Source organism: Onychostoma macrolepis, chromosome 07 (genome assembly GCF_012432095.1).
Source record: "Onychostoma macrolepis isolate SWU-2019 chromosome 07, ASM1243209v1, whole genome shotgun sequence".
Taxonomy (NCBI): Eukaryota; Metazoa; Chordata; class Actinopteri; order Cypriniformes; family Cyprinidae; genus Onychostoma; species Onychostoma macrolepis.
In genome coordinates, this window is record NC_081161.1 from 15,620,546 (window position 1) to 15,832,234 (window position 211,689).

A 211,689-nucleotide genomic window follows, 5' to 3' on the forward strand; every position below is an offset into this window, starting at 1 on the left:
ACTGTTTTAACTAACTATTGACTGAAATACATTTATACATCTTGGATTTCATTTTCAGTTGGTCTTGTATTCTGGGATTGCCTTCTCTTCCTTTAAAAATGGGGTTCCTCTGTCTCCACGGTTTTGAAACCGAGCAATAATGTGTTTGTTGAATACTATTAGCTTTGACATTCCCTCGATGTTAGTCTGACAGAAGTAGATATATTAGGTCCTGATTGATTTCATTACCATTCTAAACTCACTGTGGCAATGTTGTTTTATTTCAATGCTGAGAGAAATAAATCTGGTACAGTCATCTGAAAGAGAAGGATTACTAGGCTACACATTTAAGTCTGTGTGCAGTAGTGTGCTATAAACAGCGACAATAGTGTGCTGACGTTTTGCCTTGGAGCAGTGAACAAAGGAAAGAGTGTGTGCGTGTGTGTGTGTGTGTGTGTCCTTGCAAATCCCTGTAACTCTGCTGAGTAATGAGAGAGGTTTAAAATAGTGAGTCAGTAGCTTTACTTCTCTCTCTCTTCTCTGCTTTAGCTCACGCCTGTGCTATCAAACAAACCCTGACAGGAGTGACCAATAAACTACATCACAACCATGACTTATGGCTAAGCTTCTGATTCATGCACACACACACACATTTGCATCCTTCCTTACACAGTGTCTGCAGCTGTTTTCATCTCTGGGGAGCTTTGACACAACAGGAAAGACGACTGTTTAAAAAGTGTTGAGGTTCAAGTGTTGCAGCCGTGAGAGGGGGATACCAAACAAAGAAGGAAATGTGCAAAGCAGTGAAATTGCAGGAAGTGGAGCTCTCTATGGGGTAACAGCTGCAGGACAAAGAGGGAAATGCTAATAACAGCATGCTAATAGTCTGCTAGTACTGAAGCAGATGGGCTGCTGATGTTTAACTCTTAATAAGAAGTGCTGTTAAACAGATATTGAGTTATTGAGTCCCACGGCAGCGTGAGATGGGACACAGTATCAATATTTGCCACAAAGTCCTCAGAAAGACTATGTATTTGCACTGTTTCACTAATCAGGAGAATATTTGTCTTGACTTTGCCAAGCAGCACCAACCTCCATTATTAATATATCCATTATTAATATCTCAGTTTGGTTGGCATTGAGCTATAACTGAGTTCATTGTTGCTAATCTTGAACATGTTTGGCATGACGTTCATTTAGGAGAGAGCTATAAATGGAGTCTGCTTTGGAAAATTGCTCACTAAAAAAAATAAAAATAAAATAGAATTCTGATCTGTAGCTCAGAACTCATAATATTACCCAAACTGTGAGATTTGTGTTCCGTTGCACCCCTACTCTCTTGACTTCTTATAAGAAGAAAAAATACAATTACTGAGGTTTTCGATCATGCTTTTTCGATCAAGTTTTCGATCATATGATTTTTGTTTGGACTAGTTAAATTCATTTTGGGCTATAAAAGGATTTTGACAATTTGCGAGCCCTTTTTTCCTTTGTATTCTGCTGTAACAGTATAAAAAAAAAGACAATATACTGTGCATTTTTGGTCTGCTCTCCTGATTTAATTTACCATACATTCCATAAATAATTCACTGGAATGCACTAAAGATCTGCAATTTTACTCCCCAAATCATCATGTCTCTTTCCAGGTTTGTTTTTACATAGATGCTTTAAAATGTAATTGTCTCACCTTTTTATTTCTAATTCCTATTGTTTACTGAGATGTTTCTAAAACAGGTAAATACAACATTTATGTCTGTCAAATAGACGGTAATCACTTGGAAATATTATCTCTCAATATTAATCTTAATGAACATTGTTTAATTAAACCTCAATTTTAGGAAGCAACGCGGGTGCTTTGTTTGCGCAGAAATAAATAAATAAATAACCACCTTATTTACTAAAACATTGATCTGCAACCCAATAGGGGAACCACCACCACACTTTGGAATGGATATTATTTTGTAAATATTTTGTAGTAATTATTTTTTTTTGTTTGTTTTCTGCAAACAAAACTCTTGCGTTGCTTCATAAAATTTAGGTTAAACCACTGGACTCACACTGAATAGTTTAATGATGTCTTTCCTACTGTTCTGGAACTTGAATGTGTAAGTTGCATATCTTAATATGTGTTCTGAAGATGATTGAAGGTTTATGGGTTTGGGTACAACATGAGGGTGAGTAATTAATGGCAATTTCCATTTTGGTGAACTAACCTTTTACTGTAAATCCTTGTTGTACTACATGTTGAGTGCATACAATAATCCAAAGAGTACAATAAATACATTTACAAAGTCTCCTAAGTTGTCAAGCACCACCTCCTCTTCCAGGACAACGGAGCCATTTAGCACACTTGACAGGGCTCTTGAAGTGCAACTGCTGCTGCTTACTATTCCAGTTTTCATTGCAATTGTGTGGTTCTCCAATGGCTCTTTAAAAAATACAAAATAACAATGTCAATATAAGTCTACATATAACTTCAATAACTTATGCATGAAATAAAAATAATTTAGTTCAATAAATAGTAACTTTAGGTAACCGAGAGATAGGGGTGTGCGATATTGACAAAAATTATATCTCAATATTTTCTGGGATTTTATCGATAACAACAATTAGACGGACAATATTTTGCTGAGTGTGTTTTTGTTCTTACATTTTAAGGACTACCGTGGACTCCTAAAGTTTTGATATTCTGCATATTCTGTGTGGTAAGTTCACAGCAGTCATAGAAAATAATCTTTTCCAATACGCTTAAACTGAGTTTGACCTTTTATGGGCATTTTTACCTTCATAAAGCCATTTTTCTAAAAATGTGCATCATTTTTGAGTCAAATTCTTACATTTTAGTAGTCAATTAGAATAAGACATTTGTGCTGTTACCAAGCAGATGAAATCAGTATCAACAAAATTCATCTTTGCAATGCAGTGGAAACACATATGCTGCATCTGAAGTGGTATTTAGAAACATTTACAAACTGTTTAATGCAGGACATCAACCATTTAAGCTACAGTTACAACTGCCTGAATAATGTTCTGATATTTTAAACATGAATACTGATATTTGGAATCATTTAAAAATGAAGATACTTTAAATGTGAAATTAAAGCCGCCAGTAGGTGGCAGAAAGTCACTGTTAATAAGCGAGTCATTGCGATTGAACCGAATCATTTAAACGTTTGATTCATTCAGGAAGGAAAAATCGACATGTTGCTCAAACATGAGACTCAAATTGTAATTATTTTTGTTGGCGAAATAGAGCAAAAACAGGCAATATTGTGTCTAAAACGTAAGCCCCTTAATATTACCATCCTGTTTATGAAATATTGTATAAAATCAGTATCACATTAATCATGTTTGTGGTAGAAAAAACGTCACTCTTTGTGTGATATTGATTAACCATTTGAAATTATGTAAATATATACATTTTCTGTCCCCATATCTTGAATTTTGTGATCATTCTAAATGCATTTTAATAATAGACTGAATAATGCAGTAAAATACATTCTAATGCGCACGCGCACTAGTATAACCTTCATCACGTAATGTAGGCTATGCGTGTTTTGTTTGGTTTTTGCGATATAACGTTAATCATAATGTCAAACCCCACATTGTTAAAACAGCAATTACGATATTATCGCTGACAATATAGCCTATCACACACCTCTACAGAGAGATCAGTAGCTAAAGGTTATTAGAACGCCGACATGAGTTGGCCTACAGGCCTGAATTAACCGGTATTCAGCAAAATACAATGCCAATTTATATCAAATGTATTCCTAAAGTAAAATATTCGGAAACTCAGTTTAATTCGTTTAGCGAATACTTGTTAAGGTGGTAATGTAAGGTAACGTTAATATCATAAACACGTTTTTCGTTTTTATGTCAAAATTTCCAAGACCGGCACTCTGTTTAACTTAAACATGTCTTAATAAAGACAAAGTTCAGTACTTACCATAACTTTAATGATGGAAAATCCGTCTGGAAATGTTTGTCGCTACTCGGCTCCGCTCTCCAATAGTGGTGGGCGGATCGATCCTAATATCGATAGTATCGATACCAACGTTGGTATCGGTATCGGATCGATACTAACCTGATTAGATCGACACTTTAGGTTAATTTTCTCTTCTCTACACTTAATATATTGCTTAATACATTCAACAAAGAATAGACATATCTGTGTGTTTATATACTGCTTTTTTCACGTCTCGTATGCAAACATTACTGCTCCTCCTCCTTTGTATTAGTGTTTTGTAATGCCATTACGTGACTCAGCGGCTCCAAGCGCAAGCGGATATTATTGGCTACAGCGAGAGATGGAACAGTAGAAATTCGCTACTGTGGCAACAGCACCAAACTTATTCACCTTTTTCAATGTGGAAGTAAGCTTTTTTCATAGACTGAATGTGCCAGACTTCCACTTCATTAGGCACGGTAGGGAAATCATGAGAAAAATAACAGTGCAATAAACGGTAAAATTGTTTGTCAAGTCAAGTCATCTTTATTTATATAGCGCTTTTAACAATACAGATTGTGTCAAAGCACTTAACAGTATCAAATTGGAGGATAGATGTCAGTAAGGTATATAATGATAAGATAGCACTAAATTTTCTAAATTTTCAGTTAAAGGCATTTCATTATTGAAATGTTTGTGCTACTACTGTGAGTGTTTATAATTAAGACAATTCATTAAAATAATATGGTAAGAAACACCAGTTTGCAATACCAAGCAAGCAGCAAAATGAGCAATTTTGTACAGTTAAAAATAGCTGGAAGCGGATGAGACTGAAAGCCAGACTCATTAAATTTACAGAATTTGGCCTTTTTATACAGTTTTACTATCTTCAACCATTAAGCCCTTACGTTGTTGTTTTTTCTTTATAAAGGTTTTCTATCAGAGGAAAACACTTAACGTACATGCACTTTGCGTTCATATCCTGGGATGCTTGCTTGCATATAGTTTGCATCATCAGTATACTGAGTTGGCCTTTCAATATTACTTTCTTAATGCATTAGGCCACGTTAAGTTTTTTTTCTTTATAACTCTTTTCTATGGGAGGAAAATGCTTAACACGAAACTTTACGCATTGCTTTCATATTATGGGCTCCTCTGCTTGCAAACTCCTTTCAGAAAGGCAAATTAATATCCACATAGCTTTAAGGTGAATGTAATATTTTAGTCATATCAACATAAGTTATTGTTAATTTTCAAAGTGTAATTGGTAATTTAAATGTATGTTATTAAAAAGGAAAAAGTATCGGTATCAGTATCGGCGATACTTGCCCTGTATTTATTTGGTATCGGATCCATACCAAAATTTGCAGTATTGCACACCCCTATCCGCCAACGGTTTCTCTCAATATGTTCAGTGAATATATATTTTTAATTTTAACTTCAGACCTTCAGCTAAAATTAGTACAATGTATATTTTTGTTTGGGGGTAGCCTAATTTTTGGGAAGCAATTTGTTGAGTCAATGTTTATTTGTCAGTTTCCACAATTTTTCAAAATGTAAATTTTTTACAGTGTATGTTGAAAGTAATTTCTTAAATTGGTCCTAAATGCTCTTTTACAAAGTCTTGATTTTGTTTTGGGGGTGTACTAGAACATGCTCTCATGCTTGGTGGTTCGAAAAACGCATTATTTTTAAAAAATAATTTACATTATTACAATACCTCTCTCACCAGCCTGGCACAAACGGCTCGATTAGTTCTGGGTTTGATGAAGGCCTGCCTTCCGAAAAACTAAATGTGTTGTGATTGGTTAGCTGTCCCAGTGTGTTGTGATTGGTGAACAGCTTAGATGGTGTTTCAGTACTGTCCCGCCCCTTGCCAAAGCAGCAAGTTCGTCAATATTGCCATATCAATTCAGACCGAGAATATTGAGGATTGCACAAAACCTTTGCACGCACGGATATTACAAGACATTAAAGTGGTAACGTTATTGTTTTTTTTGTTTTTTGGCTAAATCAGGTTTTAGATAGGATGTCAACAACAGCTTAAAAATAACTGCATTTACTATGTACAGATAAGTGCAACAGTAATATGTATTACGTTTATTGTTCTTTAATTCTAACATTATTACATGAATTGCAGTGAAACTGTTATATGAATTTACTTATACAATAGTCCCACAGAGTTACACTATTTTGGCATATATATGCAAATTAATTCTCTGCTAGCAGGAGCCGCTGTTGGAGTGGGAGAGATCGAGGTTTCCCCGGTAACGCTGTACACAAAGCAACGCTCCTTTCACAAACGCTGCTTTATCAGACATTACTTGCAAGATGAAATGAAAATGACATCCAAAATTTTCTGAAGACAGTCGGTTTCCTTCAGAAATACAGTGATATAAAAACACCCGCACCGGGTTTCGATTTTGAAACGTGCAGTGCTCAACTAAGCACTCTCCCCACCCGCCAACCATTCGAATTTCCGTAGGCGGGATTTATTTTAATTATATTCTAATGGACCGCTTTGTGATATCACAAACACCGGAAAGCAACGCTGTAGTCCAAACGAGCCATTCGTTGTAGTTCTTGAAAAGGGATTTTTTTAAAAACGAAATATCGCCCTTTGGAGTGGACTTTGAGATTTGTAACTTTTTATGCCCAAACATACACACTACACACTGACTAAAATTCAAAAAGTGAAAAAGCATAATAGGACCCCTTTAATGCATTTACATTTTTAAATTTACTTTTAATGTTTGATGGTTTGAAGGTTGAATAGAATAATGTGTCACCTTCTTGTACCCGGTTTTTGAAAATGCATATTATTGCATTCATAGAGTGAACCGATCACTGATTATTTACAGTTTAATGGAAGTTACTCCCATAATTTGTGCAAAGTTTTCACAACATTTTCTTGACTTCTCTTATAAACAACATGCATTTACAGCACAACATTAATTTTTTGGCTGGTTAGCTTCGACAGTTAGACCCGTCTGTTACATTTAATCATTTAACAGATGCTTTTATCCAAAGCGTCTTACAAATGAGGAACATCACAAGCAATATATCAAACATGAGTCAACATTTTCAAAATATAAGAGTGCCGAGTTACAAGAGTAAGCCTGAGAGAACAAAATGAAAAGTGTGATCATAGAAAGTGTGTTAAGTACAACATTGTGTCATCAGAAAACTTTGATAATCTATTTACAACCTTTCAACACTAGTCATAATGTATGTTCTGACAAAATGTGTTCACTTATATTCACATGACATTTACAGCTTAGGGACTGTATTCATGAAAAATCTTAGTGCTAAGAGTTGTTCCTAGTAATAAAATTCCTCTTAAAATTAAAGAAAAGATCCTAGTAAAGAAAAAAGTAATTCAGAATGCGTCTTAGCCCTTAAAAGAGGTCTTAAGGTCCGAAATTGTTAGGAGTACGGACTAGGACTTTTAAGAGGCTTAAGAGTTTCTTTAGCTGTGGAGAAAATGGACGAAACATGAAGAGGGAGAAGAAATGTGTTGCACACAATGCATGACGGCGAGTTAATAAGACGCTACTCATTAGATCGTGCAGGGATCATGTTTGTGACCAATCGTATTAGAGACACGCTAACATCTCCGACACCACGCAGAAATGCCATAGCGCCAGAAATGGAAGTAATCGCTACATTAACTACATTAACATGACAAAGTGATCACACAAACAATAAAAACACTTTCAGAACCTTCAGAACCTTGTGTTGCTGTTCATTTCCTACAAAATATGTTAAGTATGGTAAATAAAAAATAAAGTATATATATATATATATATATATATATATATATATATATCTATCTGGTGCAGGTCTACAATTTTGTTTCTGGTGTCCTTTGACAGCTCTTTGGTCTTGGCCATGGTGGAGTTTGGAGTTGGACTGTTTGAGGTTGTGGACAGGTGTCTTTTATACTGATAACAAGTTCAAACAGATGCCATTAATACAGGTAATGAGTGGAGGACAGAGGAGCCTCTTAAAGAAGAAGTTACAGGTCTGTGAGAGCCAGAAATATTGCTTGTTTGTAGGTGACCAAATACTTATTTTACCGAGGAATTTACCAATTAATTCTTTAAAAATCCTACAATGTGATTTTCTGGAATTTTTTTTCGCATTTTGTCTCTCATAGTTGAGGTATACCTATGATGAAAATTACAGGCCTCTCTCTCATCTTTTTAAGTGGGAGAACTTGCACAATTGGTGGCTGACTAAATACTTTTTTGCCCCATATATACAGGTGCTGGTCATATAATTAGAATATCATCAAAAAGTTGATTTATTTCACTAATTCCATTCAAAAAGTGAAACTTGTATATTATATTCATTCATTACACACAGACAGATGTATTTCAAATGTTTATTTCTTTTAATTTTGATGATTAGAGCTTACAGCTCATGAAAGTCAAAAATCAGTATCTCAAAATATTAGATTACTTAAGACCAATACAAAGAAAGGATTTTAGAAATCTTGGCCAACTGAAAAGTATGAAAATGAAAAGTATGAGCATGTACAGCACTCAATACTTAGTTGGGGCTCCTTTTGCCTGAATTACTGCAGCAATGCGGCGTGGCATGGAGTCGATCAGTCTGTGGCACTGCTCAGGTGTTATGAGAGCCCAGGTTGCTCTGATAGTGGCCTTCAGCTCATCTGCATTGTTGGGTCTGGTGTCTCTCATCTTCCTCTTGACAATACCCCATAGATTCTCTATGGGGTTCAGGTCAGGCGAGTTTGCTGGCCAATCAAGCACAGTAACATTATGGTCATTGAACCAGCTTTTGGTACCTTTGGCAGTGTGGGCAGGTGCCAAGTCCTGCTGGAAAATGAAATCAGCATCTCCATAAAGCTTGTCAACAGAAGGAAGCATGAAGTGCTCTAAAATTTCTTGGTAGATGGCTGCGTTGACTGTGGACATCAGAAAACACAGTGGACCAACACCAGCAGATGACATGGCAGCCCAAATCATCACTGACTGTGGAAACTTCACACTGGACTTCAAGCAACATGGATTATGTGCCTCTCCACTCTTCCTTCAGACTCTGGGACCTTGATTTCCAAATGAAATGTAAAATGTACTTTCATCTGAAAAGAGGACTTTGGACCACTGAGCAACAGTCCAGTTCTTTTTCTCCACAGCCCAGTTAATATGCTTCTGAGGTTGTCTCTGGTTCAGAAGTGGCTTAGTAGCCCTTTTCCTGAAGACGTCTGAGCGTGGCGACTCTTGATGCACTGACTCCAGCTTCAGTTCTCTTGCGGTCATCCCTGTTGCTTGTGCACCTTTTCCTACCCAAATTCTTCCTTCCAGTCAACTTTGCATTTAATATGCTTTGATACAGCACTCTGTAAACAGCCACACCTTTCAATAATGACCTTCTGTGACTTACCCTCTTTGTGGAGGGTGTCAATGTTCGTCTTCTGGATCATTGCCAAGTCAGCAGTCTTCCCCATTATTGTGGTTTCAAAGAACAAGAGATACCCAGAATTTATACTGTAGGGATGGTCATTTATTCAAACTCAAATGTAAATATTCTAATATTTTGAGATGCTGATTTTTGACTTTCATGAGTTGTAAGCTCTAATCATCAAAATTAAAAGAAATGAACATTTGAAATATATCAGTCTGTGTGTAATGAATGAATATAATATACACGTTTCACTTTTTGAATGGAATTAGTGAAATGAATCAACTTTTTGATGATATTCTAATTATATGACCAGCACCTGTATGTATATATATATATATATATATATATATATATATATATATATATAGGCTACATATATAATGTGTGTGTGTGTGTGTGTGTGTGTGTGTGTGTGTGTGTGTGTGTATGGTAAAACAGGAAAAATTACGCCAGTAATTTCAAAGTGAAGGCTTATAATAGACCCTACTCTTAAAAGTGCTCTTTCATTTCCTTCTTGGACAACCAACCAATCACAGTCTTCAAAAGACTGTGTCATAGCTAGCAACGGGGTCAGCCCCACCTCCTCACTATGATAAAAGTTTTTGTTTTTCCTTGCTCAGAGTTGCTCTCAGATTGGTCCTGAATCACAAGACTCCTAGTTAGAAATTTTAAGCTAAATTAGAAGCTCTCTAAAAGGATTCTTAGAATCTTTAAGGATATACGTAATTGGCTCTAAAAAAATAAATAAAAATAAAATAAAACAAATGTGAAGCACAGATGGCTGCATGCTCCAGCTGAGAAACTGCCACAAATCAATTATGATGCATAATAGTTTTAATTGTAGAATTTGTAATGGGTTACCCTATACGACCAAATCACTACCTCTATAAGAAAATCACTTTCAGGTGTTGATTTGTTGGAAAACATTAAATTTTATTAAATTTTATTTTAATTTAGGAGCACTAATACCTCACAATAATATCTTTCATTTATTTTTTGTTTTGAAACTAGATGGGCAACTAACTCAGAATATAAGGTACAGTAAAATACTGAGTTGTTGAGTCCCGCTACAGTGTATGTTGGGGCACAGTCTCAATATCTGCCATGTAGACCTCAGAAAGACTATTTGCAACAATCAATAGAAAAAAGATTCTTCTTTCACTTCACCAAGCAGCTCAAGCGCCATTATTAATATCTCGACTCAAGCCCCAAGTCCCTGTCAGCTTGTTACCATGGATGCCAACTTGTGCTTGTATGCAAATAAAGCTAGAGGTCAACTCGCATCCCCAGGGCATTATGGGTATTCTTGGCTTATAGTTTCCAAATGGCCCTGAATTTCTCGTTCTGCTTTAGCTTTAATAACTCCCTCTCGCTTATTTTCTTGTTGCATGGAAATTTCACCAGACATCCAATTAAGAAGGTATTTCTCACAGTTCATGACACCTTCGTGCTTGTGGGAGATGTTGGGCTCTCTGTTCCTGACCTCAGCGCTGTCAGAACATAATACAAGTATCCTGCTCTTGAATATCTATTCAGATAATGGAATCTCTAAGTTCCCACCAAGGCAACTCCAATCTGACCAGGTTTTTTGAGAAAATCTTAAATATGTTGTTTAAAATCAAAACAAATCTGAGCTTTGACATCAATTCTTCAAGTTCAGGCTTTCTAGATATTCAGAACGAGTTTCGTAAAATGTGGCAGTGACAGATGCAGATGGAAAGAAAATGACAACACAGAAGGTCAGTCCACACATCAGTTCTCTCTGCAGTTTTGCCAGTAGACAGTTTGTTACTGTTATTGTGAGCAGTATGTTATTTGTTCTCTTCCCTTCTAATGTTTTAACAAGCTAACTCTCACTCAGTCACAACTCGTTCGCACACAGTGGTCATAGTTCAGGTGTGAAATTGATGTGGAGGTGTGTGAAGTTTGTGTCTTTGTTTCCCTTGTAAAGCAACAAAAACAAGACAAGGTGTGAGAGATTGCATCTCACAGCTTTCAATGGGCCCTCAAACCAAGCGGATACATGCCACACACCGAGTGTGAGTGCTAAATAAAGTGGGAGGAGAAAAGTAATGGAAAGAGATGATCCAAAACGGAGGATTTGGACAATGCAGAAGAAAGATGTTTATGGCCCTTTTTAGGTGTTTCACACAATTCACACATTGTTCAATGTAATCCATATTCGACACATCGACCTCCACACAAATCCAAACAAACACTGGATGACAGCAAACAAAGGAAGAAAATATATTTAGCATCTCAAGGACGCTGAGCCATAATTATGTGAAAATCATAAACCTAGGTGCAAAGTTGGACGATAATGATAAGTCAACAGGATGTCATAAATCAAATCCCTAGCACCAGCCTGTCTGAAGCAAGCCTAAGCAAACCTCTTTCACTGAACAACTTACAACATTAACACAAATAAACACATTGATAATACCAACTCAAGAAGGAGATTGTCAAATGTGTGGCAAGTAACCAAGATTGATGATCAAAGAAACAGCACATCATGACCAAAATCATTAGACTTTATTGGGTGGGTTCCCCCACCCAGGACAAGAACCAGACTGAAATTCCTTATGAGACCTTTTAACCTCTTTGGTCTTCACAGAACATACAGTATTCTCAAGTCCACGGAATGGCACAGAAACTGCCTCTTCCATATGCACCTAAAATAATCTTAAAAGGACTTATGAGCAACTAATCATTTATATGCATAATTCCGTATTATGTATGTAACCCACACACTTGACTATCATGTTATAATCATGCATTGTGTGTGTCTTTTTAATAACTATTGAATAGCTTAAGGGTTTATATTCATGTTTAGTATGTAGGTGTGTGACAATTCTAGCTTGAAACGCTTTTTCCAATCAATACTTTGTCAAATGTGTCATATTCTGGTTATAGAAATCATGTCCAAAATTATACTCTGCAAGAGCAGAAAAGTTCAGACCATGTGACTGACCAGATAACATGTTGATTTATTTATTGGGAGGAGAAACAGAGCAACACCCCGAGCAAAGACAGCATCTAATTGGTCAAGACACCAGCTGGGATGTGTCTAAAAGCCAAGTTTAAAAACTCACACCATCAAACCATGCTTTTCTTTGCTTTTTAGTCGTTGCTTTTAGCCACTGCGGTTTGCCCGTGAATTCTTCGAGCGCTGTTCCAGCGTGCTCTGGCCTACACACCAGCTGCTTAACACCACGATGAGAAGAAACACCAGCTAGTCATAAATGACTCCCTTTGAGCTAAACTGACCTGTTTCCCTTACACGGACAAGGTGCATCATGATACTATTTAAGTAGTCTTTAGTTAAACGTATTATTAAATGTAAAAAAATAACCTTGATATGATAATAAAAATATGATTCCAAATATGACAATACATCAAGATTAACAATGCAATAACAGTATTTTTAAAGAATAAAAATTTAGAATGAATGCAAGTTTCAAACCATTGCCATGCTTAAACTGTTTGTGACAGTGCACACAACGTGGAGGAACGAGGAGACGAGGAGAACTCAAAATAACAGTCTTTAATGAAGATCCAACAAAGGCAGGACAGACACACAGGAACACTGGGAGTAACAAGTAGAACAGACAAAAAGGAACTGAACAGACAGGAACTAAATACACAAGATAATTAACACACACAGCTGGACAAAATCATAATCAAACTTAACAAGGACAGGAAAAACCATATTAGGACACAAGAGGGCGGGAAACACAACAGATGACTGACACTGTGAGAGCTGACGATGAAATATTTTAGAGTGAAACTACTGAAGTTAATAAATATGAAATATCAAAACATTGATATTGAATCCCTTAACACAAAGGCAACGCAAGTACAAACTCCAGATTCTAGCTGAGCTGGTGCATTTAATATAAATTGATATTTATATTAGAAACTCAATGCGAGGGTTAATTAAGTGATTGATGATTGTTCAGGTCTATGCAATTGCAAATATTGCTATCAACTTGGGATTTCACATTTTCATTCGCTTAAACTCATTCTTTCCTCACTTTCTTTCTTGCTGCAACGTGTATGAATGTGTGAGTGCATGTGATTATGTGTTAGATTAGTTTAGCCTACATGTCTTAGATTTATCCAATAAAGTCTTCTTTATATTGAAAAGAGAAGTATCTTGTGTTTTGTGCTTACAAGTTAATGTCTTAAACTGCCGATCTTGTTACTGTGCTATTTAATAGTGTTTTCACTATATTTTTGATTTTAATATCCACTGCAGAGTTGATTTTATACGGCTCGTTCAGTGAATCGCTGGCCGACTCAGTGATCAGCCAAAAAACTGATTCTGTTCAAATTCTTATAAAATCATAAATTACTCCCTTTGAACTAAATTTACCTGTTTCCCTTACACGGACAATGTGCATCATGATACTATTTAAGTAGTCTTTAGTTAAACGTATTATTAATGTAAAAAAATAACCTTGATATGATAATAAAAATATGTAAATATGATTCCAAATATGACAACAATACATCAAGATTAACAATGCAATAACAGTATTTTTGAAGTACAAAAATCTAGTATGAATGTAAGTTTCAAATCATTGCCATGCTTAAGCTGTGAGAGCTGATGATGAAAAATTTAGAGTAAAACTACTGAAGTTAATAAATATGAAATATCAAAACATTGATATTGACAAAATGGAATGGATATTTTGGTCAAAAGAAAAAAAATCTAAACAATTGACAACTGTTCAACATAACTTTCTCACTGCACAAATCACATTTTACAAATTCACACAAAATGTTCACCACGTAATCTATTTACATTTTCTTATGAGAATGGGTTAAATTGTTTGAACTTTGTTTGCTGTGTTACAGTGATAGTTCTCTTTGTAGAATTCAAAACAGAACTTTCAGAATCAACTTTAAACTTTCAAACTTTTATTAAAATCAGTGTATAATTTATTTTGGGTCAGATGAACCCTGTATATCTGACACATTGTAATACTGTAAACATGTAGCCTGCTACTTTCAACCAGAAAGGTTAACTGTATGTTAGGTGTCCACTGAACATGAATTGGTGAGTTCAGAAGTAATCAGCTCCTGCTGTGTGCCATAAACGTCTTCTGATGGTTTAGTGCCCTCGGGTTAGAGTGGAAACGCTGACCCGTCTTCTCCTGAGTAATCGTCTTATTAAACAGCAGTTCTTGCAGCGTGGACCTCAGTACAACATCACCACTTCACCTTTTTGCTTTAATCTGTCTCTCTGTGATTGACAAGATTATAATAGTAGCAACTGACTGTGAACTCAGAGTAGATAATGGTTGAAAATTGGTTGGATGATACTGTACTTGGTTACATTTTACACTTATATTAAGTTCAATATGGTTAAAACCAAGATGTTCAGAATTGCTTTCATAATCCCCCCCCCCCACCCCCCATTTAAAAATTAAAATACATGTTCATACAAAATGAACAAACATTCAAAAATATGCTTTAATGCACAAAATTTCCTATTTATTGAAATCCTATATTTCTACTCAGTTTTACAGCATGGGTGTTCTTGACCTCTGTCCATGTGAATATCATATTTACAAGACTGAAATCCATGCAACATTTAAATAAATAAATTATTTGTATTTATGAATAAAAATACTGTTCATAAATAATGCGAAAATTACAATAAAGTGTCCCAGCATGTGACATAAATACAGCAGAGATCCACTGTTTAAAACCGAAGAGTCCTGACCTTTATAGTGAAATAACGTCTATCTTCAAAGTCTGACGATATGAAGCCTTTTCAAAGAGAGAGGGCCAGAACGAGTCGGTGCACAGTTGTATGTGCTGTTGGTTGAAGGGGTGATGAGGAGGAGGGTAAGTACACGCTAGTATTTCTCATTTCCTAATTGAGCTGACGAGGTAAATTACTGTTGGGTCTTGCTTTGTAGGAGGATTAGCTTTCCTTTAAAATCAATGGTACTTAAAGTGCCTCATTTGCTTGTTCCCTGATGAGCATTTTTTTCCTGTGAGAGTGAATCAGCATCTTTCACTGAGGAGATCTAAGGCCTTTGATTGTCTGCACACATGTGTGTTGAGGCGCTATTGGAGATGGACCCATTGTCCCAGGGGCCTCACTTGTTATCATGATTCACTGTTTTCGCTGCTATTTAAAGACTAAACAATCAAAGGTCTTGCTTTTAAATTCTCTAATGTGATTCAATAGACCCTGTATACAGTAAAATACAATTACTGTACCAATAAAATACAGTGACCATTATTGGTTAGATACTTAGTTTTTATACTATTATTTTATGGGCAGAATTATTATCTTAGTAACTCTCGAATTTCTTTGTCACATAAATTCTTATCCGACTGCCATCCCAAGATTTTCTCTGTAATTTGTCAATCGTTAATATTTCAGTTGTTTCTAAGTTAAATGAATCCTGCTTATCCGAATTTTCTCTTGAAATATAAAGTCATCTTTCATATGTGTCTCTCTGAGTTTCAGGAGAAATTTCAACAATGTCTCAAACTGTGCTCAGATTTGTCAAGATACCAAATTCTGCAATCAAAAGTCACATATTTCAATTTTAACATGAACATTTCCCCTAAAATTTTCCCAAGGCCATTATATGTGCTATCTACATTCATTTTCTATACTTATATTCAACCGTTGTGCTATTTGTGTCCACTTTTTTATTATATAGGAACATCTGAAATAAAGTTAACATTTAATAAAACCTTAGAACTCCATTCAATAAAATCTCAGTTAAAACTCATTGTTTTCATAGTTTTACCTTTCCATTCACCTGAGCTAAGAAAAAGCAATAAACTGAGAGGAAAAGAAAAAAAGAAAAACACCTCTGGCACCAAACTGCACCATGCTTACAAGTATTCCTTTTTACATAAAATGAAATATGAATGAGATTATTATTTCTAAACCTAAATATAATCCTTCTTGTAATGGCCTTGAAAACTTTACAAAGCAATTTACTGATCAGTTTAACCAAGTGACATCTGTTGATCGTTCCGCCGAGTGACTTCCGAAAAGCTTTTCCTCTCAGGATATGGCCTTCGTCTTATCACTGCAGACACTGTCCCATAATTCTGCCCCTTTCTAAGGGCTGCAAACTCCTTAGAAAGTGTTTGAATGAAAGCAGCAAAATCCTCCATGGAGGAAACGGAGGAAAGTGGCTTTGGTGATCATTTAATAACGCTAACGCTTATCAGTCAAGAACAAGCCTAAACTTAATGGTGTGGCCTGTAGCAGACAAGAGATCATTTCATACATGAGGGAATTAGATGAATGTGCCTACAAAGTGCAAAGCAGGAGGTAATTGGAATGGAGGGAAGCTGAAATTACTGTGTGTATTAATAGAAGATTGAAGGGCTAATGTGTGTGTGACAGAGGCTGGGACAGAGAGGGGAACAGAGGGGACAGGAGAGACGATTGGGATGGTAGGGGGTCGCTGCTATGAGATTTATATAATTTAACATGGAAATTAAATAAGGAAAATGAATATATGAATGTGTGTGTGTTTTAAGAAATAATATTTTATTTTGTAAGGACAGATTAAATGGATCAAAAATATCCACAAATACATTTATAATGTTACAACAACAACAACAACAACAAAAATCTGTTTCAAATAAATGCTGACCTCATTAACTTTTTGATATATCAAAGAATTCTGAATATCGTGGTTTCCATAAAAATATTAAGCAGCATGAGAATTGCCAAAATGATGATAAGAGCACCAAATCAGCATATTTAATCCAGGTGATATGTGAAAATAATGTTCACTTTTTCATAAAAGCATGAAACTTGGTACACTTGTATAATTTGCGGCCTAAACATTTTCAGAAATGGAGCCATTGCAAAAACACATTGTGGTTGCCATGGCGACCATTTTACTTAACCAAAATTCTGTATTTTGTGTCATATCTCCTGAACCAAACATGATAACACAGAAAAGGTGATGTCTACCCCTATTTTTTGATGGTCAAGGATTACAATGATACCATATACAGCAACATAAACTGTGAAGAGTTAATGGTGAAATCAGCAATGAGCATCACAGTATCACAGCATTTACAAAAGTCCATATTATGGCTATTATTTTTTCTTTCTTTGATAATTAACTAATATTTTATTCAATAATACATTAAAACATTGTTTTCAAGAATACTATCATATATTTCAGAGATATAAAAAAAAATCATCTCAGGTAGCCTAAGTGTATTTTTCCTTACCTCTCAGAGTCAGGTAGGCGGTAGTGCTTTTCCAATACATTCTTGTTCTCTCTCAACAATGCTCTAACATCACACGCAGACGGCAACACAATCAGGTGAACAGTTAATGGTTAATTCAGTGACTTTATGAGAAGGATTACAATGAAATCTCAGATGATGCAGAATGAAATTTCAAACATATTACAAAAATCACAAAATCACTCTCTGGTGCCAAAGTTGTCTATTATGTTGTCCACAAAGGGGAAGCCAGAGTCCTGCATGCAGGTGGGTACACGCAGGTGAATCGCTAATATTTGATGTAACGGGTGGAATAATATTTATGTGTAGGGTGCGGTGCGAGTGCGGGCCGGATGGTGACAAGCATGGGTGGGTTGCAGGTCCAATAACCAAGACTATTTCGACTCGGTCCAGTACACGCTGAGCAATGTAGCCAATCACGTTGCCACTGATTGACAGCTGTAGTGATTATATTAAAGGGAGAACTCTTTGCTTGCTTTCTGTATTTAATCTATTCACAATTTGAATAAAAGTTTTAATAAATTAGTTTTGTCTACCTCATGTAGGAGATTTAATGCAGGTGCGGTTCAGGTCCCAGTCAAATGGGTTGAGTATGGGATTACATTAGTGTTGCTGTCAGATAACGTGTAGGGTGTTCTGTTAATAACTGCGATTGTGGGAAGATCATTTCAACAGCCAGGAAAGGTGAACAAAAATGTCTCTCTGTGATGTTACCACAAGGCATCGCTTACATACAGATCTCAGGCTTCTGGAGGGGATGTAGATTCGTAAGCTTGAGGAGGAAGTAGGCTGAGCCTGTGGCTGTTCTGTACGCAAACATCATGTCTTGAACTTGATGCGAGCCGCAAACCGTTAGCCAGTGCAGAAAGATAAAGAGAGGTGTGACATGGGTCCTTTTGGTCTCATGGAAGACCAGTCGTGCCGCTGCATTCTGAAACATTTGTCGAGGTTTTATTGCGCATGATGGAAGTCCAGCTAGAAGAGCATTACAATAGTCCAGCCTAGAAATGACAAGGGCCTAGGCAAGAAATTGCGCAGCATGCTCTGTTTGGAAGGGCCTGATCCTCCTGATGTTGTGCAATGCAAACCTGCATGATCGAGCTGTCTTTACTGTTTGGTCCTTGAAGGTCAGCTGGTCACCAAAGAATAATTTTTGATGAACCTAGCAGGATGATGAAATCATGCCGTAGAGTCGGAGTGGCAGGGAAAACGAGAAGCAGTCTTTGCCAGATTAAGCTGCAAGTGATGTTCTTTCATTCATGCCGAGATGTTTGCCAGGCAGCCTGAGATCCATGCAGCTACTATTGGATTGTCTGGTTGAAATGATTGATAGAGCTGTGTGTCATCAGCATAGCAATGGTAGGAGAAACCATGTGCTTGCATAATGGGTCCCAGTGATGTAGTGTATATGGTGAAGAGGAGGGGTCCAAGAACTGATCCCCGAGAAAACCCTGTGGCCAGTTGATGTTCTTTGGATACCTCTCCTCCCCAGGAAACCCTGAAAGACCTACCTGTGAGATAAGATTCAAACCAGTGGAGTGCAGATCCGGTGATGGTAGCCAGGAGAATCTGATGATTCACAGTGTCAAAAGTGGCAGATAGATCCAGCAGAATAAGACCTGATGATTTGGAATTAGCTTTCACTATCTGCAGGGCTACAGTGACCGACAGCAAAGTAGTCTCATTTGAATGGCCACTGCTGAAACCTGATTGGTTAAAGTTCAGTTGGTCATTCTGTGAAAGAAATAATGTAACTGTGTCTATAAAGGTGTGAATCAAATGGTCCATTCCATTAGAATAACAAAGGGACAGCATTCCTCAGGAACGTCTTGTAGATTGCAGGATCTCCAGTGGGAGGGTCCTAACAGTATTGTTTCTAGCCCTTTTGTCTTCAGGTATAAAATTATATACCACAGACAGAACTTTGGGATAAGCTAGGATTCATACAAGGGTTACGATTGGTTGAAGGAAGACATGCTAACATCGCTATTGAAGAACTCCTACACTACTATCTTCAGTAAATTCTTCTCCCCACAAAAATTTTGGTCAAGCCTACTTAAATTTTTGTATTAGAGAAATCTAGTACATTGGTGACCCACCCAGACTTCTCAGCAAAAATACAGTAAATATGATGACACATGGGGCAACTTTTAGTTTAGAAGGGGTAGTATGCACTGGCCTGTCTAGACAGATATTGTCTTGACAAGAAGTTAAAGTGGATCATAAAGTGTCAGTTGCTGTATTTACATCCAGAGATGAGAAATGGGTGGGTGAGGGAGGAGAGGATGATGCTACAGAGGAAAGATGGAAGGGTGAAAGTGAGCGTAGGTTTCGCCTAAAAGTAACTGGTAGAGGAACTGGTGATACTGGTAAGTTGAATGTAATAAAGAAATGAGCAGAGATGTCTAGAGGTTTTACCAAATGTTGTCTGCGATACAATTGCATGTGTAAATTAATTCAAGCTTCAAGGTTTCCTGATTTGTTAGTGCTTGTGTTGGCAAGCCATTTGAGATCGAATGAAGCTAGGAGTGGAAGTGGAAGTCTGCAGTGTAAGGCTTCTCCAGATGGATTTCGAAGTGAGAGGGTGAGAGAAAGGGAAGTTGTAAGAGAGAACAGCAGGGGTTGCAGAGTCTTCTGGACAAATCCAGGTCTCAGTCAAGCCCAAGATACTAAGAGTAGACTGAGAAGCAATGGCCAGAATGAAGTTTGTTGACACCTGACTGACAAATCCAGAGACCCACAGAAAATGACAGAGGTGCAGCAGAAGAGGTGCAGATAGGACACAGCTTAGCAAGATTACGTTGCCGTCTGTGTGTGATGTTAGAGCATTGTTGAGAGAGAACAAGAATGTATTGGAAACATACTACAGCCTACCTGACTCTGCCTGAGAGGTAAAGAAAAATACACTTACTTGAGATGATTTTTTTATATCTCTGAAATATATGATTGTATTCTTGAAAACAATCTTTTATTGCCCAATTGAATAAAATATTAGTTAAGCTGGTGTGTGTTGGGCGTTCTGTCACATCCAGGTGGTGGTTGAGGAGATTCCCCCTTCCATGTAAAGCGCTTTGAGTATCCAGCGCTATATAAATGTAACAAATTAATAATTAATTAATTAAAACAATATTTTATTGTATGAATGAATATGAATATGAATATGAATATGAATGAAGCATTTATATAGCGCTTTCATGTGTATTGCAATACACCCAAAGCGCTTTACAATCATGTGGGGGGGGTGGGTCTCTCCTCAACCACCACCAGTGTAATCCATCAAAACATAGGGGTAGACATCACCTTTTATGTGTTATCATGTTTGGTTCAGGAGATATGACACAAAATACATAATTTGCTTATGGCGGAAAGTAAAATGGTCACCATGGCAACCACGAGGTCTTTTTACGATGGCTCCATTTCTGAAAATGTTCAGGGCCCTAACCTGTACAATTGTACCAAGTTTCATACTTTTATGAAAAAGTGAACATATCACCTCAAATTTTGCGCATATAACCTGGACTATATTAGAATGATTCCTGAAGGATTGTTTGAAACTTAAGATTTAATTAAATTTGCTATTGAATCATTAATGTCTTTACTGCTCAATAACTGTTAGTAATAATATATTGTTTGCATTCCAGTTTTGACTTGGAATTGAACATGAAACTGAAATAAACATGAAAGATGGCAAGTTGGTATAATGCATGCAATACAACTAAAGCATACAGGACATGCATATCATTTTAAGGTCTCTTAACTAGTTTCTTATTAGCATGCATATTACTAGAATATTAGCCATTTATTAGTACAAATTAAGCACATATTAATGCCTTATTCTACATCCCTAATCCTACCCAATACCTAAAGTTAACAACTACATTACTAACTATTAATAAGCAGCAAATTAGGAATTTATTGAGGGAAAAGTCGTAATTAATAGTGAATAAGCGTTCCCTATTCTAAAGTGTTACCGAATATCCTGTCATAGTGAATATGCAGGATGGTGCAGTTGTCCCCACCACCTTTAAAACAAAGTGACAACCATGCATCCATGACAAAGGTAACCTTCACTATTGGCTTTAAATGTCCTGCCATTTGTCCCCTTTAGAATACGCTAACAAAAGCATTGTGAGTCACCGGCACTTTTTTTCTTTTGGGTTTTACTGAAGGTCATGCTCTTTTTTCATTCTCTCTCGAGGACCATTCCATCTCAGACAGGCAATAATCTGATAATCAGATCCCCAGCACTCCATCAGGACAGCTCTAATAATCAGCTGTATGTATGAGTGGAAATCCACCTGACAAGCAGCACTTATGTGTGAGGGGGGTAAACAGACTGTGACAAGCATGTGTGTGTGTGTGTGTGTGTGTGTGTGTGTGTGGGTGGGTGGGTGTGTGTATGTGGGGTTGGACAGTCACATTTGTTCTTTATGTGGTTTATCCTTCAGTTAGACATATTAAAATAAAATTCAGGTCGGTCATCATGATATCATGTATTATATTATATATGTGTTTATCATTTCACATGGTTTCAAATATAAGATATAAGATAAAATCGTTTATCATATTCTCTCCTCTACTTCCTCTATCAACTTTTTTTCTTTTTGTTTTTTTTCTGACAGATTTGGTAAATAACAGTAACCATGGCTAATTGACAAGCTGATTAATATTTAATATTGTCTTGGCAGAATCCAGCCAGCTGTCGCTTTCCAAATCGCGCATGGTGTCCCTCGATACAGGAATGACCTTCACGGTCAACTACCCATGACACTCATTTGTCCTTTTCTATTCCCAGTGCCTTCTCTACTTAATGTGCTTTCAGTCAACATAAATTCCAAATTCACTGTTTACTTGATTCACTTCGACCTGTTCTTCCAAAATAAACACTTGTCTTTGTTTTATCTAAAATCATAATGTAATGATGCTCTTCTACTGAAGTAACTGTCTTTCCATTATAGGTGGCAGGGGCTGGTTAAAGTAGCCAAAAAGCATTTAGCTTTTTGTAAGCTAACAGCAAATATCTAATAATTTTTGTGAACTGTTTGTCTGAATCCATCCAAAAAACAAAAAACATACTATTTCTTATCCAGTATAAGAAAGGTATATAGTAGGGAATATCCCTCTACTGCATGAATTTTTATGGTACATGATAAAAAATTATTCCACATCATTTTTTGGTTTATTTGGGAACATTTTATTGATAAAACTTTTTTTTTTTTAACTTATCTTTTCTCACAGCATGTGCGCCTGTGACCATGTGTCAGAACAGGATGTCCCGCCTTCAAGTGGTGCTTGATAGTGACTCCCACACCTACTTGGACTGTTCTTTGATACTTTTCAAACATTTTAATTGGTTGCAATCATTTGAAAAATCATGTACTGAACATGGGGCATAAGAAAAACTTTCCATTGCCTGAGGGCAACACTATGCAGTAGAGGGATATAGTAATTGGGCTACAACACTAATGTCCCTTTAAAGAGATGCAGTTCATCCAAAAATGAAAATTATGAATGAATGAATGAATAAAGGTTTGGAATGACACGAGAGTAAGTAAATGATTATCAGTTTTCATTTTTGGGTGAACTTTCCCTTTAATTCAGTGTATATAAAATCATCAAATCTTATCTACGCTAAAATCCTATGGCATAATATAAATTCACAAATATAAATGTAACCCAAATTGTTACTTTGTGAAAACAGGTAAAAGCTCATAATAGAGAATTTGAGTACATACAGTAGCCTACATGTATATCAAATATGCTTTGTCCAGAGCACTAATGAGGTGAGCGCATATGTAGCATTTTTCTTTGTTAAAATCTTCATTTTTTATTGCAGCTCAGTTCCGTTGTGTTTTCAACTTCTGTTAGCTTGGATATTTTGTTGTGTTGTTTAAACCTAGCTTGGGCACTGTAGTAAGACACTTATTCCATTCACTGAAATCTGTTAGAGTGGTTTTCGAGTTACAACTCCTACTTATCCTAATACAGACTCTAGCACCCTGTTGCCACCCCCACTGCTCCATGACTGTAATCAGCCTTAGATTTTTCTCATGAGTTACTTTCTGTAAAGGTATCATGACTTTTACTTAAGTATGACTATTAGATACAACATGGAGTACTTTTACGGTACATTTTTGCTTCTTTAGGAGATTGAAACCACCATAGTTTTCACCATAACTCCCACTGTGTGTAAATTAACCATAGACATGTAATCAAAAGTAAAATAAAGCTCCTGCCAAAAACATATGCGATAAAGATAAAGTTTGTTCACTGAGAACATAAAGTACCCACTGTAGAAATTATAGCGCAGGCTCATATTATCACAATCTGTTTTACATCCAGGCCAGTTTTTTTTTTTTTTTAATAGCCTACAAAATAAACATGGGATAAACATTGCATTACTATGGAGGTCCAGTAGTGCACAACACAATGAAATCTTCACAACACAGCGAAATCGCCACAACACAACGCATAGGACTAGTTTCATTGCGTTGTGCTAATTTCTCTGTGTTACGACTTGTTTCCATTGTGTTGTGCTAATTTCTCTGTGTTACGACTTGTTTCCATTGTGTTGTGCTAACTTCGATGTGCTGTGGCTTGTTTTCATTGTGTTGTGCTAACTTCGATGTGCTGTGGCTTGTTTTCATTGTGTTGTGCTAACTTCGATGTGCTGTGGCTTGTTTTCATTGTGTTGTGCTAACTTCGATGTGCTGTGGCTTGTTTTCATTGTGTTGTGCTAACTTCGATGCGCTGTGGCTTGTTTCCATTGTGTTGTGACTTGCTTCCACTGTGTTGCGGCTTATTTTATATTGGAATTTTCTTTTTACATCATTTTACAGTCAACTTTGGTTTGGTTCTGTATCGCAAAGAATGCTAAAGCATTTGACAGAAATCTGACAGGACAACCAGTTCCTGATCATGCTTTTACATTAATATGTCAATGTAATGCATATGTTATCTCATGGTAAAGCACATTCATTTGTTCAGACAGTGTACTCAGTATCTGCTATACAGTACTGTATATGCATCAGTTGCTAGCAGTGCAACTGTAGAAGTAAGACTCAGTGATGCCAAGAGACTTTCTCAATGGTGAGTAGCTGTCAGTATGGAAAGACAAGACGGAAAACTGGAAATGCTGCTTCATGTCTATCATTAGGCCTACTTTTTGATTAAAAACCTACTTAAAATCTGAATCTGATTCAAATGTGTCTTATTTTAATTGGACCTCAAATCAAATATGGATGTGGTTTGGATCAGGTTTGTAAACATTGGATGTGGCTTTTTGTTATTTAGACTAAAAAAGCAGGTTTGAGTTTCATACACCAAAACATTGGATGTTGACTGCCTGTCTGAACACAGAAGATCTGCGAGTGGTCCAAATTACTAGGCTACAGAGAAGAAAAAAACAGTCAACTATAAAATAAAGTTTGACAATGTGCCATAGTTTAGAGGAACAGAACAAACATTGTTTAATTGGGGTTTTCAAACCACACTCCAGCAACAGTCTGTCTCAGTCTGTCATTTCAAAGAATAGTGTTAGAGAGAGAATGTGGGTCAGGTTTTCATTGTGTGACCAGCCAATGGTATCCACAAGAAAAATGGCTTGATAAACACAATAAATAATGAAAACATAAAAATAGAGAGAGGATATAAAGCTTCATTAGCTCAGTACAACAATGGAAAGTCCCCCCATGACTGAAAAACAAACATTTGCATGTAAGAGTTCGTACACACGCACATCCTGTTCCTTGTCAATATTTTGAAACCAAAGAAGTTGAAATTAAATAAATTATACTTCATTAAATTAATTAAACTGAGCTGGGAAAGGGAATGAGAAAGAAAGAGAGGAGCTATCCCTAATTTAACAGGGCACCCAACTGTCATAACAGTGTATGTGTGATCTGTTGTGCAGTCTTAAAATAACCAGAGCGGATAACCCTGACAGGCATCAGACAGAGGGAGGGAAATAAAGAGAGGGAGGGAGCTGTGAAGACACTACCTGTGGCCATACACATCCAACAGTACCACTCATTATCTCTGTTTATGCTTTCCTTCCCATTCTTATGCCTTTATTTTTTTCCCCAGCCATTTATTTTTGCCATGATGTTGGATGGTTACGATGATATTTCTCTCTCTCCTTTGCTTACCCTTTTTTCCTCTACATTGAGTTAAACCATTGTGACGGCTTGGGTTTTGGCAATGGTGCGTCTGATGCCTTAGGTCTGATCTAACACACTCACAAATATACACACACTCATGAATCAGAAGGCCATTTATTGATGTAAGCTGATGGAAAAGTGCTCTTACTTGTGCAATTGGCTTTATGCAGTGCCTTTCATATGTTAATCATATGGCAACATTGGTATTTTCTGTTGATAGTTGATGGATAAGTAATTATATTGACAGACCTGCTGCTGGCAGTCAGCTCTTTGCATGTTATGATGAGACCATTTTGTATCTCCAAAAGAGCAATGTTGCTCAGCTATCTAAAAGATTTTAAAAAAACATCATAACTCCCATTTGTGCTTTTACATCTAGGGAGTCAGTGTGGGAAAAAAAAGATGGAAAAGACAGAGAGAAAGTAATTAGGCAAGCGCATTGTCATTGTCAGATGTAAGATGCAAATCCAGCTCAAAGAAACAACACTATCAGAGTTCTGCCAAGTAATGCAAGCACAGCCGTTTCTACCCATTGAGAGAACTGAAAGATCAGCGTTTTGTTAGCGTAGCATTTTAGCCTTTCTTCTCTCTCCTTGTGTCTGATTCATAAAATTTCTCATTATCCTGATAAGATGGAAGCTGATAAACAGAAGTTTGACTGCAGGAGAAAATTATCTTCAAATGAACACCTTGCGTTTGTCTCAATGTGTATGGTCCAGTGCACTTGAATATGCTAATATTCTGTTGTCAGCTAATAAGGCTAATTGAATATTTCCTCATACTGTTCAGTTATATCTATGTTTTGGCATTGCTGTTGCTGTTAGAACCTTCATTGCCTCATTGTACACTGTTAGAAATGAATCAAATGTGGATTCAAGTACATTGGGAAACCAAAGATTATTTCATGAAGTTGAAAAGGCATCAGGAAATGGCTGAAATGTTATTAAATAAAAAAAGGTCACCAGATTACCTCACTATCATTTAAATTAATCTCAGTAGACACAGTACAGCTAAAAGATGACTATACACAGATGATACTCCACAACAATGCCTAACTGACATGATCCATTTTGTATCTTTGTGTAAGCATGCCTTTGGCAAAGCCTGGGGTGATGCTGTCAGGTTATAATTATCAGTGAGGATGGTTTATGGTAGCTGTGTCAGATGAATACAAAACACATGTAACAGAAACTCTTTAGAAAATACAACAGAGCAAGAAACAGGAAAGATAATGTGTGTCCACTTGAGTTCCAGTGAGGTAAGGTACCTAGTAACCATTAAGTTTCTGTGACTTATTTGGTTCTCAATATGTGCGTGTTTGTGTGTGCATGAATGGGCTCATGAGGCCTTATTTACGTATTGAACCATGACTGTATTGACTCCCAGACTGCACTGTGCAGCCGTGGCCCCATTAATATAATTAGTGCAGACCACTGTCTAGTCTGGGATGTTTAAAATTGAATGTAAATCTTTTGAAACCCTACAGGAAGGAATGTACCCAAATAAATTATAATTAATGTTAATAAATGCAATCAAATGATTTTTCCCCATGTGCGTCCCATGGGAAAATCTGCGATACAGTCATTGTGATTATACCAGAGCAACAGCATGTTGTGTTTATAAACAACTATCGAATTAAACTCCACTGCTGAAGTGCTTGTTTGTCCTTAAGTTGATCACAGTAAAGTACAAGGACAAAAATAAACATTTAAAAAGGTGTAAAGAGAAACATTTAAAAAGATGTTAACTGCTCATGATTTACACAGTATGATTGTTACAGGGACTGCTGTCCTGGAACAACCTAGGGTTACAAGTCTTTCATTAGTCAAACTTAATTGTTTGAATACAGACTTTCAACCAATCCACTAGGCTACATTGGCGGTAACACTTTAGTATAGGGGCCAGTTCTCACTATTAACTAGTTGCTTATTAGCATGCTTATTATTAACATATTGGCTGTTTATTGGTATAGTTATAAAGCACATATTCTGCATGACCATATTCTACATCCCTAATCCTACCCAATACCTCAATTTAACAACCACCTTACTATATGAATAAGCAGCAAATTAGGAGTTTATTGAGGCAAAAGTCATAGTTAATGGTTTGTTAATGGCGAGAATTGGACCTTAAAATAAAGCTTGACACATTGGCAATAGGCAAACTGATGAATATTGGTAAAGCTCTGGTAAGACTTATGGGTGCAAACTACATTTATGGATGTTCTTCTGAAATATTATAAAGTATTTTGGGGGGTTTGGCAGCAGGATCAGAAATGCACCAGTGCTCAAGGCACTGAATGTGGCAGAAAATATATAGATATATTTTTAGATATTTCCAATATGCAGGCAAAAATGTCCCTGTAGCTTTTATCTGTCATCTAACATTTGATAGATTTTATAATATTCTAATTTTGGCCTGTCTAGAATTTAGCAGACACCACAGTGACCTGTAACTGTCAAATATCTACATTCATTGTCTCGAAGGGGAATGTTGCATAATATGAGGTGATTTTTCTATGTAGAAATAATCTTATCACTAAACATGTAGAAAACACTTCCAACAACACTCTAAAATTTGAAACAACATTACACCAAAATGTAATGACCAAAAAAAGAAAATTTGTTGTCCCATTTAATATAAAAGATTACACTGGATATTAATTTACATTTAATCCATCAATTTAGATTTGGTGTGCATAATTATCAAGTGCCTCAATTATTGTTTCTCTTCTTTTTTCTTTAAAAGCCAAGTTAGCTTTTAGCAACTAATCAACAACTGCATCTCCCAGAGACAAGTAAACTTGAAGTGTTTCAACATTTATGTTAAAGTATCGTATTCCAAAATTTCCTTAAATGATGACACTAAGTCAAAGAAAAAAATCTACTCACCCCTGAAATACCCCTGCCGTTGCCTCTCACTGAAGTCTTTTTCAATTTTCTAACCATACAATCATCATATAGCAAGTCAAGGAAATACAAATATAACAAAATATGGTGTGGTTAATGCATTTATTAAAGAAAGAATAGAAAGAAAACAGAAAAGGAGTTTAGGAACAAGAGAAAGTTTAGGAAGACAATCTCTCCTTTTCCCAAGTTTCCACAATTCTCAAGTGTGGTGTGTAATCACACCAATGCTAATTGAAATGCAAACGAGCCATGCCTTAGATTAAAAAGTTTTTAATATTAATATTTTTCATGCTTGGTACCTAAGTCCTCATTATGAGCTTTGCATTAGCATTTCCACTTTGCGATTATAGAATTTTCTAATTGAAATAGAAAAAGAAAGGAAAAATATGTGTGCGCACAAACAAACACACATACACACAAATAAGAAAGGTTTTGCATGATTTCCTTCCAGACTTGCATTGACTATAAATTTCTTTATGTTGAGTATGTACTGCTCAACCTTGAAGTGGCTTAAACACACACACACACACACACACACACTTTTCAGAGGCCACAGTGTTAATATTAAGGCTAAGCTTGTCCATGAACTCCTCAGCTCTCCTGCTGTCTCCATAGCAACGTGACTACAGAGGATATACTTGATTCTTCATAAAGGAAATTTCAGGATACACAATTAATACCACATATTCACACACAGGCACAGGTTTGTGTTTGCATACCACTAATCCTCTGCATGCATACTTTAAAAAAGGACAAAGATGTGGTTTAGTTATTCAAATAGAATAAATTCACCACATGAAATGCCCAACGACTACTACATCCATTCTAAAATTTGTGCGCTTTTGTATGTGATTGTTTCTGTATATGTGGATTGTATACAGTATGATGTGTGCAAAGAGTCAAGGTTTTGCTATAGGTTTATATAAACATGTTAGACCCTTCTGCTAGATGTCATAACTACGCCATCTGATTCTAAAAAAAAAAAAAAAAAGAATTCTCCATTGATGGCCTTTTAAAAATGCTGTGTAGGCTATTCTGAATAACAAAAGCAACACACATAATCTCTAACATTTGATTACCGCCAAACATTTTAATTAGCACCAAATCAGCATATTAGAATTATTTTTGAAGGATTACATGACACCAAAGACTGTTGTTTTCAATTGTCAAAATATTTAACAATGTTACTGATTTTACTTTTATTAGATTTTTGGACACACACACACACACACACACACACACACACACATCCTCACACACACTGGTATTCCTTTCATTATGAGGAAATTCCATGGATTTTATACTGTACAAAATGTATTTTCTATCCCCTTCCTCTACCCCCTAACCCCTACACCTCACACAAATCATCATTTTTAAATTTTCAAAAGACTTAATTCTGTATGATTTATATGCTGTTTTCCTCATGGGGACCAAAAATGTCACAACAAGGTTAAAATTTACCGCTATTACTATACCAGGATGCACAGACACACAAACACACACACACACACGCATACACAAACAATCTTACAAACCTCCAAACTTTTGAATTGACATTGTATTTTTGTTCTTCTGCTATGGGTTTGAGGCTGAGTTCTTGGGTTGTCCTCAGCCAACATTTTTCCTGTGCATTTATAATCACATGGCATGTATAGCTCAGGTGATTCGAGGTCTTCTATGGGTCCTGCACCATCCAAACAACTGCCACTGAGATGAATTTGAATGCTAATGGATAGCATTCTGCAGATTTAATGGAGATTCTTGATTGTGTGTGTGTATGCCTGTGTTTTATGTTTTTATTGTGTGAGTATGTTCGTGTGTATATTTGTGTATTTTGTGCTTATGTGTTTGTCTGCATGTGTACTATCTAAGCAACAATTCTTTTGAGGCTCTTTGTCTGCATTGGCTGTTTGTCTAACCGATGACAAATGTGCCATAATCTTTTATTGACTCCTCTCTTCTCCTCCAGGAGCCCATTTAAGACTCTGAGTGTGTGTCTGTGTCTGTGTGTGTACAAGTAAAACCCTCTAACACATCCCTGTGCTCATCTTATTGGGCCTGTCACACTTACATATAGACATAAAATACTGGAGGCCTAGACTGCATAATCTCATTAGCTGCTTTTATTAAGATGAATCATGGAAAATGAATACCTTTCCTCATCAGAGCTGTTTGACTCGCCTGGCTTCTCTGTTCAACCGACAAGCGATCCAAATCAGTCAATGCAATCATTTTCCACAGACCATGTCAGTAAATTAAAGACAGGGGTTTGATTTGAGTGTTCTGGGAATTCTACAGTAAACATTTGGACCTCTACCACATGCTGATGTTGGAGATTATATGGCTGGGAAGGAGCCGTACATGATCAGCATTTCTACTTGGAATATCGTTTGGAGTGCAAGCCCAGATAAGCTACCGAAAAGGATTTAAACTCAGTGCAGTAGATGCTGAGGCAAAGAAATGTATCAAAAGGATCATATTTTGGCAAATTATTTTGTCTTTCTTGACTTGTTACTAGAACCACAAGGAATCTGCACTTATACAGAACTCTTGAAGTGTTCTTTAAATCTAAGTAAACTCTTAAAAAGTGCACAGATCCACCCAGTTTTTCTTTTGTTTGTTTTTTTCACTGCGCTGAAGACGCAGTGGATTACCTGATTACCTGATTATCTGCCTAAATGCGTTTATGTTCGCACAAATCATTCGCGTTCCGATGTATAAGGTTCTTTTATGAATCTTTGCAAATCTCCTTTCCTAATAACATGCTAGTTAGCAAGTTCTGCGGCTAAAGTAAACAGTCTCATCTGGTCCTGCTTATGACCTATTGAAATGTACATGAGAAATAAGAGGGCAAAAGGGTGACCATAGAGACAAACGAAAGAAAGGAGAGAGGGAGACATTTTCTCCTTGGCTGAGTGTATTGATTGCGCACTGGCTCTTTCAGTAATCAGAGGTAATTTGCTGAGAGGTAGCGATGCTGGACCAAGGCCACAGCGACGTCTGTGTATGTGTGTTTGCTACAGAAAAGCACCAGAAAAGAGAAAAATAAAGATAGACAAGATGGAGCGGGGGAGGCTAGGCAGGGTGCATTTCAGTCATTTGAACACAGAAGGAAGTGGAAGATGTTTAATTTTGGAGCTAGTGTTTCGTATGTGCAAGTGTGTGTGTGGGTTTAATTTGGACTTCAGGAAATAGATGTTAGGCCTGACCTGTCTGTCTTATAAAGTACACAAGACAACGGTAATTTGGACCATTTTCGTTCAAACTGAACGGCTCCAGTTTAGCGCTGATTTGGGCTATTTTGATGGAATGTTTGACTTCAGCCTTGTGGTGCTGACAATTTGTTCTGTTTTTAAGCAGCTAAATACAGCAGTCATTATTAAATACAAAACTTTAGTTTAATAATGACTCCAGACAGATGTGGTCTTCAATCTAATTTAGGCATTTTGTGACAGGTAAAGTCAAGGTTTGCCTGATTAGCATGACCCAGTTAGCCACTGTACACCATCTGTGAGTGTTCTCGTTGCAAGCATAGAAAGGGGAATCAAAGAAGATCAAACATGTTTACAGTGTTTTTTGTGGAAATGTAACTTTTCAAACAACTTCATTTGTGTTCTAGCCACTATGCCCTCTCCAAAACTGATCTGACATCAGACATTCCACCTTTGCCATTAGGAGAGAATATTTGCAAACTTCAAAGTTATCTTGTGTCAGTTAAAAAGGGCACAAAGATCTCAAAACCTAAAGAGATCACAGGGAGCCAAACATAGACCAATCAATAGTAAGCCATCTGATGCCACAGGTCACCAGCCAATGCAAAGCAGAGAGAAGGATTAAAGAGAATAAGATACAGGATAAAGGCATGCAGCCTATTTTGTTATCAGGAAATTAATATATTTCTTTAATACCAGTATCTCTCTGAAATAGCTATACAATATTTGGATCCACTTTATGTCAAGTGTCTTTAACTACTATGTATATTCACATTTGAATGAATCATATAATGCACTGATTGTGTACATATGTTTTTTTATATTGTAATTATATTTAAAAATACATACCTGCAATTACTTCTGTAATTAATTTCTGTAGTTGTATCTATAATTACGCTGTTGACCCCTACTCTAAACCCCCCTTAAACATAAACATAGCACCAAATCTGTCCCAAACCTTAACCATTGTTTTTTTATTTATTTATTTTTTATCCCATCTCAATAGCAGCAAAAGTTATTTGCAGTACTTCATGAGCACAATAAGCACATTGTACCAAACAATTCATTATTTCTGATGTAAGTACACAATAGTTATAAAGCAGGATACATTGTTTTACCCCGGTACAATATTTATATATAATAAGGCTGTATGAATATATATATTTTTTAAGGTTACCAATTTAACAACCCAATTTAGTATATTATTATTATTTTTAATTAAACATTTTTTAATCAGTTAATTATTCAATTAATTAATCATGACATTTGACATGTACTTAAAATAATTGTTTGGTTTCCACTTACACTTTTATTTTAAGAATTACATTACAGTGTAATTATATAATTAAGAGTAATGTTAATTTAATAATTCTGAGTAATGCTAGTTGACAACATGTACTTACCAAAGTGTTAGGGCTTGTTTATAGTTGCATATCATTTTATATACTTTATTGTAACACTTTAGTATAGGGACCAATTCTCATTATTAATTAATTGCTTATTACCATTCCTATTATTAACATATTGGATGTTTATTGGTGCTATAAAGCATATATTCTGCATGACCATATTTTACATCCCTAATCCTACCCAATACCTAAACCTAACAACAGCCTTACTAACTATTAATAAGCAGCAAATAAGTAGCTTTTTGTGGCAAAAGTCGTAGTTAGTGGTTTGTTAATGCAGAGATATGGACCTTTGGTAACACTTTATTTTAAGGTCTCTTAACTACTTGCTTATTAGCATGCATATTACTAGAATATTAGCCATTATTTAGAAGTAATTAAGCACATATTAATGCCTTATTCTACATGACCTTATTCTACATCCCAAATCCTACCCAATACCTAAACTTAACAACTACCTTACTAACTATTAATAAGCAGCAAATTAGGAATTTATTGAGGGAAAACATGTAGTTAATAGTGAATAAGTGTTCCTTATTCTAAAGTGTTACCAGACCTTTAAGTAAAGTGTGACCTAATTTACTGCTATTACTATAGTATACAGATTTAATTTAGGATTTTATTCACATATAAACATACATACACACATGGTCAGAATTGTTGGTACCCTTGGTAAATATGACCAAAAAAGGCTGTGAAAATAAACCTGCATTAATAATCCTTTTGATCTATCTTTATTTTTTATTTAAAAAAAAAAAAAAAAAAACCTAACCTTTCATTGAACTAAAAATTGAAAATGGGAGGAAATCTCATTATGGAATAAATGTTTTTGTTTTTTTTCCTCAAATACACGTTGGACACAATTATTGGTACCCCTAAAAATTCTTATGAGTAAAATATCTGTGAAGTTTATTCCCATTCCTATTTACAATTTTGAGCACACCAGGGTGATTATGAACATAAAATTATCCAGTCATGGCTACCTGTTTCACAGGAATATAAATAGGAGGGAAAACAAAGGCCAAATTCCCTTAATCATCCATCACAATGAGAAAAGCCATCTCAGGTTACACATGTAACCATGGTTCCCCGAAGGAAAGAGACACTGCGTCAGAAAACGCTATGGGAACGCCTTAGTAGACGCTCTGAATCACATGTGTAATCAGTCCAATGGAAGGGCGAGACGTCATGAGCAGGGTGACATAGCGACCAGGAAGCATAAAAGCATGTGCGGTGGAACCGGTGTTAGCTTCTAGGAATGAAGCAAGCGCTGGCAGGGATGCCGGAAGTGTGGCATAGAGACGCAGCATTTCGTTCCCTTCGGGGAACCATAGTTACATGCGTAACCTGAGACGTTCCCCTTCAGGAACTCGAGCTGCATCGGAAGAAGCTATGGGAGTGAGATGCCCATGCCACCAGACTGACAAATCCCTGCCTAGTGTGTACTAGGACAAGAGAACAGAAGAGCCGGGAGTAGCTCACATGTCGAGGCCGTAGAACCTCACAAACAATAGGGGCGTGGACCTGCAGCGTTGCAGATGGCCTGCATAGACACACCTGCTAAGAAGGCCTTCGAGGCCACCACGCTTCGGGTCGAGTGAGCCTTGACCCCCAGAGGCGAGGGGAGACCAGAGGACTCATAAGCCATAGAGATGGCATCGACTATCCACCGACTGAGGGTCTGCTTCGTAGCAGGTAAACCCCTCTTAGGGGGACCATAGCACACAAGCAGTTGGTCCGCTTTTCTCCACAGGCCAGCTCTGTGGACGTACGTGCCCAGTGCTCGCACTGGACACATACAGTTAAACTTCTGCTGGTCTGGCTCCCCGAAGGGAGGAGGACAGAAGGCCTGTAATACGATGGGCTGTGGTATAACAGAGGAAACTTTAGGCACATAACCCGCTCGAGGGTATAGAAACACTTTGGCCATGCCGGGCGCAAAGTCGAGATAGGCAGGGGCCAATGAGAGGGCCTGTAGATCACCAACTCTCTAGAGAGAGGAAATAGCCAGAAGGAAGGCAGTCTTAATTGTGAGATGTTGATCAGCAATCTCGTCGATGGGCTCGAAGGGAGCCTTGCAGAGAGCCTCTAACACCACAACCAAGTCCCACGTGGGGACACGGGACCGTACTGGGGGCCTCAGCCTCAGTGCACCACGGAGGAAACGTGTAACCAGGGGGTGTCTACCCACTGACTGACCCCCAAGAGGGGCGTGGTAGGCCGCAGTGGACGCCACGTAAACTTTAATGGTGGAGTGGGTTAACCCTGCAGAGAAACGGGCCTCAGGGGCAACACCCACAACTTCCACAGCTCCGCGCGAGGGTGGACGAAGGCGCCTATGAGAGGAGGTCCCTCCTGATGGGAATCTCCCATGGAGAGCCATCGAGGAGAGAAATCAGGTCCAAGAACCATACTCGGTCCAGCCAGAATGGGGCTACTAGTAGCAGACGGACCCCATCCCGGCGCAATCTCATCAGAACTACCGGGAGCAGAGCAATCGGGGGGAAAAGTGTACAGACGAAGCCTCGGCCAAGTCTGCACCATGGCATCCAGTCCCAGAGGAGCTGGAGGAATCAGAGAGAACCAGAGGGAACATTGCGATGTCTGAGTCGCAAAGAGGTCCACCTGAACCTGACCAAAAACTCTCCATATCTGCTTCACCACCTCAGGGTGAAGCATCCATTCCCCGGTCCTCGGCCCCTGTCTGAATAGGATGTCTGCTCCCACATTGAGATGCCCAGGAATGTGAACTGCTCTCAGCGAGAGGAGTTTGTCCTAGGACCACACAAGGATCTGGTGCGCCAGCTTGTATAAAACCTCCCTGGTGGTTGATGTAAGAGACCACCAATGTGCTGTCGGTGCGCACCAACACATGGTGACCTCTCAGGTCTGGGAGGAAGTGTTTCAGTGCTTGAAACACAGCCAGCATTGAACCCTGAGACAAGAACCAAGGTTTCCTCCACATGTCTAAGGCACGTACACATCGCCACGTGACCTTGAATGTGCGGAGCGGGTTTCCCCTCGGGGAGAACCCCATGGTTTGTCGAACCGCCATCTGCTCCGATTGAGCTAGAATCAACCAATCGTCGATGTAATTCAGTATGTGGATGCCCTGGAGCCACAGCGGAGTCAGCGCAGCATCCACACATTTTGTGAAAGTGCGGGGTGAGAGTGCTAGGCCAAAGGGAAGAACCCAATATTGGAATGCTTCGCCCCCGGAAAGCAAACCTCAGGAATTTCCTGTGAGTGGGAAGGATGGAGACATGGAAGCAGGAACGTAGCCAGAAAAACTGGGTGTGCCACATTTACTGTCAGATTAATGTGCAAAAAAAACACCAAGACTGTGTATTACTAACGTTACAGAACAGAACAGACTGGGCTGATATAGCCTGTAAAAATAGTATAACATCTCTAATTACGTAGTCGGAATGAAAAGGTACATTTCTTTATTAAAGTTCATGTGGAGATGGCGAGTGCAGCGTCGCATTCGGCAACTTTATCTTTTCAGCCGACACTGACTGAGAAGAAATCACTAGTTTATTAACAAATAATTAAAATGTTTTCTTTTCCCTTTCCCCCAACAGATTCATAATCATTAGCCTACTTTTGCCATTGCAAGTTTTATACGTGTGCTTGAGCGGAATAGGCTATACGCCTATATATTAAAGGACGGTTAGTAGCCTGGGTTATTATATTAATCAATTTACGTGTGGCACAAGGAACCGATCCATTTTTAAAATAAAATTCGAAAAGTGCGCCTGCTAATCATGTCACGTTATATTGCAATGCACGAGTTATGAATGCGTAATAAGTCAAATGTTTTTATTTTATTTAATTTCTTATGGGTGCTATGGCAGTGCTTTGGTCTTTCTTGGGGGTGCTGAAGCATCTGCTCGCCCCTCCTTAGCGCCGCCCATGTTTATTACGATTAAAAAAATAATAATTCTGAATCTGTTTTTAGGTGTGCCAGCTGCCACTGTGGGTGGCACCGGCACACCCTGGCACACCCGTGGCTACGCCCCTGCATGGAAGTATGCGTCTTTTATATCTATCGTGACAAACCAGTACTTGGACCTGATCTGAGACACAACCTATTTGAGTGTAAGCATCTTGAACTTCAGTCGCATGACTGAGCGGTTCAACTGACGCAGATCTAAAATGGGACGCAGCCCTCCATCCTTCCTTGGAACTATGAAGTACAGGTTGTAGAACCCGGATTCTCTCTCGTGAGGAGGGACCACCTCGATGGCCTCCTTCCTCAACAGAGTGTTCACTCCTTGTTCCATTCTTGCCGACCAGAGTAGGAATGACCTCACTGAAGCGCGGCAGTGGAGAGCCGAACTGAATACGATAGCCTTTTTTTACCGTGTGCAGGACCCAATGAGACACATTTGGCAGTAGTTTCCACGCCACTAAATAGTCTACTAAGAGAATTAGTCTCTCGAGACTGATCTCTGGTGTAATTGGAGTGGCTAAATTGGTGCCCTGAAGCTAAGAATTTCCAATCAACAGAAAATGTTACAAATCTGCCTGGAAGAGGATGTGTATCTATATTGTCCTAATGCATGGTGAGGAGTGGCTAAAGACTCTCCAAGGCCACAGCTGGAGAATTGCAGAAAATAGTTGAGTCTCAGGATCAGAAAAACTTGTAAATATGAAACAAATATGAAACCTACACCACATCTGCACCACATGTTGTTTGGGAGGGTTTCAAGGAAAAAAATAAAGAAAAGAAAATGCTCTCAAACAAAAACAATCCCCAGAATATTCAGTTGTCAGACACGACTGCAACTTCAAACAAAACTGGCTTCTATGGTCATATGTAACTCAAAAATTTGCTTTTTAGCAGCAAACACTCAAGATGGGTTTGGTGAACACAGGGATAAAAAGTACCCCATGTTTACAATGAAATATACTGCTGTATTTTTAATGTTGTGGGCCTATATTTCTGCTGGGGGTCCTGGACATCTTGTTTAGATACATGGCATCTTTGATTCTATCAAATACCAACAGATAAAAAATCAATAAGTGACTGACTCAGTTAGAAATCTTATAATGGGCCATGTTTGGATCATCCAACCGGACAATAATCCAAAAACAAACCTTAAAAACACAAAAATGGGTCACTGGGTACAAAACCAAGCTTCTGCTATGGCTATTCCAGTTCCCTGACCTGAACCCTATAGAAAAGGAGTGGGGTGAAGTGAAGAGGTGAAGCTCCATCGTGGAGCTGGGAATCTAAAGGGTCTGGAGTGATTCTGGATGAAGGAATGGTCTCTGATCTCTTGTCAGGTGTTTCCTAACCTCATCAGGCATTATAGGAGAAAACTCAGAGCTGTTATTTTGGCAAATGGAGGTAATGAATAAAAGGGTATCGTTAATTATGTTCAATGTGTATTAGAGAAAAACATTTATTTCATAATGACATTTCCCCCCTTTTTAAATTCTTATTCACCAATGAAAGGTTAGATTTTTGTGAATTTTTTAAATAAAAGATCAAAATAATTAACAATGCAGATTTATTTTCACAGCCTTCTTTCATCGTATTTACCATGGGTACCAAAAATTCTGATCATGGTAAATATGGAAGCATGTTAGAACAAATTAGAACAAACCTCATTGGTTCTTGTGCATTGCACATGCATATTTAAGCTTTCATGTTTATCATATGTGATGTGGTCTTTTTGTGTGTCAATTATTGCTTATATTTATATAAAAGAGTATTATCTGTGTATCATAAAAAGTGATTAAATCTCTTCACAAGACTAAAATTAAACCACTCAATTCATATGGATTTGTTACACAATGTCTTTACGTTTTGGTTACCTGGACTCTCAGTGGATGCAGAGAGACACAGAAAAAGAATATCAATATCTTAAATTGTGTTTTGAAAATTAACCAAACTAGTATGGGTTTGCAACAACATAAAGGTGAGTAAAGGATACATTTTTGGGTGAGCTAAATCCCATAAATTGGGGGCTTTTTTCAGCAAACATTAATTAACATTAATAAATAAAACAAATAATTTGCTGAATCAATTAGCATATAATGTAACACAATCTATTCTACATTATATTTAATTGTTTAATTGATTGACAACACTAACACAGAAGGAGGCTAACAGCAAGCTTATCCCCACTGAGCTCCCACAGTCTATGGAGTCCAATTGTGAGATACAAATGAGATCAGCAGTGAGAAATGGCTGATAATGGTTTTATTAAAGATATCAAATGAAGCAGAAGGATATAGTATCATAAGACAGACAAGTACATAAAGCCATGTGTTTTACAGCTCTCTTTATTGATCTGGCTATGACTAGATGTACAGAACCAAAATTTGCCTGTGGAGAAAGTGTCCTTAGGCTAAGGGTAAATCGCTTGAAAGGAGCACCATTCTGCGGCGCTCAATATCCTGAGGGGCCATTGGCACCAAAAATAGACATTATTTTCTCAGCTGTACATGTGTGGTCCTGTGCACATGAGCATGGTACATACAGACACACACACATAAAACATGTGAGCACATCCATAGGGCCATGTAGGCTCTCATATTCCGGACATGCATATTCCCTGCACACTCTTCTGTTGCCCATCAACCTTCAAGAAACAATTGACCAGAAAACCCTCCGAGACATTATATGAAATGACATTTATTAATGAGAGAGGTAAAAAGAAGACTGTAAACAAGGTCATGCACTTACTTACTCACACATACACACACACACACACTATGCAAACCCAACAGGGGAAAGCATCATTCTGTTGGCTTTTTTGTCATACCATCATCTCATTTTAATTTTGAGCTTAAACACACACCCACACACACATACGGTACACAAGCGCAACGAGAGGCAAGTGCAAGGCTACAACATGCCAACTGGGATTAAACCCAGTGTTTCTCATAATTACTGATATTCATTAAGCGCCATTGACTAGCAAGGGCATTATTACGCAAACACATGCGCAGACACACTTATTATAAACAACACACCACAGCTTAACAGAACTTGCCATTTTAATCAGTTTCCTTGTTTACAGTAAATGATCGATGCACAAGTGCAAAGAGGCCGTAGGAAAATATTGACGTCAACGAAAGGAGAGAAAAGAGTGTCAAAATGTCACTATGTCAACACGGCATCACTATATAAAACACATTCCCTGTTTTCGATTTGCATTTGTTGAGTTTATTGTCTAGGGGATGGGAGGGAGAGTGTGTGGTTGTCACATTCCTAAGCACATAAACAATTTTATTGGAACCAAATTGAATAGTAGACGTATGCTAATTCTTTGTTGTGCGTGTGTGTCTGAATGTGAAATGGAGATTACACACTTGACTTAGTCTAAAGGTCCATTCACAGATAAAAAAGATCAATTGTCTATTGTCAATATTGTAGAGATGTACTGTATGAAGCACAGCTCACACACAAATCACTTTCGAACCAAGAAACTTTCAGTAAAGCTTTAGATTACAACCTGCAAAGAACTATGTAAGTATACTGAATTTACAGTGTACGTTTCTGTAATTATAATGTACCTATAAAAAACATACATGTTATGTATAAGGGAACAATATGTTACATTTGGGTAATAAGGGGGTAACAACCAGATATGCAACCTGTATATGCAAAAATGTAAGTAAACTGAAGTTGCTGCGTAACGTTTTTGTAATTATAGTGTAGGTATAGGGGAATAATATGCAACATTTGGGGAATAAAGGGGTAACAACCTGTAAAATTACAAATCATTTATACTGTAAGTATTTTGAAACTAAGGGGTACCTATTCTAATATTACGTGGTATGGCCTAAACAATAATCTTATGTTTAGGAGTGATTTAGAAAGACAATATTATTTGTATAATTTTATACTGGTATTTTATTATAGGCCTAGATATTTTTAACCATTCTATTATTAAAGGAAACATGATATTACTGAACAAAAAAACTGGACATCTAGTGAAATGAGTTTCTGCTATGATTTATAATTCACAAGTTAGCTTAACTTATGAAAGCTTATTCGTCGATCTCAGTTGAGTCACACCAGCAACTTCACAACACCGCTATCACCGAATAACTTTGCATGATATACCATCAAGGTTCAATGCAGCTTCAATGCAGCTTAAAACAAGCTTACCTCTTTCCAGCTGTTCCCAGAAAAAATGCATGATACAGCATGATACTGTGATGTTTTTATAGCAAAAAAAAAAAAAGGATTTAGTTTGGCCATCAAACAATTAAATTAAAACTAGTGCAATATTTTTCTCTGTAATTACTGTGCAAATATACACTTGTTCTGTGTTTAAGCCCAACTTGTTCCTCCCTTGTTCCATTTAGTTTCAGTGTAAATACAACATTTGCGGGCTGTAAATTAAAGTGGTGCTCTGTTACCCCCTTGTTCCATGTAGTTACAGGGTAAATACAACATTTGCGGGCTGTAAATTGAAGTGGTGCTCTCTTACTGTCACGGTCGCTGCCGGAAGGAACACGGAGCCGTGGATAAACGGAGTAGACTTTATTTCAGACCTTCACACACAGGGTAAATCCACACAGGGAACAAGGAATGACACACGAACGTAACTGGTAGACCCGACGACCACAAACTGAACAGACTAGGGTTTAAAAGGACAGGACAATCAAGGAACTAAGGAGACACACCTGGAATCAAATTAAACAATGAAAGGGAGACAGAAACTGGGTCACAGGGAACACATGGGAAGCAAAGACACAACACAACAGTCCAGGGGTGTGACATCACTCCCCCCTCCCGGAAGGTGGGTCCTTGCACCGTGGAACGGTGGCTCAAATCAGCTTCCTAACACAACAGTCTCAACCGAGCGTTTGGATTGAAACAATAACCTAGCGTGTTTAAAAAGTAGGCCTACACAGTATGATTTTGCTAAATCGCTTGCAAACATAAGATTGTTGTATAGCCTACACCACTTAATATTAGAATAGGTACCACTTAGTTTCAAAATGCTTATAGTAGAAATAATTTGTAATTTTACAGGTTATCAGAATCAGAATTAGCTTTATTCGCCAGGTGTGCGCAAACACATGAGGAATTTGTTGTGGTTTTTTTAAGGTGCTCCTGGTACATACATACATACATACATACACATCTGAACAGAAAAAAACAAAAACATTTAAATAGTGTGACGGGAGGAGCCAACGACAGACACAGTGAGTGTGGTGTCAGGCATCGGAGAGGCTTTTATTAAACAAAAACAATAAAATAAAGTGTCCAAGGGGAAAAAGTGTCCAAAAGAAACAGGGGGTCTGGTGTCCTCTTCGTGCTGCGGGCTTGTGAAGGAGGGCAGTGTTCTGGAAGGGAGGGTCCAGGTAAGGGGCGGAGTCCGGCGGCTTCATTCTAGCGTCGGCTCTTCTTCTTCTTTCGCGGAGTCCCGCCGGACTTGTACGAAGAAGAGGGCAGCACATCATCTTTAAAACTGTCACGTCTGTAAACCAGCCTTCATTGATATAAAAACATAATCCACCGCCTCTCGTTTTCCCCGAGGACTCGGTGACGCGGTCTGCTCTGAACAGCTGAAAGCCAGTTAGATGAAGCGCGCTGTCCAGGATGGCTCTGTTCAGCCAGGTTTCCGTGAAGCAAAGCGCAGCGGAGTTTAAAAAGTCCTTGTTTGTGCGGGTGAGGAGTCGTAGTTCGTCTGATTTATTTGCCAGGGAGCGGAGATTCGCCAGATGAATGCTCGGCAACGGAGTCCTAAACCCGCGCTGTCGGAGTTTCACGAGCGCCATCAACCATGGCTGCCATCTGCGGCGCCATCTTGTATCTTGTATCTTGTTATTACCCCTTTATTCCCCAAACTTCACATATTATTCCCTTATACTTACACGGAGGTACTGAATAGGTAGGCTACACTATAATTACAAAAAAGTTACACTGTAAATTCTGTTTACTTACGCAGTACCTTGCTGGTTGTAATCTAAAGCGTTATCAAGCTTTCTGTTGGTGAAGACAGTGAAACAGACACCACTTGCGGTAGAACTGTGAACCTAGAAACTGTATTTGATATGGCATGATTTAATAAGCGAGTGCTACAGTAAATGTTTAAAATAAATATGCTATATTTATCATCATTTGACCTCACTTTGTTTAATTAAAAAGTGGCATCCATTTTCAGAGATGGAAACTGGAGTCTGCGATTTGGACTCGAGTCGCACTTAAGTTGCATAAATAAAGACTTGGGTCTTGACTTGGACTTGTGAGACTCATAAAAAACGCAAGTCATTTGGTATGGGAGTTTATATGAATGTATATCTCTGAGGGGAACTGGCTGTCTTTAGAAGTTTATATGGTATTTTCTTTTCATCTTGCCTCTGTATAATGCAAATTAAAGTAGTGTTCATAATCGCGGCGCTGCTTTGTTTACAGCGGCAACCAAGGAAACGATTTTTAATCGTTGTTCAAGCGCCACCTGCTGGCAGACAGTGAATCTGCATTCTAATTCAGCCCGTCTGCTGTTTTGTTTATTGCATTTGTTTTATGTAGAATAGTTTCACAAAACTAAAGTCAGACCATTTTGTTTTTGCTTCAAATTTCGAAATTATACAATCCAATTTAGATTAAAAACTGCTCATGCTGCATGTATGCAGCCTCTTTGTTTGGATTGTGTTGTGTTTAAAACACAGTGGCCTCTAATTTTAAATTGCATAAAGAGCACAGACAAAGCCTTAGGGTCCGTGTACCTTCGGATAATTCGTTTTTGATTTAATATTGAAATCTGAAAATGAAAAAACGCCACCTTTTTCGTTTTCATTTGTTCAAACAAAACGAAAAATCAAGAATTCGCTTCATTTTTCGTTTTACTTTCAGGGACAGAAAAGGGATAAACTACTTGAATATTCGATCTCTACAAGTGGGCGGAGTGAAACGCCCCTCTCCGCTGATTGGTCTACCAAACATTACAACATAATAATAGTCATAAAACATAATAAAAGTCCTCCGCTACTATGTATTCTTAAAGTGTTTATTTCTACTACATTTGATCTCTTTCTCTTCAACAAACAGCCAGATTAAGGAATGGCTTGACACAAACAATACCGAGGCAGAGCCTAGACAGAGATTTCTTTTGTGTAGGCTTAAATTCTGCAACCTACCCTGAAATCTCATAAATATTAATTTAATTGTACCTGCACACACAACTACCTACTAGCCTACATCTTTGGCACGGCCGCCTGATTTATTATAGCTAACCACCCTGCTGAAAAAACAATAGAACCCTGCCCAAAACACAATAGAAAATGTAATGGATTTAATGGTTATGATGGGAATTGTATTGGTGTTAATGGAAACTATAGTGGTGTCTACTGGTATGTGATAGATTCTATTGGTGGGATGTTAAATCCTATTGAAAATGCCCAAAACACACTACAAAAAGGAATTTTGTAATGGTTTTACTGGAAAAAGCTAATGGTTCATAATGGTATTTTAATGTAAACCACTGGAATTTCTGTGATGGTTTCTAATGGGCTTCTATTGTTTTTTTTTTTTTAGTAGGGCACCTATTAAAATCTGTGTGGCAAAACTGCACAACGTATGGGAAGCCAAACAACCCAAAAGTGGGAGAAACAGTGCGATATTAAAGAGTTTGCGCCGCGCTGTCCTGTCATAGGCTCAATGGACCGAGCGGCACGACCGACTCTACAGCGCAGGGAGGACGTGTTTGCTAGCGCCACCGAACTGACAGCGCAGCGAACATAAGAAGTTCGTATTTTTCCTGCACGTTAACATAATGAAGATCAGTATTAAGTTAATAACCCTAAAATAAATGCAGTGCAAAATTCAAAATACATCATATTGAATTTACATACAATTTACAATTTTGAAAAGAGTTTGTTTTTAAATCAATTAATTAAATTTTATTTATTTATTTATTTAATATGTAGCGTAGAGAAAAGCCTGACAAACGTAGCCATTATATAAAATTGCACTGTTAAAGTTAAAGAACATTACCTTGATGTTCCCTGGTCTTTAGAGACCAAAAAAAAAAAAAATAAATAAATAAAAAATTCCTTGGACCACAAAAAGCAAGGGTATGTTTGCAGCAATAGCCAACATTGTATGGGTCAAAATTGTCAATTTTTCTTTTATTCCAAAAATCATTAGGATATTACTGTAAGTAAAGATCATCCATGAAGATATTTTGTAAATCCCCAAATAAATCAAAACTTAATTTTGATTAGTAATATATGCTAAGAACTTCATTTGGACAAAAGCGATTTTCTCAATATTTAGATTTTTTTTTTTTTTTTTTGCACCATCAGATTCCAGATTTTCAAATTCAAATTTTTTGGTTGTTTGGCTTCCCATACAACGCACTGCAGCGGAGATTGTATTAGCGCAGAGCACTATAAATGTATTTATTCGTGTTAAAACCATGGCTAATTTTCGTAAGGGAACATGGAAACTCAGAGAGAATATTAGATGCGTTGATGGTGGTGAAATTATTACCGACATTAAAACACGTTATTAACATCAACAGCCGGAGTGCTGATGTCTTTTCAGGGCATAGCTGTCCGTCAATTATGATAATTTGCATTTAGCCGCAAACATGAGGTGTGAGCACCGAGTTCACCTTCAAATCATGACGTCAAATTCACATTTCACTAAAACAGCACCATGGAGGAACAAATAGTCCCATGCCAGTGGGATAACAATATGATTTGCTATAAAGTGCTCTGTGAATAAAACTCAAAATAGAAAAATAGCTAATAGATGTGATGTGAAGGTAAATTACACAAAGTCATATCTTGTCATATCTGTCATATTATTTAGGTTCCTCCATTGTCCAAAACGTAGCGTATTGTCTAAAACAAAAGTTATGACTCTGTGTACGTTCACATACATTGATACTGGTCTGCGCTTCACTACAATACATTTTCCCGCGCTGCAGTGCGTCGCGCGGCTTTGCCACACAAATTTTGATAGGTGGCTATATAATAAAACAGGCGGTGTGCCAGAGGACTGAAAGGTTCTGCCTCGCACGGTTTGTGTCAAGCCATTGGTTAATCTGGCTGTTTGATGAAGAGAAAGAGACCAAATGTAGCAGAAATAAACATGTTAAGAATCTGTAGAAGCAGAGGACTATTATTATTATTTTTAAGGACTATTATTATGTTGTAATGTTTGGTTGACCAATCAGCGGAGAGGGGCGTTTCACTCCGCCCACTTGTAGAGATCGAATATTCAAGTAGTTTATCCCTTTTCTGTCCCTGAACGTAAAACGAAAACTGAAGCCGAATTCTTGATTTTTCGTTTTGTTTGAACAAATGAAAACGAAAAATGTGGCGTTTTTCATTTTCAGATTTCAATATTAAATAAAAAACGAATTATCCGAAGGTACACGGACCCCTTAGCCTGTTTATATGAGATTTATTTCATTTGTGTTATTCATTTGATTGATTGGGGTTTGTTTTAAAATTTCAATTTAGTTTTGTTGTTTGACATATTTCAATTTTACAAAGAAATGTGAAGCATTTTTCTGACGATTAATAAATGGACACCTTTTAATTTCTAAGTTTTTCTTTTTCTTTTGAGAAAATCATATTGTGAAATCAGTATTTCAAAACCGATTTAGCCTCAATAACTAGCTGAAATAACTGTTCTTAATAAATAGAACAAAGACTTGAGATGTGACTTGGACTCCACTTTAAAGACTTGAGACTTGACTTAGACTTGACCTCAAAGACTTGAGACTTGACTTGGACTTGGACCTCAGAGACTTGTGAACATGTCTGTCCATTTTTATTATATCTATTATTTTTTGTTGTTTTTTTTACGTGTAAAAATAAAATAAAATAAAATGTGGTTGTTCAGATTAAATAAAAAAAGAAGATACTGATGTCCTTTCCTATAATTGGTCATATTGGAAATGCAGAGGTGTAAAATACTTAAGTAATTTTACTTGATTACTTCACTTCACTATTATTTTGGGGGATTTGTACTTTATTCAAGTACAATTTAAACTGACTACTTGTACTTTTACTTGATTACATTTCTGAAGAAAAAACAGTACTTTTTACTCCTTACAATTTTATTTCATCTTGAAAAGTACATTACATTTTTATTTTATCTTATGCACATTAAATATGGTAAACGAAAGCTCAAACGTGCGTGTCTGATGTGAGAACCAATGATCATTGTTTCATGCATCAAGTACACATATTTCTACTTCATTTATGACTTTCATCAGGTAAATGTCTGGCTTCAAAAGTTCACCATCAAATCCGAGGAAGCATATTGAGGTAGCAAAGTTGCATTTTCCCAAAAAATGTTTATTCGTTATTTGTTCTGTTTTGATAGAGCCATTAGCTGTGTAATATATTAGCTGAATGCACAAGATTGAGTGCAAATAAAATCAGTGATGAGAATTTAATTAATATTTTTGTGGAAATATTTTCTTAATTAATTAAAAATCTCCAAAAGTGTTTAAATAAGCATTGTTTGTTAAATTAATTGTAATTCATGTTTAGTGATGTTCTCACCAGGTAGTGGATAAGTTGTATTTATAATATGTCATTATATGACACACTGAGTAGGAATCAGGACTGTTTTTTTTTTAATCTTAATAATTACATGTTTTACTCATTAATTAATCTAATTAGTAACAAATAATTATTTATCAATATTTGCTGAGAAAAAAAAAAAAAAACTCTAAAAGCCCCAAATAAATAATTAAAAGATTAATTATCCTGTCAGACAGTGACGTTGAATAGACAAAACACAAAAAAGTGGCCTTTCAAAACGTTAATGTTGTATGTTTTAATTCTATGACTCATTAATTCAAAACATTCTAGTATTCTGTGTGGAATATGTTTCTAGCCTCTGCATCACATCTTGCTCTTCATAGGGATAGTTCACCCAAAAATAATTTACTGACCCTCATGTCATCCCAGATGTTTATGACTTTATTTCTTCAGATGAACACAAGCAAAGATTTTTAGTCCAGATAATGCAAAACAGAACCACTTCAGAACCCACACAAAGTGAACACGACGGTCAAGTTTAAAATATTAGTAGGCCTATTTGTATCCTTCTTACATGTGCCTATCATTTCACTTAAGAAGACACTGATTCATTAACAGGGGTTGCATGCGTTACTGTCATATTCACTTTGTGTAGTTTTTGAAGTGTCATTTTTGGATGTCCCATACACATGATTTTTTTTCCTAAAACTCTTAGTTTGTGTTCATCTGATAAATGAAAGTCACATGGGATGGCATGAGGGTGGAAAGGATGGAGTTTCCTTTTAATCCCTTTCCCTGTATTTTTATTTTTTTTCGGTGTTCCGCTGTGCTGCATTTTATTTGTTGTTGTTGCACTAGATATGTGTTTGACCTGTACCATTGCATTTTGTTTTGTTTTCTCCCTTTAACCAAACTTCTGAATGTCTGTCAGAAAAGAAAGTATTTCTACTTTTTTAATACTTGAGTACAATTTAAAGTTGTACTTTTCTCTCTCTCTCTCTCTCTCTTGCATCCCTTCATCTGTGTGTCAAAGGGCTTCTCTGTGGCTCAGAGATTAGGCTAATGGTTCTTACAGATACTGGTATCAACTGCACAAGTTACATTAAGCAATACACACTCCCAGACACACACATCTCTTTAGTTCCATATTAAAATCCAGGCTGTCAGCCAATTAATTATGACTGATGTGTGTGCTATAAGACATGAAATCTTTTCTGACAGCAACACTCAATTATATGTACTATGCCAAACTCAACAAACCAACTCCAACACGTATACAAACATCCAGGATATAAATCATGTCCAGTTTTAACCTAGTGAATCTGACCATTCAGCCTGCAACTGGATTAATCTTTTTTAACTCTATAGAATATGATGATCTTCATCAAGATTAATTGCTGACTGACATACACGTTTGAGAACAATAAAGATGCCATGCCATTTATTCCATAAAATAACACCAAGTCAAAATAACACCCAAAAGTTCATTCTGAAAGTGATAAGTCACCCAAATATTAACATTCTGTTATCATACTAAACCTCAAATATCGTCTTTCATGTTCTACAGAAGATACATGTTTGGAAGGACATGAGGTTGAGTAAATGAAGCTAGAGCAAATTATATAAATTGCACAATCTGTTAGCTCATTTATTTTGCAAAATAGGCTTGATTTGTTAAGTTCAAATGTCATACAGGAATCTATGTTTCTAACCGCTTGTCAAGAGCTGTAGTTCCAACCACACAACTTTGCGATGCTGTTTTCAAGTGTTTGTTGGAAGTATGGTTTCGGGAAGCACAAAACACATTGAACTATGTTGGTGACAATGGAACTTGTGACCATAGTTGGCTAACAATGCTTTAGGGAATTTCACCCCAGATTGACCAAACAGGTTGTACAAGAATGTGTCCAGTGTCTAGATAATATGATCAGACTATACTTTTGGATTACTTTTACATTACCTTTGACCTAACTCGTTTATCACATTGATTTAAATAGGATAATCTTGTGCCATATCGATATAAAATAATGCAAAGACAAAAGAAAATATATTCCATTCATTGTTACTGACAACATGAAGTGCATATTACGTCCGCTAGGGGTAAGACGCAATAAATAAATAAAAAAGAACCAAAATACTTCTGGCAGGCCGTCAGACCAAAAAGAACCCAAACAAATCACAATAAATAAGGTAAATTTATTGTAAGTTACAAAGGGAAAAACCACCAATAATTAATAGCCCTCCTTAAGGGACCCACGGTCCAACCAAAAATAACATTTAAACAATACAATATCTAAGAAAATAAATAAAGAGAGAAAACAAGAATGGATCAAATGGTATTTTTCGTCAGAGAGACCAAAATAACAAACAAAACCAAGCTAATAAAATAAAACAACAATATAAATAGCCTTTAAAAATAAATACAATCAACCTAACCTAACTACTTTAACATAAACATCATAAAAAAGGAGATCTAAACAAAAAGGCAGGTCTCTCCTACATTTCTACCACATTCCAAACTAAACCAACGATCAAATGAAACAGTCAACAAAACACATTTTGGTCTGGCGGCTAGCAGGAAGCCTGGAGCAGTGCGACCGGCCCGAAGTCACACCGAACACCTTCTGATGAACGGAAGAGGCGTTTTAAAGGAAACCGCCAGCTGATCACCCAATTACCACTGATAGGCGGCAACACAGCAAATCAGAGGCGATCTGAAACTCAAAAAGAAAACATCCAGCAGAATACAAATTTATTATAAAAAGAAACAAACATCATAACGTAACATGCATTAAAGGGTTACGCCACCCCAAAATTAAAAATTTGACATTAATCACTTACCCCATGTTGTTCCAAACCATAATGTTATGAAGCTACGAGAAAACTTTTTGTATGCAGAGAAAACATTAAGTTTGATCCACTGATGGCAGATGGACTTTTCTATCAATGTCTTTCATACTTTTCTGGGCCTTGACAGTGTTATTTACTTGGCAGTCAATGGGACAGTCACAAGCCTCCCGGTTTTCATCCAACATATCTTAAATTGTGTTCCAAAGACGAACTAAGTTTTACGGGTTTGGAACGACATGGGGGTAAGTTATTAATGACAAAATTTTCATTTTGGGCTGGAGTAACCCTTTAAACATTTCATTGTCAAGGTTTCCCAAACTGGGGTTTGTAAAGGAACTGCAGGGGGTTTGTGAGTTTAATGAAAAGCAAATAGTTGATTAAATCATAAAAATGTAAAATTAAAATAAATCATTTTAAAATAACATCACTCAAAATAAAACTCTTTTATTTTTAACATTTCTTTCAATATTTTATTTGTTTACCTGCATGCCATGTGACCATTAACCAATGTCAGAGAACTGTGAGCATGCAAATGTGATATCTAATTATTAAAATATGCATTTTAAAATATCAGGGGTGCTTCAAGTAAATATATTGGGTGAAAGAGGTTCAGCTGACAAAAAAAAAAAGTTTGGGAATTCTTGCATTACATGTAAATAAGAAATAACATGGATTTGTGTATTTTAATGTGTTTGAAAAACAAAAGCCTTCCAAAGACAAAGTAATACATGATTAAAAAAATATTAAGTGACAATTCAAATAACAATGAATCTGTTCATCAGTAGTTGATGTAATGTTGAAATGCTAAGAAAACACTTCTTTTTTCAGTTTTACTAACTGAAATGATTTTTGTAAATCCAGTGGCCAAATGCTGGCCTCTCAAATTTCTGTGCAATTATATCCACCTGACTAGTGACTGGTTTTTGTGTGAATGTCCACAAAACAGGAAGACTTTCTGAGTGTATATAAGCGGTAGGTTATTTTAGAAAGGAACATTTAAAAGATGAAAAAGAAGAATTAGAGAGAATCAGTGAATTATGAATAAATTTATTGCTATTGAGTGAATAATATGTAATCATGTAATCAATAAAAAAGTAACTGCAGTCTGATTAAGAGTATTTTAAAATGTAATTTAATCTAATTGCAAGTACTTAATTTTTGGAATCTGATTACATAATCCAGATTACATTAATCAGTTACTACCCAGTTCTGGGTCCAGATTAGAATATGTTAGCATATTCAGTTATAATTATCCATATTCACATCATACATTTCAAACTAATTATATTAAAATTCAGAGTGTCCAGGTAATTGTTTAAATATATATACTGTGTATATATATATTACATTTCACTTAACGGAACTTATTTATCAGTTTTCAAGTAAGGTGTGAGGTGCTGAGGAATGCAGAGAGGGAAGTCTCCAGCCATTCATTTTGATATGGGGATTTGCGATGGGTACATGGGTTTGAATTGCTGATTGTCAGAGAGAGCTAAGAGCTCAGCAAATGCAAAATAAACTTATCAAAATTGAATGCTCCAGTTGTTTTTTTATTAAAAGTTTTGATTAATTTTATACAAGCAGACAATGCTGTTTGAGCATGCAGCACACTTGCGGTGGAGTTTACAGAAATGAAGAATACATTAAGAAAGTGATGACAAAACGCCCAGTGTTTACAACAATAAAGCGTTTGTGTGTCTTCATTATATGCTTGCTGTTGTGGGCTCTGATGAGGCTAGAGAACCCTCTGAGCTGGACATCATTTGACACTGTTGTCATGGCAACCATATGAAGCCCTTCAATCAATATGGAAGGACACCTGGAGTGCAGTGATAAAAGAAGACTAATCATCTGCAATTATTTAAAAAATGACTTAGAAATATGCTTCTGAAATTAAACATCACATAATAAAGAATTAGCTCTTAAAATGTCATACTGTGAATGAACAAACATATAAAAACACGTGAGCAGTATGTGTGCGTTTTCTTACAGAGAATCCATCCTCATTTGCACACCATCACGGAGACCAGAGCGCTACCCTAAAGAAACACCCTGAAACCTATTGTTATGGCAACACAACCAAGGCAAGAGCAGAATTGCCTATGTGAACAACAGATGGGAAATATAAAAAATGGAGGTGTGGGGAACATAACGGTGCAACAGAATAAACCAAAACATGCCAACTATATTCCTCAAGATGATATAGCACCTATACCTATATTACTTTTCTCCATTTAAAGGAGACCTGTTATGCCCCTTTTTACAATATGCACCTGTCTCAGGTGTCCCTGAGGTAAAGTTTCATCTCAAAGTACCCCACAGATCATTTATTATATAATTTTGAAAATTCCTATTTTGTCTGGAAGCAGAAACAAACTTTTTTGTCTCTTTAAATGTAAATGAGCAGCTGCTCCCCGCCCCCTTTTCCAGAATAGGGCTGTGCCTTTACAGCTTGTACCTCAGATATTCTGGCAAAAAAATATCTGTTTGGCTTTGATTATCATGTCTATCGCGCAGAAATCATGCATTTTAAACCATATTAGTTTACAGATGAAGTATAGATGAACTGCCTATAACCAAAGCTTTTTGGTTTCCAACATTCTTCAAAATATATTTGTTTTCGACAACAAAAAAAAGGGTCATAGAGGTTTGGTAGGACATGAGAGTGAATATATTTATTTTAGGAGAATTATAAAATGTCTTGTACTTTGCATAGCGGTATACAGGTGCTGGTCATATAATTAGAATATCATCAAAAGGTTGATTTATTTCACTAATTCCATTCAAAAAGTGAAACTTGTATATTATATTCATTCATTACACACAGACTGATATATTTCAAATGTTTATTTCTTTTAATTTTGATGATTCGAGCTTACAGCTCATGAAAGTCAAAAATCAGTATCTCAAAATATTAGAATATTTACATTTGAGTTGGAATAAATGACCATCCCTACAGTATAAATTCTGGGTATCTCTTGTTCTTTGAAACCACAATAATGGGGAAGACTGCTGACTTGGCAATGAATAAAAGTTCAGGCTAATATTAACATATTAACACCCATTTATCTTGTAATGTAAATGTATATCTTTACCGAGATATAACAGTAAATGAAATATTATGTACTGTTATTTTGGAAGGAGGTATAGGATTGTAACACCTCTCCTCTTGTTACTTTGGAGAAAAAATGTCAGATGTCAAATAGAATTTATAAATACACATATTGTGGTATATAATCATTTGGTAACGTTATCATCTGATACCACCACAATGCTTTGTAAGTAAAAAAATAAATAAATAATGATATAGCACCTCATTAAAACAGCAACATGCTTTACAATTAATTAAAGTGCAATAAAAGCATGAGTGTGCTATATTTTAGCTGAGATGAGGTAAAGATAAGCTGCCTATCCGTCTGTTGTATATGGCTAATTAAACTGATGAACACCTTGGCAGTACTGTGTGTGTGCCTGTGCAGAAATAAAGCCAGTAAGGCCAAATAAGTTGTGCATGCATTAACTCTACTCTGGTGTATAGTGTATTTAATAATTAATAATAATTCCTTACATTTATATAGCGCTTTTCTAGGCACTCAAAGCGCTTTACATTGTTGGGGGGGTTCTCCTCATCCACCACCAGTGTGCAGCATCCACCTGGATGATGCGACAGCAGCCATAGTGCACCAGAACACCCACCACACACCAGTTTACTGGTGGAGAGGAGACAGAGTGATGAAGCCAATCAGCAGATTTGGGGATTGTTAGGAGGCCATGACGGTCAGAGGCCAATGGGCGAGTTTGGCCAGGATGCCGAGGTCACACCTCTACTCTTTTCGAAAGACATCCTGGGACCACAGAGAGTCAGGACCTCGGTTTAACATCTCATCCGAAGGATGGTGCTTTTTACAGTATAGTGTCCCCATCACTATACTGGGGCACTAGGACCCACACAGACCACAGGGTGAGCACCCCCTGCTGGCCTCACTAGCACCTCTTTCAGCAGCAACCTAGTTTTCCCAGGAGGTCTCCCATCCAGGTACTGACCAGGCTCAACCCTGCTTAGCTTCAGTGAGTAACCAGCCTTGGGCTACAGGGTGACATGGCTGCCGGCATGTATTTGTGTGTATGCATATGTGTGTAAATGTGTGTTTTTGTACACTTATTGTCAAACTACCAGGTTTGTCCAGCAGGAACTCATTAGTGAGCACAGTCTTTGTTGTTCCTCTGTCTGTCTGTCTGTCCGTCTATCTGACTGTGTGTGTGTATGTGTATGTGTGTGTGTGCATGCGTGCGTGCGTGTGTATGTGTATGTGTGCGTTCATTTCCATGCTCATATGTCGCATTATGTTGCACAGCTATTGTCCCCTTTTGTGATGAACTGAACTGAGAAGCAAAACATGAGAGTCTGAAATGTTGACCAAAAATAGTCAACACTATTTTTTTGCACTTTGTGCAAGATATTTCAGTGCAAATATCTGCATCTTATTTACTGCCACCCAACAGGAATTGTTTATTATATTTCATGGCTATTGCAAGAACAGAAAAGTACCTTTATATTGGTTATTTGTTGATACAGGCAATATGTGACCATGGACCACAAAACCTTAAGTATTTGTATAGCCAAAAATACATTCTATGGGTCAAAATGATCGATTTTTCTTTTATGCCAAAAATCATTAGGATATTAAGTAAAGATCATGTTCCATTAAGATATTTTGTAAATTTCCTACCATAAATATATTAAAACTTAATTTTTGATTAGTAATATGCATTGCTAAGAACTTCATTTGGACAACTTTAAAGACAGTTTTCTCAGTATTTTTATTTTTTTGCACCCTCAGATTCCAGTTTCTCAAATAGTTGTATCTCGGCCAAATATTGTCCGATCCTAACAAACCATGCATCAATGGAAAGCTTATTTATTCAGCTTTCATGTGATTTATAGATCTCAATTTTCAATCTCAAAAAAATTGACACTTATGACTGTTTTTTTGGTCCAGGGTCACATATAAAATCAGTATCTCAAAATATTAGAATATTTACATTTGAGTTTCAATAAATGACCATCCATACAGTATAAATTCTGGGTATCTCTTGTTCTTTGAAACCACAATAATGGGGAAGACTGCTGACTTGGCGATGATCCAGAAGACGAACATTGACGCCCTCCACAAAGAGGGTAAGTCACAGAAGGTCATTACTAAAAGGGGTGGCTGTTTACAGAGTGCTGTATCAAATCATATCAAATGCAAAGTTGACTGGAAAGAAGCATTTGGGTAGGAAAAGGTGCACAAGCAACAGGGATGACTGCAAGCTTGAGAATACAGTCAAGCAAAGCTGATTCAAACACTTGGGAGAGCTTCACAAGGAGTGGACTGAAGCTGGAGTCAGTGCATCAAGAGTCACCATGCTCAGACGTCTTCAGGAAAAGGGCTACCAAGCCACTTCTGAACCAGAGACAATGTCAGAAGCATCTTACCTGGGCTGTGGAGAAAAAGAACTGACTGTTGCTCAGTGGTCCAAAGTCCTCTTTTCAGATGAAAGTAAATTTTGCACTTAATTTATAAATCAAGGTCCCAGAGTCTGAAGGAAGAGTGGAGAGGCACAGAATCCATGTTGCTTGAAGTCCAGTGTGAAGTTTCCACAGTCAGTGATGATTTGGGCTGTCATGTCATCTGCTGGTGTTGGTCCACTGTGTTTTCTGATGTCCACAGTCAACGCAGCCATCTGCCAGGAAATTTTAGAGCACTTCATGCTTCCTTCTGTTGACAAGCTTTATGGAGATGCTGATTTCATTTTCCAGCAGGACTTGGCACCTGCCCACACTGCCAAAGGTACCAAAAGCTGGTTTAATGACCATGGTGTTACTGTGCTTGATTGGCCAGCAAACTCGCCTGACCTGAACCCCATATAGAATCTATGGGGTATTGTCAAGAGGAAGATGAGAGACACCAGACCCAACAATGCAGATGAGCTGAAGGCCCCTGTCAAAGAAACCTGGGCTTCCATACCACCTCAGCAGTGCCACAAACTGAACACCTCCATGCCACACCTAATTGAGGCAGAAATTAAAGCAAAAGGAGCCCCTACCAAGTATTGAGTGCAAATACAGTAAATGAGCATACTTTCCAGAAGGCCAACAATTCACTAAAAATGTTTTTATTGGTCTTATGAAGTATTCTAATTTGTTGAGATAGTGAATTGGTGGGTTTTTGTTAAATGTGAGCCTAAATCATCACAATTAAAAGAACCAAAGACTTAAAGGGGTGGTTTACTGCGATTTCACTTTTTTCATTTTAAATAGTGTGTAATGTTGCTGTTGGTGCATCTGCAACAGTATCTGCAAAGTTGCTGCGCTGAAAGTTCAACGTAAGCGGAGATATCTTCTTTTAAAAATCAGGAAGTTTAATGCCTACAAAAACGACACATATGGGACTACAACGAGATACTTCCCGGGTTGCATACGTAATAAACCCATAAATTTGCATCAACCCCTCCCTCCGGAACATGCAAAACAGGGGGCAAGGCCATGTTCTGCGGCTTTGTCGAAGAGGAAGAGTTATAGTGGAGAGTTGTAGCTATGCCGTCGAAACGGTGTTATTTTCACCCAGCTGTCAGGTCTGTGTTCGGGCTTCCTACGGATGCTGTAGTTCGTCAACAATGGTTAAAATTTATGTTTGATTATGTTCCTGACAATTACAATCCTAATTTAGCTCTCTGTGCTGCGCATTTTAGGGAAGACAGCTTCCAGAATCTACACGAGTTCAGTGCTGGATTCACACAGAAACTATTACTAAAACATGGAGCAGTTCCAACTTTAAAAACAGAGGCAGCAGTTGTTGGGCCACAACCTGTAAGTAAGATTTCATCATTTTAAATGTATTTGCATGTATAATTTCAGATGTAATGTTTTAGTTTTAGTTTTATTAACACTAGAACTGCCATGACGGTCAAAATTACCGTTTTGAAATGTATATGTACAATAACTTTGTTGAATAAAAAAATACAATCTTGCTGGTTTGTGACTTTTCCTAAAAGTGTTTCTATTTTTACTTACAATAGATTTTATATAAATTACATAAAAGGCAAAAAAAATATGAGCATTTCTACCTATTAAAGCCATAACGGTCATATTGACCGCTTTAAATCTCGCGCGATTCTATTGTTCTTTCCCGCGGTTTATTGTCTCTGTCAGCGTCTCCAGTACTATTAGCATATGCTCATTTGATTATAAATACAAATTCTTGGACTACAAATTATTATTGCCTTTTAAAAAATGGCAGCGTCGCAGTTGACACAAGGTCCCAACCAAAAGCACAATCAACCCCCGCAACTGACACCAAAACGGAGACAGTGCCAGGTGCGGAGAATCTGCAAACAAAATAAAAGCGCGACACCTGTTGCAAATGCCACAAACCCGTGTGTGGAAATTGTGCGAGAAGAACAGAAGTAACTTGTGTTGACTGTGAATCTTAAATAGCCGAGCATGATATAGATATATTTATTTAATATAAAATTTGTAGCTTAATTGTTTTATGGTTCCAAACTTCGTTCGTGACTCTTTTAACTTTAGAGCTGCTTGTTTCCAGCTTATGTTCTGTGTTATAATGTATCATAAATGTTGTAAAAAATCATAATCAAATAGATCATTTTAAATGTTATTTTGTTGTTCTGAGTTATGTAAAATAAATACAGAGAAATAGTGAATATGCAATAATTACATTTTACTATGAAATGATGCGAATATTTCTAAATTTATAATTATCATTTTTAACTAAATAAAAAGTCTACATGTTGGTGTTATTTGTTTTTTTTAAAGATATCCTAACACAGTTAATACATTAATCTCTCATTTGGGCAATTTATTTAGAGATTATAGAGTTTATAATATAGGGGTCAAAATGACCGCTCAAGGCTGTTCTAGTAGTTTTGGAATTCTGGCGCTTCTAGTGTTAAGGTCGTAAACAAATGCCAACGCTGGCTTTAGTAGCCAGTTAGTTAAATGCTATTTTGTGTGTCTTTGACAAATGCGTACAAACATTTTGGACACAAATTTGTAATTATGTACTAATTTGTAATGTATTTTCCATGTATACTTCATGACGTAATTTTTTGATTTGATCAAGAACGTAAACACAAGCCAACGCTGTTTGGTTATAGTAGCCAGTTAGTTCGATGCTATTTTGTGTGTATAAGACAAACGTGTACAAACTTCAAACAATTATATGTAATCACAACAGCAAACTTCCATTCAGAAACGTTTTGTAAGAGCCGTGCTTGCGGAAGTTCTGCTTGACTCTCTTCATTACCGCTTTCTGGGTCTGATTCTGGCTCAAACTGATACGGCAATATTGACACCATTATTTACATTTGACTGGAGCACATGCAACTGTCGCGCGCAAAGGTAATGGGCGTGAAAGTTTCCGGACAATGTGCAGTACGCAGTTTAGCCAATCACAACACACCGGCCCAAATAACCAATCTGAGCCCATTGCCTGTTTCTGAGGGAGTGGTTTCATAGAATCAGGAAGTCAACCGGTCGTTCAAATGACAGAGGAGAAAGCGGCTTACAATAAAGGTGAAATATATGAAAAATAAGGCGTTTTTTAACAAACGAATCACGAAGACATGTTATATTGCACCCCATAAACACAATCAAGCAAAGAAAAAAAGCAGTAAACCACCCCTTTAAACTACTTCAGTCTGTGTGCATTGAATTTATTTAATACACAAGTTTCACAATTTGATTTGAATTACTAAAATAAATGAACTTTTCCAGGACATTCTAATTTATTGAGATGCACCTGTATGTGTAGGAATTCCTTGGGCTTTCCAACCGGGTGAGCTGGCACGATGGTGCTCTGTGTTTCCAACTGGGGTTGGACAATGATACGATCCGCAGCGATCTCCCCATGTGTGTGTTTTTTTTTTCCTTTTCGAGCTGATTAATCTCATCCTTTATTTAAACGGTTCCGATTTCGAAGTGGAAGAAGTAAAGGAAAATTCTAAGTCTCCTCATCCAGCCCCCTCTGGAACAAGCCGTGTCTCCCCAGCTCACCTCACGCCAGGAACCCCCACATACCTCACCAACAGCTCTGACCACCTGCCCAACCCAAGGTACCACCGAGTACTCCTAAGCTCCTCCCTAGTCCTCAGCCCAGAAACACCGGCCGCTCCAAAGTCAAGCCCGCCGGCTGCTGCACTCTCAGCCCTAAGGAGGAGAAGGAGGAAAAGGAGATGATCCTTCATGACTCCAGCCCCTGACCAGAGTCGAGTGATGGCTCCAGCCCCTGACCAGAGTCCAGAGTGGGCTCCTGTTCTCCAGTCAGCCCAGAGAGGGCTCCTGCTCCTACGTCCAGCCCAGAGAGTGTTCCTGCTCCTACGCCTGGCCCACAGAGGGCCTCTAAACCCGAAATTGTGCCCAATGAATTTTTTTGGGGGGGCTATAGGGCTCAGGCCGTAGAGGCTGACCCGAGTCCAAGACCACGGAGGCGGCTCTCCCGAGCTCCCTGCTCTGCCATGGCTCCCTGGACTCCCTGCTCCGCCATGGCCCCCTGAACTGCCTGATCCGCCCTGGAGGCCTTCCTTGTCTCAGTCCTGCACCAGCCTCCAGGGTGCCCACCCCCAGTAATGTCATGCACATGGACCTGTTTTGTGTTTGTTTTCCTTCCCACGTGCTCCCCTTGACCTAGTTTTCCCTCGTGTGTTCATGCCCATATTTGGTTGTTCCTGTTCCCATTGTGTTGGATTTCAGGTGTGTCTCATGATTACCTTGTTCAGTTGTGCATTTAAAGAGAGTTCTGTTCCTGGTTTCTTCGTCCGGTGTCTATTGTCATTTCTCCATGTTACTTTGTATTCCCTTTGGTTTTTGTTATTAAAAGTCTTTTTGAGTTTTCTCCTGCGTCTACTCGCTTTTTCACTTTAAAACCTTCACTAAAAGTTCATATAATGGTATGATACTATCAAAACTTCAAAATATACTTCAACCAAAACATATTAATGAAAGCATGATGTAATCTTTTACTGAAAAAAGCCTACTTACCTTGAAACACAGTCACATTCAAAAGGTCATGTATAACAAGAATGAGGCACATCATTCATAGTGAATTTCCCCCTTTGTCTCTGATGGAGATTTGAGAATATCAATTGAAAATTCAGTTATTAAAAACCTACTTCACAGCTCAACATATTAAAAAGTAATATCTAGCCCACAACTAATGATTTAATGAAAAACAGCAGCGAAGGCAGTGTGAACAGAAAGCTGACAAGAAAGGATTGTAGGGAAGCTAAATACTCGGAGTAGATATTTACACAGGATTTTTAGACAGACTGACATTAACCTAAGCGACCGCAAGGCCATTTCTGGGCAGTGAGATGTAATAGAGGTCCAGCTCCACCAAGGCCCAGAGAAGTGTGGACTGAGCAAAATGTAGAGACTTAAAGAACTTTAAAATGAAACTAGAAAAAAGTGGTTGTGAGTGCAAATTTGTTTAAAAGTGCAATGTCATAATGCAATTTTAAAAATTAAATAATGAATCACCAACACACTTTCCTTTAGTTCTGCCTCTCAGACTTCTTGCCTTTCTTATTTGTTCAACACCAGCCAATACATGATGTTGTGTTAAGTGACTATTAGTAATTAAATGCTAGAGTAGGGCTGCAATAACAGTGAGCCTGAGGCATAACAGCATTACAACTATTAAAATAACATCTGTAGGGTAATTCTGATGGTTACACAAGCTTTCATTTCCCTCCATCTGACTAGAACTCCATACTGCCTCAGAAAAGACGTTTGTTTAACAGGAGGTGGCCATTTGTGTCACTTTTCACATACAGTCTATAGTGCACACTAGGTTTTGCCATCTAAGACAAATTTCTGGAATTGTGAAAAAGATTTTCATTTTCAAGAGCACAGAAATTGACTTTTTTTTTTTTCAACTAATATATATATATATATATATATATATATATATATATATATATAAACAATAAAAATATATTTATATAAAATCACAAATATAAAATTAAACAATTAAAAATGCTTTTTAAAATATTGTAATTGTATAATGTTGTGTATAATTGTATATTACGTAATTATAATTATTATTTTAATTAATTAATTAATTATGAAAACATTCAGACCATCATGGCAAAATAGTTTCCATCCATTTTTGTGCCATTCTGTTGTGAAAATGCATAAAAAAGAGAACTTTCTTGTCTCCTGCTTGTTTTCATTCAACTGGCCTTTTGCTGATAGAATGGTGTATGTTATGATGTCATCCTTCAAAAACAAATTGTCACATAGCACAAAAGACAATTAGGCCTACCCTTGAGCCATTTCCATACATAATATTGTGTATATCAAATTCTATATCATCCTGAATTGTTTCTTTCTATGTGAAAATGTAGCTGTCAGCCTGTTTCTCCACTAAGGACACTTCTCTGTCAGACAGCAGATGGATCTTTCTGAATCATCACTTTCACAAACACACACACACACACACACACATACCAATGTAAGCTTGGAGGTCTTCATTACTGTGTCAGTCATTCATAAAAGCATATGCTCTGTAAGATATATGTTCAGAGAGTCAAATAAGTCATATTGTTATGAGGCATATTGATTTTATCATATTGCATGTGGTTATGAGGCATATACTTAACCTCTTCTCAAAGGCAAGCATGGCAGCTATCAGCATAGTGATAAACACTAGTTTCAGTGCAGTGAACACATCTACCTGCATCAAGCACCCTAACACCTTTTCAGGACCAGCGCCAGGTGCTTGACGTCTCCTCTGAAGCTCTCTCATCAGCTGGGACTGATCTGCAATCAAGCACCTGAAGGGCACTTCTGTCTCACTCTCTGCTCTGCTTTAGCAGGGGCTCATCTGACCTCTAGCTGGAAAAAAGACCTCCGCACCTGGCTTACCCATGACTGGTAAGTTTGTCACTGGCTTTGAATACCTGACTTCTTCTTCTTGATAATATTTTAATATTATTGTTAATATTATTATTATTAATGCTTCACTTCATACTGTTCTCTGAAGAGTATTCCCTAAAGAAGTCATTTTTTTATTATTATTATTTGTGACCCTGGACCACAAAACCAGCCATAAAGGTCAGTTTTTTGAAATTGAGATTTATACATCATCTGAAAGCTGAATAAACAAGCTTTATAAATAAGCTCCCATTGATGTATGGTTTGTTAGGATAGGACAATATTTGGCTGAGCTACAACTATTATAAAATCTGGAATCTGGATGCAAAAAAATAAATAAATAAGTAAATTCTGAGAAAATCACCTTTAAAGTTGTTCAAATGAAATCCTTAGCAATGCATATTACTATTCATAAATTAAGTTTTGATATATTTACAGTAGGAAATTGACTAAATATCTTCATGGAACATGATCTTTACTTAATATCCTAATGATTTTTGGCATAAAAGAAAAATCAATCATGTTGATCCATACAGTGTATTTATGACTGGTTTTGTGGTCCAGGGTCGCATACAATAATAATAATAAATATTATTATTATTATTATTATTATTATTATTATTAGTGCTGTCAAATGATTAATCGCATCCCAAATAAATGTTTTTATCTACATAATATACAGTATGTGTGTACTGTGTATATTTATTATGTATATATACATACATACACTCACATACAGCATATATTTTGGAAATATTTACATGCATATACATTTATATATTTATTTTCTTATATGTTATATTACATATAAATATATTTAATATATAAACATATTTGTCTTAAATATATACATGCATGTTTGTATTTGTATTTATATATACAGTACATAATAAATATACACAGCACACACACACACACACACACACACACACACATATTATGTAAACAAACTTTTATTTTGGATGCAATTAATTGCGATTAATCATTTGACAGCACTAATTATTATTATTGTTGATATTGTTGTTGTTGTTGTTGCTTTGTTGTTGTTTTGTGAAGAAGAAGAAAAAAGAAGAAAATTAAAATAATGTTTACTGTTATTATTATACGTTACCTATCACATATTGTGCAAATTAAACCGTAATATGGATGACCCAGAAGAATCAGTGTTATCTCTGTGAACAAAACATATAGGAAGTACAGTATGTGAAAGTGTTTTCCTCTGTTACTTGAGCTGGAGTGTTTTGTAGATGAAAGAAAGATCAAAGCCTTTGCATAAAATTCTGTGAAATGGAACAAGGAAGCGAGAATGCAAAGGTGGTAACAAAGCAGAGAGATGATTAGAAGTAAAGACTACAACACACTTTTTCATTCTAATGCTAGCGACAGCACAGTTGAAAGATATCCTTTATCTTCTGCCTGCTCTGTTTATATGTGACTGACAGAGTTCCTCTCTGGTCTACCCAATTTCTTGGGCTTTGGACTCAGTGTCTAGCCAGACATCACACATGAGATAATCTTTGATAGAGAGCTGAAACTCCATCTGATTCAGTTTTAGTTGCTGAGGGAGACTTTTTTTTTTTTTCTCTGGCACTCATTCTGACAAAAAAAAGCAGCAAGAAGAAAGGAAGAAAAATCACTAAAGAGCTAAGCACTCACAAAGGTTTGGTTGTTTTGTGAAACTAATTCACAGAGGAATCATACTCCAGGCTCACTAATATATATCATTGAGGAATGCAGGCTTTATTTATTTTTGGACAATATTTACTTAATGTTTTGTCATACTAAAGCAGCAAAGGCTCCTATTAACAATTCCCATAAAGTCTAAGAGGTCAAAAAGTAATATGCCGGTCGTCTTCAGCCTGTCAGTTACAGGTGTCACCAAGGAAACACAAGGCCCACGCTGTTTCACACAGATTAGCCTGCAACCCACAGGCGCCCCATTGCCATGGGAACAGCTTAGGAGATCAAGAAGAGGTTACCCATGATTGGCTCACCCACCCTAAACTGGCAAACAATGTTTGTGTTGAACAATACCTTTTTTTTTTTTTTTTTTGTAAAAGTTATTAATGTGTCCCATAGTGAGCCTACAGGAACATCAACATCAAAAGGCATTGTATTTGACATGAGTAATTGAAGTAGGTGCGCTCATTCACAAAGCGCTTCAGCTCCAATCATTGTGATTGTCATCAGATCAAGAGGTGGGATGGAGAAAGGAGAACGATCTCATCAGCCTGTTCACTTTCATGTGGTCATCCGGTGTGATCTATGACAGGGAAGGACAAAAGAGATTTCATCCTGCCATGTCAAACACACATCAACTGTTCTATTTTTGGACTACCTTTTGAAAGAAAAAAAAAACATGCACCTCATGTCAGTCACAATAAACCAGATCAAAAGTTGTAGATAATCAATAAACAAACAATAGCAATGTTTTCAACCATAGAGGAAAAAATATATAATAAAATGTATTTGAAATTCAGTTATTTCATGCTAAGTATACTACAAATACATGTTAGGTGCTTGATAAAAAATATTAATAAACTGGTATACTTAAAGTCTGCTAAATTGGAACAACTCATTTTGTACTTAATGCACTTTAGTTGTGCGGAAGCAGTGCTGAAGTCCAATTAAAGATATACTGAAGTATAAAGTGGAACTATTGCAAGTATACTTAAAGGGTTAGTTCACCCAGAAAAGAAAATTCTGTCCCAGAATGTAATCTACGCAAATTACATTCAGTAGAAAGCGTGCGCGTGCTGAATGTAAACAACGCTGATTACGTAGATTACATTGTGGGGAACTCTCCAAAATGGCGGAAGATGGTACCTCTGGGAGAAAGATTGTTGAATAAATTAGTAATTAATGACATAATTTACACTTTAAGGGCAAGATTTATTAGCAGCTTGCACCAGCGCAAACTGTCTTTTGGTGTTAAAATAGCAGGTTTAAATTTAATAATAAAGTTTAATAAGTATTGTATATATATATATATATATATATATATATATATATATATATATCACTATTAATGAGGACTGTATGATCTTTGTATAATATCAGTCTTTAAATGCAAGATATTTAGGGCCATATTTATGTCTCAAGCGATATGTCAGTATATAGATTTGAACTATACTTAGTATGAACTGTTAAATATGATACTTTTACTAGGGTACAGCACATTCTACAATATTGGAGGAAATCAATCTGAAGATACTTGTCTCTGAATTTTAAACTGGAATAATAGTTTAAATAGTTAGTTCACCCAAATATGAAAATACTGTCATCAATAATTTATCCTCATTTTATTCCAAACCTATAAAACATTTGTTCATGGTCAAACCATGATCAAAAAAAAAAAAAATGTTTTTATAAAACCTGAGAGATATCTGTCCCTCCACTGAAAGTACTGACTCTTCAAAAAATTAATCTAAACATTGATTAACACACTTACAGTACATAGAGCATATCAAATATATTTGCTTTATGCACGAGAAATAATCTCATTGGTTTTAACAAGCCCAAACACTTGAGCTTCTGTTTACTATGTTTGATGTGCTCTATGTGCGTTGATAAATGTTTATGTGAATAAAAACCTAAATTAAATCTGTTCATCATAGGAAGAGATCCTGTCTCTTTAAAAAACTGAGATTGAATAGTTTGATTTATACAGATTTCTTTTACAGTGATTTCTTTTTTTTTTTTTAACAATGTTTTATAAAAGTGCCAGTGTTTTGGGTGAATGGGCATTAAATGGAGGAAAAAAAATATTTTAGGCATAATTAAAAGCTTTTTGTTTTAAATATGAACAATATAGTCCTATGGGTTTTTGAATGACATGAAGCTAAGTAACGATGACAACATTTTTGTCTGAACTCTTCCTTTAACATTTAAAGATTACACACTTAAGCTTAAATGTAATACAGATGCAAATACAGCAGGTTTAATACCAGTCACAAATTTCTGAACAACAGAGCCAAGAGAAGAATGAGAGAAGGAGAAACAGACAGAGCAAGAGTGAGATTCTCCCATGAGCTCAGTATTCATTAATTGTCCGTGCAGATTTAACCTGCTCTGAAAAAGAATGACAAAAATAGCACATTGCTCAGACCTGCTGCTATAAGCTCAATATCACTCATGTCATTTGCTTTTCTCTGCAATTCCTTTTCATGCCAAGAGCAAAGTGTCAAGAATTGTACTTAATTATTCAACTTAAAGTTGCAAAATGTTAAAGCAGATCAATGTCAGGAGCAGGTTTAAGTGGACTAAATAATTGGACAAGTCCAGTATACATCTCCAGAGAAGTCCGTTACTTTCACCGGAAAGTGCAGTTATGGAATAGTTCAATGACAATTTCAAAACCTTTTGTTAAATGAAACATACAGTATGCACAGATCAATTGTTCACAATAAGATCTATAACATACGGTGGCTGAGAGAGCTCAGAAACGTCAGAAACGCATGCAAATAGAAAAAGCACCAGCAAATCAAGAAAATATCGTCATCAGTTTGACAGCAGGTGGTGCAAATGCTCACAACGCAAACAAATAAAGAAATGTGCTGCAAATGCTCACAACACAACCAAATAAAGAATTTTATTTGCAGCTCTTTGTTTGGTTGTGCTGTGAGTATTTGCAGTGCGTTTCTTTATTTAGTTGTGTTGTGAGCATTTGCAGCCTGTGTGTTGTCAAATTGATGAAGTTGTTTTCTTAATTTGCAGGTGGTTTTTTTCTATTTGCAGTGAGTTGAGCTCTCTCGGCCACCGTAATAACATGCATTTAGAAAATGAACGAATGCCAAGACTTAAGTTTTAATATGTTTATTTATGTGTATAATTATGACTTTTTTTTCTTTTTTTTTTGAGTGAACTGTTGTTTTAACACAGACACTTACATTAAAGGGATAGTTCACCCAAAAATGAAAATTCTGTCATCATTTACTCCCCCTCAAGTAGTTCCAAACCTGTATGAATTTCTTTGTTCTGCTGAACACAAAGGAAGATATGTTGAAGAAAGTTTGTAACCAGGCTGTTTTGGGGCACCATTGACTTCCATAGTAGGAAAAGAAATACTATGGAAGTCAATGGTGCCCCAGAACTGCTCTGTTTCCCACATTCTTCAGAATATCTTCCTTTGTGTTCAGCAGAACAAAGACATTCATACAGGTTTGGAACTACTTGAGGGGGAGTAAATGATGACAGAATTTTCATTTTTGGGTGAACTATCCCTTTAAGGCTCGACCTAAAACTCTTAAAACAAGAACTAAAACCTGATAACCTTTTAAAGCCAAATGCGGAATGGAATAGAGAGCATTGACTCACAAAATAGGTAAATTCTTTTTTACTGGTCAGGTTATCTGCATGTAACCCTAGACTAAACTTATTTTGAACTGTGAAATCTCACTGTTTTCTCTACTATAGTTCACTGTTTACAGTCTGTGGTAGTGAGTCAGTAATGACTTCCATAGACTGAGCTGAGGGCGTCCAATTTAAATGTCACAATGGTAAGCCAAAACAACCCACTTCTTCTGCCCCATAGTCAAATTTTACTCATTTGCCAATTGAGTATAATATGTGCATGTGTGTGTGAGAGAGAAGAGAGAGAGAGAGAGAGAGAAAGACATGAAGAGTGAGAAAGAGAAAGGGAAGACAGAAATGGAGAAAGTTCAGTAAACAGCTGAATTCCAGGAAATAAATATTACATTTGCCTCGTGCCCAAAATAAATTTAAGCCCTCACAGAGTCTTGTCACCCACACACAAATGCATCTGCTGAGAGAGATAAATTGCAAATAAGTTACTTTTATAATTCACATAGCCTAGCCTTTGATAGCAATTAATGTTACTCTGCAGTGTCTCTTTTTTTTTTTTGTTTTTATCACACACACACACACACAAACCCAAAATATTTGCACTTCAACTGGGACTGTAACATTTTTAGGATCTCAAAGAGCTAAGTACCACAATGAAATGCTTGAGTTAAAATGGAAACTGGAATTTCCATATGTGGTTGTCTGAGAAATTACTGGAAATCGGTATGTCATGAGAAAGATTCAATAAAACGCTTATTGGAAAACACTGCTATGATGTTACAACAATAAAATCATGAAAAGACCATTTGTTTGACTAAATGTGTAGTTATTTATTTTCTTTTTTCTAAGCGTGCACCACCACCGTGCACGTCTTGCTTCAATTAGTTTAATTAGACATTTCAAAAGAATCCCACTGGCTTAAAATGAAAGCGAGTATTGCTTTGACAGAAAGAAGGTTTAACGTCTCTAAGCGGTGCAGTGGAAATTGCTTGATATCAAGGTAGCAGGAAAATGTCTCATTGTGAACTTGATTTTTCTCCTTTTAATGAAGCAGATGAAGGCTGCTGTTGTTCCAGCACCACTATCTGAAACTTAAATGTGCATTTTAATGATTAGTACGCATCCACCATAGACAGCTTTGCCTGTTGTATTTAATTCTAAGAAATGTATCATGTGTAATGACCTTCTACAAGCAAAACTGAGTTCTGTGTATTACAGCCTCACCATGCAGAGTCAAAATTCAAATCAATTACAATCTAAAGGTCACTGAATGCACACACATACACGCTCCCTCTCTCGCTCTTCTCAATTGTCTGGTGCTGAAATCTTTCCCGCTACACTATATATACCTCGGCGCTAGAATTATTGTCATGACAACACATCAGGGTGAGGCTTCTGTGCTATCAGAATGTCTATTTACTTATCAGGCTTTTCTCAGGAGGGAAAATAGGCATAAAGCATGTAAACAACATCTGTCCAGTCAACCTGTTGGAATGCCTCAATTTTATCATTATAACTCAATTGCTGCAGAAGGTGATGCTAGTGTCTTGATTGACGTCTCTTAATCCCACTCTTTTGAGCCAAGGACTCTTACACACTCTTTGTCCCGTCAGTGCTAATAGCTAGATTAAGTCGGCACTTCCCCTTGCCGTGTAAAAGGGATCTCATTCATCATTCAGGCTTTTATCGGCATGTGAGGCACATGGAACGCTCAACAAAAACATTCACGATTGCAGAGTCATTGACGGGATTAGCAGGCATGCTTAGGAGTGCTGGGAAATTCTGGCACACGAAACGATTCCATTGTATGGATGGGCTATCCGGCTCTCACACGCTGGCAATGTGCTCAGTGTTTCAGTACGTTTGAGATTTGTAATCCATATTTAGTGCGACCAGAACCAATTGTTTCTCCATTTAAAAGCAGAATGGATGAGCATGTTTGTAGTCAATGAATCAACATAATTAGCTGAATAGGGTTTCTGGGGAGGTTTGGTTCTATAACGTCACACGTCTGTTTTTTTTTTTTTTTTGGCTGGGCATGACTATTGTCTTGTTTTGCAGAGGCAGAAAATTATGTTGTTTTTTTCCCACCAAAATGGTGTTGGTTCTCCTGCCAGAGTCACTGCTTGGCTGGAGAATTTACAAACCTCTCTCAGAAATGGGCAGTATTTCCAATTCCACTGACTTTGTTTCAGTGCCAAACGATGAGTGTGTTACCCTGCCTACAAATACACATCTTCTTACAAGTTTTTTTTTCCCATTATAAGCTGCTTTTTTTAAATTTCTTTGCTGTATTTTTCCAAGTGCACAGATTCGCCACAAATTTAAATTCTGTAATATTATTACCCCAAATAACAAACCCCCAAATAATAAAGCAGGTAAAAAAAAAAATAATTAAAAAAAAAAACTATAAAATTAAATTAGAACAGAATCATACATTTAAACACAAGTAGAGAATTTCAAAAATAAATAATAAAAACAAATTTTAAAATCATAAAAACAAAAGCGTTGTTCAGCTTAACTATAGAGTCAGCCATTACTCATTAAAAGTCTTTAATGAGCCAGTGAGTTAGAATTAGATTTTTTCAAGCTTTATACAACACCCCTTTAATCCACATGTCGAAGGTAGGGAGTACAAACTGCTTTTGACACAATTGTTGAGGGTTATAAGCCTAATGAAACTCAAAGCCATCAGTTCATACATACATACACTGTAAAATACAGAGTTTTCTCAACTTGTCGTTTTAAGTTTATACAACAATAATTTGAGAATCTCCCACAAAAATAAGTTGAGCAAACTCAAAAATCTGCTGAAACTGGTAAAAAAAAAAAAAAAAAAAAATTTAAGTTTGCTCAACTTTTTTTTTTTTTTTACAGTGTACAATTAGTTTATTTTAAATAGACAGGGGAACAGCAAAAAGCTGTTCTTGAAGCACTAGCAATGCCAAAGTCATCAGTTTAATTCAGAATTTGACAGCCAGTTATAAATTAGTAATGCACAATATTCTGTTACCATATCAATTATTGGTTGAGGTCTCAGTTTATCGGTACCTGCCAATATTGCTTATTTAATTGTACATGCAGACTCATTTCTTCCTATTTTTACGTTTTACATTTTACAATTAGGTAGGCCATCATCTAATGCTCACTTCAAGTTAATCTTTAAAAACATTATTAGTTTAATGACACTTATCTGTTATCTCAAAATGAATGCCCATTTGTATCCACTGTACATGATAATGGGCTGGATAATGTTATGATGAATAAATTCATTTGTAGCTTTTTGTGGAGATTACATTCTAATGGGAGTGATTTGTTTTATTTTGCGTTAGTCTTGCCAGGCTGAGTTGTTGTTGTTCTAAAAACTTTACTTTGTTGCATCTCATTATTCTGTCCGTGGCTTCTGCTTGGAGACCAGAAGGTTATAAGCTTCTGCTCTAGCTTTAGGGTGCTGTCCGTGGTTCTGAATTATCCACAGTCTTTCCACACTGCTGAATAGCACAGATTGCAGACAACACTGTTAATTCTGCATACTTACATGTTAAAAATAGGTCCTCTTGAAGCTATCTATGTTTCTTTGTCAAAGAACAATACCAAACCAAAACTGTTTCTGTGTTTTTGAGGGTTTTTTTTTTTCCGAAAGTTACTCTAATGCCTTTTATAACAGGAGACAAAGTGGCTCAATACTCCAACATAACAAGAAAACTGCATTATGGAGCACCCCCAACACTTCACTAAATGACCAGAAATTACATCAGTCTGAATACTTTTGTCCACACAAATTAGTTTTCTCAAGCCGGTCAGCAGATGTATTTCATGCTTAAATCTATTCCACTCTGTTAAATTCTCCCCTAAATTGCTAAAGTGTCAATGGGTCATCCATCAATGAAAGTCTTTTCTGCACAAAGCCTCTGACATTTTCTCTTTGATCACATACTTTCACCTTGACTCTCTCACACTCTCAGACCAGGGCAAACTGTTCTCACACTCAATGCATTTAAAGAGGGAGACAAAGCCTCTGTCTCGCCTGCTATGGAAGCTATGCATGCATTTGTCCGGGGATTGAGGGTATCGATCTGTGGAGGGGTTATCTTGAGGCGATGTGCTGGTGGTATAGCAGCTGTACATGGGCCTTTTGAGCAGACAAAGGACAGGCATGGAGAAAAGAAAGGAAGTTGGGCTTTGATTTATGGGTCTCATTGGCTAGTGGGTGTCTCTGGTGTCAATGTCGGTATACGAGGATGACTGTACAAACATGCATATGTGTGTACGCACATAAGCCTACTTATGCTATATCTCACTTCTCTCTCTGTGTAAAGCTCACACACATGTTTTATATACAAATTATATCTCCATTTGCAAGGAGTTTGCATTCCTGCAAACAAACAAATACGTTCTGGTACCGCATATTTTCAGGATGCCCTCACACTCTCAAAAGCTTAAATCATTGGTGTGGCATTCAAAAAAAAAGCATTGAACCTGATTAGATAACTAAAAGTCATAAGGACCGCATTGTCCCTATAGAGCAATTCTCTTTGCATGGCTGCTTCTGTAATGATGCATAATGATACATCCACATTATTGCAGATGTAGATTATATGGTTAGAATGAAGGCTGTTTGTGTGTGCGCTTGTGCTCAAAACTGTACTGTCAAAGCAGTGTAAAACCTCAAAGCAGTGTTTTCAGCATTTTTTCCCGATTATTCAAGTATGATCCATATAAAAAATGTGTGTGTGTGTCAACACTTTTCACGTTCCCTAATTGCCCATGGCATGCTGGGACTGTTTAAACAAAACCCCACCGCATTAGCTTCACACCGCTCAGTATAGAAGAGATTAGGATCTTTCGCACTGCTTTGTGATCAGCACTAACCAGCCAATCATGGCCTTCACCACAACGAGAGGAGGTGCAAAACAGATCTGGAATCAGAAGAGGGTAGTTCCTTCCGACTTGGAGGGATTACAGCTTTACCGGAAGAGGGAAGGAAAGAAAGGTTAAGCCACTGCTGGTCGCCAGATTCAGCACCTCTGCTTTTGCAGTGTTCATGTGTGCCTCACGCAGAGGGTCTGGCCCTTTATATTAGAGCACAGTGCCAAGAGAACCCAGAGGGGAAACAGCACAGCTATTGTCGAGAACAGTAAGTTACTCATTTGAACTAACAATATATCTTAACTAATCTCATGTTTGATTAAATAACCATTTGCTTAGTGAAACACACTTGTTCTTTTTTAGGTTTGATTTTGAAGCCATAACAGGATTGTGACTTTTTGCAGATTGCAGAAGAAACTTATTGTGTGTATTTTAGTTGCATTTGACCTGTGGATTGTGGACATAAATGACTTTCCGTTATGTACCTTATTTTACTTTTTAATGTCAAGAGGCAAGGAATTTGCACTTTTTTTAACATCTGGTTGCAGTCAGCAGGAGGCTTGTATGTTAACCTTATGATAAATCTCTGCTCTGTGTGATAGGCTATTTGAAATGTGCCCATGAGCAGGGTGCATCAGATCACCTTGCTGAAGAAAACGGCCAAAATTGGTTTTAGCTGGGTTAAGTTGGCCTTCAAGCCTCACCGGAACCCTTCTAAAATCTGCCAGCTGACCAATTTTGACCAGGCTGGAAGACGAGCAAAAGAAGAAGAAAAAAAGATACTGCAGCTTATTGACCATAAGCTCCAAGAACGCATTTGTTTTATAAGAGTCGCGTAGTATGTTATTTCTGAGCACTTTGTAGCTATCTGTAAAAAAGCCGAAACTATAGCATTTTTGGTCTATCATTGCGAAGAAAATAGGCGAGGTTTGAGCATTTCCCCGAGCGCGAGCAGCAATGCAGTCCAATCAATTACGTTTAATTCAATTCACTTAAACTTCCAGCGCGCTGCGAAAGAGAAGCATTTATTGATAATGAATTCAGAGCGCTCCTCCTCCTCCTCTCGTACTCCTGCTCGCCGCTGCGCATTAAGAGACAGCTGGTGATGAGAGGAATATCCCTCCACTCTCACTCTCATCTCTGTCACCTCACTTGTGTTTTCCTCAAGCACTGCGGACAGAAAACGCTGTGCGCGGAGCTTTATAAGAGACGGCACGAGGAGGATGCGGACCGCCGGGGTTTGGCCAGCGACCTTCACTCTCCCGGTCCCCCAGGACTGATTTTCGGTCAAAGATATTTAATGGGCGTTTGTATCGCCGTCTCCGCTGATTTCCGTGGATACCTGCTCGGATATTGTGTGATACGGCTCCAGGATGAAGAGGATGAACGTAAGCACTCCAAGTGTGTTACTGTGCAAGCATGCTGCCTGCATTCGTTGTGTGTTGAAGCGCAGCTGAGTTTATTTTGTTTGGAATTGGCTTTACTGTACGATGAACGCGCAACTTTGTCGTCTTCGGATGTGTTTAGCATTTTGGCAGGTGTGATATTAAAGCATGGAACGCGACTAAGACATGCGATCTTCAACTCACTTCAATTAAGATTCGCTGTTTGCCGAGACAGAAAATTATCGACTGATCGTTCCGTTTGTGCGGAGATGCAGTTCGTGACCGGTTGCATTTACGCGTTTTATCTTGGTTACACCATTATTACTGATAAATGGTATAAAGTGAGAAAGTAGACATGATCTAGTGTGTTTTCTTTTCAAGGAAATCCTTATTTCGCGCGGATCTTGCATTATGGTAATTTCAGGCATTCCTCAAGCAATAACTCATTTACAACTAGAGATGAGAATCAATTCTGGTTGCGATTCTGATTTCTTTTAACGATTCGGGATCTTTTCCACTCCTTTAGTAAAAAAAAAAGAAAAAAATCCCGTTTTGAGGGGGAAAGAAATGCAATAATGTAATTGCATTCGCCCTCATCAGTATGTGTCATTTTGATAATAAATCAAAGGTAATATATTTATTAAAAAAGAATGTTTTGCACAGACCTTTGATTACTTTAACCAAACACTACATTATACTTACAATATAAGTAAATTACCGGAAAAAAACAAAAAACAAATATAATAGCAATTTCATTCATTCATATTTATACAATACCACTGACAAAAAATGTATCTTATATCTTTAAATACATGGTGCCATATGGTAAATCTCATGTTCCTTTATTACATTTGGGTGGATTTCTTTTATTTTGACAGCATTCTAAAAATGCAGCTCTCATGTCAGGGACACTGCAAAGAAGACACAAGATGTAAGTGCAATAAAACAATCAAGTTAAAAAAAAAAGGGAAATTATCGCTGTTACAATTTTGATTAACTACAATAGCTGGATCATATTATTAGTTCGGGAATCAGACTACACTGACCACGCTGTGTTTTTGTCAACATTCACACAACTCCAGAATAAAACTGTAAATTCTTAAGGGAGTGCTCAGTACAGTTTCACTTAAACAATTCCAAGATTAACCACAGTGACAATCTCATTTTAAAACTGAGTTGCCACCTTTTAATTTTCAGGATCTACGTTTAGGTAAACGTGTGCTGGGTAAATGGAATCATACTGGGGTGTGATTCCCAAAAGCAACTATGGTTGCAAGTTCCTTCATTACCAATATAGTTCAATGGAACTAACAACCATAGTTAGCTAACAATGCTTTTGGGAAATGCATCCCTGGACAATTAGTTTGTCACTTCATGCAGTACAATTTATGGGTATTTACCAGTTTATTAAATAGCGTTGTGTGTAAGCCTTTTGATTGTTGTGGACGTGCCATCTTGAATATCCACTGCCTTAATTTGCAATAGCATACTACTATTTAGTATAGTATGAACAGTATGCTTGAAAATCATACACAGTGATTATTTAATAATAACAATGAAATCTTAAAAGATTCTTACTCAGCAATTAATAAACCAACTGAGATGTGGGTTCATCCTTCAAATCTATGCTATTCCAAGTTCAGTCACTGTTACTATGGTTACAACTAAGGTGAGAATAGAAAACAATATAAATGATAATTGCTGTGTAAACAATAACTTTTGAATCACACCTATTAATTAATATATTTGTTAATTCCAAACATTTGACTGTGTGAGAGCAATCTTTTATGCATTAAAATGAAGTGGCTCATAAGAGTCAGTGTTTCGCTTTATTTATTTATTTGATTCACTAAAAAGAGTCATTTGTAATGATGTAAGAGTCATTTGTACAGGAATCAGACTACACTGGGCGTTGTATATTTTGAGCTGTACCACCAGTAGTGGTGTTACAGCGTAACAAAATGGAACTGCTTTTGAATTGGAACTAGTTCACATTTGCCATTTACCAAGTTGGTTAACCAGATTTGCTTCATTGATGAACAGAAAGCTGCTTGGTTTGAAAGTGATGTTTGAACCAAGTGTCATACATCACTATACTACTTACAATAGAAAAATGACCCTTTTGCTCACTAAATTTTGTTTATGCGACTACACTGTCAGATTCCACCAAATTGTGTGTGTAAAAATGCACCATCCATCCATTCATTCCCTTCAGTATTTCAAAACCATAATCCTGAGCTCCTTAACATGTTAAATTCTGTTTGCAGCCGCGTTGGAAGTCACCACCCATGTGGCCGTCCGGAGTGGGCAGCAGGCAGCCCTGTCCCCGTGAATCTGCTCTGCGCAGAGCAGCCATTAGTGGCAACGTCCTTGCGCTCCCACCGTTCCATGTCCCCACGGGCAGGAGTGTCCGGGTCTTCATCTGTGCCAACCCTGATGGTAAGAGCGTGCAGTAGCTTTTTTTTTTCCACCCTGTAAATTAATATATATATTGGGGTTCTTCACTGCACCCTTTGAAGGTGCCTCAAAAAATCAAACTTTTACTCATGATAGATACGTGAACGTGTGTGTATGTAAACTCTGGAATCACCTAAACCCAAGGTCCATACTATTTGCAGTGAACAAACACAGTGTTCTGTCAACTAGATTGACACCTGTTAATGCACGAGCGATGTGCAAGACATGCTTTATCATCCAATGTGTTAATGAATCAGATTTTACAGTAATGAATTCAGATGGCAGTGACAGTTCCACATCATGCCGTTTCATAACACACACTGCCATCCTCAGAGATATGGCCGTTGCTAATGTCTGCAGGACCACTGTCCCGTGTGCTTTGACAAGAGCAGCAGTGACAGCAGTTAGTGGAGCCGTCTGTCTCGGCACTGAACACGAGTTTCAACGTTCCACAAAAACACAGGCCAAGCAACCATGACACAAAATATTGTGCTGCTCTACAGTTATACAGTCTCTAATATTAAAATACGGGAGCTGTCAGTGTTCAACTTGCATGTGGCTGTGGGAGAGTGGTGAACAGAGTGGGATTTTCTTGCTCCTATCCTGAGAAATCGTTGAGAGGTCATCATTCCCAGCATCGATTGCTCATTTTTACATCTTAAGGCTTAAACCCAGAGGTGTTTAGAATTGACCTTAGATTTAATGAGTGCCAGGGGAACTAGACGGCACATATGCAGTCATAGATTTAAATATGGGCTGCAGGGAGACCTTAAAATAGTACTTCCAATCTAGGAGTAAACAAGCCCAGGGAAAGTATAAAATGGGTTAGGAGGGAGAAAGAGAAATGGAGAAATGAGTGCAGAGAATTGAGGATGAAGTGAAAGGAGGGAAGATATCGGTGAATAAATTAGATCGGCGCAAGGACGTCTTAAATAAAATGATGACCTTTCAGACTGGAGGATTAATGATAAAGACTCCTCTAAATTGCGGATATAACATAAGTGCCCTTGTCATAGTCCACCTGTAGCTGCATTCTTTCGTAATGCACATTTATTATAATTATTTTCAATTATAAGGTAAAATGTGACATGTTAAATAATTTTTTCATTTCTCAATTAAATATGAAGAGACAGCTCTAAATAAACCATTTATATAAAATTGCTGTCAAAACATTGTTTGACTATCCTGACCAACCGACACAGCAACGTTGGCTCAACCAGTGTGTGAGTTTTGGGCAGGACTGTCTGTTTGTTCGACCAGTGGCAGACAGAGCAAGTGTTTGGAAAACTAGTTTTAAATGGTCATTATTTTTAGCAGTTTCGTTTGGTGAAGCTAGTGGTATATAAATCACACATTTCACCTTTAAATTAAATAGCTTTCTATTTATTTCTTAATAGGACGAAATTCCCACATTTAAAAAGCATTGTGCATAATCACATTCAACCATCAATGAATTCATGCAGTTCATGCTGGAATACTGTAAAGAGAGTCTGACGCCACTTCTCTACTGCAATAGAAAGATACTACAGGGATTTTGTTCGCAGTCAGCCCTGAAATGCCAGCTTCTTGAAGATGCTTTAGTGAGAGGCAGAGGTGATGCTCTGTGCTGAGAGAGTGTGAGGTGAAGTGTGGAATCTGATGTACTGGACCTGTAGATGCACAACTCAGAGGTGATGTCAAGGTAGAGAATTAATGATACTTTCAGTGGCTGAACGAGCCAGCTGGGCTTTGGTGCAATGCTCTTCCCCCTTATGCACTAGAGGGAGCAATTTATACGTCGCAGAATGACAAAAAGGGAGTTGGCCTTGCAGACACGGACTCATAACAACTCTTTGTTGTCCGACAGTCTTACAAGTCTCACTCGTATACATGCCTTGACTTGAAAGGAATGATTTCAATTTGTGTTAGAGCTATTGTAGAAGTCAGCTCTGTGATTTAGAGGGTCTACTAGGGGCAGTTAGGACAGCAGTTGCTGGAGTCTTGCTGGGGTTGAGATTGAGACTTTGAGGAAATGAATGTGATAACATTTATACGCTCGTTTGGTTTTTTTGTCTCTCTGTAGGGTAACCAAGGGCGACTAGAGTTTTATTCTGCTTTAAGGACCTTGAATTTAATGCCTCTGTGTTGTAACGGCATGTGTGGAGTTAGCCAACATGATTTATTATAGTGCATTTACTGTGTTTTAAATGCTGGGCTAAATCAAGCCTTGATACTAATTTTTTTGTTCATGAAAGACATTTTTATGTAATTATTCTAAAAAATGTTACTTGATATGATTGTATAGTAACCACTTAAATTTTCCAAATACGTGCCTCTAAATACATATCTGCAACACCGTTATTACGTACCTTACTGCACGTTTCGCAGCAGTTTCAAAGTGAAACGTCCAGTGAGTGGTGCTAAAACGCGGGTTCAATACGTGACCCTAGCATGTATTTGTTGCGTTGATATAGGCATGTATTGCTGTGTTTGTATTATGTTGCTTCTAGTACGTATTGCGGTGGTTCATAATTCAAATATCCGATGAGTGTCGCTAAAAGTTAATGCACTATCAAGTTGGAAATATCCCCTACACCAAACCCAACCTTAAACCTACCCAGTAGTGTTGACTAGGTATGGGTATGGTTTACATTTTATCGATACTGATACTGATACTGATACTGATACTGATACTGATACTGATACTGATACCGATACTGCTTATCGATACTGTTATCGATACTATTTGGTGCAAAAAGATATGATGTGAAAAGTTATTTTAATACTGCTGAATTTTAGCAACTGTATTAAAGTTCTTCAGTCAGAAGTGAGTTATTTTTCTCTTTGTGTTTTATTTTATTAACATTAAATGAATAGTTCACCCAAAAATGAAAATTGTCATCATTTACCCACTCTCAAGTTGTTTTAAACCTGAATGCATTTCTTTCTTCTGTTGAACAAGCAACTGTTGAAGTTATTTTATTCTTCAAAATATCTTCTTTTGTGTTCAGCACAAGAAAGAAATTAATACAGGTTTGGTACAACATGACAGTGAGTAAATAATGACAGTATTTTAATTTTGGGGTGAACTATCCCTTTAATGACAATCGGCAGAATGTTCAGTACTGTCCCTTTAAAAGCTGCACATCCTTTTCAAATGTTTACTTTCACTTTAGACATAATTGTTTTTATATGTAATCCTTGTGTGTTTTGACAGTATTAGCGCAATCAGACGTTAACTGAGATAACTAAGTAATCAGGTGCTGTTTGACCGGCCTTTTAGTGTATGCACGCTTCAAGTGTAAGCAGAGCACTCTGAATAAGCGCATGTCAGAACAGCGCGCGAATGAAACGTTTAACCGGCAAAACTTTGCACACGCAAATAATGTACTTTTGTGATTGCGAATAAGTGCAGTGTCTTATGGGTGTAACTCTACTGCTGAATTAACATTTGATATCAATGTGTCTGGCGAGTTGCAGTTGGAGCTGGAGTCGGAGCCAGTAGACATAGTAAATACAGCGTATTGCTTGAGGTAGATGTTGTTTTGTTAGTAAATGTTTCATTATATTACTAGTGTTGCCTTCTTTGTTCACTATTACACTACTACATATATTGCATCTGACACTGGTGTCACTTATTTTTGTCACGTGAGCAAGCACTTTCAAACGTTTCACTCTTGCCGCAAACACACACCTCGCATGCGCATGGGTATCACACGCACGTCGAACAAACGTCGGCCATATCATTCAGTGAAGTAAAATGACAAGCAGCAGTCTAATTATCATTAACATTGAAGTATAGGAAGATAAAACAACCCAAGTATCGATAACAGTATCGTTTGTCCTGAAGCTTATTGGTCCAAAGAAATACCGGTTCTCGATACCCATCCCTAGTGTTGACAAATGCAAAAGTTATATAAAAATGTATTTGCTGATGCAGCCGTGCTATTTTAACTTCCTTAAGTGGATTTGAGCTGTTTTGTTGAACTGTAGTTTCACAGGGTTTGTACCAGAGATCTTCATCACTCAAGTGCAACTGTATCACATGAGCTACCAAGCAAACCTACTGAATTAGAAAACTCATGCATATGAAGCTGCATATGTGAGGACACTTTCAAAAGTATCAGTTTTCAAATCTTGCAGCATGTTACAATTGTTCTGAATTCATAATATTCCTCAAGTAATTATGCAAAAAATTAGGCTTAATTAATTGAAACTGTGGACCTGCAAATCATACTTTGTGTGAAAAGGAATGCAACTTGAATTCCGGAAATGTTGGGACATTTTTAAAATTTGAATCAAATGAAAACTAAAAGACTTTCAAATCACATGAGCCAATATTTTATTCACAATAGAACACAGAGAACATAACAAATGTTTAAACAGAGAAATTTTGATTTTAGTTAAATTTTTCATTTCAAATTTGATGCCTGCTACAGGTCTCAAATAAGTTGGCACAGGGGCATCAAAGGGCTGAAAAAGCAGGAAATTTTGAAAAGATTCAGCTAGGTGAACATCTAGCAACTAATTAAATTAATTGTCATCAGGTCTGTAACAAGATTAGCTGTAAAAGGGATGTCTTAGAGAGGCAGAGTTTCTCAGAAGTAAAGATGGGCAGAGGCTCTCCAATCTGTGAAAGAGTGCATAAAAAGATTGTGGAATACTTTAAAAACAACGTTCATCAATGTTAAATTTCAAACGCTTTGCAAATCTCATCATCTACAGTGCATAACATCATCAAAAGATTCAGAGAACCTGGAGAAATCTCTGTGAGTAAGGGACAAGGCCAAAGACCTTTGTTGGATGCCCGTGGTCTTCGGGCCTCAGACGACACTGCATCACTCATCGGCATGATTCTGTCATTGACATTACTAAATGGGCCCAGGAATACTTCCAGAAACCACTGTTGGTAAACACAATCCGCCGTGCCATCTGCAAATGCCAACTAAAGCTCTGTCATGCAAAAAGGAAGCCATATGTGAACATGGTCCAGAAGTGCCGTCATGTCCTGTGGGCAAAGGCTCATTAACACCAGCATGTTATCAGTGTTCAGTTCAAAAGCCAGCATGGTATGGGGGTGCATAAGTGCATACGGAATGGGCAGCTTGCATATTTTGGAAGGCACTATGAATGCTGAAAGGTATATAAAAGTTTTAGAGCAACATATGCTCCCCTCCACAAGCCCTGAACGTCAGCGGAGATCAGGACACCTAGATGAACCCCAGAGACAGATCCCCATTGAAGACCTCGTCACCTAGACGGCCATCGGGACAAGACCTCGGGAACCAGATGAGTCCTTTACACAATCTGACTTTGCTGCAGTTGAATTGAACTGCTGGTTCGTCTGGCCAGAGGAGAGCTGGCCCCCCGACTGAGCCTGGTTTCTCCCAAGGTTTTTTTCTCCATTCTGTCACCGATGGAGTTTTGGTTCCTTGCCGCTGTCGCCTCTGGCTTGCTTAGTTGGGGACACTTAATTTCCAGCGATATCATCGACTTGATTGCACAGAAATGCCATTAACTGAAAATTGAGTGTTTAATCTTGCCATTTTACATTATTGACACACTATTTCCTATTTTGATATTGGAAAGTTTCTTTGACACAATCTGTATTGTTAAAAGCGCTATATAAATAAAGGTGACTTGACTTGACTTGACTTGACTCCAGACGACGTCTATTTCAGGGAAGGCCTTGTGTATTTCAGCAGGACAATGCAAAACCACATACTGCAGCTATTACAACAGCATGGCATCGTAGTAGAATAGTCCGGGTGCTGAATTGGCCTGCCTGCAGTCCAGATCTTTCACCTATAGAGAACATTTGGTGCATCATTAAATGAAAAATACGTCAAAGACGACCACGAACTCTTCAGCAGCTGGAAACCTATATCAGGCAAGAATGGGACCAAATTCCACAAAAACACAAAAACTCCAGAAACTCATAACCTCGATGCCCAGATGTCTTCAAACTGTTTTGAAAAGAAGAAGGGATGCTACACCATGGTAAACATGCCCCCGTCCCAACTATTTTGAGACCTGTAGCAGGCATCAAATTTGAAATGTGCTCATTTTGTGCATAAAATTGTAAAATTTCTCAGTTTAAACAGTTGTTATGTTATCTATGTTCTCTTGTGGATAAAATATTGGCTCATGTGATTTGAAATTCTTTTAGTTTTCATTTTATTCAAATTTAAAAAACATCCCAACTTTTCCGTAATTCGGGTTGTAAAAGTTGTCAGAGTTTTACTGCCTCTAGGGTTCTTTTCAACTGGAAACTGCAGCGATTCATATGTTACATATGTATCAGTACGTATGTGTATCATTGTATGTATAAGTATGTTTTTGGCAGAAATGTAGGTAGAGGCACGTATTTCCAATGAGCTTATGTTATAAATTTTAGATTCAGTTAAGATTTTTGACCAAATTGACTGGTTGGCAAGGCCACATTACTTTTGTGAGGAAACTGATAGATGAAGATGATAGTTTTGTGTTTTAAATGTTTATGGTGCAAGTTACCCCCTCTATTTCACTGCAGTGATTCATTGGTTGCCGCCTCTGTAGATACGCTACTAGCATAGTGTTTAGTCATGAGAAGAGCAAAAATTAGACACACTTTTACTATTGTACTTTACCTGCTGCACACGCTGAATTAAAGTAACAGTGCATCATTTGCGGTAAATTTGAACATGGATTGGCATGAAAAAAATTTAATTACACCATAAATGCATATAATTAAAGTCTACTGTGTTTCACAGTCAACACAGGCTATGGCTTTTTGGCTAGGTTTAAAGGAAAAGAGCACTTTTTAGGCAATAATAAATGGCACTCGTGGAGGTAGGAAAACAAAGTTCTTTATGAACCACAGGATTCCTTGTGAAAAAAATAAAAATGCAAAGGAAAAGGCAGTAGAGCTGACTATTTCTGTCAGTGGTAAATATTAATTTAGAATGTTTTGTGATAACATTGGAAATGTTTTGCCACTTGCTTGAGCAATTTAATATATAAATCTAGAAGTAAAACGCATTGAATAATTTGTTGCTTATATTTATTATATTTGAAAGATTGTATTACTGTACTGAGTAAAACAATTCTGAAAAAAACAAAAAACATTTTCAGTAACAATGTTTGGATTTGAAATCAAAATAATGGATAAACGGCTCAGTGGCAGACTCCTATGTGAAAGCACAATGAGTCCACGCTGCTCCTGCTGGACTGCATACACACTGAAAAACGGAGGATGTGTGAACCTGGTGTAAAAGGCCGCCTCACATACAGTTCACAAAATCAGGCTTGTGCTGTGTATAAGCTATTATGCAACAATTGCACGATTGTAAAAACAAACATGATCAAACATTTTGGTAAGATAATCATATATTTTTGAAAAAAATGCCCCCTCCACCCCTCAAATAAAATAAAAAAAGCCCCCTTCACAAGAGTCACCTAAGTGTCACATTTTCAAAAATAAAATTAGGCCCTGAAAAAAGTCTCAAAATCCTAATTGGATTATCACTATAAATAATTCTACATGATAAAAAGAAGGCTTCAAAAAGATCAGTATTGGTGATACTGCTTCCTGTGATTGACAATCGGTGATCGGCTTCAAAAATTCTAATCGGAGCACCCCTATTAAAATAACAACATGTAAAACAGACAGAGTTTGTCTAATGAATATTTCTGTCATTGGAAGCATTCTGGTTACCCAGTACATTACAACAACAGCGACGAAAAAAAAAAACGTGGACACTCGACCAGTCACTCTTTGTAAACTTTGTTCAGTGCGAGTATCATATGCTCGAATATCATTTGCGAGAACAGCAGAACAGCAGTGCTGATGTTAGCTAAAGAACTACTGAGTGCACCTGTTTGGGTTCTTAGTGACATCAGCCAGTCAGTATTGTCATTACTTCATTTTCACAGGCTTCAAAATAATTTACAGCTCAGTTGATTGGCTCAAAAAAAATGTGAACAAGATCAGAGATCAGCAGTTGAGCAATTTCCACTGAGATGAATGGAAATGCTAACAGATAGCATTCTGCAGGTATTATAGAAGTTCTTGTTTGAGTCAGTATTATTGTGTTGGGCTAGTTGGCAATGTGTCATTAGCACATTTTGAGAGATTCATCCTATGAATGGCTTATTTATAATAATCTCTGCATATTAAATTTTCAAAGTATTTTAACAGAGAAAAGATTTACACACTTCAACCTTTAATGCAACATTGCTTCATAAGAATTGCATTCAAAAACCCTCAAATGGCTTATAATAATGATAGATAATTATGTGCTTTGAATATTCAGATAATATTTTTGCCTTTGAGCATTTGGTAATTAGTTTACTAATGCCATGGAGCTAATGGATTGCCAATAGGAATGTGTTTTAGTCACAGATGGGATTTCATTCAGTCTTTAAGCACACACGGTCAGGAGCCTTTGATGGGGAGTAATTCTCGTTCCATCATCCTCCATCTTGTGACCTCACCTAATCCCGAAGAGTCTTGTGCTTCAGCATCAGACATCTGTATCAATACTGAGCTCATCTATATGCGACCATCCGTTCAGAGCCCGTGCTGCTGGAGACACATGTGAAAGTCCCATGGGATACGACTGCACAAAGGCTTTACCCAAGATTATAGACATGATTGGACAGAGCATTGAGCAAGATGCACACTTGCAGCTTGAGATTCTAAATGACGCAGATACAGGTGCATCTCAATAAATTAGAATGTCGTGGAAAAGTTAATTTATTTCAGTAATTCAACTCAAATTGTGAAACTCGTGTATTAAATAAATTCAGCGCACACAGACTGAAGTAGTTTAAGTCTTTGGTTCTTTTAATTGTGATGATTTTGCTAACATTTAACAAAAACCCACCAATTCACTATCTCAACAAATTAGAATATGGTGACATACCAATCAGCTAATCAACTCAAAACACCTGCAAAGGTTTCCTGAGCCTTCAAAATGGTCTCTCAGTTTGGTTCACTAGGCTACACAATCATGGGGAAGACTGCTGATCTGAGAGTTGTCCAGAAGACAATCATTGACACCCTTCACAAGGAAGGTAAGCCACAAACATTCATTGCCAAAGTAGCTGGCTGTTCACAGAGTGCTGTATCCAAGCATGTTAACAGAAAGTTGAGTGGAAGGAAAAAGTGTGGAAGAAAAAGATGCACAACCAACCGAGAGAACCGCAGCCTTATGAGGATTGTCAAGCAAAATCGATTCAAGAATTTGGGTGAACTTCACAAGGAATGGACTGAGGCTGGGGTCAAGGCATCAAGAGCCACCACACACAGACGTGTCAAGGAATTTGGCTACAGTTGTCGTATTCCTCTTGTTAAGCCACTCCTGAACCACAGACAATGTCAGAGGCGTCTTACCTGGGCTAAAGAGAAGAAGAACTGGACTGTTGCCCAGTGGTCCAAAGTCCTCTTTTCAGATGAGAGCAAGTTTTGTATTTCTTTTGGAAACCAAGGTCCTAGAGTCTGGAGGAAGGGTGGAGAAGCTCATAGCCCAAGTTGCTTGAAGTCCAGTGTTAAGTTTCCACAGTCTGTGATGATTTGGGGTGCAATGTCATCTGCTGGTGTTGGTCCGTAGTGTTTTTTGAAAACCAAAGTCACTGCACCCATTTACCAATAAATTGTGGAGCACTTCGTGCTTCCTTCTGCTGACCAGCTTTTTGAAGATGCTGATTTCATTTTCCAGCAGGATTTGGCACCTGCCCACACTGCCAAAAGCACCAAAAGTTGGTTAAATGACCATGGTGTTGGTGTGCTTGACTGTCCAGCAAACTCACCAGACCTGAACCCCTCAGAGAATCTATGGGGTATTGTCAAGAGGAAAATGAGAAACAAGAGACCAAAAAATGCAGATGAGCTGAAGGCCACTGTCAAAGAAACCTGGGCTTCCATACCACCTCAGCAGTGCCACAAACTGATCACCTCCATGCCACGCCGAATTGAGGCAGAAATTAAAGCAAAAGGAGCCCCTACCAAGTATTGAGTACATATACAGTAAATTAACATACTTTCCAGAAGGCCAACAATTCCCTAAAAATGTTTTTTCTTTTTTTTTATTGGTCTTATGATGTATTCTAATTTGTTGAGATAGTGAATTGGTGGGTTTTTGTTAAATGTGAGCCAAAATCATCACAATTAAAAGAACCAAAGACTTAAGCTACTTCAGTCTGTGTGCATTGAATTTATTTAATATACGAGATTCACAATTTGAGTTGAATTACTGAAATACATGAACTTTTCCACGACATTAAAGCATGTTTAGAACATGCTAAGTGACTGTAAAAAGCTTTTATCTTAAAATGTCATTGATGGTAATGTGGTGTGGCATCTATTTATACCAGAGCACACATACTATACAGCTCTAAAATATGGGTCTATATATACATATGCTTTTAAGAACCAGTTTGTGAGTGTGCTGTTGGTTGATGTTGGATGTGCCATTCTGAAGCTCTAGACATAAAGCAGAAAGAAACACATGAGGGAAAATCACTTTATCAAGTCTGGTTCCATTCACAATAAATTATGCAAATATTGCCTCATGACATGCAAATGAAAAAATTGATATTGCATCCACAAATTTCATTCCCTCAATTTATCGGGGGCCACATTTCATGGCCACACTTTGTTTCATCATTTTAATTTACTTAAATCACATTGTACTAATTAATTCCCTCATTTTAGTTTGTAAATAGTGGCTACGTTGTATTAATCTGTTTGTTTTTTTCTTTCTTTCTTTCTTTTTGTAAATCATGGCCATGTTGTATAGGTAGTTATTTGTGACGGTAGTTTCTCCTTTTTGATAAAATAATAAAAATAAAAATTTCTATGGGATGCATTGTTGCGTTTCAAAAATGCTAGACAGGAAGCAACAGAATGGAACAAAATGCAGGTGTCGTGAGACATGTTTTTGAGCTGTTTTAATTCAAATACAAAGAATAAGAGACACTGAAACAGCATGGTGTGTTATTATGGTCAAAAATCTAACATTAAGCATATGTCTAGATAAAAAACAAATGGAAAAAAATACTCTAATTAGAGTTAGTTGACAATTAGTTGACATGTAGTTGCAAAGTTACTTATAGTTATTAGAATGTCTAAAGTGGCAAGTGCACTTAATGTAAATGGGGTCCATTCTGATTTCATGTTCACTTTAATGTAGGGGACTGGAAAATCTTCTTCGTCTGTACATCTGTTTAATGGCAGTCTTTCTGGGATTTGATTGGGGCTACACAATTTTATTATAGAAATTATAAGTCTCGTTCAAATCATTTATTTCTCACACCCTTTCATGACTTTGTCTTTCCTCATTTTTCTTCCTTCCTTCCTTCAGTTTAGTCTGGTTCCATAATGCTTTATTGGCATTATCCCCCTTCCCCCTCCCTGTAGTGAATGAGCTTTCTATTTTTTTCTCCTTGTTCTTTATTATTAATTTTTTTATCAACGTCCATCATGTCAGACATTTCAAACATGCCACATGTAAATATGAAGGCCAGCACAGTCGCTCATATAGCTGATGGTTCTTTTATTCTTTTCTTTGCCTCTCTATTTTTCTTCCTTTCTTTTTCTCTATACCTATATCTTTGAGACAATTTCCAGATGGATACATTTTGAAAGCTTCAATCTGTTATGCAAATGCACTGTCTAAAGTGCTCCAGTGCGTGGCACGTTAATTCATTTATGACTATATGAAGGTATCTACTTAGGTGCTTTTCCCTGGTGTTTTCCCTTTCTATAACGTGTCTTGTCTACTAACTTGACAATAATGTGGTCTAAAGGTTTCTTTTGTTCTGAAGATGGTTTTGTTGCATGTGGGGAGATTATTTCAACATTGGACGTTGAATGATAAGACCACAACAAACCTTTTGAAATAAACCTTTACATTTTTTAAGCTCCTTTTTTGTGTTATAAAATATAAAAGGGCAGTAATAATAATGTTCTAAAGGTGCAATCACATGTCCTGCTGTTTGGCAAATGGTCATGGGCAAAATAAAGTAATTTCAACAGGACCATTTGTGAATTTGTAAATTGTGAATTTTGCGTGAGGATGAAAAATTTGTCCATGCAAATTTCACTGTGGGTTAAAGTTGGTCAAGCAAATGTGCCGTGTTGACAACAGAAAGCTGCTTGGTTTGAAAGTGACATCTGTGTGAGCTGTGCTTCATATATATCTACACTATTGAAAATGGATCTTTTCCTAACAAGCCAACTGCATTTTTGATTATGAGAGGCATTTCTGTTTTGAGGACGTTCCACTCAAAAAGACTGAAACATTTCATTTCAAATCATAAGGCTGTGCTATAAAAAATCCTTATCCGTCAGTTTGACCAAATGAGCTGTAAATTTTCCTGGAGAATTTTCAGGAGAATAACATAATGCTTGATGTTGTAATGTGGCATGGTATAACAAGAATACCTAATTTCTTCCTGATTTCTTTCTTTCCTTTGTTTTCCACTGTAAAACTATGAAAAAAGACAACACATACTGCACATTTGTGGTCTGCTCAATTCAGGTTGCAATATATTCCATGAATAGTTCACTGGAATGCCCTAAGAATCTCTTTCAAGTTTTGTTTTCACATGGACACTTTAAAATGTAATTGTCTCCCCTTTTCACTTCTAATGCCTATTAGCGGTATTTACTGGAATGTTTCTAAAAAAGATAAATATAATATTTGTTATCTGTTGAAATGTCAGAAATCACTTCAAAATTATCACTGTGTTCCAGTTAATGCACATTTTTGATTAAGGCAACGTATGTTACAAAATACAGACACAGACTACCTAGATACACTATTTAACATGTCTGTAATATTGCTGTGCAAATAATCAAGTTTTTTTGGTTATTCATGGTCTGTTGAAAGTAATCTAAATTTAATTTTAAATTTTCTTTAAAGTTCAATAGTTGAAGGGTGAATAGAATAATATCACCTCATTATACGTTTTTGAAAATGCTTATTTTTATGTTCACAGGGTGAGCAGTTGTTTACAGTTCAGCAGAAGTTACTCCCATAATTTGCACAAAGCATCAGGGGAGAACATGGATATAAAATCTCAAGATAATATACATTTACAAAATAGATAGGATGAATTTTCCTGGATAATAATGTTTTACTTTTGTCGGGGTTAAAAAAAAGTTAAAAGAGTACAGGAAGACATGAAAAGAGAAGGGAAAGTTATCAAGGCAGCCGGTTCAAAAGCTAGTAGGTGGGAAAGAAAAACTCTAGATAGTTTCACCACAGTATTTATTACTAACAAAACAACAAAAATAGCACAGGAAAACATTATGGGGAAAAGTAACATGCTGAGACTAGATACTTTATAGGACAGCCCCAAAAAAGATCAGAATGGACAGTTATAAAAGATTTAAAACGTGAAAGGCGCACAAGCTGTTCAACCCGCCAAAAATCTGAACTAGGTTGACACAGATATAGATGCTGTAGCGAGCTGTGACACGCTGTCTTGGCTGCCTGTATCTAGAGGGTTCAGAGCGCATGATTGGCCTCATCTTCCACAGAGAGCTCTCTAGTCAGATTTTCCTGTTCTCTGTCGCAATATCAACTATCAGTGGAGAGCCTGCACAATAGCAAACTGATACAGACAAGTAAAAGAGGAAACCATGCTTTGTTAAGGTTGAAATGTGCGGATAAACGGCAAACAAGTTCAGCTACCTTTTGTTGTCATTCCAAGGTAAATCAAAGCTTAACAGAAGGATGCAAAGATAGATGTTTGACTAAGCATCACCTATACGTAACATGACCTTGAAATCAGACTGTTGTGATAGCAAAGCAAATCTTTTCAAATTCATATTTGAGACTATTTTAGGTACTGTATCAAAGGTTTGTAAAAGCAGGTTTAATTGTTTTGTGAATAGGGCACTGATGGTGTTTGTTTTTGCCTTGCTACTAGCAGCTGTGTACAGTAGTAAATACAGTAAGGATGAGTATCCTCAATGTGTCAACTCTCATGCTTCATATTGCCCTGACCGTCTGTGACAAAGGGCATCATGGAATATTCAACAGTATACACTGCTGCTGTGTGCAAGATTCTGAGGCCACTAGTAAATGCTGCTATTTTTGCATTTTGCATTTTAATTTAACTCATTTTATTCCACCAAATTAATTCATAAGTGAATAATTTACAGCAGCACACAAGCTGCATGAACTGCACCAGTTAGTGTCAAACCTGACAACCATCTTCTCATATTATCATTTATCTTGAATATTTCTTATTTGATGTCATGTCATTGCTGTTTTTTACAGTTTCAAAATCATGCAACTTCATTTTTATTTCAAGGTTTTGAATCCAAGATTGTCAGTGTGATCTCAGACACTGTGTTTGTTTTTGCTCTGTATACTAGCAGCAGAGAACAGTAGTGACTACAGTGTAAGCCGGGGAATCTCTGTTTTCAAGCCTCGCTGGCAGCTATCCCCTGAGAAAATACAGTGTATGAAAGAACAGAGTGTTGAAGAGAGAACAAAAGACAGTGACTGAAAGAGAGATGTTTGTACGTGTTTGTATGTGATGTGCTCACTCATGCATATGATGTTAAGTATCTTAGAGGAAAAGACCTTCAACCCACATTGACAAAACTGTTTTTTTTTTTTTTTGGACATGTACCACAGAAACAACAGTATTCTTTGAAGTAGCATGAAACACCACATTAATACCATGATGCATGAGTATGGTAATCATTCAGTGTTGTTGTTGTTAACTAAAATTATTGGTAATACTTTAGCATAGGGACATGGGCTGTACACGGAGATTATAGAATCTCGCAAACGTGTTCGGTGTCGCCCAGCCAGCAGCTCTACAGATGTCTGCTATCGAGGCACCCTGTGCCAATGCCCAAGATGAAGTAACACCTCTCATAGAGTGTGCTCTTACTCTGAGGGGGCACGGCAACCATTGGGCCTGATAAGCTAGGACTATAGCCTCCACTATCCAGTGGGCAAGTCTTTGTTTAGAAACAGCCTTTCCCTTCTGCTGTCCTCCAAACCAGACAAAGAGCTGGTCTGAGGTCCTGAAGCTCTGCATGCGGTCCACGTAATTGCGTAAGGCATGGACGGGACAGTGCAGAGCAATGGCTGGGTCTGCCTCCTCTGCCAAGCAGCGCTTGCAAGTTCACCACGTGATCCCTGAAAGGCGTGGTGGGAACTTTGGGCACAAATCCGGGCCGGGGTCTCAGGACAATGTGAGAGTGAGCCGGTCCGAAATCTAGGCAAAAATCGTTGACCGAGGCCAAAGCAGTGAGGAGTACTGTTTTTAACGACAGAAACTGTAGCTCTACTGACTGCAGAGGCTTGAAGGGCTCCTCCTTCAAGGTCGTCAGGATCGAGGGGAGATTCCAAGAGGGTACCCTTGCTAGCTTGTACTTATTTAAACAATGCCTGAGACTTGGTGTTACAAGCACTTCCTTTGTCGAATTGCCTCTTCAAGATGACTCGCTTCATGTGTTCCCCAAATTGTAAGTCGCTTTGGATAAAAGCGTCTGCAAAATGACTAAATGTAAATGTAAATGTGGTACTAGGTGAAGGCGCGGAGGATTTAACCTCCTCGCCCCCCTGAGGAACCTGATGACCAAGTCGTGCTTCCCGACAGACTTACTGTCTACTGCATCGTGATATGCGGCAATAGCAGCAACATACATTTTGAGAGTGGAGGGAAACAGCCTTCACTCCAGCCCTTCTTGCAGAAAAGAGAGCACGACTGCGATTGGGCATCTACGTGGGTAACACCAATCAACGAACAGGTTCCACTTCAGCCTGTAAGCATGTCTTGTAGACAGAGCCCTGGCTGAAGTTATGGTGTTCACTACCGCTGGAGGTAGCCCACCTAGAACCACTGTGTCCCGTCCAGGGACCATACGTGGAAATTCCACAGGTCTGGACGCGGGTGCCAAAGGGTGGAAGGGGCGGGCCGACGTGAAAGTTCGTCGGCTGCACAATTGAGCTCGCCTGGGACATGAACGGCATGAAGCAACCTCAGATGCTTCTGACTCCAAAGGAGGAGATGGCGGGCGAGTTGCGACATGCGACGGGTGCATAGACTGCCTTGGTGGTTGATGTATGCAGCGGTCGCAGTGTTGTCCGTACAGACCAGCACATGCTTGTCGTGTAGCAGCGATGTCCATAGCGTGTCCAGAGCCCCAACGCTGCATGCCCGTTGCACATGGCACCACAGCCCATGGAAGAGTCATCTGTTGATACAACAAAATGCCTGGACACTTGCCCTAGGGGAACTCCTGCTCAAAGAAAGGCAAGGTCCGACCACAGGCTGAAGGTCTGGCGGCAAGAAGGGGTGACTGGGACCCGGTAAGTGCCGCGTTGCCATGCCCATCTCGGGACCCGGTCGTGAAGCCAACACTGAAGTTGTCTCATATGTAGCAACCCGAGTGGCGTAACAGCGGCTGCGGATGCAATATGCCCCAGGAGCCTCTGAACAGTGGTGTAATGTAACAAAGTAATAATACTTCGTTACAGTACTTAAGTATTTTTTGGGAGTATCTGTACTTTACTTTGAGTTTTTATATTTCAGCCAACTTTTACTTTTATTCCTCTACATTTCCTAATTAAAATGTATACTTTTACTTCGATACATTTCCTCGAAGCATATTCATTACTTACTACAAAATAGTCAGAAGTCAGAAGAACACGGACAGCAGGAAAGCAGTTTTGACAAATCAGTGTTCTGGCGCTTGCAAGTTAGACTCCTAAATACACCTTTGCCCATGTGCACACCGTCCAACCCGGAAGAAGCAGTAGAATTGGATCAGCAACCCTCGCTGACACGCCGTGACGCCAACACACTCGCTGTCACACTTGTCAAACGTGACTGACTGATAGGGAACACTTATTCACTATTAACTATGAAATTCCTAATTTGCTGCTTAGTAATAGTTAGTAAGGAAGTTGTTAAGTTTCGGGATTGGGTAGGATTAGGGATGTAGAATAAAGACACGTGATAAGAAATTAATATGTGCTTAATTAGTACTAATAAATATGCATGCTAATGAGCAACTAGTTAAGAGACCATAAAATTGTCAGTCCTCTGTCATGTGTGTCATGTGTTCCTGCCTCTTGTGTCCTTATTTGGTCATGTTCCTGTCCTTGTTCAGTGTGATTATTAGTTAAGTTTTGTCCAGCTGTGTTTTAGTAATTATCTGTGATTGTCATGTGTATTTAGTTCCTGCCTGTTTAGTTAGTTTTCGTCTGGTCTACTCGTTATTCCCGGTGTTCCTGTCTGTGTGTCAGCCTTGCCTTGTCTTGCCCTGCCCTGATGTCAACATTAAAGACTGTTAATTTGAGTTTATCCTCGTCTGCATGTTCCTCGTTCCTCCCTGCTGTGTGCACCGTGACAAAATACAGTGTTACCAAAATAATACTAAAACTATTAAAAATCATTACTTGAAACAAAGCTGAGATAATAATATTGTCTAAAAAAAAGATTTTAAAAAAACTAAAAAAAAAAAAAATAGAAATGTTGATTTTGGCAACTAGTTAAAATATAAGTTTGTGTTGAAGTACTAAATGACTTAATAAAAAACACTGAAATAAAAACAAAACAGGGTCACACTTTATTTTAATATCTGATTCTCACTATTAACAAACCATTAATTATGACATTTGCCTCAATACATTCCTAATTTTCTGCTTATTAGTAGTTAGTAAGGTAGTTGTTAAGTTTAGGTATTGGGTAGGATTAGGGATGTAGAATATTGACATGCAGAATGTGTGCTTTATAATACTAATAAACAGCCAATATGTTAATAGGCATGCTAATTAGCAACTAGTTAATAGTGAGAATTGTTCCCTATACTAAAATGTTACTCAAACCAGTAGAAACATAAAAAACATAAAAATGTAAAAATTATGAAAGCACATACAGTAAATGAACCTGAAAATATAAAAATAAATTCAAAATATGAATAAATATACCAACACAGTACTTTTTTGTAATTGCAGCCTAGCCTGTTAAAAATTTACAAACAAAGATTTATGAATATTTACAGATTTACAGAATTTTTAAATTCTGTCCTCTGAGTATCATTTCTAAATATTCATGTTTGTTTGTGTTTCCTGCCACAGATACAGAAGCAGAGAGAAATGCTCTGAAAGAACATGTCTATCCCAAACTCCGAGACTTCTGCAGGGAGAACTATGGCATTGAATTCCAGGTAACACAGCCGTCACTTTTCTGTAAATTCTCTACAGTAACCATTAAGCTATGATAAACAGATTTCTTTGTCTTTTTTCCCCTAACCTTCTGCTTTCTTCTTCTCGCTCTGTTGGCTGGGAAGATATAGTTTCTTAGGGACTATTATGTGATCTCAACACTGATATGCCCATGCAAGACGAAAGTATGTCTCTCTTATATTTGCCCTCAGGAGAATGGCCAGAAAAAAATCCCTCTTTCTCTTCCCCTCCTCTCCTCTGGAGTGGTATTTACAATGCAAATGGTTTGTTGTCTGAGAGAATGGAGCAGTGGGAAGATTTTTATCATGCAATTTGATAAACAAATGCAGGGCCTAGAAGAGGTACCATGGCCATTGGTGCAGACAGTGTGCTGAGATTGAACTGAGGCTACATGGGTGTGGGCTTGACCTGATTTCAAGAGCATCCCCTCAAGAAACAGATCTTTATGTAAGACTATGCCTTGTTAAACACAAGCCTGCTCAGTGATTTTTAGACTGTTTTTAGTGTCACTGAAAACATAAGTGGTATTGATAATCGTGATAATGTCTAATTAAAAAAAAAAAAAAATTTTTTATTAAACATTGCATTTAACAGTGTCATTAAATTATTAGTGATGAAGAGGAAGAAGTAACAGATCTTTACTTCCAAGTTGTGACGTACATCTGAAATGGATGGATGTGAAATGGATTATCAAATTCGATTTTGAATTTTTGATTGGATGGGTTAGGTGAATCCCTCAGCCCCATTCATGCTGTCAGTGACATGCAACGTCAAAACAGCATGATCCCATTCACATTCAGCAGAGAACTGCCAACTTCCAGTGACCGCTGAAGAAAGCTTGCAGGTGTGTCCAGTGATGCAACAAAGTAGCAAAAAGTTTAACTCTTTGCAAATAAGCAGCACATTTCAGGAGCAACTACAAAATGGCAGTGAAGTCAATTTGAGCAGGTCTTTAGTCATAATACCAAAATTGTCTGCCTAAAGAGTAAATGTTACCAAATGTCAAATGAAAATCCTAAACTTAAAAAAATATGTACCAGCAAACACAGTTAAGACAAGTAAACAGTCAGTAATAAAATGAAGAACAACGAAACAAATTGTAAGCAATATAAGAGACATTATCGAGGTAAACAGTGCTTGTTTTTCTAAAGTACCTATAGCAGCAGCTTTCGACAATAGACATTTTTCAAGTAAACGAAGAAAGTAATCAAAAGTACAATAAAACTACTTAAATTATTGGCATAGTCTTCACTGCATGATTGTTCAAAATAATACAATAATACTGATTAAGTACGGTAAATAACTATTATCAGTAAAATGTTGCTTTACTATGAATTTCTTTAGTTCAACATGCTTTAATCTAACAAGTTATCCACCGTTTGCAATTGTCCAATATGTTTTAATTAATGCTACATCATAGACAACAGCACTTCTTTTAGACTGCGTTTACATTGTAAGAAAAAAATGCACATATTTGTCACATCCGATTTTTACTTTCTCCTGTCTGTTTACTATTTAAGACATAACTGACTATGTTTAAATTGTGTTTACACTGTGTTTACATTTCTGTGGAATAGATGGTGCCATTAACTGACATACTCCAGCTTTAAGATACATCTTCTTGAGTCCTAGTGTATTCATCTCCTCATCCATCATCATAGATGAGCTATTATATTACTGCTTATCTTTTCATGAGTATGTCAGTTTATGCACATCAGGTGTGACTGATTTGAGAGTAAGATGGGGCATCAAGGTCAGTCAGGAATAATGGGTTAAATAAAAAATTATTGTTAATGTATTGTGATTACATTGATTATAAGTCAAGTGGGCTCATAACAGCGCAAACCTGGGATGAATCATTCCTTTCAGAAAATCAAGTGTTTTGAATCACAGAAGTGCACATTTAGTGCAGTTCTGTGATTTAAAATATTTGATTGAAAAACCACTGAACAGATATTACATCATATTCAAATGTTACCACTATTACACTGAGAAAACAAAAAAACAAAACAGGTTCTTAATCTGCATCAGTACTTGTTTTATTTCCAGTAAAAATATTAAAACATTCTTTTTAATTAATTTAAAATTTAAATATAGAGATATTTAGCATTAAACTTACAAGAATACTATATAAATGAATCCCAATTCAAGAGTTGTATTAAGTTACACAATTTTGCGTCTGAAGTAAATGTGTCTTGTTTTAATGATGTTTTTAATATCTTACTGGATATGTTGGTGAATAAATTACCCTTTTAAATTACATTTGTCATATTATTGTTTAAGCTAAACTGAGAGGAAAGCAAAGTTAGTGTCAGAGAGGAATTGGGGTGTGAGAGAGAGGAGGTGAGAGAGAAAAGTGAGAGACAGACAGAAAAAGAAGGGAGTTCTCTCAACCAGAAAATATGATGTGGCAAATTGCGATTCTTTCTGGTCACCGTTATTTGATTCTATTTCCTGTGGCGTCCCTGAGAGGGATGGATGCTGGATAGAGTGTGTCTGTGTACATGCGTGTGTGAGGCTACATTTCTCTGCCCAAGGCTTCATCCCAGTCCAGTCACAGCACACACACACACACACACACACACACTCAATCCCCTTAGCAGTGGTGGGATCAGGCCTGGAAGCACTGTAACTTGACAGTGTGGGACTCTGATAGGCTTTCACAGTGTGGGGAACGAATTACGGCATATACCATAATCTGCTTTATATGAAAAGTTATAATGATAAGACTTTCTTTTTATTGAGTTGCAGTCGATTTTTGAAATTATTTTTACACATAGCATAGCGGTGTTTCCTCTTGGTGTCCTCATTATATTTTAATCAATCATTCTTATAATTGATTATATATTATGAGATTTGACCTTCTCCTTCTTCTATTTCCTGATATTGAAATATCTTACTGCAAAATATAGCCTAAACATTTATATTGAGGATGTCTGATAGTGGATTTCTAAGCTAAAAGCTAAAATTGGAAAATAAGGCTGATAACTGATTCATTGAAAACCCCAAAATCTTATTTTTTCAGTCTTTCAAAATCTTTCATGTCCCTTCAAACAAAACAAAGCTCAAAGAGATCAAAAATGAATGATCTCTTCTCCTCACATGACCCCCACATAGTCTCGCCGTCGCCACAGACTATAGTGGTTCACACTTAAACCTCAACTGACCATTTCAACAACTGTGTAATCTGTTCACTATCTCCCGATGAGCTTCCAGTCAACTTGATCACATCAACACAGGCCCAGTTTTCACGCATCACATGCATAAACACAAAGTCCTGTTTTCATACCAACACCACTTCTTAATGATGGTCTTAATAATCCAAAGAGAGTGCAAGAGAGGAGCTGTAGGCACTTGCAAATCACTGGTAATGCTGTTTGGCTGCCATGACGACAGCAGCAGAGGGGAGGTTTGATTACAGGGCTGGAGTCGAGTCTAAATGTGTCAGGTAGCCTACTGAACTGACTGATTTGCATATAAACACATTTGTATGAATGTTTATTAACTCATGGTTTGGTACGACTAAGTTGGATTTACAGAAGATAAGCAATTGTGATTAAACATTGCCCTGCACAATATACACACACAGTAATAATGATTTATGACAAAATACTGAAAATACTGAAAAAAAAAAAAGATAATTCAATATGTGAATATTTTAATATACTGTCATTAAGATTTACAGTAGCAAACTGTATTTGATTTACAGTTGCAAACTGTACTGTTTTACAGTAAATTACTGTGAAAAACCCAATTCATCAGTATACTACTGTAATTCATTCATTTATAGATTTCATTAGATTTGATTATTTTTATATAGAATTCATTTTATTATTACTCTACATAGGTACTACTGGCATTCAATTAAAACAGACACAATAATTTCAAAATATCAAATTCTTTATTTGAAACATTGCATGTATAACGCTTAAAAATATAGTCTTCCAATGCTGGAACAGTGCATCTTCACAATTTCTCCTGTCTTAGGACGTTTTGCAGTGCATTATGTTGTGTCCTCTGGATTCATCCTCACAAAGAATCTTTAGGCAACAGAAACATAATGGGGAAAAAGACACAGCCAAAGACAAACATCTGCAAAACCCAGGTGCTGCTCCAAAACGTGGCCACCACCTTTGCTCACCATCCACTTTGTTAGTGACAGAAATGTCTTCTCTGAAAAACAAGTAGAAATCACACACTTTTAAAAGGCAAACTCCATATAGAATACACAAACCTATCAAAACCATAGTTGTTCTCTTACCATGAATTATCAGTCTCAGGGTGGCTGGCGCTGCTCCACATGTCTTTCTTGATGCTTCATTGCAGTTGCCTTTAAAACACAAATACAAAAAAATGCAGTAAATTTTTAATTCCTTTAAAAACTATAACAAACTAATTCTAAAACTGGAAAAGGCAGCTAGCCATAAAACTTGTTTAACTTACAAGCTAATATACGATTTTATTTTCTCAGTAGGCAACTGGCCAACATTAACTAACACCTGAACAAACTTTCACATTAGTTAACCTAATTTTAATATAAGATAAGCGTTGCTCGTTAAAAATAATTTTAATTCGGTAACTTAATTCAATAAGCTAACAAAAGTCGTTTGAAACGACAGTGCAGTTTACCATAGTAAGATTGTTACCGCCATGTTGACGGGCAAATGTTAGGTTAGGTAAACGTTAGGTAAACTGGTGTGCAAAAATCTGACACAAACACACAGACAAACGTACATATATTTTTGCATTGCTTGCAGGTCTTATTATCTCGTAAGGTGCATCGACACAAAGCGGAAACTCTCGCGGGTTCATAAAAAAATGATAAAATCACACTAAGCGCGACTCGATAAAAAACAATATAGAACACATTATATATACTATCTACAGTGAATGCGGACAGTAATGTGATGCCCCGGTATATTTCTGACTTACAGATGTTCTCCAAGCGCTCGCACTGTTTCTGACACGAAGTACAAACGGATTTTCCAATCATTACAAGCGATGTAACACATCCAGTGTAGTCAGTCCCAAGCTGTTGCGGCGTTGTAGACACGGTGCAGGGCAAATCGTGTCAATTCAAATGTAAGAAATTAGGAAAATAAAACAACCGCAACAGAATGGCGCCAAAGAGGCCGTAACAGCAAATACAGTAGTATACAGCGATTTTTGAAAATACAGTAAGTCTCTGTATGTGGGCTCTGATGTCACAGAAAATTCCCATGATGCAAATGGTATTACAGTTATTTACTGTAAAGAGAATTTGCAGTATTATACTGGGTGATATACAGTAAATAACTGCAGAAATTACAGAAATGTCTAACAGTGTATGTAAAATGATTTAAATTTTTTAATTGACAGTATTGGCTTAAAGTGATGGTTTAATTAGAATGTTCCGTCTCACTTTATTTTAAGGTCCAATTCTTGCTATTAACAAACCATTAAGTATGACTTTTGCCTCAATAAAATACTAATTTTATGCTTATTAGTAGTTAGTAAGGTAGTTGTTAAGTTTAGGTATTGGGTAGGATTATGGATGTAAAATATGGTCGTGCAGAATATGTCCTTTATAAGTACTAATAAACAGCCAATATGTTAATAATAGGCATGCTAATAAGCAACTAGTTAATAGTCAGAATTGGTCCCTATACTAAAGTGTCACCGAATGATCCAGCTTCTCAATCAGAACATCTCCAGCTTTAAAAGAAATATGTTTAAATGAAATGGCCAGTCACATGCTTCAAGGTCACAGACTTTTGACAGATTTTATTTCTCATAGATTTAGAGGGCTGATTAACTTATGAAGTATTATTTGATTTACACAGCATTTAGTCTGGGGCATGTTGTTACACCACATGGTGTAGCATAGTATGGAGAGTCACAATGGAACCTTCCATTCAACGGCCTATTATAGACGTTTCGGGAAAATCTAAAGACTAACTAACAAATTTATGTAAAATATACAGATAATAATGTATGGCTAACAATTGCTATAACTAAATAATAGACTCTAATGTATTCATTTATTTTTTAGTGCAATGTCCTCATCTCAAAAATCCAGTTACCAAGCCAGTGGACAAAACTAAGTTTTAGTCCTTTTTTTAACTAGAAACAAAACTACTGCTGGACTTCTGACTCAAATTGTGATTGTGACCAGCCTCTTCTACATCTTTTGTTCTGTTATAGGCCTTTATCACACTTCCGCGTTCGAAAAGCGGAAGATTCAAATAGTAGCGTAAAAGAACTTCCACTGTAGCCTCTATCAATGACTGTGCCCATAGCATGGCATTGTTGTGGATTATTTATGTAGAATTCAGCACATATACGTCTTCTAAAGACACCAATCTCAGTTTACAACAATTAATTGAGTATTATGAAACGATGGAATATGTTGTCACGATATCCCAATGCATATTTCATGACTTAAACAGGAGCGTGCGAGGCATACTGTATGTGTATAGGCAATTCTTCACAGTCTGATCACCTTATTTCATTACAGAACAGCGAGAAAACTATACAAACAATATATCACATTAATAAGCATTAGAATTAGCCAAAGCTTAAAACATTATGACTAAAGACTGTATAGAAGGATTAAATTAAAGGTTTAGAGCAAACTTGTATTAAACATAATGCTCACATTTTTGATGCAATCCTCTATAATCGCATCAAATTGAAGTTGTTCAAATAAAGAAATATTTTCAGCCCATAGACGATAATTAAAAATAAGTTTGATCATCTTGAGTTATTCTCCGTGATTGCGTGCAACGATTGAATATAATTTACTGTGAACAAGAACTGGAGGTTAATCACAATAAATATAATGCAAAAATAAACAATATAATATTAAAAATAAAATTAAAATTATATAAGTCTGAGTATTCCTCTGGCAGTAACTTGAGCTGTGTGCTCTTCAGTAATCTGACAGTCGCGTCGCTCAGATAGGCTAATGTTACACATTAAAATGAAGGATGACATGATACATGGTATGGAATCGGTATAAATACGCAGTTTTAACATTGTCGTTTATTTCGTCAATGTTCAACTGAACTAAATTAGTTTAATTTTCTTCACAAAACTGGCATCTGTCCATTGACAATAAAGCAGGCGGAAATTTCTTTACGCTACTAATCGGAGCCGGATGTGACGACACGCGGACTGTGATAAAGGCCTATTGTGATCAAATGAATGTCCTTCAGCGCTTTCCTGTGGAACAAATGGATTTTGTGACATCCAGAAAAGGTGCGTTAACACAGAAAAGTGTACCGGTGGAGGGAAAAGGATATTAGCAGTTTGTGCCTGACTTAATTGCCTTGCTTAAGGTCATAAAGGTGGTAGAGTGGGATTATGACCTATGTAACCATCATTTGGTGGCTCATTCGCACTCCTCAGCAGGCTATGAATCCAACCCCAACCCCTACAGTCACCCTGGGAATTCATGGCCTGTTGTGTAAGAGCTCCATGCTGGCGAGAGCACATTGGATCTGTCAGCACTCATTGGAGCTTCAGCAGATGAGAAGGTGAGAAAAAGGGATGGAAAACAGCCGAAAGGTAAACAGAAAGAGACAGAGAGAGATGAAAAGATAGAAAGACTGAAATACAAACGCTCATTCCTCATGGGGTTTGGAGGTTACGCCTTGCTGTTGGTGCGTTGATCCATGGGCTTGTGTGGAATTGAGGTGGCTTCTACATTTTCAGCTGGAGCGCATCGATTTAGCCATTTGCAGAAAAAAACGGCCATTTTCATTCCAGGCATAGACATGACTGATGTAAAGGTTTTATGGTTTTAACATTTGGCTGCTCTCTCCTCACGTGTCTCTCTCTCTCTCTCTCTCTAAATTGAAAAGGCGAGCAGGCTAGGCAGCTGGTTGCCATAGCAGTAGTCTAATTGCAGAGGCACTCAAGAGCAGTGCATTGTGGGTAGTTTGTGAGATGAGATGAAGGCATGGAGATTGGTGACTGCTCTGAGGGGTTGAGGAACATGGTTCTCTCTGCAGGGTGGGTGAGCTAACAGCCTCTTAAATCAGGGGACTTCTGACAGGCCTTTTTATTCCTTGCTTTCTTACGGTTTTCATCTCCTGGTGTGCCTCTGTTTCGCTTCTACTTTTGCTCTTGTAGATGCTTGTGTTGTCTTATTCTCTTATTCTCTTCTTGTTTTCGATAATCGAACGGTGTAAGCGTAAAATATAGCATTCGACCAATGTATACGTTGGAGAATCATATTTCTCTTCTAATTGGCCCTTAATGGGGGCAATAAGTTGACTCATTTGTCTTCTCTTGAAGTGATACATTCATGTAGAGGCAGGAGCCAGAAGGATGATAAATCATAACTCGTCTCAGGAGAATCTGCGGGCCTTTTCATCGGGGTGAAACTGGCAACTGCATTGTAAATGATGTTTGTATCCTCCGCTCAACCGTTTTGGATCTCATCATGAAATCTGCTCATAACTTCTAACCATTTGACTCTTGTGCTGTTTACCATTTAGATGATCGTTTTCTATTTAGCAGAAATAGTGATCGCTGCAGGCAGCCAAAACAAGCTGAATCTTAGATTACGGTTTCTGTTTACTGATATAGTATAGCTGTTTGTAGATATGTGTAATTATATATAGGTTGTTATACTAGTTAAGAATAAAGTGCAACATTTTTGTTTTGTGAAATATATCATACCCCATGTACATCTAAAATACACTATGGGATGTCGATCATACTTTATTTTAAGGTCCTGTTCTCACTATTAATAAACCATTAACTATGACTTTTGCCTCAAAAAATCATAATTTGTTGCTTATTAATGCTTAGTAAGGTCATTGTTAAGTTTAGGTATTGGGTAGGATTAAGGATGTAGAATATGATCATGCAGCATATATACTTTATAAGTGCTAATAAACAGCCAATATGTTAATAATACGCATGCTAATAAGCAACTATAGTGAGAGTTGGTCCCTATACTAAAGTGTTACTGGAATTCTTTCATAAAATTTCATATATATACTCCCTTTTGTTTAGGACTTCCCTGCTTCCTCGGGAATTTTGAAATTTCAAGTTTGAGAAAGAAGTCACAGCTGGTCCATGGCTTGCTTGTATTGCATAATTCAGTCTGATAATTATTTTAAATATACAGTATTCACTCATATGTATACACACAATATGAACAGATGTCAATGAATGTAAAAAAAAATCTGCCATAGAAGCCTAAATGGTCCCGATATATGTGCTTCTCTATATGAATAATCATGTCACCATCAAGTAATTGACAGCATGTCACCCAGATACTTTCATTACAAAACAAGACTGTTCCTCACAACAGATTTATTTTTTATTTCTTCAGTCGCATACAAAGATTTGCCTCTGTTCTTTAATTCAGGGGTGATCTGTGGGCTGTTTTTTAGGATAGTTTTCTACATGATTTCATTCTCTTTCGTTCCATCTTCAAGGCATCGTCTGAAAGTTCTCGGAATAATCATGAAAACCGAAGAGAAAAGAGAAGAAGCGCGAGACGTTGTCCTTTGAAGACAGATTATAGATGCAGTAAAGCTTGAAAGTATTAAAACCTGTCAACAACAGTGCTTGAGTTATTTTGTCTATGATTTTTTTTGGTGAAATTTTCCATTGATTTAGTTTATGGCTATACTTTGATGTCACCTCAAATGTCTTCAGGGCAAGTTTTGAATTTAAATGTAGAACTTTTCCAGCACTGACATTGACCAGTTTGACACACTTTCATCCTTTATCACAAGCCATTTGGGATTTATGAAGCATTATGTTTGCAAATCCTCAGTTTGAGCTGTGTAATTATGTAAATACAGTCATATTTGCCTCATGTTATGAAATTTTATGGCCAGAGCCCTCAGTAGCTGAGTAAACCTCATCATCATTTCTATGGTTGCACTATTAGTGGAAAATGACAGCATTTCAGTCTCTTTTACTCCACGTCGGGGTGCAATATACTGCATTTAACGATACTCGCTGCATATTCTTTGAAAAACGCGATTGTGTAGCCCTGTGTGGTTTGAATGTGGGCTGTAATACATTAAAGAAAGCTAGGAAACAGAATTCAGTGTTTGTAATAGTTCTTTGCTCATGATACCAGTTAAATTGAGCTGTTTTCATAGTTCATAACAATGTGATTAGGTTGTCATTTACAAATATGGGGATCATTAAAGTAGATGACAGCTGTCGTAATTTAAGGAATCAGTAGCAGACGCTGTGTTCATAAAATCTTGTGTTAGCATACAGGGAATACGCTAAGCCATTAATTTCCCTCATATGGTGGACTCTGCTAACTCATCCACTTATTACAAATTTGATGGCATTGTGGCTTGAGTTCCCCAAAATACTATAGCTTTGCTGAACATCACAGCTTTTTAACTGTCTGTCAGCTCCTTGATTAATCTTCTCAGGTTTGTTTTTATGAAAAGCATCAGATGCATGCTAATTGTCTCCTTGTGTCCCTCTCTCAGTTGTTCAGTGGAATCTAAGGAGGGTGTGTTTGTCATCTGTGTTGTCGTGTCCAGATGTTTGGGCTTCTTAACCGTCTATATACCTTGTTATCAGTCTTTCCCAGGGGCTCTGCTGTCACACTCTAATTGCTTGGTTAGTTAATAGTTCAGATCCATCAAGCTCAATGTGTGTAAGTGTTTGTGCACGAGTGTCAGCGCGTGCGTGTGAAAGCATGACTGATTGTACTCACTCTGTTTAAGTGAAAACTGCTCTCCCACCACTTGCTCCACTGCCAGCAGCCAAAACGCAGTCCAGCCAATAAGAAAACTTCTTGCCAGTCTTTGTTGTGATCAGCCAATCACAAAGAATAATCAAACGTGACTATCACACTTGAAGCCTGTTAGCTGTCATTTCTAGATTAAAAAGGCCTGTCCTGTTCTTACTCCTGATGACAATGTAGAAGGTCAATGAGTGTGTTATATGCATGATCTTACATTGAGTGCGTAATAAACCAACAACATGTAAAGTCATGTAAACATGGTTTAAGCAAAACCTGATGTTTGCCCTTTATCCTGATTTCACTCTTTATGAAAACATCTGTAATGGCTTTCTGGCGGCTTACTCGTGTCTAGGTGCACGTGTCTATTTGCATTTTGACATCAAGACCAGTATATACCCCAATTTTATTTTGCATCATGAGGATTGATGGATGGATGGATGGATGGATGGATGGATTGATTGATTGATTTTTTAATAGATCAGCAATAGTGTATATGTAAAACCTGTCAAAACCTGTTAATCAGAATGTGAAAAGTAATACACTGGTAACACCTTCCGTTAAGGCTCAATTTGTTAATCCATTAGCTATTATAAACAATTAACAGTGTTTTTAATAATTTAGATTCATGTTAATATTTACATGTACTGATTTGTTATTATGAATTATTATGAATAAACATTATTATGATATCAGCAATAGTGTATATGTAAAACCTGTCAAAACCTGTTAATCAGAATGTGAAAATTAAGTCCTTGTTTTTGCTGTTTGCTGGTTTTATTTAAACTTTTGCTGTTGTCATTTTTGTTGTGTTGTGATGTTAAGAGCTCATCTTTTTACATTTGTTGATCGTCACCATTCTTGAAGTTTGTGTGTCAATTATCGAGATATTGAGATCTGTGTTAAACCATTTAAATCTATATCCCATATATCTTTGCTTAGTAAAATAATTGTTTCTACAGAAGAAACAATTCTGTTACTAATTGAGAAAGTTGCTGAACAAGAAATCTGTAGCTGCCTTCACAAATGTATTGGCCAATGAGGAATATACAAATTTAAATTGACACAAAACAGTGGAGTTATTTTATCTGAATTGTTTTACAGTGCAGTAGTAAATGCTGTTTGCTAATGCTAATGCTATGCTATGCTATGCTAAATGCTAATGTTGTACATTAGGCCATGAACTAATAATGTAAAAAAAAAAAAAAAGGTCTTTATTGTAAAGTTTTACCAATACTTTTTTTTCACCCCCTTACAGCCGATTTGGCATGGATTTTCCTTTTCAGCATTGTAACATATAGATAAAAAGCTGAACATTTTTCATATGAAGTATTTCTCTCTTCTTAGAAGTTTGATTAGCATAGAGAGGTTTAGTGTAGAGCTCACATTATGTAGGCAGTCTCTTGTGCTTTATATGCTCTTGGATGGAAGCCATGATTGTATTTGTTAAGTCTGGGAGGATGGCAGGACTCACAGTGGCTTGGTTTTTGCCAGCTGAGCAAAATAAATGTGTTTGGGGTCCTAAAGAGCCACCACAATGTGAATGACATCAGAATTTTATTGGACTTGCTTGAGATTGCAAGAAAGAGAAAGACGTGACCAGCATAGACACATTAAATCAACATCGAATTAAACTAATCACACTCATACTCACACACTGAACAGATGTGATCAGCACACACACACACACAGAAACACATACTTGATAACGGAGCCCCAGTCCTTCAGCATACACATGCTCATATGCGTGCAGCAGAGAGAGATTCCCCCTGCAGCGTGTTTGTCGTTTGAATTATCTGCACCAGTGACACTGATTCTGACAAATGTGTCCAGGGATATTCCTGTGTCCTGCCATACTGGTGCTGAGGAAATGTCCTGTCTCTCTTCATTAAGTCCATTACTACACACACACACAAAGACACAAGCAATTTCACTCCCTCAGTCTCTTGTTCCGCCGTCATTTTGCCACCAATGCAGGTGAACCATTTTTGGTTTGTGGGTGCAAGAGTGTGTATATGTGTAAATGCATCTGTCTGTGTTTTTTAAGCAGATAGAAACACCAAGTATATTATTTAAAAATGACGCATAGCATCAGTTCAGGCAGGCCAGGTCAGTCAAGCTCGCATCAGCTGATGACCAGCTGATCCGTGTTTACCTATAGGAATTAAGCACATAGCAGTCTGCGTTCTATTTAAGTTGCCTTTTCAGCAACACTTCAGCTGCTCATATAGTTCCGCACTGTGCTCATTACTGCTCTCCATCCCCAGCTCCTCCACCATCTGACAGCTCCTTACTTGATCACTTAAGCTCCATCCATTAAGCAAATCTGGAATTGTATTATTTTTCTTCTTGACGTGATTGCTCCTCATTTTAGATATAGTCTCTTGTATAATGAAGTACAGTTGTTGTATTATAAATCAGTGTTTTATTATGCAATGATCTGTTTTAGCCCATGTTAAAAATAATTCTGCTGAAGCTGTTCTATAACGCCACAGGGGGAAATAGTGTCGCTGCACTCCCTGCTCTATCCAGGCAAGGAGAGTTTTTGCCCAGAAATGAATCATACTGACAATCTTAATTTTTGCTATTTGCTAATAAATCCTTTGGTGAAAGTGGTTCTGAGTAAACAAATTAAAATAAGGCTTGAGACAAATCAATTATGTGATCAGTGATCTCAGGGGTGGTCAGGGTCAGTCCTGGAGAGCCACAGTCCTGCAGAGTTTTGTTCCAGCCTTGATAAAGAGGCACCTGCCTGTAGCTTTATGCTGCGTTCACGCCATGTCGTAATTACCGTAATTCTGAGATGACAACATGTGACGTTCAACTCGGTGCTGTTCACGTCCCTGGGCTGGGGATTATCCGTTTCTATAGCGACAGTCAACAAAATGAACCTGTGACTGCGTAAAAATGTTACTGGCAGCTGTAAAACACATAACATTACATTTGTATGCTACTGCTAAATATTGCAGAACACAGAAAAGGTAAAAAATAATTACAAACCATTTGTTTGTTGCTATTATTAATGACAGCGATAAATATTGCTAACCTAAACAAACAACAAAAAAATAATAACAGTATGAATGAACACTTACATAATATGTTTTTAAATTATAGTACATTATAATATCTACATATGTATGTATTTTCCCCTTTTTTAGAGCAGTAATAGCTTTCTTTGAAAGCTCCGCCATTTTTCTCTGGTTCCGCGTGAGGTGCAGCTGTCACGTGGTACAAGCCGTAGCTCTCTGAAAACTCCCAGACAGTTCACAAGTTGTAATTACGAGTTCTACAAGGACATCAACGCTTTTTACAAGTTGGTATCTTGTAATTACGGTTATTACGATATGGCATGAACGCACCTTTAGACCTTGATTAGCTTGTTCATGTGTGTTTGATTAGGGTTAGAGTGAAACTCTGCAGGACCTTGGCTCTCAGTGATCTTTTATGTGGAATATAATATGTGATATATTGTATGCACATTTAAGCTCTTTTTTTATTGTATTGTACTGCTGTACTTTTATGTTGTATTGCCCAGGGAGTGCAGAAAGCAAATTAGCTTTATAGCAAACTCTGGCACAACAGCTGTGTTGTGCATGGTCCCTGTTGAGTAAACGAAATAAACTTAACTAACCTAAACTCTTTTAGGTTTTCTGATTTAATATATTTTAAATTGTAATTTATTCAGGTGATGGAAAAGCTGAATTTTCAGCAGACATTACTTCAGTCTTCAGTGTCACATGATCCTTCAGAAAGCATAGCCTACTAATATGCTGATTTGGTGCTCAAAAATTGTATGTGGTTGTATGTGGAGAAATTTCAACTAATTTAATCAAAACGGTATGGCAGCTGGCATATTGTTCTTCGTAACAATCAATATACAAGACAACCATTTTGAATGGCTCTTTATGAGGTTATTATGCTGTTGCTGGACATACTGTACATATGTGCAGTCAGACTCAAACTCTTGTAGTGATTCTGAAAACACACTCAAAATTATTAGAGACTCTTAATTGTGAGCAATAAGCAGTTTAATGTGTCCCAGCGTGAGTGCAGCATTTAGCTGACTGCAGGAACACATTCTCAGCATTGCTCTTCTTGTTACATTCCTCTCTTCCTTTCTCTCATTCTCTCAGTCTCTCTCTGTCTCTTCCCTCATCCCTCTCCCTGTGGTTCCTTTTAAAGTGCTAATGTGTGCTGAAAGAGTGTGGAAATTCATACTCTCCCAGGCATTCATTACTCCCTAGACCTTCCTTACTTAGTAATAAAAAAGAATTAGGCTTTAGTTAAGGGTGTTGATATATAGGTCTTATAAAATTTTATTCTTCAAGTGCCTCTATGAATCCTGTGGCAGTTCTTTTTTCATTGTAAGAAAAAAGTAACCAGAACATTCCACTAAACTCTCGGTGCCAATTCGCAGGGAGCATGCCGGCATGTTACGCTTTGGGCATCCCGAGTTCGAGTTCCGGTTCATGGACTTTTCCCGATCCCATCCCACTTTGCTTACTGTCAACTTACTTTCCTATCAAAATAAAGGCATAAAACAGCAAAAATAAATCTTTAAAAAAGAAAGAAAGAAAGAAAAAGAAAGAACTTTCCACTAAATCTCTCCTTTGAGTTGAATAAGGAATGTATTAAAAGAAAATGTATTCAAATCTTATAAGTTGCAACTGGAAGTTGTTTGCATCAGTGTGTCTGTATATTTCAGTGGTGTGTTAAATATTTGTGTATGTGTGTTTTCCAGGTGGTGGACCTGTACTGGGGAATTGATCCAGAGGAGTGGGACAGTCCAGAGCTGCAGAGACTACGGATGAAATTACTGGAAGAATGTCTGAAGACTTCAGCCGGTCCATGCTTTGTTGTGGGTATATATGACATTTCATCAAATCATTAACAAGCAACTCTGTTGTAGATCCCAAATATATATAGAGAGAGATTGGTAGTAATTAGTGGTCAACAAATATATCTCCATAATCAAAATATTGGCCTATATTTGGCAGTTTTTAATGATCTGCATTAACTGAAACATTTTTGTTTTGTTTGGCCAGAGTCAGAAGCAGGATTTTTATTTTCCTATAGAATTTAGGGTTGTTTTTACTAATGTGTTTGACCATTTCTTTATCCGTCTTTATTACGGAATCAAGTAGTATCTAAAGTTTAAAAAATAATAATTATATATATATATATATATATATATATATATATATATATATTATAGATTAATTAAAATATCAAGATTCATTTTCAAATTACGTAAAATTATTTTATTAAATATTTTGTAAAATAAATCAATTTAATTGCAGTAAATTAATGCATTATGCTTGTGTTGCTTACTCACATATATGTGACCCTGGGTCACAAAACCAGTCTTAAGTCGCTGGGGTATATTTGTAGCAATAGCCAAAAATACATTGTGAGGGTCAATGGGTGTTCATTGACCCTTCAGGGTGTTCCATGAAGATATTTTGTAAATTTCTTACCGTAAATATATCAAAACTTAATTTTTGATTAGTAATATGCATTGCTAAGAACTTAATTTGGGCAACTTTAAAAGCGATTTTCTCCATATTTTGATTTTTTTGAACCCTCAGATTCCAGATTTTTAAATACGTAGTTGTATATCGGCCAAATATTGTCCGATCCTAACAAACCATGCATCAATGGAAAGCAATTATGAAAAATTTACACTTATGAATGGTTTTGTGGTCCAGGATGACATATCAGCTTTATATCAACCACCCTGCTCTCTAAGATATTGGCCAACAAAAAAAATCATTTTTGATTGACTACTAGTAGTATTCAGTATAGATTGATAAATAGATAAAGGCAGCCTCTCTGTCTATTGTTTTACTTTTGCAGTGTAAAGAAAATAAATAAGTATAAAAATATCAGTGACATCATCACTGCCAGATTTTGAATGGTGGAATTTCTATTCAAATATAAGTGTTATGTGTTTGTAAATGATGGTGAGCAATTATTGAATAGTTGCATAACTCTCTCAAAACCTTATGGTCACACTTTATTTTAAGGTCCAATTCTGACTATTAAGAAACTATTAACTATGAATTTTGCCTCAATAAACTACTAATTTGCTGCTTATTATTAGTTAGTAAGGTGGTTGTTAAATTGAGGTATTGGGTAGAATTAGGGATGTAGAATACGGTCATGCAGAATATGTGCTTTATAAGCACCAACTAACAGCCAATATGTTATTAATAGGCATGCTAATAAGCAACTAGTTAATAGTGAGAACTGGTCTCTATACTAAAGTCTTATGAATACTATACTACCATTTGGGATCAGTCATTTTTTAAAAGAATTAAAAGAAAAATGAATACTTTTATTCAGCAAGGATGTGTTAAATTGATAAAAAGTTATGGTAAAGACATATTGTTGGAAAAGATATCTATTCTATTTTGAATATGCTGTTCTTTTTAACTTTTTATTCATCAAACAATCCTGAAAAAAAGTATCACAGGTTCCAAAAAAATTAAAAAGCAACACAACTGTTTCCAACATTGATAATAAATCAGAATGAAGGATCAAGTTACTGCAATGGCTGCTGAAAATTCAACTTAGGATCAAAGGAATAATTTATATTTTAAAGTATAATAAAATAGAAAATTGCTGTTTTAAATTGTAATAATATTTCACAATATTACAGTTTTTTCCTCTATTTTTGATCAAATAAATGCAAAAGATACTTCTTTAAAGAACATTAATCTTGCTGATCCCAAACTTTTGAACGGCATATATACTGTATATCTCACACATCAGAAGTATATAACTGCAGCACACCACATGACAAACAGTGTCATGAGAGGAGTCTGATGAGAAATCTGAAAGGAGCAGTAAAGCAGAGTTGGGCTGGTGCCATGTTCTTGTTTGTGGGTTGAGTTGGGTATGATGTCTCTCCAGTCAGTGATAGCAGGCTGACAGAGACACCGTGTAACACCCATATGGGAGCGAAGCACTTGAGTTCACTCACAGGATGGAGCTCATTGTGCCTCTGTGGCTTGCTCACTCACACATACATAACAAAATGACTTTCACATCTCAGCATGACATGAGCAAGGGTCTGGTTTGATGGCTGATGTTGCAGGAGATGAGAACTGATTCTGAACCCTCAGCACACACACGCACACACACACACACACACACATTTGAGAGCACCAGGTGGGTTAACAGATCAGTGAATTTATAAGGAATATATATTCACACATCACATGATCGCACACTCATTTGTGTGTGTGTGTGTGTGCTGAGGGTTCAGAATCAGTTCTCAGGTGTGGAGGGAGATTGATTTTAAATTATTAAAATGTAAATGAGCAATCTGGGCAGGAGGATTGGGATCTAATTGGAGTCAGAGAGCAATGTTTGAGGTGAGGCAGTGTGTGAGTGCGTGTGTGTGTGTGTGTGGGTGTGTGTGTGGAGAAGTTAAGTGTGAGGTGAAGTGGTGTGTGAGAGCCATTGAACAGAAAACACTTCTAGTTCTTACACTTACATTAGTTATGCTCACTAAGGTCCTGTTCCACCTGGTATTAACATGCATTTCAAATGTGTGACCACTTGCATTTGGAAAGGCCCATTGTCTATTGTCATTAGTATAGCAATGTATGAAACTCTATGTGTCTGATGCATGTTATATACAGTTTCATACATTGTATGAGACAGAGCTCAGAATTCACTTTAAAACCAAGCAGCTTTCTGTTGGTCAACGTGGTGAACTTGACAATTTTTTACGCTCATGCGAAATTCCAGATTGTGTAGAATCTTACTGAAATGAACAACGATTAATGTGAACACCTTTATTTTAAACACTCTACAAAACTGTGGGAAGGGAATCAAATAAAAAGGATAAGGAGAGCAGGTGCAATTTACACTGCAAAGGCCCATCCACACCAAGACAAATCTTTGGTGCAATAAATATTTTCCATAATTAGGGCTGTCAAAATGAACACGTTAATCGTGCGATTATTTTTTTTGTTTTTTTTTGTTGTTTTTTTTTTCAAAAATATATAATGCAAATAACGTAGCATCTTCATTTCAGGGCATCCTTTGGTTAGCGTTACAGTAGACTTTATGAACACACTATCACGCACAATAAGATGCAAAAGAGAACTTAGTTTGGTACTGTACTGGCTCACTGTCTGTGAAGCAACTCTCTGTGAACACATGCATTTGACATGTGCGCATAGAAAGCTGCTTCAGACAGAGTTTATACATAAAATGCTCAAATGCTGTTAAAATGCAGTTTTTGGCGAGTGACCTCATAAACGCAAACTTAAATGAGTTAAAATGTCCTAAATGATCATAAAGAGTCTGGAGAAAATCAGATGTGTGTCAGATCTGCGTAATGTGCATCAGGTTTTAAAATCACAGGACTGCTTGCTGCAGTCTGTCAGTGATGTAAATCAAAGAACAAAAGTGTGCGGGGGGGGAAATACTCGCTGCTCTTTGCTGATTAACTTTTGAAGCTTGAGTAAAGATTAATCTATATTTAATGTATAGGTTCACTTATTTATTTTTAAGTGACTTATCATTTATTTATATAAAATTTAAAAGTTCACTTAAATTAAAAGTTATTTTTCAAAGCATATTAAATGTTAAAAGTAATGGCTTTCAATTATTCTGTAATGTTGACAGGCTATAATTATGGGATAAAGGGGAAAATGCATTTAAGAGACATCATTAGCAGTACTGGTATCAGTGATAGTGGTCTTCATTAGGCTGCTTAGTATAGAATAATTGGCTGTTAATACATCTGTTCAGACTGATACAGATGTTTTCATGTCATCAATGTGATTTCAGAGTTATGTTCTAATTTCTTTTTCATGGCATTGTGAAAAAAAGTGACCAACCACTGTTTCATAAAACCGACTCACAAACAGCGTATTTTGCTAAGCAACAGTGAATAGCAGATGAAGAATCTAGAACCGTCTCTGTCTTGACGCTGTACCTTTTTACTTGTTTGTTGTTTTATATTACACCACAGTGAACACAAAAACCTGAACGGCTGTTTGAAAACATGCAAATACTGTTTGACTTGCTTACTTCTCTGGGACAATCGAACGTCAGAAACAGAAAGTTGCATACTATTTCTGTATTTCTGCTTTTTTTTTTAAAGCTCTACCTACTGTCAGAAAGTGAATTTGCATTTTACTTTGTTGTTTTTTTTTCGCATGCAACTAAATTTTAGTGGCCAACATTTGTGTTAGTGTTAGACTGTGTATGTTTTGCTTTCTCACAACACATCCCATAAAGATCATATTTTGGGTGAGTGTGTGGCAAATAGGTGGCGTTTCACTACTATTGGTGGCATATTCACAATGGATATTGTATATTACATGTGTGATATGATTACGTGTCTTTTTGCCTGCCTGTATATGTGGTTTCAGGGCCTCAGACAAGTACCCATACCCCTCTGGCATCGTGGTAGTGAGTTTTACATGAATGGCAAATCACATTTTTAATCTAGTTTGCTTACATTCTTTGGATTTCTTTCAGTCTGCTTTATTTCCCAAACCAAACTTTTTCATTTAAGTCCTGACTCTCTTTTGCCCTTGAACCAATCTTTAATTGTCTTCTCAACCATCTCTTCTCTCTCGCTCTCATCCTTCGAGAGGTTTCTATCTTCATCTCTCTCTTCCACTTCACACCTCCCTCTGTCTCCCACCTTCACCTCTACATTCAGTGCTCTAGTGTCCATTTCACCTCTTCTTTCACTCTGATTTGTGTGTCTATTCTTTCACTTAATCCTCCTCTCTGTCCTCGTCCTCTCACCCTCATTTCTCTCTCATTCCCTCACTCTCTCATTCTCTTTCTCTCTTAGTAAATGTTATGAAGTGTATGACCTCCATCCATGTAGGGCACAGACTACTTTCACCCTATTAGCCTTTCTCTTTCCTGCATTAGCATTAGCTGCCAGGTTGTGCTTCGGTATACAAAGCCCTCCTTTTTGGCATGTAAAATGAAAAGAGTATGTTTTTCTTCTTGTTAAAAATAGTGTTCATGTGAGCTTTTGGTCAGGCTTCTTGTCAAAGATAATGCATGTAATAATACAATAACTGTTTTAAAAAAGCTTCCCCCTGTCTGTAATAAGTTGGACATGTTCTGTTTGTTATCTCTGTTTGTTATGCCTGTTGCAGGAAAGTTCATTTAATATATTTGTAATATGTTTTATGTCAAGACATTAGTTATACATTATTGATTAAAAGTTTGAGGTCTGTAAGATTTTAAGAAGTCTATGTTCATCAAAGTTTCATTTATTTGATCAAAAATAGAGTAAAATACAGTTATATTGTGAAATATTCTACCTGGTCTCATGGCATTTACATACCTGGGTGCACTTTTTAGCGTGACATGAAATACGTACCAATAAGTGCAGTTTCCAAAATAAATGAACACTTTCACACAAATTTAAAGAGTTGCAATTAATAAAGCGTAATTTTTGCACAATTACTTGAAGAATATCATGTTATGACTTCAAAACAATATTAATATGCTGGGAGATTTGAAAACTGATGCTTTGAACGTTAGCATCGCACACATCCAGCTTCATATCTATGGGTTTTCATAGATGATAAGTTTGTTCGGTAGCTCACGGAGTACGGAGACGGATTTAGGAGACGAGAAGCACCGGTTCAAATCCCGTGTAACTACGGTTCAACAAAGCAGTTAAAATCTGCGTAAAAAAAGTTCAAATGGCACAGTTGCATCAGCTAATACGTTTTTATATCAGTTTTGCATTTCTTAACACTATCGGGTAGGTTTAGGGCTGGATTTGGAAGCAACGTAATAAAAAAACAGCAATATGTACCAATATCTATGTAATAAAAACGTGCCAGGGTTCAAATAGTGAACCTGTGTTTTAGCGCCACTCAGTGGACATTTCTATTTGAAACTGCAGCGAAACGTGCAGCAAGGTACGTAAAATGGTGTTGCACAAAAAGTGCGCAGAGGTACGTATTTTTATGAGACTGTTTTGTTTTTAATATATTTTAAAGTATAATTTACTCCTGTAATGAAAAAGCTGAATTTTCAACAGCCATTCAGATCATTGTAATATGCTGTGGTGCTTAATATTTTTGTGGAAATGGTGCTGCATTTTTTTCTGGATTCTTTTAAGAGAACAGCATTAATTTGAAACAGAAATCAACCTAACAATGTAAAAGTCTTGGCTGTCACTATTGATCAACTTAATGCATCCTTGCTAGATACAAGTATTAATTTCTTTCAAAAATTGAATGTTAGTGTTTAATTTACCTTCATACAGACCTAAAGGCTTGTGGTGTTCACAAATTTCTAATTTGGAGACCAAGTCATTTCTAATGTTATTTTGATTGTATGTCTTGTCAATTTCTCTCTTTTTAAAGTTTTTGCCAATCAACCTACAAATAGCTTCTTACATCTGTAACTGCTTACGTTGGAATAGGAGAAAGTATGTTACACTGAAAAATTGCACACTTCACCTTTAAGTAGACCAGGAAAGATCAAGGCCACTTTTCTCGGTGGTCTAGTTAAAATTAGCTAAACTCATCTCCTTTGCCAGAGAGACATATGGGTAAGTCTTCCTGACTTGTGCACTTTCAGTAGTTAGTGAGAAGTTTCCTAGAAACTGTGCTGGCTTTTCCCAAAGAGCACTTCATTATCTCATAAGAGAAAGAATGGAGGTCAGTTTTGTAGAGAGAGAGAAAAAAAACAGTATTCCCCCTTAAAACCCTTTGGACAGCCCAAAGCAGACTTGAGTTCAAAGACCAATCCCTTTGGACCTCATGGTTTGGAGTGCATGTACAAGCAAGCCCTGACACACTTGGAGCTCTGTGAGCGTTTGATCTATATGTGGGATTTCCTCCGTGAAGTTCAGTGATGTGCTATATTGTGTCATTGCATGAAGATACGTGTATTTGGGTCTATTTTAGAGTCAAAATGAGGCTTTGATCAGAGCACGACAGAGAGAGTGCGAGTGAGCGGGTTTGCGTCTGACAGTTCTGGGTTGCATGTGCTGGTGTGTCTCTAGAGAAGGTCTCTAGGCAGATTGGAATTGTTTAATCTAAGTGTGACAGGCAGAGATGGCTAGAAACGTAAAAGAGAGAGACAGATTGAGAGAAACACTTCAGCAGGGCTGCTGAAACTGGTAGCATATAAACGGAAATTAGATGGTCACACTTTATATTAGGTGGCCTTAACTACTATGTACTTACTTACTTAATTAATCATTTAATACAATGCACTTATTGTGTACATACATGTTTTTACATTGTACTTATATTTTTAAAAATACCTATATGTAATTACATCTGTAATTAATTTCTGTAATTACACCCATCCCTTACACCTTAACCCACAGTACTGCATGCTGAGGCCTCTCACTCTCTCGGAACCAGTAATCCACTGATGGTACATCCGATGGTTCCCCGGACCAGGGGAACAGGGGTGGCTGGTAGCCGAGCACACACTGGAACGGAGTCATTCCGGTAGAGGGTTGGCACAGGGAATTCTGGGCGTATTCGGCCCAGCCAATGAACTGGTTCCAAGAGTCCTGGTGGCCGTGGTAGAAGGTTCGTAGGAATCGCCCAATTTCTTGAATCTTCCTTTCGGTCTGCCCGTTCATTTGGGGATGATATCCCGATGACAGGCTGATGGTCACACCTAGGAGATTAAAGTAGTATTTGCATACCCTTGATACAAATTGGGGTCCTCGATCTGAAACAATATCCTCTGGAATGCCATAGTATCGGAAGATGTGGTTAAACATCATTTCTGCAGTTTCCATTGCCGTGGGAAGACCTTTGAGGGGGAGCAGACGACAAGACTTAGAAAATAGGTCAATGATTACAAGAATACAGGTATTACCATCTGAGGGAGGCAGATCTGTGATGAAGTCCACTCCTAGGTGTGACCAGGGGCGATTGGGAACGGGCAGTGGAAGGAGTTTGCCAGATGGTAAGTGGCGTGGACTTTTGGAGATGGCACAGTCAGCACAACCTTGGACGAACCTTCTTACATCTCTAGCCATCTGTGGCCACCAGAAGCGATCTTTTAGCAGCGAGAGGGTGTTGTTGGGCCCTGGGTGGCCAGTGCCCAGAGATGAATGAGCGGAATGGATGATCTGTGTTCGTTGAGCCCTGGGTACATATTGTAAGCCGGGTGGACAGCCCGGCGGAGCGGCCGTGGAAGCATTGGTGGAGGAGAATGGACTGGAATCCCACTGGATGGGACTTACGATGAACTTGTCCGGGATGATTGATTCAGGCTCCTCATTGGTCTCCTCCTCTGAATCGTAGAGACAGGACAAGGCGTCTGCCTTAACATTCTTGGGACCTGGGCGATAGGAAATGATGAAGTTAAAGCGAGTGAAGAAGAGTGCCCACCTAGCCTGGTGTGGATTAAATCTTTTGGCCTCTCGTAAATATTGCAGGTTCTTGTGATCAGTGAAGACTGTGAATCGGTGTTGAGCACCTTCCAACCAATGCCTCAACTCTTCGAGGGCCAGCTTGATGGCAAGGAGTTCTCGGTTGCCAATATCGTAATTTCTCTCCGCCGGGCTGAGCTTACATGAAAAGAAGGCACATGGAAAGAGTTTAGCTGGTGTCCCCTGCTGCTGAGATAATACGGCACCGACTCCTGAAGTAGAGGCATCGACTTCAACAATGAACGGTTTACTGGGATCTAGGTGAACAAGGACAGGAGCTTTGTTAAACGCTTCTTTGGGTTTCTCAAAGGCTTCTGATGCGGCTGGAGTCCAGGCAAGGATCTTAGGTTTATTTCGTAGTAGGTTGGTCAGGGGACTAGTAATGGTGCTGTAGTTGTGTATGAACCTGCGGTAGAAGTTTGAGAATCCCAGAAAACGTTGGAGTTCCTTAATGGTATTAGGAGTGGGCCAGGTCCTAATAGCCTCCACCTTCCCCTCATCCATCTGGATGCCACCGCTGTCGATGTTGTATCCAAGGAACTGCACTGAGGACTGGTGGAAGGAGCGTTGACAAGACCATACGGCATGACGAGATATTCGTAGTGGCCAGTAGGGGTCACAAAAGCTGTCTTCCACTCGTCCCCCTCACGTATTCGGATGAGGTTGTAAGCACTGCGGAGGTCCAACTTGGTGAACACGGTGGCTCCGCGAAGATGTTCCAAGGCCGCTGGGACAAGAGGAAGGTGATAACGGAACTTTATCGTTATTTTGTTGAGTGCCTGGTAATCAATGCAAGGTCGTAGGCCCCCGTCCTTCTTGGCAACAAAGAAGAAACTGCAGGGGAAGTCGAGGGTCGGATGTAACCTTGTTGTAAAGCCTCCTCGTTATACTCTTCCATGGGCTTCTGTTCGGGAAGTGAAAGTGGATAAACTTTTACACGGGGCACTGGCTCACCCAGTACCAAGTCTATCGCGCAGTCCCATGGCCGGTGGGGAGGTAATTGAGAGGCCTTCGTGCAAAAAACGTCACTGAAGTGGGAGTAACAGTCTGGGATGGCAACCGACTGCTTTTCTAGTGGACTTTCTATGAATGTGGAATTGAGGGCTACTGTCTTGACACGGAGAGGAGTGGATTGAGGGATATGTGGAAAACAGTCAGGAAAACATTGGTTACCCCACTTCAGGACTTCTCCAGTTCGCCAGGATATGGAGGGTTCGTGTTGAACAAACCAGGGCCGCCCTAATACAATGTCCGCTGTGGATCCCTCCAGAACCAGTAGCTGTATTTCCTCTTCATGCAGCAACCTGATTTTGAATTGAAAAGGACCTACACTGTGATGGACACTTTTACGTTTGAGGGGTTTGCCGGTTATCGACTGGACTTGATAACTTGTCTTGGTTGTGGTGGTCTTGAGATTGAGCTGACGGCTGAGGTTCCCTGAGAAGAAATTGCTGGCAGATCCTGAGTCGAGGAGGGCATGGACTGGAAGGGAGAATTTGGGAGTGATAAGCAGGGCTTCAATTGACAATGGTTTCATGTTTTGGATTGCTGGTTGAATCGCACTCACCAAAAGTCGTGGTGGACGAACCGGACAAGCGGCACGCAGATGTCCCTCAGCTCCACAATACATACACAGACCTAAGCGAAATCTTCTCTGTCGTTCATTGTAGGATAGTCGAGTATTTTCCACTTGCATAGGTTCGTGTACTGGTTCTGGAGGGTCATAGATGTCTGGGTGACGGAGGAATGGAGTGCAATGGGATGAGGAATTTTGTTCCTCTATGCAGGATTGCATACGGGTGGAACATCGTATGGACAGCTGAATGAGGCTCTCTAATCCGCACGAGTCGTCGTAAGCCGCTAGTTGCAAACGTAGTCAGGATTCCAACCCTTGACTATATGTGGTTAAGAGATCTCTCATTCCATCCACTGGCTGCTGCAAGGGTGCGAAACTGGAGAGCATAATCATGAATAGACATCGATTCTTGACGGAGATGGTACAATTTATCACTGATAGAGGTGTCTCCTACAGGCCTTCCAAAGACTTCCTTGAAGTGAGTAACAAAATTAGTGAATGACTGGGTCATTCACTAATTTGGGTCATTCACTAATCTGGGTCCTGAGCCCAGATGGTTTCTGCCCATTGCAATGCTCTTCCCTTCAGCAGCGAGATAATGAAGGCGATCCTCGCCCTGTCGTCAGGATACAGATACGGTTGTCTTTCTAGAGCCAGAGAGCATTGAAGCAAAAAGCCGTTGCATTCCTCCGCCACACCAGAGAAGGGCGCTGACTGGCGATGACAGTCGGAGAAGAACTGGTGGTACTGGTGACGGAAGTGTTGGGAGGAGCGGGTGGTGGAGTTGAGCGAACAGGTGTGAGTACCCGTCTGAGAGAATCCACCAGTTCTTTCGGTGTTGGTCTGGTCTTCTGTTACAGAAGCAGACTTGAGCCGGGAATCAGATTGATCACAAATGTTTATTTCAGATTGAGCAGAGCAATATGGACTGAAAGGGGTGAGTGTTATATCCAGTTGACCAGATAACTGCTGATGATAAGTTGATAGGAGATCTTTATCTTGATAGGAACGCTTGGAATACGGACCAGAGCATACACCTCACACAGGCAGAGTAACAGACTTCGGGAGCAGATCACTGGAGCAGACAGACTGGGGTACACAGGAGACACAAGGCTGGAGAAAACACTGGAGGTAAGTACACAAGGAGGTAAGTAGCAGGTAAGTCGCTGTGATAGCATAAGGAGTCTACTTCATATGAACGAGACCAGACAATGAGGTGTTGTGAGGTGTGTGCTTATATGCCAGTGTTGATTGGTGATCAGATGATGTGCAGGTGTGGCTGATTAGAACTCGGGTGAGGGAGTGCGTTGTGACTGGCCGGCGACAGAGCCTGGTTGATCCGTAACAATAAGTACATTGTACTTATTTTTTGATGTAAGTATAGTAGTTAAGGCCACCTAATATAAAGTGTGACCAATTAGATTTTAAAGTACGGTCTATATCATCTATCTATATCATTCTGAGTTTGTTAGCTTTTTTCAGGCTCATTACAGTGTTGGGGAGTAACTAGTTACATGTAACAACGTTACATAATTAAATTACAAAATAAATGCAACTGTAATCCATTAGCTGGTTACATCTGAATATTTGCTGTAAAAAGCTAGGATATGTTGAATAAAATAAAAATATTTTTTTGCCTGTTTTTGATTAACCACTCTAAAATATGAGACACCGGTGTTTCAGGAGTTTAGGACAAAGAATAAGACACATGCTTACTCGATAACTGTTTTATGTATATGCTTTACTTTTTAAGATTGACTGTTGTTTCCAAAGGCATTGTTAGATGCCAATGTTTCCTGTTATAGCTATGCAAAGATTTGATTTCAAAAACAGAATCACAGTTATTAAACTATTTCTTATGATTTTAAATTTGTATTTAACCTCAGAAATATCTCAATGTAAAGTCTGATTTTGTGGTGGTGGCTCTGCTTTAAAATTAGATGACTATAATCTTAATTCAAATGATGAAGTATTTTGAGAGTCTGACAGTAATTAGTGTTGAGAACTACTGTAAGGTTAACCCTGCCTGCTTTAAATGTCATCTGAGAACATTCTTTAGAAATTTAGTAAAAGTAATCAGAAGGTAATCAAATGTAATCTGTTACATTACTTTAATAAAGTAATTGAAATAGATACACTACTTATTGCATTTTAAATAGGGTAACCTGTAATCTGTAACCTATTACATTCCCAACACTGCAAATATATACACTGTTCAAAAATTTGGGGTCAGTAAGTTTTTTTTTTTTCTTTTATTCAGGAAGGATGAATTTAAAAGAGACAATAAAGATATTTATCATGTTACAAATGATTTCTGTTTCAAATAAATGCTGTTCTTTTGAAGAAGCACAACTGTTTTCAACATTGATAATAATACAAAATGTTTCTTGGACAACAAATCAGCATAGAGTAGTGGACTGGAGTAGTGGAGAAAACTTCTGAACGATAGTGAACATCAAAACATAAAAAATGTAGGTGAATTTAACTTACATGGACCTCCCATGTCTTTTCAATGTGCTTCATTTCATTGTAAAATTGCATTTGAGCCCCAAGTCTCAAAAAGAAAAAAAATATTCCTAAACAATGAACTTTACATTCCTCAAAGATGAATTCATTCTGAACAACACTCCCCACACTCTCCACTTTCCACAATGCTCTGAGGTTATGGTTTCCTAGAACAGTAACAGTAAGACAGACATCAAAGCTCTTGCAAGAGGAGACAGCAGCTGAAACTCACTGTCACACAGCCTGGGGGAGAGACAGAGACAGAGACAGAGAGAGAGAGAGAGAGAGAGATGGGCTGAAAGAGCTAGAAGGGAAGAAACAAGAGAACAGTAACAGAGCCGCAGAACAACAGAGGAGTGGATGAGAAAATGAAGGTGCTAGGATACACACTCCTAATACGACTTCAAAGTGTCTGTTTATTCTAGTACCTGTTCATGTGTCATCAAAGTGTGGCACAGTATCAAGGGACTGTGTCTCACTGCACACAGTCCTGAGTGCTTGGTTTCACTGCCACTGAATGTTTATGGGCTACACGTACAGAATATACTCTATATACTCTTGTTTTGTCCATGCTTAAGAAAAACGCTAGCTTATCTGTAAGTAGACCAAGCAAACCATCTCAGAGGAACAGTATAGCAACTCAGATGGTACTATAGGGTAATTTTACAGACTCGCTCTCTATTTCTCTCTTACACACACCTTGTTGTTCTTCACACCCAGGGGTGCAGATAATAGTGCGTATCCTCAGCAGCAGCAGATTTCATGGCAGCGGAGGTGTCTCTGAGACCCGTGTGATAAAACATGAGACAGATGTACGTCTTACATGTTTTTGTGAGTGTGTGCGTCTCAATTGCCAAGGGGACATATCTCCACACTGACACCCTAACACTCATTTGACCAGTTTTTCACAGTCTCTATGTTCCTGTTATCCACTGTCTGAGGCTGTGACAAAGACATCAGCTGGAACCTCCTTTGGTTTTTTTGAAGAAAGCATCGCCATCAATTATTCAACATATATTATTTTTTTATATTTTATATATATTTTGTAGCTATTTTCACAACTGGTTAAAACCCCAAATTAAATATTGATGGAGAAGGATCCTCACAAAAATGAAAATAATTTTTTTTTTATTACAGGTCAAAAAGATTCAGAGTTGAATTGTAAAGTGTAGCTCATCTTCCACATCCAATGTGATGAGATTTCATGAAATTGAGAAGACGGAAATTGGAACCAAATGATTTTCTGACATGTTTAGAATTGCTGGAGGCTGAACAGTGTGTATGTCTGAGCTGGATGATACCTAGCTTTTTTTTCTTTTCAGGGTTTCATTCTGGTGCTCAGGATGTGTGTGATTATGTGGAATTTGCACACACACACACAGAAATGCACACACATCTATCAGAGGAAATCAATAATGGCTTTACAAAGCTGTTTTTAATATTTATAGATTTCTTTAGTGTTGCCTGCTAAGGTTGTATTGGTTTGGGATTACTGCTTCTTTTTATGCACTACACACATGAATGACACCTCTTTTTTTTGTTAAATTGAATATTTTGTTTAAAAATATATGAGAGTAATATCGATGTTGTTCGGATCTTGTTTTGTTAGAAAAAGAATGTAGGTTTAAAAAACGTGGGCTATTTTTTTAGGAATTTAAAGGGATAGTTCATCCAAATATGCTTTAATTTTTTATTTCTGCTGAACACAAAAGAAGATATTTTGAAGAATGTTGGCAAGCAAGCAATTGCTGCTTTCATTTTTTTTTTTTTTTTTTTAATAGTAGAAGAATTGTCATTTTTGGGTGGACTGTTCCTTAAGTCAACTGTTTCAGTGGAGCTGATTCTAGTAATTTTCATATAAAATCTTCATGGATATTTCAAAAAGTATTTTTCTTGCATCACAGTGGTTTTGCTGAAGTCAAAGAATTCCTCAGTTTTAATTAAAAGGTTTAAATGTAGTAATAAAACAGTAATAACACTGTAACATCCAACACTGATATTTTTGCACAATCACTGAGAATTTATTTATCAAATACAATGTGGTTTTAGTTATATATTGTAAGGTTATGTTTTTTTTTGTTGTTTTTTTGTTTTTATCACTTTTGCTTATAAAAGAAGTATGAAGAAGCAGAAGGCGAGAGAGAGAGTTGGGTTTTGGCTCATCACCCTCATTCTTAATCTAGTTGGCAGAGTTTCATAGTCCTAATACTCCTCAGTTCTGCGCACTAAACACTGGAGCTATAAAGCTCACAGGAATAATGTATCTTTCTCTGTGAAGGAAGGAGTTGGAAAGAATTTGAGGGACAGAAAAGAGAGAATATATGAGCTAAAATGTCAGAGGAAGAGCGAGACAGATAGATGCACAGGTCGGGTAAGCAAAGCATTAAAAGTTCACCCCAGTATCCATTAAAAAATACTGAATTAGCTGTCACATAAATCATCTCACAGCACCACTGTCACATTTTTCCTGTAGGAAACCTACAATTTCAGAAGAGATATAAGCCAAGGCGAAGAATTTCTCTTTGGATTCTGCTACTCCTCTTTAATCAGAGACCATGATATCCCACAACCCCTGTCTCATCTCCTGCAAGTCTCTAATGTATATGTTTTTGAAGAAGGGCCAGATCATTAGTCTATAGGCTTATCCTGCACAATTTGAATGCTCTGCCACTGGCGGTTATAGGCTTGTGGACACAATGACACTGGCAAACGTAGTGAATTGGCTTTCTAATCTCAGCGGCACGGACAACAGTCACGCAGGAGTAGCTAAATAGCCTGGAAAAGAAAGAAAGGTTGGCAAGTGGTATGCTCTGAAGCTAACAGCCATAGCTGTGTTTTTGTGAATTCATTACAAACTTACAATGTTAAATGGCATGTGGACTGTTTTCTTTTCTGTAGCTTTCAAATTCATTTTTTTCTTTGTATAAACCCTGTTAATAAGTCTTAATTGATCATTTTGACATATCACATTTGAAATTATTAACCCTGGTTTCATATTGTTCACACTTAGTCCTGTCTTAATAATTAATCCCAGGTTTAAAGATTTCTTGCTGTTCACTTGTAAACTCTGGGTTAATGTTCTTATTTGCATATTTATGAGGTCAGTTTGCAATGTCCACTCGATGTTATCGACCTCATAATATGCAAACCAGAATACCGCTCATGACATGAATGGTAAAAGATTAGAGGTTTTCATAAACCAGGGTTTAAAGCAGTGCTAATCTTCAAAATTATGAGTGTAAACTGTTGATTTACCCAGGGTTAAAAGTGGCCTTAGTCCAGATTTTAAAAAGAAAATAAGCAAGGTTATGCGCGGTGTAACAGCCCTTTGTGTTTCTCTCTTCCTCTTTATTTATTTCTGCTTTTATGATACGCTGTGATAAGATTAAGGTGTAAATAAAGTTTCTCCCTCTTTCCCAGGGGCTCATTGGAGAGAAGTACGGCAGCATTCGGGTCCCAGGGGAGGTCGAGTCGGCTGAGTTTGAGATGATTTTGGATGCAGCGGTGGAGGCGGGACTAGACACACGGATCTTGGAGGAGTGGTATTGTCGGGATGAGAACTCAGTCCCGCCTGCCTACTACCTAAAACCGAAAGCTGAGATGCTGAAGAACTACCAGAACTCTGTAAGTAGAGCAGGAAGGAAAGATTATGTTTGAAGAACTGGGATATCTTTTAAGACTATAGTGTTTAGAAACAATGAAAATCTTTCTTTATAATTAGATGTATAGCTAATTCCAAAGTACAAGGTATGAATGAAATTAGCTACAAAGTACAAAATGCTGGTTACCGCATTTCACAGTGTTTATATACAGTGCTGCTTGAAAATTTGAAAAGTTAAACTGAGCACTGTTCTTCGGAAAAATCCTCCATGTCCTGCAGAATCTTCAGTTTTCCAGCATCTTTTGTGTATTTGAACCCTTTCCTGCAGTGGCTGTATGACTTTGAGATCCATCTTTTCACACTGTGGACAATTGAGGGACTCAAACACAACTATTAAAAAAGTTTCAAACATTCACTGATGCTTCTGAAGGAAATACGATGCATTAAGAGCCGGGGGGTGCATACTAATGCATACTTTCTGAATAAAAAAAATAACTTTTGAACCCTAAACTTTTGAACAGTAGTTTTAAACATGTCCAAATATCGTTATTTTTTCATTATCACAATTTAAAGGAATTTTACATTTTTCAGTTGAATAGCAATTGAAGAAATTATGATTTAATCGTTGGATACAGTCAAGACCTTTGAGGTAGGGAAGGCTAAATTCCAATTTACAGTGGGCAGGCATACAGATGCAAAAAATGTCTCATTTTTAGTATTGCTTGTTGATTGTCCCAAGTGTAAGGTGGTCCAGTAACCCAGAAACTGTGTAAACAGCAAATGCAACTGGAACATGAATTTAAATTAGAATAATAACACCCAAACCCAGACAGGAGACTTTATCACTTTATTTCAGAAGTCTAGTACACACCACTGCTTTTGACGCACATGAGAGGGCATCCAGGATTACGTTCAGCTTCCAGCAGACCTGACCTGTCCCGCACACACAGGAACGACCTGTAAATGTCAGCGGCTGACCGGTGCTGTTGCTGTTTTATATGGAGCACTGTAGAAATGGCAGGCCCTAGAGAGAACACTGTTCACTGCCTGAAGAGTTTATTAGCGTCATAAATTCAGTTTGTCTTTCATTAAACCTTACTGGGGCTCTCTCTTCTTTTCTTAGACACACACAAATTCTGTTTCACTTTCTGTCACCCGTACACACACACAGATCATATAGTGTTGTATAAATCAGGTTGTAACGCAGAGTGGCTGCAAATTGAGGAAGCGTCTGCGAAGCTGAAGGTCTCTGTTGGACTAAAATGAGAAAAGCAGCAGGGACTGAGTTTCTACCTGCACTCAGCAGAAACACCCACTGATCGCTCTCTTTCTCTCTCTCGCTCTCTCTCTGTCTCTCTCTCTCTCTCTCCTTCTCCTTCTGTCCTCTTTCTCTCTGGTAGGTGACTGGGTTCATGACAAACACTTCTTAAAATATTACTTCAGTAACAGTGTGGTGTCTGCTTTCTCTTTCTCTGTTCAAGCAGACAGAGTCATTTGTATTGTTGGGTGAACTCTGGTAAATTGGACTCCTTTTGACATCCCTCTACATCGAGTTCCTGTGGTCATGGAAATATTAGGAACTTTCAAATTTCTAGGCATGACTTGGAAAAGTCAATGGAAAATCTCATGGAACTGTATTAATATATGTTTTCATATCAATATATGTTTTAAATATAGTATTGTGTTTTTTCCTCTAGTTACACTGTACTGTATCAGCTAGAGCAGGGGTCTCAAACTCGCGGCCCGGGGGCCAATTGAGGCCCGCGGGATGATATTTTGTGGCCCCCCTACTTGACATCAAAGTCAAGAGTCTTGCCACGCTTTTATTTATTTTTATTTTTTTATCACTTACAGTGTTTCCTTTACCATTATTTTAGGGGGGCGCACTGCACGCCCCCCCACCCCCACCCCCCCAACGGCACCCCCCGCCCCCTTTGAAGGTCAAGTTAATTTTATTTAATTTTATTTTCTCTATAGCGCCAGACCACAAAAGAAGTCATTCAATGTTACCTTCCCTATAGAACAGGTGTATACCTTGTTCTTTTATTAAACAAACTAATTAGCCTTGTCATGTTATTTATCTTATTTACACGACGGCGTGTCATTTCTGTCTCTACGTTACATGGTTTCGCTCTCTGTATAGCGCGCACAGCGGAGTTCCGCCCCGGTTCGCACACACACACACACACACACACACACAAACGTAAGCGCACACAGAAGTGAGCACACTCCCACTCCTATTCGTAAATATTAAGCCGCAAAACGACTATTTAAATATGACTTCTGCCTGTCTCTGTGTTAATGTATGGCGCAGACGCGCGGGTTTGTTTACTCATACAGAAGACCGCGTGACGCTTGCGGTACATTAACGTCTGTCGTCTCACTAAATGAGGACATAAATACATGAACAACATCCCCAGAACTGCTCTGAGAGTCACTTCATGAGCATTCGAGCGTTTCATTTGAGAAAAACTATCCTCATATCATATACACAGAAATGTAAAGGTATTCACGGCAACCCGTCAAAATAAAAGTTCGGTATTACTTGAAGACATTGGGCAGAACGTAATAGGCTACGAACTATTAAAACCTTATCTTTAAGGAATAATCATACAATGCCCCTTTATTTTTATGTCCTGAAAAAACGGGACATTTTTCCCCCCAAAAGCATACTTAATGCAGCCCAGCCTGACCCAGACTCTACCTCCAGCAGCCCCCAGGTAAGTTGAGTTTGAGACCCCTGAGCTAGAGATTTTGCAATTGCTTTATAAAATATTTTTTTTATTTTATATAATTTTTTTTTTTTAATCCATATCTAATCTTATTTTTAAGTAAGCTATTTAAGTAAGCTATTTCTTGTGAATGTGCGAGACTTTCGAATTCATTAGCCGCTATAGGTGAATAACTTTAGGTTTTATAACAGCATGCAGTCAACTAAAACTATCTGTGCTACAGTATTTATGATTACAATAATACATTAAAATATGACAACAAATACCAGTTTGCGGTATCAAGCACCATAATGGACTATTGCTATGCAGCTTAAATAACTGGCTGATACTGGAAGCCTTGCACATCAAGTTAAAAGTACTCGTGCCTCCTCTTACTTTAAAATAGGGTGGATAGTGGATAGTCATGTAGGTGCATTGGTCCAAAGGTGCGGAAATCCATAATTCAGTCATTATTTAGTGAAGTTATTAATAAAGTACAGTAGAAAACTAAAATAAGGTTGGAGCTGTGGTGGAGCAGTTTCAGGTTTGATTCTGACCTGTGTCATGTCCTGATGCCTCCTCTCTCTCTCTCCCTGTTGATTTTAAAAATAAAAATAGTAAAATAGTTATCAAAATTAGTGATATGACATTCTTGACATTCATGATCACATGGATTCTGATTGAAATAACTGGATTTTGTGAGTGAAAATTACCCTAACTATGGTAAATGTGGCAGCACCTTTAAAGGACAGAGGTCAATGCAAACCCTCAATGCAGTTTGTGCTAGAACAAGATTAAAACTATGCTAGCTGTGCAACCTACATCTAGCATTAAGGTTAAACCAAAAAGTGCTAATGCATTTGTTACTGCTTTTTGGTGGAATGAAATAAGTGTTAATTAATGTAAATGGGGCAGGATGTAATATAGTTTGTTATTGGTTTAAAAGGTCAACATACAAATAATGGAACCTTGAAAAATTGGATGACTCCGTGTGTGCTTTTACCCCACAGATGGAGTCAAGCAGCGTAGCAAAATCGAAGAACGACAAGGCTTGGAGGGCAGTCTCAGAGGAAATCAAGAGGATCTTCAGAACCTCTGTTTTACAGCTGCAGGAGAAGGGAACCATGAAGAGCGGTCAAGCCAAGAAATTTCTTTGCTCGGGTAAACTCTAGTTATATTTACAGTAATGACTGAGCTCACAGCTAATAAATGTTTAGTGTTATTTTGCATGGCTTTAATTACTGTGTGCCTTTAGCCTCAACAGAAGGGGCACTTTTTACCCCAAATACCATACTTTTACATATTCTTTCGTTATTTAAAAATTGTTGCTTTAATTATCTTAAACAAAACTGCAAATCATAAAGAAGACCTTTGTCTCAAAATATATGCATTAATTTTAGCGATTCTCATTTGCTACTTAAATCTACAGCATTTTAAAAAACATAAAATATTAGATCAATAAGCACAGAATCAACTTTGCGCTGCTACGTGCGATTGCGTCAAAGATCAGACAAATATACACATGCATCTTGAAAAGTGAATGTTTTGGAAAGTGCTATGCCATGTTTTTGTGCCATCTAGTGGTTTAGATGAAAATAATATCAAAGGTGCCTTTTAACCCGGGGTGCCTTTGGCCCTGTTGTACCCAACTATGTCAACGCCAAAAAACAGTTTGTGCTGGCGCAAGCTGTTAGTTAAACTGGCCCTTGATATGATTCTCTCATTTATTTTTTGTAATAATCTCAATGTTCTATGAGTAATTTTGCTCAAATAACATGTTTTTTGATCCATAGTGGAGTTTAATGTTGCCATTCTTTACCATCACCACCCTCTTGCTGATTTAGTGCTTCTGTTGGGGGGAGAATCTGTCATCCTTGCTGTCACTGCCAACCTTGACAATTTTGAACAGGCCATTGTCATACTTTCTTCGACATTTACTGTTTTGATAACAGCTTTTAAAAAAACAAAAAAACAATTATCCACCTGGGTTATGTCAATTTCTCTATATTAGGACCGTGATGCTGTTACACTGCTCTGATTGGGAACAGAAGGGGAGTTACTAGCTATATTTTACTAGTACTAGCTATATTTTTGCTTATTTAAATGATTCTATTGCAGACATTTACAACATGCTAGAATAAGTTTAAAGTGTGTTCACATGATGCCTTTATACACATATGGGATGGAAATAAACTCAGGACAGTGGCCTTCCAGCACCTTTTGCGATTCAATGCATGAAGCAATTTCCGGCCAGCCACATCAAGGAAATCTGAGGGTCTTAAAAAAACACATTTTCACTCTAAACGTTTCAATGGTGCTTGATGCTTAACATTTAGGTTGTTTGTCTGTAAAATTACATGCATAATTAAAAATGGCTGAATCATGCAACAGAGCCATAGTTTATAGATTTGTGGTTTCAAAGAGAGATCGTATTCAAAGCTCATAATGAATGTAAATGTTATTTTTATCCCGCTCTTGAAAGTCATTGTGACTAAATTAAAATTCGCCCGCATTAGCCAGCATAAGAGGAGATCTAATCAGGCTAACTTAATTCATCCAGGTTAATCCAATATTCAGTGATACAGTTAAGTCTCATCACCATACCCCACATTAGAGACTGTGGGTCGGCACCGGAGAAAGAACAGATTTACTGCTTGCTCTTTTATGTCATTCTGAGTGCATGAGCTTATAATTCAATCACTGATACAGTTAAGTCTTCATCTCGACATGCAGCAGATATGAAACAACTGCATTCAAGAGGATCCCCTAAGTGAGGCATTTCTTTTTTTACGAGAAGAATAATTTGCTCTCAGTCGCAGAGGTTCCTTTCATTAAAACTGAGGTCTTCTGTCTGACTTCAGAGCATCAGTGAGTCTTTCCCTGATCTCGAGCTTGTGCACTCTGATGTCTGACAGATGTGGCATCTTGTGGGTCTTTATTAAAAAGCATCAATGCATCATAGAAAATAATCATCACATTGGTATTACATTTCACAAAAAAAACATGCAAGTAAAAATAAAAGACAGTAATGCTAGTCAGAGATCAGACTGCCTGCTGACTTCTCTTGATCGGTTTATTTTGTAACATTAGACATCACATGCATGACAAAATATTGAGTATGAGGTAGTTTAATATACAGTGAGGAAAATAAGTATTTGAACACCCTGCTATTTTGCAAGTTCTCCCACTTAGAAATCATGGAGGGGTCTGAAATTGTCATCGTAGGTGCATGTCCACTGTGAGAGACATAATCTAAAAAAAATCCAGAAATCACAATGTATGATTTTTAACTATTTATTTGTATGATACAGCTGCAAATAAGTATTTGAACACCTGTCTATCAGCTAGAATTCTGACCCTCAAAGACCTGTTAGTCTGCCTTTAAAATGTCCACCTCCACTCCATTTATTATCCTAAATTAGATGCACCTGTTTGAGGTCGTTAGCTGCATAAAGACACCTGTCCACCCCATACAATCAGTAAGAATCCAACTACTAACATGGCTAAGACCAAAGAGCTGTCCAAAGACACTAGAGACAAAATTGTACACCTCCACAAGGCTGGAAAGGGCTACGGGAAATTGCCAAGCAGCTTGGTGAAAAAGGTCCACTGTTGGAGCAATCATTAGAAAATGGAAGAAGCTAAACATGACTGTCAATCTCCCTCGGACTGGGGCTCCATGCAAGATCTCACCTCGTGGGGTCTCAATGATCCTAAGAAAGGTGAGAAATCAGCCCAGAACTACACGGGAGGAGCTGGTCAATGACCTGAAAAGAGCTGGGACCACCGCTTCCAAGGTTACTGTTGGTAATACACCACGTCATGGTTTGAAATCATGCATGGCACGGAAGGTTCCCCTGCTTAAACCAGCACATGTCCAGGCCCGACTTAAGTTTGCCAATGACCATTTGGATGATCCAGAGGAGTCATGGGAGAAAGTCATGTGGTCAGATGAGACCAAAATAGAACTTTTGGTCATAATTCCACTAAACGTGTTTGGAGGAAGAAGAATGATGAGTACCATCCCAAGAACACCATCCCTACTGTGAAGCATGGGGTGGTAGCATCATGCTTTGGGGTGTTTTTCTGCACATGGGACAGGGCGACTGCACTGTATTAAGGAGAGGATGACCGGGGCCATGTATTGCGAGATTTTGGGGAACAACCTCCTTCCCTCAGTTAGAGCATTGAAGATGGGTCGAGGCTGGGTCTTCCAACATGACAATGACCAAGCACACAGCCAGGATAACCAAGGAGTGGCTCTGTAAGAAGCATATCAAGGTTCTGGCGTGGCCTAGCCAGTCTCCAGACCTAAACCCAATAGAGAATCTTTGAGGGAGCTCAAACTCCGTGTTTCTCAGCGACAGGCCAGAAACCTGACTGATCTAGAGAAGATCTGTGTGGAGGAGGCCAAAATCCCTCCTGCAGTGTGTGCAAACCTGGTGAAAAACTACAGGAAACGTTTGACCTCTGTAATTGCAAACAAAGGCTACTGTACCAAATATTAACATTGATTTTCTCAGGTGTTCAAATACTTATTTGCAGCTGTATCATACAAATAAATAGTTAAAAAATCATACATTGTGATTTCTGGATTTTTTTTTAGATTATGTCTCTCACAGTGGACATGCACCTCGATGACAATTTCAGACCCTCCATGATTTCTAAGTGGGAGAACTTGCAAAATAGCAGGGTGTTCAAATACTTATTTTCCTCACTGTAGTATGTATTAAATGTATTATTAAGTGTAATAAAAGTGTGAATAAATATGTTCTTGAATGGTAGTAAGATGTTTTCACATCAAAAGTATTTTCCAAAACTTTTTGTGTGAATGTATGAAAATAATGGCATTAACTTCAGTACTGATTCTGTATCTATACTACAATACATTGCTGTAGTAGGCATTTTACAATATTTAGCATTTTGCATATTTTGGCATTTTACCATTATGATCAAATAAAATAACTGTTTTCTATTTTAATCTAAACTGTTATTTAATTCCTTTAATGACAAAAGGTATGTTTTTAAACTAAATCTAATTCAAGTCTGCTAATTTGGTGAACAAGAAACATTTTTGATTACAATCAGTGATGAAAACAGCTGTTCTGCTTAATATTTTTGTGGAAAATACATTTTAATATGTTTATTTTTGATGAATAAAACAAATTCTAAAGAACAACATTTACTTGAAATAAAAATGTTTGTATCATTATAAATATCTTACTTTTTATTAACTGAATACTGAAAAAAGGTTGTTGATTTTTTTTTTAAAACAAACTAAAAAAATATCCCAATGGTAGCGTATATACTGTATATAATGTATAATATCTTCAAGCAGGTACCCTATTTGTTTTTCAATGTGGTTTCTATTTTGATTACTAATACCAGAGTGAGGAAAGTACATGCAAGATTTAATCGAGGTAACGCTTTCCTGGGGGATTTGTAGCCGTTTACTTGCCTTTGCATACCCCTCTCCTCTCATTTACAAAACAAGCTGCAAGTATGCGATACTAAGCTGACGAGGTTGGCAGGCTATCACTGGAATACTGCCTTTGGAGGTCTTTAATAAAACCAGGCGAGGCTGGATTAAGAGATCATATCACTTTTTTCTTCGTCAAGGCAGCTCAGAGAGACGGATCTAATCATTTGCTAAAGACTGGCAAACGCGGGGGATGCGCTCACCTCATGACATCAAATTAAGCATGTTTTCTGAAAGTGCCACTGAAGTGTTTCGGGAGTAAACAGTGGCAGGGATGAAAACCATGAATGAAAAGAAACGTTCTGTCATGCAGAACTGGGTAATTATCATGCTCTCTCTGTTTTCTCCTGTCTTTCAGCATTAGAGGATGAACTGGATTTCGCATTGGGCAAGCAGACCCCAGCCTTCCTCAAGAAATGTGTATGTTACATCCGGAAGATTTCCAACTTTGACCGTTTCGCTAAACTCCCCGAGATGGCCCGCTACATGGACATCGTGGTGAGCGCCGACCGTGTCATGAGAAACCAAGAAGCCTACGAGCGTCTTCTGAAAGTCAGAGACGAGTTCATTCCGATGGTGGTGGCAGCGTCCAATCTTCGAGTCTACTCCTCCGTCACTCACTGTGACATGAAACTTGGCTACTCGCAGGAAGTAGAGAGCCACTACGTCGAAGGTCTGTGTAAACAGTTTTATGAAGACATGGTGGATATCATCCAGGCCACGGTCCAACAGAACTTTGACACAGAGACAGATTCGCTCTACGATGAAATTATACAGCATCTTTCGCTGTGCAAGACTTTTTCATCTTTTTATGTGTATAAGAGTGAAGCCTTGGACATAGTCCAAGAGTACCTGTACCCCGCCGAAGGTGGTCGAATAACTCCCCTAGTGGTATATGGAGGACCCTGCACTGGAAAGACATTGTTACTTGCTGAAGTGGCAAAACAGGTGAAAAGCATGTATAGTATGCACGTTTGTGTGTGTGTGTGGGTGAGAGAGAACGCATGTGTGAACATACTGACCTGTTTTTTAAGGCCATCTGGATGCCGGCACATGTTAGATTAATGCTGCGGGATGCCTGTATTTAGCCTAAAGCTGTTCTTTGCTTTCTCTGACTTAATATCTGATGTCATGGCATGAGATTCAAATTAACATTAAGGTATTTTGGGCTGCTGTTACATGAATTTGTCTGTCTTAACAGATTTTGTGCAGTCCAGTGTATTTGGAGACACACAGTAGTCCAAATACAGATCATTGCATTCACAAGCTTAAAAAATGCTGATTTCATTTAACTGATAAAAATAATTCGATATAATTACTCATATCTGTCAGCTTCGGCCAATACTTAGGGCTTATGGAGATCAGTGGTGTGCTCGTGTCATGTGTTGATGGTCAGAATTGACGGTGTTGATAAGTTTGGGGGCGAGGAACAAAGGAGGAAGGGTAGTGTTGACATTTCCCATGGCAACCCGTCAAAGACCTCAGCCTCTAATGTTAGTTCACAGATGATGAGCCTGGGGACCTTGACTAACTCCCTCGTCCTTGCTTATGTTCTCTCTCTCACACCATCCTTCTATGTAACATACACACTACAGAAAGGCAGATACTCTAAAATATTTATACATGAAATGCAATTTACATGACCACACATTGCATGCACTTTTTATAATCAAGGGTGTTTGTCTGTGTCATGTGAATTTGTCTCTTAACATGATCTCATGTTTGGTACAGCTGGCATGTTTTTATACTGCCCTTGTCAGTGCAGTACGGTACTAAGAATCATGCAGCAAATATGAGCACAGTGATGCATTCAAGTAGCAATCTGGACACACACACCCCTTGGCTAATCATACAAATCCACAGACACACAGTCATTTTGCAAATTGTGGCTTTGGAAAAGCGTTTTATCATTAATTGTCAGCCTCTCCAAACAGAAATACAATTTCATGTTTCCCTGAATCACAGCTGGGGGCATCCTTTAACCACATCCAAGAAAAAAACTGTGCTAAGGATGAGGGAATATTTCAAACTGATTTAGAAAATTCTTGGCACAAAAAATCCAGTGCTGACTCTATTGGTGTTGAGTACATTCGATTATTTGCTGTACAGTCATTGCTCTTAGTTTTCCTTCCTCACACTCTGAATTGTCAAAGTTTGTGTACAGTGGATCTACTAAATAATGGATGGACTGGAGTCACTCGAGTTTGGTTTGCTAGAGTCTTATAATAATGTTGCTTCAGGTCACAGCAGTTCCTGGATTTTTTAAGCGTGTGTGTTTTTACAGAAACAGGACACAAGATCCTGTTAAACATTAATTAATAATACATACAGTAGTTGTATTTTATATAGATCATTCGTTTGTAAATGACCTACTAAAATCAATTACAAAATTACCACTTTTGCACAAATAACATCTTGAGCTTTTCCTAATTGTATATAAATATCATATGAATTAACATACTGGAAAACGTTCAGTACATGAATGCTGTATTTCTGAGCTTCTGTTTCATTTTCATTTGTTTAGGCTTATTCATGGCTACAGAAAGAGATGGGACCAGAAACAGACCCGGTTGTCATTGTCAGATTCATCGGCTCCTCAGACTTCTCTACTGACCTCCGCACGCTGCTACAGAGCATCTGTGAGCAGATTGCCATCAACTATCGGTGCCTGATCCACTTCTTACCGAACAAGATCCAGGAGATGAGGGAGCTGCTGGTGAATTTGCTTGGGGAGTCATCATTTCACCGACCTCTTATCATTATTCTGGATGCCTTGGAGCAGTTGTCAGATGTTGACGAGGCCCGGAAGCTGTGGTGGCTGCCTGTCCACCTGCCACGTACAGTCCGAATTGTAGTGTCAACCCTGCCCAACAAGCATGGGATACTCCAGAAATTACGCAGTCTGATACATGACGAGGATGCCTATGTTGAACTGATGCAAAGAGACCGCAAAGCTTGCAGTCAGACACTTAAACAGCAGCTTCTGGGTGTCAAAAGGAAGGTGACCTCTGGTCAGCAGATATATGTGAATGAGGCAATGGCAAAATGTACACTCCCCATGTTCGTCAACCTCATCTACCGAGAGGTAGTTCACTGGAGGTCGCACAAGGATGTGGATGACAAATCGCTGTGTTCGACGGTGCACGAAAGCATTGAGCAGCTTTTCTACTCTGTTGAAAACAAGCTTGGCTCACGCTTTGTCTTTCGGGCACTGGGCTACATCACAATGGCACGGGCAGGCCTAACAGAGCTGGAGCTAGAGGATATCTTATCTTTGGACAACAGTGTCCTTGGGGATATCATAGTGAGCTCTAATCTTAAAAGCCCGCTGCGTATTTCTTATGATTTCATAGCTAGGCTAAAAGAAGAACTTGAAGGTTATTTAGTGGAGCGACAAATCCGTAATGTAACGCTAATGGTGTGGGCAAATCGCCACCTGCATCTTATAGCACAAAAGCTATACCTCAGTAATGAAGAAGATGTACATCAAATGCATAGCCTTTTGGCTGAGTACTTCCTCGGGGCATGGGCAGGTGGTAGAAAGAAGATATTCCACTGCGACAATAATCACTTCGCCTCACTGAATATCTCACAACATCAAAACCCTCATCACCAGCAGAGCCTTCATGGCCATGACAAAGCTTCTGCCGACAAGCACTCTTATGACAGACAGACACCTGAACAACCCTGGGTGTTCCAGTGTAACTTGCTAGAGCCGGACATCTTCTTTGTCAACCACCGAAAGATGACGGAGCTCACATACCACCTGACAAGGAGCGGCCGGACAGATGATCTCATGTATGGTGTCATCATGAACTTCAGCTGGCTCTACACAATGATAAAGATAGGGCAGTTTGACAAGGCCCTGTCAGACATTGACCTAGCTTACAGCTACACGCAAGAAAAGGAGCTAAAGTTTCTCGCAACTACACTCCGCAGTATAAAGCTTAAAGTGACAAAGAATCCTACATCACTGTCTGCTGAACTACAGCAAAGGCTCCTTCCAGTTGTCACATCACTTCCCAAGCTCAGACACCTCCTTCTTGAATGTGACAAGGATGGTCCTAAATACTGCTCCATTGTGCCACTGCACTCTTCCATGGATGTCACCTACAGTCCCGAGAGATTACCGCTCTGTTCTAGCTACATGCAAATAGTGGAGATTCTACCTACATTAGCTCCAAACATAGTCATTGTGGCCCTCGAAGACGGATCAGTCAGCACGTGGGATGTTGAGAGCAGACAGCTGATAAGACAGATAGACACGGCGAGGTCGGTTGTTCTTGGCATCAGGCTAACCACAGACGAGAAGTATCTGGTAGTGGCCACTACAAAAAATACACTGCTCATTTATGACAACCACAAGTCATGCTTGTTGTCGGAGGTGGAGGTGAAAGGGTCCAAGCATTGTGGCATCACTGGCGGGGTAGCGTTCATCAATGGATTCACCTTGTCCAGCCACCATGCCTTAGCTTGGCTGGAGGCAAGCAAAGATGTCAATGTGATTGATTTGCTCTATGGCTGGCCGTTGTATCAGTTCCATTGCTGGTATGAAGTAACCTGTGTCCAGTGTTCCCCAGATGGAATGTATGCTTTCTGCGGACAGTATCTCAACACAACCACCATATTTCACCTCGGTAGCGGGGACAAGCTTGCTACAATGACTTCTGAATTCTCTGGTGGTTTTGTTAAGTCCATCCTGATTCTAGACACAATCCATCAAATGGTGATGATCGACAATGAGGGCAGCCTATCAGTGTGGAACACCAAAGATATCACAAATCCCAAGCTGATGGAGGATTATGACTGCAGAGGAGATGATAGTGAAGTGGTGGGCATAGAGCTTTCTGAGGATCAACGATCCATACTTATCTGTAAAGCGAGAAGCATCGAAGTGCTGGACACCAAGATTTGGAAGATGGCAGAGAAGTTCAAGGCCAAGCGTAGCGAGAAGTTTGTGGCTGCCGTTCTCTCCAAGAATAGCCAAAGCATAATAGCTTCCATGGAGAACACATCATCCATATTTGTGTGGAGGAGAGACAGTGGACAGTGCATGGCCAGTTTGATAGAGATATCTGGAGCCATTGTAAAACTGATCAAATCAACACACCATAACTTGCTGCTGTCTGTGGCCAGCAGTGGCGTACTTTCCGTGTGGGACATTGACATTATAACAGCCATGTCAAACATTGATAAAACTGGGAAACCTATCCAAAGTCTGCAGCTCTCTGGCCGAGAGGATTTTGTGTACACCATGGATGGGTCAGAGGTCATCCACAAGTGGAACTACAGCACAGGTTTCATTGAGATGGTGTTCAAGCATGAAGGCCTTGTCGAAAACTGCGTCTTGACAACATCAGGCGACCTAATGGTGACATCTGATGATAAAAGTAGTCAGTACATCTGGCACACGACCACAGGTGAGAATATATTCCGTATCAATGGTCAGAGGATTTCACAGCTTCTCATCACACACAACGACCAGTTTGTAGTGTCCCTTTGCGAGCAGAATGCCTCCCGCGTTTGGAGGCTTGCGACTGGTCACAAGGTGTGCAACATTTTGGTGACACTCCAGCATGCCCTCATTACCACAGCAAACACATTCCTTGTGGGAACCAACAAGAATAAGCTGTTGGCTGTTAGCTTGTGGTCAGGCAGTGTATCCAAAAAGTTCATCTGTGACGATGGAATCACAATTGTTAACTTCAAATTAATTCCTGACAGTCCAGATTATGTCGTCTTCATCACCTCCACAGAAACAGTTTTCATCTGGAGTGTTGCAGATGAGTCTGTGTGCAGGCGGGTGCAGCTGCCTAGCAACTTTTTGAAGAACCTGGAGGATTTCCAAATATCACCAAATGGGAAATTGGGCATTGTGTCAAAAGGTGATGAGAACATTAATGTCCTAGACCTGCACAGTGGTAAACTGCGTCTGGTCCATGCTGCTGGTATAATATGGCGGCAAAAGCTATCACGAGACGGACGCTACTTAGTGCACATCTGTTTCGGCAATTGCGACGAAGATGATGATGCAGGTGTGGTTTCAAGTCTGATTGTCATGAGATTGGCAGATGGCAAGAGCATCGGGACCTGCTCCCTCTACAAAACGCCAACCTATCTGTGCCTATCACAGCGAGCACTTAACATCATAGTGGGATTTGAGGATGGCAGCATTGGCACCTACACAGTCGTAGACCGTGTGGATGCTGCTCTGAAAATCAAGATCGCCACCTCAAACAGTCGCCAAATAGTGAACAATGCCTCACAGAAAGTACGACCCAAGTGTAGCACCAATGCCTTCAAGACCATTGCTGACTGTGTGTGGAGAGAATCCACCGAGGTCTTCTCACGGGACAGTCCTATCAATGTGTCTGACAGTGGAGAACCAGAGACAACAACACCCACAAAGAAAACTGAACTGCTGCAGTGAGAGTGCCCTCTGTAGGACATTAACAAGGCTAGGTTTGGACACAGATGATTATTGTTTACAGCAACTTTGATTCAGCTGCACAGATCAGTTCTCTGGGTAACACAGCAACTGGCCATTTGCTATTAAGCTGCACTTAAGCTGCAATCAGTCACCTTGATTTCTTTTATCCATCATCAACTTACTGTCAAATGTGTACACTGAATTTAATAGGAACAAATTCATAACCATATAGTTCAGATTTTGTTTAGTCAAATCAAGCCATAACGTCACTTTATGCAGAAGCATAGAGAAATGTAATAGATTTGTAGCCATATAAAAGTCGCTGCCATTGTTTTTGTTTGTTTTCAAAATATTCATTTGTGTCTGTTTATTAATGTCCTCTGGTACTGTACTAAAATGGAAACTTATGTACATATGTGTACATATGTACTTTGGCTGCTGCAGTTTGTGCAACTACTTAAATATATGTTATGTTGTGCTAAATGCAATCAAAGTGAGTGCCTGGATTTGAACCTTTTTGTTACAGAAACTGATTAAGAAAAAAAATGCAGGGAATTTCTAAACAAAAAATATATTGATACAACTATTCATCATTACGGTTCAGCATACAATAAATACAAATTTGCTTAATTTGAAATTACAGCATCTAAATGAGGATCATTGGAAAGTATATTTCAGTATTCAGGTATTCAGAGTATAGTCTGGAGTCATTATGAGCTTCTTAGTAAATTCAGAATGTGTTTCTAGACTTTCTCTGACCAAAGTCGCAAGGAAGTCCATGTGTGGAATATGCTCTAAATATCAGACAGTGTTAAGCCCATCCTCATATTTAATTCTATACCAATTCACCAATTACTGTCACTATACCACAGCAGTACAGTCCAAGTCTAATATTGTGGTTGGAAAATGTATATTTTGTTTTCTCAGTGAAAATATTTGACCTGGCAAACTGATACTGAGAAGGTCATCCTCTGACTCGAGATGAATAGTATTAATGACATTACTTTTAAAGAATGTGCAATTCATTGTATCAAAGGACGGTGCAATTGTATCGAGCTACAAATGTTGAGTATTGATTTGAGGATTAAACCACTATTGAGGAGTCATGTGTAGCATCTCACCAAGAGTTTCTACGCCTTAACGGTTGGATCATCTTATACAAATGTGTATTTGTAATTGTTCTTTGTGAGGTAAAGGTTGATTGATTGTGTGCTTGAAAAAAAATTATACTTTGTACTTTCATGTTATAGATGACTTAGAGATATTTATGAATAGACTATATGTTATCATAAACCAAGCTGATTTATGAATGGTGTTTGCCAAGGCAGTGTTTGGTGGTTGCACTTTATTTTAAACAGGTTGTTCCCTGAGGTTGACTTTGAACAAGTGTGTCATGAATGCCAACTATACGATTTTTGCCTTCAGTTATGGGTGTACTCTGGCATGTCGCAAAAGAAAGTAGTTTCAACAAAACGATCAGCCATGCCCCATTTAAACTCTTCTCTCCATAACTCAAGGGCTATTCCGTCGAATTGTATGTTTACCTCTGGAAATACTGACACATAGACCCATTTCCAACCCACAACCTGTAGCAGTATTCAGGTGTGATTAGCTTCTCCCACTTAAGTGTTTAAAACATATAGATATCATATAATATTTGCCAAAGTTTTATTTTTAATTTCATTATTAATATTTGTTTTCAGAATGTTAAACGGTGTTGTTTGTGACCCTACTTGTTACTTTTCTGGCTGTGTTGTGTTTTCTAGCATAACTATGAGAACATGCATTATCTTTGCTAAGATATTGACAAAGTCCATCTCTATTATAATGGAATGCCAGTTTTAGAGTATATTTGAATGTGTCCATATGAGAGCAGTTGAACAGTATATTATATGTTATGTAACTTGAATGACTTTTAACTACATGTTTGCAAAACATAGTTCACATACTGGTATTGAATGTGTTTATTGTATTATTTGTATTGTCAAGATCGAAGATCCCTGTTTAGAGATATATATTTTCATAAATGTTGTACTTACATTTTGTTACAAAGTTGTTTAAGTATTCTAGAAAAAAATAGCAGAAAAAATGTGTCTGAAAGCAATATGACTTAGTGTGTATGCATTGTTTGTATGGAACATTTTAATGTAATAAAATGGTTTTCTTTCTGCCTCTTAAATCTCGTTGTTTTTCATCTGAATATATTGGTCTTCTTTTGGAAAGAAAAGACAAGACATTCAGTTCTTTGAGAAGATATAGCGGGTTTATAGATATATAAAAGTACATTATTTTTCGAAAACCTGCCATTATACAATTATATCTCTTCTAATCTAGCTAATGCTAATCTTCATTCAACTTGTTTTATTACAATGATCCCTCAAGAGGCATGGTGTTTACACGAGGAGCACTTTGCTAGAAGGACTCCCTACATGGCACAATCAGAAACTGAGACGTTGAATGATTTGGCTGACTCCCCTGTGCAGTGTGCAAACAAGTGTGTTAAATATTTTCCAAACAGTGGGCAGGTGCTATACCATATCAATATTTCAATTACTGCTTGTACACACCTGGATTCTTTCACAAACGTCTGCAGCAGTGCAGGTACCAACACACAAACACCACCGTAAACAAATAGTAACTCAGGGCAGGAATTCTGGTGTGTGTGGTCTCTATGGAAACTGAATCCTCAGTGGAATCAGCCCCCTGTTGTGATGACTATGGAACTGGCATATCAACATCGTGTATCAGGGAAAAACAAATGCATTCCCTTTTTTTACATAAACTCATCAAGGCATAGACGCTCTTAGTCATCTCTCCCTAGGAAGTCACTGCACTGTAACTGAACAATTGTCATCAAATAGTCAATATTTGTACTGCTAAATATACCACATTTATTCTGATCATCCCCCACTTTTTGATTTCATTTCCTGGTGTGAGGAGCTTCCTTGTACAAGTGCAAACTTACAAGTGCAAAGTCTTCATTATGTACCACGAAAGTGCAGTATAGCTGTAAATAAAAAGAAACACATATGATATACACACTAAAATTCTAACGTTTAGGGTCAGTAAGATTTTTTTCATGTTTTTCAAGACTCTTAGGCTCACCAAAGCTGCATGTATTTTATTTATTATTTTTCTCATTTATTTAATTTATTTATGTTGTGATGAATTTGTTTTATTTTCATTTTTATTAATTCCTGTAATGACAAAGCTGAATTTTCAGTGTCACGTGATTTTTCAGAAATTATTCTAATATGCTGACTTTGTGCTCAAGAAACATTTATTATTATAAAATTCATGAATGACTGCTAAAATATGTAAATAAAGACCAATTGACAATTTGGGGATAAAAAAAAATATATATATATATATTTCATAAACAAAATTATTATCACCTAACTCCTTATCATGAACTCTTTTACTAATTAGAATGTCTCAATTGACATAACATCACAACTTCAGTGGGATTGGGGTGAGGATGTGACACAAACTTAGCAGTTCTAAAACATTTCACATTTCATATGTTAAACAGATGGCCATTATGTTGCACTTACTTTAACGTTTTACAATTACAGTTGTTTAATAATTCCAAAGTGTTCACAAATTTTATTTTGTCTCAGTGTATTGTCTCAGTGTGGACTAAATTGGAATATGACTCAAAACTCATTACAAAACCTATCATGATAAGAACATTTGAACAGCAAGCTTGAAAAAGGTGTGGAGCATTTACTTACGGCATACACCAAACACTTTCATGTTGTATTACTGTAAATGTTATTGTACACTACAGTTCATTAGCTCAAAGGATATCTTGCAGTTGTGATCAGTTGTGATAAAAGATCATGACCTCATAAAAAATAAAATAAAATAAAAATGATGTAACTCGATCTCGTAAGTACATAAATGGAAAGACTAACAGACCAATGGGCAGAGCAGACAAAAACAATAAACACACCCATGTAAGACAGTAAAAATGCCCTGTGTCCTGTTGTCATCCTCACTATGCATATGCACCATGGTTACATGGACATTATTTTGAATGATAATCAAACCTGTGTTTCGATGTTTTATTTTCAATACACCCAGAAGTGTTATGTATACTCAAATCAAAACTGCTGAATAATACTGACGTATAACATAAATTTCCCACAAATGGAAAAATAGGTCCTTCAGATATGTAATCTGTAATATGTAGCAGCGGCAGGCACATGAATAAATAATAACTTCTGAGCTAATACAGACACTACTAGCCTAAGCCAGAGAACATTATAACATTAACAAAAAGGAAAGGGATCACCAAGAATACACATGTTTGTTCTTCTACCAAAGTGAGGACTTCCAATTGACTTCTGTTGTTATACTGAGAATGTAACATTTTTTATCTCCTAAACCTGAAATGAACCCTCAGTCAGACAAACCTGTTGAGAATGAGATCACTAGATGTAATGTAAATCATTTATGAGCATCTTAAATAGTGAGCACCATTTCAAATATTGTCACAAGTCATTTTTATCACAAACTTTGGCCCTCAAAAGTATTACTTAAATCTGTACACTCAGAAACATACCCACGCCCTAAAACTAATATAAATTTCACTATAAATAAATTCACTCCTGAGTACAAATACAGTTAAGTAGGGACAAATACAAACCCGATTCCAAAAAAGTTGGGACACTGTACAAGTTGTGAATAAAAACAGAATGAAATGATGTGGAAGTTTCAAATTTCAATATTTTATTCAGAATACAACATAGATGACATATCAAATGTTTAAACTGAGAAAATGTATCATTTTAAGGGAAAAATAAGTTGATTTTAAATTTCATGGCATCAACACATCTCAAAAAAGTTGGGACAAGGCCATGTTTACCACTGTGTGGCATCCCCTCTTCTTTTTATAACAGTCTGCAAACGTCTGGGGACTGAGGAGACAAGTTGCTCAAGTTTAGGAATAGGAATGTTGTCCCATTCTTGTCTAATACAGGCTTTTAGTTGCTCAACTGTCTTAGGTCTTCTTTGTCACATATTCCTCTTTATGATGCGCCAAATGTTTTCTATGGGTGAAAGATCTGGACTGCAGGCTGGCCATTTCAGTACCCGGATCCTTCTTCTACGCAGCCATGATGTTGTAATTGATGCAGTATGTGGTCTGGCATTGTCATGTTGGAAAATGCAAGGTCTTCCCTGAAAGAGACGACATCTGGATGGGAGCATATGTTGTTCTAGAACTTGGATATACCTTTCAGCATTGATGGTGCCTTTCCAGATGTGTAAGCTGCCCATGCCACACGCACTCATGCATAACCATCCATCAGAGATGCAGGCTTCTGAACTGAGTGCTGATAACAACTTGGGTTGTCCTTGTCCTCTTTAGTCCGGATGACATGGCGTCCCAGTTTTCCAAAAAGAACTTCAAATTTTGATTCGTCTGACCACAGAACAGTTTTCCACTTTGCCACAGTCCATTTTAAATGAGCCTTGGCCCAGAGAAAACGCCTGCGCTTCTGGATCATGTTTAGATATGGCTTCGTTTTTGACCTATAGAGTTTTAGCCGGCAACGGTGAATGGCACGGTGGATTGTGTTCACCGACAATATTTTCTGGAAGTATTCCTGAGCCCATGTTGTGATTTCTATTACAGTAGCATTCCTGTATGTGATGCAGTGCCGTCTAAGGGCCCGAAGATCACGGGCATCCAGTATGGCTTTCCTGCCTTGACCCTTACGCACAGAGATTGTTCCAGATTCTCTGAATCTTTGGATGATATTATGCACTGTAGATGATGATAACTTCAAACTCTTTGCAATTTTTCTCTGAGAAATTCCTTTCTGATATTGCTCCACTATTTTTCGCCGCAGCATTGGGGGAATTGGTGATCCTCTTCCCATCTTGACTTCTGAGAGACACTGCCACTCTGAGAGGCTCTTTTTATACCCAATCATGTTGCCAATTGACGTAATAAGTTCAGTCCTCCAGCTGTTCCTTATATGTACATTTAACTTTTCCAGCCTATTATTGCTACTTGTCCCAACTTTTTTGGAATGTGTAGCTCTCATGAAATCCAAAATGAGCCAATATTTGGCATGACGTTTCAAAATGTCTCACTTTCAACATTTGATATGTTATCTATATTCTATTGTGAATAAAATATAAGTTTATGAAATTTGTAAATTATTGCATTCCTTTTTTATTCACAATTTGTACAGTGTCCCAACTTTTTTGGAATCAGACAAACAAACACAACCACCTGAGAAAAACTTGACTTGATATAGATACTCAGAAATGAACTTGTCACTCCTTTTCATGAAGCTTCCGCTGTCAGTTACACAAAGATATCCAACTGTCGCCTTCAGCTAGCATTAAAAGGTGAGAAGATCACTTATCACAACAACTAGTCGATCAAATGATCACTTACCCCATGGCATCACACACTTCCTGACTACTGGTTAATTTTAATCAAACACTGTAAGCAAATGTATCCAGTAAAGGAGGGAATACTGAGATAAAGCATAACATGATAATGACACAGTGATAATACTTACAGTAATAACTCTTTAAACAAGTTCACCTTCACCATATAGAGTATTGCAATAAACTAATAGCCTATGTGCATAGTAGTTTTGTTTTGGTTGATTTACTTTGTTCATATGCACTTGAATGCACCTGTCCAGCCTGTCTAACACCTGCTTAGACTGCATGACGGTCATTTGTGCAGCTGTAATTATTTTCCTGCGTGCCAATGGTTTAAAGTAATGTGTTTCCCAGTCCGCTGAGTTTTCCTGATCCCTTGTCACATGGTTTGTCATTACCGTGCCGAGCACAGGCCCTTCCTTGGACTGCCATCTGAAATTCAAATGGACGAGTGGAGGAGGCAAGACAGAACGAAGTCACGGGGGACCTTCCTTTACTCGGAAGCAGTAACACAGGAGGGAAAATAAACATAAGGAAGGAGGAGGAAACGGCTGCTATGAGCGCGCGACGTCTTGTGGTCATGGAATAAGTTTTTGGGACACTTCGCTTCTTGGGATCGCTTCTCTTTTAGCATATTTGGACATACGAAATGGGAAAATAAATGACCGCCGGAGTTCTCCGTGAAATTGTAGCCCCTCTGGCAAACAACTGCCACACCTTCAGTGTAACAGGTAAGGGTTTTCTTTTAACGCGCTTCATCACGTAAGAGCTAAAGTTTTTCCTCGCACCTGTTGCGCAAAGCTCGATATAGGAGGATTGAACATTCTTTAAAAAAAATAAACTGTACATAAAGTCTACTTTATTGCCACTAAAACTATCCATTTGGCAGTATCATCCCTTCTTTCGGGAATTTGAGGGAGAAACAACATAGTAACCGAGTCAGATCGATTACCTGGAGTTATTGTTTGTTATTGGTAGTTGAGCCTGTACTTGTACATTGACGGCAGAAGAAACACGGTTTTACCTTGTCAGATGGAGGTGTTGTAGTGAACGGTGTGTTTGTCTGCGCTTGCATTGTTAAAAGGGTAGTTCACCTTAAAATAAAAATTCTGTCTTATTCTCACCCTCATGTCAAACTGTAGGCTACATGACTTTTTCTTCTGTGGAACACAAATGGAAAAGGTTACTTAACATTTTCCATGCAAATACAGTTCATGGTGAATAAAGATGTAAGCTTAAAAAATAAAACAGAAGCATTATTAAAGTTGTCCATGAGATTTGTCTGCTGTATTTTAGGGCTTCCAAAGCCATGTGATACTTTGTGTGAAGAACAGATTGAAATGCCTGTTGTTATTTACTGAAAACATTCCTATTCAGTAAGCTATTAATGACTGTGACTGAATTATAAAATCATCAATATTGCTTCTCTTTTGAGTCACCATTTATTGTCATTGGATGATAAAAAGAAAAAGAAAAAGCAAGGCGTTCTTCAGAATTTCTCTTTTAGTGGTTCAAGGAAGAAAAATGGTTTTGAAACAACATGAGGTAGTGAATAGTTGCTTAAATCTCTCTTTCTGCCAATATCTTTGCTTTGTTTTGGGAATATGAGTTGAACAACATAAGTGATTCAGATGAGCTGAAGTTTGATTATCATTTGTATAATTTTAAATGTGGTTAAAGCCATTACTTTTACTGTGAACCGATGGTGGAAAAAAACAGGCTTTTACCTTGCAGGTGAAGGTGTGTAGTTTGTAAAAGGTGTACTGTAGTTTTTCTGCCCTTGGACGGTTTGGTTTGAACTAATAGAAAATGAATGAGCTTTAGTCATGCTATTTGCATATACAGTGGGGAAAAAATTATTTGATCCCCTGCTGATTTTGTACATTTGCCCACTGACAAAGAAATGATCAGTCTATAATTTTAATGGTAGGTTTATTTGGACAGTGAGAGACAGAATAACAACAAAAAAATCCAGAAAAACACATTTCTAAAAAGTTATAAATTGATTTGCATTTTAACGAGTCAAATAAGTATTTGACTCCTTCGCAAAACATGACTTCGTACTTGGCTGCAAAACCCTTGTTGGCAATCGCAGAGGTCAGACGTTTCTTGTAGTTGGCCACCAGGTTTGCACACATCTCGGGAGGGATTTTGTCCCACTCCTCTTTGCAGATCCTCTCCAAGTCATTAAGGTTTCGAGACTGACGTTTGGCAACTCGAACCTTCAGCTCCCTCCACAGATTTTTTATGGGATTAAGGTCTGGAGACTGGCTAGGCCACTCCAGGACCTTAATGTGCTTCTTCTTGTGCCACTCCTTTGTTGCCTTGGCCGTGTGTTTTGGGTCATTGTCATGCTGGAATACCCATCTACGACCCTTTTTCAATGCCCTGGGCTGGCTTCAATGCCCTGGCCCTGACAGTACATGGCCCGTCCATCGTCCCTTTGATGCGGTGAAGTTTTCCTGTCCCCTTAGCCGAAAAACACCCCCCAAGCATAATGTTTTCACCTCCGTGTTTGACGGTGGGGATGGTGTTCTTGGGGTCATAGGCAGCATTCCTCCTCCTCCAAACACGGCGAGTTGAGTTGATGCCAAAGAGCTCGATTTTGGTCTCATCTGACCACAACACTTTCACCCAGTTCTCCTCTGAAATCTTTGGCAAACTTCAGACGGGCCTGTACATGTGCTTTCTTGAGCAGGGAGACCTTGCGGGCGCTGCAGGATTTCAGTCCTTCACGGCGTAGTGTGTTACCAATTGTTTTCTTGGTGACTATGGTCCCAGCTGCCTTGAGATCATTGCCAAGATCCTCCTGTGTAGTTTCCTCACCGTTCTCATGATCATTGAAACTCCACGAGGTGAGATCTTGCATGGAGCCCCAGTCAGAGGGAGATTGACAGTTATTTTGTGTTTCTTCCATTTGCGAATAATCGCACCAACTGTTGTCACCTTCTCACCAAGCTGCTTGGCGATGGTCTTGTAGCCCATTCCAGTCTTGTGTAGGTCTACAATCTTGTCCTTTGGTCTTGGCCTTGGTGGAGAGCTTGGAATCTGATTGATTGATTGCTTCTGTGGACAGGTTGTCTTTTATACAGGTAACAAACTGAGATTGGGAGCACTCCCTTTAAGAGAGTGCTCCTAATCTCAGCTCGATACCTGTATAAAAGACACCTGGGAGCCAGAAATCTTGCTGATTGATAGGGGATCAAATACTTATTTCACTCATTAAAATGCAAACCAATTTATAACTTTTTTGAAATGCTTTTTTCTGGATTTTTTTTTTTTTGTTATTCTGTCTCTCACTGTTCAAATAAACCTAACATTAAAATTATAGACTGATAATTTCTTTGTCAGTGGGCAAACGTACAAAATCAGTAGGGGATCAAATAATTTTTTTTCCCCACTGTAGTGTTTTCTGAAGAAGGCAGCTGTTAAGACGAGGAAGGAGGAACCTAAAACATGTGAAAATTTTTGCAAATTTAGAAATAATCTTTTTAGGAATGTTTTGTCAGGTAACTTAAGTGCTTCATCTGATAACATCTACTGAAAATTAGCTGTTTTTTATATAAATCATGATAACACATGATGTTCACTACAGTTCAAAAGTGTGGGGTCAGTAAGATTTTGTATACTTTTATTTAACAAGGATGATCAAAAGTGACAGTACTAACATTCTGTTAATCACATAATTCTAAAAAGAAAATATGAAGTACATGTTTTCAACATTGATAATAAGAACATTTTCTTGAACCAAATCAGTATATTTGTCGAAAGAAATATTTACGAAGGATCGTGTGACCCTGAAGGCTGCAGTAATGGATGCTGAAAATTCACCCTTGCCATCACAGCAATAAATTACATTTTAAAATACATTTAACAGTTCCTCAAATTGTAATAATACTTCACAATATTACTGTATATTGTATTTTTGATCAAATAAATGCAGTCTTGATGAGACTTTCAAAAACATAAAAAATATTAAATAACAGCAATATTAACTAGAAGCTCATAAGCATGTTTTGTTATTTTTCTATATGTTTCACATTGTAAAGTCCATTCTAGACTTCGTCAGGTAGTCAGTCTCTATAGGCTCAGTAGGCTTGTGTTACTGTTTACAGTAGCTGTGAGGGGGGCTGAGCAGGTTTGTGCCGTTTGTCTAGGTGTTTACCGTCAGACTCATTGTTTACTTTTGAGCAAGGTCTGCTGTGCTGAGTAAGGTGTGGTCTGAGATGCCCTACAAAGGGCCACTGGGCCTCGTGTCCTGTCAAGCTCCGGCATTTTAGCTTGATATTTACACTACTAGTGTGTACACAGACTAGCCTATATTGTACATCTGAGTGTGACGTTATGTAGTACAAAGCAGCACCCTATTCTATGGTTCACTATTCAGAGTTTTAATCTCTCTATCTCTTTCCCTTTAGCCATTTGCTACTTTGTAAGCATGACTCTGTTTGAAGGGCAGCACATTTAACAGTGATAAGAGTTAAAAATACATGTTGTGATACACCCAGGGCCTGTGTGTTAACACGTCTTCCATCTTGTGTGATCTTATGACTGTGGATCTCTGATTGTGATCGCTAGTGTTGCATGGACTTGCATTCGTAATCCATGTAATGATGCAACATTCACAGATAAATGCCACTATAAGCTTTATAGTGTAGCTTTAATACTCACTATAATTATAGTCATGTGTAATGTTATATAAGTAACCTTCAGAAATCATTCTAATATGCTGATTTGGTGCTCAGAAGCATTTTCTATTATTATCAATGTTGAAAACAGGTGTGCTGTGTAAATAGGTTTGTTTTTATTTTGTTTTGTAACAAAAGGTATTTACTGACTTTTATAATCATTTTAAAGCATCCTTGCTGAATAAAAGTAATAATTTATAAAACAAACAAACAAAAATCAATTTATCAATCAGTCATACTAACTCCAAACCAACTTTAGTCTATGTATTAGATATTAATTTATCAAACATGCCATATTATATATAATCTGAAAGAAGGAATCCTTTGGATGAAGATTTGAAGTGTGCAAGCAATCAAAAAAATGCTCAGAATGTAATGTATTTTATTACGGCCTAACCATAACCTCTTTTTTAATACAATCCCAAAAATTTACTGTGTCAAAGAAATTATCTATATTGTTCTCTCACTGTAGAAAATGCTTCATGTGGTAATATATAAATTAACTTGTTTAATTCAAATTAGAAATATTATTTATTATGCATCAACCTCTCTCCAACAACAAAAGTAATTTCCAGGGTTCAGATAAGGTAGAAATGACTCCTTAAGGTAACGATTACACAGTTTCTTTTCTTACAGTGCTTGGTAGTTAACTAGATTGATGTACATGATTGTGATTAGATATTTATTTATAAAACAATAGCCATTTGTGTACAAGAAAGCAGCATTTTAGGACGAGATGTCAGAATTTTAGCCTTGCAAACAATTAAATACAAGTCAAGTCAAGTCAAGTCACCTTTATTTATATAGCGCTTTTACAATACAGATTGTGTCAAAGCACTTAACAGTATCAAATTGGAGGATAGAGTGTCAGTAATGTATAATGATAAGATTAAACACTCAATTTTCAGTTAAAGGCATTTCATTATTGAATTCAGAGATGTCATTGTCTAGCTCAGTTTAGTTTAAATAGTATCTGTGCAATCAAATCGGCGATAATCGCTAGAAATTAAGTGTCCCCAACTGAGCAAGCCAGAGGCGACACAAACCTACACACACAGAGGCGATACACCACAAAAAATGACTCTCTTTTGTCGGTGTGACTCACAGTTTTTATAAACAAACACATAAGAGCCAACATCATAAACTGGAACAGTTGAATAATAACTGGCAGTGAGTCTTGAGTGTTTGGGTGCCTCACACAGGATGTAAGGTGGATCCTTGTTTTGTATATTTAGCGCTGTATTAAGTGATGATATGGGCATTCTCAAGAGAGCTGATTCTGTACGCACTGGTCTTCTGGTAATGAGGCCATGGCAACAGTGTCCAGGGCAACACGCCCATATTTGGCCACATTTCAAGCCATATTTAAAAGGAGCTTTGAATGCATTTATATTTTACACAGACATGATGTTTACCTGGTATAATATGGAGAAATGGAGTTTGTCATTAGATACTCAGCTTTTTCTTTTTTTTTTTCAACTAGCTAAATGCATGTTAATGACCCTTGTCAATTTCATGCCATCTGGCTGTTTCCGTATGGCATAAATAAAAATGAAGAGGAGCATAACGCATGCTGAGAGCAAGAGAAATGCTAAACCAGTTTTCCCACTTGTTTAAACCACACCTTCATGAATCTGATCCCTCTATGTAGTAACCCTGCACCTGTACAAGACCTAGACATCATCCAATACTCAGTTACACACACACAGTATATTGGTAGATAACCTAATATCCTTTACCATCTCTCTCTTTCTCTCACTTGATCTCTCTCTCTCTTTCGATTTCTCTCTATTTGTGTATTTCTCTATGCACTTTGTGAAACATTGACACTATCATTAAGGTAAAAAATAGTGTTTAAGAGTAAGCCATTACCCCAGAGGAGTATATCTAAATTTAAGTCCTTGTAAATGACCCGCAACTGTGTGTGCCTTTGATTTGTGGAAGTATAAGTTAATCTCTTTCCTGTCTTTGGATATAGAGGGCTGTGTAATGTTTTGACTCATAACATAAATCAGGATTTTAGACTATTACTGTAGTTGCTGCCACTACAGGGATCAGCTTCCTGTACACTGGCACATTAAATATATCCACACTTTAGCTATTTGTAAAGATTTATATATAATTATATAATGTAAAGAACATATATATATAAGATTTATATTTATATATAAGATTTATATTTTTTGGTCACACTACAACTTTTGCCTCAAACTCCTAATTTGCTGCTTAGTAGTTAGTAAGGTAGTTGTTAAGTTTAGGTAATAAGGCTCACACTTTATTTTAAGGTCCGATTCTCAAACCATTAACTATGACTTTTGCCTCTATAGACTCTTAATTTGCTGCTTATTAATAGTTAGTAAGGTAGTTTAGGAATTGGGCAGGGATGTAGCATATGGTCATACAGAATGTGCTTTAATAAACAGCCAATATGTTAATAATAGGCATGCTAATTAGCAACTAGTTAATAGTGAGAATTGGTCACTAATAAAAATATGGTCATGCAGAATAAAGCATTAATATGTGCTTTGTAAGTACTATTAAACAGCCAATATGCCAGTAATACGCATGTATTTAATAATAAGAATTGCTCCTTAAAATAAAGTGTTTCCATTTTTTTTTATGTCTCCTGGCTGTAATTTCCATCAGGATCGACCATTTTACCCCAATAATGCTTTGTCAAAATTTAGTGTACTTGGTTATTGTAACATGGCTGACAAGACGTGAGACGTGCGGATCCAGTTGCAAGCTTTTATTAGGCAGAGACGTGGTCGTACAGGCAGGGTCGAAACAATGGCAAACAGGTATGGCAGAGACAAAACAAAGAGTAATCCTAGGGCAAGCAAAGGTCGACGATCGGCGAACAGTATCCAGTGGGCAAGGCAAGGGTTAATCCAGGGAAACACAGGCTAGAACATACACGGGAAAACACAATCCAAAACAGACAGGGGAAAACTAGGAAAACTAACTGGGGCTCTGTAAGTTGCTACGGCTAGGGGAGCGGTAAACGCAAACAATACTCGGCAGAGAGGTAGAGAAAGTCCAAGGCTTATAAAGCGTGTGTGATCAGTATGTGCATGGGATCAGGTGTGCGTGTGATTAGTGCAATGAGTGATTGGTGACAGCTGTGATCAGTGTTGGATGATGGGAAATGGAGTCCATGTGGTGAGCGAGTGACCTCTGGTGGTGAATGGACGGAAGTGCAGACCAGATTCGTGACAGAGCCCCCCCCCTAAGAGCGGCTTCCAGACGCTCCACACAGTCTTTAATCCAGGAGGGAGGTGGAGCGGAGGCGGAACAGGGGGAGGGATGGAGGGCCAGGTCCTTGTGGAAGCGGAGTGATCTGGGACCGAGGTAGAGCCGGCAGAGCAGGAAGCCAGGGCGGAGCAGGCGGGACTGGAGCCCACCAGGGCGGAGCAGGCGGGACTGGAGCCCACCAGGGTGGACCCAAAGATCTCCACGGCGGTGCAGAAGACCACCAGAGCCTGACAGCAGACCACCAGGGCGGCGCAGAAGACCACCAGAGCCAGATAGTGGACCACCAGAGCGGAGCGGGTGGAACAGGAGGAGCAGAAGACCAGAGCGGAGCAGACGGACCCGAAGACCACCACGACGGATCAGGAACCCACAGCAGAGCCTGGGAACTAGGGAGAATGGAGACACGAGGAGACGGAACATGCACAGACACAAGGACTGAGGTAGGGAACATAAGAAGTTTATAATTAGTCTCCATAGCAGTGACAGGATAGAACGAGAGTTCATTGACGGCCTCCATAGCCGTGACAGGACAGAACGAGAGTTCAGGGACGGCCTCCTTGGCCGAAACAGGACAGGACGAGGAATCAAGGGCGGCCTCTGCGGCCGTGGCAGGGCAAGACGAGAGTTGGTGAGTGGATACCACTGACACCTCCGGAGGTTCTGCAGCGGTTGCCGCCACCTCTGGAGGTTCTACAGCGGTAACAGTCTCCTCGACCGCAACTCGACAGACCGAGAGAACATTGCAGGGCGCCACCACCATACCAGAGGCTGAGGCGAGCTCGGCCGCTTCGGAAGGTTCTGCAGCGTGTGCCGCCACCTCGGGCAGTTCTGCGGTGGTGTACGCAGCCCAAACGCAACAAAGCGATTCCCATCAGGGGAAGTGCCTCGGACAGGGGAATATGCATAAGAACAGGAGGGTTAGTGTGAGTTGGTTTGGGGATACCAGCCGTGCGTGCAGACACCAGCGGTACATCCCTCAAACTAGACATCAAATTGGGATAGTAGAAGACTGACCTTGATGATCTGAGTGTGTCAGCCCGGACGTGACGTGACTCTGGACGAGCAGCTGTGACGTGCTGCTGTGACTCTGGACGAGCAGCTGTGACGTGCTGCTGTGACTCTGGACGAGCAGCTGTGACGTGCTGCTGTGACTCTGGACGAGCAGCTGTGACGTGCTGCTGTGACTCTGGACGAGCAGCTGTGACGTGCTGCTGTGACTCTTGAAGATTAGGTTTGACCTGACCGGGTGTTGTTGTGGCCGCCATTTTGTGAGCGTGCTCTGGTGCGTCCGCCATTACCGTAGTAGACGCGGTGTCGCGTTCCTCTTCCGCGACACCCACAGTAAACCATAATCCATAAAGTCTCTTAGTGAACAATCAAACCTCCCTCCAGGTAAACGTGACTTAATGGGCTCATTTACTCCAAAGCGAAAAATGTCCTTAAACACGACCTCATCCAAGGGTATCCTATAATAGGATTCCCCTGTCTCAGGTCGAGCAGCTGGTCAAACAGGTCCATACCTGGCCAGGGCTCCGTAGAAAAGCCGCTGGATCCTCGTGGGGCCAAGTATTCTGTAACATGGCTGACAAGACGTGAGACGTGCGGATCCATTCGCAAGCTTTTATTAGGCAGAGACGTGGTCGTACAGGCAGGGTCGAAACAATGGCAAACAGGTATGGCAGAGACAAAACAAAGAGTAATCCTAGGGCAAGCAAAGGTCGACGATCGGCGAACAGTATCCAGTGGGCAAGGCAAGGGTTAATCCAGGGAAACACAGGCTAGAACATACACGGGAAAACACAATCCAAAACAGACAGGGGAAAACTAGGAAAACTAACTGGGGCTCTGTAAGTTGCTACGGCTAGGGGAGCAGTAAACGCAAACAATACTCGGCAGAGAGGTAGAGAAAGTCCAAGGCTTATAAAGCGTGTGTGATCAGTATGTGCATGGGATCAGGTGTGCGTGTGATTAGTGCAATGAGTGATTGGTGACAGCTGTGATCAGTGTTGGATGATGGGAAATGGAGTCCATGTGGTGTGAAAGTCCATGTGGTGAGCGAGTGACCTCTGGTGGTGAATGGACGGAAGTGCAGACCAGATTCGTGACAGTTATCAAGGAGTCTACAGTGTCAGTGAAATATAAAACGTGATTAAAAATAAAAAATCAGTCATGCATAATTTCCAATCAGGCTGTCAAATTATGCAAGCAATTATGGAAATGTTATTTCATTGTGTTTATGTAGGATTTATAAAATGCTAGCAACGAAATTAGCCAAAGGAGTTGGTCATTTTATTCCAATAATGATTTCCACCACAGAATACCATTAAACCAAATATAATACTATTTGGTGAAAATGTTTGACTTTTAGACAAATTGACAAAAATTAGAGAATTCTTGAGTGATGTGTCTATGAACACATTTTCAGTAGACAAATTAGTCAGATTGTGAAAAGGTTAAACATCCAATTATATGCTGGTTTCTATCAAGCAGTAATAAAAATAAAAAAAAACAGGAAAGCAGCAGCGTCTTACAGGTGTCTGTGAGAAGATTGCAGTGTGTCAGAGCAGTGTGTAAGTGAAATCAGCTGGTCATTGATAGCTCTAATTATCTCTTGACACTGGTCTATCTGGCTGTTTGCTTCACTTTGTTCTCAACAAATTGAAAGGAAATGAACCGTTAGTGGCTTGTGCGTTTGTTTATCTTGGCTGTGGAAGGCCAGTGCATGTGTGTAGGTTTGTGTTGGCACACACACCACAGCTGAACCAGTTGAAGGGATTTAAACATTTGAGTAATGCTCAGAGCAAAGCACCTTCTAAAAAGTGTGTGTGTGTGTGTGAGACGATCAGTAATACTATGTGTCTGCCTTTGAGCTTAAATACGTAAGTCTGTGATTTAAAGCTATCGCGGTGTGTATGGATGCCTACCTGTTTGTGTGTGTATGTGTGTCTTGAGTAGGTTAAGGGCTGAGGAATGGAAAAGCCCCCTCATTTTGCTGCAGGAGATTAAGCATTTGTCACTTTCAAAGCGCAGACCAGAAAGCTGAGCTGGAGGGCACACATTCTACAGTGATGAGAAATTCCCTTCTCCAATTTATTCCAATGGCAAAATGTCTGCCAATGGCATATAGGCTAGCTCAGATTTCAATCTGCCTCGGTTTCAGCCCACAATCTCCAGTAATCTTTCCAGGAATCACCTTTCTCCAAATGGAACATTTAAATTCTTTGGATATAGAGTCCTGGATATGCCATTCTCTCTTGAAATCTGTTGATCTTCTGGTCATCTTTGTTGAGACTGTTCAGTAAAAACTGTAATGTGTTCCATAAAGAGCATGGCTAGGAATGGAATTCTTGATGGATTTAAAGAATACGTTTGGCATGAACCAGCTTTGTATTGTTACAAATGTCTGTAGTACAGTATATGTAAATTAACAATGTATTCTCTTTCTCCATTTTGCCTGCACCCAGATGTATCTGTTAATTTGTCAGTCGAAGTCTACCGGATTGTGCAAAATACACCATTTTGTGTCATCCTGCAAATGTTTTACAGTTCCGTTTTTTGATTAAAAAAAATTACAGATCATGCATCTTTGTATTCCCACCCATGGACCATTGAATTGACAGAAGGGCAGTGACAAATCAGAAGTGCATTATGGGTGTTGACGTTTTTGGCAAAAAGGAACTCTGAAGACCTTTTTCTGTTTTGTCTAGTCATGTAGCTACGATTTCAAAAAATGTTGTTTAGAATTTTCTAAATTTTAGATTTTCAGCCAAGTTGCCAGCAGTGAATTACTTCTTTAATGTTTTTTTGGTAACACTTTAAAATAGGGAACACTTATTCACTATTAACTATGACTTTTCCCTTAATAAATTCCTAATTTGCTGCTTATTAATAGTTAGTAAGGTAGTTGTTAAGTTTAGGTATTTGGTAGGATTAGAGATGTAGAATAAGGTCATGTGTATGTGCTTAATTAGTACTAATAAATGACTAATATTCTAGTAATATGCATGCTAATAAGCAATTATAAGAGACCCTAAAATAAAGTGTTACCGATTTTTATTTTTATTTTTATTTTTTTATAATGTAAATCTAAAAAGAGTTTCCTTAATTGAAATAAAACCACATATTTCTCTGTAGTGATATATGGCAGACTTCTTCAATTATTTAGTCTGGAATTTAAGTGGACTAAATCAGTGGTTCTCAATGTTCCTGTAGCCCCCTGCACATTTTTCATGTCTCCTTATTTAAACACACCTGATTCAGGTCATCAGTTCATTAGTAGAGACCCTAATGATGCCGCCATGTGCTTTCAGAAACTTCCTACTTTCCACCTCTGAAATTGTAATTACGAGTTTGTCGTGTTCAAGTGCTTTGTTGTCAGAAAGAACAGAAATCATGATGGACATCCTATTCATTCTTGCCTGTTTCTTGGGGAAATCTTACTAAAGCCAAAAGGTACAGTATCTCACAGAAGTGAGTACACCCCTCACATTTTTGTAAATATTTTATTATATCTTTTCATGTGACAACACTGAAGAAATGACACTTTGCTACAATATAAAGTAGTGAGTGTACAGCTTGTATAACAGTGTAAATTTGCTGTCCCCTCAAAATAACTCAACACACAGCCATTAATGTCTAAACCACTGGCCACAAAAGTGAGTACACCCCTAAGTGAAAATGTCCAAATTGGGCCTAACGTGTCAATATTTTGTGTGGCCACCATTATTTTCCAGCACTGCCTTAACCCTCTTGGGCATGGAGTTCATCAGAGCTCCACAGGTTGCCACTGGAGTCCTCTTCCACTCCTCCATGACGACATCATGGAGCTGGTGGATGTTGGAGACCTTGCGCTCCTCCACCTTCCGTTTGAGGATGCCCCACAGAAGCTCAATAGGGTTTAGGTCTGGAGACATGCTTGGCCAGTCCATCACCTTTACCCTCGGCTTCTTTAGCAAGGCAGTGGTCGTCTTGGAGGTGTGTTTGGGGTGGTTATCATGTTGGAATAGAAGGGAGGGGATCATGCTCCGCTTCAGTATGTCACAGTACATGTTGGCATTCATGGTTCCCTCAATGAACTGTAGCTCCCCAGTGCCGGCAGCACTCATGCAGCCCCAGACCATGACACTCCCACCACCATGCTTGAATGTAGGCAAGACACACTTGTCTTTGTACTCCTCACCTGGTTGCCACCACACACGCTTGACACCATCTGAACCAAATAAGTTTATCTTGGTCTTATCAGACCACAGGACGTGGTTCCAGTAATCCATGTCCTTAGTCTGCTTGTCTTCAGCAAACTGTTTGTGGGCTTTCTTGTGCATCATCTTTAGAAGAGGCTTCCTTCTGGGACGACAGCCATGCAGACCAATTTGATGCAGTGTGCGGCGTATGGTCCGAGCACTGATAGGCTGACCCCCACCCCTTCAACCTCTGCAGCAATGCTGGCAGCACTCATACGTCTATTTCCCAAACACAACCTCTGGATATGACACTGAGCACGTGCACTCAACTTCTTTGGTCGACCATGGTGAGGCCTGTTCTAAGTGGAACCTGTCCTGTTAAACCGCTGTATGGTCTTGGCCACCATGCTGTAGCTCAGTTTCAGGGTCTTGTTAATCTTCTTCTAGCCAACGCCATCTTTATGTAGAGCAACCATTCTTTTTTTCAGATCCTCAGAGAGTTCTTTGCCATGAGGTGCCATGTTGAACTTCCAGTGACCAGTATGAGAGAGTGAGAGTGATAACACCAAATTTAACACACCTGCTCCCCATTCACACCTGAGACCTTGTAACACTAACGAAGTCACATGACCCCGGGGAGAGAAAATGGCTAATTGGGCCCAATTTGGACATTTTCACTTAGGGGTGTACTCACTTTTGTGGCCAGCGGTTTAGACATTAATGGCTGTGTGTTGAGTTATTTTAAGGAGACAGCAAATGTACACTGTTATACATGCTGTACACTCACTACTTTACATTGTAGCAAAGTGTCATTTCTTCAGTGTTGTCACGTGAAAAGATATAATAAAATATTTACAAAAATGTGAGGGGTGTTCTCACTTCTGTGAGATACTGTATATTGGAAGATATTTAGTCAATATCCAACAGGTTTTGAATAAAATGTAGCATCCCATTCTTTGGTAACCATATAAACATTCACAGCACTAAGATATTCAGCTGGCTGACGATTCCTACATTTTAATCAAATAAATGCTATGTTCGCTGTGTTCAATACATACTACACATCAGATGGTTATTTATTTACGTAAATATACATGACTGTAATGGCAGGAGAAAGCAATGTAGATGTTGTGAGAAAAACTAATAAAGCTACTGCTACTGCTATGTTTCTCTCCTCCGCCATATTTAAAATTTTATGGCTCGCCCAACTTGGAAACTCAGGTATCAAAACTATCTCAGAGTTTCCAATATGACTAGAGAGGCCATTCATGTCCAATTTCCAACTAGGAAACTTGTATTTACGATAATTTCAATAGCATGTGAAGTCAGCAGAAGACCTGAAATGGATGCGTCAGACAAAGGAGGCCGTTTCTCAATATGCGTTCTTAAAGGGTTACTTTCATTTTGGGGTGGAGTAACCCTTTAAGTGGTCTTGCATTCTGGCAAGATCTCGTACTACATTATCCACACCTGCCGAGGTTCAATCCCAATACTCAAGAACACAAGTACAGAGCACGCATGAAAGTGTTGTGTTCTTGATATCAAGGATGCATAAAACGCAGACTTCAGAGAATAAAATCATTAGAAATTCCCAAGACGACGAATGAAAGCCTTTAAAGCTCTCGTTCTCACTTAAATAATTCCCACTGCATGATTGGAAATACAGTATGTAGTGGTTCGTTAAAGTACACACTTTTTCTTACTATATGAAGTAAACATGATTTATTTTATTCTGATAATATTTGTGTTGTCACATTATAGATTAACTACACAAGAAACTGATTTGTCATTGTATTTATGGAAAGGAAGACTGTGTGCTAAGTTGACTGCAGTAAAATGCAATAATCTCTAGCAGCTGACAAAGAGGTTGCCAGGTGCCTGTGTCATACTCCTGCTGTCAAACAGGTGTCTACTGCGTACCACATCTGGCTGCTAATCACCTAGCAAAACTCCATCCAGTTTATTGTGTCCATGGCAATGGCCTGAAAGCTGTGAAGTGTGAGTGTGAAGTTTTAGGATAATTTTTGAATAAACATATTCCAAATTTTGTAAATAGGGCAGCTTTGTAATATAGTAAATAGAATTACATTTTATTTAAAATTGGATTAATGTTGCATATACATCAAAACAACAGAAGGCTTCTGTTCTCAATCATATTTTATTTTTTTACTCATAAGACAATAAATCTTGATTTCTTTCAGATACAGACATCATATAGACACAAAAACAACTCTGTTCACAGTGAAGAGTGTTGCGTGTTGATGTCTAGTCTACGTGCAGTGTTTTGAATTTTTCCACTTGTTAAACCATTTGCCTTTCCGTCACAGTGACTTGCAGAAAACCTGTACAACAAATATTGCCTAACATGATATACCTGTTAAATTCTCTTTTATTTGTCTTCGTTTCAAGCACATGTGATGCCACAACCGAATGAGGTGATTCTTGCTTCTTTAATACTAAACTATAAACATTTCATTGCATTCGATTCTGGTTCAGATTACTGCTTTTACCTTTGATTGTGACGTAATTAAATAGAAATGTTGTGTAAATAAGTGCTGTTAAGTAAAATTAAAAGTATTACAAAACATGGTTAATTGAAATAAAGTAAAACATAAGTATTACATAAAAAATAACTAAACAAGTTGGCCTTGACAACTAACTGAAGTTTACAGTAAGTACTGAAATTTCTAAAACAGAACTAAAAAGAAATTCAAACTAAGTAGTAATGTTAAAAAGCATAAACTAATAAAATGACAAAAGCACATAAAATTACAAAAACGTAAATGAAATAATATCAAAATAACACTGATTTCACAATGTAATTGTATTGGTCTCTTCTGCATTACTCTCTTAGCTTTATATGTTTGTTGGTCTCTAACACATTGGGACACGTGAGGTGACTGTTTTCCGTGTTGCTTTCTGTCTCAGGAGAAAGAGAGCAAGTCTGGGAGTGTCTTTGTCCTGTTCTTTTATTAGTAGTCTAATCTTTTCCCAGACTGAGCTATCAATTATTTACAAGGCTATCTGCTCATAAAAAGAGCACAAGAAATGCCAAATCCTGAAATGGTGCGACTGGCCGTGGAAAGGTCAATCCATCTTTGTTGCTTTTTCACAAAATGTGGAGGTATTGTATTAATAACATTTTATTTGACCTACCACTGTGAGACAAACACATGTGTGACTGTCCTTGTGTCTTGAAGCCACATACCTGACAATTTCATATGTCAATTTAACTAACTCCATATGCCACGTCAATATGAAACCAAATAAAATGTCCCTACGGCCTGGCAGATATTGATATAGTTCTTCTGAAAGATCATACCTGTGTCTGTGTAAACATATCAACAGAATTTGATATTGAGTGTGGTGTCTTTGAAAGGTGAAGTTAAAAAAACAAAACAAATGTATGTATTCTTGAAGGTGATTTGAAGCTGACCCAAGTTTTGGTTCATTTGGTTGATGTGCACAAGTGAAATCAATCTGGGTCCGCTTGTAAAGATGGTCTGCAGTGGTTCACAATTGTTGTCAAACAGGGTTTATCCTTGAGTATAAGATTTCTTTGAGTTTCTCAGTTCCCGTGTCAGCAGGTCTGTTTACACAGATATAACCGTGATCACGTCCTCATGTTCTAACAGCTGAGGTGAAGAATTAGCACTTACTGAATAGCTCTTTGTTGAAATCATGTTCACTCTCCTAAGTACTGATTCAGCAGCCCAGCTCTGGATTCTTCAAATACCTTTTTAATAAATGTAACTTGCATATTTCAGTTCACACAATAGTCTACGTGGTATCTCTAATTCACTTTATTCAATTATATATACACACAACCACACACTAAACCTGTTTTGCCTTTCCACAGGTTTTCTACACAACTGTCCAGATGGGTTGCAGTTGCTGTAGGATGATAAAAAGGTAAGACAGAAGGTATAAATAGTAGAGATTCTTTAGTCTCAAGTATATCTATCCTGAAGATCCTAGACATTTCTCACATAACTGCTGTTGTTTAACAGCTCAGTCAGACTGAAGTCTCTCTAAAGCTGACCTGGGATCACTTTTTGGTTGAAACTGTGATTCAGTCTACCAGCATGGCTCTTTTCTCTGTCAATGACATATTATTTTAGGATCTTTCACTTTAACATTTATGTGGGTTGTTTTGATGCAGGCAGTTTATTTCACGGTAAATACACAGATATTCACACTCTCAAACCGCCCTTTAATTGCTCAGAATGTCACATTTCTGGGCTTAGTTTGAGCTGCAAGAATTGCCTCATGCACATACTACAAATACATGCTTTCTTTTGGCATTTAATATTAGAAGCGTGTAGTCTGACTGGCTTTGTGTCAAATCTGTTGAATAACACCCACACATTTTAACTCGATTTATATGCACGGGTGATGAGGAAAAAGTACATAAATCTAAGTGTTTAAGTCAAGTCAAGTCACCTTTATTTATATAGCGCTTTTAACAATACAGATTGTGTCAAAGCACTTAACAGTATCAAATTGGAGGATAGAGTGTCAGTAATGTATAATGATAAGATTAAATACTCAATTTTCAGTTTAGTAAGATAGGCACCTTTTTACTTATTGCAAGTGTGTCCAATCTTGTGCTCCTTCAGGGCCAAAAAAGTTTAGCTGTAGCCCTAATCAAACCAGATAATCAAGGTCTTCACAATCACAAGAAACAGGGTAAATATCTATAGAAAGGTGGCCCTCCAGGAGCAGAATTAGAAACCCTTGACGTAGCAGTCAAATATCAAATTATTATTATTATTTTTTTTTTTTTACATTGTGCAAAGGCTTGTAGGCAATATTTTCTGGAGAGATACACATTTTCAAACCTCCCCCGGGAACAGTATATATAATCCAGGCTACAGTTTAGGGTGAATAGAATGCGAGTTCTCAGGCTTTTCTTGGATTATGTCAAATCCTGCTGCTGATAAACAGTAGGATTCTACTCTGTTGCAACTTTTACCAGGCAAAAATGCCTTGCATTGCTAGACATTGTGTGTTGTTTAATGGGGGTAATGTTTACTAAGGGTAAAATTTCTCAGCCTGCCAGGTAGAGTGGAAAATTCCACTTTATCCACCCTGAAACTGTTAAACTGAAATGGATTTTGAACCGAGGTGCTTAAACCTGGAGAATTTATAATGAAGCTGTATAATGAAAAACGTCTCATGTAATGCACTAAAATGAAATACAATAAATGTTTGGAATATGACAGAGGAGTCACACAAAGGACAGACAGATAAATACATGAACACCTAAGGTTGACATTGGCTCAGTAACACGCCTCTCTTTCCATGTGGATTTTCGGCGGACAAGGGAAGTAAAAAACAGAAGGATCTCAGCAGGAGGTGTCTGACACAAATACACCAGGTTCACTTGGCACACACACATACAAGTTGGGATTCGTGTCTCTCATTCTTATGTTGGTTTGACACTTTTTCCTCTTTCCCTATTTAATACCTGTTTGTTGTGTAATTTGGTGTAAATATAGAAATGTAATTATTGTGTTATGTAATAAGTAGAAAAAACAACAAATCCCTAAAGGAGGAAGGAGGACACAATGTGATGTTATCACTCATGCACCTGTTTGTTATTTCACATGTCGTTTCGCTACACTGGTTATGCTTTCGTCAGTAAGGCCCTTTGCCTGTGCTATGCAAATTATGAGTGCATTCAAATGTTCTGCACATATCAGGTTCCAGTAGAACCCAAAAGAGGAACATCATTTTGTATTATTATGATGAAATTGACAACCTGAGCGAATTTATATGTGGTATATTTATAAATATATAAATATGTTATGTATAAATATAAATAAATAAAAACATATGTGTAAATATGTTATTTGTAAATATAAATATGTTATGTATATGAAGATTAGCAATGATGGTCAAGATTGAAGGCTGGATAAATGGATAACAATTGGGTTTGTTTGTCTACCGAACATTTGAATATTACTGGTGTATTGAAAATTATTATACAGAAGAGTTTCGACAGGAAGAGTCCAACCACATTTTGTTTTTACATGTTATTTAGGGGTGACTGAATCTGAAGTCAGTCATACTGCAAAAATAGACTGTCATGGAAAAACTCAAATTATTCAGAATAATGTAAATGTTTTAAATAATGCCGCTGTCTGCACAAATGGCTGTATAGAAAACACCAAGGAAACTGGCAGAACTGTGGATTACGGATTATTTCACAGTCAGAAAACAATGTTTGTGAAAGTGAATTTACAATATGAATATAATACAGGGTCGTCCATTCTGGAGGACCACCTTCCTGTAGAGTTTGGCTCCAACCTGCTCCAGCACACCTGTCTGGAAGTGATCCTGAAGGTCTTTATTAGCTGGTTCAGATGTGTTTAATAGAGTGCTGCAGGAAAGAGCCTTACAGTTTTTCTCAATTGATATGACACATTTCTCAGAATTATTGTAACTGCTTTCAAAGCAATTAACTCAGCACAGTAAACACTCTCTTATGTTGGCCAAACATTTCAGTTTTACTACATAACAAAGCACTGCATTTTATAAATTCTAGTTATGCATTTATTAAAAATAGATAACATCAAAACTAAAAGTGTTTTCTCTTGATTTGATAACATATTCAACTGTACATACAGACATTCATTTAAATGTTTATCATGACGTTATCTCTCAGTTACATCTGGCCAGAGAATTTCATCTACATCACGACATATATTCTCACAAGTCATGCATTGTGGGGAAAAAAACACAGCACAAATGTTGAATCCACACTCGACAAGCTTCTGCCTCAACATTTCCCAAGGGCTCTTTCAGCTAATTGCTTGCTTGTAAGGATTGCGGTTATATACTTTCCATTTTCAAGAGGAGAAGAACTCCTCAGCTAGATTCATAGAAAGAGAATATGTGGAAGGAACACCATCCTGAAATGTGGGTGGTATCTAAACAACTCAAGCACCAGTGCTGAATGGTGAAATTGGACATTGTCCCAAAAAACTACAAAATTCGACTTCATTTGCTCCTGCTTAACCTGTGGTAAGAAGATTTCATTGAGGGAGTTTAAAAAAATGTAGAGGCCTTTTAGTGTTGCATGGGCTCAAGACTTTTAGTGTTGCATGGGCTCAAGACTTGACTGTGGCATGATGGCCAATCTGATTCTATTCTCTTCTCCTTTTTTTGTTGAGATTGAAGCCAGCTTATCAACATAGAGCTCATAATGAGTTGCACTGCCATCCAGCACCAAAGTCCTCTAGAGTAAAAAGAACAGAAGGTACAATAACGCAGTGGTTTGACAGTAGTGGTATTGATTATAAACTTGACACTGGAACTGTTGTAGAGTTTTTCCAGAGTGTAATAGTATATGGATACATAATGCCCATGAAATGCATATTTTTGTATTTACAGTAAAAGTGCAGTAATTTTGTGGCATGCACATACCTGAACAAACTGGAATCACGACTTGTTCAGTCCATCTGAGTTCTTCAATCGTGATTGATCAATTGTGAAGACTGCATTGGTGAATATTAGGAAATAATGGATTTTCCTGTATTATTCTTTGCTGAATTTCTTTGAGGTGTTGTTGGTGTTGTTCTGAACCACCATGTCAACAATGACATGTTCTGTTCAATTGAAAATAGTCTTGTTCATCCCCCTGAATGTTCTTGAACTGCAATTTTGGACAAGTAAGAATAAGAACTACAAATAGACTAGACTGGAAATGGACAAGATTCTAGACTAGACTCAGAGAACCAGAATGGTATTGTTACTTATTGGTTTTCCCTCTCTTGATCAGTTTATGTTTGGCTGAACACTCTGGCCAGCTTCTTTCAAGCAGAGACCATGATATGTAACGTGGTCAGGGTGGCTCTGATTTCGATGAAAAACATCTGTACCCTCTATCTCTACGTCCTCCTTTTCCACCCTGCAGTCCTCTTCTTTTGTTCATGTCATCTTACATTTTCTCTTCCACTATATCATTCCCCTCCAATCCTATCTTCCCATCTTGTCTCCCTCTTCTCCTCACAGTGTTTTGACAAAATAATGCATGTGATTTGTAATTTGACAATCTGTTTAGGACAATTAGGAAGTGTTCAGATCACAGTGTTAAACTGACTGAGAAAAACTTTCAAACCTGCACTCTCAGAAATAAAGGTACAAAAGCTGTCACTGGGGCGGTACCTTTTCAAAAGGTACACTTTTATACCTATTAGGTTCTAATATGTACACTTTAAGTACTAATATGTTCCTTTATGGTACCAAAATGGACCCTTTAGGTACAGACATGTACCTTTTGAAAAGGTACCGCCCCAGTGATAACTTTTGTACCTTTATTTCTGAGAGTGTGGAAAGAAGTGTACGTCATAAAATACATCAGTAAAACCCTACTTTTTTAAAGCTTTTGTGTCTTGAAAAAGGTGGTTGCTAACAAATGGCCAAATGGGACTACAGAGGTTGCCATCGTGCCGAGCAGGAAAACTCATCTACTGAAGCTCTATTCTGCTATTACTGCCTCACTGTGTTTATAATCATACTCATGCAAACTATTCAAACTCAAAATTTCCAGCTCGTAGATTTTAAAGATTGAAGCTGTCAGAAGCTTAGCTTGGTGACATTGAGGTCATGCAATCATAGTGTTGTTTATTTATAGCTTAGTTTTAGCTCTCTCTCTCTCTCGCAATTCAATTTTTTACATTTTTTCAATTCAATTAAGCTTTATTAGCATGACTGTGTAACAGTGTTGCCAAAGCATTAACATATATATCAATAATAAAAAGATATAAAAACATATAACAAATAAATAAAATCCATCTAAATAAATGAAAAGATAAAGTGAAATAAATAATTGGCTGTGATTAAATAAATAAGATAAAGATAAAGTCAGTTTAGAGTTAATCATGTTTAACAACTAACATTGTGAATGGTTAATACAGATTTTGCAGCTAGTGCAGCTGTGTTGTCATCTTCTCCAAGTAAGAAGGGCATTTTCTCAGTATCACTAAGTTCAGTAAATGATGGAATCTGGGGAGAAATGTTTCCCTCACATTGTGATATTTAGGACAAATAAGCAGAAAGTGTTTCTCGTCCTCTATTTGCTATAGATCACAGAGTCTACAGATCCTCTGCTCTCGCTCTGTCCATGTTTATCTGTCTTCCTCTCTCTATTTCTAAATCATGGTTACTTAATCTGTATTTGGAGAGGATTTGTCTTTCTTTAAATAGTTTAATCAATAAATAATTGGCTAATTTAGTGGTTCTGTTTAGGTTTGAGTAACATTGGAGTTTATTTTGAAGGACAAAGTGTGTTTTTAGTGATTCATCATGAGTGTCTTTTAGATTTATGTCAGTTTCTTTAATAATGGCCTTGGGGTTGAAGCTGTAGTCAGTGAGTCTCTCTCTCTCTCTCTTGGCTATTGTATTTAAACTTAAAACTTCATAAAAATTGTTCATTTATAAAGATTATAAACAAAATGTGTAATATTCATAAACTTTTGTTGGTCACAGAGCTTATTTTCTGGAGTAATCCAAAAGCCAATAGAAAAAGGGAACCAGGATAATACTAACTTGGGTTGGCCTACAAAATTGCGTCAATGTGTTTAGTGTGTTTATTAGATTTGTGGTCAAACTATATGGATTTTTTGATGGCCGATATCTTAGAGAGCATGGTGGCTGTTGGACAATATAATGCTAATACATATGACATCCATCCATTCTCCATTCTCTTCTGTAGGCTCACAGGGATGCTGGAAAATATGATATCACACTGTTTAATTTAATGATAATAAATAACATGCGGAACAATTAGTCATTTACAAACCAAATTAATTATTACAAATAGAAATATGCAAAATAAACCCATTAATACCTTACAGAGCAACGTGATGATTCTGTAATCCTATTACAGTATTTTTCCACAGTAAACTAATGAAGAATGGGAGCTCCTTTGCATCTGCGCTCAGGCACTGACGTTCTTAGTGCTGTCAAAATAAAAGTCCTGTTCTTATCACTTGATGTGTTAATTAAAAATGCAAATATCGCCAAGGCCAATGTATTGGTCGGCCACTAGTTCTACTTCAGTGTTATTTGACTTTATTTGAATCTTAACTGGGTTATAATAATTATTTCCACCAAAAAGGCCACCAGAAGTTCATTTCATTAAACCCTCTTCTCAACCCTGTCTCTGTTTCAGTTACATCTATGACCCCTCAGTCCCTGTAGAAGTTCCTGGTCGGAAGCGGGACCCCACCAGCAGCTCTCTATATCAATCTCACAGATTCCCAGAGGAGGCAGACCACATTCACAAGAAGCAGGGCTTCCACAACCTAGCATACAGCACCCAACCCAGCCCGACCAAACTCGACATCGACAACAACCACATCAACCGGCTCCATGCTAACATTCCAAGCGAGCAGATCCGATCGAGCCCAGCGGAGGGTAACCCAAGGCTTTACATCCTCCAGCCCGAGGGCGAGGGGATACCCATAAAAGCCGCCTCCACCATACGTGCCAATCCGCCCATACAGAACGAGTCGTTGTTGGGAACGGAACCGGGCAAGCGAGAGGACAGATTCCGAGACTCTGGGCTGGGCGGCGGAGGCATAACAGACGGGACAGAGGGATCGGACGGATATCCCTATGGACAAGAGGATGAAGACGAGGACAGGAAGAGCAGGCTGGCCAGTACTCCAGACACCGCTGATGAGGAGAGTGTGCTGTCTGTGGACATGCACACCAGCAGTACGAGCCTCTCCTCAGCAGACACAAAGCTCATGATCGAGGACCGAGAAAAGGAAGAGCCCTCGATCGTGAGAGGAGAGAAAGAGATGGATTGTGTGAGCGTCACAGACTCAATGGTGGCAGAGGCCTTGGCCGCTCTGGATGCGGCGACTGCGGGAGAGGATTCCGAGTGAAGGTCGGGTGGCTCACTAGTTAATGGTGACTACATGGGAGATTTCCATACTCACTCTCTCGCTCACCCTCTATATTTGAATACAGCCAAATAATAGTGCTCATGAAGCCTTCCTGCAGACAGTTTGTAGGTACTTTTATTTTGAATGGAAAAAATCAAATGAAGCCTTGATAACAGGAACTGCTGCTTGTTTACACAACAAAAACGAACCACTTATGAGACTTACTTGACCAAATGAAGGACAAACTCAATTCTCAGACCAAACTGATTCTCCTCAGTGCTGTTGTGTATACACAGCATCGTAATGAAATAAGCTCCATTTCTTATCGTCAAATATTATTTTTGCTCCATAACTTAATGAAAGTACTCTTCTTCTGTAGCAACTGTTTGGAGGTGGGGTTAAATCAGTCATAATTATTTTCATACATTTTCTATACAAAGAGGTGGTGAAAAACAAATAAGCCAGTGTCCTGGTGTCGGGTTAGTTCTGTGCTTAATGTAATTTTAGAGACGTTATATGATATGATCAAACTGTTTAATACGGTGAAATCAAGTTCATTCAATCTCAGCAGATCAATATGCTATTTCTTGCTTGTTGTTACACTGTGAATACATCATCAATACCCTCATAGAGCTGTAGGATGACATGCGCTTTATTTTTACCCATAAATATACAGCAAGAATTGTGGGTGAATCTCATGAAAACGTATTTCAACCAAAAATAAAAAGTGAAATTATATTTTGCATAAAATGCAGTTATTCTGTATTTTAGATGACTATGTAAAAAAAAAAAAAATTAATCAAATATTTAAATGTGACCCTGGACCACAAAACCAGTCTTAAGTCCAGCGTATATTTGTAGCAATAGCCAAAAATACATTCTATGGGTCAAAATGATCGATTTTTCTTTCATGACAAAAATCATTAGGATATTAAGTAAAGATCATGTTCCATGAAGATATTTTGTAAATTTCTTACCATAAATGTATCAAAACTTAATTTTTGATTAGTAATATGCATTGCTAAGAACTTCATTTGGGCAACTTTAAAGGTGATTTTCTCAATATTTAGATTTTTTTGCACCCTCAGATTCCAGATTTTCAAATAGCTGTATCTCAGCCAAATATTGTCCGAATTTTGAAAAATTTACACTTAAGACTGGTTTTGTGGTCCAGGGTCACAAATGTATAACTACATTATAAACAATATATCTTGAGATTTTTACATTACAGTGAAGTTAATTTGAAGAGGAAATGCGTAATGCAAAGCATCTTTATGGTACAATGGTAGCTTCATGTATGCAAAATCTAATTTCTTTTTTCTTTAGATTTTGAAAGCCGATCCATTCATGAGATTTATCCTTGTATATTTATGTTGTTGTTGCACTTTGTACATTTTAAAAGCAGTAGTGTGTTGAAGAATCAGGCCAGTGATGGTAGTTGATGCTCTACGCTCAGAGGTTATGCTCTAGTCCTGGTTGACTATCAGAGGCCTGATGAACTCTGCTAACTGTACCATATAACACTCATCTCATGCAGACAAATGTTTTTCAGAAAAATGAATGTAACCCCCCTTATACAAGAAATTATACTTTTTGTCTTTTTTTTTTTTTTTTTTTTGAAGGTCATTGAGTATTTCCAAATGTTTTACCAAGTAATGCATTGGTTGAACTTTATGTATTGGTCAGAATCATTTCTTTTAAACCTGTTAATGAGTAAATGTTATTGACAGGAACTGATTTTCTAATGATGTGACATTATGACTACATTGAGTGCACATTCACAGTGAATACGCTGTTTATATTCCATTCTTTCTGCTTTAACCAGAGGACAGAATTGTCACATGAACCAGGGGAAAATAAAAAACAATGTGCTTGATCATAAGACTTGCGATGTAATCTGTTGACATTTCTGTCTTGTGGATAACAACGCCGTAGGGCCTCTTATATAACCCTCCAGCCCTCACTGGCCAGTAAGACGTGTCCTGAAGTGTGTATGACTGCTATATTGTGCTGAAATCCAAAGAGATCAGATATTGGGAATGGTGAGGTTTGTGCAATTCTGCAAATACTAAAACACGATTAAGATACAGATGTTATAAACCATTGTATTCCGATGACACTTTTAATAAGTGAGGATGAAAATAAGCAACCATAAAAATATATAGAACCATTAAATGACTAAATGAGTCATTTTCAAAATTCATCAGTTTGTCTTTTTGTCTCTTTCATTGTCAGTGGTTTTGATACAGCAAAATCAGTTTTAGAATGATTTGCCATTTCAAATTTGTATTCAGTCTTAGTTAAATTGATGTTTTGATCTTTGATTGCTAAAAGCAAAGGTTTCTTTTAACAGTACAAGAGGCCACTGACACCAGTGTTTGGGATAAAAGAGAATCGTATCTGGTTTGATGAGTTCTAATCATTTGGTTATCTGGCGTTTAGAAAGCCCTGACTTGTGTTGTTTAGAAATAGACGATAGAAGTCAAAAAGATCAAATAAATGAAAGGAACACAGACTTTTATGCAAATGCAAATGTGGTTATTAAAATTCCAAATAAGGATTTTTACTTTTTTTTTTTTTTTTACAAGAGTTATACAAGTGTCTTTAAAATGAAATTATACACTGCTGTTCAAAAGTTAAGGTTTGTTAAGATTTATTGTATTTTTTATACTTTTGAAAGATGCTCAACAAGGCTGCAATTATTTGATCAAATACAGTAAAACAGTAATATTATGAAATTATTTTCAATTTTAGTATTTTAAAATGTAATTTATTCCTGTGATGACAAAGCTTTTTCAGAAGTCTTCAGTGTCACACAATCCTTCAGAAATCTCTCTAATAATGCTGATTTGACTTAATGTTGAAAACAGGTGAACAAACTGTTTGTGTGGAAACTGAGATAAAATCTTTTGTGATGAACAAAAGAATCTTTTTTAACACTTGTATAATATATTCAGTGTAATTTTTCTTACAAAAATTAAATACTGACACCAAGTGTTTATAAATTATAGCCATTATAGAAAAGCACAATTTGTGCATTAACTAAAACCCTAAATTCAGTTTCCTTCAGAGCCAAACACAACTGATCAACACCAAAGGTCCAGCTGTTTCTACATACAGCAGACAACACAAAACTACCTGAATAAATGTGCTGCTGCGTGGCTGAGCATTCACATCTCTTTAAAGTCTGTGTGGGCTTGAGTTAATGATTCTCAAATCCCAAAACATATCCAGACTAATAATACTCTACAGCTGGTTAACCATTTATATGCTCCAGACTCATACTGTTAATGCACATTCTTGTTGCGTAATCATTATTTCTTCCTAGAAATATCTTTGTGCATTATATACATTGTTTTTGTGAGTTAAGGGCTATTTTTGTACTTTATGCATCAAGTCACATACTTTCCAGCAGGTCATGGTAAGTAGGCAGCAGTCACGGAGAGATGGGAAAGATAGGCCTTCAGCGTTTGAGTTTTGGAAAAGCTACAGACCTGAAGGTCATTAGTGCTGCACCAGTCACCTATTAACAGACTCTTACTGATCTTTAACCTCGGTCCAGCGCTAGAAAACATACTACAGATGCAAGGACCTCTCATGCCTCACTATGGATGAATGGTCTGAGATTTTATCATGCTGAGAATTTTGAAAGGACATGAAGTTAAAGTTTCTCAAAGCCATTACCTTTGAGCTACGTTGACCTCAGAGCATTCAGTGTAGCAAATGTGCAAGCACATAGTGTGTCCTGATCGGTCTTGTGCTTCAGAATGGAAATGACGTGGCTTGTGGGTAAAGTAGAGTCAGAACAACAAGTCCAATGTTTGTTTAATCTTTTTAATGTATAAATTCTGGGTACAAAACTCAGTAAAATATAACAGTACGTTTTCTTTAAACAACTCCAATCCTTCTGTTTATACATCTTTTACATTTCTTTAATTATTTCAGAAATGACTGTACAGAAATGGTCACTTCAAGTACTCAAGATGTAAGGTTAATATTTCAGTATGAATACCTTTAACTAAAATTTGAACAGGAAGGCTATGTGCAACATTTATTTAAGCTATTCGTTCCAGCACTTCAAGCTCATGTGCAATGAACTAGAAAGCTTACAGATATCTTGAGGTCTACCTTTATGGTGTCAGAGCAAAAAAAAAGCAACAAAATCATTGGCACAATAATGACAATATTAATAAAAGGCAAAATACATTAAAAAAAAGAAAGGCAACTGTATATTTATTAGAAGTTTTTTTGGTTAAAATACGGAGAATTATTAAAAGTCCTATATTTCAGTCATCTTTGCCAATGCTTGGGACTAAACCAAGGACACTTTTACTTTTTTTGAGGTACCATACATTGTTTTTCCCCAAGATAACAGTAATATTAAGTATAGTGAAGGATACAGTCTTATCTATTATATACGCCTGACATTATATTAATATATGAGCTATAGACTTGAGAGATTGTGAACTCTGCAGACATGTGCAAGCTATACCGAATCATGAAACTAGAAATGTTTAACATTTCTAAACCATTGAGTGTTTGACAGACTGGCGAATTGATTGCAGTGCTCTCAAACTTCCAGTCAGTTAAGGTGCGCTAGGTTGATAAATTAATCTATTATACATGCAATTTCACTGGTTTACAGAAAAATGTTGTCAAAATACAATTTAAGTCATTTAAAAAAAACAAATGTGTAAAGGTGTATTTAGTGAAGAGATCATGCCCAGTCCACTTAAGACGACAACAGGTTAAGAAAAACGTTATAGTCCAGATTGTAACCAGTGAGATATTTCATGGCTCTGTTTTTCCATGTTTATCACAGCTTGCAATAAAAAAACAAAAAAGAAAAAAAACAAAAATTGAAGAAAACTTCCCACTTCATGGAAGTAGCCTAAAGAGGCACATGACGAAAACCTCAGACCACAACGCCAGGTTGTATTAAACATTGACCCGTTCATAGTCATTAACAAGCAAAAATGAAGCCATCCGCCACAAGGATGTTTGAGAAAGGTGGGTTGGCATGGTGACAGGTTAATGTATATAAAATGGCTTCTGCTGCCTTTCCACAACTGACGTGTCGCATGCCAAACAGGAGGGTTGGCATCCATCATCCTCTTTTCCTCCTCCATTATCACAGCTCTCGTCATAGTTTGACGCATTTCCCTCTCTTACTTCCTATTTGGAAGTGTGATTTCCAGATTCAAATCTTTTTAAAATGTCACCTGAGAAGCTGCTGGAACTCTACAGATGTCACTTTGCACGGTCTCCGTTCTCCTAAAGACAAACCACACACAAAACAAGAATAAAAACACCACTCGATTGCGTCACTGGCATTAGGAGTAGTGCTGTCAAACGATTAATCGCGATTAATCGCATCCAAAATAAAAGTTGTTGTTTACATAATGTGTACTGTGTATATTTATTATGTATATAGAAAGGCACACACATACAGCATATATTTTGAAAATATTTACATGTATATATTTATATTCATATAAATTATATCATATATAAACATAACATTTTTCTTAAATATATACACATGCATGTGTGTGTGTATTTATACAGTACATAATGTGTGTGTGTGTACTGTGTATATTTATTATGTAAACAAAAACTTTTATTTTGGATGCGATTAATTGTTTGACAGCACTAATTAGGAAAGGTTTTTTTCCACACTAAAGCCACTCACCTGTGACTTTGGGCCTGTGCTGCGTTCAGGGGGGTCAGTGCTAGCAGGTGAAGGGGGGACACTACCATTGGACTCAGTGATCAACAACGTCCGCCTATCCCGAGCCGATTTGGGGTCACACTTTGTCACCCGGAATCTAGAGAAAGAAAGAGCACAAAGCTCAGACCTTAATAATATCCATATTATTCAGTATCAATATTAATCACATTCTTTTCATACCAACGATGGGGAAGGAAATGGTTTTTAATTTTTTTAGACAAGAAAAGACTACACGATTTGTTTAACTCCACAGTTTAACTACCTTTTAAGTCACAGTCCCATGAAATTAGATATTTTCTCTTGATTGTGTTTTATGATTTAATGAAAATGTATCATCAAAAAAATAGTATCTGATGAAATGAATTCATACAACTTATTTAAGAATTTAATCAATATGCCTAATCAACTGAAAATAGAGCAATTAATTTTATTTGTTGTAAACAAAACGTATTTTTATTTTTGGTTACACTTTATTTCAATAGTCCACTTTTGACATTGTACTAACTATAAGTAACTTTGCAACGACATGTCAAATAAATCTCACTAATTTGCAACTACATGTTAAAAACTCTCAGAGTATTAGTCGACAGTTAGGTTAAAGGGATAGTTCACCCAAAAATGAAAATTCAGTCATCATTTACTCCTGTTCCAAACCTGTATGAATGTCTTTGTTCTGCCAAACACAAAGGAAGATATTCTGGGAAGAATGTGGGAAACAGAGCAGTTTTGGGGCACCATTGACTTCCATAGTATTTTTTATTTTTTTTTCTACTATGGAAGTCAATGGTGCCCGTTTTTGGGTGAACTATCCCTTTAAGTTAGGTTAGGTTAGGTTAGAATGAGTCGACGTACTTGCAAAGTTACTTAAGAGTCAGTAGAATGTCTGTTGGGGCACTATAAAAATAAAGTGTAAAATAAAGCAGATATTAAGCAGATATTCTCCTAATAAATTAACAACTGGTAGTTCATATGTAGGTACAAAGTTAGTAGAATGTCAAAAGTAGACTATCAAAATAAGGTGTTACTTTTTATTTATTTTATTACTTTTATTTATGTTTTTGTATGTTGCTTCTCAACTTCTATGCTGCATCATTTAAAATGTGTATGACAAATCTCGGTTGTATTATATTCCTTAATAAAAAATAATAAAATTGTATGATGTATAAAATAAAATGTTTACAATACATTGTATTATTTTTATTGTTGTTTTCATTACTTTGAAACATAAATTTTTCTATACTAAAAATATATATTACAGTAGTAACGCATTTCGTAGTCAATTTAAGTTAAACCAAATTTATTTTGGTGGTTTGTCGGGAAGACTTTTTGCATTTCACAGCAATACAACAGCAAAATGCTTGCAACATGAACTCCCAGAGCAGCTGTGGAGATGAAGTTAACAGTATCTCACAGAAGTGAGTACACCCCTCACATTTTTGTAAATATTTTATTATATCTTTTCATGTGACAACACTGTAGCAAAGTGTCATTTCTTCGATGTAAAGTAGTGAGTGTACAGCTTGTATAACAGTGTAAATTTGTTGTCCCCTCAAAATAACTCAACACACAGCCATTAATGTCTAAACCGCTGGCCACAAAAGTGAGTACACCCCTAAGTGAAAATGTCCAAATTGGGCCCAATTAGCCATTTTCTCTCCCCGGTGTCATGTGACTTGTTAGTGTTACAAGGTCTCAGGTGTGAATGGGGAGCAGGTGTGTTAAATTTGGTGTTATCACTCTCACTCTCTCATACTGGTCACTGGAAGTTCAACATGGCACCTCAGGGCAAAGAACTCTCTGAGGATCTGAAAAAAAGAATTGTTGCTCTACATAAAGATGGCGTAGGCCAGTGGTTCTCTCCCTGGGGGGCGCGAGTAGGCTACAGGATGGGAGGAAAAAAAACCTGAAAAAAAAAAAAATCATCACTAAACTACTGTCATAAAAAGTTATAGTTTTGTATATACATAACTCCTGAATAAAAATTAAAATGTGTTTGGACTAATTTAAAAAAAAAAGAGTTTTGAACAAATTTGATTGGTTTGTCGATAGTGAGCGCAAATGCAGGTGATAAGCGGTTTTATTAAGCGAGTCATTGAGTCGTTCATTCAAACGATTCGTTCAAACGGCCGATTCATCAAGAATGAGACAGATGTTTGTGCATGGGTCATTGAATCTTTGACTCAACCGATTCTTTCAAAACACTGAATCATTCAAAACACGATTGAGTGTTGCTGTGAGATGCGCTATGCTGTGATCTTTGTTTGGATTCATCGGATCTATTTTCGCTGCTAAAATAGACCAAAACAGTCATTATTTCGTCTAAAATGTAAGTGACTTAATATTATTAACTTGTTTGTTGAACTGTCATATGAAATCAGTGCCACATTTTCAATCGTGAGGTGATAGTAAATTTAGTGATGGTCAACTGTCAGCTCTCTTGGTCGTCAGGTCGTGTGATGTATGTTGCTGAACTGTATTCAAAATGTTATAAATATAAAAACACCACATTTTGAAATTTAACTGCAGTTTGTCAATTTAGTTTATTTGTGTGTGCTGCTCTCATAGACTTTAGAAAACGGCGCTCATTTGTTTGATTTCTCCTCGAGAAGCTGCGCAAGCCTCAAAAGTTTAAGGTCCTTGCACTCTGACTGAGTCCGAAACTGTCGTATTTGTTTTTTCATATTCGTCATTTGGTGGCTCTCAATTGTCAAAAACACCCCTCAAAATATTTGCTACGGATGCGAAAAATCCTGTAAATTTAGCAGTGTTAATAACAGAAAACGGAATGAAAATAAGTAAAAAAAACAAACAAAAATTACAGTGGCATTCACTATAAACATTTATTATAAACGCCCAGACTAAATAAAGCAAAACTGAAACTAGCGGCGTGGTAGTTACAGTGCCCGTGAGCAGGAGGCAACACTGGCATTTCTTCTCCTACTGGAAAGTGGGTTGTTGTCCCCCTGCGTACATATCACGTTCCGGTAGAATCCCCCTCAGTCGCGATGGCGTTATACTGTTTCAGCTATTAAAATAGTTCAGTTTTGTATGTAATGGCGAATTTTCGAAATTGTTTCGTTTTTTTATTAAGTTAATTTAGAAAAACGTTTGGAGCATTTTTTTGTTCGTTAGATAAGTTTATTCTTTCTTAAAGTAACGGCCAAGCAGCCAGCGGTAGACCGGCAGGCTGATCATAGCCATGTTTGATCAATTTAGCCTTCTCAAATCATCACGACTTGCCTAAAATACGATCTATAGATATACTAAAACAGTTCAAGCATTTAAGATATGATAAATGTGCACTGTATCCAGTAGTTTGTGCGGAGAGTCGAAGCTAAAGCGCAGGACATGGAGGCGCCAGCGCAATCAATTGCATTTTTTTCAATGAAAACAACTTACCTTTATGAGCAAAAATTACGGCGTAAGAGTAACACATCATTCGGAATTGTAAAGGGTCTACTTTTATTTGTGTGCACTCACAATATTAAAAAAAACTTTTTATAAATAAATAAAACGATGCGCGTCTCGCCTTGAACAGGAGCGCTTCACAAAAATGAACTGAAAGTCAGCGAATACATGCCTCACAGACATGATCAATATATCTATAGAAAGCTTTAAATTACCACTTAACGAAATAAATCAAATCGATAACAAAAACTCTTTCATTATAATCAGTGAAGATGCACTTCTCTCTAAAGGCGCGTCTAATGAGGAGATGGCGAGTCAGGATCATCATCTTCGCAACACTGACACAGAAAACACTAGTTTATTAGTAAATCATTCAAATATCTCCTTACTATTTCCCCCTGACACATTCATGGTAATTACGTTTGCTGGGGCTTTGCAGCAAGCTTCAGCCTATTGCGTGTATTTGAACGCAGAACTCTTCATCTGCGCTGACGGCGCTCTCTGCTGCTGCGGGACTCTAAACACCGTCGAGCCGCTCTTCACAGTCACTGCACAGTCTCATGTTGTTTCCACCAGCACGGCAATTTTTTTCATCACTAATTGATGGATGTCTAAAATATAAAAATAAAGAGAAGCCTAAAACAGGCCCGGCCCGCGTCTGAACTATGCTGTGAAAATTGGCCCGATCGAAGCCCAGGGAATGCAGGGCTCTAGCGTTCCCCTCGGTAGAAATCACGTTTCCCCCTGACATTGCATCAAATTAACTATTTTGGACCAACTGCCTCACGGGCCGGATGAAATCTCCCGGCGGGCCGGATGTGGCCCGCGGGCCGTAGTTTGCCCACCTCTGCTTTAGCTCCTGCCCTCTTTCGTCATTCTGGGCAGCATTGATGCAGGAATATCCTGAACTCTGTAACGTCGCCTTGAAGATTCTCCTTCCTTTCGCGTCGACATATTTATGTGAGGCAGGATTCTCAAAAATGACTGCACTCAAAAGGAAATACCGCAATCGTGCACAAATCGAGGATGATTTGAGGCTATGTTTATCAAACATTGAGCCAAGAATTGAGGATCTTTGCAAGGCAAAGCAGGCTCAGGTCTCACATTAACATCACCTACCTGCAAGCTTCTGTAAAAAATGCAGATGATGCCTACTATTAGGCCTAGTAATAATAACAATAATAAAGCATAAATTAATAGAGGTCTGGTGCCAATTCCCAATTATAGCAATAACCTAGTAATGATAATGGGCCTATACTAATGAAGATAATAATAATAACAAAAACAACAACAAAGCATGTAACCTCATATAATTATATAGCAATAGCCTAGTAATGATGATAGGCCTACCTACCGCTACTGATGATAATAATAATAATAATAATAATAATAATAATAATAATAATAATGTCTGCAAGCTCACATTAGAAGTCTGGTGCTACTGCCAATTATAACAATAGCCTAGTAATGATAATAGGCCTACCTACCGCTACTGATGATAATAATAATAATAATAATAATAATAATAATAATAATGTGGGCCTAAAAATAATAGCCTAGGGCTATCTATCTATCTATCTATGCAAGGTGGTGTGGGTGGTGTGGGGGTGTGTGGGGGGGTGGCACTGGGGCCCCAACTGCAATGAACCAGCTTTGGGGGGGCCCAGCTTGCAAAAGGTTGAGAACCCCTGGCGTAGGCTATAAGAAGATTGCCAAGACCCTGAAACTGAGCTGCAGCACGGTGGCCAAGACCATACAGCGGTTTAACAGGACAGGTTCCACTCAGAACAGGCCTCGCCATGGTCGACCAAAGAAGTGGAGTGCACGTGCTTAGCATCATATCCAGAGGTAAATAGACGTCCCAGAAGGAAGCCTCTTCTAAAGATGAACAGTTTGCTGAAGACAAGCAGACTAAGGACATGGATTACTGGAACCATGTCTTGTTGTCTGATGAGACCAAGATAAACTTATTTGGTTCAGATGGTGTCAAGCCAGGTGAGGAGTACAAAGACAAGTGTGTCTTGCCTACAGTCAAGCATGGTGGTGGGAGTGTCATGGTCTGGGGCTGCATGAGTGCTGAGTGCATGAGTACTGAAGCAGAGCATGATCCCCTCCCTTCGGAGACTGGGCCACAGGGCAGTATTCCAACATGATAACGACCCTACAACCTTGCTAAAGAAGCTGAGGGTAAAGGTGATGGACTGGCCAAGCATGTCTCCAGACCTAAACCCTATTGAGCTTCTGTGGGGCATCCTCAAACGGAAGGTGGAGGAGCGCAAGGTCTCTAACATCCACCAGCTCCGTGATGTTGTCATGGAGGAGTGGAAGAGGACTCCAGTGGCAACCTGTGGAGCTCTGATGAACTCCATGCCCAAGAGGGTTAAGGCAGTGCTGGAAAATAATGGTGGCCACACAAAATATTGACACTTTGGGCCCAATTTGGACATTTTCACTTAGGGGTGTACTCACTTTTGTGGCCAGCGGTTTAGACATTAATGGCTGTGTGTTGAGTTATTTTGAGGGGACAGCAAATTTACACTGTTATACAAGCTGTACACTCACTACTTTACATTGTAGCAAATTGTCATTTCTTCAGTGTTGTCACATGAAAAGATATAATAAAATATTTACAAAAATATGAGGGGTGTACTCACTTCTGTGAGATACTGTATGTGGCGTGTCCTCAGTGAAACAGCAGACACTATAAAACACCACGAGAGTCACACATGATCGAGTATGTGTAGTACTCCACAGTAATCCAAACTTTTTAGCAACACCTCTATTCAAGATTATCATTAATATTGTGGATTTATTTTCAGAGAAATATCAATATTGATATTTAATGCCCAACGCTAACCGCATTGAACAGCTTTGGGCCGAATGCTGTGAGCCAGATCCAGTCCAGTTCTTTACCACCAAGCTTGTCTCTTTCATCTAGATCCGGACTCATACCTCACATGTAATTCATCATATGTTAAGTGTTTATGCATGCAACACACACCTGCCTACAGACAGCACTGTGACTTCTATGTGACTGCGTCTGTCCAGTTTCTTGCTGGATGAGCGTCTCATCAGAGGCCATTTTTTCTGGTTGCAGCGGTTGCAGATGTTCTTATGTCCTCCCATCCCTCCAATGGTGTGCAGGTGGTTGCAGGTGTGTTTGGCTGCACTGGGCGGCAACCCTGGCAGTACAGGGCTCTCTGGGCTGGAGGGTGTGTTTGGAGAGGTGGGCGTCAAAGGGCCACTGTAGGAAATTGAGCAGAAAAATATCAGCTTAACTGCATGAAATACCCAGATGACCTAGTTACATTTGCCAAAATTTGGTATATACAACAGAGAACATTGCACTGAGTTCTGTGGCCTACAATATGTTTGACTTGACCTACTCTAAGCATACTAATTTGTTAGATAACCCAAAAATGAAAACTCTGTCATTAATTAGTTTCTCACTCTCATGTCATGCCAAGCCTGTAAGACCTTTGTTCAGCTTTGGAACACAAATATTTTTGATGAAATCCGAGTTACCTGACCCTCCATAGACAGCAGCTGGCTCAGAAAGGTAGTAAGGACATTGTTAAAACGGTCCATGTGACATCAGTGGCTCTAACGTCTGTTTAAAATTTTAGTAAGCAACATCACAATCAGTATGTTTGATTAATTCTGTGAATGTCTATTTAAGTGAATAGATCAAAACTTGAACACCAAAATCACTGAAAACACTGTATATCTGAAAAAAGCTTCACCTTTCACAGGTACTATATTTTAGCTGAAATACAGCACAATTGGAGCAGTTACTTTAAAAGACAGACCAACTCTCTCCCCTGCTGCTTTATCGGTCTTCTCCTCTCTTCTTCTCCCTCTATTTATTTTGTCCTTCCACTAAAAAAGATAAATAAAGAGGGAAATGCAGCGGTCTTCTCTTATCTGTCTTCATTACACTGCGGGATGTTGTTCTGCTCTGTGTGCATATGCACGTGTGCCTCACTTGAGAAGCAGAGGAAGAGCAGGACAGAGATACTTCAATTGCCACCTGCAAGAGGGACTATGAGGAACATAAATGAGCAAGAGGCACACATGCAAACACACACTACTACACAAGAAGTGTATTCAGTGTGTTTTGCAATTGAGCTAAAATGTGAAATCAGTTAGTTTGATCATTTACTGCATAAACATTGCATTAAAAAGGTATTGTCACTTCAAAGCAAGGTTCTGCTGACTGACATGGTCTCATTAGCCCCTGCTGGTAGATGTCACAACTACACCTTCTAGCAGCCAGTGTTAACGACATGTCACTAGCGGAACAAAAATTTTCAGTATCTTGACAGTAGTAAGGCTACTTTTAACATAGTTTAACATAGTTTGTCAAGTAGCAGTGTAGTGACACAAAACGCTACAGCTTAGAATATGAATGAAATGCCCAACTGGCAAAAGCTTCATTATTTTAATTCGGTTCTTTTCAATGAATGTGTTGACGTTAAGCGATAAAAGGCAGAGAACAAAAAGAATGCTGGTCTGGATAAAGTAGCTTTTTCAACTCTGCTAGCTGCAAAAAGCATCTTTCTCCACTTTTGACCTTTTATAAATAGCCAAGTATTCTGACAAAAATTTTGCAAGCATGTAAATTGACATATAAATTGCAAACTCCACCCCTCCACTCATAAGCCCCACCCCCAGACTCATCTCCCCATGGATGCCCTGTGCGCGCAGTAAGTGTCTAGAGAATGGACAACACAACATCTCCTCTGCAAAACACCCAATCACCCTTCACTCTCAGCACCACTCCTAATTTTCCTCTACATCCCTCGAGTTCCTAGTCACTCCATCCGAAGCTCCTTTCGTCACAGCATCTGATTGCTCTAAACCTTTCACCTTCCCTATGCTCTGCTCTTCTTTTCAGTCTCTCTATTTTGGTCTCAGTCTTGTGTTCAAGACAGCAGAAATCAAATTCACTCTGCTGCTTATACAGTGTGTCAAGCAGAGTGACCTCATTGTTCAACCCAAATCTGTTATTCACATGAATGCTCAGACCAACTGAAAAACATACACCACACACACACACCACATCAAAGGAGGACATCTGGGGAAAAGGAAGAATTAAAGGAATTCCCTAAAATGAGAATTCTGTAACAGTTTACTCATATTGCTGTTGTGCCAAACCCATATGACTTTCTTTTTCCGTGGATTAAAAAGGGGAGACATTTAGTAGAATATGCTGGTTGAGCTTTTCCATGTAATAACAATGGATGATTCAAAATTGTGATTCAAGCCTCAAGAAGGATTAAAGGGGTCACCAAATTTCCCTTGATCTTTTGACACAGAAGAGGTCTTTGTATGCTTAATACATCCTGCAAGTTTCAAAATTTGGTTTAAACAGCTTGTTTGAGTCTTTGTATAGATATCAGAAGGATCCCAGTGTAAAGCCCGGTACACACCAAGCCGACGCCGACAAACTAGTGGTGACGAAAGCAGACTGCGGGGTCGGCTCACGTCGGCAGTGTCTGGGTCCAAAGTTGCCCTGACACACCAAGCCGACGCTCAACACCCAACGGCCAAGTAGCACGTCCGTTCTGCGCCTTTCTCGCGCACCGGTTCGCCAGCTGAACAGCCAATCAGAATGATGAAATGGCCCGACTGACCGACGAGCTCCGACGCCGATTCAACATGTCGAATCGGCCGAAAAAAAGCCGACGAGGACCAACTTCAGCCGACGGCGCAGAACACACTGAGAAAACTTAGTCGGCCGACGAACAAAAACTGCCCGACGGCCAACCGTCGGCTTGGTGTGTACCGGGCTTAAGGAACAAGTGGATAGTTTATTTTTAAAGGCATCCCGGATCGTGTCGGAGGATTGTCCGGAGCAATTTGTTTTGTAAACGAGGCACAGTGTCATGGAGAGTTCAAAAAGAAACATTTGTTGAAAGATGAAGCGGAACTAGATTTGACTGCAGCTGCATCACAAACCGTAAGTAAATGATTTCATAATGCTTTGTCTGGAAATGACTCACAATAGCGAGGGGCTGTTGATAGAGTTTCCTATACAATGACGTTAGCTAATCATAACAGTGGCTGATTCCTGACAAGCCTTAAAGGACCCATCCCTTAAAACAGTTCGTTTCAGAGAGAGGGTCAGAATGAGGGTTAAAAATAATCATTTTTCCACATATTTACTTTTTTTTGTTGTTTTTTTTTGTGCACAAAACTATTACATATGTAAACCTCAAGGAACATATTAAAATATATATTTTTTAAATAAATGTTATGACCCCTTTAAATAAATAAATAAATATTCAGTGAATTGATTGAATCAAAATGATTCATTCAGGTTCTCTCTCTCTGGTCCCAACAGTTTTCTTTAGTTAAAAGCTCACTGAAAGATTATCAGATTATATTAACAGCTATAATAGTTCAGAAGTTTTAAAATGCACATTTAGAACCACTTTTAAGACAGTTTTATGGTCCATTTGAATTCTAGTTGAAGCTTGAAAGCAACCATTACATTTATCTCCTTTTTGTTCCACTGCAGAAATAAAAACACACAAGTTTGGAATGACTGATGTGCAAGACTGAATTCCATAAGATTAATAAAACAGTTAAAACATAACATTTCAGGATGAAGCAACATTCACTCAAGTATTTTGAAATGTTATAGGAATAAGGTGTAGTATATCTGATATATAGTATATGAGCAAGGAGTTCAAAAAAAGTGAAGATCCTTTGAAAAGATTTAAAAGGATCTTAAAATCTTGATGTCATAGCATATATTTTTAGCACCAGATAATTAACTGTCACAATCTATAAACGGATGTCATGATGCTGATAACATACAGCACAACAACACACACACATATGTAAACCTGTCTTTGTGGTCTTTTTAAGAGACATGGAGAATTATATTAATTTGATTGCAGTATCTAATAATAAGAAAGCTATGAAGACTGTCAGAATTTGCTCTGCACTTAAAAGTTTTTGTGTAGGGAGTCTAATGTCAAACAATGGCCCTTTATTACATTTGTTATTATTATTATAATTTTTTTTATTATTATTATTATTATTTTTCCTTTATTTTTTTAGTGTTTTTTTTTAGTGTTTTATTTTGTTGTTGTCTGTTCAAGTGTTATGTGGATATTTTGTACTGTTTTGTATGTTCTTGATTTCAGCAATAAATAAAAAAAATAAAAAAATAACATGTATATCTTAAGGTGAGACCAATACTCCACCCAGACTCGTATTCCATGACGTCTCTGTATATGTGGTTTTGAAAGTCTTCTTGGATCTAATTCTGGCTTGCAGCAGTGTCAGTGATTGATGCTTTTGTGCTTCATGGTGATTTCCCCCACGATGTGTCATATGAGACAGACAGAACCACCTTTATGCCTCTGTGCTCTTGTGCTGCTGCCGTTATTTGAGAAGTGGCAGCGCCATCTTGTGTAAGGGATGGGGCACTGATTCACAAAACACCTATTGAGTTCACCTATAAGCTAACAAAACATGCATGTCTACTGAAACATTCATGTTTGTTTTACAAGTATGCTTATGTGATTTAAAAAATGTCTTTATATATAAAGTGAGGAAAAGTGAAAAAATATCTTTATATAATATATAAAGTGTTTATAGCTTTACATAAAGTGAGGATCCAATCGGCTGCTAGTGAAAATACTTCTACTTAGCTTTTTGTTCATATTGAATTACCAACATAATACTGCATTTAAATGAATAGTGAATTTGTTGGGTTTTTTTTTTTTTTTTTTTTTTTTTTGGGGGAGACATCCGATTACAGATAGCACAAATGAAAAGAAAACAAAAAAAAACACAGGAAGTATATAAACAAGGTCTTACCCTTCCGATTCTATACTGTCCTGAACCATGGCTTTGAGTGCATCGGAGTTGGCTGGTGAAAAAAAAAAAGAAAGAAAGAAAGAGAGAGTTCATTAAATGACTTCTTAAATTAGCACAGAGAAGAGTCTGCAGCCTCAGATGCAGAACCATTAAGCAAACTGAAGTCTTCTAACTAATGAAAGCAGCTGACAGCCTTCTGATGCAACATACTCACAATTACAGTGGACAGAGGTGTACTTTCAGGCCACCATTTAGTTTCATTATGCAATGGCATCAGGGTAGTTTCAATCTGAAATGCCTTCAAAAAGGCAGCCAACTTTAAAATATTTTAAAATATTAAATATTTTCATACAGTATCACAAGAATTGCGCAACCACTCGCAATGAAAGTGACTAGCCTTTCACAAAACTTTCAGTTCCTTCCGTTTACACAGAAGAAAATCTTATCCATTTTAGGAAGTTGACTGCTACATAACTTCTTATTGAACACAACCACTAGATATGCAGAAATACGCCTGTTTCTGAAGCAGTGATGTGTTGGTAGTCATGCACCATAACCAAGCAGTGGACATGGTGCAACATGCCACACAAATTTATAAAAGACATAAGCAGTAATACCACTTCCTGTTTACAGCTCGTGTCATACTCATAGGGAAGAAAGAGTTTAAAATGCTGTTGATCAGATGGTGTTACCATGGAGTGACTATGGATGTTTTTCAAACAGACCAAAAGCATAGTTCTGCTTTTTTAATCTCTCTATTTTTCCATTTTCAGAGCAGTTTTCCCATGTCAGGTACAACTGAACTTCTTGTACACTTTAAACTTGTTAAGATGCAATGTTACGCATGGACTGTGCAGCCTGAACCAGACAACATCTCCACCATCTACAGGTGCCAACAAGAAATCAAGACGATTTCTGATTAATGTTGAGAAAAATAATTTATTTCTTACTAATTTTTCAAAACTGATCTGTTTATTTCTAAGAGAAGGTTAGGGACCCCACTAGACTATTTTTACTATGTTTCTATCAGCAGTTTAGAATCAGAACTAGTGACTACATGAATTAGTACTGATCCAATCAGTCAAGTCAAGTCACCTTTATTTATATAGCGCTTTTAACAATACAGATTGTGTCAAAGCACTTAACAGTATCAAATTGGAGGATAGAGTGTCAGTAATGTATAATAAGATTAAACACTCAATTTTCAATTAAAGGCATTTCATTATTGAATTCAGAGATGTCATTGTCTAGCTCAGTTTAGTTTAAATAGTACCTGTGCAATCAAATTGGCGATAATCGCTAGAAATTAAGTGTCCCCAACTGAGCAAGCCAGAGGCGACAGCGGCAAGCCAGAGTCAAATGGGTTCGAAAAAAGGTCTGAGATATTTTGTGATTCAGTTTAAATAACTCCGACTGTTTGCAGCAGTTTCTCACACTGTGATATTTACAGTACCTACAATCCGAAAACAAATGTCTTCTATCGTTCACGAGACAGCGATGAAGCAATAAAGATGCAAATATGGGACGCTTTTTAAAAGGAGGCTAAAAATGCTCCTGATGCACTTAGATTCTGTGGTCACTCAAAGCAGCTGAATGTGTTTGAATAAACCTGGGGACAGTCTGTAACTAATATGAGAACATGTTGTCTGGTGTGACTTCATGATGATTCACTGCTCTGAGGTCAGCTGAGGATTGTTCATGCTCCGTCACAATCAATTCTGCATTACAATCAATGTGACTGACTGGTTACCACACCTCAGATTTCCCTCAGAGGCCTTACATCCTGGAGGGTCTTTCAAACTGCTCATAGGAATTTTTAGTGTAATTAGTATGTAATCTAGTAATGTATAAACTCATCTTTATCCACACATTCATTCAGCTTACCTTCATTTCTCATGATGCAGTGAACAATTTGGCCAACCGTGTCAGTGTTGCCTTCACTGAAGGTGTCGTTCAGATCTGACAGAGAGAGAAAGAGATGGGTTGTATTAAAAATGGAAGAGCTATTGAATACTGGTCAACTTGCCTTTGTCAAAAAAACAAATTAAGTGAAAATTAAATTGAAAGAGACATCTGTTTAGTGTTACAAGCAGAAATGAAGCACAAAACATCCAGAAAAGCATGCAGCTTACAAGTCTTTGTCTCAAACTGTCGTCACTGCTATTAGTGTTTGTTATTTCATGACACTGAATACGCAGGTGGTATGAAATATTATATTTGCTGACACAGTTGTACTAAAAGGACTTGCTTATGATAGCAGAAAACACTAACATTTACAATGCTAACAATAAATATGGTCTGTTGACATCAGTGAAAGGCATCTGGAGGGAATTTCTGAAAATCAGCTCAGAAGGGGCCGCTTACAGAAAACACACACACCACCCATGTCCTTCCTGAAGCCATGGACCCCTGCTGGAAAGGACAGACTTCCTGTGTTGGATTTGCTCTCACAGCTAGGGATCAGACTGTAGGTCAGGAGTCATATAAAATTTATGACTGCAAAATTCCTTTTCTTTTCTTTTTTTTGTTAGTTAGTTCGTTCATTTATTTATTGCATGTACACAACGTCAAAGTGCCTACAGTCTAAGTTTACCAACAATAAACCAGAGATTACTTATATTTACAGAAATTGATTGTTAACTAGGCCTACATCTAAAATAAAAATAAGCTTAAGCTGAAGTACTAGATTATTAAAATTAAAACTGAAATAAAGCTATACAGAAATAATTTTTAAAAAATGAAAAGTGAACAAAAAGCAGATTAAATTACCAAAACTACAATTAAATCAAAATGGTAATAAATATAAGAAAACAGAATAATACTGCTAACACTGCTCAGGCAGATGGCCTTGTATAAATAAATGAATTTGAATATTGAGGGGAATGTATAGAGTGTGCTCAGTCACATGCAACTGGATATGGGTGGATACAAAGATTTGAAGACAAACAAAAAGAGGAGGAGAGTGAAAGAAAGAGAGGTAGGGTTGTGCCAGGTTAAACAAGTCCACACACACACACACATACTTAAGTTTCCTAGAATTCAAGCAATGTCACGTGAACAATCCTAGAAAAGCATGCAAACTAACACAGACTTACATTTGAAAATAAATACATTAAAAAAAAAATAGAATTTTAAAAAAAATTACATGGTAGATTCTTTAGCTTAAATGAGTGTGATTAGATGATAAGAAGAGAGAGACCATTTTCCTGGAGCTAAAATGCTCCTAGACACAACCATAGCAGCAGTACACCTAAAACCAAATATACAGTAAATGACACAAAGACAAAAATAGTTACAAACAGTAATGTGTAAGCAAGGCGAACACTGAGAACAATACAATTTGCTCTGCTGTGGCCAGCCCAGTTCTTCACCACAAGGCGTATTCAAGTTGAATTTCTCTTCCTATAGCTGATAAAACTGTAACTTTATTCTTTAGCATGTGTGATGTGTCTTTGGCAGGGCCATATATGCTAGAGCCAACTACCAAAACCTCCCTAAAATGCTGATAGGAAGGATGATGAAGAAACATGACTCATCAGTGGAGTATAATGTATTGTCTGTTCTCCAGTCTAAAAATGATGATACTAAAACTGATTATGTAAATACTCAAGATACAAATCACAGACGTGTCAAAATAACTAGAAGATGAGAAACTTTAATGAGATAAAATAAGACGAGCATGATAGCGAGTATGTTAGAAGAGACTTTTCTACATTTCTGACATTTCTTCACTTCTCTTCCTAAAGAAAGTTTGAAAACAAGAAAAACAAAACTGCTTCCAAGTGGGCTGAATATAAATCTCAGCTTAAATCCGCCATCCCACAAGCACTTGAAACACCATGGAATGAGGTCACGCATCCACTTTTAACCTTTTGTGGTCCTTCAGCTGATTGCTAAGAGGAAAGTGCTTTAAAAATATTTACTTCTTATGTATTTATTTTCATTTTAATCCACCACACATTTTTTAGATCATTTCCATATACAAACCATTAAACTTCAGCAAACACTGAAGAACCAATTAATAAAAAAATAAAAAAAATAAATAGCTTTTGCTCCAATGGTCATTTTAAGATTCTTATCAGATTTCTCAGATCTCCTTCCCGAAATGGTATTGTCCATTAAAAAAAAAATAAATAAAAATCACAGGAATTGTATGATAAATGCCATTCGTCTGGGAGGAAGTTTGACCTTCTTCAGCCGTTTCAAGAAACATGGTCAATATATGCAATCTAATGTTAACCAAATTTCAGCAAAACACTCTCACCTCCTTTTTCTGGATCTTTCTCTTCATCGTCCTCCTTCTCCAGCTCCTCATCTTCCTCCGACTCCGTTGTACACCGGTAGCCCTTCCTCTTCAGGATGTGGCAGATAAGGACTCCCAGAAGCCCCAGCAGGAAGAAGAAAGGAACCAGAACAAAGGCAATATACTGTGGGTGGCCTGAGTTCCCATCACCCTCGCCATCTAAAGAGGGAAGACATTAAATCAATACAAAAAAGTTCTATACGTTACAAACTGATAGACTGATTAAGACCTGACTAAAACACTTCCAGGGCTTTGTTTTTATATCTGTTAGACTTTTTATGTTAGTATACTCCTTACAAATGAACTTTTATCCGCTATACACATTTAAAATGGACATACATACTTTCTTTCCTCTGGAAAAATGGACCAAAAACTGACTGATGACTCATCTTGAACTCGGGAGTGTATACAAATTTTCGTCTAATGAAATACTGGCAAGAATGAAAATATCCATCCTCCTTGTAGCATGTGTCTCTGGCTGCATTCGGAATCGCATACTTCCCTACTATATAGTAGTAATTGAAAAACAGTGGGTCTCATTTACTAAACACACACTAATTTGAAACCTGCGTACCAACATTTTCACGAACAAATCATGATTCACTAAAACTTTTGGACTAAAATTTGTTTAATAAAAACAATTAGTATTTAATAAAAAAAAAAAAAATTAGGAACAGCTGAAAGCATGCATATGCAAATTTTTTTTTATTTTTTTTTATAAACTATAAGAGTCATAAGCCATCAAATTAGGCAAGGCAAAGTTCATTTATATAGCACATTTCATACACAATGGTAATTCAAAGTGCTTTGCATATAGAATGAATTTAAATAATCACAAAAAATATAGCCTAATGACAACAATAAAACAAGGAATGTAAAAAATTTAAAATGATTTAAAAATTTATTTAAAATTAATTAAAACAGTTAAGAATAAAAATGACTATACACTAATAATTTTAAAAAACAATGAAGAAATATTATGTGTATTCAGAAACACACATACATACATACACACACACACACACACACAATTAGGGCTGCAACTAACGATTATTTTAATAATCGATTAATCTGTCGATTATTTTTCCGATTAATCGATGAATCGGATTTAAAAAAAAAAAAAAAGCATTCATTTCCAACCCTTTATTCAAAAACAGAACTAAAATCTTTAGAAAGTGCACAAACATGTTGCTCCTTGAACATCCCTGAGCTGTTATAATAATAATAAAATAAAATAAAAATGGACTAACACAAAAAACATACACATGTATGCTTTACATCTGCCAAATATATAGACTTTTTGGGGGAAAGTGCAAAAAATTAAATAATTTAACAACACTGCGTCGTTAGCGTTGGTATTGTATCAGACACCTGCACTTAACATTATATGAAAATCAAGCTCAAATGGAGTTAATAATGTTTTTGACCAGAGAATGACGGAGATGGAGTGTTTTGTCTGTCGTTAGAACGGCTGTAACTGTTATCTGAAGCAGCAAGTGCATTATGCTTTCATCAACTTTTACAGGTTATATAACTTTGATTGTAGCTATATGGGCGCTTAGTTTTTTCTTGTTGTTTAATACACTTGGCCAAAATCTCAAATTAAGCGCTTATGCACATAATGCACAGGATATTTAAAACGTATATAGACAGCAAATAACTAATTCTTCTCCACTCTTCAAACACACAAAAACATTATCCTTTACTGACATAGTGTTTGAGTAAAGAAAACGCTGTACTATTCAAACACCAATTATTTATTCACCCTTGCATTGCGAAAAGCAGAGATCTCATCTTCTCCAGGCTGTGCGGCGCGTCAATCTGAACGGAGGCGGGGTGAAGTTACGAGGTCTCGCTGAGAGCTCGATGATCCAATGGCGTTACAGTTTTACTGACAAGTTATTTTAATGCTTATCATTGGTTTACTATTTTTAAAACTCTCTGATTTAAAATAATAAAACGAATTATAAGCGACTCAAGTTTGGATAATTTTTCACAGCACCTGACTGGGCTAGGGTATGCCATACTCTGCCATACGCAAACGCCGCCCCTGCTCCCACACCTTGGATGACTTGGGTCGCACGGATTTCTCTGCCTCCGCCATGTATCTTTCCTCTACCTCCGCTCGTTTTTTTTTTTTTTTTTTACTTTTTGTTTTTATTTATGAGGCGCCAAACTCTGCTAGCATCCGTGCGCGAGAGAGACCGAGTGTGTTCACTCGCTCGCGCTCAACTAAAGTTTTTTTTTTTTTTTTAATAATCAAACGTCTCCGGCGTCGCGCGACACAACGAATCGATTATGAAATTCGTTGCCAACGCTTTTAGTAATCGATTTTTATCGATTTAATCGATTCGTTGTTGCAGCCCTACACACAATGCAGTTGATTAGCACTAAAGTGTTCTTATTGTGCGATTTGATTGTTTGTTGGAGATTTCTTTGCAGAATCGTATGTAATGTAGTTTTTTCTGAAGGATTCCACTGTTAAACAATCATTTTTTTAAAATTGTTCAAATAATGCAGGCTTATATCTTAAAAGCAGATACTACCAATTAACAATCTTGTAGTTCACAGCAGGTTTGTCTTTATAGCTTTATTTATAAGTTATTGTTAAAAATCAATTCTCCTACAGGGAAAATGAACAGCATTTTTACAGTTGTTACAAAAGGAAATATCCATTTGATAACAAGGAACAAGGAAGACAACTGAGTGTGTCAAGTTATTGGAATGTTGAATTAAATGTTATGCACCCCTGCTAAAAACCTAGATGAACTAGCTGACCTTACTAATCAACAATTTAGTCGATACATCTTTAGATTAACTCATAACTTCATTGAGTTAATATACTTTGAAACTTTAGCCGCAGAAGAGGGCTAAAAGCAGAGTTAGCAGTGCTTATTCAATAAGTGCTAAGAGCTAGTGTCTGCACAGACAGAGAAACGCATTGCACAGCTCAAAATGAGACAGGCCAAGTGTTTGGTCAGTCAGATACATAGAAAATGACAGAAAGGACAAGACTGAGTGAAAGCGAGGGCTGCGGAGGGAAAGAATGACCTCGGAGAACAACACAGAGGACAGACACTGGCATGGTACCCTGCAGTGAATGACTCAGGGGACGCAGTAATCCCTGTAAATTTCCACTGTACAGTTACAGTCATCACTCTTAAACCTTTATGTATACATCAGTAACAGCATGGTATTTTGATATATTCAACAATACTAAATCATTTCCATGTACCAAGGAATTTCCATGTTTCTCCAGGGTTCTTAAATAAAATACCACAAAATTACTATGAAACCATGTGGAAAAAAAACACACAGAATAGCCTAGCAATCATATATAAACACTCTGGCTACCACCAACATCACACTAGCATCAAATTATCCAATTTCTTCACCAAATTCCTGTCACTAAAGAGCACGTCAGCTTCTGAAACTAGCAAAGATGTAGGCAGCGTCTGGGGAAAATTGTTTGTTTGTTTCTCTCTCAGAAGTTTTTGAGTGGAGTATCAGTAGTGAAAGACTGAAATGTCTTCATTGATCCCACTCAAAATTCATTTACCTTCTCAAAACAACTCCCTCAGTTTCTGAGGATTCGTGAACAGGTTTTCTCTGTCTTTCCCTTTATAAATTCATAAACACACAAATCAATGCACACACCTCACCTGCCTTTCACCCAACAATCTCGTATCTGTAAAATCGAACATCATATGGAGAACTCTTTGTTCTTAACCATGTCTTGAGAACACAAGGGGTCAAAGGGCTATCCAGTCTGTGAACAAACTGGATATTAGGCGTTCCTGCTCAGTCTCTGGGCTCTGGTACTGAACTCTGACCCCCAACAAGTTATGCACCAAGCACACATGCAGACAAAGAACCAATTGTGATGCCTGTTACTGCATGTCTTCATATCACATGCACTGATGCTTTGACTTGCTGTATTAACAGAATTTTACAGAACACAAAAGCCCAGATTACAGCGTACTAAGGAAGGGACGTACACTAGTAATCGACTAAATGATTTGAGTCTGTCTTATGAAGGCGTCAATAAAATATACTCATCTAAATTCCACCATTACAACTGAATAGACTGGGTGGAGCTGTGGATACTTCTCATATCCACAGGTGATGAGAAGTGTGCTTTTAGGCTCAAGTGTGCAAAGCACTACAAGAACCTCAGTTCCTTATCAGACTCAAATGTGTCTCCATGTGCCAGAGAGCACATTTTTTCTACAGCAGGCCCTGTTTTTAACAGGAGCGACACAAAGGAACAATATTGTTGGAATTGCTTTCATAACTAAATTTTCCTGTTGACGAATGATAGCCAACCAGAATCCACCCAATTATAAAGAATTCAAGCATTTAGAGCGGTAGACCTTACTGAAGTGCACGTTTATATTAAATCAAATGTTATGGTGGGTTTGTGTGGATGCTATAGTTAACGTTAAAAAGTTTTCGCTCCTGGGGCCTGTACCATGAAGCCGGTTTAGCTGGCTAGCCAGGTAAGTTTCAGTTTAGTTTGCCCCAACTCTGGGTTTTAGGTACCATGAAAGTGGTTTGGCTTTTAGCAGTGTTCATCGCCATAGTAACTTACACTCCACAGCTAACTTGCTCCGGGGCAGGTTATGTTCTGGTTTAGAGATCTCAAACCAAAATTTGACCAATCAGCTTCAAGCATAGTGACACATCTCTGATACAATAAAGCCACTCCTCCAGTTTCTCTTACTCCAAATTTGCTGCATAGTAAAACATTTTTAAAGATAAAATCATCTGATTTTTAGAAATGATTATTTTTTATTATTTATAGAATTATTATACCCTTAATTCATTACACAAGCCAGTTTAGTTTAATAGTAATTAAGCTTTTATTTTAAATTAATATAAACATATGGATAATATGCAATATAAATAAGTTTTAGAATCAATAGCTGTAAACATGACTACAAATGAGTATAGATTTTTAAGTGTTGTTATATCTTTAAATATTATAAACTTTACAACTTTTACTTGCACTTATATGGTAAGATAAGTTTTCCTCTTTCATGGATAGATCGTTTTATCTTGCTGTGTAAATGTGTTTAAATTCTTCATATTGTTCAATCTTTTAATCTTTGGTAGTGAATCGCACTCACCCTCTCATGAGAAGTGAATCACAGTTTCAAGGCATGTGATTGGCTGCTCATTAATGATGTCACACATTCATGTGCACGCGCTCCATTAACTCAGGATCAAGCCTGAGTTGACAGAAAGTTGATGATCAGCTTCATGGTACCAACAAAGCCGGATTGAACTGGTTTGGTTTTGTCAACTCAAAACTAATCCTGTAACCCTGAGTTTGTTCAGTCACCATCATGGTACAGGCCTCTGGTGTCAAGAGTTTACGTCAATGTTTTTGAGTAACATGAACGGATAAAAATTTGCTAAAAGGAAAAGCTTAAATGCTAAAGCAAATGTCTTGTGTAAACTTTGTTTAAACTATTTGATTCATATGGATTTCTTGTCCTGATTAACTTCTTAAGCACCAAAGTTTAGGTTCTGTGGACTTTCAGTGGAAGGACAGAAATCTCTCAGGAGTCATTAATCTTCATTTGTGTTTCAAAGGGGAATGAAAGTCTTAAAAGTTTGTAACAACATGAGGGGTGAAGTAATTGATGACAATTTTCAGTTTTGGGTGAACTAACCCTTTAAATTACATTTTCACAATTGAAAATTATTTTTGTTATACACTACAAAATTACTTGAGATGACCATAAGGTCTAGTAAGTCTACATAGATGATAATACAGTGAGTTTGGGTGCGTAGGAAATGACCATATTGCTTAACTGGCTCAACGCCAGAGCAGTTCTGAACAGACAGGATAACTAGCAAGCAAGATGTGACTCACATACGCATGAACAATAAACACTTCTAGCTACGTAGTACAGTTACCGCCCACTTCGGCAACCAGGCCTAACAACCAAATGAAAGAGAATCTCAGTTATCTTGGGGTACAACAAGTGCAGTCATAAAAATGGACTTGATTTATTCAGGGGAACTAAATGACAACGTTAACTAAATGGATGTTGTTCAGTTTAAATAGGAGTAATCTATGCAATGTGTGGGCAGGCATTTCAGCTAAACAATTCTCCTTTTCCATTCCGCTTGCTGAAGTGAACACTAAAAGGGCACGCAAGACATGATGACATCTAAACAAACAGCTAAATGACATTCAGGCAGAGTATACCTTAAATAAAAGACAGATTTCAGACTGGTAGTTTCCAATTAGACATCCAGATAGCTTCTTTCTAGCAATGTGACTGTTGTTTATCTGTAACATAATAATCCAGGGATGCTGTCCTTTTAGACAACAGCTGCTGCTTGTGACGCTCCAGTCATAAATAGGAGTGGTGAGAAATCTGATATGGTTTCTATTGAATTTCAAACAGACCGAAACATCTTAAAAAAAAAAAAAAAAAACTGCATAGCACACTCCTGGCTCTAGTATTATGTAATTTAGATCAGCAATCAGAATTCAAGTTAGAACAATGTTGACAACACATGCTTTAGGATACTGCGTGCATTAACAGAGACTCATGTTTTATCATCTCAAAGACCTCTTTAATATCACAATTGAACTATAGGTAAACCCCTACCCTTGAACGCAAATGAGCCAATGGCAGTTGAGTATCAGTTGCACGGGGACCGGAACTCGGACATCTTTAGGTTTCAGCGCTATAGAGAAACATTAGAAGATCCGAAGCGCTCATCGTTTATGCAACAAAAATGGAAAACAATGTGCCTTGGGTACTTGTTGTAACACTGATTCCAGGTATCCTGAGAGGATGGGCAATAGAATTAATTTTATTCCATTTCCTAAATCCAACCAAAACAGAGCAAACTGTCCCTAAGCATCCAACTCCAATCCCAATGAAGATGAAAATGTTCATTTTCTGGTTTTCATATCATCTTGTGCTTCGGCAACTTATCTATTGGAGAAAGCGCAACGGTCAACTTGGATCACATGTGCCTTGATAACCAATCACATTACAGCCTTGATGTCACTGAATTTCAGTCAGAGTTGTGCGACACTCATTGGCCATTTATGGATACCATAGGAATGAATGGGAAGTGCAGTAAGCTGAATCCCACTTGTCGCAAAAAGTCTGTGACTTCTCTTATAAAACGTTTTTTTTTTTTGGTGTAAACTCTAAAAGTAGTTCAATCCAAAAGTGTTTAGCGTAAAACATTGTAGATTAGCAGATAGGCTGTCGATTCATTAAATGATGAGCTGTTTCCTCTAAAACGCTGTTTATTCAGCGTAGTGAAGCCTCTCCTCCATTGGCATCCATTAAAAAAAAAAACGACTTCTGGTCTTCTTTCCCACGTACTGTCAGACCGGAAGCGTTAGCTTTAGCCGTTACGCTTTTAGGCTTGCCTTCTAATGGCTTTGGTTAGTCTACATCGTGCTCTTCGGGTGAGGCATCTTCAAATGCTTTATTAAGTTACTCGTGTTAAAGTTGGTAATACTTGTGCCACTCCTCGATATTGGTCAATTGGTCTTACCAATTGGTCAATTGTATTACCAGATAGATTAAATGAAGGTTTTAGTTTTTCCTGGTGAAAAACGACACTACCAATGATTCTGCAATATCCACCAATCAAAGAATCAAAACAAGCAAATCATGCCAAAAAAACGAACTCTTTAGCACCTGCCCGAAGCATTTTGCACTTTTGCGGAAAATGACCGCACTGGGAACGAACACTCACTGTTTCTTGCTTCTCTTTAATATCAACCATTCTATGTAATGATTCCATTTCTTTTTTTGTATTTTGTTTTTCTTCCAAAAATGTCTATAGCAGCAAGAAAACTGATTCGTTGTCTACAACATGGAGTAACATCCATAAATATCATTCATAAATGTTACTCTAAAAATTATTCAGAGGACCCGTTACCACAAATTAAATAAATGAATGGTTGCAAGTTAAAAAAATTCTAATTTAATCATTTAATCAAACCTTTATCCCAACATTATTTGAATCATTACAACTTAATATTGTGTATAATGTGAACTCAAATTTCTGCATCACTTGAATTTCTTCAAAAAATAAGTTGTAGTAACTCAGTAAAATTGTCTTAAGTTTGGAAATTAGGTAGTGGATTTCTAGATCCCTAGCATTGAGGACTGATAAGGAGAGTAAATGTTGAATGTTTTTAACCAAGGGGAAAGACCTGCTAGTGTTTAATGAGGTCATGTTTGACATTTCAAAGAGTTTCTGTAAATGTTTAGGTTTTTGTGGTTACCATTGTGCTGAAGAGTATAGACCACATTAAGATAAACACTTGATGCTACAGGAAAAGATTTCGCTAATGCCAGTGCAAGTAACATATTACTTGTTCATTAAATATGCTAAACAAGTTACATTGATCATGTGCTATTATAGCTGTGGATTTGAACTGAATTGCATGGTTCCAGGCCCACAAATCCATTACTTAGAGCAACTTTATTTATAGTAATCAACGTTTTAAAAAAATCTTTATATTACAAATTATTATTATAACTCAATGTAGTTTGTTTGTTAAACATATTTTATTAGAAGTTGTCAGAAAAAAAAAAATACGCAAACTGTCGCGTACTTTTATTTATTTTTAGACGAACTGGCTGCCAGCCACTGGAAACATGCAGCGACAGTAGGTATGTGAGCTTCTCAAGGAACTTTTAAAAATCTTTACGGAAATAATAATAATAATAATAATAATAATAAACTTCGAGAGGCCAATGGAGTGGAACTAGAGCGGAGTGATACTGAACGCTTTGAGTCAGGAATCTCTCCACTCCACTCATCATATAAAGTTACAGTCATATAAATCATATACATCATATAAAGTTTGTGTAGCTTGGTGACACAAAAAAAAGTTAAATGTTTTGGCTTCTTTTGGAACCGTTTTCACTGGCAAAGAAGAAACATATGCACTAACTGGCCAAATGCAAGTCACACCATAATATTAACAACTTCATAAATATAGCGTTCATAGAACTGCTGTAATAAAGCAACATCAAGAATTCCTTGTGTGATACGATGCGTAAAGAATGGCCCCATCCATGTCAATTCATATTCCTTCAAACGAACTTACTTCAGTGAAACACAATTAAGAACTCAATCAAATCTCCTGAGGAATTAGCAACCTGAGCAATGCAATTTCTAAGCAATGTTGAGCTATAACTGATGAGAGTTCCAGAGGAACGCAACGCATCTGTTCGCGCGACCCTGGACTCACAAATTCCCAAATATCGATCCTCGACATAAGGCAGCATCAGCGCGTGCATGCTTCCCAGGTCATCTGCCAATAACTTTATGATTCATTGACAAACCGCACTTTGCACAACCCCTGCATTCACCCAAGTGCGCCACAAACACATTGATATGATACAAGCGAGCACGGATGCCTGGTTGTCATTTTGCCAGAGAAGGTCTTCATCAATTAGTCTGCCCTTGCACTTGTCTTATACGCGGGTATGTACTTACTTGGCTGTGAGTGATTTCCCATCGGCCCAGCAGTGTGACCGTCGACCTTCATCCACGGATGAATACGGACACAGACTGGAGTGTCCAGAGACTCGTGAGCTTTGAGCTGTGCTTACAATCACAGCTACTAGTGTTTCCTCATTCTTATCACTGCAATGAGGAACATCCCACTCTTAAAGTTGTAACCCCGTACCTCGCAGCGCTGCACCACACGGTCAAGTGCGACTCGGATTCAAAAGCAGAAAAATCCTCAGGACAAAAAGCGTTTGTAAAGATACGTGTCTATACAAAATTGTCCTGTATATGCATATGCGTGCCGTTTTGAATGCGTGCAGACAGTGCGTCTCCAGTCCTGCAAGGGGCGGCAGGCTTCTACATGTGGACAAGAAGAAGAAACGGGGAGAGAAAACCCGGAAAAAGTCTAGACAAACATTAGCTTCTAGTCCTACCTCTACTACCCCTTACAATAATGCAAAAACTGTCATTTTTGTTGTATAGCGTGATAAAAAATTAAGCTTATGCGCGCAAGCCCAGCAGACGAATCTTACCATCTAGCCTTAACCCTTCTAGTCACACAGCAAAATAGCGCACAGAAGCAAGATGTTGTGATTTTGTGTGACAAATACCGTATTCACAAACATTTCCAAAGCGTATTTCAAAATGTAACTTATTTTTGCTAGAAATGGGAAATCACTGCAGGAATCCTTAATGCTATTGTGAACAAAAAAAGATTGAAACCCCATTCAATTTCATGGAGAAATTCCTAACAATATAATGACCCTTCTATACAACTCAAAATATTATGGACCTTGAATTTGTTTTTGGGGGAAAGGGAAGACAATTGTTGTATCTTTCTTTTCAGAACTTATCATTTAATAATACTGTATTTAAAATAATCTGTACTTGTCGATTAGTAACGTCTGTTTCAAGCTGCAACTTTCATAGGGTTAAAAAAAAAAAGGTGAAACGTCTGACACTCGCTAAGGATGTTGAATTTTTATTAACAACGCTGGCTTATGATTTATTTTAATTTTTTCTATTATAAAAGTAGTTCATGTTCGATGCTTGATATGTGTTCAAGCTTCAAACTTAAGATATTTTACACTATATTATAGATATATAATAGTTATTTTATGTCTCACTTCTAGGTACAAACTTTTTTCTTTTCTTTTTTGTTTAGCCTTAAACGTGTAATAAAGACAGGAACTTTAAACACAAGATGAAAATTTGAGCACACCATCTATCAAAACTTGAAATTTTAAGAACCTTTCTGGTCCAGATCCATATTACACTATAGCCCCTTTCGCACCGCTTCAGTTCCAGAACTAAAAGTACAGTACTAAAGTAAATTGATGACATATCGCTTAAAGTCCTTACACACAATGTTTTCACATTAAACAAGAGTGGCACTGTTTTATCTACAAAGGACTGTGCTTTAAAACACTTTATTTCTTTAAAAACACACACCCATAAAATATTTTTCACATATAACATCAAAATGTAAAACTTTAAAGCTCACTTTTTAACCCCTAAATAGATGCTTAGTATTTATTTAGCTGTTTTAATTTGAGCAGGAGGCCTAATGAGGGTTGCCATGTTGAGATCACATGACCAGCTAAATAATACTTGTTTTATTTCAGTAACCCCTGTTAGCAATTCTCTGCACTGCACCTTTTAACTATCCATGATACAATTTTTAAAAGGAAATTTCACTAGATGAAACATCACACTGATGTTAGGTTTATTAAGTCACGCCCAACTGCTCTACCAGATCCAAAAATACAAGCATTTAAACCGGTGTTAGTTTTCTTATCACACACCTCATGATGTTCATGTGTGGCTCAGCTAATTTAACACGTGCTAGTGTGGCTCTGAAGACACGTGTCTTTGTGACGGCAGAGCTCCTTGCACTCACTGTCAAATCGGCTCTGTGGCAGCTCCAGGTGAATTGAAATCATGGCCGGAGAGAATTCATGTTCAGCTTTCATGAAAAAAAAAACAAGTGCACAGTACAAGTACAAGTACAAGTACACATTTCATCCACACATTCATCCGACGCTACTTCAATCCATCATTTCTTCTCAAGCATTTCTTTAATCTTCATCTTTTCCTCCAGTTTTGCTCAGCTATAAAAAAGAAAGAAAATAAGAAATATGTAAAAAGATAAGCATGCACTACTGTTCAAAAGTGTGGGGTTTTAAATCATTTTTATGTTTCTGCAAAAAAAGTCTCTGCGAAAAAGCTCAACAAGGCTGCATTTGTTTGATTTTGAGAAAGAATTACAATTTAATGCATCCATGCTTAATAAAAGTGTTAATATATTTTTAAAAAAATAGACAACAACCTTTGTTGTAGTGGTGTTTCATTGTGACACTGTCATTTTTCAAAAACTATAAACAGTGTTTATAGTCTATTATGTCATTGAGATGATTACATGAATGTTTTATTCAAAATACAAAGGCCCCACACATTTGAAACATTTAGTCATACATAATTTGAATGCCATTTTAACAGAATATCAACTCAAGCAGCATCTACAAACAGATAATGCTAGATATTTTGTCAAAACTTTTTGAATTACTTGAAACCAAATGCTACAAAGGTGATTTGTAGTGGATGTATGTTCACCTCAAGTTCACACAGGTGTCCTATATCAGAGTAACCACTGGTGGACTTCATCCTATGAACTATATCCAAACACTTCTGTATATTGTCAATCTGTCTATTGTTTTATTATCTAAAAAACACACATTTAAAATTTCTGTGAAATGCTTGTACTGTTTTTCTTTAAAATAAACACCATTTGGTTAGATTTTTTTTTATCTAATGTCACAACATTCAAACAATTTAGAGCGCAAATACTTCTTGGAGCCGTTATTATATCTTGTAAATTCTAAATGTATATTATATACATATAAACTGCTTACATGCTGTTTGTGGAACAGAGAAGGTGGCAATGTATGGATGAGATCCCCATGCAAAAGAGAAAAAAGACATTATAAAACAAGTAAGAATGTGCAATTTTATTTTACATGTCAAATGGCATTTGTAGTAAATCTTTTCATCTTAACTTACCTTAACAACATCTACCCAGTTCCAGCCTCTTGGCAGTTCACCCTTATTATCTGTTCATTGCAAAGAGCAGTTTCACATCAGTGTGCATTCCAACAACAAAGCCAAATTTGTTTGGCTTCTTTTTTGCCAACAATACTAACCTGTCCTTCCAATCAGTTTCCTCTTCTGTGCTTTGGTTAGTTGCTCTTTCTTCTCCTTCTTCTTACTGACAGTGGTGGAATTATTCATGACATCGCTGCTGGATATCAGGGTCTGAGAAACAATAGAGTCATTACATTATTTACAGGAGCCACGACAAAGTCATTGTGAACAATCTGAATGCAGCAAGGCAGTTTCCATAGCTACAAGAGACCTTCAACTGTTACAGTGATATGCTGCTGTATTCTTTAAGGTGAAGTGATTGTATAAAGATATAAACTCAAATAAATCAGAAAACACTAGTCCAGAGATTGCACAAAACATTCAGAGAGCCCAACACTTCAAGAATACAGACCACAGCGGATGGCACAGGCTGGTGGTTTTCCATGAGTGTTTCCTGGTTTTCTTTGGCCCACTCAAAAAGCGTGTACATCATGGCAGTGCCCAGGTTGGCCTCTACCTGTTCACTCAACTTCGAGTGAATGTACTGCTTTGTCTCCAGGGATCTAAAAATAGAGGTTTGATTTTTAATCCTGTTAAACCTAACAGCATACAGTATTCGATAATCTAATACAATGGATACTACTATTCAAAACTTTTGGGTCAGTACGTTTTTTTTTCTTTAAGAAATGAATACTTTTATTCACCAAAGGCTGCATTAAATTGATAAAAAGTAACAGTAAAAAAAAAATTCAAATGTTATTAAAATTCAGAATACATTTTTAGATAAATGCTGTTCTTTTCTGAACTTTCCATTCATCAAAGTTTATCAGTTTTTTTTTTTAATTTATCAAAATATTGAGCACCAAATCAACCTAAAAGAATGATTTCTAAAGGATCACGTGACAATGAAAACAGTTTAAGATATATTAAAGCAGAAAAAGGTTGTAAATTGCAACAATCTTTCATTACATTACAGTTCACTGTATTACAGATAAAATAAATGCAGCCTTGGAGAACATAAGAAACTCATATCAAAAACATTTAGAACAATTGTGTGTATTAAAATATAACATACCCACCACTGCTAATAATCCAACACATCTAACTCAAGAACAATCTATAAACTTAGGTAAGACTTTTTCAGCCAAAAAAGCCACATTTAAAAGCTAACACAATTGCACTGAGAACAACTTACATTCTGTTGTTGAAAAAAGCATCTAATGATATGTGTGGGGCAGTTTCAGGATAGCTCTCTGGCCATGACACTTCTAGCAGGAAGGATTTGGAGTCATCAAGATCTCCTATCTACAAATAAAAAAGGAAAAGACACCATTCAGACACAAACCGTAGCATTACCACATACTTTCGGAGATGATGCAACAGTAGCGCTAAAGGTTTTTGGAACTGTATTAATAAAATATAATCTCAATACTACAATATATGTATATGGTAATAACTTAATCACATTATGCAATAAAGGACCATAATATTACCTCATCATACCATCGCCATTGCGTTTTACAAGTTCTTACACTAAAGTACAGAAATAATCCAAGACACTCCTATTTATTTACATAAAAATGTATCTTCTTTTCTGCATTTAATTTCTGCTCTAATTTGTTTACTAAACCAGTTGGTCTTACAATTTAACCAGTGGGCTCTATGACAAATCACTAATGATGTTCCTCATTTGTAAATCGCTTTGAATAAAATTATCTGCTAAACGAATAAATGTAAATGATCCTAGTATCTGTACACCATGAATAAAACTCTGAAAGCCAACGTAAACAGTGTTGGGTGTACTTATGACATTTGTCACACCACTGAAGCATTTGTGTGTAAATCAGTTCTTACCCTGAACTGGAAGGAAACAGCATTGAGCTCTTTAAAGCAATCATCTCCTTCATAGATAGAGCGCAGAGCCTCCAACTCCATCTGCACATGAACACTTCGGACTGTCACAGCACTACCATGCTATTATCATGTTTTGGACATGTACCAGTATACAAAATAAATTCTGTGGTATACATACAGTAATAATAGCCCTGTACCATGACACAACCACTGTCATTTTTGTATAGTGTTAAATGTTACATTTCAGAACCACATGTGGATAGAAGTGTAAAATGTTACATTTCAGAAACAAATATAAACATAAAGTTCATTAAGTTCGTGATTAGGTTAGAATACACAGCCTTCATTAAACCTCCACACTGTATTTAAATGAGCATCTTTTAGCTCATGTGCGTTAGCTTTAGCTGTATCTCTCACCTCCTGGTCTTCATTGGCAGTCATGTTTTTCGCCAATCCAACACTTTAAACCAGTCATAAACAGCGCTGCTGTACCAGCGGACTGTGCCCAAAATAACTTTTAAACATTTAAGAAAATCAACATGCTTTAAGAATCTCTAGTATAACTCTGCTATGCTGTTACAGAGTCTCCAGTCTACACAACACAGAAGAATGTCATCTCACAGGAAACAGTCATATTACTGCCGCCCGCAGGACTGGAGAACTGAAAGAAATACACTGGCTCTGTAACGACCCCTTAATTCACCCTAGAGGGCGGCAAAACACTGTCAGTGCGTATTGTGGTATATTTCAAGTATCAAAAGATTGTTTGTGGGTAACGGCGAATGGGTGTACATTACGAAAAGTAAGAGGGAAAATATAAAAATTCTAAGAAAATATGCATCTACTCCGTAAGACCTTTCACCGTCCAGATACATTGCCAAAGCTTTAATGAGCCTTGCATAAACATAGCCTATAAAGCTTTTGAGTTCAAATGCTTTTGCTTTTTAGTTTTTTCCCCAGCAGTCCTTTTTTACTCAAACTTCTCTTAAATAACAGTAATTTGTGAATTTAATCCTGATAGATCTTAAAAAAAAAAAAAAAACTCAATGTAAACGTTTTTGCAGCAGCAGTTGTGTAAACAAGTGAGTAAAATCAAATCACACTGGCATACAAAGACAACAATCAACTGAATATTAAGATTTTACCTGAGGTTGGACTGTGGTGTTTAAGAATATTTCATGAATGTCAAATTGGGGAAGTTGGCATAAATATTTAAAATGTTATGCCTTTATTTATTAATTACAATATTTGTTGGCTGATGTTGACATTTTTCTTCACATTCTGTGTTTCATGATTGTGTGTGTGTGTGTGAGAGAGAGAGAGAGAGAGAGAGAGATTTCCTATTACCTAGGATTACCTATAGGCTGTTCAAGGAAACATCAATATTTTGTGATCATTTACGTTGTTTCATACAATCTTGTGTGTTTTTTCTTCTTCTTCTGTGGAAAATGAAAATATGATAAATGTCTCAGTAGTTATTTTGTTGTTGTTGTTGTTATTGTTCATAAAATGGATGTCAACTGTTACCAAAACTGTTTGATGACAAACATTCTTCAAAATATCTTCTTTTGTGTTTCACGGAAATGTCATACAGGTTTGGAACAACACAAAGGTGAATAAATATTGACAGATTTTACATTTTTCCCTTTAATAGCAGGTATTATTGTGACAACAAGTATTTACTTAGAAAACTCAGATCACGTTTTATTCAAAATTTTACATTATGCATGATTTGAAGCTCGTCATTTTAAATTTGCATTCTAATTAATGTGGCTTCGCTACTTACATAATCTAATCAGAACAAAACAAAATAATTTAACACCTTTTACTTAATATTTCACATTTACATAGTAATCAAGAAACAGCACAACTCACTTAGACTTTCTGTGCAAGCACCTTCACGACGACATGAATGTTGATTATTTGCACTCATTTACATGTAGAACTCCTCTGGTTTACGGGTTAACAAGATGTCCTCATTGAGTCATGATTAAAGTCCTCTCTGATCATTGAGCAAATCCACCTGCCTTTTAAGACTGAGCTGAGGTGCACCAGAAAGTCGGGGGCAGAAGATTATATCCTAGCTCACATCTGACAGCCCGATAGCCAAATTACCTGTTGGGAAGATTTACTGTTCTAATTTCAGATCTATTTCACCAGACCTCTACAAGCTCTTCCATTAAATAAGCCATCCAAAAACGAGTTTATGAAAGACACAACTCAGGGTCAAAAATAAATCATTTATCATCTGTCTGCAAATGCAATATTTATCATAGCTTCATTGGGCTAAGGTATCTGGTGTACAGTGGCATGACCCTAGAAGATGGGATATTGGCAATATCCCATATCATATTGCTCAAAGTTTTCAGTGAGTCCAGTGAAAAGACAGACACACTTACATAATGTAATATAATATTTTAAAAATGCATTTTTTTTTCTTGTCCCACTGACAGATACTTTTTCTAGTTTCAAGCATGAAGTCACTTAATGTTGATCATGTTTTGTTTTTTGTTTTTGTTTTTTTATCTTAAGCTATTGTAAGTAATTCTGTTTGCTTCACAAGTACTTGATTTAAGACAAGACAAAAAAATATTTTTTATAATATAATATAATATAATAATGGTTTTACTTGCATATAATATAGTATAAAAGTAGATTATGATGAAAAGAGTCTTTTTGATGTGGGGAAGCAAGAAGCCATTTCATGGCACACCACCCTTCACAAGCGCTCTGTTATGTGCATTAACGTTTGAGCACTCTGAACGCTTGATTCAGTTCTGTGGCTTGTTTAGTACTCCCAAAGCTTACGTGGCAGAGCATATGGCACCGTGGAGCCAAAAGTATATATTACACTATTGTATGTTTCTTTAGGCAAAGAACTGCAGGCAGCTGGCCAAAGCTTTAACTCCCACAGTTTGAATTACATGACTGGTTGGCTCTACACAGTCTCTTTTATGGCTTGGATGTACAAAGTTGCAGGAGGCCCATTGTGTGTGTGCTGTAAACCATTTGCATGCTTTGTTTTGATGGTATTGATGTTTAAAATCTAAATGGATATAACATTTCCTGATGACTGAGTCATTATAAAGTCACAAAAACCACACTGCACATGCTCTGTTAGGAGATCCATTGTTTCATTGTGGGGCTTTTTCTTTTCAGGCCCACAGCCGTTCTGCCAGCATTACATCTTGGATCACAATGCTGTTATGTGCCTGCTAGAAAAAACAAACAAACAAGCAAAAAAACCTTTATGCAGAATTATGGAAACAACAGAATTAAAAATGTAGGTAAAATTATTATATTATATTATATTATATTATATTATATTATATTATATTATATTATATTATATATTATATTATATTATATTATATTATATTATATTATATTATATTATATTATATTATATTATATTATATTATATTATATTATATTATATTATATTATATATGTGACCCTGCACCACAAAACCAGTCGTAAGTACAGGTATATTTGTAGCAATAGCCAACAACACATTGTATGGGTCAAAATTATCGATTTTTCTTTTATGCCAAAAATCATTAGGATATTAAGTAAAGATCATGTTCCGTGAAGATATTTTGTAAATTTCCAATCATAAATATATCAAAACTTAATTTGTAATTAGTAATATGAATTGCTAAGAACTTAATTTGGACAACTTTAAAGGTGATTTTCTATCCTTTTTTTCTTTGTTTTTGTGCACCGTTAGATTACAGATTTTCATATAGTTATAGCAAATATTTTTATTCAGCTTTCAGATGATGTATAAATCTCAATTTAAAAAAAAAAGGACCCTAATGACTGGTTTTGTGGTCCAGGGTCACATATTATATTATATGATATTATATGATATGATATTATAATTTTATATTATATTATATTAATTATATTATATTATATTATAGGCCTATATGTTAAGTAAAAATATACTATATAAGATATGAATTATCTTATAATTAATGGAGGAGTATTACTTTTTGTAACAAAAAAATGGTAAAATATTTGTTGAAAATATGTTTTTAAGCAGAGATTCTTTCCCAGAATTCAAGAAGAGTCCCATTAGTCTGAAAGCCTATGGAATTATTATTAGCCTTCCATTTCCCTATGGAAGCCCATTCCTGCCACATAAGAAAAAAAAAGTCAAGTGGGTAAATCATTATTATGACATAAAAGTCAACATTATGACTTACTAAGTCATAACTATGAAATTAAAAATTAAAAATTGTACCTCATGAATTT

At 37.6% G+C, this 211,689-nt stretch overlaps 4 protein-coding genes across 5 annotated transcripts; 2 read left to right on the plus strand and 2 right to left on the minus strand.

The window, feature by feature from the left end:
• The first annotated feature begins 73,865 nt into the window (after window positions 1-73,865).
• LOC131543371 (NACHT and WD repeat domain-containing protein 2) lies at window positions 73,866-143,365 on the plus strand. 2 transcript variants are annotated; one of them, XM_058780638.1, is made up of 8 exons: window positions 73,866-74,136; window positions 76,401-76,572; window positions 94,668-94,756; window positions 110,234-110,350; window positions 126,405-126,608; window positions 130,307-130,457; window positions 135,134-135,723; window positions 137,300-143,365. In XM_058780638.1, exons 1-8 carry the CDS (start codon window positions 74,122-74,124, stop codon window positions 141,203-141,205), a joined length of 5,244 nt encoding a protein of 1,747 aa, XP_058636621.1. In that variant the 5' UTR covers window positions 73,866-74,121; the 3' UTR covers window positions 141,206-143,365. The 2 variants fall into 2 exon arrangements, with proteins under 2 accessions (XP_058636621.1, XP_058636622.1); XM_058780639.1 differs by lacking the exons at window positions 73,866-74,136; window positions 76,401-76,572; window positions 94,668-94,756; window positions 110,234-110,350 and adding an exon at window positions 125,534-125,776.
• Window positions 143,366-147,995: 4,630 nt separating this feature from the next.
• Window positions 147,996-173,843, plus strand: zgc:194930 (uncharacterized protein LOC557813 homolog). The gene is made up of 3 exons (XM_058780424.1): window positions 147,996-148,347; window positions 164,599-164,651; window positions 170,920-173,843. Exons 2-3 carry the CDS (start codon window positions 164,620-164,622, stop codon window positions 171,638-171,640), a joined length of 753 nt encoding a protein of 250 aa, XP_058636407.1. The 5' UTR covers window positions 147,996-148,347; window positions 164,599-164,619; the 3' UTR covers window positions 171,641-173,843.
• Window positions 173,844-175,455: 1,612 nt separating this feature from the next.
• On the minus strand, window positions 175,456-202,785 carry rell1 (RELT like 1). Its single transcript, XM_058782600.1, has 7 exons — window positions 202,420-202,785; window positions 192,880-193,077; window positions 190,500-190,574; window positions 188,616-188,667; window positions 183,781-184,023; window positions 177,333-177,468; window positions 175,456-176,914 (listed from the first exon to the last, which is right to left on the minus strand). The coding sequence occupies exons 1-7, from the start codon at window positions 202,469-202,471 to the stop codon at window positions 176,891-176,893; spliced, it is 780 nt and encodes a 259-aa protein (XP_058638583.1). The 5' UTR covers window positions 202,472-202,785; the 3' UTR covers window positions 175,456-176,890.
• Window positions 202,786-205,485: 2,700 nt separating this feature from the next.
• On the minus strand, window positions 205,486-208,074 carry rwdd (RWD domain containing 4). The gene is made up of 6 exons (XM_058781654.1): window positions 207,847-208,074; window positions 207,430-207,510; window positions 206,771-206,880; window positions 205,988-206,138; window positions 205,635-205,746; window positions 205,486-205,544 (listed from the first exon to the last, which is right to left on the minus strand). Exons 1-6 carry the CDS (start codon window positions 207,868-207,870, stop codon window positions 205,486-205,488), a joined length of 537 nt encoding a protein of 178 aa, XP_058637637.1. The 5' UTR covers window positions 207,871-208,074.
• Between the last annotated feature and the right edge of the window lie 3,615 nt (window positions 208,075-211,689).

Bases quoted from the DNA above. Each gene is read 5' to 3' on its own strand.
- LOC131543371 (XM_058780638.1), top strand. The intron at 94,757-110,233 runs GTAACACAGCCG...TGTGTTTTCCAG, and splicing joins ACTATGGCATTGAATTCCAG to GTGGTGGACCTGTACTGGGG. The intron at 110,351-126,404 runs GTGGGTATATAT...CCTCTTTCCCAG, and splicing joins CAGCCGGTCCATGCTTTGTT to GGGCTCATTGGAGAGAAGTA.
- zgc:194930 (XM_058780424.1), top strand. From the start codon at position 164,620: ATGGGTTGCAGTTGCTGTAGGATGATAAAAAG. The intron at 164,652-170,919 runs GTAAGACAGAAG...TCTCTGTTTCAG, and splicing joins TGCTGTAGGATGATAAAAAG to TTACATCTATGACCCCTCAG.
- rell1 (XM_058782600.1), bottom strand. From the start codon at position 202,471: ATGAAGGTCGACGGTCACACTGCTGGGCCGATGGGAAATCACTCACAG. The intron at 193,078-202,419 runs GTAAGTACATAC...TTCCCTCTTTAG, and splicing joins GGGAAATCACTCACAGCCAA to ATGGCGAGGGTGATGGGAAC. The intron at 188,668-190,499 runs GTAAGCTGAATG...TTTTTTCACCAG, and splicing joins CTGCATCATGAGAAATGAAG to CCAACTCCGATGCACTCAAA.
- rwdd (XM_058781654.1), bottom strand. From the start codon at position 207,870: ATGACTGCCAATGAAGACCAGGAG. The intron at 206,881-207,429 runs GTAAGAACTGAT...TTTTATTTGTAG, and splicing joins CTGTTTCCTTCCAGTTCAGG to ATAGGAGATCTTGATGACTC. The intron at 206,139-206,770 runs GTAAGTTGTTCT...CTCTATTTTTAG, and splicing joins GCTTTTTTCAACAACAGAAT to ATCCCTGGAGACAAAGCAGT.